Source organism: Epinephelus fuscoguttatus, linkage group LG16, assembly GCF_011397635.1.
Source record: "Epinephelus fuscoguttatus linkage group LG16, E.fuscoguttatus.final_Chr_v1".
Classification (NCBI taxonomy): Eukaryota; Metazoa; Chordata; class Actinopteri; order Perciformes; family Serranidae; genus Epinephelus; species Epinephelus fuscoguttatus.
The window spans coordinates 12,072,450-12,314,584 of NC_064767.1; the positions used below are offsets into that span (position 1 = coordinate 12,072,450).

At 41.1% G+C, this 242,135-nt stretch overlaps 3 protein-coding genes across 4 annotated transcripts; 1 reads left to right on the plus strand and 2 right to left on the minus strand.

Moving 5' to 3' along the window:
- Nucleotides 1-11,011: 11,011 nt before the first annotated feature.
- LOC125904062 (spectrin beta chain, non-erythrocytic 1) lies at nucleotides 11,012-177,898 on the minus strand. Of its 2 annotated transcripts, XM_049601303.1 has the most exons (44): nucleotides 177,763-177,898; nucleotides 121,928-122,251; nucleotides 79,382-79,533; nucleotides 68,300-68,473; nucleotides 63,844-63,935; nucleotides 63,420-63,500; nucleotides 61,338-61,453; nucleotides 61,133-61,245; nucleotides 60,859-61,046; nucleotides 57,879-57,996; nucleotides 57,515-57,673; nucleotides 56,710-56,805; nucleotides 56,371-56,577; nucleotides 55,464-55,617; nucleotides 55,198-55,349; nucleotides 54,890-55,108; nucleotides 54,528-54,608; nucleotides 53,931-54,137; nucleotides 53,554-53,765; nucleotides 49,633-49,770; nucleotides 49,099-49,219; nucleotides 47,089-47,304; nucleotides 46,517-46,936; nucleotides 45,075-45,277; nucleotides 44,494-44,584; nucleotides 44,223-44,369; nucleotides 43,407-43,670; nucleotides 39,675-39,899; nucleotides 38,126-38,215; nucleotides 37,761-38,039; nucleotides 35,562-35,692; nucleotides 35,065-35,269; nucleotides 34,304-34,678; nucleotides 33,555-33,641; nucleotides 27,907-28,064; nucleotides 26,815-26,953; nucleotides 26,260-26,344; nucleotides 25,974-26,170; nucleotides 25,120-25,220; nucleotides 24,576-24,630; nucleotides 16,243-16,445; nucleotides 15,831-16,004; nucleotides 15,133-15,175; nucleotides 11,012-13,142 (listed from the first exon to the last, which is right to left on the minus strand). In XM_049601303.1, the coding sequence occupies exons 2-44, from the start codon at nucleotides 122,076-122,078 to the stop codon at nucleotides 12,927-12,929; spliced, it is 7,035 nt and encodes a 2,344-aa protein (XP_049457260.1). In that variant the 5' UTR covers nucleotides 122,079-122,251; nucleotides 177,763-177,898; the 3' UTR covers nucleotides 11,012-12,926. The 2 variants fall into 2 exon arrangements, with proteins under 2 accessions (XP_049457260.1, XP_049457259.1); XM_049601302.1 differs by lacking the exons at nucleotides 121,928-122,251; nucleotides 177,763-177,898 and adding an exon at nucleotides 108,010-109,058.
- Nucleotides 177,899-189,552: 11,654 nt separating this feature from the next.
- Nucleotides 189,553-202,198, minus strand: LOC125904064 (acylphosphatase-2-like). The gene is made up of 4 exons (XM_049601306.1): nucleotides 202,034-202,198; nucleotides 201,715-201,731; nucleotides 199,150-199,259; nucleotides 189,553-190,069 (listed from the first exon to the last, which is right to left on the minus strand). The coding sequence occupies exons 1-4, from the start codon at nucleotides 202,089-202,091 to the stop codon at nucleotides 189,955-189,957; spliced, it is 300 nt and encodes a 99-aa protein (XP_049457263.1). The 5' UTR covers nucleotides 202,092-202,198; the 3' UTR covers nucleotides 189,553-189,954.
- Nucleotides 202,199-238,061: 35,863 nt separating this feature from the next.
- Nucleotides 238,062-240,202, plus strand: foxg1b (forkhead box G1b). Its single transcript, XM_049601304.1, has one exon. It carries the CDS (start codon nucleotides 238,569-238,571, stop codon nucleotides 239,817-239,819), a length of 1,251 nt encoding a protein of 416 aa, XP_049457261.1. The 5' UTR covers nucleotides 238,062-238,568; the 3' UTR covers nucleotides 239,820-240,202.
- Nucleotides 240,203-242,135: the final 1,933 nt, after the last annotated feature.

Sequence of the window (242,135 nt, forward strand, 5' to 3'; positions counted from 1 at the left end):
CCAATTCCTTAACTTTGAGTCTCAAGTGCTACGCATGTCATAATGTGATCCTTACCAAATTCAATGCCACCTTATGGGAGTAATCATTTATTTAATTTACCAAAAAAAAAAACAAAAAAAAAAAAAAACAGAAATGCAGTAGTAGCATTCCCTCTGAATATCAAAAAAGCCACCAATGAGCTGTAGGCACAGTAAATTCAGTCTGATAGGAATGACAGGAGATGTAATTCAGTTTAAAAGGTTTACTGAAAAGTTAAAATTACACTCCGTCACATGGCAGATGCAGCTCTCTGCTCAACTAAACTGCACGTGATGTAAATTACAAAATTAAAGGGAGTGTCATCATCAAAATTCAACAGCATGCATTTTAGTCATTTTACATTTTATACAATATCTAAGTTTTATACAATGTCTGGAAAGGAATTTTGCATGATATTCAAATTAACTTGTGTTATAGTCACACATTGTGGCTCTGACAAATGCTTTTGAAATTTGTATTAATTTGTTCAAAACAAGTATGTTAAAGCAAGTGCCACTGAATCTAATGAGAAAAAAAGTAGTACTGACATTGTACATTCATATAGCACAATTAACCAGCACCACAACAGAATGAATTTTTAGTGTTTCTATCCTGTCTTGGTGTATTTGACTTATCTAATAATGGACAAATGTCATAATTTCTGTTCCCAAATTGGCTTAGGGGAAGATATCAAGTATTTTCAAGTCAAAAGGCTCAAGACCAAGTGAAGTCACAAGTCATTGGTAGTAAAGTTGAGGTTGAGTTGCAAGTCTTTTTTGACTTTGATGTAGCCAGGAGACCAAGTCATTATTTTGCAAGTCAGAAGTAAGTCTCAAGTCCCTGCTCTCAAGTCCCAAGTCAAGAGAGGCAAGTCCCAAGTGCTGAACTTTGAGTTTCAAGTCCTAAACAAGTCATAATGTGCATTTCAACACATTCAATGTTAATATTAAGTTGAATATTAAATAAAAAGGAGTGCTTTTTAAAATTTGTATTTGCTTGTTGAAACAAGTTTGTCAATGAAGTATTTAGCTGTGAAGCTAACATTAGCTTAGCATTAGCTCAGTAACTGTGTTAATATTAGCTTCAGCTAAATGTTCTTTGTGTGAAATGTTGAGTGAAGTTGGAAGTTGTTGCATCTTTGTAATTTTCCACCTGCACATTGTGCATATTGCAATATGTGTTGTGTTGACCACAGCACAGTTTTTGTATGTGAACAAAAGTTTTTAAATAATCTTTTGGCTTTGGGGAAGGTTCAAAGTGTTTTCTCGTCCACAGTCTAACTTAAGTCACGAGTCATTGATGTTAAATTCCAAGTCAAGTTGCAAGTCTTTTTTTTTTATTACGTAAAGTCATCAAATTTGTGATTGAAGTCCAAGTCATGCGACTTGAGTCCACATATATACACAGACACACACAACAATTAATAAAATACCAAATTATAATGGCAGTATTTCTGTGATGCTCAGTTCTTCAATTTACTGAAGTTTTCAGGCAAAACATTCGATGGTTACAGCTTTGAACATGAGGATTTGCTGCTTTTAGCTTTTTTCCAATCTAGTTAATAAATAGGCCTATGTTTGGATTTTGGGTTGATGCTGGGCCGACATAATTAATCAATAATAGAAAAAAAATTGTTAGTTGCAGCTCTATCCAATGACAAAGGAACGGGGAAAGCAACACAGACAAATATCAAGTCATTCTTTAAAGTTAGCATCTAAAATAATACAACTATAAAGAAACCAGAATATTTTGTTTCACAGTCTCACAGGTGAGTGTTTGTTGTTGTTGCAGCTGAAGTGGTTCAGACTCAAACAGTCAAAAATAGATAAACAGAGAGGCGGTGCACGTCTGTCTGAGACATGCAAGAGAACTGACTTCTGTCTGAACTCGGAGCTCGAGGGGCGAAAAAACTCCCCTGCTGTGACGCTTTTTCATTTTCTGCTTCTTTATACTTTCAGCCCACAACACCTCTGAAATACATATTCAACTTTTTGCAGCTCTGCATTTGTTTAACAGCCTAAACTTCTTACATGATTTTAGTTTAATACATATTTGAGGCCCAAAGAGTTAAAACTGACAGTAAAAGCAAAGGTTAGAGGGATCAGTCCAGATTCCTGTATCAGAACTTAGTTTCTTCTTCTCTCCTCTTCCATTTATCATCTCACAACCCATCAGATCTATCTGGTGACCCATCGGAGGGGCCTGACTACAGAGGGATACTGAACAGGCTGACCAGGAACAGGTCCAGGGCCCAAAGTGTCAGGGCCCCTGGCTTTCACCTGCAAACTCTGACTCAAACTAACACACTGAACAGATAGAGGCTCAATATGGTCACAAAGAAATATAAAACGGCTACAAAGAGACACAAAAGGACTGAAAAGAGACTTAAAGCAACAACAAAGACTCAACATGACTACAAAACCTATGATGAGACATTAACCACACTGAGATGCAAAACAATACAGTCGATTTTAGCATTTTCACTTCTCACGATAAATCCACTGAAAGCTTGTCTATCCAAGTACCTGGGTGTATGGACAGATGACAAGCTTTCATTTAATGTACATGTTGCTGCTCTAGTCAGGAAGCTTCCAGTGAAGATTGTTTTTTATTTTAGTAATAAGCCTTGTTTTACTTTCAGTGCTAAAAATAAACTTGTGGAAGCTTCTTTTCTGTCTGTGATTGATTACAGTGACATACTGTATATACATGCAACCTCCTCCATTTTATGTAGCTTTGATTCGGTGTACCATGCATCTCTATGTTTTATTACAAATACAGTCACTTAATCATCACTGCATTCTTTATGATTTGGTGAGCTGGATGTCACTGACCACTCACAGACAACAGCACTGGTATATTTTCATTTATGAAGCAATATTGGACAAACATCATAGTTTCCAGCTATGCTCCTCCAGGTGGTCCCTTTTTAATGCACCCTGGGTTTTAACAGATCTGTGGAAAACTGCACTCGCCTATTCTGCACCTTGGACATGAAACAGTCTCCAAAAAAAAGAACACTTACACCCACTCATGAATTTAAGGGCATCATAAAGAAAGTGGTGACAGAGACATGTGCTTGTTTTTCTTGAGAGGCCACTATGTTTGAATAGTTGTTGTTTTATTGTAGATTTTGCATTATATGTTGTATTTGTTGCATTTTAATGTGTTCTGATTGGCTGCTACCTCGGCCAGCTCTCGCTTGTAAAAAAGATTTTCAATCTCAGTGGGACTTCCTGGTTAAATAAAGGTTAAATTGGTAAATAAAAGAGGCAAAACAACTGTAAAATCTGTATGTCTTGCTCCTACAGTGGGGCCTTACCATATGTAGCTGTACATAAAGTAGTTCAAACTCATTCCATTTTGAGTATCTACAACAGTGACATAGTGTTAATAATCAATGTAATAATAAAAGTACATTTGTTGACACTAATTATACTTAAATATACTTAGAAATGCAGGACTTTTACTTCAGTAAAGGTTTTGAGTGCTTCCTCCAGCACTGAGTGTGTGTTAGTTTCTCTACACTGAGAGTAGTTGAATTTGGGCTCATCATCATCCAGCCAACATTTGTATTTGGGGCCCTTGTGGGTAGTAAATGGGTCCAAAATGGGCATCTTGTCTGGCTAAACCCACCCATGTGGGCAAATGTCATGGGGCCAATATGGAGCCTGTGGACAGTCCCATATAGGGCCCATTTTTCAGCCCATTTACTACCCACAAGGGCTCCACATACAAATGTTGGCTGGGTAATATGACTTCAAAATGGTACAAGCCAGCTGTTAAATTCTGAGTTTTATTTTGAAGGTAAAATCACTTCACTTCCGGTCATATTGTGGCGATTTGTCACGCACTTGTCGCAGCTGAGAATCGGGAGGTAACCATGACGCACGGAGAGAAAACACCCCGGCTCCGCTGGAGAGGACGCACGGCCGCAAAGAACCATGGGAATCTGTGTTTTGTTCACCTCGTTCTTTGTCGTTCATGTGTTTGTATAAGGGAGGAAGTCAGAGAGGAGTAAAAAACTACAAATACCAGCAGCAGCAGCAGCAGCGGTGGAGGAGCTGTCCGCGGTGCTGAACGAGGAAACTGTAGGAGAGAAAGTTATAACTACAGTTAGGCCAATATTAAATATAGGCTATTAAACATCTCAATACAAGTACAGTCACTGTTATGTTAAAATACAAAAAGGAATATGGACGTACAACAATTAAAAATAAAATACAACAGCATGTGACAAAAGAATAAAAGGAGCGAAAACTGACTTATTTCAAGCAAACAAAACAATAAAAATCTATTTTTTTTAAATCAGTGGTATGAGGGAAAGATAAAAAAAAATGTAATTGCGAATTTAATAAAAATTAAAAAAATATATATATAATAATGATAGAATAAAAGTATTTAATAAAATAAAAAGGGAAACTTTATAAAATTTGTTTATTTTAAACACCAAAGTGTTAAGGATTATAGTTATTGTTGTCAGCTATCTGAGGGCCACAGACCCTCAAGAGCCCATAGTTACAACTATGAATATAACTGCAACTAAAAATAAGATCTAAAATATAGCTGCAAGCACGTTGTGTTGACATATGTGCATTATACTAATTTTAGTGTGTGTGATTTGCTGGACTCTGGTGGTGAGGACTGCAGATTGCAGCCAGCTGAAACCTCTCCTGGTTAGAATTCCTTCAGTGTTCATTGTTCAGGAGGTTTTTACCAGGAGCCGAATTAACCACAGAGGTCTCTTCCGCTCCAAAACAAACAGACCAGGTGATTTAAACAGGTAAAAACACAGCATAAAGCAGTTTCATGTTATAAATCAGTGTTTTTCTAATGCTGTTTGGCATGTTGCACAAGGCCCACTTGCCTAGCACTTGCTAATGTGAGCTCAACTTGATTAGGAGACTGAATTATCCTTGCAGGTCTCTTTGTCCCTTCCAAAGAAAACAGACTAGTGATTTAAACAGTTGAAAAACACCACATGAAGCCATTTTTTGTGAAACTAATGAGTGTTTTTCTGACGCTCTCATTACTGAGGGGGTCTCTGGCTAATGCAGGAATGCAAAAAATTCAAAAATGCAAAAATGTGACATTGCGAAAACGAATACAAACACGCAAATGTACAAAACCACAAATGTCCCGATCTAGAACCAGTGTTTGATTTTTCCATTCTTGGCTACTGTAGAAACATGGTGAATATATCCCCCTAAATTCTACACACTGGACCTTTAATGCACAAGAGTCACCATGTGTGAGAACATAGACATAGACAAAGACATCAGAAAGTGTTAAGACAGTCAGAGAGTTCAGGCAGAGAGGAGCTGATGATCACTGAAAACTCTCAAATCAATATTATTGTCTCTGACCTTATACTGCCAAAAATAAAAAACAAAACAAAAGAAGTAAAGTGTTTCTCCTGTGTAAGTCTGTGGGCTGAAGTGGAAACTGATCCCTGCAGAGGATCAGATGAGTTTCATTACCATGGAGCACCTGGGGACGAGTGCGTGGGCTGATTTGGAGTCGTTTGTTTTAATGTTTATCTCAGATGTAAAATGGGACCCAGCGGAGCTGTATAAACATGTATAAGACTCACAGAGTGGGAGGATTCATTAACAGCAACTCCTGAACAACGCAGCACCGTCAGCTCCCGACTGACTGCAAACACTGAACTTTATAAACTACTTGAGGGATACTGTGCTGTGCGGTGTTCCTGTTATTTTGTCAACTCCCTCTATCTAATTTAAAGTGTGCAGAATTTATGATTCATATATAAAATGAGTAAAGTGTCTGTCTCTGACATGATTATCAGCACTTATAAACTGAGTTTTAGTACAGTTCCCTGCATCACATGTCAGTTCAGTATGTATTGAAAACACAGTTCAGTATACAATACTTTACCACAGTGTACAGATAATTTGGAATCCCAGTGGCCAGAAGAAAACGTTGGCATTGTAGGTTTCAGCAGCTACAATATGTTACAATTTGCACGTCATTATGTAGCAGATACATTGAAACTTTATGTTTCAACAACACTGTGGTTAATGTGTGGTTAGCTTTATGCCCAAAAACCACTTAGTTATGGTTAGGAAAGGATCATTTTTTGGCTTAAAATACTTGTTTTTTGAGCACAATCCCTGCTGGAAAAGAAGCTGTGTCTCTGTAAAAAAGTATGTAAGTATGTACATATCTTTAATGTTTGTATGCTTTATATGTCTGTGTATGTGTGAACATGCATGTTTATATGTGTATATGCAGAGTATTTTTGTAATAGGAAATGCCCCTTTGTTTTAACATAATAATTTATTATTTAATTTAATTTAGTATATTTTTTTTAATTTTACTCTATATGATTTCATATCATTTAATTTTTTTCAATTTAATTTATTTTTATTTGTAACTATTATCATGATGGTTATTGTTATTATATTTTTGTATTATTATTTATTAATACTTTTTTTCTCTCTCTCTCCTTAAACTATTTACTTCTGCGTGTCCAGAGAGGGTGGGGGTGTGTGTGTGCTTGAATGTGAGTGTGTATATTTGTTGGAAAACGTATAAATTAACTTAAAAAAAAACAAAAAACTTTAGTGTCACTATCCCAGCAGGAAAAGCAGTGATGTCTTGGTCAGAACAACATTTAGAGCATAAAAGCATCTGGAAACAACAGCAATGACTCGCTTAAATAACTGGTTTTGTTGTTTGCTGGTCTCGAACAGTGGTCTGCAGCTTGGCAGATGTCTCGCCTAGGTGTCACACCATTCATCATCCCCCCACCTCCAGAAGACAAAGGTGAGCGTATATGATAAAGATGGAAATGCCTATAATCAAAACATTTAAATATGTACTTTTTGCAGGACGTATGTTAAAAATGTCATTACCTTTACAACAAAGAGCGCTGTCCTTTAATTCCTTATGTTTAACACTTTTGTAGTTTTACAAAAGGAGAGTTTTAAATGCAGAGTTTTACTTCAATAAATGATCAAAATACTGCAGCACTGTTCAGACTGTGTGTGTGATGTAATGCTGTGTTTGTTATTTGTTGTTTGTTAGTCCGACCTCTGCTCCCACAGGACTTCTCCCTGTCCTTGGCAACACACACACACACACACACACACACACACACACACACACACACACACACACACACACAAGTAGTCTACAGATGGAAACAGCTGCTGCAGCAAAACAGAGACAGGTCACACTGAGCTGTCACATAAATGTAGTACACACAGTCATATATATATACACGTATAAGGTATCATAAGTAAAGAACAGGTACGTGAGGGCAGGCTCCAGGTTTAGTGAGAACAGTAGCAGACCTGAACCAGACCGGCAGAGAGGTCTGGACGCTTCATAGCAGAGCAGCAGATCAGACTGTGATGCTGAGCAAAGGATACTTCTTCCACTGCAAGTCATCAAACTACTTCAGACGTGTTCTCTGCTCTTGTATTTGTTAAGAGCCAGCGGCAGTGTTTGAATGAGCTGAAAACAAGCGATTCATCTATGGATGACACCCTAATGAAGAGAATAATCTCAACAAGATGAGATATGAGCATCTCTAACAGTCTGTGGAGTCAAAATGTAACTTGATTTTCAAATCAAAGCCTGGAGTCAAATGTGTTGATGTAAAATGACACATCTCATCTCAGTTATGCTGGACAGGAACAGTGTGAGATGAGGGGCCTTAGACAAACAGGAAAATATCAGGGTTTGGATTAAATAGTAAAAAGATTTGTGCCAGTGAAAAACGTGAAGAATAAAGTGTGCTATATGGCTGACTTACTGAATATGAATGTGACAAAGTTTGACTTACATGCTTCTCTTTTAAGGTTTATGTGGATAAGAAATTATGCACTGCACCTATACGGTCTGTGATCTACTGGTCATGTTGTGCCACCTAGTGGCCAGAATACAAAAAGACACTGACCTGTACACAGTGCATTGATCACTGCTTTAAGGCTTCAGTTAAAGTTGTTTACACAAACAAAAAGGTTTGGAGGATGAGGAAGAGTTGTGCCACACAAGTCTCTGTGTGTAACTCGCAGGTCTTCAACAGGGGGCTCTCGATCCCCAGGGGGTCCTCAGAGTTACTGCAGGGGGCCACCAAATTTTCTGCATATTTGTTTTCTGATAATTTAGGTTTTCCCTTTTTTCCCATTCATATATGTCTGAAAATACACATTAACATAAATCTGACATATTAGCAAAGAAAAATCAGCCTTTTCATAAAAAGTATATAATTTACGGTGCAGAACATTAATGACAGGCTGTTACCCATAAATCCTTATGCCCTTATGAGCTAATGCTAATGCTAAATCACTGTGCGGCACTTATCTGTAGCATCAAGGTGAACTAGTTAGTTAGTGTGTATGTAATACTGAAATATATTAGCCAGTTAGCTGTATTATTAATGCAAGTGTACAAAGATTCTTATGAACCACAGTGGAACGATTTGTCACTTTTTGAGAGAGAGACTCTGACACATTGTCGGCTTCAAAAACCACCGGCGAAAGTGCAGAAGGTGAGGCTAAAGCAGCTGCTGATGGCTTACCAGTTATAGCCAAAAAAAACAAGAGGAGACCCGAAAATATTCAGAGAATTATCTGAAGTGCAGCTCAGTATTATACAATGTACGTTATGAGGGAGTTCCTGCTCCGTCCCTCTTTGAAACATGTTGAAGAGCTCTGGTGTGAATAATTGAAAATAACAGTCTGTACAGTGAGAGTTTAATTAAACACTCTGCATGGAGTTTGTAATCCTGACAAATCCCTGCTTTCCCTGCAGTGTAACACATGCACACGCACACGCACGCACACACACTCTCTCTCTTTGGGTTCATTGGTTTTAGTAAAACTTGGTTTGATGAGGTCTGAGGCTCTGTGACGTCCGCAGGGACCAAACAGAAATAAATCAGCAGACTGTCTGACGCTGATTGTCTCAGTTTGGATATCTGATGTCTGCATTGACACCAACATGAGGAGGATGGATTTTTGTGTGCTCCTTTTAACTCTGGGCGGACATGGACATAGAGACAGTGGCCCCTCCACAATGTGTTGGGTAGAAAATGGGTCCTTATGAGTGACTGGCACCTTGAAAATACGCCTGTGTTCAAAGAGCTCTTATTAAATTGAAAACACTGCCATGTCCTATATACTGTGTGCTCATGAAAAAGGCAAAACCATCTCCTTTGTGTTATTTTTTCTTTTTTGTAAAATAGTCAGTAGCACCTATAACAAAATCAAATGCTTGTCCTTAAACTATAACATTACAGTTGTTAAATTAAATGAGTATTTTTCTATTTTCTTTGGTATTTTTGTTAAGCCTCCTGAGACCTCAACTTCTGTTCTGTTTGGTATGCGTGTTTTAATTTCTCCTTGCTATTTGGAATCAGTGGGTCCCAAGAAGTATAAAAAACTAAATATCATCAATGATGATAAAGTCCCCATGTCCTCAAACAAGACGACAATTAAGTCCTAATGTCTTCTAATGTCTGATGCCAAGTTCTTCCTCATTAACAGTGTCTTAGTTTATAACTGTTGCTAAAATTGGTCAAACTACAAACATTATTAATCAGAAATAAATTAGTTTCAACCATTTAATCTGATCAGGTTTTGGACCTTGTTGACTTTTGTGTCAGGATCGGCTGCAGACTGACTTGGCAGAGATGGCTGCCATCTTGTTTTTACATGGATTAGTGTATTGTGCTCTTACTGCCACTAGATGGCACAAAAATGTCCACAAACGAGGACAACAGGTCTGAGTTATATAGAATGAAGTATAAGGTCAAGTAAACCCATAATGTGATGTCCTCATATGAGGACACAGGGTCTCAGGAGCATATAAAGATAGGCAGTAATGATTGCTGGGTAATATGTATGTTGATGTGATCCAATTTCATGTCTCTGATCATGTGACGTGTATGACAGCGAGCACTGGAGCCCATCATAAACAAAATATCAGAGAAATTTAAGCCCATAATGTATTAACGTGACACACAGGAGAAAACAAAGAGTTTGGTTCATTTTAAAAGCATTTTAATGGCTTTTTGCACATATGTAACAGAGATGGGGAGAAGTCTACGGGTGCAGATCCAACTAGCAGTGACCCCTGGTCCACATCACACTGACTACCTCACCTACAAACCCCCCGGCCCCGCCCGCCCCCAACCCGGCCCCGCCCGCCCTCATCGTGGCATTGTTGATTGTGCAATATGAAGAAATATCTCGTTACTATGATTACAGTGACAGAGGAATGCACACTATATTTATCAAATTGCCAGAGAATGTAGCAAAAAGAAAAGAGAAAAGAAACAGGAACCATTTCAGGACCAATCACAGAGTGAAGAGTTTGACAGTTACTTGAGGTGTTTTCACCACCCGACCAACCCCACCACCAGCTGTGGAAAAACAAACACACCCACCTTTTACGCTTTGGGGCTCATTCCTGCTGTTTTGCCTCCACTTTTCCTGTTTGTGTATGGAAGTTAATTAATGACAAAATTACAAATTCAAACTTCAGGTTTCAAGAGAAAAGTTTGGATTTGTGGTTCAGCTTGTAACTCACCTTCTGTGACAGCTGATTTTGCGAAATGTTTTTCTGCAGAATACGTCCACATCAGGCTGTCGTATAGTCATGAAATCCATTTTTTGAGTGCCCTAAATCCCCCCAAACCAGCTCACTTTTCATGTTTTGAAACTGCATTTACAGGGGTGCTATTGGGTCAAATGACAGTAAAGGGGTGTTCCAGAGTTTTGGCACACGAAGGTAAACAAACTACCAAAACTACAGCATGCTAATTTAAAGATAACATGCGACAGGAAGGCCGTTCACATCATGAGGTCTCAAAAACATTGCCCTTAGAAATGATCGTGCTAACAAATCTGTTTCTGCGTACTCAAATCTCAAGTTTCTCCTGCTCATTTTGTCATTAAATAACTTCCAGATGAAAGCAACCAATCAAGTAACTCAACAGATTTCACTGTAAGGATATAGGCAGCAAAAAAAATAATAATTAAAAAATGGAGTGCTGAAGCCAACAAGCAAGCGACCAGTATTCTGCAACATTACTCACTTCCAGTAAATGCTTTTTAGAAACCGACTTGTCCACTTAACAGCGATGCTTAAAGTAATTTTGTTTTAATAGTACATCTACGTCTCCATACTTGTCAGACTAAATAAACCTTAGACATAGCTTAACTGTGGAACAGAAAATACATACTGGAGGAAACAATAAAACATTTTCCAAATAACTAAGGGAAGAAATAAATGTGTCAAAAAAATGTCACCAGAGTAGAAAAGAAACCTTACGGGATGCTTTAAAGTTTGAGTTAACAAACATTCTTACTGGTCTTAGTTATTTATTCCCCTCCTTCATTCAGATTTGTTAAGTGTACATATCGTTAGGTATTTAGGTAAAGAAAGTTATACTCAAATGAAGCTTATTACGGTTGGTAGGTCTTATTATTATTAGTAGTAAATATAGGTGAAATTAAACACAGGTTTATTTTTTTAACAGTTTGTTATACACAAGTTATACATACAGTTCAAAGCACTGCAGGGTAACGCTCAAAATTACAGCCACTTTCTGCTTCTGTTCTCTCTGTGTGAAACTGCAGGAATTAGACAGCACCGAAACATAACAGAACATAATGATAATTAGCTTTTTGCGGGTTTATTGCACAAATTTAACCAGCAGAAAAGCAGAATTATTCAGTGCACAAATGCAGTTTAGTGTGCTCTAGTTATGGACTTTGAGTTGGATTTTTCTGCTCAAGATGTGTTTGAGTATTTCTATATTTATACCTTCACGCAGGTTTCGGCATTTCAGCTCAAACAAACATGTGAGAGGTGTAATTTCAGAGGTTTACCCCGCTGTGGTCTCAGTTTTCCCCACTACAGAGGGATACACGTCATCTTGCAAAGACAAGGCCTCGCAAAAACTGAGGATGGACCCTAACAGGAACTACCTACAACTTCCCAAAACAAAAAAAAATAAAAAAACAAAAGAAACTGAGACGACTTGGGAGCGTAAACACAACCCACAAAAGGCAGTAGTTGACGAAAAGCTGGGGTGATGAGAAAGCAGAGAAGAAGAAACAAAACAGTAGGAGATATAAAACAACTAATAGCACTAAGAATAATAAAGAGGGATATTCTGGGATGTCCTCTACATCGTGTTGTTGTTCAGCGGCAAACTGTGGATTTTATCTTTATGACAGCAGCTGCCTGAAGCGTTTGCAGACCCCCCTTTAAATTAGTTTTCCTTCAATTCGATCTTTTTTTTATTTATTGATTTTTTTATTCGTTTTTCCAGCTCCTTATCTTACAAAAACTGAACAGGTGATACAGGTGGTGTGTTGTAGCTGTACTGTAGCTCTGAGCCAGACCGGACGGTTGATAGGCACAGAGTGGAGAGTTTTGGCTCGGAGCTTGCATGCTGGAGTCACGCTTTGAGAGAGGAAGAGGAGGAAGAGGAAGAAAGAATACAAGGAAGAGAAAAAAAAAAGTGGCTGTTTGGGATTTTATTTGACGTCCCAGCTGTGTTAACTGCTGCGGAACGGTCCGGATCGTTCGATGAGTTACATAAAAACTGGTGATAAAGTATGTTTTTCATCCAGTTACATCATTATCATTTAATGTTATTACATTAACAGACATTAACAGTTTTAATCACATTTAAACCCATTCAGAAGTTAATTTAATCACATTTTGAGCAGTTATTCTATTAGTTTTAGTCATTACAGTATCAGTTGCTACGAGCTGACTCTAAATCGAAAATTCGGTCGATTGACACGGACATCTTCAACAAATATTTGACCAAAGATGGATCGATAATGAGGAGCGACCCCAAACAGCACCAGAGGGAAGAGGAGGAGGAGGAGGAAGAGGAGGAGGGAAGGAGGAGCGTCTATTTCTTCTTGCTAAACAGACTGAAGCGTTTCTCTTTGTCTTTCTCTCGTTTGCCCGGGCTGGATTCAGCAGCCGCCGCCGCCGTGGCAACAGAGGCCGGTAGCGTCTGAGCGCGTGCGGTTGGGGCGGGCGTGCTATGGCTGCTGGGCGTCACCTCCACCTTGTCGCCCGACACGGCGGCTGTGATGGCCGTGATCCACACGTTCATCTCTTCCTGCAGGATGAACAGGAAGACAGAGGGAGACAGAGGTTAACTTTGTTGACCCCTACAGAGAGACTAACAGATAATGTGTAGACTCACAAGTCAGTCTTTAGACACTTTGCTTAACTAAAGACTGATGACTTTCTCCCTGAGTTTGTGTTTAGATGGGCGGATACAATTTCAGAGTTTAAAAAAACTCCCTACGTTGCAGAACCAATAGTAAATCTGCAGGGCGGTCCTTTGGTGGCTCGCTGAACTCTTGTGCTTGTAAACATAGTCCCACTAGAAACACGTGTAGTGGTACAAAATGGCTCAGCCGCATTCGCAGAAAATGCCGTCAAAGTTAGTGGATGTTTGTCGCGTTTTCGGCTACGCATTCTCGCCAACTAAAAGAATCAAACATAATCTTTTACAAGGCCATGACTCATCCATCTGGCTGGACTATAGAGGGAATCGCCTTGTTGTTTACAAATACTTCCAGGTAGAAAACCAGCAGAGCTTTTAGATATATATATATTTTTCACATCACTGTGTCACCGTTTAGATTAATCCGATGTTTGTAAAGTCTACAAACACAATGATTGAACAAACATTACTATTTCTGTGTACACGTTTAGCTGGGCTAACCGTTAGCTGTTAGCCCTGTTAGTCGTTAGCGGTGTCTGTAATAGGTAATAACTCATTAAACAGTCCATGAAAAAAATATCTTTTCCACCGGATATCTTAGTTACAACATGATTGAGCTAGCAAACCAGTTTTGTGTTGCTATGTGTGGTATTTATTCAGTTTTGGGAAATCACAGCATCAGTGGCTAACAGCAGCAAAGCTAACATCAGGACGTCATCTGTTAAAAGCCTCCCGTTGTCGGATACGACATGAAACTACTCCAGTTAGCTCAATCATGTTGTAACTAAGACATCTGCTGGAGAAAATATTTTCTTCATGGATGAGCACACGTTTGATAAAACGGAGTTTAATCTCTCGGCATCCATTTTCAAGCTCTCTGTGTGTTTGTTTCCTTGCAGACGAGAAAAGGAGGAGCGCACATTTCCGAGAAGGCGTGTCCTTTACAAAAATGCAAGAGACGTTGCTTTGTTGACGGCTGTTTTTGCTGGTGTGTTAAACACACTTTAGAAAGGAGTGTCCCCAGACTATCAGAAGGCGGAGATCTCTGATTGTCTGGCGCCGAGACTAGTTAATGTGGACACATGCGACACTTTCTGTCCCCATAATTAGCATTTAAGAGCAAAATATAAACAATTATTAATGACAGAATGATTTACAAGTACACAGCGATGACAGCATTTTAAAGCATTTGTTAATATACAATATATGTCAACAACTATAACTCCAGTTCATCTTATTACAACTGTGTTTTTTACATTATCTGTTTATACAGCAGCTTCCATTTATACAGGAGGAGTTAAAACTATCAAGAAATACATTAATTATCACTTAAATATGTTTACTAGTATATTATAGTGTCTTATCAACTGTTTATTAAGTGTTTATATGCTGTTAATAAATGCTAACCAAGGGACAGAAAGCTAACTGTTGCTGGGATGTATAATATGTAAAATAAATACAAAAATAAACATAAATAAATTACTATTTAATTAAATACTTTTTATACTAAAAAGTAAAATTAAAATGAAACTGAAATATATAAAATAAAATAAATAATAAATAATTCTAAGACAACAAATGAACAAATAAAAATGTAAAATAATTAAATTATTTAAATAAAATTAAAATAAAGGAAGCAATAAAAACAAAAAGCGTCTTTTAGAAAAAAGGTTAAAAATTATAATAATACAAATAATATAGCAAATGACCAATGATAAAAACAAAAATGATAACAAATGACAAATAAAACAATATTATATGAGGACAGACACAGTGGAGGACTTGAATAATGGTTATCACTGTAATTATAAAATTAAAGGGATGCAGCAGTATCGAGAAAAAGATGGAGGTGAAAGGAGTTTTGTTTTTAACTTACGTCATCTTTGGCTTGGAAGAGATACTCATTCCCGTCAGTAATCCTGGGGAAGTTAGAGAATGCATTAAGTAACAGTTGAAACTCAACACTTCTGTATCTGTTTCAAATTAAAAGCCCCTTATAACTTTGGTTGAAAAAATCCCTTCATTTTCTAAATAGGCTTTTATTGTGAAACATTTGCAGGAACTTGTTGTGGACGATTCAGTGACTTGCATGTTTGCGTACGGTACTTCAAATGTAGCTCCTGCCATGTGCTGGCACTTTTTACATAAGTACAACAACATTTCAGCTGGCACATGAACAGACACAGTGACTAAAATAATGGTAACAGTAATAAAAATAGGACAAAAATAACCCCATGACATCACACACGTCATGAAAGATGACCTGGGAAAATTGGTCGTGGAACATTGTGTAGTCTGTCATGTCTGTCGGCCAAGTCACAGCACAATTTTATGACCCCACAATCACCTAATCTGACAGAGTGACTGTCGGAACAGACAAAAATGTTATGTAGTGTGAACCAGGCATAAGTCAGACTGAGTTTATAAATACCTGTGACGACTCTGAGAAGGAGTCAATTGATATCAACATTTGGTATTTGCTTAAGTCAAGATTTTTGTTAAATAAATAACTGTCTCGACAACTGGCTCGTTGTCATCATCATCATCATCATCATCATTTAGCGGGATTCTCACTTGAGCTTGAAGACATGTTTCTTCTTCTTGTAGTCCAGCGCCACCTCGCAGACAGCTTCCTTCAGGCTGACAGGAATCTCGCTGTGGTAGGGAATACCCTGACTGGCGCTCTTCTGATCTTTATAGAAACCCATCTCCTGCTGATTGATCACACAGTACACGTTGTGCCACGACCTGCAGAGACACACAGAGTCAGATCATTTATAAATATCTTCAAAGCTAATACCCAGCATTACTGCTCTCTGTCAATCACTTCTATGCTGTTAAGTCACTGTTATGTATCTAAAGCAAAGCGATTTAAAGCGCCTTTTGTTTTTTTCTTTCATGTATAAGATGAGATTATTATATAAAACCCAAACAGAGAGCATCATTTTGAAAGCTGCTTTTGGTGTCTCTTCCGAATGATTCCTACCTGCTTGAAGCCTTCTTGTTATGTCCCTCCCACTCATGTTTGCGATGCAGGAAGCCCTCCAGCTGGGACGTGGGAGCATCCTGCTGGGTCTTAGCCGGCAAGGTTGCCGCCTGGCTGGCCTTGCCCTTGCGTGACGCCCCTGGAGACCCTGCAGGGCTGGGCTCCGACACCCCGTTCACTACCTCTCCACCATCAACATTATCCTGGAAACAGAGGAGAGAAGAGAGTCACAGGAGGGCTGCAGATGGGTGGATGTTTCACACATGCACTCTTTTTAAATAAATCTTTCTCTCTCAGACACAGAAGCTGTGAATCAGAATTATCAGAGCTGCAGCATGCAGAGCGGAGCAGAATCACAGGCTGTGTATGCGCCTTACAATTCTCTAAATGAACAGATGTGGTGTGACATTTTTCTGCAACCTTTACCACTGATATGCTTTCATAATCACATTTCTCCTGAATCTACTCGAGCAGATCAAATTATTGCTCCAAAAATGTTTCAGAAGGCTTCAGACTGACATCATGTCATCACATCAAACAGCAATATATTCTAAATACCATTACTAACGACAGGTTTAGATATCTTTCATAACATATTGAATGCTCTTTGTTGAGGCCAAGAAGGATCATGTAAATGTAACTGACATTCTGTCTTCACCTGACATCACACTGTACGACAAACTTCTCCAAACCAGAAAAGAGGAAATGATGCAACAATGAAGCCAAGAAAAAACACTAACAGGCGAACAAATGACACCAAACCTATCTAAAGAATCTAAAACTGAACCAAACAAAAAACTGAAGGTGATCCAAAGTCACTACAAATCATAAGCAAGTTCCAAGTCTTGAATTTAAAGTCCCAAGTCAGTCAAGGAAACTGAACAGGTTTAACGACAGATTCGAGCCTTATTGGTGTCGCTGTGAGTTTGTTGGGGCCGTTTAATGGCTCAGTGTTGGATGTTAGCACTGCTATTGTGTTAGCTCGTGCTAATAGAGTGGATGTTGAACTGGCCGTTAACTGAGAGGGGAGCAGCTCCGCAGATGGCAGTAACAGAAAGTTTACTGATCCAGCAGGGCGTTGGGATGGTCCAGAGTCAGACCCCAGCAAAAAAAATATCGATTGCAGGTATCGTTTGACTGTAGACGTTTCGATACTACTTGGTACTGGGTTATTTCCAAAGGCCGAAGGTCCTGGCCCGGTTGTTTTGGTGCGCAATTGCTGCAATTGCTGTGTTCACACCTGCCCAAACGAACCACACTCAAGGAGCAAACAAATTTGAGTTCAATTGAACCAAACCAAACAGGGCAGGTGTGAGAGCACCCTTACATGATGCACCACTATCAGACATGGCTGATGTGTGCTGCCTGTTCCTCTCTTTAGGTTTAGGGATTCCAGTCTTTAAGGTAAAAGAGTTAACATGTACTCAAATTTTGAAACGTCAAAGTCAAGTTAAAGGTCTTGATGGATTTCCATAAGTCAGGCATAAAGTTACCAGATTTGTCTTTTCTCTGACTCTAGTCACAACCTCTAAAATATCTCTCTAAACCAATGCAACGCTCAACTAAACAACACTACAGATCTGTACATCAAGTCACTAACATCAGATCCTTAATAGCCTTTGTGATGCATCTTTAAGCATTTGTTTTTTAGCATTTCATTAATTGGGCTCAGCGCTGGATTCCAGTACTGATTAGAAAAAACATTTGCATTGTACATTAAGAGCACAGAGAGGTAACACGGTCTGATCATGCACTGATTACAGGTTTTAGGACATGCGTAACAAATCACAACACCACTCCAGAACACACAACATGGTGGACAGTGTGAAGACAGACAAGGAGAGGGAGAAGCTAGCAGATGGGAAACACACGAAAAAAATCTCAAACAATTATCCACAAAATTGCTTGGAACTCATTACTGGGCATCATTATTGGTGAGGGGAGAATGCAATTGGCCTAGTATCAAAACAGATTTTATTTTTTCCACACCACACCCACTCCAACCGGATGCTTATTACCCTGTTACTGAGCTCTTCAAGGGCTGGACCAATGGTGGACAGTCTTTTTGTGAACAGTTCAGAGGCTGGACCAATCCTGGGAGCTTTAACTGAAGGGCTGCAAGAGCAGGACCGATCCTGGGAGCTTTTGTTTAGAGCTTGGTGACAGCTACACCAAATCAGTGAGCATTTATTGGGAGCCTTAAAGACTCAACTGATCCCTAGAACATTTACTTTGGTTGGACGAAATCTAAGAACTTTTCCTGACAGCCAGTCAAAGGTTGGATCCATTCAGAGATTTTTTTTGGTGGCTTGTTGAAGGACCACTGAACCAAACCTGGCAACTCTAACTGAAAGACAGTCAACGTCTGCTTACATCTTTCAGCAAAAACTTAAGCTTATCAAGCATTTGTGACAGTCTTAAGACCAATTCTCTGAGAACTTTTATTGAAATACTGCAGAAGACTTTAGACCAATCCCAGTGGTTCTTTTATTTCTTCTGAAACTGGCTGTTTGGGTTTGAAACTTTGAACTGAGGTTATGTTTGAATGTTAACACTCATGTTTCTACTGGGGAAATACCAAATGTGTTTATCTTGAACAAATATTTGAATGTATGTGCTAGAACAGTGGATCCCAAATGGTGGATTATGGTCCAAAAGTGGGTCAGGGCCCATTCTGAATGGACCTCAAGTGACTCGAAAACGTGTCAAGTTTGCAAAAAACACACTTCTTTTTTGTAGTAGGTTAAATTTTCTGCTGTAGAGTGAGTGGTTAAAGACAGCTTCTTGACAGAGACAGCGAACTAGCTCGACGACATAGCCGAAAGCAAGTATGACGCTGAATGTATTAATCTGTGGGACCTTGAATTAATGATTAAGGAAAAATCTGGACCCGGTGGCTAGACCAGTTGGGAACCACTGTGGTAGAATAAAAACCATGTCAAGGAAAGTTGTATTTAACACCAACTTCTATTATTTTATGTACTGAACTATCAAATGTCAAAGTGAACCAAGTACTGCTATGCACATAACATTCTCACTATGTCATACAACCCTACTTTCATGATGGACCTCATAAGAAATTACCTTGGTTATTACTTCTGACTTTTGTGTTAGATTAGACGAGTAAAGCTGAGCAGATTCTGTGGGGACTTAGCCTGATCTTAGCTCTGATTTCGTCAACTCAACTAATTTCAGAATTGGGCTGAACTTCTGCAAGATCGATTGTGCAGTTTGAGGTTACGACTTGTGACGAACTGTTTCAACAATCAACAGCTCTAATTTGATTGGAATTTTATTTCGCTCACTGCAGTTTGTTGTGTTTTGTTCTATGGTATATTTTCCCACATAGCTGTTGTTAAAAGATTAATTATAAAGTGTGAGTACTAAATTTCTTTACAATAACAGCAACGATGTGTAGTTACCTTTCTATTCCAAAACTCAGTTGGTAACATAATGAAAATATCTTGTGAAGTGAGTTAGCCAGCAGCCGACTAACTATTACTTTTACTCCAAAAAGACATTGACTAGAAACGCAAGTTACTATAAGTCTATCCTATTGTTATTCAAACTTTCCTTTCATTTTATTGCTTTTGATCCATATCAATGAGAGCAGCACCCTATGCAAACCAAAATATATTTGTATTGAAGTAAAGCCCCAGGATGAAAATTGGTGAATAACATGAGATGAAGAAATACAACAGTGACATGACTAAAATGCTAATGATGGTGACAGCATGCAACCACAACAAAAAAACAAAAAACAAAAAACAAAACACAACGGTTTATGAAGAGAAGTCACAACTACACATGGATAACACATGGACAGACAAACCAGAATGGGGCTGAGTGCACTGATTGGTTCTGACAGGGTTTATTGGGGAATGTGTGTTAGTCAGGGAACCAGTGACGGAGCTGGATGGACATGCAACAGAAACCATGAGGAGAAATAAAGAAGTCATGACAGTAAACCATGAAAACAACTGATAATAATGGTGATACAAAACAGTGTTGGTTTGACAGAAGATCTTAACTGAGTCGATATATTGAGGAACATGGAGTAACACACACACACACACACACACACACACACACACACACACACACAGTGACTAAGTCTTTAGAAATAAATGGAAGATCAGTTTCACATGAAGCTGTAGAATGGTTTTGAAGATGGATTCATTCATATACAACCCGGTCTCACTCCGAAGTCGTCATAATCCGGCACTCGGGCAGTGACTTGTGGCGTCAGACACTGACAAAAAAAGCTGTCCTTTAACGTCGGTATGATACGTAACACCGACCTTCAGCCGGGAGAGCGGTGTTCGTGTCCCGTTAGATTATAAAGCCAAACCCTGTTCTTTTTTCCTAAACCTAACCCCATTTTTGTTGCCTAAACCCCAACACATGCATTAGTTGTTGGAGGAAAAAAAAACCCATCAATTTCCGACATACTGACATAGTGTGTTTATTTCGAAAGAGACTGTAGGTAAATGTAAAATTTCCGGTGAAAACGAAAGTGTATTTTGAAAGAAGACAATGAATTTAACAGGCTAAACTTGACACGGCGTCCCAGAATGTCAACAGCCAACGCACCCAGGGTACCTTGCAAGTCGTATCTGGACGTGGAAAGTTCATGACCAGAAGGTCGATATGTGAGGAGGTCAGAGTGAGAATGCGTTGTCATATATGCATGGTCAGTATGCATAAAGATTATGCGTAAGAACAGCATTGGCGTTAAACAAACAAACAAACAAACAAACAAACAAACAAAAAGGTAAATAAAATCAAAGGTACAAGTGTATGAGAGTAAGGCTACAGAGTTGGGAGTTGCGAAAGAAGAAAAATGTATGATGAGAATGGGGAAAATCTACAGCTCATTAATTTCTACTGTTAAATTACAGTTAGATTTATAATATTAGTTTTTCTCTGCTGAGTGGGCCTTAAAAATTGTGAATGCAACTATCTATTTTTTACTTTAAAAAAATAGATCTTAATAAATTAAGATTTATCATTATTTATGATTATCAATTTGCTATGGTACCTCTTGTGAATCTGAAATAAAGTTTGAAGATTGAAGATTACTATTCAGATGTGTCAACTGTCATAATAACTTTAAAAAAAAGAAGTTTAAACTGTTAACAATTTCTTCACAATTTCTTTTACAATTACCATGACATACTGTTGACCATGAGATGTGATTATCACATGCAGGGCTGATTAACATTAAGAAATGTGCTGTTAATGGAATGATACTTGACATTTAATGTATGTTGTAAAATGTGATGGAAGATGGTGATAAGACAAAATGCACTCTATGAGAAAAAAAACATATAAAGATGGTGAATTTGGGCTTTAGGATGTAGAAACACTTGGGTAGCTAGATAATTTTTTATAGCAGCTTTTAAAGTACGTTCAAGCAAATAGCTGTCTACACCACAAAATAAACATAACAATATTATTGATTTTCCTACGTTAATTAATTTATTATTACAGAGACGAATCTTGAAAGTTGACTCTTCACAAATCTGATTGATTATACTGAAAAATTCTCAGATTGTTGACGTAAAGTGTTAATGATCAAACTAACTTATAGCAGCTTAAAATCTTTTAAGACAAAAAGGTAAGACGTAATTTATCTGAATATATTTTGAGAATATTCTACAGTATTACAATGTTTTTGTTGATTTTTTACCACTGATAAATGCATGCTTTATATTCAGTGTATTATTTTATGTTCATCGCTGTATTTGTCACTACGCTGATGACACCATGATTTATATTTAGGAATAAATATCCCACAAATGCCCACAAAACTTTAACTGACCAACACATTCAGAAATCACTGTTTGAGGATTTAAAAGAGCTGTGTGTTTTGTTGGTAGAGTTCTCAAGTGTTCATATTCCAGATGGTGAGTTTATAAATGACGACGTAAAGAAGCAGAAGCATTAACAGTTGAGGGGAGATGACAACGGGAGTGTCGAGCTGAGAGAGACAGAAGGAAGAGGGGAGGAGGGGAAAGAATAATGAGGGAAGGGATGGATAGAAACACTGTGTGGATTGTTCTTATGTATGTATGTATGTGCATGCTTGGTGGTCCCATTCACAACTAATGCAGTCACACTCATGCCAAAGGGGATTCATACTTTTTTAAGCTAAATGTCTCAAAATACGAACATCTGAATGTTTTAATGAATAACATGACTTTGTCTTTACATCACTCATGTACTGCTACTTGGTTTGGTTTGGTGTAAAGAGTACAGAACACCATTTTGTAGCATGTTAAGTTCTTTCATTGAGCTAATTAAGTACCAAAAGGAATGTAAGGTATGTTTAAGAACATGAACAGGAACTTGATTTGTCAAATTAACAAACTGAAAGATGACACTACAGAGATGATAGGCATTATCTCCTTTAGCTACTTGTCTGAAGTTTTTTCTTCAGCTTGACGTGTTAAGCCCAGTTCAGACCAAAGATCCGCAATGAGACAAAACGTTGCAGAGAAAAGTTGCAGCGGTGTGAACTGGCTAGTCTGAGCTTGACTCAAGCCAGCAGATGGTGTCACCTGCAACTCAGCTGGTCAAATCGCTGGCGGCTGGTTTTAAAACATAAAGCTCGGCACCTGTTTCTACAGCCAGTCAGCTTGTAGTGGAGTCTACTGGTCAAGTCAGGTGGCAGGTGCTCCATCCCACCCGAGCCCTCTGTTTTCATCCTCCGGTGAGTTGCTGATTTCACTATCACTATCCTAATTCATATTATAAGAAGCTATAAATTATATCCAGCCACAAAATAAACCTGAAAAGCTGCAAATCAGTTGCATTGGTGTGAACCGGCACGTTTTTAGAACGTTGCAGAACGGCGCGTTGCAAGTAGTTGCCTGTTTTAACTTGCCTCATTGAGAATCTCTGGTCTGAACCGGGCTTCATGACGCGGAAACAGAATTAAATTGGAAAGGCCTGTGTATTCACCTGGATCGTCTTTTTCAGTGCTAACTTCTTATACGATATGTTCCAGACTGTATCAACCATTTTAACAGAATGTTGTAGCACCAAATCAAAACACAAATTGCTTTGCAACTTGGCAAATATAAAAGCAGCAGCTTGTGATCAAAGGGGATTTTGAACAAATGTCCTCCAATGAAAATACAGAATAAAACCATCTCTGTCACCACAGCTGAGTGTTGATAATGCTTTTAGAGTGTTTTATCTGCCACTAAATGTTGCTACAAAGACTCTGGCTGTATTGAACTGAATGGGAAAACTTCCAACTTCTTTACCAAAATACAGTTAAGAAACTTTTCTCCTGGAAAGTACGACTCAGTAGTTTATTTAACTTATCATCTATGTCCTGGTGGTGATTTTTAAAAATATTGTCCCATTAATGAGGTACTACGAGTTAACAAAGAAGGTCTTACTGCCTTCTCCACCCACTTCAGCTCCATTAATCTGGACTAAATTTAGGTGTTTCTTGCTCTAGTACAAAACGTCTCCAGACTCTAAACTCAAAACTTGTATCTGCAGAAAGCTTCAAGTCAAGTCATGATACAGACACTATGTAAATGTTTTTCTGTAGTTTGATTTCTTCTCTTACTTCTATGATGAATACTCTCACAGGGCCAGCAGGGATCATTATCTGCTTCTTTCTGTAAAACTCACTTACATAAAACACCTAAGTAGTACTGAAAAGGAGGATCCAGGTGGACATGGAGGCCTTTCAATGCAACCTGTGATTACATTAATAAATCTGTACAGCTAAAGGTGCAACACATTGTGTTTTAAGAATCAAACTGTCATGAAATTACTGATGGTGAGACTGATTGGTCCTCTCACACTAGTGGTACTGTTAGTGTTGGAATGTCTCCAAATCAAGAATACATTTTCCACCAGTCCCATTGCTTCCCATTGTTCCTCTTACTAAAGAGGTTATTAGATTTGAAGGCCTCTCAAAGATCAAGATCTCATTTCGTTAGAAGTAACTATACTATTATGTCAAAACAAAGATAAAATTACGCATGTGACAGATTTAAACTTAATACACTTATAAAATAAGAAATGGTTAATCAGTGAGGAGGAGAGGCAAACAATAAATGCTGAAGACAAGTGATAAATACAGGAATGTTAATGTGTGGATCCCAAAGTGTGTGAGGAGGAGGAGGGATACAACACATTTGGTTAGCAACAAAGTCTTAGGTATTTCTGTATGACGTCAATGTTAATGTTGTGCGCGTGTGTAGGTGTGGGTATGTGTGTGAGTGTGTGTGTCAGGGTGCGGCGGTGGTCCTGCGGCTCTGCAGGGTGCTGCTGTATTGCTGGTAGGCAGGAGAGCGGTAACTAACCCTGGGAGACTCCTGATCGGACGGCAGCCCGTTCTGAGACACCGGCTCACCCTCCCTGCAAACACACAAAGTACACAAAGAGTAAGACACACTCTGGATGGATTTCACACTTTTATAAAAAGCTGTAACTGACGACTGCTTTCATTTTTGACTGATCCATCGTTTGTTCTTCTGCCAAACGCTGACAACATGATTCTCCCACACCTGCAGCAAAATACAATGTAGTGCAAAATTTAGTGGACAGTTCAAGACCGTATCATCTGGCCTGAGAAGGTGATGAACTTTGCATGAACTTGGCATCCATTTCCTTTTTCTTTAGGGCGTGTTTTTGTTTTCACTTTCACCAAAATATTAAAAATCAGCAGAATGAAAGGTCTTCAAATATACAGAAACTTGCATCTGAGAGAAATGAAACTCCTGACACGCAGGCAAATTTTGTCTAAAAGAGACGCAGTAAATCACCTCATCACCTCTTTTTTTGGTTCAATTTCCCGGTAATATAAAACTGAGAAACAAAGTGTAGAGATCACACACAAGTTCTCACCTGTGCTGAGCTGCAGCATCACCGGGCTGAGCCTCAGTGGGCGGAGGTTGTCTCTTCTTCTCTTCTTCCTCTTGCAGTCTTCTCACTTCCAATAACTCCATCTGGAAACACAAACACAATGAGCCTCATGCAAAAACCCACTCGTGTGAACAGATTTGTTCAAAGCAGCATTCACCAACCTTTTTTTATTTTTTTTTTTTCTGAGGCACAAACCAAATTCAGGCACTGTCCAATTATTTTTCCTTAGTCTGGACAAATTTAGATCTTAAATGATACAAAAATTAATATTGCTATTTCCAGTTTTTATCATATCATGATATCAATCACAACTTTTTTGACTGTGTAACTTCATGTTCATCTTTAAACTCCAATGACATGTTATTGAAAACTATACTATTAATATTTTCTAATTGTTTCAGGTCCTCTAATAAGACAACTAACACTGCTGAACTTGAATTGTTTTTGGCTGCTGATGTCATTCAGCTGGACTTCAACATCTGTAGTGTGACATTATATTTTTCACTCTTTGGTATCACATTTATAAGTGGAACTTGTCCACAAACAGAACAGTATAGGCGGCCTTAACACCAAAAAATACCAGCGCTGAACGCCTCACATCAAAAAATACCCTATTATAACCCCTATTGTTTTCAATGTACATCCCCACTCCAGGGGCAAAGTTTATGCAGTGAATCTGACTTGAAACACTCACATGAGCAAACCTCATAGGGTAATGTCAGGGAGTTTTAATGTAAGAATAAGAAAATGCTCCAGCATGAGGCCCATTGTCAGTGTCTCTTTTTTTCTCTTTTTAAATCTATATCATGGCTCCTGAGTGTGCTCGTGTGTCTCACTGTGGTCAGCCTCTCCAGAGCGGCGAAGCGTTCCTCCCAGGTGGCGGCCGACTTCTCGAAGGCCTCATGGCGTTTGATGAGTTTCTCCACCTCATCCACGCTCTGGCCGATCTCCCTGCTGGACAGATATGGATCCTGACCCAGCAGCCACGCCTCGGCCACACCTGCGTCCCGGGAGAACTGGTGCACCTCCAGAACTGAAGACACAAAGTGCAGGTTAAACCAGATTCATTCAGCTAATCCAGCTCATTACTTTCAAACTGATGCCCTGACTAAATGACCTCACCCAGTCTCAGCCACTCCCATCTGTCCTCCCACTTGTCAATCATGTCTTTCCTCTTGTCCGTCAACTGTAACAACTTTTCTTTAATCTGAAGAGAGAAAACATTTAAGAGAAGATTTAAAGGTGAAAAAATTAGCAGATTTTAAATGTATTCATGAGCTCAGGAGACAGACAGACGTCCCAAAATCAATCTAAACCCTTTAATTTACATGGTAATTTTTAAAGGTGTTTTAAAAGAGCACAAAATTCAGCTGCTCTGGTTTGTGGTGATGAGATTTGTTCATGTTTAACTGAGGTTAAAGGTCCGAGGTTTGAATTCCACACCAGATACTGAAGGATATCAATCAACTGTCAAAAGCAACAAAACAGGAAGTGATGAAATGGATGGAAATCTACATCTAAAAAGAATTTCTGATGAAGACCGATGGGAAAATTAATCCAAATCAAATGCTACCAACTTCTGACCAAACGCAGCCAATTGATATTGAACATAAAGTGCAGCTTTGTTTAGCATGACAGACGTGGATTATAAATGTGTTTGAGTGTAGGCGTCTCCACCTCCTCTGAAGCGTAGTGCTTCCTGGCCAGCAGGGCTTTGCCCAGCTCGATGCAGGCTGTGAAGCTGTCGTTGCGGGCGTCGATCTCTGCCTTGATGCCCTGGTGGTTGTTCATCAGCAGCTCCACTGACGACACGTCCCTGAAAACCAGCAAGAAGACACACAAACAAACCACATCAACAATAAGAGGAAACCCTTCATCCTCAGCTTTTTTAACATGAAACACATAATTTCTAAACATGCTTCTGTTTACATAAACCTTGTTTTCAGACGAGGAGAGTTTCACATATGAAACAATAAAATGAATGCTAGAGGGTTTCGTCTGCAGCTTCTAATATGACAGCATCAATGTTAAAGTTTAGGTCATTTATTACTGTTGATAATTTAATTATTGTATGATGATATGACGCAGTCAGACAAGACAGCGGGGCTAAATAATCCTCCAAACCTGTTAAAAAATACACCAGATTATTGTAAAGTTGAAAAGAAAATCGTTCTGGATTTAGATCTGCATTGAAACACACAAAATAATAATCACCTTTTTTATTATCTGTTATATACAGTCTGTTGTTTGAGTGCAGCTCAGAGGCACAGACATCAGCTGGGCACTGAGGGAAGTTGCTAGTTTGCTTCAGCTGAAGTCTAATATGAGCGAAGGAAATCTGATCTAGTCTGATTAAAATGTCTTCAAAACTCTTCAGACAGAGTCAAAATGCCACCTAAGGTTTTTGAACACCAACATATCAAGGTGCAATAAGCATATTTTGACTGCGCTTTGTTTTTTTAATTTATTTTTCCAAATTACATAATCATATTCATGTAGGCTTTTGCTGTAGATGTGTTGGAGGGAAGTCTGTGACTCACATGGATCAACGTCAACAATAATTTCCATTAGAAATGAAGTGGGAGTGAAAAAGTGAAACACTGGAGATTAAAAGAGGAAAGTAAAGTGTGTGTGTGTGTGTGTGTGTGTGTGTGTGTGTGTGTGTGTGTGTGCATATCTGTGTGAGTGATCCGTTCTTCATGTAAGCAGCTTAACAACACATCAGAACACTAAACACCGACTCCTCAGAGATAAGTCACTTGTCCTTACCTGGGCTTCTCCTGAGCATCGATCAGACGGATGACGTCCTCCATCCAAAGCATCAGGTCGCGCACCATGCTGAAGAAGCGGAACTTGTCTCCGGTGTCGACGAGCTTCGCCCGGCGGCCCTCCGCCGCCTCCAGCAGGTTCTTCCAGGCCTCAAGGACCTGAAGGAGGGGGCGAGATGACAAACGGCAGAGTTCAGAACCAGAGAGACCAGAGGCTGGAGTCCTCTAACACGTGATCATTGTTTTAACCTGATGATAAAAGGATTTATTTTTATTGACTTAGTTGAATTTTTGATCTTTGGCCCATGGAGGGTCATCTGAGAGTTATGTGTTTCAGAGAAGAGGTTCACTCTAATCATCAGAGACTGCCTGAGGGGCAGTAATAACAAAATACTTCACGATGAATGGGTAATCATCATCTAAACTTTAAACAAATGGTTACTACTATAGATCTGGTGCAATCAGTCGCAGTTTGCACGAGTCCAGCCTCAGTCATGGAGCTTTTTTGGAGCATATCAGCCCGGGGAGATAAATAAATGGCATACAAGCAAATAAAAAGCAATGCATTTCTATGTGCAGATTGCAGAGGCAAAAGCACCCACCATGTCGGGGGAGAACGACATGACAACATATCTCTCCTTTCGTTATTTGATGTGTGAGGTCAATGAAGGTAATGTTGCACATCAGTGAGCAGGTGTACAGATAGATATTTTGTTTCATCCATTAACATTTTCTTATTACATCACGTTATAAATCGAAATCACTATATGGGATTAAAACTGCTGTGACAGAGGATTTTATCCTCATTGCTAACCCCCGCCTTCACGTTGTCAGTGGATTATGCTCACTTGTGTCTCCACCTGCTCACTCAGACCTCCAAAATCTGCCAGCACCACGTGAATTTAATTTATTACTGAGATTTAACAAGTCGCTAAAATGTTACAGTAACTGACAGGGTGTGACATGTTCCAGGATTATTTGCCTACAAATGAAATCCTATACACCCATCAGCCACTTAATTAGGTACACCTTACCAGTAATAGGTTGGACCTCCTTTTTCCTTCAACCATGCCATGTTCAAAGTCACTTAAATCACCTTGCTGCCCCAATCTGATGCTCGGTTTAAACTTCAGCAGGTTGTCTTGACCATGTCTACATTCCTAACTGCATTATGTTGCTGCCACATGATTGGCTGATCAGCTATTTACGTTATCAAGCAGTTGAACAGGTGTACCTAATAAAGTGGCTGGTGAGTGTGTGTCTCTTTTACCCAGTAAATGCCCTTTTAACAGATTTGGTGCTGCAGGACTTCAGTTCAGTGTGAGTCAGCTAATCAGACATCAAAGAGACTGTCTGCTTGATAAAACTAGCTAAATAAGCAACACTGGGTTCAGCGTCTTGGAGGGAATTGTACCACCAGTCCTACGAATAATGGCCGACCCCGCAGCTGAAGCAGCTTCTTGTCCAGTATGTGCAGATCCACTCAGTTATGTTCATGAACAGTGAGCTTAATACCCAGTATTCATATTAATCTGCACGCTAATGCTAGCATCTAGTAGCTAAATGAAGATGACGACCAGACAGTGGTGATTATTCACAGACACTATGGTTAGCCAGCTACAAGCTATTTTCTTACACTCAGTCAGATGGCTCAGTGATCAGTTCCCACTCAGGAACTAAAAGTTAACCATGTCTGACCAGTTCTTTTGACAACAAAGACAACAACAAATTCTCTCTTTGCAGCCACTATTGCTCCAATATGGCCGCCACAGGGTACAACATAAAGCTGAATCTCTCTAAAGAATCAACACTGGATGTGAATTATTGTTCAGCATTTAGAGTTTTAGGTAAAGTGCTGCGTATGACATCAGTTGTGGCCCTGTGAAATATTGTGAAGCAGCTAAAGCTAACTTCCAGCACTCAGCGCTGAAAGCCAACAAGATGTTTCAGCATCGTCATGCGACAGTGGCTTAATTCTTCATTACTTGTGATTTTTGTAATCTAATTAACACTGACACTATGTTTCTTTAAACTTTTAAATTATGTGCAAACATTTGCAGCTGAAACGCATCCTTAACCACAAGCCAGTGTCCAACTGTCGGTGAATTTCACCTGAATTTGTCTCCTTTCATTTCACAGATAAACAACAGTAAATTGTGAAGACAATAATGACTCCACAAAAATAGCATTTTAAGTCTTGTGTGTGATTTATCCTGGCTTCATATGAGCAGAGGAAATCTCCACTAATCGCTAGGCTAATTCATACAATGTAAAATGCCATAGGCTTGTGCTAACAACATTAGCATGTTGTATTTGTGGGGAAAACGTGTCCAGATAAAGACAAGTGTTTGTCTGTGAATGCTGCGAGTTATAGTGAAGCTGATGTGTGTACTTGTGTTCGAAATTGTTTCTATTAAGCCATGTTTAATGTGTGTTTAATGTGTGTTTCGAATCAACTAAACTTAACAGCACTTCACAAAAACCTCCACCGCCAACTAGTGTTTTGGAGGTGTAACTGCAGAGACACAGACACCACTGCACAAGTATAAATGTTCACAACAGTGTAGTCTCTACATAGAGCTGATGCAGAAGTATAATCCTGCTTCAGTCTGTCTTGTTTCAGCTGCAAATGTCTTCAGACTGAACGTCCACATTTATTTGCACATAAACCTCACCAGACTGTAAAACAGTAGATTAGCACAGAATCTTTTCACTTAACTCTCAGTAACATTTTCATCCACAGACCCATCTGACACTGAGACACTGTTAACATTGTTGATGGACACGTTGCTGCAGAGAACTGCAAGCGGTATTTTGCCAGCTGATAAGCGACTACAATTAAGCAAATGAGAACAAAAACATCTGATTGCACACCTGCGTGCAGCCATGGAATATCAGAAATGCATCTAGATTGATTTGAGAGAAGCTCGACACTAAAGGGCCCACATTTTTCAGGTTTAATTTTCACTGACTGACCAGACCCAAACCGTGTTTGCAAATGACCAGTAGCATTTGTTTATCCTCCTCAGAGGCCCAGGTGGGTGGAGTTTACTGTGTATTAGTAGCAATGCAGCAACAGGTAAGATGTGAATCAGAAAAAGTCTGAGTTTGTAGTTAGATTGTTTTGACTTCTGTGCAAAATTCCACCCACACAGCGCTCCAAGAGGACATAAAACAAACCCTACAAGTATTTGCAAATCACCAGGTCTGTGACTACGACTAGGCGAGAGCTAGACTGCATGAACAGCACTAAAATGTCTCTAAAATTAATCAACATTTTAGTGGAAGTATTAAAAGAAAGTCTAAAACTGCAGCCAAAATGAACACTGATGCAAAGCCAATGTTTTTGGTAAACGGAGTCTCACCTCTCCCTTTCTCTTCTGGGTGGACAGGGAGGATATGCAGGGAAATGGACATACAGGGAATGGTCAAAACACAACGCCATAAAAAACACTCAGTGCGTATCATTATCAACACTCTGTGTCCGTCAGTAGACAAGAAGCTTCGGCACGTCATGGTGGTACTGGAGTGAAGTTCCACTTTTTTAGATTTTAGGTTATTGTTCAGAAACATTTTCTAGAAAATGTTTGTCTGAGATGTTGACTTTATGATGAGTTTGCAGAATCAGGAAAAAACAGCTATTCTGTTATGCAAAACAGCATTTACTGAGATGGATGAAGACACTTGTAGAAGACATGGTCGTAAACAAATATGTATGGAATAAAAACAGGTGTTTGGTTTGGGAACATCAGAGTTCATCGAGTCAGGAACTGCTACAACTCAAAAGTCAAAAACAGGTTGAGCTTGCTGCCCCTTTTTATTGTTGCCAGGCAAGACCCCATCACCTCCTTGCCCTAACCTTCCCGTGTAATCAATCTAACCTTTATTGTTATTTTACTTTATTTTAGTTATTTCACAGGAATCAGTATGTAGTTCCTGACATGTTGAGGCAGAGGGTACCTGCTGTAGCTCTGGTTGAGTCTGAGAGGCTGTCAGTAAATAGTTTGTTGGGCACAGGGAAACAGAGATCTGTGTGGGTACATGAGACCCTAAAATAGAGGGTGGATCATGGGGAGTACCACCTGTTGGTCCAGGAGCTTCGCATCCATGATGACTGAACTTATATGCTTTCACGCCTGCTGTTGTCTATTGAAACTGTGCTAACTGCAGTTTGTAAAGTCATATAGCTCTGGGTATCCACCAACTGCTACCACCAGTTTTTTCCTCCATTGTCTACCAACTGTAAACTTGTTGTCATGACCACCACAGAAGGCCCACCTCTCATATCATCCGATTGGACAATGGGGAAAAAGCAGACATGATGTGGTGTGCTTTTCCGCTCTTAGTTGATGGGGTTTTTTTTTTCACTTGAGGAGTTCAGAGCACTCTGGCAAAAACGCAAAATGCGTAGCAATGCAACAAAAAGTGAGCAAAAAGCTTCATTCTCATTAAAAAAGATTTTTAAAAAAGCCGCCTCCAGCTGCTAAAATGCTTTCTGTGTGATCGAGGCCTTATACTACTGCGTAAGGGGAAGGGCTGTTTATTGGCAAGAATCTGGCAACACAATGCTAATCACATATTATTTGGGTAAACAATTTAAAAAAAATACAGAATTGGAATTAGTTAAAAATCAACACAGTGTTTTTATGAATCGATATCCTGATACTCTCGTGAATCGATATTGTCTTACACCCCTAGTTTAGGGGCTACACTAAAGCCTATAGTGGCTACTGGGTTGGCTCTGAGGGTGTTCACCTCCTCAAAAATGTAAGTACATGTCAGGCCCTCCAACAGCTTACAATATCAAAATAATGCAAATCCTTTCCAGTGCTGGAAAATGTGGTAAACGATGCTTAAACAAACACTTTAAAACACTGTCAGGAAAGGTCAAAGATAAAACATATTCAAACTGGCTCAACAGTTTTACAACCTTATTCTTCGCAATTTACTGAATATACTTTATTCTATTTAAACCTTGAAGATTCAGAGAGAAATCGCTTTTCAGCTGAACGGATCTATAAAAAAAACTGGGTTTCCTTCTGGGCATAAGTGAAGTTCATAGGAACACTACTGTTCCCTCTGTGTGAAGAACCATTAGCGAGAAAACTCTATCATGGTGTTTCCTGCATTTTGACCATGCCCTGTAAGGTTTTATTATGTGTTTATAATCTACAGCTTGTTGTATGATTATTATTAAAATCACTTTGGATGATTTGAAGAACAGCACGTCACGTTTTAGCATCTTTTGTCAACCTTGCACAAGCATATTAAATATCGTATCTAAGATTCTCCTCTCTGGGAAACAGACTCTAACTGACCACCTATAAATGATTTATTTTCCAAACAGCTCCTTTCCGGGGCGGAGGAACAGTGCAAAGTTAGTGCAGCAGCAGTGCAGCATGCATGAGGAACAGAGCCTTTTACAGTGACTTCATTCACATCAGTGCAATGTTCAGTTCACTTTCAGTTCAGTCACTGAAAGAAGGAGGTTTTCCACCATGTTCATGTGTAAGAAACAGACTGAAATATAGATAGTTTTTCCATCTCTGGTTCCTGCAGCAGGAATACTGAGACTCAGATTTATTTAGAGTTCAAAGTAAACTGAGCCAAGTCCTGATGTGCTTTCTGTTTCACTGCTTCCTAACTCACCTCTCCTTCTCGCTTCTGGATGTCGTCAGCTTTATCTCCAGCGTAAGCAGACTGCAGACGAACTGCGTCCTCCTGAAGCTGCCGCACCTGAAAACAAAAGAGAGGCTTGGATGAAAAGACTGAATCATGTGTTAGCTCCGATGTCACAAGCTGGAAAGCCCATGCTGAGAACGTCCCAAAAAGTGGGACTTTCAGGTCACGTTTTCACATCATCCTGCCTAAAACAATGTCACTTTTTTTATGTTGTGTTTTTACTGAGATTGTCCTAAACCAGGGGAAACACAAACCTCTTCTAGTGAGGTGCTGGCTCAAAAATATGTCTTTAATTGAGAGTTTTCTCCTGTGATGCTCTAGATCAGGGGTCAGCAAACTCAGGAACACATGCCACTGTTGGCATGTGGTAGCTTAACCAATCACATACTAGTAATAATGTGCAGGAGAGGTTTTTGGAGATGTAAAAGTACCCTCTCATGCACATGCCAAATTTTCATCTTTCGCAGCCATCGTTATCAGAGCCACATGCACTCCACTCCTCAAAGATCCACTCTGCTGCTGATTGGCTAGTACTAATCTTAAGTGCTATATCGTTTTGCCTCTCATACAAGAAGCTTCTTCAGTTCTGAACTGAACAGGGGCCACGAGGGCACTGAACTTCTGACCCAAAGTACACAGGAATACTTCACTTGTTACAGTGCAGCTTGCTTCCTTGTTTCAATCCTTGTATGAAAAGCTGGATGTGTTTCACGTACCTGTGTTCCCAGCGCCTGGATGTCGTGTTCAAAGGTGGTGTGCATCCTCTGCAGGGTCTCCACTGTGTTCTGGTCGCGGCCCAGCTCCTCCGGGAGCTTCTTGTGTTTGTCCAGGATGCGGTTGAGGATCTCCTTGGCGTCGTGGTAGAATTTGTGGAGTTCATAGGAGGCGGCGAGGATCTGCGTCCGGGTGTCGATGAGCTCCAGCAGGTCGGCCCAGGCCTCGTTCAGACCGTCCTTCCACTCTGCAATGGTGGCGGCGTCACTGTGGCCGGTGTTGATCAGCTCATCCGCCTGCCGGTTGACGGTGTCCACTCGCTCCTGGCCAATGTTCCCGGTGTCACGGGCGAATTCTCTGAAGCGCTCCTGCAGCATCTGAAGGACCAAAGTTAGGATTAAAACCAAAAAACAAACAACATTAGCTAGCTCAGTGGTGCTAGGTGAGCTAGCAGTAGATGCTCACTTCCTTTTGCACGGTGATACAGTTGGTGGGTGTAGTTCAGTAGAAAGAAAATACTTCCTACATGATGCTGCCAAAAACAAGGTCCGTGGATTATCTTGAGTAACCGGGTCATGATTTCTAGAATCTAAATGACAAATTTTAAATGATACTGACATACATTATGTAACTAAATGGAACATTTTACAGAGGAGAAAATAACTTGTCTCTACTCTCTGATAAACAAACTGTCCTAAAAACAACTTACAGTCTCCAGCACTGAGAGTTTTTGAGAATGTAATGAAACATGTGTTGTACTAACGGTGACGTGCTCGTAGTCCTGTCCCAGCTCGTGAGATCCGGCCACCACCTCCCTCTCTGCGATCCACTGCTCCAGGTCGTCCACCTCCCGGTTCAGCTGGAAGAGACGGAATCGCTCGTCCAGTTTCCCCCGACGCTCCTCTGACAAGTCCTTGAGCCCGGCGTACAGCTTGTCCACCTGAGACTGACGCATGCCGATACGCTCACTGCATGATGACGAGGAGGAGGAGAGAAAATTAGGATTCATTGTTTATTTCCATCTTTGTTCTCCCTCCTTGCAGTCTTCCTTTGTTCCTTCTTGTTTCCTTCCTTCCCTATCCACTCATACTTTGGTTTCCTTTCATTCATATACACCTCCTTCTCTTCACCCTTTCATTTCTTATCCCCTCACTTTAGCCTTATTTTCTTTACTTTGCTTCACTCCTCATTTCCCCCCTCTCTTCGTTACATGTAACCCTTGACCTCTGACCTGATATTCCCCCCGCCCTCCCTCCTCACCTGTCGGGGTGTTCGGCGGCCACCAGGCCCCGGCTGGTGCTGGAGAGCTGGTGGACGGTGTCGGCGTAATCCTCCACCGCCTGCTCCAGGATCTGGTGCTTCTTCAGCATGGCCACCGAACTCTGCTCGTCCTGAGAGACACACACAGAGTTTCTCTTGTTATTCTGTTGTCACGTTGAATTCAACAGAGGAAGAAAGAATCGCAGCAGAGAAAACACTGAGGAGGAAGGGAAGTGGAAAGAAAAATGAGAGCTGGAGAGAGTTAGAAAAATAAAAAGCAGAGATGGAGAAACAAGATAAGACGAAGAGAGAAATTTTTCAGTTAGGAGCTTCAGTGCTCGTACTAAAAAGAGTTAGTCTGGAGCCGTGAAACTCAACGACTAATTTACCAACTTAACCGATTAGTTCAAACCTCAGCAGAGAGCTGATTCCCAGACTGTCATTTGTTAAATACTACAATGAAAGGTTTGACCTTTAAAAACTGAAAGAGATAATCCCTACGGTACATGCATGTAACATCATGAATACAAAAACCTCTCAGATCAAATTCAATATGACTAAAACCATCACCTGTACTCAGAGTGAGAAGCTTTCCTGTCAGTTATCAATCAGAGTATTTCTTAGAAGCATACTGACCAGCACAAACAGCCTGACACCAACACCGACTGACCAAACTAATAGAAACCCACAAACTGAGGAACTGGCAGGTGGACTAAAACTAAAGCAGAGAAACAGGAAGTCCCTGAGCCCCAGAGCACAGAAACCATCCTGAATACAACACTGTGGCGTGTGTGATGAATAATACTTTTAATCTGTGAGACTCTGTTTGACCCGAAGCTCATCAGCTTTAATCAGCTAACGAGACTTCATTACGGTCCTGTGAGTGAGGCTGTGACATTCATTAACACTCATCTGATGAATGAGATGGAGAATCAACTTTTCTGTTCTCAGATCTTTGTCATTAGTGAGAAAAAAATAATAAGTTTGTCCTGAAGGTGGCGCTAAAGGAAAATTCACGTTATTACAGTAAATATAGAGGGTTTATCCTCTGTACAGTGGCTGTTTGAGGACATTTAAGACGAAAGACTGGCTAAGTCAGTTAACCGTACATAACAATTATTATCTTAAGCACATTAAATGTAAGAAGGAATGAAAAATATCATCTGGGATTTTAATAAATATGATGAAATGATGCAAAGTCAACACATCAACAGTTTATACATGTACAGCCGAATCAATTAGCGGGTTGACAGTAATGAACTGGCAACTATTTTGTTACTTGTTTAAGCTATTTTTCATGCAAGAACATTTTAGTTTCATTCAGCCACAGACTGTATATAAAGATGCACTACGCGCCTCCACTTCCTCCCACTGTACAAAAATGAAGCCAAAACATCCTGGATGTGGGCAGTAATGATCAGGAAGTGGAGCCACAGTATTGAGGTCCACCCGTACACCCACCAGACTCAATTGTGAGTACACCGATTGACACACACAGCTGTCAATCATGATGTGCATGTTCTACCAGTGTCAGTGTGGGTTTCCTCCAGGTACTCCAGCTTCCTCCCACAGTCCAAAGACATGCAGGTTAATTGGTGACTCTAAATTGTCCGTAGGTGTGAATGTGAGTGTGAATGGTTGTCTGTCTCTATGTGTCAGCCCTGTGATAGTCTGGTGATCTGTCCAGGGTGTGCCCTGCCTCTCACCCAATGTCAGCTGGGACCCCTATCAGGATGAAGGAGTGAATGAAAGTTAAGCTCATGTCCAATCTGCTAACATGGAGGGGGCGGGGGTTACGACCCATACTGCAGCCAGTGATCGAGATGTTTTGGCTTCACTTTGGGGAGCTGTCACGTCGTCCATCTTCTTACCGTCTATGGCTCCAGCTTCTCAAATGTGAAGATTTGCTGCTTTTTGCTTTTAATTATTTAAATTTATTTTTAATTATTTTGAGGATTTTCTGCAGTGAGTACTTTTACTTCTAAAACTTTCCTTAAATTAATTAATTAATTAATTAATTTTTTTTTTTAAACAATAGAGCTAAAGGCTAACTTCCTGGATAAGTGCCAACCAGATGTTACTGCACATGTGCAATCCCCCCATGTTTGACCCCATGTCTCAGCCTTCTCTTGAATAGCCTTGCCCCACTGCTGTTTCCTCTCCTCATGCTAACCCCTGACCCCCAACCCCTGCTCTCACCTTGGCCTTCTCCTCTGACATCATGTAGAGCTCCTGTTCGCTCATCCAGGCCTCAGCCTCTGCAGCGTCGAAGTAGTACTGCTGGGCCTTGTGGGCCTCGTTGAGGCGGGTGTGACGCTTCTCCGTCTCCTTCTTGATCTGATCCCATAGCGACTGGAGCTCGGCGAGGCGCTGGCGAATGAACTCGGCCGTCGGGCTGTCTTTCCTCAGGACGTGCTGGCTGCGTTCGAAGATGTCGTCGTAGCGCGGCTGGTGACCCTGGATCTCCTTCTGCAGGGTCTGTGAGGGTCAGAGGTCAAGATAATGGATTTAGATCATTTTCAGCAGTTAGTTACTTTCATATATCTGTAGAGGTGTGTGTGTACCTGGTTCTTCTTGATGAGCATCTGTACAGTCTGCAGGTTGTGTCCATGGTCGGTCGATGTGGCCAGAGGCATCCTCTCCTCAACCCACAGCTGAAGACACACACACACACACAGACACACACACATCATTATAATTTGTGGTGCAGTGCGGTTTTGATATGAACACTGTGACCCATTTTCCTAAATGCTGCTTCTAAAGAGAAGAACTTCGCTACCAACACTCCCATCATTACTACTGTTATTACTGCTATGGTTACTACTACCACCACCACCGCTGCTACTGCTGCTGCTGCTGATACAATCACCCTGACACCGTTTTTTTTTATCAGTGCTGCTTCTGATGAGAAAGAATTTCACATTATTGTTACTACTGCTCATTCTACTAATGCTATTAGCATTTCTATCTATCATAATATTGCTACTACAACTACGACAGCTCCAGTGAGTTGTAGCCTCACTACTGTTGCTAAAATTGACACAGAAACTAATGATGCAAACACTGCGCTAACAGGTGCAATTACTGTGAGTACTACTTTCACTGCTGACACCAGTACTGCTACAACTCCTGTTACTAGTTATACCACTGCTGACTACTAGGGCTGTCCCGAATGCTTTGAAGCTTTAAGCATGTATCATCACCATGGCAACTGATGTCCATATCAATATTTGAATGCTTTTGGGGTTTTTTTATACATATATATTTTAGTCCATATATTTTGCCATTTTACTTTAAAATGTTGCCTGTGACATCCCCAACAAAACACCGTCCACTTACCAAATTATCATCTAAAATGAGTAGAATGAATGAGTTTTTCAGCACTTTATACTAAATGCCACCTTCTCATGTGTCTAGTAAGCTTCCCAAGTTCATAAACTTCAAATGCTGTGGCCTTAATGCTTCACTGTACCTCAAATCAGATAAAACGGAATTACTCAAAGTCCGATTCATGTCCTCGTCTCTCGTTAGACTCTTCATTGAAATAACAGCAAAGGAAATAAATAATAACCACAAGTCTGAAGAAAGCATGACAGCCTGTGTTGAACCCCGGTGAAGCTTTGAATATTGCGAAGAGTTCTCACTGAAGCTTTGAAACCCCACAAATGCAACAGCCCAACTGACTACTATTAATATTGCTACTCATAGTACTACTGCTGCTACCTCTAATGCTGCTAACGATGGTGCTAATACTCCTGCTACTACTACTACTTCTGATCCTGTTAGTACTGCAAATGATGCTCCAACTTTTATTACTACTATAACAACTTCATTACTACTACTGCGATAAAAGTTGCAGCAGTTACTAATAATACTTTCACTGCTAATACCAGAGCTTATTCTACTACTACTACTACTTCTACTACAAAATATATCTACCTCCCCTATTAACACTTCTAAAATTAGTTTCCGTTTCCAGTCCCATTTCTGTGAAACATGCAGATGATCTACATTGACCTGTCCATCACCCAGCTCTGATCACACTGAGTTCAACAGTATAATACATTTACTTCCTGTACCGGCAGGGTTAAAGGTCAAAGACGCTCCACTTACGATCTCGTCCTCCACGTCCCTGTTGAACTGGTGGATCTCGCGGGAGGCCATGAGGTTTTCTCGTCTCTTCTTCAGTGGTGCCTGGAGGGCGTGGAACCTGTTCTCCACGCCGATCCTCTGGCCGTCCACCTCCTCCGAGCCTTTCCCCTCCTGACTGAGGGCCTGCGACTGGCTCTGCAGCTCCCCCACCTCCTTCTGACGCACCTCCACCTGGCTCTCCAGGATCTGCGGGAGAATGGGTCACAGGTCAGACAAGGAGAAGTCAAACAGATACTGATACATGTGAGGTAAAAACACACAGAAATTAAGTCTGAAAAAATGTTAAGAAGTGTAAATTAAATTGTGTAAGTTCATACAAAATACAAAAGAGTTTAAATCAAAAACAAAAATATTTAAAAACAATAATGCAAAATATCAGTGAACTACAATGTAAAATGGAATTTAAGACAAAGCCATTTTCACATCTTTTCTCAAAGTCCATTTACTAAGCTATTTCCAGAGCTCTCAACCACAGCTCATGGTCTTCCTCAGAAGCCAATATCTTGCAACTGAGCAAGATAAATCTGCTGGAGAATACCAAGTGATGCAGCCGAAAGCAAAAACAAAAAACTTTAAAATAAAAAAATAAAATACAATAAATAAAAAAAATAAATAAAATAAAATAAAATAAAGAAAAAAATAAATACCTCCAAAAACATTTTGGTGACAATTATTTTTAAGAAAAATTGCAATAGTAAAAAAAAAAAAAAAACCCCAACAACTGAAATCAATGAAAGCAAAAGTTAAATAAAATTAAAAATTAAATATACAAAATTAAAAAAAAATTAACTGTTACAGAAGAGTCAAACAAAAATAAATAAAATAATAGAAAGTAAAAAAAAAAATAGGAGAAAAACAGCTGTTACAAAGATTAAAGATGCTTCAGAGGCCTCATCTTCTCTTCTCTTCTTCTTGAGATCTGTGTTAGCCTCCCGGAAATACTTCACTGGTATCAAAACCAAAAAGCTCTAAAATCAAATCAAAGTGATGGTCATCTTTCAGCAGCCAGACGGTGTAATAACAGTCGGCTTCACGAGAGAGTAAAAACACAAAAAAAGGTGGAGTCTGGGTTCAAATGAGAGCAGAGAGGAAGACGAGGAGGAGGAGGAGGAGGAGAGGGATCTTTTCTCTCCTCGCTCTCACTGTACAACAGATCAAACACTCTGCTAATAATCTCCCTCTAACACATCACTACACACACACACACACACACACACACACACACACACAGACATTACAGCGCAGATCTAAAGAAAAGACGGCTGATAAGAGAATCGAAGCTGCTCTAATAGACTGAAAATACCAACGTCATCCTTCAGACGGCTTCACACTCTCTGTTACTGGTGGACACACACACAAAAACACACACACACACACACACACCGAGCATTTCTCAGACTGGGTGCAGGCTCGTAACACATCAAATGAAAGATTACGTAACTGCTGTGTGACTGGAGTGTGAGAGTGAGTGTGTGAGCACCAGTGGACGGATTATGTAAAGCGTGGTGAGAAAAGCGACTCTCCTTTCATGACTGGAAAAACGGAGAAATTACTGAAGAGGTTCCTTTCAGGAATTCAAGAGCTTGGATCACATTTCTCTGCATTGTGAAACTGTTTTGCAAAAATAGGTCAGACAGCAGCAACACATTCATATTCAATCAAACACTGTCCGTTACTATGATAAAAAAAAGTCTATTTAGAGTTACGTGTCTGGGTGGAATTAAATAATACCTCTGGGTCTTTGCTAATACCTCAGACGAGTTATGTGATTTCTGAGGATTGTTTGGGGCTTAAAGTGAAGGAGGAAGTGTGCAAAGGACAGTGGGCTTTATTCTAACTATAGCGAATGGTTTAAAGTGAATGGCACAAATGCATTTCGGGCATGTCTAACTCCACTTTGCTAGTTCAACGGTGCATTAGAGTGATATTAGATTATTAGAGTGATGCGCAAGGAGCACAGGAGTTTAATCAGTCTCTTTATTCATAGCAGGTGTGTTTTGGGTGTAACATGAATTCAACTAATCAGAGTGTCACATCCCATTCACTTTAAAAGCCAGGTGCACCTGCAGCTGGCACACTGCTATTTACATGAAGGATTCTGAAATTGGAGAATCGAGTGGTTTCCTGCTGAGAGTAACGCAGTAAGAGCAGTGACGTCACTGCAGCAAATACTATGCAACATTTATTTTTGTCAGTTGACAGAGGAAACAGAACTAAACTGTCAGCTTCTGAAACAGTCAATGAAGTTACGCTGCTCCTTGAGTGTAAATGTGCTCAGTGTCTCTCTTAACGGGAGTCGCAGAGCAGCTCCGCTCTGATCTCTGCTACGTTCACATTTTAGAGAATGGAATTAATATTTCCTCATTGATGATGCGTCATTTCACCCACCTGCAACCCATCCACGCATCTCTGTGTGTGTAACAAGCAGAGTGTACGCATGTGACCCTGCTGTAGGCGCGTCTCACTATATGAATAATGTGCCCTTTGAATAGCAGAAAAAAACTGCAGCGCTCTGACTCTAGATCAGATTTGTGTTGGTCAAAGTCACCCACTGCAACACGCGGCACGCCTGACCACACCTCGTTTTAAGACCTGTACGCCCATGAGCACACGGATGGGAGTAAGTACATTTGCTGTTTACAAAATGTGGCCTGGCTGTGAGAATGACAACTGCGTCGGTCTGAAAGTAGCAGTGACAGTTGCTCAGCTCTGTGGTTTTGTATTATGTTGTAGTATTTATAATTCATATCTTTATTTATCTAAAAAAAATTGGTAAGTACTTTGACACAGTGGTGCTTTCTGCTAAAGGCCAACATCAACATGTTAACACTAGGGATGCATGATATTGGATGTTTTGCCAATATCTCACATGCTGATATATAACAACTTATTTGGCCAATACCAGGTACCAATATCGATATATCCCCTTTTTTACAGACCTAATTTTAGTGATCATCAAGTCTCTTCTGTTGTGGAATTAACATCATATTATACATGCAAACTCTTATCATGACGGCCCACCAGCAGATGGAGACATGACATAAAATGCTTTTCAATGTATGTGATATTCATTCATTATGCAAAATGAGAAAAAGCATGTCAGCTAATTCTGATAGCTCATTTTAAAGCCGATACAGATGATGTACCGATATTATCGTGCATCCCTAGCTAACACGCTCACAAAGACGATGCTAACATGCTAATGTTTAGCAGGTATATTGTTGTTAACATCTAAAAGTTGGTGATAAAAAGAAAGCCAAAGCATTAGGTCTGCAGGTATTTGGTCTTAAACATTAAGAGATTTTTTTTACCTGCATTTTGAAAGTAAAAGAAGAACGACCAAAAACAGGAACTATAGACTTGAGAAAATCAGCTCGTGCCAACACTTTCACCGTCTCCTGTGTCTCATGTTTTTGACGCATATTTTAATGGTATAAAAAATGTTCGGTTCCTGTTTATCAGCTTCACTCTGAATCTTAGTGGAAGAGAAACTGCTGTCAAACTGAGACACGTTACAGGAAGTTTAAAGTTTGTTTCCAGGGACACATGAACACTTACAGTCAGTACAGTTAGTTATACTGACTAAATAGACAAAAATGGAGCACAAACATCCTCACTATTGCCCTCCTAATGTTGATAATTCCTGTTAAGTACCACAGAAGTTTAACACTCAGGCCAGTTCGACCTCCTCACCTGCTGTTTCTTGAGCAGGATGTTGACAGAGGTGAGATCTTTGCCATAGTCGTCGGACTGCAGCTGTCCGTCCAGGCTGGCTAGCCACTTGTCAAGGTCGGCGCAGCTCTGAGTGAACAGCTCCGCCTTATTGGCGTCAAACAGACACTTGGCTTTCGTCTGCGTGGTCGACTCGAGGTCCTCCCACATCGTCTTCAGAGACGCCAGCTTCTCTTTGACCATGGCCTCTGTCTCCGGCTTCTCAGCCATCAGCGCCTTCCCGTCCTGAAAGACAGAGTTGGTTTTTAATACTCAGCTCAATCTGCGCTTTTCTCAGATCAGGTTTGTTGATCACATGAACTTCTTCAACCTCAAAGACTGTTTGGCAGCTCCATCGTTACAGACTCATGCTGTGAGGTCGATCAAGCTTCGATCAAACACACTATACTTTATTTCAAATTCGAGTGAATCCCTGAAACTTTCAAAGATATCAAACACGACAAGTTGTATTGGAGAAAACTCTGTATTTAATCATGGATGAAGATTTTACTTTAGATATATTGGTGCAACCATAAACTCTGAGGCAGCTCGGGATGAGATTTTGGGGATTTATTGGCATTAAAGGACACTCCTGCAGACAGCTCTGTTGGGCTGCTTTTGTAGGAAGATCGTCACCTGTGTCACTTTGTAATTAACTTATTTAAAAGCAATAGCTCATGTCAGATGACATCTTTGATTTGTTACAGTGTAAACAGAACTCTGTCAAATCCTTAAAGTGACCCTGATCAATGTGCTGTGAAAAGGAATCTATCTTTTCCTCCTCTCCTGTCGTCCCACCTTGTCGATCTTATCCAGCCACTCCTTGTTGGACTGCAGCTCGGCCATGAAGGCCTGGTGTTTGAGCCACTTGCTGTGGAGGTTCCTGGCCTCGTCGTACGACATGTCCTGAGCCGTCAGCATCTTCTCGTTGATCCACAGAGACAGCTGAAGACACACAGACAGCAAATGACCTCAACTGAGAACAACAAACAGCTACACTTCCTGATTCGATGACTTTCCACTGAGTAACACCAGGCGCTCTGAGCTTATTTTAAGTATGTGTGTTCACCTCCTGGCAGTCCTGCAGGAACTTCTGCAGGTCTCTGTTGTCCTTCAGCCTCGTCAGCAGGTCGCTGGCAGCCGCTCGGTTTTTCTTATGTCTGTGGAACAAAAATCATTACATTTATGATATATGTAAGTCTTGTTTTTAACTGTCCCCACCCCTGTTTTTGTACTTGCAGAAATAATAAAAGATACTTCTAAGTCAGTGAGCAGCTGATCAGGGGCAGAGAAGTTAGGAGAAGGTAATTAATGAGGGACAAGAGGGTGTTTCTGACTTTGAATTCCAGGGACTCAACTGTAACAGTGTCAAACCAGGTTTTGTGGCCTTTAAAGCAGCTGGCACCTTATTTCATTCCAGTAAATGCCTACAACAAGCTATCAGAACACAAACTCACTTCTTAAATTGTTTAATTTGTCTGACAAGACGTCATAAAGCCCATAAAACCCAACACCTGCCATGTGAAACAAAGAAAATCGGGCAAATCTTTGAGGATTCTAGTGTTGAAAGACTTAATTATGATTTTAAATAAAATGGTCATTCACTGTTTTCTCACACATGAACTGACAAACTATCAGAATCTTGGTCACCTCTGATCGATGGAGTCCACCTTCTCCTGGATGCGCTCTGCGTTTATGTTGCCGTCGGTAACCAGGCGGCGTCCGGTGTCCACCACGCCGCTGATCTTCTCCTCGTTGGCGTCCATGGTGGTCATGAAGTCCTCCTGCTTCTTGATGGCAGCCTCGGCTCCCTCCAGAGTGGTGGGCATCTCGGTGTGAGCCAGGACGTACTCCTGACACACAGACAGACACAGAGGCGATGTTAATGTTTAGAGCTGATATTCAGCTGCTTTATGGCAGAGTAGATGGTCAGAGTGAAAATATCTGTACTAAATAAATCAATATTGAAACTTGGAGACTGAGAGAGAGCGAGAGGTAAAAATTAAATACATTTAGTGTAATTTGAGCGTATGTGTGCATTTAAATTGAGGTCCTTTATATTGTATATGTGTCCTGTTAATCACTAACAGACTCTTGTTTTTTATCTGATAATATGATATAAAAAATGCAGAAAATAATTAAACATGTTGCAGTAATGAAGGATTTCTACCACTTGGTGGCAGCCTCTGACCTTTTCATAGCAAAAAGACAGCTCCAGTCCGGGTGGATGAAAATATGAGAAGAAAACTACAGAAACTCATCTGAAAAATATCCACTGTGATGTCAAATATTGTGGGGGGGGTTCATTCTGACCAACAGTTCAAACCACGAAGACATTCAGTCAACAATTACGTAAGAAAGAAAAACAGGAAATCCTCTACAGTACATCAATTAATCAACTAATTGTTCCAGTTCTACTTCTATCCATTTTTTTTAGCTGCTTATCCTGTGCAGGGTCAGGTGGGGTCACAGTCTATCCCAGCATGCACTGGGTGAGAGCTGGTGAACACCCTGGACAGCCTGTCACATGAACAGTATGTGTGAGATCTGGTCGACCACACAATGCTGGGCTGGACGGACGCCCAGTCAGAGATTTATCTGCTCATCACAGTGTGTCTGTGTGTGTGTATGTGTGTGTGTGTGTGTGTCAGTATGACAATAAGAAGAAAGTTCACTTTGTGGTCAAAACACTTGAAATCCAAACTCACACTACAGTGAAATGTACTGCGCCTACAGCAGAGCACAGTCTGAGAGGAGGCAAGATATTTTAAAATCTCAGCAGCCAGTGTGTCAGTGACGTTTACATGCACATCCTTTTCATTAAAAAGAGTGTGGGATCACTGACAGTTTTTTAAGTCCATCCCGCCTCAGTGTGGAAGCTGCTGCTTGCCTCACTTCAGCTTGACAGGTTTCATCCCATTTTACCCAAACTGGGATTTTCTGGCTCTTGATAAGTGACAAATGTTACAGACAAAGCAGGAAACCAAACTGCAGGATTGTAAATGTGCTTTGGAAGAAAAACTCAAACACTACAGGCGTGTTTTTCACAGTATGGAGCTCAGAGCAAAGGTGTGATGACATCACAGGTTTACCTGGTTGTTGAGGAAGGCCTCGGCCTGCTTGGTGTCCCTGAGGAACAGCTGGTAAGCGTGGGACTGGGACAGCAGGTTCTGCCGGTTCTCCCACATCTTGTGCAGCTCGTTCCAGCCGGTGTCGAGCGCCTGCAGCCGCTGTCGTAGGAACATGTACTGCGCGTCCGTCTGACCCTGCGTCACCATCTCGCCCATGTCCCGCATCTTCTGGTAGTCCTCTTCGTAGTTGCGGATCTCGTTCTTGATGTTTTCGTGCTGGGCCAGCAGCTTCTCGGCCTCGGCCAGCGTGTTGGGCATGTCCTCGGAGGCAATGGCCGTCTGCGTCCGCGACAGCCACGACTGGAAGTCGTCCAGGTCGCGCAGGAACTGCTGCAGCTTGCTGGCCTCGCCCAGGGACTCCTCTCGGTTCTTCATGGTATCCTGGAAACAGACAACAGAGGGGTCACTGGCGATCGTAGGTGTTAAGACCTTGGTTAGAAGATTTTTCTTAATTTACTGTTGATGGTTTCAAACAGTTTTAAGGTCAGATATTAGGAGCTCCTGATCGTTTCATGTGACAGATATTCTCTTACCTTCATCTCGTCCCAGACAGTCGTAATCTCAGCCAGACGTCCCTTGATGGCCTCAGACTGGTCCGGGTGTTCAGTGGCCAAGCGCTCAGCCTCTTTCCCCAGGTCTCCCAACTTGTCTCCGATGGCGGCCAGGTCGCGCTCCATTCCTGTCAGCTTCCTCTGCAGAGCCATGACTCCGGCCAGGTCGTTCCCCAGCTCCTGGGTCGACTCGATCACCTGAAGGAGGACGAGTAGAAAGGGACGGGCGAGTTAGATGAGAGTTTGAAAAAGTCACAAGTCAAGAACCCTGCAGATGAGACATTCTTAGCCTTAAAAAATATACTCACAAAAGACCAAATAGTTAGTAATAAAGGAGTCCTATTATTATTATTTGTCTTACTACTGTTCAGAGGATTATAATGCTCTGTGTTAAGGAAGTATAGATCCTGTTTGTTTGTTTTTTTACCTGAATTCGGCTATATTTTGGAAACTTTTTTCCATTTCCATGTTCATCCGCTTATCTGGGGTCTGCCCCGGGGCCTCCTACCAGTGGGTCGTGCTCGCAACACCTCCAGCAGGAGGCGCCCAGAAGGCATCCTGATCAGATGCGCGAACCACCTCAACTGACCCCTTTTGACATGAAGGAGCAGCAGCTCTTCTCCAAGCAACCTCATTCTCTCGGTCGCTACAGAGAGCTCATGACCATAGGTGAGGTAGGCGGACCAGTAAATCAAAAGCTTCTCCCTCCAGTTCAGCTCTCTCTTGAACCATTTTGTAAACTGACTCCAATAATTGCCAAATTAGCTACCAGCAGCTCCTGTTTAAAGTGCACCCATGATGTACAGACAGCTAACACTGGGTTCATTTGTTGCGGAAGAAAACTTAAAAACATGATGATTCTCAGTCAAGTTCTCCAAATTCTAAACAGGTTTATGGACGTTTATTAGCCGTAGACATCAGACAATGATATCGTCTGGGAGTGTAGGTCACACTGAGTCTAAAAATATGTGGCTCCTGTCATGTGTGGTTAGATTTGACTGAGATATGACTTTAAGAAGGGGTACAATGACACAGTCTGTCACCGTCGGGCAAATTCACTGAGGGACTGTGCAGCTTTTGCTGCTAAACCTGCAAAAATAAGAGAAAAAGAAACTGTGTGACTCTCAAAGCTCCCACAAAGGGTGAAATGCACCCTAACTGCACTGCCAAGCAAACAGCATCTCGGTGCTCCTGTGGTATCGGCAGGAATTTAAATGAGCTAATATGCATACAATTGGGGGGAAATTGGCTCCTCTCTATGCAAATGAGCCACACTGCAAAAACAGTCCAATCCACAGAGATCAGTGCTAATAGCCACACGCAGCTACAGTGACATTATAAGTGCTGTCACAGAGTTGGGGCGCACTGACAGACTGGGATATTAAATCCTAAATATGTTTTCTCTCTGTCACGTTTAAAGTCCTTGCATGAAGTTGAGGGGAACGCTTCTGCACCTCGTCAGTCAGGACAGGAGCTGTTTTCTTTTTCTCTCTGTCGCCGTATTGCCTGCTGTGTTTTTGGCCCAAAGGCATTATTTATACTTTGCCACATGAATGATCACAATCAGGCACAAAAAGGGCAAACTGCACTCAGCTGCAACACTTAATGGCCGTGTTTGTGCTGTGATGTCATTGACCCAATACTGTTTGTGAATCGGACCTTGAAACAGGGCAGATAGTGGTAAGAATTCATGGTGCTATCAGCCAGCAGCAATCCATTCTCAGTCCCTGAGTGTTTTCAAGTACTGTTAGTACCGTATTGGCTCCATGAGCTGCATATCACGGCCACTGCTGCAGCTGCAATGGCTGACCGTGTTAGTGAGCAGTCAAATCAGTGACCAAACCACGCTGTAGTGAGAGCACCTGTCTCTTTTCTCTTTTTCCTCGTGCAGTGTCTTTGTCTCTGTGTCCCCACTTGAACTCAGTTTGAAAACCTCTGCTGCTGTGGTGGATTTCAAACTGTGGGAGCAGACTGTTGTTGTGCTGTTGGTACCTTGGTTTTCTCTTTGATCCAGGATTTGGTCTCGTTACACTCCAGGTGATAGTTCTGGACGCCGAGAGCCGAGCTCAGGCTGTCTTTCTTCTGGTCCACCAGGTCTCTGAACTGACTCCACCTGGACGGACGGACGGACGGACAGATAGAGACGCCATAAGTGTCAAACTCCATGGCTGTATCAAGACGATGGGTAAATTAAATAAACATTAAATAAATTGTCTAAATTATGTTAAATTATTCTTTAATACAGGGTATTTTTTAAATACATAAAGAATAAAAGTGGCAGCTAAAATAACAGGTCTAAAGGACAGAGGGATGTCGCATGCTGTAAAGCCACTGAGGCAAACTGTGATTTGTGATACTGGGCTTTATACATAAAAGTGAACTGAATTTATCTCTAGTTAAAGCGGCTGTTTGGTTTCCAGTTTAATTCCACTTTCTTTACCCGTACAATCTCAATGACTCTGTTACTGACCGAGTACATGAGCTGATAATCCCAGTTAAGGGCTGGTTTAGTCCCAGTTAGATTACCTGGTGTTGAGTTTGTCCTGCTGGGCTTTGATCTCCTTCTCGCTGGGATGTCCGCTGTGGATCAGTTGCCTGGCAACCTGGTTCACCACGGCAACCCGAGATGCCTGGTTGTTCATCTCTGGCTCCAAACTCTCAAACCTGCACAGACAGAATAATGAAGTTACACATCATGACGTCAACATTTAAATTCTGACTTTTTAATAGTCAATAAAGCGACAGGATCTGGCAGCAACACTTCTTTTAAAGACCTAAAGCCTGCGACAGTTTCCTTTACTCGATGTGCTGTTCATGTTGAGAAGAAATAAACTGTTTTTCTAAATATTTTTGGAGCATTTATGCCTTTTAATTACTACAGAAAGCATGAAGTCTATCCTCCTGAGACCACAGCTGTTGTTTGGTATACATTTTTAATTTCTGCTAAGGATTTGGGACTAGTAGATAACAATGTCTTAGCTTGTTACTGTTGCTAAAAATGGTTAAATCTGTGTCCAATATCAAACTACTGGTACTATAAATCATAAATAAGCAAGTTTCAACCATAAAATGAGATCAGGTTTTCTACCTTGTCCACTTTACTGTCCGGATCGGATGGAGATTGACTTGGCAGAGGTGGGTGCCATCTTTTTTTTTTTTTAAAAACATGAATTACTGCATTGTGATCTTACTACCACCAGACGGTGCATGAAAGTGTCCATGAACAAGGAAGATGGGTCTAAGTATAAGGTGCAGGAAACCCAACATGTGATGTACTCATAGGAGGACGCAGGGTCACAGGAGGATAGGGAAAGGAGCTGATGGGGATAACTGTTGTGCTCACACCAGAGATGCTGTAATTATTTACATGTTCAGCATCTTTAAGTCCTTAAAACACAGTAAAACTAACCTTTTATGTGTTTAAACACTTCGAATAAACAGGTTTCATGTTACTGTTCAGGGATCATTTAGTTTCAGATAAATATGAACTCCAGAGCCTGACAGATATTTGATATTTGAGGCTGATAACATTGTCTCATTTGATAATAAGTATTCAACATATATAATGTACATAACATAAATAATCTTTTGATAAAAGTTTTAAAATTAGATATGAGCATTTTATAGTATAAAGGTTAAGATGTTGGTGCTCTCTGGTTTCTAAATGACCTCGAACACATCTTTGATTTTTCTCTACTGATGTTTACTGTATCTACTGGCTGACATATTCATAATTTAGATACCTCAGGATTAAACTAGAATAATCTGCTAATAATTTCCTTAACGATGCAGCCGGTTGATGCTCGATAAATTCAACAGGTTTCATGACGCTATTAAGAGGGGAAAAAGTGTGAAAAGAGAAAAGTGTTCTCAGCTGGACGCTGCTGCTGCTGTTAAGTAACACACACACACACACACACACACACACACACACACACACACACACACACACACACACACACACACACACACACAGAGTAAACCAGTGTCTGGGAATGGATCCATGTGATGCTTTGTGGTCAAACAATATGGAGAGACAAGTGGCTGAAAACCAGAGTCAGAGGCTCCTGTGAATGAACCATGCAACCACAGTGCAGACTGCACACACACACACACACACACACACACACACACACACAGGCTCTTAAACAGTGTGGAACCTGCAGTCTGGTGTAAATAACAGTTTACTGCTCTGGTTCCCACAGTCCCACTGTGACTCTCTCACTCTGCTGCAACGTGCAAACAAACAACCGGCTCAAACCGACGAGACTCAAACTGGATTCTCATTAAACCCTGCTGGTTTCACACGTCACATTCTGATAACCATAAATCATTTAAATTACAGTGCTTATGATCATTTTCAAATTCAACCGTCAATGTTTAGATAATTTTGCTCCTCTTATGTTTGAAACTGTTTGATAGTTGAGTTCACTGAAACAAGCTGAGAAAATGAATTAATGCTTGAAAGATGTTCCCTACTCTGAGCTTTGGAGTTGTGAGAATTTGCTGCTTTTTTAGGTTTTGAGCTGTTGGCTGGAAAAAAACAGCAATTTTAGGGAAATTAAGGGAAACTGTGAGAACATTATTTTCCCAATCTGACATTTCATAGACAAAACATGCGTCACTAAAGAACGCTCAGTCATCTAAGATTTGGGAATCAATTAATGAACAGTATAATTTAACAAAGAAAACAACAGACTTTTCATTATTCTTTCTACAAACATGTTTTTGTTTGTTGTTTGATTTATGATTTTCTGATCGCATCATTTTTAATCCCATTTTGGATTTAATCTGTTTTGCCGTTTTTGATTTTCTTCTTTTCTTTGAATATTTTGTTCTTTTATAACAGAATCGAATCAAGTAAAACATGTTTAAATTCTCAAATGCTGGTGTTGCCATAAACGCATCACCAAAGGGACAATGGCCTCTTTTTCTAACGCATGTAACTTGACAGGATCAGCTGTTCACTGTAAATGATTTCCAGCAAGTCAACTTTTTCTTTAAGAAGAGATTAAGTCTTAAGAATATTTAAAGAGTGACTAAACACCAGAGGCCTGTACTGCGAAGCAGGATTTGAAGTTTCAGTACTGCGAAGCTGGTTCTCAGTTTACCGGGATAAATCAGTCAGACAGACCCCATCAGTCATTAACTAGGCTACTTTTCCACTTTTTACTTCAGTAGCAGAAACAGTCTGGTGTTATCATCTAACTAAATAGTGGAAAAAAAAAAAAGAAAAAAAAGACACCCAGGGTTAGTCAAGCCAGATAATGAAAAGATATCCTGGGTAAGCTTCGCAGTACAGGCCTCTGGTGAAAAAGCTGTGTTTTGCTGCCCTCCCTGGTTGTAAGATTTAAGCCTGTTTCAGCTCTAACAACACACAACAGTGATGTCATAGGGTCCTGGAGTCCACCTGTTTATCAAACCTCTGGGCATCAGCAAAAGTATTTGCAAAGGGTGTTAAGTTACTCTTAAGTGTGTATTTGCTTGATTGACAGTTGTCTCAGGCTACATCCACACCATTACCTTTTAGTTTTAAACCACCTTAATATTGCTATGTTTATGCCTATTGTCCACACTACCATTTTTTGGGAACCCCTAAAACGGAGAGACCTTTAAAAAACGCTGCTGTTCCCTTTCTAGTTTGGAAACTCTGGGGATGGGGTTTTAGTCTACATTAGAGACAATGGAGACTTTCAGAAACAACGGCGCAGACACCCATGTGATTGGGTCATATCAGTCACAGCTTGTCAAGTCAAAACATCATAGATAGGCCTACATAGTGTTTGTGATTTCAACCATTTTTGTGTGGGTAATGTTACTTCACTGTAATTGCCATGCCTTGCTCTGGTGATGGATAATGCTCCCTGGTACGTCTTAAATAAGTCGCCAAATTTGCTTTGTAATGGCTCCCAAACTGTTTTCCCCCGCCTTGATTGCCTTATACTCATTTGTAACTTTCAGAAACAGTTCCACATCGTCTTCGGTCCAAGCAAAGAAATTTCTGGTCTTAATTTTTGCCATCTTGGCAGTATTTTCTATAACTACGTAACAAATGGCAGAGTAGACAATCGGCTAGCTGTTTACACCAATACACGCATGTCCAGTGTGCATGAATGGTCATGTGCGTATGTGTTTTCAGGGCTTTCACTTGTGTGTATGGAGATCTTTTTGTTTTAAAGTGTTGTTTCAAAACAAAAACCTATCAGTGTGGATGTAGCCTAAGCCTACTACAGCTAGCCTTGATGGTTTCCAAGTGCTTGTCCACTCTGTCCAGCCTCAAAACGATGAATGAATGAATGTTTAAAATATGAATAAAGTATATTATTTTGTTGTTTTGTTACTGCCTATTTTTTTTAAAGTGATCCAAAAAGGCACCATGCAGTAAACCCAAACTCCAGGTTCACAAATGTTTCTGGACAGACACAAACTCCCTGGTGTGCTCCTCACCGGTGCTGGACGACCTCCAGGTCCTCCAGTTTCTCGGGGATCTCCATGCTGTTGAGCCACTGTTCCTTCTCATCGATCCAAAGCTCGCAAGCGCTGGCTTCACTTAGCATCTTGTAGAGAGCCAGAGCGTCCTGCAGCGCCTGCTTCCTGAGCCGCGTCAGCTCCACCACCTCCTTGTAACGCTCCTCGATGCCCGCCAGCCGGCTCTTAACCTGCAAACAAATGACCAACACCAGCCAAACGCCATTAGTGACTGCAGAGAAACTAAAACCAAACTAGAAACATACACTGAATATTTGACATGAAGCTCTTTTCTGCTCATATTTGAGCCTCTGCAGTGATCAGTGTTGTGTTTTCTGTGTCTGTAAAAGCTTCACCTCCTCAGAGTCAGCCTTCTCGGGCGGCAGCGTGCGAGACTGGTCGTGCAGAGCCTCGATGACGGGTCGGTAGCTGCCGATCTCCTCGGCCACGTCCTTGTGTTTCTTCACCAGAGCCTGCGTGGAGAACTCGTCGTGACCGACGTCCACACTGGAGACAATCCGCAGCACGTCCAGCATCCACGTGTCGATGTCGTCGGCATCGGCCTGATCAAAGAAAATGAAAAGTTTAATAAAATAAATGCACTATAACAATAAAAAACTCAGTGTTTTCAATTTCTTTTCCAGATGTCAGAGATTATCCTGCAGTCAGACATATGAGGTTCTTATCTGCTTTTGTTTTTTGTTGCCAGAGCCGAAAGTTGTTTTTTTGTTTCCTTGTCACAATGTTTTACTGCCATCTGATAAGATAGAACAATTCATCTTTTAGAAAAACAGCAGTAAATCTTGCTGTCTGTCTAACTGCTAGATAACATGGAAGAACTGACTCAGACAAGGTGGAAGACACTGAAACAGCAAATGAAAAGTGTTTGTTTGTGCTCAATTTCAAATCAATTTTCTACGAGAAACTACAACAATGAGAGTCAGTGTTGTCACCTGGAACTGGTGCTGGTTGCAGGCCTCCTGCAGACGAGCTTTACGGACGGCAGAGAGACGCTCCAGAGCCGCCCACTGCTCCTACAGAGAGAGGAGAGGAAGGAGGAAGGAGTTAGGAAAAGATGCCACTGTAACATTAGACTCTCTCTTACATAATATTACAAAGGTAAAAAAAAAAAGTAAAAAGGTGACTTAAGAGACACATTTCTTATGAGGTGATTAAAGGTCTTATTTTCGTAACAAACTAAAAATACTCCTAAAGACTCAAAAAAAAAAAACAACAAAAAAAAAACCATTTTAAGCCCCAAATGACATTCTGAGACTTTCGGAGTCTTCCTTGTAGAAGCTCGGCCGCAGCGTACCTGGATGTCCTGGATGCGTTCTTTAATCTTGTCGGCTCCAAAGTGGTTGTCGGCCACCAGCTCCTCGCCCTGTTTGATGGTCTGCTGCAGGTGGCCGGCTCTTCCGCTCATCTCGTCTTCGAAGGCTTTGTGCTGACTCAGCAGACGCAACGCTCCCGTCAGATCCTTGCCGTAATCCTCCGAGGACAGGATCTGCTCCTTCTCCCTGATCCAGCCCTCCTGCAGACCGCAGACACATTCAGGCCTCGGTTAAACTCCACAGAACACAACACATCGCTGCCTGGTAAACCATTAATTATGATATTAACCTCTTCTGCCATTTCCCAGAAGAACTTCCAGAGGCGGCGGGACTCCTCGAGGCGAGCTCGCCGCTCAGCCGCCAGCTGACTCAGCTCCTGGTAGCAGAAGTCCATGTGAGCGACCCGATCCCTGATGATCTGAGGATCACAGGGCTTATAACCTGAGGAGGAGGAGGAGGAGGAATTCTCACTGTTATGTTCATTAATTTCTGTCTGAACAAACAACTGAGAGCAAAATCCAAAATGTCTTCTATCCATCCGTCCATCTGTCTCACCCTCCATGTCATCAGCAAACTTCTGAGCGTTCCTGTTAACGTTTCGGACTCTGTCGGCTTGAATCGCGATGTCAGCCTCCACCAGAGCGTGTTTCTGCAGCAGGTCCTCCACACCCAGCAGGTGTTTCCCATAATCCTGAGAGAGCAGCAGCATCTGCAGGGACATAGAGAGGTCAGGGTCAAAGGTCAAATCATCCTCTGATCATGGAGACGTAGGATTTTTAAACCAACAAATTAGCATCCTAATAATTTTGAGGTGTCAGATTCTGTGTTGCATGTTACAGCTCACTGGGTCAGGTTTTCAGGAAACTCTGCAGCACTGCTTTACAGCACGACACAGATAGAGGGCGCTGTTTCCCAAAAAACAGTTAACATTTCAGTTTCTGGGATAACTAAGTCCATCCTTCATCAGCTCCCCCATGGATGTTCACCTACTAAATTCCTGTATTCTTTTTTCTTCGACAACAATGTGCCTCTATTTAATCTTGATCTGCCTCTGACTGTAAATCGTGGATGAATCAGATGTTGACTCACCCAAAAAACAACTTAAAACTTCAGAGAATCAAGGATAATTTTGTTAAATTAAAATTAAAAACAAACTTAATTCACCTCAACTGAACAACTAATTCTGTTTCAGAGAAAAAAATAAACATGTTAGTGTCGACCTCCAACAGTTCAGGGTTCAGGATGTGTCTGAAATGTCTTAATATTCAATCGTTTTTCAGTTTCAGTACCACAACTAACATCTGTCTTCGCTCTCTAACATGGTACAAAAAGTTTCAACCTCCATCTAACAAGACACCGAACTTTTTGTTCTTGTTTGGTTGTCTTAATTCTGACAACTTAACAAGAACTTTTCCTGAATAAAAATAAGGACATTCAGATTTAATCCCCTCGCCACACGTACCTTCATCTCGTCCATCCAGTCCATGATGTAGAGCATCTCCTGGAAGACTCTCTGCAGGCCCAGGTTCAGCTCCAGTCTCTGCCTGCGGGCCTTGAGCAGCTCCAGCAGGTACTCCCACAGCCGGATCACGTTGTCCTTCCTGGCCGTGATGCGTTTGATGTCATGGTAACTCTCCGCCTCCAGCTCCTTTGCCACGGAAACCACCGCCTGCACCAGTGAGATGAGAGGGGGAGGGATGAATGGACAGCGAAAAGACAGATCTGGCCTTGTTTTGGGTTCTTACGCTATAAAACATGTCAGAAATCAATGATAAAAAAAGATCCAGGTGATAAAACTGACCTGAACTCGCTCCTCGTACGCTGCGATGTCTGTTTCTATGGCTTCATGTTTCTTAGTCGCTGCTTCTACGGCCTGGAGGTCAAAACCAAAGTTATCCTGGAGGAGGAGAGAGGAAAGGAAACAAGGATGGCAGAGAGGACAGAGGACAAGGAGAACAGAGAACAGAGAAAATAAGGAGAGGAGAAAGAAAATAACACAAAAAGATGAGTGAGAAAGGAGACAAGGAAAGGAAACATTGAGCAGAGAGAAGCAGTGAGACAAGGAGAAGAAAGGAGATAAAAAAGGGCACAAGGAAAAGTAATAGGTAAGAAGACAATGGGAGGAAAAGCGATAAGAAGAGAAGGGAGGAAATGAGACAAGGAGAGGAAAGAGGAAAGGAAACAAGGAAAGGAAAGCAAACAAAGAGAGGAGATAGGAAATGAGACAAGGAGAGGAAAGGAAACAAGGAGAGGAGAAGAGAAAGGAGACAAGAAGAGGAGAGCGTAAGGAAGACAAGGAGAGGACAGAGGTCAGGAGTCAAGAAGAGGAGGGAGGAAATGAGACAAGGAGAGGAAAGAGGAAAGGAAACCAGGAGAGGAGAGGGGAAAGGAGACATGAAGAGGACACAGAATAAAAAGGAAGGACAGATATACATATGGACACATTAATATTCACACTATTACTTAAGACTTTTATGAATACATTAGAAATAATCTTGGTGAACAAGACTTCATAATCTGTGTGCATCATTTTTGTGCCTTTATGATATTATATGTTGGGATTATTTTGTAAAATACGTGAATATGGTGAAACCGCAGAGTGTTACCTGGGAGACCAGCCTCTGGTTCTCACTCAGCCACGTCTCCCTCATGGCGGCCTTGCGGTCGAAGCGTCGAGCCAGCTGCTCCAGCTTCTCCTGACGAATCAACTCCGTCCTCAGAGCCAGCTCCCGCTCGTGCTCCGCCTTCTCCAGACGCTCCCATGCCTAAAACAAACACCCCCACACATGACATATACCATACCAGCTACACAGAATCAAATCGCACCTGAATCCTCCATCAGGTGGCGAAATTGAAATGAAATACTGAAGCAAAGTCTCTGTGGTGAATTCAAAGCAAAGTTTTCTACAGCAGATCACAGACTCATTAGGACTAATTAGTCCGTGATGACATCACAGCAGGTGCAGTCACCTTGTTGATGTCGGAGATGAGTTTGCCCTCTCGGGGAGTGTAAACTTTCTGGTTGTTGGCTCTCATCTTACTCTGGATGGTGAACAGAAGAACCTCCAGGTTTCCTTTCTCTGTGAACCTGCAACACACAATTAGATCATTAACACATGCATAATATTCACTGTTATATTATCTCTGAGGCTGACAAAATAATACAAAGACTCTAATACAAAAACAACAGAAACCAAGGCCAAAACTAGAATTACCACCCCAGGCTGGTATGCCTCTGCGCATCAGTCATGTTTCTCTTACAGTTTACATCCACGTCTGAGAAAGCATGGATGCTTCACACCCATCGTCCACCCGACAGCACAGAAGATCTCTACAGTCAGCATGGTTTCAAGGTGGACAAGATTAGTGTCACCAATTCGGTATCTGACCAAATGTCTCCTCTTCTGTTCCTGAGATATGACGTTGAGTAATGGCCAGAAAAGTGTTTTATGCAGAACATTGTGATGTCACAGTGAAGTTGACCTTTTGGATAAAAAATGTCATCACTTTATTATTTTGTCCTTTTAGACATTTGTGTGAAGTTTTGTCATAACTAGCATACGAATTCTTGAGTTATGGCCAATAACATATCTTGACCTTTGACCACAGAAGTCTGATCAGTTTTTTCTTCAGTCCAAGTGGACATTTGTGTCAAATAAAAAAAAATCCCTTGAGGTGTTCTAAATTTATCATGTTCACGAGAATGAGACAGATGCAAGGTCACAGTAAGCTTGAACTCTGACCACCATCAGTTAATTGTTGAGTCCAAATGAACATTTGTGCCAAATTTGAAGAAACTCCCTCAAGGCATTCTTGAGATATTGCGATCACAAAAATGAGACAGACATGGTCAAAGTGACCTTGATCTTTGAGCACAAAATTCTGACCAGTTTATTCTTTAGTCCAAGTGAACATTTGTGCCAAATTCAAAGAAATTCCCTTGAGATGCTCTTGAGATATCACGGTCACGCAAATGACGCAGACAAGGCCAAAATAAACTCGACATTTGACCACCAAAAAATAATCAGTTCATTGTTGAGTCGAAGTGAACATCTGTGCCATATTTAAAGAAGTTCCCTTAAGGTGCTCTTAAGGTATTGTGTTCACAGGAAAAGGTCAGATGCAAGGTTACAGTGACCTTGACCTTTGATCACCAAAATCTAATCACTTCATCACAGAGTCCAAGTGAACGTTTGTGCCAAATTTCAAGAAATTCCCCTGAAGCGTTCTTGAGAATGAAACAGACAAAATCATATTGACCTTTGACCTTTGACCCCCCAAAACTAATTAGCTTGGCACTGAGTCCAAGTGGACATTTGTGCCAAATTTGAAGAAATCCCCTGAGGGTGTTTTTGAGATATTGTGTTCACGAGGATGGGAGGGAGGGACGGACAACCTGAAAACATATTGCCTCAGGCCACGACTATTTCAGGTGCGGAGGCATATAAAATGACCACAGAGAAAAATCAACACAAAACTCCACCAAATCATTTGAAGCTGCTCAAAGTTCATATTAACTTCAGAGCTGGCCTTCTGCTGTTGTAATACAAGTTATGTAATATAAGTTATATGTGTAAAGTGTTTTAGTGTTGTCTGCAGCTGTTGGTATGAAATCATTTCCCAATCAGATCTACATCATCTGCATTTGGGCTCAGATTCAAACTCAGCTGCTTTCTGTTTGTGTGGTCAGTGTGTGTGGGAGGAAACTGTGGTCTAACACAGAGAAGACTCCTGAGTGGTGACTAACAACTATCTGGTTTACAGTGGGAGGTGAAGGGAGAGAGGGAGGTGTGTGTTTTAAACTGTTTCTTTGCTTAGAGTTAGATATCACAAAAAGAGAGCTGGAGCAGGTGATGGGGAAAAAAGAGGAGGTAAAGACAAAGAGAATGTGGGAGAGTGAAAGTTTATCAGATTATCAGAGAGAGAGAGTGGGAGAGAGAAAAACAAAACACTGAGAAATACATAATAACAGAAAATGAGAGAGAAGAGAGGGAACGAAGTAAAGAGGGAGATGTATGTACCCAAACAAGATATATCCTGTTGATCAGTGGAGGTGTTGGTGGCTGTATTTGTGAACTTTGAACAGAGCCCTCTCTTATCGCATTCACCTGGGAGTTGTGTTTCCAGTCATGCCAAGTGTAACCTTTCCCATTGTTAGCTGTTTTTCTGTGACGGGAAAAGGTGCTACAGTGACCTGTGGCCAAGTTAGTTAATCTAGAGATTCTTTTTATCCCAGTTGAACAATGCATTGGTTAAAGCAGCTGTGCGGAACTTTTTACCATTTATAAAACTGTCCCTAGTTCATATCACAGGCTAAATGACATGTAGTAGGGAGTAGTCTCTTGTACAGTAGGTGGTGGTATGCACCTGGAAGTTGTTTGCGATCCGCCAATAAATTGAGAGAAAAAGAAGAGCTGTGTTTACAGAGAGTGTTCTTCGAGTAAGCGGTACACAACGGGCATTGCTGAACATGTAACAGTTTTTCCAGATGTACCTATAAGGACTTGGTTGTATTTTCGATGTCATGGCGGATAAAGAAGGAGCACCATCTAAAAGAAAAAGAACAGAAGAAGGCTAAACGGGACAGTGATAGAGCTCGAGCCCAAACGAGCGTAAACCTCTGTCGGGCATTCACCAAGTGGAGAGAGCTGAGAGATTTGAAAGGTTTTAAAACTGATCCTGAGTTGGCCCTTTTCCTAATCGACAGGTATGTAATTTTTGTTTTTATTTAGAGAACATACCACAACTTGTTAGACGTTGTTTCACTTCAATATATGACGACATGGAAGTTGACTGGATGTTGACTTCATCATATTCATAACACCTAAAATTATGTCCTTCTTTAGAGTTGAGATTTTAACTTCTGTTTAACACCAACATCTAAAATCAGCCAATAACACCACACACCATGGATAAGTTATCATATCGCGTGTCGACAGTGTTCACTGACTTTGGTGGTTTCTCCACAGTGCGGTAGGTGTTGAAGGCCTGCAGCTGCTGCTGGACTCCCACCAGAGAGTTGGCAAACTTCCTGTTGTTGAGGATGATGATGGTCTGTTCGATCCACTCCAGCAGGTCTGACGCCAGAGACTCGTATTTCTCAATCATCTTCTCCGTCTCGATGGCGTTGTCCAGGACCTTGAAGACACAGCAGAGGAGGAAACGTGTTAAAAGTATCAGCTGAGGTGAGAACATATCTGAGGCGTAGGGAGGCGAGTCGTCACCTTGCCGATTCTCTTCCCCTCCACCTTCAGCGCCTTCATCTTGGAGAAGTAGTGGTAGTAGGTGACTACGTAGGTGATGATGGACTTCTCATCAGGGTGGTCCACGCTGATGTCTGCACACAGAAAACAAAGATCAGATGACGATGCAGGTGTGTATGCAGGTGTGTTGTGTGTGTAGTGTGTGTGTGTGTGCATGCTCTCTTACCTTCGGGGTCCAGCAGCTTGGTGAGGCCCAGGTGTTGCTCAGCCAGGTTGAAGGCATTCTGCAGGTTGTAGTGAGCGTTTGATTTCTTCAGCTTATCAAAGTCAATCAGGTCCGGTCTGAAAAACAAAACAATTGATAAATAAAAACAGCAACTGAGAGAGGCTGAATTCAGGGCACAAATTCCCACAAAGAGGACGACTCTAAAATGTTTTTTTCTATTTGAATTTATTTGTATTTCTGTGACGTTTATGTTCTATCCTAAGGGTCTACATGGTGTTTTGCATTTTTCAACACTGCTGTGATTAAACTTCTGGTGAAAACTTTTATTATTTATTATTTGTTGGCCTAAAATTAGTCAAAATAAAATATGTTTAGTTTAAAAATACTGGAACTGGCTCACTAAACATTGACCACGTATAAGTTTCCCCCCACAAGCTGCTACAACCAATGAATTCACAAAGAGGACAGCTACTGTGTGGCTCATATTCCCCAGATGTGTTTAATTTGAATGAAGTAACTTTGGCGATCTGAGATTAAAATCCTTAAAAAAGAGGAGATGTCAATGACTAAGAAATATGGAACTAATATTCTTCATACTAATCTGCTGTGTTGAGCTTATTGAGTTGAATGTGCATAAAGAAGTGTTTTCAGTTTCAGTGTGGTTTGAGGGAACCAGTCTGCTGACTGGTCAGCTGAGGCTCTGCAGTCATTACTGAAAAGACTGCAGTGGTACAGCAGAACAAACAGTGAGCATGAGGAATGATGCGATGTTGGAGCTACTTGTGTTGGTGGATCATAAGGTGATGATGGGGAAGATTTCTCTTTAAAGATACTTTGTGTAGAATGTTTCACGTGATTATAGCAGCTTTCTGTGGCATCGTTTTTTGCTGGCGGGCAAAAAAAAGCAGAGAAACATCTGAGTATGCAGCTTTTATTACAGAAAGAAGTATTTCACTGCAGGAAACATGATCATTTCCTAGAATTAGGCTGTCTGTGCAGTAGGAAGATGCACATACTTTGGGTGTGGGTGCTAAATGACCAGAGAAAACAGAGGAAAGGGGCTGTGGCATTTGCTTTTGCTCAAGAAAACCTTCGTAACCAGATTGCACTGCGCCACACCAGACCAATAAACGCTCCTGCTGGTGGGTGATGTAACATTAACTCATCTGTTCTTGGCACTTGTTAGATGAAGGGAATTTTACCCCACTTCATTTACATGTACTACCCATGTTTGCATGATACAAAGTTGGTTGAAAATCGGTGAGGTATCCCTTCGACGTTTGACGTAATGTGACTTGTTCATCAGAAAACAATATGGCGGTCATCTGGTAACAAACTATCTCGTATATACAGTTAAACAGTAAACTAAAATTAGACAATTAGACAGAAACAGGCAGTGACACAATCTTGGTTAATATTTCAACCATTCAGGTGAATGCCAAATTCTGTTCACAAACTCTCATATTACAGCTAAACAGGGCACTAAAATAGGTTCCTGTAGGCATTTTTAGGTGAAAAATAGGCAATGCAGCCGTAGAATCTTGGTTTATATTTGATCAGCCTAGTCTGACAGTTTGATCTGAGTTTGAGAGAGAGATGGGCAGGCCTCTCTCTTGATCTGCTTCTATGTTTTTTTGTGTAAAATGCAGAAGCGCAACATGTAATTCAAACAACAGAGCCAGTAAGAGTCCACTGAATTACAGAGAGATCTAGGTACTGCTAAGATGGAGGGAAGTTAAACACAGTTCTTTTACACACACTACCCACACTATTCTGTTTCAAAGCTGGTTAAAATTCAGTAAAGTCTCCCTTTAAGTGCACGGTTACTTTTTAAAATCTTCTGCCTGTATGAGAACAATGAAATAAGAGTGCACTTTACCGACCAACTTCACTGGCTAAATATTAAAAGACGTTAGAAGTAACCTTCTGTTCCACATGAACGAAAAATAACTGATTGTTTTTCTGTAAAACGGTTCAATAGTGTAGAAGAGTAGCTGTAGTAGAAATAGTACTTGTCGTAGTAGCAGTCCCTGTGCGTTGGGATCAACGTGCTGTGTGATGAGTTACAGCCGGAGCTCCTACCTGTGTTTATGGATGAGAGCGTTGAAGGCCATCCCGTCTCTCCAGCTGGTGCTGAAGTTGTGGATGTTCACGTTGGGATATCTGGACAGGAAGAGGAAATCACAGCTCGTCAGATTCTTGTGTCGGACCAGCGCTACTGAAAACTGTATATTTAACGGTGCACCATTTGTCTTTTTCACACCACATCACAGTCAGTTAGTGATTTCAGTGTAACTAAACTAACGGGAGCATCACTGAGAGAACTGTCGGACTTTATCAGCCTCAACTCTGCAAACAGATCTAAAGATTCTGGTTAATGGTGAAAAGCTGACTGGGAAACAAAAATCACTTTCAGTTTGTCTAACCACTTCAGGGAGAGGTACGGGGGCAACAGGGCTGATGGGAAATGTAGTGTGAACTCTGGGGAAGCACTAATGACTCTCACCCTGCTGTCTTCATCTGACACCAGAGCAGCAGAGCATCTTTAGCTGACTTCTTCTCCTTGTTGTCCTCCGTCTCCACACTGATATCCTGGATCTAAGACACACACACACACACACACACACACACACACACACACACACACATACATAGACACACACAGAGTAAGATGCACATCTCTTCATTTGTATGTACGCAAACATTTAGTGTGGATTCTCTGCAGAGTTTTTATAAACGAGGCCCCAGGTCTCTCCAAGATTACCTGTTATCAATTTAGTTTAGATAAAAAAAAAAACATACTAAATCAAATCCCTCTCTTGACACATATCATAACACAACAATGCAGTTATAAAGAAGATAAGATAAGTTGTACAACAGCAGGGAAAGGAAAATAAACCTAAAGAAAGCTCGACTTAAATCAGTCATGAGTTTATTTTGCACTACACATTAAGTATTCATCATACACAACTCCCTGCTGTGGGTTCAGCTCTAGACATGAATTCTGAATGTTCAGTTTGTGTTTGATATTAAAGGGTTGATTTCAACACACTCCATGTGTAAAACATACCAAGAGCAACAGTGAGTACAGAAGTCATGGCATCCCTAAACAAATTAAACAAAATTTATTTCCCAAGTTGTTGCTTTTACCTATTTTTCAAAGAGTTTTGAACGCAGCATCGCATCGTTTAACACATATCAAAGTAAACGGAAACCAGCCTATGACTTAAAAAAAAGTCCACAACCAGACACGCAACATGATTTAACACATCACACACACGTTCCTGTTTTCAAACTCTTCCACTCATGCATGTGTAATCCATCCAAAGTGACGTCTGCCACTGACATGATGCGTTTCCCGCCTGCACAAATGTCATCACCGTCACTCTTATTCCTGACATCAACAAACACACACGTCTGCATATCCATACATACAACAACATTAATAATGCCATACCTAATTACTGAACTTCACCTAGTTCTTCCTACAACTCGAAAAGCAATTATTAGCTCTTACTGTCCCAAAATGCCCTCACTGTTTAGGATGTCCTCACTTTTTTAAGAAACCCAGACTTTTCAAAAATTGTTTTCTAAACATGTGCACACCTTCTAAAGATGTCCTTACTGTCCACAAATGTCCTTACTTTCTGAAACTGTCCATACTATATAAAAAATATCATCACTTTCTAAAGATGTCCTCGCTCTCTAAAAGTGCACACTTTCTAAAGATTTCCTATCTGTCCACTAATGTCCTTACTTTCTAAATTTGTCCATTCTATAAAAAATATCATCACTTTCTAAAGATGTCCTCACTCTCTAAACACGAGCACTTTCTAAAGATGTCCGTCCACAAATATCCTGACTTTCTAAAATTGTCCGTACTATTAAAAATGTCATTACTTTCTAAAGATGTCCTATTTGTCCACAAGTGTTCTTACTTTCTGAAATTGACCATACTATATAAAAAATAATGTCACTTTCTAAAGATGTCCTTACTGTCCACAATGTCCTTACTTTCTAAAATTGTCCATACTATATAAAAAATATCATCACTTTCTAAAGATGTCCTCACTCTCTAAAAGTGCACACTTTCTAAAGATGTCCTATCTGTCCACTAATGTCCTTACTTTCTAAATTTGTCCGTTCTATAAAAAATACAGTCACTTTCTAAAGGTGTCCTCACTCTCAACATGTATACACTTTTTAAAGATGTCCTTTCTATGCGCAAGTGTCTTTACTTTCTAAAATTGTCCATACTATTAAAATATCTCCACTTTCTAAAGATGTCCGTCCACAAATATCCTTTATAAAATTGTCCATACTATTAAACAATATCATCACTTTCTAAAGATGTCTTGGTGTCCTTACTTTCTGAAATTGACCATACTAGATAAAAAAATGTCAGTTTCTAAAGATGTCCTCACTTTACGAAAACATCTCACATATCCTCATTTTTAGAATGCCCTACTTCTTGAATAAAATATCTGCTTTCTCAAACTGTCGTCCCATGTTTTAAAATATCTGCACTTGCAAACATGCCCACACCTTCTTACACTGCCCTCACTGTCCAAACATGTCCACGCTTTCTAAAAACATCCTCACAGTGAGGAAATGTCCACATTTCCTGAAAAAAAAAAAGTCCACAATTTCCAAACTGCCTACACTACCTAAACTCTAATTGTCCTCTGAAAGATAGTACAAGAGTGCGCGCACACACACACACACACATGCACGCACACACAGTCAAACATCTCACCTTCATTGATTGACATCCATCAGTTTCAGTCTGACAGAAGCATGAGCCACATCTGAGCGACAAATCAGCAACATCAACACCACCAAAGCATATATGACACACATACGCACACACACACACACACACACACACACACACACACACACCCTGCTGTCAATCTGCACTCGGCTCCATTTCACCCACTGCAGGATTTAAAGCCACTAAAAGAGTTTTTTAATCCTCACGGCTTATAAAAGATAAATCCGTTTCACCCAACTGTTCACTGTCCCTGACGATGACATCATCACCCGAGTGACACGACAACCCCATCAACATACAGTAACATGACAAGCGTTCCTCTGAGTGTGAATTCAGCCATTTAATGGGGTTGTATTTATTGAGATCAATGAGTTCAAAGCAGATAACGACTCTCAGAGATGTGACGTAGTAAAAGAAGCAGTTTAACAGCCTTTTTCTCACTTAAAAAATGAATGAAAAATTCCTTAATAACAGTAAGATATGAGGCAATTTAATTGACAACTCTTCATCTTTCAGTTAATGATTAAAGATTCGGTGATGTCACAGTTTTAGGATTAGAAAGGATTTAATATTACACAGCAGTTATCTGCAGAAATAACGTGGGATGTTATCTTTTCATTAAAACATTTAATGATGATTCATTTTATGTTTCATGAATAACATCTTCACACAGTGCTGCCAGTTTGTGAAGTGCACTTGATTCAACTTAACATTAATTTTGGAAGCTTTAGTTTTGCTTCAACGGGCTGCCAAAAAACAACAAGCTGAAAAATAAAGCAGACACCCGACCTTTACAAGGTTGATTTATGGATTAAAGCTCAGTATATTACACTAGTTATATCTGTGATGCTTCTGTGCAAGCATCTCATTAACATAAGTCGGAGTATGAGGGCTGCACATGAGAGGCCTACTCTTCTGTTCTGACTATACTGTCATTTTCCCTATGTATTTTATCAAGTTTGGGATCCAAAATAGTAAAGCAACCCATTTTTTTTCAATCCAGTGGCCCAGATATGCCACACTGTCAGGAACTCAGCTGACCAGTCTGACATCATTTAACCTAACTGGTGATGCAATAAAAAGTAAAATGACCCAGATCCACTTATTTTAGGATTCAGAATAGTTGCTGCTGTCCAGGGTATTATAATCCAAATAACAGCCATAATGACAAGATCAGTCCCACAATTTGAGAATATGTAACAAAATCAGTTGAACTTATTTGGGGATGCAAAATAAAACAGTGGCTAATTAACTCTAAGCAAACAGAAGGGACACACAAAAAGCACAGCAATTATTCATCTATTTGTTACATTTATTAATTTGTTGACGATATTACCCCATTCCAGAAATGTAATGTGACTGGGATGCAAAATAGTAATAGCAACCAATCAACTGCCGGTGAAGGATAATGGCCATGGAGAGGCCCAAACATTAATAATGTACTCCTTAATGTAAAATGTTTGACTATGTATTTTGCTAATTTAGGGATACAAAATAGCACGATAACTCTTCAACTAAAATAGGAACATGGTGTCACTAAAGAGGCAACCCTTGATAAGGCTAATCATAGGATCAGCATAGATTCATTTAACTTTCTGACATGCAAAATCATGAATGGGAATAAAAGCCTCTGATGTGTGACATTTTTTATCCCATGTGAGCTTTATCAGTGTATTTGTTTCACTGTTTCAGGGGATGCAATGATATTACAGCTGCTGATTTACTATAAGCCAATCATGGCCTAAATAAAGGCCAGACATGAGCTGGCTGACTTCATTTTGGGATGCAAAATTGCAAGCTTTGTCAGTGTGTTTGCTGAACTGTTTTTAGGGATGCAATGATATCATAGCCACTGATTTACTATAAGCCAATCATGGACAAGATAAAGGCCAGATATGAGCAGACTAACTTTATTTTGGGATGCAAAATTGTGAGCTTTGTCAGTGTGTTTGTTTCACTGTTTATAGCAATGCAATGATATCATAGCCACTGATTTACTATAAGCCAATCGTGCCCTGGATAAAGGCCGGACATGAGCAGACTGACTTCACTTTGGGATGCAAAATTGCACAATGCACTATCATCTAAAAATGGAAGACCCACATCCCTGCTACACCCTGATTTCAGCTGATGTCACTGAGTAAGTTCACCTCATGTTGGGATGCAAACTTGCGCGGCTGCCTTTTACCTGGAAGCGGAGGATGATGGTCCAGATGAGCCCCAGAGTGAGGCGGTGGTTTCCGTCGACGATGTCGTGGGAGCCCATGTTCTCCAGGTGAACCCTCTGCTCCTTCAGGAACTGCAGAGCCTTGTCCACGTTCTCCAGACAGTGGATCCTCATCCGACCCTTGGTGGGTTTGGGCTGAAACAAAAACATATTTAATTTAATTTACAACCTTCGAAAAACCAGGAACCGTGAACTGCTTCCTGCTGCTGCCAAATGAAAATGAAGAAGAAGAAAACAGCTGCGGACACAGCTGACCGCCTTCAAAAACTGACGGCTTTTGTTTTGATTGTGCTTTTTATGATGATTGAGAACAATTTTTATTAAAAACAAATCATGATCTCAATACAAACATCCAAAGGCAGGAAAACTGCTGTTTATACTTAAAGCAATAAATAATTTCATAACCAACAGTTCACCGAAGATCTTTAGCTGCACAAGTAAGAACTGCCGCAGGATATCGAGGATGAGGGGGGAAATTACGTGATAATAGTGTGAGCTATGTGGTATTCAAGAAATGGAACGTGAATACCAGTTCCCATTTAAAGTAAATACTGAGCGGACTTAAGATTGTCAAGTTTATCATGAAATGACTCAACAAATCCTTGAAATATTTTGGTGTACAGTAAACTGGGAGACTGTTGCACTTTTGTATGTTTTCAATCAGTGGTTCCCAACTGGTGGGTCGTGGTCCAAAACTGGGTCGCGGGTCCATTTTGAATAGACCACAAGTGACTTGAAATGTGTCAAAAAAAAAAACAAAACCCACAACACTTCAAGCACAGAGCTTTTATTTTGAAGTGAAGACGGGGCCTCTTCAGTGACACCTGGGCACCAGCTAGCCTGTTCCAATGTGTGTTCACCGAATGCCGTCGAAGTCTTGCCTAGCTTCTGTAGGACCTGACTTGGAAGGACCCGCCCTACAAAGGAAGCATCCTTGACTTTGAGAAGCACTGAGAGAGAGCAAACTATCTTGACAGCATGGCCAAACACAAGTATGACACTGAGTATATTAAACTATGTGGACCTTGAACTGATGACGACAGAGAAATCTGGACCCCGTAAAGTCATACATGGGCTGGCACCCCACGATACTGCTGAACTTCTCTGCCCCTACTCCAGCTCCAGACCTCTTAGATCCTTTGAGCAATGTCTTTTAACTGTCCCACGATCAAGGCTGGTGGGTTAGGGAGATCGTGCCTTTGCCATAGCTGCTCCAAAACTTTGGAATAACCTTCCACTCTGAATCAAATCCTCCCCTCCACTGACACTTTTAAGACAAATCTCAAATCATACATGTTTTCACTGGCCTTTGGTTGCTTGTAGTGGTTTTAATATTTTAGTAATTTCATCATCTTTTCACGTTTGTAATCGTTCTCACTGGTGTTATTCTGTTTTATATTTGTGTACATTTTATATTGCTATATAATTGTGTCATTCTTTAAATTTGTGCAGCACTTTGGTCAGCTGTGTTTGTTTTAAAATGTGCTATATAAAAAAAACTTGATTTGATTTGATGTGACGTATCTGAAAATCAGATTATTCAACTTTTATGAAACAATATTCTTTATTTTTAGACAGTATTGCAGTATTGTTTGAAAATGTATACGCTGCCTTCTGGATTTGATTTATGCTGCACAGTCCACTGTATTCATGTAATTGTTCCCAAGCTTGAAGAATATTATTCCACACATCTGGCAAACCAAACCCGAGAAAAGCTGATGTGTCATTTCTTTTTCTTTCTTTTTTTTTTTTTAGATATTATCCTTTTCTTTACCAACTATAATCTCCACACCTTTAGAAAGCCCATCACTACAGTCAGACAAAACAACTTCACCTTCTCTCCTTCCCGTACAGCATGTGTTACAGTTATAAACAGGCCCTGTTTTATTTAGATTTTACAGTACGCAGTCACTGGCAGTGAGCTGTTTGACCTCTGTAATAAATGCATTAAAATAAAGGAGCCCTTGTTTTTAAATCTAAGAAATCAAACATGAGTTTACTGGTGTCTACAAACAAACACAGAGAGAAACATCTCTGTGATGCTACTGTGATAACAAACAGGAAGTGATGGCAAACAGGAAGTGCGGGCATCATCTGAGTGTCAGTGAGCTTTTCCAGCAGACTGAATGAGAGATGATGAATGAAGACGAGTCTGATGTTATTATTACTTCACTGGAGAGACTTCACACTGTGATGATAACCTGCCTTCCTGCAGAGCTTCAGTGTTGCGTCAGGCAGATGTCTGACAGCTCTGCAGTTACACAAACGACCAACCAGTAAACAACAACAGAAACTCAACTGAAGGTGAACGTGACAATAAAGCTAAAACCACTGAGAGAGAGCGAGGAGCAATAAGTAATAATACAAAACTATTATCAGCAAAATTTACTTGAATATGAGAAGAAGAAAATACTGTGACTGATAACGGTCATATATTTCATTATTAAATTGATTATTAGCAGCATGTTACTGTTGTAGCTTCTCAAGGTGGAGCTGGTTTGAACTTCACACAGTTAGCTAGTTTATTCCAGTGGTTCCCAACCTAGGGTGCGGGCCCCTCCAAAGGGTCACCAGATAAATCTGAGGGGTCGTCAGATGATTAATGTGAGAGAAAAGAGGAAAAATAAATACATGTTTGTACTTATTTTCCGGCATTTTTCTGTATTCTTAAGTAAAATTTTTGAAAATTTGACCTATTTCAGCTTTTAACAGTAATGAAAGCATTTAAGAAATTTTTTGTGGAAACTTAAAGATATCTGAAACCTGACAGGAAACTACAAGTAGATGTTGTTTATTTGTAAAGGGTTACAAGCCACAAACAAGGCAACGGTTTTAGGTAAATTACATTAAAACTGCAATTTACCAAACTACTAGCTACTTGTAATTAACAGTGGTTAGACTACATCTTAACTACATCACAGGGGATAATCAAAATCTGAGCAGAATCTCGTACACACCTTTTCCACCAAAATTAGCACTCACTAAAAATATTCTATAGACTCTTTTCCCATTGCCACTAGGTCAGCGCTGTGTGTGGCCTTTTTTTTTTTTTTTTTTTTTGGGTGTGTCACGTTCGACGTCACAGACGGGCCAAAAAACAGGTTACTAAACAGCAGAGAGGAGCATAGAGGCCAGTGAAGATGTTACGGTGGTTACTTCTTGTATACATCTTTAACTTATTCAGTCTTTTTCAAACTGCAAATAATTTGGATTGATGTTTGAGAGCTGTTTGGGTGGAGTTATACGGTGTTTTGTTGTGGCGCATCATTGCATCTCGCTGGTAAAGGAGCTAAGGTTTCCACATTCATCCAAGAGTTGAGTTCCCATCAATGCCGCTCAGAGCTGGAGCCGATAAAAACCCAGGTACTGCTCCTCTTATTGCTTGGCTTAAATGCCGTGTTCCATTGCTGTGTATGTGTTTTTCCAACCCTGTCTCCTATAAATTACATTTGTATGTTATCAAACTGTTTTCTAGTAATCGCTACCTGGACTGTGTTCAGAGACAAAGTTTCTTTCAGGTAATAAAACACTATGATCATATACTGCGCAGGCTTCACAAGGAGGGGGTTGGGGAGGATGGCGGGTGCACAAAGTGCAGGAGGTTGACACCAGAACTTTGGGTTTGCATCCAGGCTCCTGTTTTAGGTTTAGGCTACAAAACCATGTTGGTTAAGGTTAGGGAAAGACTGTGATTTCGGCTGAATGCTGTTATCAGCATTTCGTAACTTGTCGCACATTAATCAGCAACATTTCCCCCATTAGAAAACGTACTCACTCGGCATGAAGTTTCCCTCAGAACATATTTGCTGCTTCACATTAATTAAACTGTAATTTCTAGGAGACAGAGCTGGGTTTTCAAAGTTTCCCTGGAAACATCTCTACTGTTGTGTGATTGGGCGCTGCAGAGCTGCAATATCATGATTTTGATGATGATTTTGAGCTAATTTTAAGAAGTCCATCTGTTTTTGAACCATTCTCTTTATCATGTCTGTGTGATACATGGAGGATTAAAGCCACAGGATGTTCTGGAGGAGCGAAGCACTGGTGCAATTAACATGCACCTAATAACAATATAATACAAGTCCATCTGGTCAATATCTACGTTCAGCCTGTGCCAGAGTGAAGCTGTGACCAGCTGCGGAATATCAAACTAACTTCAGCCTCCTCTGCTTAGGAGTTTTACATCCTCAGCAGTTTGTTTAATAATGTATTCTGCGAGAACTTGAAGATTTCCTCAAAAACTGCTGCAAGAACTCTTTTTATTGAACTTATTAAATATCATAAACATGTTTTTTCTTCTTTAATTCATTCTATTTTCCATGACTTTGCATCGTGCTGATAATGTCTGGTTGAAAATGAGTCCTCTGGGTGACACTGACATGTTTAGGGTTGTTTAATCTGAAGGATCTCGAAATAAATAAAACAGAATACAGTAATAATAAATAACTGTAATAAAATAAATGTCCGAGCTGTCAGAGCAGAGCCTGTACATCCTGCAGCCCGTCCACACCACATGTCCTCTGTCCAACACTGACCGTTCAAACTACGAGCCGGACGGCGTCCAACAATAACACTGCTGTCTTTGCTTTTCCTCACACAGACACATAAACACCACCCAGCGAAGAAGTCACTCAGTGATTCAGGATCTGGACTCAGACCAGAGATATTTTGGACCGTTGTCTGCTGCAGTCACACATGCAACAAACCACACAGAGATTCAGAGATTCAGAGATCAGCACTTTGGTCCCTGAAAGCAAACAAAAATGGTTTTACCTCCATCCACAGTTTGGGGCTTTTAGCTGTTTTTAGACTGAACGACCATGCTGTGTCATGCTGCCTGTGGAGGTGCGGGGCTTCCTCTTTTTCTGCTCTGAGTGCTGCAGTGCTCAACTAAGACTTAAACCTTATGACTCTGCTTGATTTTTGCACAGTGAATTGAACCTAAATGTTGGTAATATTCTATATTTATATTCTATATTGTGTGTGTCTGTCAGAGCCTGATATGTCTTCCTCCTCCGTGCCACAGAGCTCCATTGTTGTCCAAAAACTATTAAAAACACATCAGTGAGCCACACTGTTGCACTGGCTGACATGTTCCTTCATCACCATGAAAACAAATATTATAGTTTATTTTGACTCAGTCCCACACACACCATCCTGCTGCCAAAAATACTCACTAGAGCACCGAATGTGGATTCATCCACTGCTGAAAATAGTCCCCAAATATGCACCATTTCCTTCTGATTGTTTAACAAAACTAAGTAAATTAACTTAAGAACAAATTTGAGGTACTTTATACCACTTTATTCTTCCACTCCGCTACAGTACAGAGGGAATATAGAACTTTTTACTGCAATACATTTATTTGATAGTCATATTAGTAGGTTTTTATCTTACAAATTAGGATTTTACACACAAAAGCCCCGTTTCTGCCAAGCAGTTCAGTTTGGTATGCTTTTTTTCCGTTTCCACTGTGAAAAGTTGTGGATGGTACCAATGGAACCGTTCTGCACCGTCCCCATGTTTGGTCCCCCCCCCGTTGAGGTACCTAGCACACAGATCTGGTACTAAAAGGTGGAGCTGTGAACACTGCAGTCTGATTGGTCAGTAGAGGACGGTCACTCTGCTCAGGGCTGAGTTGTGTCTGGTTTTGAGGCTCATGTAACCACTGTTCATACTGTGGAGAGTTTTATTAGTAAACTGTAACTATAAAATGAAAGGATGTTTGCTGCCTCTCACAGCAGCTGGAGTCTGAGAAAAAATAACTTAATTCACTGGGCCGACTGCCGGCAACTTTTAAGGTGGAACGTTAACTTGTAATGTTACTCAGTGCATGATGTGACATTGTGAATCCATCAACACACCTTAAATATTCCATATTACAACTTTGACCATTACTTTAGTTTTTATTGTCTCTCTTGGATGGCAGACACTTTAAGAAGTGAGTAGATCTTTAAGCATTAAAAACATATTAATTTAGACTGAATTATGTGAACTGCATATATTCTAATCCTCAGTGGAGGAAAAAAAAAGCATTGCGGAGCATCGTTTCTGTGGGCTACGGCAACACTAAACCCCTGAGCTCGCCTGAGCAGGACTAAATGCACAAACCCACCATTTTCAAATATCCCATGGAGAGAGACTCTCTCTGCAGCCTGTTTTATTTTGTTCTGAAAATGTCGGCATACAGCCTCGTTCTGTGGACGATAAACGAGGTGCAGACTGATAAAGGAGGAAATACAGTGATTGCTGGACAGAGCAGTGAGTGACAACAACCCCGCCCACATTTAAGAGTATGCTAGTGTCTAGGTACCATGTCTGACGGGTTACTTTTGGTTCAAAAGGTACCATATTGAAAGTGTTTGGTAGAAACTGGGCTAAAGCATCCACTGAGCTTTTAAATTATGTTGCACTGTTTAAGATTTAATTATCTAAATTAATAAAAAAGCACCTTAACTGACTACAACAGTAAAATCCGTATCCGTATAAATACTATGACAGTCCCAGGGGCATTATATCTGCATTTAGTACTTTTATTTTTAACACTTTAAGTACATTTTGTAACAATACTCAGATGCTTTTACCGAGTATTTTCAATGAACAACTTTTACTGGTAGTGGAGTATTTTTGCTGTGTGGTATTACTACTACTGACACTGACACTACAGTGCTCAGCTGCAGCTTAGTTGTGAGGTGTTTTTAAAGATTTACGCCTTCAATAGGAGCCAATGTCAGCAGTGACACATCCATGGCTTTGGTTTTTTTATGGGATATGTTTACAGTTGGAAAAATGAAGAATAACATCATTCTCTTTGTGTGCTGCGTTAGTCAGACATCTGCTAACCAGTGTTGAAGCCATTTCACCATGTTCCCACATCTTATGATTTAACCTTGTGAGAATGATGTCGTCATAAGCAACAGAAATGACAGACACACTATGAGAAGAACTCCCTGGAATGATCCTTTAAATCCTCTCTCGGCCTCTGCAGTGTGGAAACAGCCGCTCGCTCTCAGATTCTTCTGCTGCTCCTGGAGGCGTTTTGGCTCCATGAAAACCCTCAAAGTTACTCAATGACTCCTTTCACAACTCTAACACCCCCCACACTGTCTCCCACTGTTATTCCCCTACATCCATCCTGCTCACCACTTCACCATCACCCAGCTTCTCTGGTTTATGTTATATCAAAGTCCCCTTCTTTCCCTCTTTCTCCCTCCATGTCCACACATTATTCCTCCCTCTTTTGCTTTGCTCGTCGTCTTTCCACTTTTCACTTCCTCCTCCATGATAATGCCACAGATTGCTCTCTGCCCTCACAAAAAAACAACCAAAAAAACTACAGAATAATTTAAGTATAACATGAACGTAAAATAATCGGAAAAAAAGAGTTAATTCCAATTCCTGGCCGAGTGTTTAGCTGTGTTTTCCTTCTCTGTGTGTTTGACAGGTTGTGAAAAGGCCGGATGACAGTAGAGCTGAAGAGGCTCGAGACGCGGCCAAGAAGAAGAAGGAAAAAGAAATAGAAGACGACGAAGAAGAGGAGGGGAGTTTGGCTTGGAGCACTGAAGTCACAAGGCGGGGGGTGAAATTGGGACCATCTGAGCGGGTTTGTTCGTGTGTGACTGTGTGTGTGTGTGTTTCTGCAGAGTTCACGGAGTTAAATTTAAGACTATTTGAGACATGTTTAATACCACACAGAATACAGTTTTATGCGATCATGATCCTGAGTGGATGATGGAAAAGCAGCGGGGGGCAATATGACCTGAATTATTTATTATATCACATTTTTCAGTCCTTCCCTGCAGTACAGTATATAACAATGATTCCAAGTCATAAAATGAATCAGTCAACATGACCTAGAAGCAAAAAACTGACGCATCTAAAACTGTTATAAATTGTATATAGTAATCACCTTCCTAGGCTCTCTATATAGTAGGCTGCTGCCTAATAGTCAACACAACGTTAGTCGACCAGAAAGGTCATATGTTAGTTAGACTGGACCATGTGAGACTTTAATTTGAAAGGACAGACACAGGAAGTGTCCACACTCAGCAGTCAGACAGGAGTCAGGTTAATTTCCAGGGCTGGTACCTGCGGTTATTCCACAGGCTAGTTAATAACATGTCGGGCAGGAAATCCAAAGTGTGGGATCATTTTGAGAAGGTGAAGGACGAACCCAAGGTGATATGTAAACTCATCTTCATTGGTCGACTACAAACATGATGTATCATCTGAAACATGGAAGTAGCTACATGCCCATTAGCCCACAGCGTCATTAACAGGTGGCTCGCTCAGTGTGTGACGTGCACTTGGAGATAAAATATAGGCCTATATTAATGAAGGTTCATTAGTACGGTTTTGTATTTCTCTGTAATGTAGCACAGTGTTAACAATGTTACTGACACTATTCTTTCTCACACCTTCAACTCAAACCACCAAAATATATCATTTAATCATTAAATTAATATCGTAAACATGAGGGCAACTAGTCGACTAATGGCTCTAAATGAAGACTATTGGTCGACCAGGAAAATTCTTAGCTGGGGGCAGCCCTACTATAGAGTACCCAAAAAATACTTTAGATTTATGAACCCACGAATGGATACAAGACGCCTGGATAAGGCTGGAGAGGGATTTTCAGAAAGTTTCTCAGGAGTTTCATAACCTTTTTGAACGTCTTTCGTTTAGGCTCAATTGATGTATGCTTGCAACGATATGGTTTCATATTCCAGGCACTGCACTCTCCTTAACACCACTCAATAGACCCACTAAGCTTCCTGGGACCACAGCGAGCCAATGGTGATAACTATATTGTTTCTGGGGTGAACTATTCCTCCAGTTTTTGCCACAGTCTTCACTCACCCACCATGAGCTTCCTGGCTGCTGCTGCTGCTGCTAGCTAGTGACAGTGTTTGACTGAAAGTTGAGAGGTCTCTTGACATGCAGAAACATTTTATAACTCATGTTACAGCCTGCAGCAGCCAACAGACCAGATTTAAAGCTTTTAATACCTTCTGAAGGCTGGTTTTTTTTTTCTTCAGGAAACTAAATGCTTCAATGCTCTTTAACACTTTTCAACAGCTGCAGACGCCCTGGAAGAAGAACGGATAGAAACACAAAGCCCCGGCAAGTCCAACAGTAATGTATTCCCGTTGCCGTGGTTACAGGAGAATGGCAGTAACTGTATCTCGGCAGTCTCAAACAAACCCACAAACAGAGTGACGGGACTGTGAAGAAAACACACTTACAAACATTTTCTTTTTCTTATTCATGCATGAAATGAAACACTCTTTCCTTTCTGTGATCAAAACTTGTGTCCAATAACAGTAACAAATTTGCAGGATTATTAAATCCGAATCTACGAGCAGCTCAAACATAAAAGTATTGCTGGTCGAGGACAGACTGCTGTCGCTTTGGTTGATTACTTGAATATTTCCATTTTGGATGGTTGGTGGAAAAATGGGACCAAAAATAACAACGACAAACAGATGAGTGGAAGAATTAAGTCAACAGCTGAGAATCTGTTCCTGTTGCGTCTCAACTATCATGAGAGTCACAGCATCAGTCAGGTTTCAATTAAATATCTGATTTATCCAGTGATGTAAGCCTCCTCACAGGAGGTAAATATGAAGATTAATGGACATTTATTTAAGCTTACCTGTGAGCCATGAACTATATCATTACTTAGTTACAATGCATCACAAATAAACTGAGCAGTGTGTTATCATTAGCAAATACTGCAGTATCTATTCTCGTCTCTGCATTCATGAACTAAACCAAATGTTAAATGGTGTCAACCAAGGTGTTACAGAGCCCAGATCACACAAATAAACTGCTGCCAGTTTAACATCACACACTCAGTGAGTGACAGTGCGGTGACTCCCGGTTAATGATCGTCAGAGTCGTACATGTCACTGTTCAAACAAGCGGATAAGAAGAGTGGGAGAGTGGAGACACCCGACAGCTGTGTGTGTGAGAGGGATGGGCACTGCTGAGGAAATTAATAGTATAATGGAAAACAGAATGTTGCAGTTAAAGCCTTCAATAATGACGAATGTGATTCCTCTTAAGATTTATCTTATTAGTGTAATGAAGAAATTGTCTGCCTTTTCTGTCAGTTTTATTTTCCTCTCTTTTTGTCTTTTCTCTCTCTGAAATCAATTATGTAAAGTCATTTTTATAGACTGATTTACACTGAGAAGAATCTACATCTTAAAATGAGCTCATTCAGTGTGGTGTCTCCTTGTTTATTTCAGTCACATTATTTAATTTGCACATTATAAATTATATTAAAATGACAATTATTACAGAGCTCTTGAGAAGTTGGAACCAGTTGCACGTTAATTTCTGCACAAATTGACATTTTTTTCCTTCAGCATCAAACGCACATGGTTGAGATTAGGAAAAAAGAACAGGGTTTGGCTCAACAATCTTACAGGAAGTGAACACCAGCTTCCAGGGTGAAATTCAGTGGTTGCTGGACCCATCTAACACCCCTCCTGCCACTCTACTTGGATTACTGCCGCCTTAACTTTCATTGTTGTCCCGCTGCGTTTCCCCCTGACGTCACCGGACGCTGTCAAACAATAACAGAGAGTGGTCTCGTATCATGCCATCGTGAAAGGACGGCTCTTTTGTCAAAGGCACTGACCAAGCACCAGTTTTTGACAACTCTGGAGTGAGACTGGGTTGGTTTTTGTATCTTCAGGGCTCCAGGCTGCAACCATTTAGTTGCATTTTGTGACCATGGAGCACTACTGCCACTAGCAAATATTATTTATATATGAACCTGACAGCTGTTAGTTTGTTTTCTACTCACAGTAACTCATTCCTGATGATTCAAGATGCTGCTGCAACAGTTTAAGTCTCCGCTAACTTTAACATCTAGCTGTTGACCGGAAGCTTCTTGTAGTACTTTATTTAACATCATATATGTCGTGTATCAAGATTTGGCTTAAAAATACTGTAATATAATTTATAGGCCATATCGCCAAGCCCTTTGCTCTTCTTTTCAAAATAAAAGCCTCTGACAGTGATGCAACCCACCAGCTTCTCTCCTGACAGGACCTCCAGCAGTTTGATGAGCATGCGTCCGTCCCTCAGGTCCATGTAGAGGTCGGTGATCCGACAGGAAACTCTGGACAGGTGCGAGTTCACCCATTTGGTGAAGGTTTTCTTTTGCACTGCCTCACGCTCATCTGAAGGAGACACACAGACAGACAGAGATCAGTGGTCAGTGGAGGAGGAGTTAAGGCAAAATGCAGCAGGCTGGAGAACATTATGACAATGGAGGGAAACTCTCTCCAGGAGGAAATCAAAAAGCTCAGGAAAAAGCTGGTAAGTGGACGTTTTGTATTATTTTGTCAAACTCTTGTTTCTAACAGTTTCTGACAGTGCGGCAGGTTTGAGTCCTGCTGAGCGCTGCAGGTGTGTTTGGATGCGTACGTGTTTCCTCTGAGTGTGTGTGTGTGTGTGTGTGTGTGTGTGTGTGTGTGTGTGTGTGTGTGTGTTTCAGCATCCCATTGCGTCATTGTTCTTGGAAAGCCGGTCTGTGTGTGTGTGTGTGTGTGTGTGTGTGTGTGTGTGTGTTTGTATGGGAGAGGTTTCCTGTGTCTGAGAAAGCAGACTAAATCTAAATCACTGCTGTAAATATTCTCTCTCTCTCTCTCACACACACACACACACACACACACACACACACACGAAGTGCAGCCTGACAGCAAACACCTGCTGTCTGCAACACAACTTAGTTTGTGTCCCGCAGGCCTGATGGTTACTGTTACACTCACACACACACACACACACACACACACACAGTTGCAGAGACTCTGAGTATGTGTGTACAGTATATCAGAGTGTTTCCTCAGCTGAACTCTGGCTCAGTTGCCATGACAACCCCGTCGCAGGAGGAAGTTGCACAAGGAGGAGAGGGTGTGACCCCCCTCCACGCACACACACACACATACACACACACACTCACGCAGCTGCTAAGTTTTTACACTCCAGTGATTTCTGTCACTTTTTTGCAGAAACAGTTTAAAAACAAAAGTCGACAGCAGATTCAGTTTCTCCTCAGTGGACATTCAAAACGAGCAGCAGTGAAGACAGAGGCCAAAGGTCACAGCAGGCTGACGACACGAGCAGTGACACTTCCAACCTGTGTCAGCTTTCAGGATTTCAATTGTGTAAATGTAAGACTTGCTTCCCTGTCAGTGAAGGTCTGCTTCCTTACTTCAACTTTTCCTCAAATTTAAAATCTGCAGAACTCGTTGGGATGATTGCTATTTGAGTTAACAAGAGACGCTGCAGCTACAACAATATGAAATTGACACAGAAACTTTATTTAATGTGGATTACTCATGTAATCCTCCTGTTTTTCTGATGACAGAAAAGCAAAGTTTTAGCTCTTATCCAGCTGTTATTAAAACACACAAACACCTCCTGTATTTATTTTAACTGTCTTTGCTTACAGTCCCTTAATTTACATTCACATCATTTAGGATGGAAGGTAGCAGTGGGGAAAGATTTCTATGACTTGCTAACGTTTACATCATCAGACAGCTCGAGACAGCTGCAGAGCTGCTGCAGACTGTACTGGGTCAACAGAGCTAGAGTTAGGTACCATTCACATTTGAACTGATCCTGATTCCGGCACCTGGAATTCGGTACAGCTACCTTTTTTCTGTAATTTGCTTTTTCTGTGACAACAAAAATTTATTTTCTGAACAAGCTGCAGAGTCTACGTACACGAAGAAGCAAATAAGAAGAAGCTCCTCTGAGCTCTGTGGCCGGATCACTGGCTTTGAGAGGCTTCCACCACTTGTCTTGGAGTTGCTGGCTTCCAGATTTTGGGTGATTTGAGGCGCTTACTCCTCTTGTCTAAACCTGGCATTTTCACGCCAGATGTGCTCTCAGGTATCAACATTTGGCAACAATGTAATAAAACAGTAAATGGACTACATTTGTATGGCGCTTTTTAGAGATGTACCGATACCACTTTTTCTTCCCGATACCGATTCCAATTTCTGAACCTTAGCTATCTGCCGATACTGAATACCGATCCGATACCAGCGCGTAAAATAAAAGTGGATGGGATATGAACTGTTGCATGTCTCAACTCCTAAAACTCTATGTAAAATATTAAGAAATAAATATATAATAGTAGAATGAATGTCATAAAACTTTTTTTATTATTATTATTATCCAGTGTTGACACAGATCAAGACACAGGTTAAAGTGTAGCCACACAATTTGGTAAAAAAGACATTTTAAAGGCTACAGTAGAATGCTTCTTAAACTTCGCCCGGTTTCCATTTTGTTTGCCTGTAGCGTGCGTATGTGTAATGACGTGAGGCATTACGTGGTATCGGATTGGTCATAGGCTGTACTCTCCGATAGCCGATACCGCATTTTAGGCAGTATTGGAGGCATTGATGATACTGGTATCGGTACAACTCTCGCACTTTTCTACTCTTCTGACCACCCAAAGCGCTTTGACACTACGAGTCACATTCACCCAGTCACACACTGGTCACCGAGGCTACCATACAAGGTGCCACCCGCTACTCAGTAACCATTCACACGCTCTTACACACCAATGGAACAGGTATCGGGAGCAATTTGGGGTTCAGTGTCTTGCCCAAGGATACTTTGACATACGGACTGGAGGAGCCAGGACGACCCGCTCTACCTCCTGAACCACAGCCACCCAAGTCAATCTGTACTTAGTAATACTGATGTAATGTAGTCAGAGCCCTTAAAACTGTAGCACAGCACCTTATTTATTACATATAAGCTTAATAATTAACTCAGAGGATGAACTTAAGCTGAAACAAGGCATCCATTTTTGTTTGCTTTTCCTAGCAATGCTGTAATATTAAGGGCTAAGTCAGATATATCTGCGTTCTCAGAAGAATCACGGTTTGCCAATTGTATATACGACTCTCACAAGACATGAATTAGGGCTGCAACTAATGATTATTTTCATTGTTCATTAACTTGTTGATTATTTTCTGGATAAATTAACTAGTTGTTTGGTCGTAAAATGTTAGAAAATGGTGAGAAATGGTGAACCATGTTTCCTAAAGCCCATGATGACGTCGTCTAATATCTTGTTTTGTCCATAAACCAAAGATATTTCATTTACTGACACAGAGGAGTAAAGAAACCAGAAAAAAAAAATCACGTTTAAGAAGCCGGAATCTGAGAATTTCAAGCTAGCTGACAGCTAACTGATTCATTGTTGCAGCTCTAGCATGAATACAAACAAACAAACCAAACAAAAATTGGTAAATTGTGAAATGAACACACACGATGGACATTTTCTCAGCAACAGTCGGGTCAGAGTGCATGAACTCAGTGCAGAAAATGGGTCGTGAATAAACTCTGTTTGACCTGAGAGGAAACTGGACTGACTGACACACACTCACACACACTCTGACACACACAAACACACACAAGCGATATGAGCTCCTGACTGTTTTAAACATGCAAACAAACATTCTTACAAATCTATGACCTTCAGAGTGTGTGTTAGCTCAGAGCAGGACAATAGCTTCAGTGTTCGCTGGCATTCAGCAGCTTTATCACTCAGCACAAACACACTGTGGAGGATTTCTCATATCAGACTGGAGCGACTGGAAATATGTGGACAAGACGTCAACGTCTCGATCTGTTATTTTGTCCACAGAGAGAAGCAACATGCACACTAGTTAGAGCCAGATACACTGCACATGTTACAGTCTGCAGTCTGAAAACCTTGACTTTAAAAAGCTCACACACACATAAAACAAGACGATGACGAGCTAAAAATAATGTAGGTTCCATTTTCATTGAAGAGACGAGACATGACAAATATGTTAGTGGTGGACTATTGGACATTGAAAGCCGAAAATGGCGATGCCTTTAATTATCTTCAAATGGCGCATGAGCACTGGCAAACTCCAGTAAATAGTCTGCACCAGGATGTTTAGCTAGCCAGCAAAAGCACACACTCAAGTGTCAAACACTGCTGGAGAGATGGCAGTTTGTGTGTAGAAATTATTTGTAGTTGTAGAAAAATATTGTCTAAATGATTCAGTCGATTTTTCCACCACCTGAGTGAAGATTGATGCCTCATTTGAAAGGGGCGATTTTGCTGGTTAGTGCGGTGATGTTGCTACATAACCTACAGGGGTACAGGGGGTAAATATGTCATTTTAAATTAAATCTCAAAACAGAATACATCAAAATGTGTGTGTGTGTTATCTGTCCTGCAGAGCCGGCCTGAGAATCTGTATGTTGCGATTAGCGGTGTGTCTTATCTCCGTCTTCACGCTTCTTCCTGTATTTCTGAAAACGGGTGTGAGTCCACTTGTCCACTACACGCTATGTGGCCCCTGTGTGTGTGTGTGTGTGTGTGTGTGTGTGTGTGTGTGTGTGTGTGTGTTGGGGCTTCCCCTTCCTGTGCTGTAAAAGAAGCAGATGCTCGTCCCAGCAGGAAAATGTGTTTACACTCACATACAGACACACAAAGACTGCTTGACTACACCCATGAGTAGCGTCTATGTGTGTGTGTGCATGTGTGCGTGTGCGTGTGTGTGTGTGTGTGTGTGTGTGTGTGCGTGTGCTGGGACTGGACCATGAGTGTGTATGATATCACTTCTATCAAGATTCAAAAATGCTGCTCTGCCCAGTTCCCTCTTTTTCCAATCTTTCAACACGGTTTCATTTCTTTAAATACTCAAACATTTCTCATGTTTTTCATCAATATTGATGATGAGAAATACTGTGTTATTAATGGCCTCTGACCAGTTACACCAGAGCCACCCTCTTAGATTACACTGCTGTAACAGCCTCTATGCTTTATGCATCAGGTTGATCTCATCTGTGAAGTGAAAACATCACATTTTGACAACGTTAACAGAGAAAAACTTGCTCCAAGTTCAGTCATTAAAGGGAAACTTTGGTACCTTTTAACCTGGATCTTATTTTCCCAAGTTTTTGTGTCTAAGTTCAAACAATTTTGAATTTGGTCCAGCACTGAGAGAGAGAGAAAGAGAGAGAGAGGGCCGCAGCTACCAAACAGGCTGGATGTAATCCCTGCAGGCTGTTGTGAACCGTCAGTTTACATCAACTAAAGGTGCTTGTTTTGCCACTGATACGTGTCGGACAACATTATGAAAAAGGATCCTGACACAGAAATCAAACATTTTCTTTACCTTTTGCTGGTCTGTTTATTATTTAGAACAAATCTCGCTCAAGGAGAGGTCTTGTTCTGAAGTCTCATGGACTTTTCCACATTGTCAAAATCAGCTAAATCTTCAGCCATGACATTGAACATCTTTTAGGTAACACTAAGCTACACTTTGTGTACTCTAACACATCATACTCTTCCAGGCACTTCTCTCTACAACTCTCACTAACATTTCCACCGTTGTGTTTCCTGCTACAAGTCACCTCCCGTGAGATTTCAGAATGAGACTTCTCCTTGGGTGAGACTTGAAAAAGTAAGGAAAAAATTGTTTATTTTCTCTGTAGGAGTATTTCCTCATGTTGTCAGACACTAATAAAAACATTCTGAGTGCCAAAAATAAGAACTTCAGTGGATGTAAAATGACTGATTACACTGCAGCCTGTTTCGCTGCTGTGGCTGCAGTGCTCTCTCTCAATACAGGACCAATTTCAAAAACTGCTCCCCACATTCGTCATGTAGACACAAAAACACAGGGGAACAGTTTCCAGGTTTTAAAAATACCAACATTTTCCTTTAAATCTTAATATTCTGTGGAGCACCGCTCCTGATTGGCTGCTGACAGCGCTGTCAGCCGACATGGCAAAACAAGAAGTGGTGGCACTGTCTAGTTTGGAGTAGTTAGAGCAGTAAACAGTGGTAGTTAAAGTAATTTTCAGACATGACTCAGAATATTTAAGGTTACAGATTGACATGTTGTTATCCTGCACTGCTCTGTGTACAGTGATTAAAATTGTCCTTAAAAATTACATTTGACTGAATATTTGGATTGTTTTCTGACAATATAAATGCAAAGTAGGCTCCAGGTCTTATCAGTGTCTGGAGACAGTGATAATATTTATCATTATTTTCAGCCTTTATAATAACAGACTGAATCATTACTTGGTATTTTAATAGGAATGCACTGATTGTGAATGTTTAAAATAACAATTTGGCTAGCTGATATTTTTTTTTCTTGGTGTTTCATTTGTTTTTATAAAAAATAACTGAACTGTTTTAAAGTAATTACGCCTTTTATTATGTTGCAATCATGTGAATTCACAAAACCTTTAAGTACTGTACAACCTTTCTTACATTAAAAAAACATTTAAAAAAGCTGCTTCAAAAGCTCTTTTACTGTAAATAACATTCCATAATTCCCTCCCTAATATCTATTTTATATAGCTGTGAAATCAACAACAAATTTCTCCTTCAAACAGCTGGATTTCTCAGCCAAACCTACATTTTACAGGATTACATTTGAACGCATCATGAGAATGTCATCATTTACTTTTGTCCAATCATCATTTTTACTGAAGAGAGCTTGAACGCACCATAATGTAAAACTCAATGCAACCTCTATGAACTGTGAGCTGCAGCCACCAGCTGCTAACAGCTAACAGCTGATGTTAACTAGCTCCTCTAGGGTTATAACGGTATGAGATTTTCAAGGTGCAATAACCGTCTCAGAAAATATCGCAGTTTCACGGTATTACAGAATTATTATTATTATTATTATTATTACAGGTCAAAGTGAGCCTTAAAGGAATGAAAACAGAGGATTATTTTGGTTTGAACAAACTTTACTAACTATAATTTAAACTTGAAACTATATTTTAAATGAAAGTTTGTCTAAAAAGTTAAAATAAAGTTGAGACTGACCACTGCAGCCCTACTTGAAACCATTTTTTAAAGGAAGTCTTTGTAAAAAAGTCTCCCTAAAATAAAGGTGTAATTATCTATCCAGTTGCATTTTTCAATGTCGCAGATAAGCAAATGCACACGGTATGATAAGCGTCAATTTTAGTATCACAGTATACCTTCAAACCAGTATACTGCTGCACCCCTACAACATGGAACATGATGTAGCATTATCAGGAAACAATACTGTGCATGTCCTGACGCATCAATAATGAGTTTATGTGTCTTTTTGTCCTGACGGAGAAAATCTCTGTCACAAGCACCTTTTCTTTTGTCCCCAGGGCGACTGGACGCCGTTAGTCTCGAGTCCTGCTTCTTAGCCTGCGCAAAACTGATGTGACACAACAGGAAACCATCAGCCACTGCCACTGGTCAATGTCATCTTATGTGCTGACGGGCCGATGGCAGTCAACGAGGTGAATATCAGTTGATACCGATGTGCAGCAGATAAATCAGTGCATCTCTACAGATTAACCACTGATGACAATGTTTCAGCTGCAGCTTGAGTTCACTCCAGGTGAGTGTTTGCATTGAGCTAATGAAGAGGTTTGACCTGCAAATGTTAAGCTACACACACACACACACACACACACACACACACACATTTGCACACGCACACAGCTAAGCAGAACTCAATGTCAATGGCTCCAATTACCTTCTCTGGCTCTACGGATACTGCTGAACACAGCAGTGTGTGTGTGTGTGTGTGTGTGTGTTTCATTAGAGAGAGAAGAGACAGTGATGTATTGATTGGGTGTCTCTCTGTGGGTCAATAGCACGCACACACACACACACACACACACACACACACACACACACACACAAAAGAGACACACGTAATTACAGTGGAGAATGATCTTAACCTGAGCCCGAGGAAACACGCGCGCGCGCACACACACACACACACACACACACACACACACACACACACACACACACACACAGGCCAGACAGGGTGTGGCCTTGTTTGTCTCCATTGGGACAAAACCCCCCAAATGAAATCAGTGTCTCCGCCCACTTTAAATGAGCCACGCGCACACACACACACACACACACACACACACACACACACACACACACACACACACACACACACAGTCACAGGAATGTGCAGGCTGAACATCATGTGAGGTGCATCATTCCTCGTATCACTGTGTGAATGCATCACTCTCATACATCACACACAGAGAACAATTGTTAATGCATCATGGGAAGTCAAGGTTGTGATATGACAAGAATTCATAACAGAGTTGAGAGAATGTTACACACACAGACACACACAGACACACACACACACACTCTTTTGTCCATGTCACTACACACACACACACACACCCACACACACACACACACACACAGACAAACACACACTGGTCAGACCAGTGAGGTTTCTGAGGACAGATAAGAACATTTCAGCTTGTTACTGCCCGCAGCAGATAAACATTATTTTAATTTGGACCATTTTAACTCACAAAAAAATAAAAATCCCCTAAAAATGAAAAAATAATCCACATCTTTCCAGAGCTTTAAAGAGGAAAAAGAAGACAAACAGAGAAAAGGACAGGACAGGACAGGACAGGACAGGACAGGACAGGACAGGACAGGAAAGGAAAGGACAGGACAGGACAGGACAGGACAGGACAGGACAGGACAGGAGAGGACAGGACAGGAGAGGACAGGAAAGGACAGGAGAGGAGAGGAGAGAAGAGGAGAGGACAGGACAGGACAGGACAGGAAAGACAGCCAGATAATGAAATGAAATGGAAAAGCAGAGGAGAAAAGGAAAAAATAGGAAGAGTGGAAGTTAGATAACTAGAAAAGAAAGAAAGGAAAGTTAAGGAAACCAAAGAAAGGAAAGGACAAGGTAGGAAAGGAACAAAGGACAGGAAATAGAAAGCAACAAGAGAGGAAAGTGAGGCGTGGAAAAGTAGGAAGAATGGCAGAAAATGAAGCACAAGAAGGAAGTGAGAACACGCTCCAGCTGTAACTAAGTTTTTCTGTCACTCCAGACGATGAAGGAAACGAGGGAACATCTTTCAAAGGCTGAAGCGTCACTTCAACTGTTTTCAACCTAGCAACAGAAAAATTAACATTTCCGCCCTGAGCTGAGCCTTCAGGCTGCGCTTCCCCCCAACTGTGTCTAAACCAAACCAGCTCCACCAATCAGCCCCTTTCATGTATGGATTAGGTTAAGGTCAGGGTCAGAGGTCGTTACTGGGGTTACAGCCTGACCATCAAACAAACAGGAGGCGGGACTTCTGCCTGACAGGTACAACTCAGGGCAGAAAAAACCTTCTGAGGAGCAGCACACTGAAAATGGCATATTATATCAAACAAACACACACACACACACACACACACACAGTACTCCACAGCTGTGCTCCCCTGGGTGATGACTGAACACACACACACACACAGTTCAGACAGTGTGTATTAATATGATTTAGTTCAGGAACAAATCTTTGATTTGTTATTATCCAGAGGAGGTGACACCTACACATCCATTCTGTACGTGTGTGTGTGTGTGTGTGTGTGTGTGTGTGTGTGTGTGTGTGTGTGTGTGTGTGTGAGTGTGTGTGTGTGTTGGTGGGGGATTTTGAGGGAAATGTCTGAACAGTTAGTTATGCTTTCACTGCTTCCTCCCTCATCCAAAAATGACTAATACTGGTTTTGAGTAGGTGTTACATGCACAGGCAAGCAAACACACACACGCGCACACACACACACAGCAGAGGAGGAGAAGGAAAGAAAGAAAGACTAAAAGGAGGACAATGTGGACGAGGTGGGCGACAGGCTGGTTGTCATATAAAAGCAGTTAAGTATTTTGGTAGGAGTGATAAATATACAGGTGATGGACATATCTAATATTTAATTTACAGTTTACAGGTACTTTCTTAATTACATATTTGTAGAAACGTAGTCGCTACGTTTCTCTTAGTTTCTATCTGGTGACAAAACACTACATTTATGTACAGCATAGGAAGGAGGTGGTCGGGGCAGCTGGCAGGCGTACAAAGTGTAGGGCCTTGTCACCTGAGGTCTCAGTTATAAAATAGTGTGTAGGATCAATACTGTAAATGTATGTACGGACAAAAGCCAAAAATGGCACGCCCCAAAAAATATTCAACAATTTCTAGAATCAGGCTTCCACCTCATCATCTGTATCACCAATTTCCTGTCTCCAAAATGGTTGTAAGCATAAAAAATTCCCTCAAGGTGTTCTTGAGATACTGCGTTCAGAATGCGACGGACAAGATCACAGTGAACTTAACATTTGACCACCAAAATATAATCAGTTCATCCCTGACTCAAAGTGGATGTTTGTGCCAAATGTGAAGAAATTCCCCTAAGGTCTTTTTGAGATATTGCTTTAAGAATGCGATGGATGAGATCACAGTAACCTTGACCTTTGACCACCAAAATCTTATCAGTTCATCCCTGATTCAAAGTGGATGTTTGTGCTAAAATTGAGGAAATTCCCTCAAGGTGTTCTTGAGATAACACATTCACAAGAATTGGACAAACAACCCGAAGACATAATGTCTCCGGCAACGGATATTGCTAAGGTGGTGGTATAAAAACAATGTTGATTTTGGCGGAAAGCAACTGAAGTATGTCGTCACTAAACATTTTTCTGAAATCGTTCAGCCAAATTGTTGGCAACATTAAATTAGCAACATTTATATTCAGAAATATATAATTCAATTTGCATTACATTTCCCTCAAAATGTTTTTGCTGTTTCAAGTTAGTTGTAGATAAACTTAATTTCTAGTAGACGGGGCTGCTGACAAACAGGAGTGTAAGAACGAGAGAGGAAGAGGAGGCAGAGGAGGAGGAGGAAGAGGACAGCCAAGACTATAGACTTTGTGTGTCTGTGTGTGTTAGACAGGCCGAATATATCAAACATCTGTTTCCACTAACAGACAGAGAGGGTCACACACACACCACAGACATGGGAGACTGAACAGAGCCCCATGTGTGTGTATGTGTGTGTTTCCAAATCCAACCCAGTTCTGGGCCATTCACGGTGGATCGCATGACATTAGCCAAACACACACACACACACACGATCATATAACTTATCAAAATACACACTTCCAGTTTTGCAATTCCAGGATTCCAGCATTCCTGATCTCCCACAAGAGGAGCAGGGAGGCCGCCTAATATTACCCTCACTCAGTGTGTGTGTGTGTGTGTGTATGTATGTGCACATGACTTCATATCAGTCTAATGCTGCAGCAAGTCTTCACTGTCAACTCAACAATTAATCCTCATTAGATGGAAGTCCCTCCCTCTGTTATACAATGGATCAGTGAGGTCATGATGATGTGTCTTCACTGTAAAACCAAATGAGATTCACTGCAGAGGTTTATTATGCAGGATTCATCACCAGATTCACTCTCGTTCACTGTTTCGCCTGGCTCCATTTGCATTTCTCCTCCGGGCTGTGTCTCTTAGATACCTGCGGCTAATGGTGTGGCACCTTTTCACTATCTTTTCATAAAGCCCCCAATCTCACCTGAGCGCAGTGGGGGTACACAGCCATAAATGTCCCGAACACAGAAAATAAGGAAACAGAGGAAGAGGGCTGAGTCTCTGCAGGAAAATACACTGCTACACACTGAGAATGGGTTGTCAGTGATGACTGAGAGGTATTTCTTCTGTATAAGTCTATACACTGAGGTTTTTCCTCATGAACTCTTTAAATACATCACTTAAAAATCATTAAATGATGTAGGGCCACTCGGTTACCATCACTAAGGGACACTTAGACAACCTGTCATCTTCATCATCTTCGTCGGGTGACAAACATTACTGGAGACTCATCTCACCCTGGTCACCACCTTTTCAACCTGCTGCCCTCTTGAAGGCTAATAATCTCTAAAATCCTGGACTTCCAGATTCCTGAAAAGCTTCTCCCAATATATAACCACGCTTTAAGATATATGCAATAACATCTAAGGATATATCCAGCATGTGGTAAATGGACTGTACTTGTATAACGCCTTTCTGGTCTTCTGACCACTCAAAGCGCTTTTGACACTTGGCCGAGGCTACCATACATGGTGTCACCTGCTACTCAGTAACCATTCACACACTCTCACACACAGATGGAGCAGCCACTGGGAGCAATTTGGGGTTCAATACGACCCGCTCACCCTCTGAGCCACAGCCATGCCCCATATGTCCACTACATATCCTGAATATGTGCGATATTTAATGACTATGTGCAATAACGATAGTTTTTATTCTTATTCATTGTCGTTCTAATTATGTATGAAGTCTTTAATGGGTCTGCTTGTCTGCGGAGTTTCTGTATGTACCACTGGAGGAACCTAATGTCATTGTACAGCTGTGCGATGACAATAAAGGCAATGAAATTGAAATTGAAAATCTCTCCTCTCCGGCATTTTGATTGCTAAAGTCATTCATAACATTTTTTATTTTAAGTGGTAATACCTTGTATAATTGTTTTATATTATATTGTTTAATTTGATATCGAACTGTATCTATTTTTGCCCGTAGTACTGAGTCAATTAATGCATTAATCTTTACATATTTGCGATATAAATAGTTGTCTTCCTCCGTTATCAAAATATCTGAATGGACTTTGTTACTCTGAACATCACAAATCTGCAGTCGACTAACTGTATTGTATTTTTTGCCCTTCTCTTCTCTACTGTTACTAATTTTTTGTTTAATTAGGGAGAAATTAAATATTGAAATAGAGTGGCGTTAATAATAATTACGCCTTATCAAGAAAAAAGTTTAATTAATTTCTTGGTGCTGCCTCTGAAATGTTGAAAGTTGCTGATTTTCTGTTTTGTATTTAATTAATTCAGTATTTTCAGATTTTGGACTGTTGGACTGAAACAAACATTTTAAGACTATTTTCTGATATTTCACAGACTAAATATTTAGTGGATGAATCAGAAAATAGTGAACAGATTAATGAAACATTGTTAGTTGCAGCATTATGTTCAATACTTGTGATGGGTGAGGGGATATGTAGAGTCTGTGTCCATACTGAGTCTGATCTAATATTTAGTTTAGTTATATTTGTTCATTTCTCCTCACAGCACATTCAGGCTGAGGTACATTAAATCTGTAACTGAATTTAAATATGTTTCACTCGAGAAAAGTTCTGCTTTAAAATATAAAACCTGCCTCACAGTTTCCTTTGATGGTTTCTGAAATAGAATAACAGTGTCTAATCCTGTTTGGTGTAATATCTGTGGAGAGGGGTGTCAGTGAGGCAGAAAGCTTCAGAGAGGATTTAAACATCCACTTCCAGCACCAACAAAACACTTTGAGCCGACAACAGAACCTGACCTGCACAAGCATGTGTACAAAGATGCTAAATGAGCGTGAATGTCCTTATGAGCAGGTCAGGAATAAAGTTAATCCAGTGACAGCATGTTCCTCAACAGACAGCAGGAGACTGGCAGATCCTTTCAACCAATCATCACAGGGTACAGCCGGAGACTCGGCCAATCACAGTGACCTCGGTTATTGTGTGAAATATGAGAGCAGAGTCCAAATGAATGGATGTGAATGACACACACACACACACACACACACATTCACACACACAGTGCTGCAGTGTATTCCCATTGGAGGAGAAAGTGAGCCAAAATTGGGAACAGAGGCCTATTGAGAGCTGCTCAACACACTGACTGACTGACTGACTGATTATCAGACTGTTAAACTGACTGAAGCCATATGTCTGTTGACTCAGAGCCATTTCCAGCCTCAACTGTTTCAGAGTTTATTTGGGTAGAGTCCAAGTCAAGTCTCGAGTCTTTAAACAAGTTAATTGCTCTAATTGTGTAATAGTAATAGTGTGCGATAGTGTTTCAGGTCTCAGAAGCATCAGAGAGCTCCTTGTTTCTTTGCTGCTCAAAGACTGATCAATAGCTTAACTTGCAGTTTTTATTTGCGTAACAGTAACTCATGATGAACCCAAGACAAGAGAAACATGTAGTTTCTGCCCTTAGTCATCTAAGAACTTAGAGGCTGTTTATTGGGCTGCCCCTTAAAAGTCGGAGAGTGGAATTGTCAGTCAGAGACCCCTCAGTCGACTGTGACTCCTTCAAGTTGAGCAGTCGCCTTTTTGTTTATGCTACTCAGTGTGCTTTGCAGTGTACTTCTGGGAACATTTTGGCCCCTAGATTTTGATGCAAAGTGAGTGCTCTTGACTTTCACGCTACTCTTTGCAACATTGGAAATCAGCACTAGCCATCTACTGGTAAAATATGTAAGTGGCTGCTAGATCAGCTTCATTCAGCAGCCAAAACAACAACGGTACCCTACTGAGTGGCTAGTAGATTTTGGAATCCACCAGCCTCAGTTGCTGAAAGACAAAAAAGTTACCTTCTAACCCCGACTCTTTGGTACAGACAGCTGCAGATGTGATGCAGCAGCAAAGAGGAACAGAAACTTTCTGAGATGACATTATTTTCTCTTTTCTGCACAGATACAAAGTACGACACAATATCTGGTTTTTGTTTGATATTTCGTGCTGGCAAAATATGCTGTTGAACATTCACAATACCTTGAGTCCTGCTGTTGAATCGTTGAATATTCGTATTAAACGGCCAAACATGAATCAACTGACATAATTCTCAGTCAGATACAGCCCTATAGTTTACACCTGATATTACATAATCATACATTATGGTGATGTGAACACATGTGGACAGCCGAGACACATCACAGTTCACACTTGTGTCTCTCATGTGTACAGCTGTAGGTATCACTGTCAGCAGAATTCAACATGTCTCCTTCCAAAGGGCAAAACAGTGGACAACCATACAACAACTCATACAGCTTGTTGTAAAATGGGCAAGTGACCAAAACAACCACTACATCCTGCACTGATGACACAGTGAGACTCATTAGCATTTAGATATGTAGTCAAAGGTGTCCCAGACCACCCTGGCAAGTGGTTTAAGTGGTCAGATCACCATGTGTCTTGGTGGTCGTTTACACGTGGTCGTATTTAGCGCTGTCCATTTGTGATCACGTCCCCCTAGATGCATAAACAGGCTCTTATTTCACCTTCAACTTATCTTGAGTTAATGTCACTGAGCAGAACATGTCACTTGTTGTTGTTGTTTTGTATCATGTTAAACTTAAATATTTTGTCCAGTTGTGCTGACGTTGTTTTATGTTGTTGAGCACCACCATCTGAAAACAAGATGCTGTGTCTCAAGAACTTTTTCCTGATTAAAGATTTCCCAATATGTTTGGTGAGGATGTGACTCAGAATGCAGCTGCATCAATTGGTAACCATTCAAACTATGCTTTGGATTTTGGATTGTGAAAATTAAGAGTTAAATTCAGGCTTATCTTGATCCAAAGTCCTTTGTGGAAGTTGGATTGACCCAACACATCAGTCCAAGTCCATCAAACTCTATTTTTTCCCCTTTTCGCCCATGTTTTTTTATATTTTGGCAGATAGTCTCCATTAAAGATATGCTGAATCAGGTTCTAGCAGCTCTAGTTTGCAGTGTACCTTTGAATATTCAGACAGCTATCACTGGAATACTTTGATACTGAAGAAAACTTAAAAATATGATGATTCTCAGGCAAGTTCTGCACCTTTTTTTGCTTTTTCCAAAACCGATTTATGGGTATTTATTCACAATGAACATCAGAGAAAATGATATTTTTGAAAAGGGTGAGTCATACTGAATCTAAAAATATATGTATCATCTCTGTGTGTTCATTATCTCTGAATTAGAGTCCTCCTTCCTATAATGTTAAATAAACTGAACCAAATTTAATCAAGACTCCCATTGAAAGACTTCAGATCAGGATAAACCGGCTCCAAAGTCCTCTATCTGGAGTTTCTCTGACCTATCATGGCAGCTCATTTGGTTAGACTGTTGCAGTTTGTGGTCTCGCACATGCACATAAACAACGCCACCTCACTGAATGCTACAGTATGTGTTTGTCCTTGAGGAAAAGATACACAAAAGCTGCCTCGCTCAACAAGCAGTTACATTCACACTTTACAAAGTAATGCATCCTTGAAGGAAACACAGCCAAGCCCATTTCACATATTCATTCCTGCTGCAGGTCCTTACAAAACAAGACAAGAGATAAGATCACTTTCTCTGACACGAACACACACACTTTCTTAACCTATCACACAACTGTCACACCTGCTCAGGCAAAACCCTCTGGATGGTTTTGTCATATTCAAATCAGCTATTTGTGATTTATGAGTTCAAAATACAAAAACACTTGATTCAAGAGTTCTGGGAAGTTTGACTTCATTTCGTGGCCCCGCTGCTCCCTTCACACTGACAGCTGCATAAAGACTCCATGCCTTCCTCCTTCCTCTTTCTCTCCCGTCATGCTGGGTTTTTTTCTAAACTCATCGACACACAAACAAACAGGCTTTTCAGCATCACTGTCAGAGCTGCCTCACAAAGCTCTCCACTGTCACAGCCACCAGGAAACAAAATGGTGTCCATATAAATCAACTTTTCTTCATTACAGTCGCCATGCTAACTTCACCACAGTCACTGGTGGATGACTGGAATTCCTCGTCGCTGAGGAAAGACACTCTCTGTGGGGGTGTGTGTGTGTATGTCACTGTGATGCTAATGAAACGGCGTCAGAGTGCCACAGACATTCATCATTATCTAATAACTTTCCTCCAGTATTTTACCAGCTGACACAAACTGAAACAGCTAAATCCTGAGTATGGTGTCAGCATCTGTCTATCTCAGGACTGCATGTTTAAAGATCCAGTGTGTAGGACTTAGGGGGATATATTGGCAGAAACGGAATATAAATTATAAAGTATGTTTTCTTTAGTGTTTATTTACCTGAAAATAAGAATCGTTGTATTTTCTTTACCATAGATTGAGTCAGCTATATCTACACAGGCAGCAGGTCCTCATTTATGGAGATCGCCATGTTGCACTGCCATGTTTCTACAGTAGCCCACAACAGACAAACCAAATACCGTATTAGATTTCGCTTTGATTCGTGTTTCTGCACAATGGCCATCACAGTTAGAAGCCCACCTGTAGTCGGAATAGTCGGAAAAACACTGACTTGTAACATGAAACTGCTTAATTCAGTGTTTTTACTGGTTTAAATTGCAGGGTTTGTTTGTTTTGGAGAAGAAAATACCTCAGCGGATAATTTGGATCCTGGTGAAAACTTCCTCAACGTCTGGTTCTTAAGTTATCAGACAGAAAAAAAAGGTGAGCACACATTGGGCAAGCCGTGGGCGTGCCTCCCGTCTGTGACATGGCAAACAGCATTCGAGAAACAATCATTTGTAACATGAAACACCTTCATTTTGTGTTTTACCAGTTTCAATCATTTATTAATTCATTTATTTTCTGTAACCACTTATTCTTTTAGGGGTTATGGGGGGGCCTATCCTAGCTGACACTGGGCGAGAGGCGAGGTACACCCTGGACACGTCACCAGACTACTGCAGGGGTTAATCACCTGTGGGGTCTCATTTATAAAACTAAATACTAAAAATATATGTACACACAAAAGTTTTCTTTTGTTTTTTTCTGGTGTGTCACATTCGACATTGCAGACAGGCCAGAAAATGAGACCAGTATAATATAATGTTACAATGGTTACTTCTTTTTTTATATCTCTTACTTATTCAGTCTCTCTTTCTGAAACTCAGTGCCGACTAAATTTGGATTCATGTTCGAACACTGCTTGAGCAGAGATGGATGGTGTTTTGTGGCTCCTCTCTGCATTGTGCCGGCGAATGGGCTAAAATTAGCGAGTCCAAACGGGTGTATTTTCATCACTGCCGATCGAAGCTGATCAGAACTGGAATCCATAAATAACTGACTACTGCAGAGTCATTTCACCCTGGAGTGAATACTGACTGTAACCATTGCCATTACATACAAAAAACAGATGTTTGCAGGGTTTTTTTTAACAGTGTGAAAAGAGCGGAATAGATAACTAATTAAATTAAGTTGCAGGGACTTAAGGAAAAGCTGTACCCCAACTCAGTGAATTTTGGTCTGAATCATGTGGCTTCATGGTGGTTTGAACATAACCAGAGAGAAAGTGATTAAAGACGTCTCCATTTTAGTTATTTAGTGGTTTGAGTCAACTTCTCCTTTTTTAAAAATAACTCTGTTGTTCATCATGTGCAGCTGATAATCTGAACACACACACACACACACACACTCAACTTGTTTTTAGTTTATATTTAGATTTCTTACCTTATGATGTTTTACCCTCTGTGGGCTCAGATAAGCCCCGCCCCCCTCTCCCCGCTGTTGTGAGCATGCTCAGTCGAGCGTTTCAATCAAAGAGCCCTTTCATGCTACAGATCTACGGGTGTAACTAGACAACGCGATAACACACACACACACACATGCACACAGAGTGGTTTCCCTGTTCTTCCTCAGACTGTCACACACACACTCTGAAAACACGGCTCCTTCCTCACACACTTACTCATGTCACCTTCAACAATAACACTATTCTTCGTCCCTCTCTGTCTCTGTAACTGATACTCCTCGCTCCAGCTCAGGTGAAGGTTTCTGGATTGTTTCTATGTTGTCAACTATTTTTTTAGGATTTTTTCTTAACGTAAATCCAAGAATGTCGCCAGAAACACGAGACAATATCAGACATGTTGGACTCATGTTTCTTTTCACATGCTGGAATAATAAACAAGCATAATATAACTTGAACATCACAGGTCTGATTTCTTTCTAAGGCTTTTTTATAATCTTGTTTCTTTTAGTTCAGTCTTTACAGAAACAGCGGACGGGCAGACTTTTCTTATCTGCATTTTAGCTGCATTACCATCGGCATTTTATTAATTTATTATTTTTGGGATGGACATCACAAGTTCCAAGTCTGCTAATTGATTTTTATACCAGACAGATATGAAGAGAAACCAATGGCTGCCTGGAGCAAGAGGAGAAATGCCTGCATTTGAATTAAGTCCATGCTATGTGTGCATGATTCATAAATAAGATGATAAAAACACAGGAAATTACATTCCTGAAATGAGATATTGACATTGAATTAAGATGCTAAGTTGTGTCTAATACATTTTTAATGGGTTAAGGGATGGACGAGGTCTATGTTTATGTTTGTTATTCAATTCAAAATACTTTACTCGTCCCTTAAGGGATAATTTGAGGCAAGTGAGTTTGCAAACACATGCATAATTAATTTACACAGATACAAAACTAAATCTAAAAATACAGATGTTGGAACGTTGGAAAGAGTTGTAGGATAAATGGCAGCAGCCAGCCCTGTTCAACAATATCCAACAGCACAAAGGCACATCACGTTAACAAATACACAATGTAATGTTGTATCCATGTCTATAACGTGTGTGCTGCTTGTATTGTATTTTATGAATAATATCTATTAAAGTCATTCATAGAAACTGGCATGGTACTGTAAGCTCTTATTATATTTTAAAACGCAGAACTGACATGCTCTTTTTTTTATCATTTATATGATGAGTGCATCATCAGCTGCCCAGTTGAGAGTCACAAGCCCTTTTTACACCTTCTGTTCAAGACAGGAATATCACACCAAATTTCCGCCTTGCAGTTCAATATAAAAGGTAACCTTGCAGAATGGGAAGACAGAGTTTTCTCCCCTCAGAGCCTAGAACAGATGAAGTATCAGCGCTGCATCAATGTCTGTAAAAATCGGACAGCCAGGGATCGTGGGCCGTTTTGATGACCTGTTACGTGTGCGACCCACTGCCAAAGATTTAAAAAGTAGCTTGTAGCAGTTAGCGGCTAGCTCAAAGAACAGCAGCAGCCAAAAATGTTCACAGATTGGGAAAAAACAATGACGTCTGGAAGCTTCTTTACCTCCGAGAAGAGTACAAGATCAGCCCTCACGTAACATGGGAGGTAAATGGCTGTTATTGCCATGTTAATGTATTTTTTATTGTTTATAAAGCGCTGCTGAAACGTATATAGTATGTCACACTAAAGGGCGACATTGATGTGGTACACGTTACGTCCATCGTGCCTCTTTTGATTCAGCAATGCCAGCATGCACACATGGAGGTGACATTATGGCATTGTTGTTTGGTTCTGTGTTAAAATGAATTGGTGGCATAAAGATGGGATGTCGTAGCAGCCTGAGCTCTGTGTGAAAAGGGCGTCCAGTTTTTGCCCTTATTCCGAAAAAGACAATATTCCTACGAAGCCGTTTACATGGCTAATAAAAATAAATATTCCACTAATGTTTCTGTTTACATGCAGCCGTGCATACTCTGATTAATGTGCTTTAACGTGTCATTTATCACGTCAAAATGTGGAAGAGTAAAGCAGCAAATGCTGGGATTTTTCAAAGTTTATGAGGGTGGGGGACTTTTCCGACTATGCAAACTCAGCCTCTCTTTTTATTCCTTCAAGCACCTTCTTGAAAAGGTTGGTGTTGTGATACTTGCCTGTATCCAAAACCTATTAATATCCAAATCTTTCGTAATGTTTCTTCTTCTGGCCAGAAATGTGGGCTTTTCTTTAGGGCATCCATCTCTACCACAGCCTTGCAAACTGCTGGCTAGTTGGTTTGTGTACAACGTATCCATGACAACAGACAGAGATGACCATAAACAGGCAGGTGGCTGTGTGTCGCAAACTGCGGTTAAACCTAAACTGCGATGCATATTCTGAATCCTTGTATACATGCCCAAATAATGCTCCTAAAACCTGGCATATCCCACATCTCTATCATCTATCAGTAAAAAGGCCTGATTCAGAATATCTAAACAGAATATGCTGATCACATGACCCATATCAAATTCAGAAAATTGTCATAATCAGAGTAATAGTGGAGTAGTGGTGTGCATTTGGACGCAGTGAGTGATAATGGAAGATGAGGAGGAGGGAAGTGTTTCTCAGCCCGCCTTTGTGAGACTTTTATCACGATGAGACGGCTGAAGCTTCCTTTTAATTTCACTAAGAGGACGGAGGTCGGGAGGGAAGGAGGGAGAGGGGGATGATCGGGGCAATGACAGACGCTCTGCAGAAGCTCATGAAACATTGATGAGGTGGAGGAGGATAAGAAAGAGGAGAAGCGGAGGGAGGACGAAGGAGTGGATGAACACCTTTTGGAGAAGGAGACAAAAGAACGAGGGATGACGATGTGGTTTGGGATTTTTTGCCTGCCAGACCATTTCAGACAAACCCCTCCCCTCTGTTAATCCTCACCCCCTCCCCAAACACACTCACAGACACAGACACACACACACACACACACTGAGCTCAGGGGGCTCCCAAACCACAGAGATGTCCGCTGATTGGCTGGCTCAGGAGCACACAGGAAAGAGGGGGATGATGGGAGCAGAGAGGGATGATGTTATTGTTTTGGAAGCATGGCTGCATGCTAGCAGTGTGTGTATGTGTGTGTATGTGCGTGTGTCCATGTGACGTGATCTCACAGGAAAGCTGGTGTGTTTTAGCCGTCAGTCATTTCATTATGTTTCAGTATTTCACAGCCTTTTCTGTCACAACCCATAACAAAACCAAAGATTAGCCCCACCCACTCCACATTTCAAAACAAAGGATCAGAGGCTGCTGTTGATGGACAGGAAATAAACTGAGTCATTCATGTTTGTTTACATCAGGGGAGTAAATGCAAACAGATATTTTTAGATAGAAACAAATAGCTGCTTATTCATCTATAATTCAAACCCTTCAATTAAATATGTGAATGTCTTTAATGCATGTCATTAAAATACCGATGCTGCAAGATTTAAGTATACATCCATCGATCCATGTGTCTCTCCATCTAGATATCTATCATCTATCAACTATTCATCCATCTATTTACTTTATCAATTCATCTATCGATCCATCCATATATCTATCCATCTGTACATCTTTTATCCAAGTGTGATGTATCTATTTATCTGTCTATCTACCTATACATCCCTCTAGCTCTTGTGTCTATGGTCCATCCATCTTTCTAACCATCTTCCATCAATCTATCATTCATCCTTTGTCAGCCCATTGATCCAAATATCAATTGATCTGTCCATGTGTCCATCCAGCCTGTTCTCACTCTAACTTGCAAATGTTGCTGCTTTGTCAGTGATCTTGGCGCCAAAGACTGACACACAGAAGCACCTTTCGCAGTCGTATTATACACACCAACCACCTCAGTTTGAGAGGCAGCGGGCAACAACCATTATCATCAAATACCACTGCTTTGTCAGTGGACTTTGGCGTCAGACACGGGTGCACAGAGGCACCCCTTGCAACAGTATGATATGCACTGATTGGTGGTAGTTTGTAAAAAGTCTGTATAGGGTGGGTGGGAGGGTAAGTGGATGGGTCAATCAAACTCTGGACTTTCACCCAGGAGCCCGCTGCATCGGTCCCGTGTGATTTTAACTCTTTGAACCTGGAGCGACATCACTTTTCTTCATGCTGCTTTCAGAAGCCTTTCACAAGTATTTAAAACTTTGAACCCTCTCTGAGCAAACTGATAGGATTTCTTTCAAAAACATGGGGAAAAAGGCAATGAGCAACTTGGTCAGAAAAGTCCTGCAAACTGCAAAACAAATAATAGATTTAAAAAATTATATTAAAAGAAAAAACTCAGTAAAAAGGAATAAAAGCTAAGGAAAACTATATTCATAATAATAACTATTACTATTACATTTTAAAATGTAAAAGAATTATTTGAATTTTTAAGCACTCCTTCCAGGTCATTTCCTTGGTTGTATGTTTTTAACTTTCTTTATTTTATTTATTTATTTTTTTTTAACTTTTTGTTATTACTTCTTTTCTTGTTTTTAATTTTCTCTTTTTACTAATTTCTTGCTAAATTTCTGGGTCATTTCTTCTTGCGTTCCTTATTGCCATCTTCTCATGTTTTTAAAAGAAATCAAGACAATTTGCTCAGGTTTCAAAAAGGTTAAACCAAACGGTGGTATTTTTTTTTTTTTTTGTTAACCTAACCCTGAAGAAATGGAAACGGTTTTACCTATGTTCATTTTATAAAAAAATATTTTATGCATGTAATGAGCATAAACTGAACATTTCCAATGAGAACGAAAGTGTAATTTGAAAAGACACAATGCATGTAGCAAGCGTAAATTGACAAGCCATCCGTGAACGTCCAAAACTGATGCAGGAGGGTACCTAGTGCATCATGTTTTGATGTGTATGTCCACTGAAGAAGCGGCAGTATTTGAGGGGTTGGGGCAGGAACATGTTGGTCCATCCATCCCTCCCCTCTTTCTAATCAATCCATTCAGGCATCCACCAATCAGCTGATCTATCAATCCATGCATCCTTGTGTCTACCTGAAAATCTTTCTATGGATCAACTGATCAATAATTTCTGGTAAATTTAGTCCAGACTAACAGATTTCTTACTCTAAGTTACCAGCATACGAGTAAAGAAAACACTCCATCGCTGTTCTCCTGAGTAATTAACCCCGACATCAGTCAGCATCTAACAGACTCTGTGTAAAAATCTCCCATGAGTGATTTCAGAAGGCAATTTGATGACTTGCTTTCCTCTATAATTGCTTGATTTCTAACAGGGGACGATCACTCAATACTAATGAGAAGGAGGCGCTGCTCCTCAGCTCCCCTCCGTCTCCTCCCTCTCACATCTGGAGCCCTCTGCAGTGCAATAATCACCCAGTGCTCCCATATTCATCACCCCGCTGGGAACTGAACCAGCGTCCTCTTAGGATGTGAGGCGCTGCTCCGAACCACCTGAGCCACACATGAGACGACACATGAATTTATATCCTGTCAACGCGTTGCAACTGCCCTCATAAAACCAACTCCCAGACCTATTTATCTGTCTGAAGGTGATCTAATCTGAGAAGTTAAAGAGTTTCAAGGGACCGTTTCGTAAGAGCCAGTGAAGGTTTGTTGAAGAACATCTTTACTGTCTCCGAGTCCTGATGGTAGCTTGACGAAACCTTTGTGGACGCTTCAGGCAACAAATCTTAGAACGACTTGCACAGAAGCACAAAAAAGCTGACCTGTGACACACTGTAAACAAACCTGCTCCTCCAAAGCTGTCATGTTTGTCAGCTGACACAAGTTTTAACACAGTATTTCTTAAAACAATATCACAACTGAGGCTGAAGAGGCCCCTCAGATAAGACTTCTGATAAGTTCATGAAAGGGAAACACTATAGCAGCCATCTATAGCACTAATATGATGAACCCTGACCACAGTAACTAGAAGTTTTGAGTCAGTTAAAGATGTTTGACACTCATCTACGAAGCTTTATCACATCAACAAGCCTCTGAATAGTTCTTCTTATTATTTATCCTTTATTTAACCAGAAAGGTCCCATTGACATACAATATCTCTTCCGCTGGGGAGTCTTGGTCTAGATGGGCAGCAAAATTTAAAGTTTCAAATCAAGAATAAAGGTGGACAAATAAGGTCACAAAAAACATCAAAACACACCGATACAAAACATCTAGGAATCAGGAGCTAAAAATAATTATGCAAATAATGGTACCATCAGAGAAATGTCACTGTTCAGGAAAAAATGATTTCAAAAGACTTTTAAACGTATAAAGAGAGGGTACAGTTTCCAAGTTCAGTATGCCTTGCATCTAATTTCAAGCTTATGATGCATGAAAGGAAAGGGCAGATAGTCAAGTCCAGATAATCTCTCATAAACTTTGTCTAAAATCCAATAAACACTGGACACAGACAGATATACCCTAAAAGTAGAAGTCCATCCAGACTCCTAGGTATTAGCTGTTTTGCGCAGTGGTGTAGTGCGCCTTGATTGACTGGCGGTTTTGCTGGTTCACTTACGTTAGCCTCAGGGCATGTAGTATTCACAAAATATTTCACCTTCAACTTGCAAAGCTGGTTACTAGATTAATGAATCCACAATGCACCTAAACACTGACTTCATTGAAGACGAACTCTAGGTAACTCCAGTGTATGTGCAATGTGCACTGTCCAGGTGCCGCACTGAGCTTTATCAAAGACCTTCAAGAATCAATTTTTGAAATCTGTGAATCGAATTCCGAGTCAAAAAGCATTGCCTTTCTCACAAATATTAGTGTTTGGAGTAAACTGGGCATATAGATTGAGTTTATTATGCATGTTTTGCCACTTTTGTCAATTTGTCTGTCGATTTTTGGATGCTTTTCTTCCAGTGCTCTACATTATAGCTGTGTTTGCGTGTATAAGATGAGGAAGTATGCACATTTAAATAAAAGTTCCAGAGCAAACAGTCGACTCTGTCTTACGTTTGGTGCAAAGTCCAGTGGATGTTGATCTTAGAAAGAAATGCTAAGCACTTGTGTAAACTAGTGTGTATTAATTTAATCTCAAAACAAGCCAGCAGCAACAGAGAGAAGTATCTGATCCATCAGCTGCATTGCCTTTCTCATGTGAGTTTATTTTTACTCCCAGTTCCTATCAAAAGTTTGTATTTTTGTCCACTACAAAGAACAACAGCTGTCGGACAGTTTGGATTCATATTGGTTTTCAGTAGGGACATGTTTCCACAGAAGACAAAAGTGGCAAAACATGCATAATAAACTCAATCTATATGCCCAGTTTACTCCAAACACTAATATTTGTGGCTAAATCACTGCTTCTATTTAAAGATTGACAAAACATCAACAGTTTACTGGGCAAGTTCTGACCTGAATCTTCATTAAGCTATATTTTGGCATATTCAAGAAAAAATGCAATTTGAAATATACTAGGTTTATCAATGGCTGGAAGTACATTACAGCAAAGACAAGGGAACTCTAAGGCCGTCTTCCTTCCCTTCTGAAGTCTGTCTGTTTACAACTGCAGAACAATTAAACCAACCCACATCTCAGCACTAAAACTTTATGATTCTTGAAAGATAAGAGAGATAATCCACCCTTCTCTAAACAACGCACACACTCAAAGTCAAAACGTCTTTGATAAAAACTTTGATGACACCATGCAAGACTTTTTTTTTTTTAATCCTCTGACAATGTCTGGGAAGGAACTTTTCAACTGAAGGACCTTGAGGTGCAACTTGGCTTTCACTGGATCATAAAAAGATAAGGTCAATATATGAACCTGAAAAAGGCAGTAACACAGTGTATCACGTATCAGAACACCAGAGGTCTTCACAATCAGAAACATTTTCAGGGAATACTCGCTTCGGCTCATCTTCTCTTTTCAAAACCAAACACCATCTCAGAGCCTCATTGTGTTTCCTGAATCCAACAGCTCTGAGCTAACAGCGCCACACACCACCTGCAGCGACCACCTCCCCCTGGCCTCCAGCCAGTGAGCTACTTTTTGATACAAGGGAACAGCACTGAAGTATTCTGGGCATCAGCACATTGATGAGGCTGCAATCGGTAAACCGGCTCCATTAGCCTTCAGCTAAATTCAGCCTGCTGATAATTTTACACTCAAGTGTTTCTCCGCAGTATTAAAACCTTTTATTGATGAAGAACATCCATTGGTGAGCTTTTGATAGCGTCCTCTTTAATGTGAAGCGTAAAACAGCTCAATCTGAAAGTTATTGGCCAAAACAGATGAGCTAGGACGATGTCTGTCTGTGAGTATTACTTATAAACTCCAATCATCATCTCTAATTACAAGAATTTAAAATGTTTTCTCAACGATGTGTTTCCTAACAATGTGACACAGATTGAAAGTGATACAAAACATGAAACAGTCATAACTCCTTTGACACATCCTCTGTTGATACTGTAAGTACTACAGTATGTGTTTGTACTTGTTGGTCATGAGTTGCAAAGCTAGAAATCATTTGAACTTAACTTGAGTTCAAGTTTAAGAAAGAGAAACAACTTTTTGGACAAAGAAGAAGGAAAAGAAATAAACTCCGACATATTCAAAGTCTGAAACTGTCGACTTTTGGATGCTTTTCTTCCAGTGCTCTACATTATAGCTGTGTTTGCGTGTATAAGATGAGGAAGTCTCTAAAACGTTGGTCCTACATCGCACAGTGAGAAAGGTTCAAGGGTGGCCGTTGTCATGGTCTTGAAATCGAAGACATTGTACATCGTAGCATGTGATTCAGTAGGCGCTGTCATCGTACAGTCTGCATACATCAAACCTGATGTCGTACCCAAGTTTATTAGATCCATGTCGCTCAGTGTGGCTGCACTAAACTTATACGGTTGCTGAAATCGGTAGGAGGCCGAATTAAACAGATCGTGAGGACGCCTGGGACAAAGTTTTGATTTCGAGATTTTGTTGGTTGTTGTGTAATCAGAGTGTGGAGTGTGGAGACAAAACCAAGTCCAGCTGCGTTCGATTCAATTGCCTTGAGATAGTGTGGAGACATTCTTGACAGAGTTGCAGCATTTCTTTGAGACTAATGGTCAGATTGTTTTGATGAATGCAGTCACACAAATGGATCTGGTGCCTGTCAAAGAGCAAAGTGAATCATTGTCTAGAAATGAATAACCCACTCCCTGTTAATAAAATATGAAAAATGACTAACTACTTGGACATCTCTCAGCCAACACCCTGTTGACTGATTGTGCGAGTAATTGACTAAGAAGAGGACGCACTGAAGGCGAAGGATCGCTGGTCATATCACAACTATCTGAAAGAATCTGGGCGTGAGAGCTGACTGAGAAACATTCACGTCATCTTTCGACAGCTCCCTGCTGCTCAGCGAGGCGCTGAATACCCAGCAGCCCTGGTGCAGCTGATCAGCTTTATCAGTGTATGAATGAAAGGCAGGGTGGGGCTCTGATACAGTGAGAGTTTACTGAGATAAAGTAAGAACTGCTGATTCATGAACACACACTGTTGCACTGCAGTGATTTACTGTTGATAAACCTGTGACCATCGCATTCCTGCTTTTGCATTAAAAGAAACTGAACTTAAAAAAGATAAAGTTATGTGGCGTAGAAAGTTCACGAGATTTAAGTAGAGTTTTGTGTCTTTCTGAATTTATAACATTATATTCAATTTTGTTGCATTGATATCAATGCAGCATAATATCACGATATTTTGTGTGGCAATATTTTATCGATACAGTGACGAAGTATCAATTTCATTTATTGAATAAATTATGAATATTCCAAATACAAATTAAACTTTTGGTAGCCTACAAGAATAATAAAATCAATTGCTTTTTCAGTCCACTAGATACTTGTTACTGCAATATAAAGGATTGAAATAAGATAAACAGACTTTAAAACTTTATCTTATTAGATACAAACAGATGTAGATAAAGTTTGTCCTTATTTTTCAGTTGGAAAAAGGTAATAAATCACAATATGTCATCACAATACATTTAAGATCGCGATAATATTGTATCGTATCGTGACAATATCGTGTTGAGGCCCTCTTGTGATTCCCACCCCTACTGTCTACTGGCTCAAGAGGAGATCAAATCTAAGTGTTTCAGACTTTTTTGTGTTCTGTATAAAGCTGCTCTCCTGCTGCTGTTTGTCTGCAACTTTTATATTTGTCATTAAGTTACTTTCTCTGCTGATTTTCTCTAGAAATCTATTTGCACCTTTTGAGTTCCAGGGTTGTGCAACAGTTTAAAAAGCTGCTGTTGCTCTCATCTGGCTCGTTAACTCTGAACTCCCTGAAGATATTTCTGAGAATTCAAGCTCTTTCCACTGTTTCTCCCCTTTGCAATCACTTTGTCTGGATTAGACGAGCAAATAAATGCTTCCAAGTGTAAGACGAGTTGCAACACAACTTAACAAAACCACCTGGAGTTCTTTCTTCACGTGTTCCTCTATGGGACATTTTCACAGACTTCAGAGGTGAGCTCTCTTCTTACCTTGAAGTTGTTTAAACCTCCCTTCCAGCTGGTTGTAGTTGAATGCAGCCTGGCCTGAGAATCCGGGGCCAGGGCTGGGCCCCCTGATGGGGCTGAGGCTGGGGCTCGTACCCCGGCCAGGGCTTGTGGGGTGAGATGGGCCAGGGCCACCCGACGATGGGGACAGAGGGCCAGCATAGTCCAAAGTCGGGGACAGATGGCCAGGGGAGAGAGGGCCGGGGAGACCGCTGGTGGCGCTCTGAAGCTCCATGATGAAACTCCAGAGAGGACGGTGAAATATTTAGATGAGACAAGTCCACAGAGACATCGAGGAGAGACTCAGCGGAGAAATTACAGGAGTTTCCAGTTGATTCAGATTGTCTTCAAGTGAAGAACCCAGAGTTTGAGCTTCTGTGCAACAGTGTGCAGCTCGAGTTTCAACAGGATGAACGTCCCTGCAGCAGTGTAAAGCTTGAGTTGAGTTTCCAACAGTTTTCAAGAGATTAAATCAAGTTTCCAGATGAAAAAATGAGCTCTCAAGTCAACAAAGTCATCAGAAATGACTTACACCTGAGTTTGAAATGCACCACAGCTTCTGATACTGTAGAGAAATAATCCCACATTCAGCTGTAATCTCAACAGAGAGAGGAAGACTCACGATTCTTCTCTTCCTGAACACTTCCAAGACAGCAGACAGGGCGATGGAGGACAAGAGACACAGGAGATGAACTGCACAGTCCCTCTATCTCTCTCTCAGTGTTTCACCAGCGTGGAATCAGAAATCGCTGGCTCAGCAGACGCACCGTGTTGGCGACGGCGGTGGCAGCATCATGCTTCTGTTTTCTCTCCATCCATCCATCTGTCAGTGCCTTCTGATATCACACCTTCCCTTCATTCAGGAATCCACCCATCCTCCGCCTGAGGAACCAGCACAATGAAGAGGAGAAGGAGGAGGAGGAACAGAGAGCACTGCAGTGAGAGGAAGTGGAGTGAGAAGAGATGGAGGGAGGTGGAGAATGAAAGCGTGGGTTTGTCCTCCTGTGTGCAGCAGCAGCAGCAGCAGCAGCAGCGGTGGCAGCGGCGGCTCTCAGACACTGAAAACACCTTTCAGACAGAGGGAGAGTCGAGGGGGGAGGGCCCGCCAGCAGGGGCAGCTACTCCTCCCAGTGACCAATCACAGCCCTGTCTCTTAATGGTGATGTCATTGACTCTTTAGCATAAGGGGCGGAGTGGGAGGAGGGTTGAGGAAGAAAAGCAAACAGAAGGAGAGAGAGCCGAAGTGATTCTGTTCATACTGAGGATTAAATTAGAATATTATTCCTATTTAAAGGTGTTTACAAAAGATTTATATCAGGTAAAGATTAAACCTGCAGAAGGTGAAGAGAGCCACACAACATATTTTGAAGATTGAAGATAAAAAAAATACAGATATGTACAGACGAGAGCACGTGTGCAGGGTTCTCATTCAATTTAATTAATTTAAAAATAATTAACGGGTAATGATGCTATTTAATTTGTTTTCTTTTATACTTTTTCCGTCATTTTACACAAGAAAATCGAGCCTGAAATGCCTGATTTCATAGCAGCTTTTCTAAGCGATTGCGATGCATGTTTTTAAGGCTTTTTTTTTTGGCAAGGAAATTGTGGGATCAAGTGAAAATTGCAAAAACATTTCTCATTTCGGCAGCTTATTATTATGAGCATTCAGTATTTCCCACAGAATTAGGATCTATTTGTGATGGTAGGGGTTGAATAGATACAGCACTGAAGGACCATCTCCGTGCGCCGCTCTCTCTGTCCGGATAGCACGAGATAACACAGCAGCAGCAGCAGCAGCAGCAGCAGCTAACATCAAGCACCAAGCCGTTACACAGTCCCAACAATCTCACACCGACACCAAAACGGCTCGACTCTGTCGTCACTGACAGACGATCAGATTCATTTCTTAATTATCAAAAATCTAATCAACACTGTACTGCTCTGTCATGAGTGTTCACTGCTCCAGTTAAGTGTTTGCAGCAGTACTGCAGTCACAGTTACATTAGTAGACTAGTAACAGGCGTGTGTCTGACATATGTGCCAGGCACAGAGCTCACACTCCTGCAGCAGTAGTCTCATGATAAACAGAGAGAGAGAGAGAAATAGAGGTGCTGACTGGATCAATACATTGCACGCAGCTCTACAATGAAATGAAGTTTTATCTTTTTTAAATAGTCAAATTTGTGGTGAAGTTGCAGTGATTGGACAAAATTGCAAGGTTGCGCAGAATTTTTGAGGATTGGCTGAATTTCCCTTAATTGCACCAATCACACAGTCCTGACGGGGGGCTGTCCTTTCAGGTTTGAAAGTCTCTAAAATCTGAATTTTCATCTTTCTAACAGCCAGAAAATGGCTACAAAACTCCAAAACCTGAGTGAAATTAACAACTCATAATGTCTTTATGTGCTTAGTTACAGCCAAATATAAAGGATCTATATGATGAGCATCAAGTTAGTAAACTGGCGACGGTATAGTTCAGATTTTTATTTATACATATTGTACACAAACCTATGTGCATAAACCTGTTTTAACATGGGGACATTTTATTTTACTGCACTTAAAGACTGTTTGCATGTTGTTTGAATAATTCTATAATGTGACTGAGATGTTGCTGCAGGCTCTGCTGTGAGTGAAGCCAGTGTGCTGACGTTATCTACAGTTGCTGTTTTATTGAACAAATATGAATAACCTGCACACAAGGAGAAGACATCACATGAAAATACTGATTCTGCTTTCTCTAATTCATCCTGACACTGTGGTGATACTGCTTCTTCAAGGCAATAAAGTTAATAGATCCAACTGTGTGTGCAGAGAGGACAAGTCGTACCAAGAACAGGAAACAGGGTGGAGTGTGTGCGCGGGCTCATCGCTCACACACAGACGTCCAAACATCCTGAGAATATCTGAGCTCTAATATTAGAGCCTGTTATGGAGATGTTCTTCCTGTCTGAGCCCTGCCGACACTTCCTGTTTGATCCCACTGTCCATCAACAACACACTCACACACACACACATATACACACAAGACATGACCACCCACAAACCTGCAGCTTCGCAGGAACCTGCAGGAAAACACTTCAGGTTTGGGATGAAGGTGGAGACGCAGGAAAAATCAGGGTAGTAAAGAGAAACCTGAGTGGAGGAGAATCAGCTTCACTTCCTGTATAAGTGACCGACACACATGCGATAGCAAGGAGGGGAAAGTTCAGAGGTCACGACGACACAGAGACAATACGTGGAACAAATATTCATGTGATCCTGAAATAACTGCAGATGACGGAAAACACGTGTTCGAGAAATGAGGAAGAGATTTGATGATTCATAATCGTCTTGAGCCAAAGACCAAGAGTCATGGAACTGAAACTTTCAGTCAAATAATCTTTTAAAAGCATGAAAATGAACTCCAACTCCACATTCACAAACATCACAAGCAGGTGGTGATGGTGAGGAGGTCAAAGGTCAAAGGAGTATGTAGAAGCATTTTTTTCTTCTTCACATCTTCCATCCAAGTTTTGAGATAAAACGCTGAGGTTTTCCTTCACTGAATTAAAGTCACCGACCTTCACTTTCTGAATCGCAAACATGACATCTGACCTTCTGATTAAAAAGGGTGCCAACTCCACCCAAAGTCTGTTTCACTTTACTCACAAACTAGAGCTCTGAAGTCAATTATTCACAGATAAAGTGAGAGCAAAGGTCATATAGACAACCAGGAGAAACACCGAACATCTGAGGCCGACTTCCTCTGATTCTTTCCTGATGTGACTCCAGTTTTTAAGACTTGATTTGAGGCAGTTTTAAAGCTGCGTATAAAACCTGAACACTCTCATGGCACTGAAAGAAAAACACATGGTATCTGTGATCGAAATTCTAAAATCAATGTCCACTTACTAGGTTTTTACAGGGTTTTAAAACAAATCCCTTGGTCTTCTTCAGCAAATAGACGTTGCTCAGGTGTCATCAACTGTAAGCACATAACTGCGGTCATGTTCTATGGTCTTTGACACCAGGCATCCCTGATACCTGATTGAGCTGTGTTTGCTAAAGAAGGCCATGAAATACGACTGAAAGTTACTAAAAAAAGCTAGTAAGTGAACCTTGACTTTAAAATATCTTATCACAAACAAAATGAGTATTTCAGTTAAACATTTGAGGCTGTTTCTAAATGATATTCTACACCCCCAAATTAAGAAACACTTTCAATTAACACATTTATATACAATATTCGTGTAATGTGGCACATTCATATCAAGGTATATAAAGGTATTCTCCTACGTTTTTGTGTCTTGGTGAGTTGTGGGAATCAACATATTTTAAAACTGGTCCAGTTTTGAGGGAGACGGCTGCAGACAGCAGCGGTGAAACAGGCTGCAATGTAACAACTCGGGGCATGTAACATCAATTCACGTCGACTAAAAGTGTTTGTTTTTGCCACTGACAGGCTCAGACTGTTCTTCTACTTTTATTATTGTTAAAAACAAATCATTCAAAGTCGACAGAAACAAAATAACAACAACAGAAACCATCTTGGTTTATCTTTCCACTGTTTCAACAATCACCAGCTCAATAAACCTTCAATTAATCCAGTTAGATGTGAGAATATGCTGACTCTATACACACTTAAATGGAGTATGGTGACTTTGGCAATGACAACTTTGGAGCTATTTCCCACAGTTATTTATTAGTGGCGGCCCGCCACAGTTAAAAGATCTGCCACCACAAACAGATTTGCTATTTTTGGAGCTGGACCTTTCATCAAGGGGGCCAAATGGGAATATATATAAACTGCGGTTATTTCTAGCACCACACTGTCAGAGCACACTCAGTCCAGAGACGGAGCAGCAGAACGTCAGGCGCATTTAAAGGGAAACTTCACTCTTCATTCTGCTGGGTCTAAAAGTTTGCATTTACTTCTGTCACCCATCGATCTGATCAACTGTGAACGACTTGACACATCAATTATCCAACCCGCAAGTCACAAACTGCTGAGGAAAAAAGAACTCAAGGGGAGCTCCGCCTGCGCTGCATTCATGGACCCACAGAAACCTCAAACTTCGAGATCGGACACACTGTTGGAAACAGTGTTTTGTTTTTTTTTAAAAAAAGATCTTTACCAAAATGGTCTATCTCTGTAGGGATCCATTCCATAGTGTTGTCAGAAATTTATAACAATAATCTGAGCCTGTCAATGGCAAAAGAAAGCATTTTTGTGGACGTAGATTAACGATCCACATATGCCCCGCGTGTTAATATTGCATCCCGTTTTGCCACTGCTGGCTGCGGTGCTCTTGATACTGGAACGGTTTAAAAAAAAATGTTATATGCCTTAATCATTTAGACACAAAAACATGGGAAAATGGTTAAAAAAATACCAAAGTTACCCTTTAATATTTTCTTAAAAACCTTCAATCTGGTTCGGATGGTTCATGCACGTTAAGATTGCATCATTCTGTCTTTCAGATTACAGACTATACTTTTGTTTTTTGTTGGCATTATCTGAAAATAAAAGAACTAAATATAAACTAAATATACTAATGTAAATCAGACATATAAATAAAATATCTTAAGATTAAATGTCGTATCAACAGCAGCACATTAAGAAACCTAAAGTTAGGGGTCACTGGAGTCAGACTGCAGTTGCTGCCCAAAATTTAAAAGGCATCTTGATTTGTTAAAAATGAAAAGCAGAACTGGCTTTGGCTCCCAAATCAGGCAGCCATCAGTCCAGAGGTCAAAGGTCAGAGGTCACAGCAAACATACAACAGATGGACCAACTATTTCTGCAGCTCTTTATGTTCTGTTGATAATCTGTACATAACAACACATTCTGTCCTTCTTCTGCATGAGTGTCACGCCGTGTCTCCTCCCGTCATCTGGCTTCCTCGTGGCTCGGGCCCTCAGGACGGCCCCCGCCAACGAACCAAACGCACCATTCATTCAGCCGGAGCAGAGTCAGACTGCCAACACAGCTCACAGTGGACGCCTCGGGGACCGAACGCTTCCTGACACACTGCCAGTTCACTTTTTTTTTTTACTGGGTGGCAAGCTGCAGCTGAGACATGTTCCTTCTATTTTTTAAATTTCATTATCTGCAGTCATTCAGTGACAAGACGTCACGACAAACTGAAGTCCAGAGCTGCTGCTGCTGCTGGTGGCGTGTTCAGGGTTCATACTTGTGTCGCTACAGTGGTGAATTTCACACCGACACGCCGCCTCACTCTCCTGACCACACAAAGACATTCCTGTGAGGTCAGAGCGCCAGAAAACAACAACAGGACCAGCGGCAGCCATGTTTCCTGCCCACTGTAAGAAATGACAAGCTGGGATTTTACTTGTTTAAATATATGTATCTGAACTGACTACACTCCCTCAAAAGCATTTTCCTTTTTTCATGGTTCATTCGGTGTTAAACAGTAGGTCATTTTGTAAACAAAATTTACTTGTCTGTACTTGTGCTGCTGTGACACTTGAACGTCCTGCATGGGATCGATAAAGCTCATTTAATCATATTTTTTGGAGGAAGAAAGGAAGGAATTAAGGACAAAAAGACAGAACAAATGAAAGAAAATGGATCTAAAATGATGACAAATAAGCAAGAAAACGAGATGAGTTAGATTAAAAAAAGAAAAATGATAAGAGCAGAAGAGATAAAAGGAGAAACTGAGAAGACGCTCAGAAAAGAGAGAGCAGTTTACAGAGGAGAGGAGGAGGTGGGAGAGAAGGAATAAGAAGGAAAGATTCGACCGTCTTTACTTTCACTTTCTCTGATGTTTTTAAAACCACAACACATTAAAAAAACAGACACACCAACATTCCCAGCATTCCACCATCTGGTCCTCTGAACAGGAAGTGAGACACATACACTCCAGTGTGTGTGTGTGTGTGTGTTGCTCTCTGTGGGGAACCTGGACTGTTCCTGGTTCTAATTATTGAGCGGCTGAGTGAGCCGTCGCCACTTTAAAGCTTCAGTCCAGATTTTTCACAAAGTCCTCGGCTTTAACAGATCAATACGCTCCATTTAAAAACACTTACCAGTACTTATTAAATATTTATCAACATCCAATTTACTTCCTTTTAATTACAAATCAAAAGTGACTTTTAAAAACACTGTCTTTGACTTCTTGGTTCAGATCAGAGTTCAGATTTATTAGCGTTCATCCAGGCAGCTTTCAGTTTATTTAATTGAAAATTAACTGCAAGTCGTAACTGTTGTTATTCAATATTGATTAATCTATTATTTATGCGTTTAATCCACTGATTCATTTAGTCCATAGAATGTCCATTTCAAGTTCCCACAGTGCCGGATGACATCTTAAATGCATGATTTTGTCCACACAGTAAAATGTAAAGTGATGTAAATGTATCCTTGTTTAAAAGAGTATAAACAGAAATGTAAACATGAATGTATGTTTGTGGTTTTAATTAACATCCTTTGATAAAACTATTTCTGAACATGAGCGTGATTTGATCTCAGAACGAAAGAAAATAAATTCCAAATCACTGAAGTATTTCTTCAACAGCCGAGTCTCTAATCTCTGCATATCAACTTCCAGAAAATTCTTAATTACACAAGTACACACAGTCTGTAACCTGCCAAAACATTCATACAAACCACAAATACTGAGAGCTCAGGGACTGAACACTCTGACACTTTCAACACCTCACTACTCAAGCTGCAGCAATTCATCAGTCCTCATGAAATTAATCTGCAGCTATTTTGATAATCAATTAATCGTTTGTCATTTATAAGGCAAAAACAGCTTATCTTAAGGCCCAGAAACACCAAACCTACACTGAAGGACTATTGGTGACTAAGGCTGACTGTTGCACAGCATTACATCACCTGTGTCTCAGCCAAAAAGTTGCACTTGAACACACCGCAAGGACTACAGCCAATGGCCAACTACCAAGTATGTACTGCAACCGTGTTAAAGGAAATAACTTGTCATATCAGCAGGCAGCTGTAGCTTCTATTCATCATTCAAAAAGGGAAAGATCAACAGGATGGATTCAAGATGCTAGTTAGCCAGTTAGCACATTAGCAACACAAACTGATGTTGAAAGAATAAAGCATGTTTACCGTGCACTGGTGAACAATACAGCAAACAATTATAAACAATTTCTGCCAAAAAATATAACAAGTTTGTTTCAAAATCACGCTTGACTTTAATCATTTGTTTACTTTCCTCACTTCAGTTTTCCTTCTTGTGCACTGAGCTCAACTGCCAATCAGAGTGATTTCTCTCACTGACGGGCCCCACCGGCTCCAATGTCAATTAAAAAAAGACAAGGGGCCGACAAAGGCCGACAAAGGCCGACTAGTGCTAATGGTGCAGGACAAACTGCAAAAACTAGCATGACAGATGCTCACCAGCGACCTACCACTAACAGATGGCTGATTGTCAGCTTGGTGTATTAGGGTCCTTACATCAAGATAAATAAGATTTCTTTAAGTTCTAGTCTTTGGATCAAACATAACCCAACAGGAAATCGTGATCACTGTTTTTCTGATGTTTTACTCGCTAAACAGCTAATTTAATTGAGAAATTAAATTGAAAATAATCTGCTACAAAAACTTTTTACATTTAACACAACACTTCTCAAAAGTTAAACGTTTTACAGTTTTAACTTTCATTTAAATCAGGAACTGTTGAATCAAAAAAGAGTACGAATCTGTTCAGACATTCAAAGTCACATTTCAGCCAGTGCCGAACTTGTATAGAGGTTTGACGGCCTGTCCTCTTGCGTAGTTAGACTTTAAAACCTCCTCCTCCTCCTCCTCCTCCTCCTCTCAGGTTATTCTGAGCCACTCTGAAGGCAGAGAATTTACCAGAAACACCTCAGGGTCACAGCCAAGGTCCTGACAGATCGATAGACATCGGCAGGTCAGACACTGTCAAGAGTCAGGACTGATCAGTCTTCATGTCAGTGTTTGCTGTGCTTATTAAATGTCAAAGTGTTTGAATCTGAACACGTCTAACCTAATTCGAAAAGAACACACAGGAGAACATGAATATGCAGATACTATGTTGAGTCTATCTGTGAGAGCTACTGCAGTTTTATTTGTCATAAAGTCAACGTCACACACACACACACGCTGACCAAGAAACCCACCCACACTGAACAAACACACACACTCCTTCTGTCTCTGCCTTCACTGTAAGTAGATCTGCCTGCGTTTCCATGGTGACCGGCGGTTTTGTGTTTCCCAGGATATCATATGGAGGCGTTGCACACTTGGCTTCAACAACACACACACACACACACACACACACACACACACACACACATTTGCACATACAGGCTGAGAGGTCTCAGCATCAGTTTTCAGACATTGCTGATGAAGGTTTGAATGACACACACACACACACACACACACACAAGCTGATCGCTCCGTCATGTTCCTGAGGCTGTTCGGTATCAGAGCTGCAGAGATGCTCTGTTGGCAGCGACAGAAAAGCAGCTAATCCTGTCGTGTGGAGGAGCTGGAGTTACATCATGTTCGTCATTTCATCACTAATTAAACCATCAATGGGCTGTTAAACTTCCTTCCATCTGAATCACCTCTGCAGCAGTCAGTGTTTCTACATTTGATTATTTTCTTTGCAAAAGACACTAAAGGGTTATGACAAATAATATCACTACTACTACTTTTTACAATGGATTTCCTCTAATTAAACATGCCACAGTTTGGCTAAAAGTGAGTTTGAGCTTTTAGGGAGGAGGGAAAGCACACTGCTGTAAAGGAAAGAGGTGTTCGTGGATTTGTAACACAGGACAAAAAAGAGCATCACTGCAAAACAGAATCCAGCACAATAATCGGTTTATCTCGATGATCTTGTAATCGTAATTGTTCGTCCATCCATCTATTTTCATCTGCTTATCCCTGCTTAACCAGGGCCGGGTCATGAGGGCAGCAGGCCAAGCAAAGCACCCCAGACGTCCTTCTCTCCAGCAACACTTTCCAGCTCTTCCTGGGGGACCCCAAGGTGTTCCCAGGCCAGATGAGATATGTAATCCCTCCAGTGTGTTCTGGGTCTGCCCCGGGGCCTCCTACCGGTGGACCATGCCCAGAGCACCTCTAACAGGAGGTGCTCAGGAGGATCCTGATCAGATGCCCGAACCACCTCAACTCACCCCTTTTGACGTGAAGAGGCAACGGCTCTACACTGAGCTCCCTCCAGATGTCAGAGCTCCTCACCCTATCTCTAAAGCTGAGCCCAGCCACCCTTATTTTGGCTGCTCGTATCTATGACTTCATTCTTTTGGTCACTACCCAGAGCTCATGACCATAGATGAGGATTCCTTCCCGCTTAGCATAATTGTTGGAAGCCAAAATCTGATTACCTGTCCAACCATATCTACTAATACTACTGCAACCACGACTACAAGGACTCCTGCTACCACTTCAACTACTGCGAATAAAACTTCTCCAACTGTTAAAACGTCAAGTGTTTATCTACCAGCTGCTGTTGCTACTACAACTCATGCAAGTACTTGAACTACTGCTAGTTAGTACTTTAATCTGAAACAAAGAATGTACTTGTAATCAGGATGACAAGGACACACACACACACACACACACACACACACACACTCGTCCTGTATCAAATACAGTGCTAATTCAATGTCACCACCCCACACATCCTCCGGCCTGCTGAGCTCAGCACGAACAGGAAGAGGCTGCAAAGAGGAGGAGGAGGAGAAGAAAGGAACAAGCCGGACATTCAGACCACATCCATCCTATAGAAAACACGTCCACTTCCCTCCCAGCAGACGGACTGTGGATGTACTGGGCGTGTGAACCAGTAAAGAGGGAGCTCGGCTGTCAGTGAAACTTCACTCATTCAAGGTTACGACAGAGAGAATATAAACCTCTGTGACACACACTGTCGTACGTTATATATTCCTGTTAGAACGTACAGTATAGCTATAATATTTAGTATCTTTGGTTTGTTTGTCAGTCTTTAGTAGTTGCCACGAACATAAATATATTTGTGCAATGACAAAGAAAACTTAACAAGGACTTCCATACTTTTATTTTCCCTTAAGACATTTAGTATAAGTAATGTGCTGGACGTGATCTCTGAAAGAAGAATTTATAGTAAGTATTTTTAACCTGACTGACTGTTTCTCTCAGCGGCCATCACGAAACACAAGCTCCGCCCCCATACCTTTATACACACACACACACACACACACACACACACACACACACACACACACACACACACACACCGTCAGCACTCTCCTGCATATTTAACACTGGTGTGAATTATTTAGTGAAGTGGGACACTACTGGAGCAGTCAGCCATCAGGGTAAAAACAGCAGGCGGAGAGAGAGATAGAGTTACTGTAACACACACACACACACAGACACACACTTCACTAAGGCATTACGGCACTAATTGGCACTAACTCATCATGTTTTATAAAATTCTTCTTTCTTAAAGTGACAGTATCGGTATGGTTAACGATAACGTTGGGCGATTTTGACCAAATAGCTCGATATCTACAATGTGACAATGTGGTAGGGCTGACAATTGGTGCTTTCACAAAATATTTACACAGTGAGATTTTAGAAAAATAATCTTCAGTAAAGTGTATTTAATCACTGAGTGGGTAAGGGCCAGTGTTGGGGGGCTAACACGTTACTGCAGTAACATATTACCTTTTAACAGATTTGATTTTACCTCTGAAATATTCAGTCACTGGGAGGTTTAACAGTCAAGACCGATCTTTTAAAATATATTTTCCCAGCCTCACTGAAGAGTAAAAATCAAACATCCAAAAAAAAAAAGGTTTTGTCCCAGTGTCTGAATAATGTATTTGAGTAAAAGCTGTGGAGAGGGCAAAACTTTTGTTTCACTAGTAGTTCATGTATTCTTTTGTTTGTGTTAAGTTATGGACAGTTGTTAGCTTAACTCTTATTGTTGCTACAGTTTTTGTCAAACAGCTTCAGGTACATCAGCGCCTCCCTCTGGACTGGACTGTGATTTACATGTGGCTCAGAAAACAGACATTCTGATAAACAGATACACAGATAAAGCATCCTAAATCTCTTCTGGATTTTACCCGGATTTGAAACAGTTGCATTGGCACAAGTAAAAGGGCTCAGATGTGTCCAACTCCTCCAGCTTGCAGCTCGTTAATGAGCCTCGTTACCACTCGTTAACTCCAGATTACTAACAGGTGTGACAGTGGAGGGCTCCTGCAGAGTGATGAAGCTGAGAGCCAGCAGCCTGAACTCACTGAGTCATAAACGGTTCAACACCAGACTGCGTGGGCCCAGAGACAGGAGTTCACCATCACAAACAGAAGCAACATCGAAGGCAAAGTTTCCAGTTTCATTCTCCATCATACTGTTTAATTTTCATGGTTTAACTTGTGTTCTGAGACGCTTCATTGTTCTCTGTGTTGACACAACGTCTGCAAACCCACAGTTAGTGAAACAATTTTGACTCCCACTGAGTAAACACAAAAACACACACAGGATGTAGCAAGAGCAAACAATACAAGTTCTCAATCAACAACAACAGCGACATCACAGATCTGATGTACCTCTGATTCAACTAATCCATGCTTACATGCTGTTAGCCAGATAAAATGATCCTGTAAACCCTCATCCAGCTAGTTTGGTTCTTAAAACTCAAACTTAAGGACACATGAGCACAGCTGCTGCTTACAGCCGAGGATAAAATAAAACCAGACAAAATCTCTCACAAAGCAGATCAAAATACACAGATTAAATGGTTTGACACATTTCCAACAAAATAGTAAGTCAATTGTAGACAGTGTACCCAGTATTAGTTAAACTGGCTCAAAGTTAACCAACACTGAGTGATTATTTCTAAGGCTGCCCCACGACTAAGAATTTTCCTAGTCAACCAACAGTCATCGTTTAGGGCCATTAGTCGACTAGTCGCCCTCATGTTTACGATATTAATGTAATGACTGAACGATATATTTTGGTGGTTTGAGTTGAAGGTGTGAGAAAGAATAGTATCAGTCACATTGTTAACACTGTGCTACATTACAGAGAAATACAAAACCGTACTAATGAACCTTCATTAATATAGGCCTATATTTTATCTACAAGTGCACGTCACACACTGAGCGAGCCGCCTGTTAATGACGCTGTGGGCTAATGGGCATGTAGCTACTTCCATGTTTCAGATGATACGTCATGTTTGTAGTCGACCAATGAAGATGAGTTTACATATCACCTTGGGTTCGTCCTTCACCTTCTCAAAATGATCCCACACTTTGGATTTCCTGCCTGACATGTTATTAACTAGCCTGTGGAATAACCGCAGGTACCAGCCCTGGAAATTAACCCGACTCCTGTCTGACTGCTAAGCGTGGAAACTTCCTGTGTCTGTCCTTTCAAATTAAATTCCCACATGATCCAGTCATATAGGGGTTTTTTTTCGACAGGGTGCAGTTCCTGATAGAGTTTCACGTTTTTTGGTTTGTTTGTCTTTGTTTTTTGCGACTAAGCAACCAATGAAATCTTGTCGACCAATAAGCTTTCTGGTCAACTATCGTTTAGTCAACTATTCAAGGGCAGCCCTAATAATTTCAATACAACGTGTTTAAATGACTCAACAACAGATATAAAGAGAGGAGTCGTCTACAAACAAATTTATGTTTGGGGTTCATCACTGAAAGTCTTGATCCTGATGCAGCTGCTCAGCTACAGATACATAACCACCAGCTTTGAAGAACTTTAAAATTCAGGCTTGTGTCAAGTCATCGATAATCAAATCACGTTAACTTGGCCAGGACAACAAACAGAACCAGTCTGACCTTCCAAAGCTCAAAACCAACATCAGCAAGCTCTGAAGTTAAAGCTAAAACTCCATCACACGTTCATTCATTCATTCGTCCGTCCTCCTACCTGCGAGGGCTTTGATTCTTGAGCGCTCAAACAGGCGAGCTGAGCTGTTCTCGTTGTCCCAGTCGTCGGCGTCCCAGCGGTTGTTGACGCCATCGCTGCTGTACTGCTGCTGGATCTCCATGTGGTCGAATTCCGCCGCTACCGACGTCATCTTGACCTCGCCGCGACTCCGCCCCCGCCGCCGCCGATGCCACTGCCTTCGTGTCCTTCCACCTGGCGCCTGCTGCCGTTAGCGACGGGACCCTCAAACACACACACCCTCACACACTCGCGCACACACTCTCAGTCCGGCTCTGACTGGCAGGCCGAGAAGTTGTCAAAAACCTGCAGAGATTAAAACAGAGACAGAGAGGCGGAGTCAGTGTCGGTTCAACATAATACATCTTACATTTTATATAAACACAGCAAATAGTTTGGACAGAGAACCCACACGCAGCAGCCGACAGATATCATCAAATGACAGACGTACAGAACACAGAATGACTTCAGCTTCACAATTTCCACACACAACTTGACACCATCTCTACCACAGTGTGTGTACATGGTGGAAAAATAGATTTATACTTTGCTATAATACACTACATTTGTCTTTCCTACACATCAAGGAGAGACCTACTGGCTATGAATGACGACAGTGATGTTAGTTATTGTATTCCGTCACAAATAACGGCAGCAATCGAATTCAAATGCCTGAGACACATTTGAAATCAGGTAAATCATCACACTAAAATACATTTTCTATTAACAACTCTGGTTATCATACTCCCTCCATCTTGTGATGTTTCAGAAAGAGACTTGTGCTTAACGAGGGAATAACAAGCAGACCGGATTAAGTGAAAGGTAAAGACACACTTCAGACACTTATAAAAACAATCTGAGCCGCTCTGTGTCAGAATAACCACTTTCAATTGACATACAGTGTCGATATTCAGTTGCCCCGTGTGCTTCTATTGCAGCTGGTTCTGTGGCTGCCAGCCACTACCAGCTCTCTCAATACTGGACCAATTTCAAGATTTCACATCAGTCTCTTTGATCAACTTACAAAGGGAAATAGGGTCCAGACTGACAAATGTCAAAGTTTTCCTTTAAATACAGTCTAACTACAGCTGTATGAATTCTGCATGGCGTCTATAATACCAGGAAGAACTAAACAGAACACTGAACAATGCTGACGGTGGATTTCTGTCTTTATATGTCTTAATAATTGGGATCAGAGAGAACCTGGCGTTGCCTTGAGCTTCCAGGACGAAACATCATAACAGGTTTTTGAAGGATTTTGGTCTTCAGGATTTTCTCTGGAAAAAGACAACTGCTGGTGGAAACACAACTGACCGGGACCAGAATCAAGAAAGTAAGTGACTGTATAGAAAAAATAATAGTCTGAAAGTCACTGCTCTACACAGAGAGTCAAATAGCTCGTCAAAGTGTAAAAAGTGAAACGTGTTTTAGGGCTTTTTTTAGTAGCTGTTCAAATTTATAAGAGGTTAATTGGGATTCCATGAATAATAAACACATATTCCATATATTTAATGGAAAAACTATTGACTTCGATTGAAAATCTCTGCAGGTGAACTATCTTTAACTCTTATTTTTGTTTATACATTGTCACTGAGTCCTTTCATGTGTCTGCTTACATTATTTTAATATTATTCTTTTAGACTGTTCTGGTTATTACACCGTTTTCAATGTGAAGCATCTAAACTGATTCAGAAGCAGTACATTTAACTCTGTTAAAACGTAAAACTGAAGAGAAATGACTAAAACTATGAAAACACGAGGTGTATCAGAGAGCAGCAGCAGCCTGCCCTGCACTGTTGTGTCATGTGACCATGTGACTCTGCTCTGTGATTGGCTGCAGGTTGTTGCAGCCTTTTCCTCATCTGCTGAGTTTAATTGTAAACTGAGAGAATGGTGCCTCTGTCTGGCCACAACATGTTACTGCAAGATCTGAGAAACACACACACACACACACACACACACACACACACACACACACCTCAGAGCTGTGAGGCATTTAGGAACCATTTAAGTCTTTCTTAAGACCTCTGTTAGAAAGGTTATCAAATATTATAATAAGCAGTAAACAGCTGAGCAGTAAAGGTATCAGATGTTGCATGATGGAAACAAATCATCAGATCTCTTCATCATCACTGTAGTTATCAATTAATTAATATTCTACACTCATATGTGGAACCTGATGCATAATTACACACACACACCACATTAATGATACAGGCACAGTGAGAGGTGACAGCAGGTGAAGCAGAAACTGAAAACAGCAGAGTTAAAAGGCTTTTCTGATACACTGGTTTCTGCTGCTTCATCCGCACGCAGCGACTCTGGAAGTGCTGCAGGGAGAGAGAAAGACTGATGAGACGGACTCATTAAAGTCTGGACACTCAGCTTTTTGTCTTGTTTAACCCTTTCTAACATCTTCATTACATCTACTATCCACTAAGCATTATGTACGAAATGGCCACTAAAAAGAACCTTAATTCTTAAATTTTCTGAAGACTATTGTGCTATAAAGCTCTTTCAAAATGATAGTTGAAACAATTATTAATATAAATTAATGAAATTATAATCATTTGAAACCTGAGAGCAAATTGGCTTGATTTCTTTAAAAACACGTGAAGGCAATGAACAACGAAAGAAGACATGACCCAAACAATTATCAAGAAATTGGTAAAAAGAAAAAATTGAAAGCAAAAAAAATTAGTTAAAAAAAAATAAAGTTAAAATCAAACAAACAAGAAAATGACCTGGAAAGAGAGCTTATAAATTATAATAATTTAAGAATCTGTAAATTAATGTCCACTCTAAATTTTCCTTCAAGCCTTTGCACACCTTTGTACAAAAAATGTTGCACTTTTAAATAATTCTGTTGCTCAGCAAATTGTAATAAATCTATATTCATTCAATTTATTCTAAATTATAGGTTAATTCGATTCTTGATCAGTTTCATCATTAAATCAGTGTTTTTTTATTCTGCAGCAGTTGATGGGCTGATCTCAGTGAAAAGTGTGACGCACTTCTTGTCGACTGCTTTTTAAACTGCAGTCTGCGTGTTTGCTGTCGCTGAAGGAGTCGGAACAAACAGAGCAGGTAAACAAGAGAGTCAGCAGCACGACTCAGCACCAGGAGTCTGTTTGGATCCTGCAGTCAGCAAATGGCACCATGACTCGGCACAAAGACACCACAGCAGCAGCTCAGAGACACTTCACATCAGACAGACAGACAAACAGTCACAGCTCAGCCTCAAGATGTTTCCGTCTGTCGTTAACATGTCATGGTCAGCTGAAAGAACTCTGAATCTCATCAGCAGTCTTTAAAAGCTGATGTCAATCTGAAATCAAGATTCACCACCATGTTTTCCACCACAAACACTTCAAGAAGTTACACTTATCCCTGAAACATAATAAATTAAATCAGTGGCATAAGGTAGTTACAATGGGCCCCAGTGTTGCTATTATGTCGGGCCCTACCTCTTGAAGCTCATGGAGAGAATGCCAAGAGTGTAATCAGTAATCAGAGCAAAGGGTGGCTATTTTGAAGAAACTAGAATATAAAACATGTTTTCAGTTATTTCACCTTTTTTTGTTAAGTACATAACTCCACATGTGTTCATTCATAGTTTTGATGCCTTCAGTGAGAATCTACAATGTAAATAGTCATGAAAATAAAGAAAACGCATTGAATGAGAAAGTGTGTCCAAACTTTTGGCCTGTACTGTGTATATATATATATATATATATATATATATATATATATATAAAATGGCACCATTCTTGGTTGAATGCGAGTTTTTTGAACATGGGTGTATTTCCAGGTGGCCCCAGCACAACCACACTGCCTGCACTGTCTGTATTTACACGCCTGAATTAAATGTTCCAAGTAATTTAGTGGTATGGACATAAAGGCAGCATACTGCCTCGTGTTTGTATGCCTCTGCAAACCAGTCAAATTAGAGTTTACATCCATGTCTGCCCACACTCATATGAAGTCATGACAGATGCAAATGCTTCAAACATGAATGTTGCTGTAAAGAAGCTCCAAATTCTAGAACATGGATGCTTCACACACATCTTCAACCCAGCAGCACAGATCTATACAATAAGCACAGTTTCAGTTAAGTAATGACAAGAGAAGTGTTATTGCAGAACATTATGGTGTGACAGTGAATCTGACCTTTGACCTTTTGGATATAAAATGGCATCAGTTTATCCTTTTGTGTGAAATATTTATTCGAAATGTTGTAATAATAAGTCCATGACTTCAAATTTGTTTTTTTGAGGACACAGTAACCTTTGACCATCAAAATCTAATCAGTTCATCCTTGAGTCTGAGTGAATGTTTGTGCCAAATTTGAAGAAATTCCCTCAACATATTGCTGAGATATCACTTTCACCAAAACAAGATGGATGTAAGCTCACAATGACCTTGACCTTTGACTGACAAAATCTAATTGGTTCATATTTGAGTCCCAGTGGATGTTTGTGCCAAATTTGAACAGAATTCCCTCGAGGTGTTCTTGAGATATCACGTTTACAAAAATGAAAGGGATGAAAGGTCATAATGACCTTGACCTTTGACTGACCAAATATAATCAGATCATAGTTAACGCCTAGTGGATGTTTGTGCCATATTTGAAGAAATTCTGTCAAAGCCTTGAGATGTTGCGTCAACCATACCTGAACAACTCACATCACACAGTGGGTTTGATTTAGAATCTGTTTCTTTGCTTTTACTTAGATTTAGGTTTATTTAGTTTTGCTTTGTGTTTAGTTGTGGTTGCCGTTCATTTTGGTTCCCCTTGTGTATTATTTGGTTTGGCCAAGCCACTATATATGCTCCCTCACCTGTCATTTTGACAAGTCAACACCTTGTTCAGTTAGAATATTGAGCATAATTATGTTATGTTGACCTCTTTTATAGGCCTAGTTATTCATTTCTTGGTTTGTAAATTTTCATGCATTTTTCTAGTAAATAAAAACCCACGCTTTTTTTTGTCAACAACTCCTGCATCATTGTTGCCTCACTGCTTGGTCCCTAACGGGGACAGGCAACATGAAAACATGATGCCTCCTGCCAGGAAGCAAAAAAACAACTGCAAGTTGTCCCCGAGAACTTGTGACGAGGATCTGTTCTTATCGTGTACTTACTCAAACTGTAACAATGATTCAATCAACAGAAAACCTTTTGGCAAATCAACTTTTTTTTCATACAAATATTCTTAATATCTGACAGATCCAGCTTCTCAAATGTGAAGATCTGATGCTATTGTTGGTCTTCACATGAAAGAAAAATGAACATATGAGTGTTCTGAACTGTTGGTCAGATAAAAACAAGACATGTAAGTATGATGGACATTTTCTGTTTTCTGTTTTGAAGACAATAATCAGTAGACCAATCAACTACAGAAAATTATAGTTGCAGAATTGTAGTTGTGACAGATCTGTTTACTGACTGCCTGCTGCTGCTGCTGCCAGCCACGAATTCAAACTCTGTGTATCGGCACTAGTCTGCATCACGTCACAGTGTGTTCTCTGGCCCCGCCCACTGATGTTTCACTCAACCAATGAGATTGGTTTTGCATCAGAGGAGAGTCTGCAGAGCCAAACTCTGTTTCTCAGAACAGACGCAGAGATACGCACTGATATCCTCTGTGTGTGTGTGTGTGTGTGTGTGTGTGTGTGTGTGTGTGTGTGTGTGTGTGTGTGTGTGCTGCCTGCCACCCACTTGCAGCTCAACAACCAGTGAGGCTGGAGCTGCTTGTGTTGCTACGCTAAAAATACGCCGCCACTGGGACCCTGACAGTGTGTGTGTGTGCATGTGTGTGTGTTGCCAGAGTGAAGCTAACACAATGTGCACTCATTCAGAAGCGATAAAGCACACAGACACATAGACACACACACCAGCCATGGAGTCATGACAACACACGCAGAGACAAAGAGAGACAGAGTTTTTAGAAAGTGTGTCACGTCAGGACAGCGAGACGAGCGATTCTTTCTGCGTTCTATCACGGCTGAAACCAACACACTGACTGATCAATTATTTTTATTGCTACTTAATCTGTCCCTGATTTTTACTATGAATAGATTCATTGTTTGGTCAATAAAATGTCAGTAAATGCTGAAAAACATCCATCACAGTTCCCCAAAGCTAAATATTGCATCTTCAGGTACACTTTTTTCTCTGGCCAACAGTCCAACACACACAGATATTAACTTAACAAAGACATAAAACAGAGAAAAACTGCAAATCATCACACTGCTGAAGCTGGAACCAGAAAACGTTTGCTTCATAAATATCTTAAAGCTGCAGAAGAAAAAAACATCTGATAGTGTTTTAGTTGATATTTACCAATCCAGCAATCTGGGGTGGTGTTTTTTGTCCAACTGATGACTGTATGTCCAATATTCACTCACTTATAGCTCTGTTTTTGGTCACCACCAACTCGAAACACATGACATGGTGCACAATTTTTAGATTCAGTGTAACTTATACTGCCTAAGAACATCATTATCTCCGATGTTTGAGGCTAGGGGTGGCTAATATATTGAATATAGTCAATGTGTCGTGGCTTGTTCCATGTGGGATGTATAAAATCACTATCGCAAACATCAAGTATAAATTGTCATGCCATTTTTTAACCCACTGGCATGAGACTTGCTTTGGTTCTCTCCCTCTCACAGACACACCTAACGAAAGCCTCACAAACATGATACGTCACACACACTCACCCGTGGATCCAGATCAGTCTCTCTAGCAATAGTGTGTGAGAATGCGAACTGCAGGGATCCAGACTAGTACAATTTAGTCACATTTTGCAACCATGGAGCACCACTGTGACTTGCAAATACTATCAATATATGAACTGAAGAGCTGTAAGTTTGTTTCCAGCTTACAGTGAATGAATCATCACATTTAATAGTACTGCAGTGACAGTTCAACTTAATGAGATTAACGATAGCATGAGCAAAGGAAGCATGTGTTTTGTGTCTGCAAGGCTCCAGGCCACTACTATTTAGTCGCATTTTATTACCATGGAGCACCAGTGCAACTTGCAAATACTATCAATATATGAACTAGACCACTGTTAGTAAGTAAATCCTCATGTTTAAAGGCACCGCAGCAACAGTTTAACTTTGTGCTAACTGCTAAGATCCAACTGTCGTCCAGAAGCTTCAAGTTAACAGTTAAAGCAATAACACTTCCGGCGTGAGACGAGCCAGGTGCTTCAAAATCAAAGCACCAGTGGTTCTACTTTAATTTATTTAATTTTAACAATATTTTATTTAACTTTATTATGACAGTATTTACTCTATTTAACTTTATCTATCTATTCATATACGCCCTGTGTTTAAAACCTGTAGACATACAGACAAAATTTCCGTTGACCGACTGCTTTCTGCAGCACAGTTAAAGTCCGCAGTCGCCACACATACAGATGCAGGACTGCAGAAGTTTGAGGCGACGCTCGACCTGAAAGCATGATGTCATCATGCACAGACAAGACGAAGGGCACGAGAGTGTGGAGATAAATGGGACAGGAGGGGAGAGAGGAGCAAATGACCTGTTACTGCGTCTGCCTGTGTGGTAAAACCAGAAGAAGTGCGACTCCTCAGGAGGGATATTTATAGAAAAAAGAAAGAGAAAGAGATGGAGAGAATGGAGAGATAACGGAGGAGACAGTAATGGTGCTGGGTGAAAACAGGGAGGACGGAAATAGAGAGAGACAGAGACGACAGGATGATAGATGGAGGTATAAAAGAAGAGAAACTGAGAGGAGAGAAAGCGTCACTCAGAAGTGTTTAACAGTCTCCCAGTGACATTTAAAACATAATACTTTAAAGCTGAAATGATTAGTCACTAATTCATCTGGCGAACGTTAATATCTGCAACAGTTTTGATTTATGATGAATTGTTTTAATTTGAGAGGATTTGCTGCATGCCTTTGTCATGATGGTAAACTGAATCATTTAGTTTTGGACTGTGATAAAAAAAAATACATTTGAAAAAGTCACTTAAAATTTAAACAAACATTTTTTAAAAAACATTTTATGGATAAAGCAACTAACTGACAAGTAATCTGGATATCACATGAGAATGAAACTGTCAGTTTCAGCCTGTTTTTTCCGTTCACCATCACATGGATCTTTTCTCTCCTCTCCATCTCTCGCCCACGTCTTCCTCCCACCTCTCTCACCTCCCAGCATCCTTCACTACAATCAGCTCTTATTAAAGCTCTCGCTCTCTGATGAAAGCTGTCAACTGCCACGTCTCTTTATTTCCCTGCTTCTCTCATTCTGTCAGCACATAAAACACATATGTTACAGGGCCACAGCTGACCCTCCCGACCCCCTTAGTTACTGTTGCTATGCATGTCAAGCCTCTACATATACCTATGCAGTTTATGATAATAACAGTGTCAGAGTCAGCATCATAAACCACAGCAGTTTTTGAAACAAGTTTTTGCTTTCACACTAAAGTATTAATAGACGATGACCATGGATTTTGCCGGCTCCCCGTCACCACCGAGTCTTTACAGATCCATCAACCTCATCCGCCTCATCAGCCTCAGAGTCATCAGCCACCACCACCAGTATCTGGACTCCATGGGGGGATTCATCTTGCTGCCAATCAGATGTTCCTTGATCATAAAGTATCTCTCTCTGGTGTCCAAGCACCAAAGCACTTCTGTTAAATCTTAATCAGCACAAATCATCTGTTAATCTGTACACTCATATTAAATATTATCTTTACTTCATTCGTCTGTCTCTCCTGATTGAACTGCAATCATTCCGCTGTTCTCTGCTACTAACCAGGAAAAGAAAACTTGTTGTTGTCATGTTATAGCCCTGTAATATATTTATCTTTGAATTAAAAAAAAATACATTTTATGCTTTCAATGTTAATTTTCCACATGGTATGAAAATGGTATCAAATATTAATAATTTCCAAGGTACTGTAACAGAGTTAAAAATTCTAGTATCTCCAAAACCGCTTTAGAATAAACTAATGTTTAAAGTCTGAGGTGGTTGAATTTTTAATGTTTCCAGCTGATTCGTTTAATGCCCTTAATCCTCCGTAACCTGAGCAAATTGGACTTCTTCCTTTCAAGAACAAGGCAATGAGCAACTTTACAAAAAACATGACCCGAAAATTTGCAAGAAATTGGTGAACGTTACCAGAAAAATTTCGGAAAACAGCAAAAAAGAAAAGTAAAAAACAATAAACAAACAGAGAAAAAACAGTGCTAAATATGTACAGTACATATGGAGAGAAAAAGATTGATTTTTTCTGTCACATAATTTTTTAAAAATATAATTATAAATACATTTTTGAGGGATTTTTTTTTTTATAATTTTCTAAAGAAAGAAAGAAAGAAACATCAATGTCTGTGTATTACAGAGCGAGTTGGTCCTAATGTTATAGTACAGTATTATTTATAGAAAGATAATTGAAATTCATGTTTAATGTGTAAAAACAAACAGCAGCACAGTGTTTAAGTTTGGTAAATGTAACACTGTCCTACTTAAGTTTTGCTGAAGTAGCTGCAGCCTAAACGTCCCATAACCTTCTCTCACAAATATTCAGTTATTATCAGCAGTGAATTATGTTGCATCTTTTCTCCTTCTCTCCCTTTGAGTCGACAATGAAAGACGGACATTATCGAGTCAAAACCACACATCTCCATGGTTACCGCTGTCCCAGCTTGCATTGTGTCGGAGCCCACTCGTCAAGCTGCCGACAGAGGCACAAAGCCTCTCGGCTGGAGCTTCAGGAGGAAAGAAAAACTTAACTGACACCGAAGCCACGTTAAAGAGACAGTTTGCACTTAAGAGACGCTGCAGCAGCAACAGTGAGATATGAACACTGAACATCTGGAGGAGAGAAGAATTTTTCTCTGCTAAATAAATTGTGTTCAGTGAAGATAAATCACCTGTTTCTGGTGTTAAAAACAGAGACGACACTGTCCTGCTGTTCCTACTTGTGCTACTTAAAAAAAAGTTTTGTTTTTTGTGAATTTAATCATGAAACTTAAACTAAAAAAGGAAAAAACAACAACTTTCTGGTACTCAAACAAAATGTCTGAGATAATAGCAGAAACAAAGTGTGTATCGAAGTGATTCTTACTTTATGAAATGTTTGCAGAAATGGATTTGAAGCACCTGGATCATCAAACAGTGAGTAAACCTAAACCAAAGACAGTGAGGTCATCATATCTCTATTATGGCGTCGGTGGGTGGCTATTTATTGAACTTATTTGGAAGCTGCAATAGTGCTTACTGGCTAACTGGCATCTTGAATCGTCCAATCGGTCTTCTGGTTTCCCATTTTTAAATGATAAACACAGATTACAGACGTCTGCTGCCATGGAGAGCTATTGACTCTCTCACAGGTGCAGAACGTACATGCTAGTTGGCCGTTAGCTGTCGTCTTTGTTTGGTTACTTTTTGGCCGAGGAACAGGGAGCATGAGGTGAGGCAACAGTCGGCCTTTGACATCGCTTCGGTGTTTCTGGGCCTTTAAAAAACACTGTTCATTTTCATAATCAGTTACTCACATCAGTTTCAGTAACGTGCATCATGACCTGCTGTCAATCACTGGATTTTGAGCATCCTGGTGATTTTTTGGGTCCATGTAAAGCTGATGATGCAGGCTGAAAGGATCACTGAGTTAGCTGCCAGGCTGTGTGACCTCATGCCAACAGCTCTTCTTTGAAACAAGTCAATGTGAACATGAAACGGACCAGAAATTAAAGGCAATGATGGACTGAATAAACCAAACTATAGCTGTGAAGGAGAAAAGTAAAAGACTTCCATCTGAAATGAAGAGGAGGAAACAGAGTCTCTCCACAACGACATGTAAATGCTGTATGAAATAAAGAGCTGAGTGACGCTGCAGCAGAGATGTTATGTCACATGTACAGATGGAAAAACATACATCTGTCAGCGTGTGTGCATCTTCAATCCTCTGTACTTTTACTGTTCTTGACATTATTACAATTCAAGTATCAATTGTGCACCATGGCAACAGAAACCCTGCAGAGTCCTGAGCAGCGTTCAAACTCCCACGCAGGACGAGCCGCCTGCACACTGCTGCTGCTACTGCCACTGCTCTGCAGCGACAGATCTCACCCTGACCTCTCCATTAACTGCACAACAGCACACAGACACACCTACACAGTCCGATTCACAGAAGTAACCTTGCAGTACTTTGTAAGGAAAAAAAAAAATCAGCGTGGTTCTGAAGTGTCACATTTTCAGGTGTAACAAAAGCAGACACAGGAGTGCTCATGTGGATTTAAAAAAAAAAAGGTTTTATACACATAAAGCCTTTCAGACGTTTTCAAAAAAATGAAGGCAGCTGTGACTGCGTTCACCCTGTGCTACAGACTCAGCTCAAAGCAGTGATCCATCATGTTTTCTGAGCACCACTTTAGTAAAATTACAGCCGTCAAATGAACAAAGTCTCTGATTTATACACGCTATTGTCTTCACATAGAAACTGTTTGCCAGAAAAGTTTCATGTACTAACATTCTTACTTTATCAGTATCAGTCTGTACAGGTGGGAAAACACTAGATATCAGCTCACACATATTCCAAATACCTCTATTTCCAGACCTTTTTTTTTTTTCTCGGTTGTGTGGTCTTGGCTTTGTTTCCATCTTTGTGGCCTGGTGGTCTAAGATATATTAGTACAGAAAGGTGTCCATCTATGGTAGCCCTGTCCCCTCTGCCGCCTGAGATTTCAGGATGTTTTGGTCCTTGTTTTAGCTGCAGAGTGAGCACTCCTCGCTTTCCAGCTGCTCTCCAGTAAAGGCAGCTGCAGACCCAGAGCCAAGGTGAGTCTGAGTGAGACAGAGGCAGCTGCCCAGAGGAAGAGAGGCTTTGCCCAGTCAGGCCCCGAGATAACGTCATCTTCTGCCTTCTGCTTGGAAGTGGTGAATTTACAGCTCATAGAAACTTAAGATACAATCTCTGGCTTTTGTTTGATACAAGAAGCTCAGCCTATGTTCAACCAGGAAGACTTTCACAATTCTCTCTCTCTCTCTCTCTCTATCCCACTCCCGCCACTTCCTCCAAACAATTGACCATAGGTGTTCCCTCTCTTGGTTAGCCAATTAAACTTTGCTACAATCTCCTTCAGCCAAACTTTAAATCTGTTCTCCTCTCTGCTCCTATCAGCTGTCATTTTAGGCTAAATCGTCGCACCCTCCTTCACCCCATTCACCTCCAGTCACCTTATCCAAAGCCCAAGATGAGCTCATCAAAAGTCCACTCCTCTTCACATCCAAACCTTCCATCCAAATAAATATTCTTTTCTCTCACAACGAGTCTCTTCTAACCGAACGAGCGTTGGCAAAAAAAATGTTTTTGCACATTTCTGATCTGTCGTAAGCACACTTAGCCTGCATTAGCTTTGACGGTTGACTTGGATTGTTTACTGTTATACGTGAACGTCCTGCCAAACCTAGTTCAAAGACTCAAACTCTATGTGGAAAAAAAACTAAGAGAGATACAGAGAGCTACATTTCCTGCATATACAGTTTGAACTTAAGCATCTTGGCTCAAGGACACACGTGGACCTGAGGAGCTGGAGATCGACCATCAGGCCAACAAATCGATGACCAGTCGACCACTTGAGTCTCCCATTTCAGGGTCTCCAACAGATGCATCAGATTTCAACCTTCTGTATAACATACAGTTCTGTCCAAGGTCGCTTCAACCTTCACTGGAGTGCATCTTAAAGAAAACACACACACACACACACACACACACACACACACACACACACACACAGGTGTCCATGTATATTCAGGCCATGTGAGTGTGTATTGGATGAGAAAGTCATCCATCACACCCTCCTTTCTGCAGTGTTATGTAGGCCACTCAGAGCCATGTAGGGCAGCAGCAGTTATCTGACCCGACACCATCAAACTCCAACAGCATCAAACACAGCGGCTCAACGTCGGCGGGCTGGAGCTCAAATCGCTGCTGTCCACAGCCGGCGGCAGAGTCTCAGCACAGGAGAGGAACAGGAAGGAACTGAACAGATGCTGGATCTGTCCCTACCGTCCTGTCGCAGTGCAGATGTCAGCTATCAATTCACGCTCACATTTTTATCATAAAAACACTTCTCCTGCAAATTAATTTGCAGCGATGCATTCATCTTCAGCATGTTCTGATTTATTCATCTCTTCTCAGCAGAGGCTCCTGCTCTAGTCTGACTCATGAAGAATAAAGGCATTCATCAGAAACACCACGAAAAACAGGAATCTTCATGTAACAGTCAAAAAGCAACACCAGGTATCCTGTGTTCCTTCAGAGGGTTGGTTGTGTGCGTCATTAAAATGTAACACGACGCGTCCATTATATGCCAACAATCCAATGAGCAGTGGGGGCGGTATATCAGTGACAAACAACAAACAGCCACAGCAACAGAAAAACCTTGGAAAAGAAAATAATCCCTGATTGTGCTGCGACCGTTTGTGCTACCAGAGTAGGGATGGGCGATGTCCACTGAATGTGAATTTGTGAATCCTAGGATAGCAAAGGAATTACCCGCTTACTCTGTCTCTCATAAGGAGAGTAAGGTGGGTGACTCCTTCACTATCCTATGATTCGCAAATTTGCCTCCTGACTTGGCATACGAAAATGTCCACGTAAGCCCCTTTTACACTGCCTGATTTTCCACGAATGTTGGGCCATTTTACTGACAAGCTGCGAGCGTTTAGACACACAGAGCCGGATTGGCGAGTTGATCCAAGGTGCCCAATTTCCCACCTCGTAGGGTAGTCATATTGGCGGAACCTTTTCAGTTTAAACAGACTGAGGCACGCCTCCGCAACAGGAGGAGCTGTTGATGACGCCGCTCATGCAACCCACTGGCAGTGGATAAAGAGGAAACAGCTGATAGCAGGAATTAGCGAGCAGCTAGTAGCAAGAGGGAAACGCAAACCTGACAGACACTGTAAAGATGAGCAACTGGGGAGACAAAGAATTGCGCAGCTTCCTTGTCCTCGCAAACGAAGAGACCATTAACTGGCAGATGACGGGGTCGGTGAAGAACGGGCCGACTTACGAGAGAATCGCCGAAGGACTGACCAGCCGCGGCTTCCCTCCCACGCCACTGTTTACGTCACATGCTGAGCTACACGTTTTGTTACTTGCTCACGCCCCCCATTGCCCCGAAAAAGGCACATTCTGTATAAACAAAAGTAGGTAGGCGGCATTTTGCCACACTCCCCGGTTTTGTTTTTATACTGCCAATGCTGAAAAAAGACTGATTGGGCTTCCCTGCAAATTTGCACAACTCCTATCTAAAAGGGGCTAGTGAAACATCACAATGGACGATGAGATCAGCTACCTGAACTAGGGATGCAAATGATCAGTCAGCTAGCTGATTAAACGTTACCACCCTTGCTAGTCCACACCAGAAACACTGGTCAGTTAAACTTTTTATTAAAATTATTGTCACTTTATGCAACTGCGTTCACCCAATAAAAATACAGCTGCAATAATCAGGCATGTTTCCTTAAGATTTGTATTTCCAAAGAATACTGCTTTTTAATCAATATTTATTTGATAACTTTTATTTCCTGAGTTGCCATCATGTTTTGTAGAATAATGTGCAGTGTTTATAATGCACGGTGCAAAGTGTGACCTATTCAGGTGCATTTAAAGCACGATTTGGTTACTGAAAAATGTGATAAAATACTTCAAATGGCTCTTTTCGCTTAACCTTGTAGATTAAGTTGTTCTCAATTTTGACTGTTTTCTGAGTGTTTTCTTACTTTCAGACTTGTCCCAAACTCTAAGTTTAACATCTGTTTAAACATAAGGACAATTAATCGTCTGGAACATCCTTAATCCAACCCGATCCGAGCCGTGAACCAGCAACTTTATGCAAGACAGTAGCACAGTTGTCAGGATTAAGGACTGAGACAAGGACAGAGCTCTTTGTCATTTTAACCTGCCTGTAGGAACCAGTGATATTTATATACCAGTGAATTTTAAAAAAAAAAAGACAAAACATCAGTCCGCCCAGTGGCTGTGAGTAGATATCTGTCAGTGATGACTGTAAATCTTCATGATGGCGGTGACAAACTTGGTCGGTAAAAGAGGTACCACATTACACATCTGGCAGCCTGCAGTTCATCTAGTAGATAAATCAGAACTGTTTCTTTTTAAGCAGGCCATGAATGCCAATAGTGCCACCGCAAACCCACACCCCAGGTTTGTTGTGGAGGAGCTTTTAAATCACGATGTTGAGCTCAGTGGTTGAAGCCCAGAACACAAATAACTACAGAGACAGACAGTCCGTTATACTGAGATAACACTGTAGTGTCCAAACAATGCACTGTACAACTGTTAATCACAAAGTCTAGTTGGCTCTGCCCACATCTGAGCAGATCAGATCGGCCCATTGTTGTCAACAAACAGCAGTGATGTCATGTTAGCCATGGTAGCCACAGTGAGGCAGGTTAACAACATGTTAGCACACATGATAGCAAGGTGACTTCAACCACTAACTACCACGAACTGTCACTTTTTTTTAATTTGTCATCGAGTTTTCAAACCGCAGCGAGCTCAAACACTCAGAGGCACATCAGCAGAACCTTTAGTATCAGTTCACAAGTGAAGAATCGACGACCTTTTCAGCTGGAGAGGCGGGTTACCGAGTTTTTTTTTCTTCCTGTCGAATCCTCTGACAGCGATTGTTAAAATGACAGAGTACAAACAGACGTGTTATTGTCTTCCTGTGTCAGCTTTGTCATGAGGAAGACAAACTGACACATGAACAGCATCTGTGAGCCAATCACAAAGGCACAAAAGAGTCGGCTGAGTCGGCGCTCTTCCCGTGTAATTATGGCAGATTTAGATTTTTACACACTTCAGCTGACGACGCTTTGCTTCCTGTTCCAACCTCCGCTATTCATATTCAAAACCTTTACTGTAGTAAAAGCATTAATCCAAGGATCCAAGGTTATGGTTTATTTTATCAATGATTTTGGTCGGCCGATTCTCTCTTGATGCAAATATTAAAAAGAGCAAACTATAAATATAAAACATCCCCCCAGGCAGATCGTCTCTGACAGCGTTATAAGGTCTGCAGGACAGTCGGCAGTCCGGCTCCCTTTAATTAGGTTATCTGAGAAGGTTAACTGCTAATGCATTTAGTGGTTGCCATGGTTACACTGATAAATCAATGGGCCAATGGACCAAAGACACAAATGCACACACACAAGCACCCACAGCCCTGCTTGTCTCATTTTACAGCATCTGTTTGCTCATCAACACCAGGAAACAAACAAAACACGTCCCTCTGTGACCTTGTGATGTTTCCACTTAGTTCAGTGCTGTTAATTGTTTAAAATGTCACAAGTAAAGCGCAGATTTAATTGTTTTGAGGGTGCATGAAGTACACAAGCTTCCTGGATGTCTACTTAAAATAGTTTAAATCAACAGCCGAGATTTATAATAATATTTTTTTATCCAATTTTTGCACCAGATCTTTTTATTCAGACCGTTTTAAACGACAGCAGAAGTTCTAAATCAGGATAATCTTCACATTTTTGAGTTTCAGTTCCTCTCTCTGTATGTGACAACGTGCTGGGAGCCAGCGTGCAGCTTCAGCAGACTCTCTGAGCGGTGGTGACTAAGCTCTGGCAGTCTGCTCTGTCCTTCCATCAGAGGACAAACACTGATGCAGAGCCTGGAAACAGGACCCACAGCTGCCTCATCAGAACGAACACAATGCAACCAAGGACCGCACCGCACACGCCCCGAGCACAAATCAATCACGGGGGAGTCAATAGTGACACTGAAAATAAAAGTCTGTTCCACAATCTGATCTCTTAAGCTACAAAATAAAAGCTTCTATTACAGAGAGATGAAGAAGTTTCAGAGGATGGGATCTAGTTTTTCTAGATTCACTGCTGTTGTTGGTTAAACAGCTTCATCGCAAATTAAAGTCACCGCCATTAAATATATTTTCTTTGGGGTACATATGCATGTGCACTGATTTAAAGCTGAAACAGCTGAAATTCTTAAAGCTAAAGTTATTGTTGCTTTAATTTGAGGACAAATCAAAGTCTTTTTCTATCTTTTTTATCTGTTTTCCTTGGTTGGTAAAAGTTAATTAAAAAGTGCTTACTTGTCTACACTTAAGGGGAAACTTTGGTATTTTTTATCCTGGACCATATTTTCCGACGTTTTTCCATACAAGTGACTAATGGAGATGAGAGTTTTTGAAACTGGTCCAGTATTAAGAGGGAGCTCTGCAGCCGCAGCTGCGAAACAGGCTGCAAAGTAATTCCCTACGGCCAGTTGTGCACCGTCACCGTCTGTTTGTCATTGTGACCAAGTCTAACTCGAGAAGTCTATTTCTGAAATCTCGACAGGTGACTTGTGGCAGGAAAAACAACAGTGGAAACATTAGTGAGAGTTGGAGAGAGGAGTGCCAGGCAGAGTTTGATGTGTTGGAGTACAGAAAGTGTACCTTAGTGTTATCTCAATGATTTTCAATGTCATGGCAAAAGACTTAGCTGATTTCAACAACGTGGGAAAAGTCCACAAGATTTCAAAATGAGACTCGAGTGAGACTTGGTCACAGTAACAACCAGATCAGCTACAGGTGAGGAAAAACATTTCATAGCTGTACTCTGTAGCAGTGGTTCCCAACTGGTCCAGCCATGGGGTCCAAACTTCTCCTTAGTCATTAGTTCAAGGTCTACGCCGATTAATACATTCAGCGTCACACTTGCATTTGACCATGTCATCAAGCTAGTTTATTAGTCTACAGCAGGAAACTGCACTTCAAAATAAAAGCTCTGTGCCAAAAATTTGCTGTACTTCAAAATAAAGTGTGTTTTTTACAAACTTGATGTGTTTGCGAGTCACTTGCCGTCCATTCAGAATGGACCCCCGACCAACTTTTGGACCCTGTCCCACCAGTTGGGAACCACTGGTCTGTAGAGTTCTTTCAGTAATGATGTCAGACACTTCTAATAACAATCTGAGCCTGTCAGTGGCAAAAATGAGCACTTCAAGTGACCGTAAATTGACGATACACACTTGCCCGTAGGTATTTACACAGCAGTCTGTTTCGTCTCATTTAATGCCGGACCAATGTAAAAATGGTTCTTTCCATTAGTCACTATAGAGTCACAATAGAGTTGTGTGTGTTTTGTATGTGGCAGAAAAGTTACAGTAGAGTCTGGAGAGGTGTTATGCTGACATTGCTTTATAACGATGATAGATTTTCATGCTAATATAGTAAGTATCTGTTCCTTGTAGTAAACAGTTATCATCCAAAGTAGTAAAGATTAAATGTTGATTTCTAATGAATGGACAGCACTGATACTCCAGAGCTGCAACACAGCAGGGCATCAATGAGGAAACCAACTTGTGCAGCAGCACATGAATGCATCACTGACTTTAAACCACATTTCCACACAGATTACTGACAGGAAGAAACAGCTTATTAAAATCTTACTTTGATATAATGATTCGTCATCTTTAGTTGCAGTAATTTTAGTTTTCATACTTGCAAATGTTAAAGGTAAACCTAATACGATTCAATACGTAATTTGATAGGATTTAGATTCAATGAGTGACTCAATAATGGATTTGAATTTGATGAAACACTGTCTAACCTCGTCACTTAGCTCCAAAATGTGTGGTTGAGGAGACACCAAGGGCTTCCTCGAAAATTGATCACTGCTGTTTGATCAGTACTGCACATTTCATCCCTTGGAGAAGGAGGTGCTCTCAAAGAAAAGGGTCAGCACATAGGAAGACAAAGGTTTATAAAATGTTTGCTTGACTCCTGTCCACCCTTTGCACCTTGATGAAGACCTTAGGGTTGAAACAGTCGGTGTATGTGAGCAGCCATGTTTTTTGAATAAAGGCTTTTTAACTTAATTCAAGTGCATTTGTTCCTGCTCCAAGCATGAATGCCAGGAGTTTATTTTCTCTAACTCCTTTGAAAGTCTAACTTTCTCTGGACTGGTGAAACAGAGACATTGTGAAAATATTGTATATTAGAAATTAAAAATCAGAATCAAAAGCTGAATACCAAGCATGTGGAAAACTGGAATCCCTCAGATTCCCCAGATTATAGACTGAATTGGGATGAAGGCCTTTGCAGGTTACTCTCTACCACACCCACACACCCACACACACACACACATCTGAGTCTATCCAGGTCTTGAAGCTGGATGAGCTAAAACCATTCAGTCAGTTTCCGGGGCCTCTCTGCTCCGTCATGTGAGAGAAAATCCAACATACACACACACGCACGCACAGATGACAAAAGAGTGAGGGAATAGAAGGCTGAAAGCAGAGGAATGTGTCAGCAGTCCGAGGGGATGAGATCACACTTCCAGAGCTGGCTGAGAGAAACAGAGAGGGTGAGGGAGCACATATGTGAATGGGACAGATAGAGAGAGAAAAGGACAAAGACAAAAAAAAAAAAAAAAAACACAGAGGAAAAACTGAGACATAGACTCTGTTTCCATCTGGTTATAACATCTGATCGGTAACTGGATATCTGCTGTGGAGCAGGAAAAACTCATCTGTGCAGGTTGGACACTTTGTAAGAAAAACTATTGGTAATTTGCCTCCTGAGGCCAAATCACAACGTCGACAGAGTTTAAGTCCTAAGAATCAATATCAGTGTGAATGCAGAGGACAGTGATCCAGGGACATTATCCACGTGATATATCCAGATTAAAATCACACAGTCACATTACTTATATCATCATTGTGTTTCCCCTAAGACTCATATAGCAGAGGTGGGATAAAGTTATTGTTTTCCAAGTCACAAGTAAGCCTCGAGTCTTTGCTTTCGGGTCCAAATTCAAGTCCTAAGTCAAGACAAGCAACTCCCAAGTTCTGAGTTTCGAGTCCTAAACAAGTCATAATGAGCTCTGCACCTAATGCAAAGCCATTTAACAACAGAGTAAATATTAAATTCATTGAAAAAATTCAAGGCTGAAAAATGAAGCAAATATGGATGTGCCAAAAACTGCAGTTCATCTAAAGGCCACTGGAGGGTCGCTCCAAGTGTGAGTCAATCACAATAGACCCCAGTGTTAAAATGCCCAACTTTACATCATAAATAAAAATGTTTACAGTCTGGTCCAAAAGACGGTTTTGGTCTCTGAAGCTAATTTCAACATTCATGAAAACTATACAACTGTACGGGGGTGAATCTTTATATAACTCACCTGTTTACATTTCATTAAGGGTTGTAGTTGTACATAATCAAGGGCGAGGACGCTTTAAGTGACCGGCTGTCTGTCAATAGTGTCCTTAGCTTCACCGCTATGGTTCATTCTGGCTTAAAAAACCAAAATGGCGACGGCCAGTATGCCAAACAAAAGTTGTTGCGTCTTCATCTATAATTTTCAAACTGCACATTTTACATACTGCAGTTCATTTTTTGTTGACCACTGTATAGTTTACATTTGTGAACGAATCTTTGGTGTAATTTTTCCAACTGGCACTCAGTAATACAATCTTCATGGGCAGCTTGATTGGATGCTGTTGGATTGGTTCTTAAAAAATTGACCTGTGGAGTTAAATGTTGAATTGCTGGGAATAAACAGTGTTAACATTAGTTAATTCAGATATGAAGGGAAATTAATTCATTTAACAACGTACTTTTTAATCGTTGGGCTTGGGGCAAACGTATCAAGTATTTTTAAGTCAAAGTGAAGTCCCGAGTCATTGCTGTGAAAGTCCAAGTCGAGTTGCAAGTCTTTTTTGATTTTGTCAAGTCTAAAGTCATCCAATTTGTGACTCAAGTCTACAACTCGGTTATGTCGTAATTAAACTCTCACATGAACATTTTGTGGTTAACAGCTGTCATGTCCACATGAAAATTAGGTCAAAATTCAGAATGTGACACAGCACAAGATCTAAAAAACAAGTAATGTTTTACAAGTACTTCTGTAGTATTGTCGAAATAAAAACGCAAAAAACAAGTTCATGTTTGCAGGTAATTTAAAATAACTAAGTACACATTGTAACCCATCGACCCTGCCTCCTTCTGCTGCTGCTCTCAATCCATTTCTTCGAACTCAGTATCCAATCAGCTCCACCCACACCAGAGGACCTCCAACATGGCTGCTGGAGGAGGAAAGTAATCATCCAAATACTGTTTTATAACTGTAATCAGTCCAGCAGCTGTAACACACACACACACACACACACACACACACACACACACACACACACACTGTATGTGATTAATTACTATTGTGTAATGTGTTTTGTGTTTTGCGTGTGTGCGCTGACAGAATTATCCGCCCATCAGCAGCTCGTTGACCTCTGACCCCGTGTCCCTCTCACAGGAAGTCTGAAAGTAATGAGGCATTCTGGGACTTGCTGGTTTACTCTTGAACCTCTTGTGGGGACAGGAGCAGTGCCCAGTTTGGTGTGTACCTTTTGTAACAGTAACTCATGTTTAAAATTAACTGTTATATGTGCTGTTGATGTTTTTATATCTAAAGGATCCTGATCAAAATTGTTCAAACTCTTAAATATTAAAATTGTCCACAAAGACCACAATCAGCTGGGCTTTAATACACACAAACACACACATCCTTTCTGAGGTGTCTAATGCAGACTCTTTGTATAATGCTGCCGCTCTTTTGTGTTCCTCTCTCTTTGATTTTCTCTGGAGGGTTTTCAGACACCGCTGCCTGCTTCTCCTTCTTCGTTTGTTTTCTTCTCGCAGCTCCAAACTGACCTGAGCTGAACCGAGCCAACATAAACCAAACCGAGTCAAACCTGATCAGCAGAACCAAACTGAAGCTGCTGAATCCAGCTCGGCTCCTCACAGCAGCCAGTCAGATGAGAGCGGCTGCTCGCCATCAATAAGTCATGTGGTCACATTTGCTCACTCAGGCGAGTTGTTTTCGTCAGATTCAACTGAGACAAAGAAACCAGAGAGAAGCCGACAGAGAGGAGAACAAAATGCAAACTAATCCTGAGAAGACTGTGCCGAATCACACCGACAAACTCGTTTATATACTTTAAAATGTAATATTACAGTGTAAAATTACCTATTTCTGCTAGTAATAAAAGACAAACATTGAGGGTGAACAGAGGTAAGAAAAACTGTAACTTCGAGCAAACAGAATGTATTCAGAGAAACTGGGTTGATTGGAGAGATGTAGGTATTTACAACTCATAAAAACACTTTGCAATGATCACATTTTAACACATAATTCTGTCCTTGAGAAAATAATTTGACCTTCAACTGATTTGGCTGGTAGAAAATATTGAAATCATAGAAGAAAATCACCGAAATCACACTGACTGGTGCTTTAAACACTCTACTTTTGCTGTCTTTAGTGGGTCTTATTAAGGAAAAAAAGCTAATAATTCTTTGCTTGCAGCTTCAGTGTGAGGATTTGCAGCTTCTCTCTGTTTTATATGGTTGTAAACTGAATATTTTTGGCTTTTGGACTGCTGCTCTGACAAAACAAGACATTTAAAGACATCACATTTGGCTCAGTGAAGGACAATTTTCCCTATTTTATAGACTAAATGGCAAACCCTTTTAAACGTGAGTACATTGGCTTTATATGTTTTTTAAAACATGGGAAGAAGGCAATGAGAAACTTCAGGAATTACCTGAAAAATAGCAAGATGTTAAAGTTATGAGAAGTAACTGGTAATTAAGAAATTATCCAAAAATAAGCCATAACAGAAAAGTTAACAAACAAAACAAACAAGGAAATTACCTGAAAAAAAGCAAAAATAAGTTTTTAAAAACAAACAAGAAAATTTTCTAAAAATAAATAAATAAATAAATAAAAATAGAAAATTACTAAAAATCAAAATAATATGTATATTTATTTTCTACCACTTAATTTAAAAAAATAAATAAATAACAACTGATTATTTTCTAAAAACAGTTTACTAATAATGCTAATTGCCTATTTCCTGTGTAGAAATCAAGCTAATTTCTTCAGGCTTGGATGTTTTAAGTGCATGTGAAAGGCATTTGAATGCAGCACATGAAAATGGATGTTGACCCAGGTTTAAAAGGCTTAATGAAGAAAGTTAATTCTCTAAATATTCAATCATAAATTTATTTTTATTTTTTTTTTTGCTGCTTTACCCATTTATATTTCATAGTTTATTAAAGAGGAGACGTATTTTTTTCCACGTTTGGTTTTATATGCAACAGTTTAAATTAAATCTGCATTAAATTTGAATACTTTATTGACACAGTGCAGGCTGCAGCAGCACAGAGTGGTGTTGCATCCAGTGGCGTTCAGTGTGCGGAGTAGTTTTGTGGATCTATATTTGATAAGTTCACCATGAATTAACCATCTGTTCGTGTTAGTGTGTTCATGCGTGTGTGCAGACAGGCGTGTGATGCATGTTCAAACACACACACGCATAGACACACACATTCCCTGCACCTTTTATTTAAGTCTACAGTACCTTTTGAGGCCTTAACTGTTACACACACACACACACACACACACACACACACACACACACTATATACATCAATATACATGCCATCATGTATTTACAGCTCTGGAGGCACTTAGTTCTTATGAACACACAGACCATGTACTGTTGCTGCCATGCCATCAATTATCAATGAGGGTACTGAGTGCTCTGTGTGTGTGTGTGTGTGTGTGTGTGTGTGTGTGTGTGTGTGTGTGTGTGTGTGTGTGTGTGTGTGTGTGTGTGTGCCCTCCATCAGTAACAGTCGAGGACACTCGCCATCCTTTGTTCGACCAGGAAATGGAGATGTCACAGTGTTACATCAGCTTATGGCTGCCCATAAAATCCAGTGATGACTTCCACTTCGGTCTCATCACACTGCAGTGTTTGATGTGGCAACCTCACACACACACACACACACACACACACACACACACACACACACACACACACACACACACACACACACACACTGAGGTGGTGAGGCAGAACAGGGCCATGTCTCACACTGACAGAAGGGTCTGTAGTAACACTACAGAGACAGAGGAGGGACTGAGGATAGCGATAAATGAGGAAGAAGAGGATAAGAGGACGACAGAAAGCGGTAAGTGTTGCGTAACAGTTTCAGTGTTTAACCAGCAGCTTTCATCCGACAGCTCTCTTTCTCTCCGCTTGATATCTGCTGCACTAGATTTACTTTCCACACTTTCCCCCGAGTGTTTAAATCCTAAGTGTTCAATTTATGCACTCGACAGTGTCCTTAAAGATTCCCATCATGAAACTAACAAAACAGTTATCGCCTCACAGCTGTATGCCTCCACCAAACTGTTAAGCTGCAGTTTAATTCCATGACTGTCCAGAGTCTAACGTAGCCATGACAACTGACAAAGCTTCCAACATGGATGCTTCATCTTCAACCTGACAGCACCGAGGATCTATACAATCAGCACTGCTTCAAGGTGGACACTCAAGATAAGAGTCATCGCTTCAATATCTGTCCATATGTCTCCCCATCTGCTCCTGAGATATGGTGTTGAATAACAGACCGAGACAGAGTTTCTGCAGAACATTATGATGTCACAGTGAGGCTGACCTTTGACCTATTAGATCCAAAATGTCATCACCTCATCATTTTACCCTGTTAGACATTTGTGTGAAATTATGTCATCACTAGTGTAGGAATTCTGGAGTTATGGTCAAAAATGCGTTTTGTGAGGTCACAGTGACCTTCACCTTTGACCACCAGATTCCAATCAGTTCATCATAAAGTTCAAGGGAATGTTCGAGCCAAATTCCTTCAAGGCTTTCCTGAGATATCGTATTCATGACAATGGGGTGGAGGAATGTGCAGAAGGACAACCCAAAAACAAAATCCCTCTGCCTGTCTATCGCAGGGTTAACGCAGAGTCACCAGTTAACCTAACCTGCATGTCTTTGGAATGTGGGAGGAAGCCGGAGTACTCGCAGAAAACCCATGCTGACATGGGGAGAACATGCAAGCTCCGCACAAAGGGGCTCCCCCACCCCGGGTTCGAACCCTCCTGCTGTGAGGCAACAACACTAACCACTGCACCACCGTGCAATAAACAGTGTGGCAAAATCAGTGTTGTGCACATTCATTTCGTAAGAGCTCCAAGTTCAGCTCATACAGATTATAATTAACTAGTTAAGGTTCATGGTTCACAATTTGAATTCTGACTATGCTCACAGTCCCAAAACATGAACAAGTTTGCATTGATGTCTTCCTTTTTTTTTTAAATAAAATAAAATCTTGTGATCATCGTTAACTCACAGATATCTCCAAAGACTGGTCAGATGCTTCAACTCAATGTGTCGTTTCAAATAGGTTGCTGGTGTGACTGACATTCTGACTTGTTTTTCAGACCCTGTGGCCTCAAATCGCACATAAACATGGGATTTTATGGTATCTATTTTGAAAATCTGTACTGATTTGTTCATTAAAGTCTATCAAATAACCAGATGAACTGATTTTAGTAGTACTGGTAGCTGTGTTGCGCCATTAGCAGCAGTCATGCCAGTGTTGTGTCTGCATGCCAGCTGACGTGAATCCTCGAGCCCCATGAAATCAGCGTCGATAACTGTCATAAACGTTAACGTCACTCACATTCAAGTTCAAACGTTGCAAACTGATGTGTTCAGTTGACCGTTCACCAAAAATATGAGCACGTTCAATGAACAGTGTTCTTTCAGCACAGTTATGCACAACACTGGGTAACAAATCTTCTCAAGGTGATTATTGTCTTATTCCTAACTCTATTTAATATATGCAGCAAACACTCTTAAAATACGACATGTATGTTCAGAGCAAACAAATAAATATTCAAACATAAAGATGAAACCACAGTGTTACAGACTTCATGTCGTTTAGTGAACATAATGTACACTGATTTTTCTGTTGCATTGTGGGAACATTTGAGTCCACTATGTAGGTCATTATGGTTCTCACTACAACATTTAAACAGCGTTACGTAACAGTGAACACACTGTATAGTCGACTGTTAAGTGAAAAAAAGAGTGAGTGAGTGTTTCCAGCTGACGGCTGAAGTGCTTAAAGGTTTGTGTATATACTACTACTAGTAATGAGACTTCTACCTGTTTATACAGAGTGAGAGGGCGGACATTAGGGCTGTGTGTGTGTGTGTGTGTGTGTGTGTGGTAAGTACTCCAGTCGATGGATGGTATGATGAGGTGATGGAGTGGGAGGATGTAGGCGGGATGGAGAGAGTGTGGTCAGAGCTGCAGGTCGTATAGTGTATCTGAAATAGGAAGTCACATGCATGATGTGTTTGGCAACTCTGTGAGAACACTGTTGCTAGGCAACTGACAACAACAAAAAAAAAGGATGTAACTTTGCTCCCTCTGCAGACAGGGAGAATAATTAATCTGTGTTTAACATTTTAATATCGTCATAATTGGTAGTCAAAACATCTAACCTCCTGGGGTGCACACATGCGTGCATTACGACTTGAAGACGAAGTCCTGAATAAAACATTTGTTGAAAACATGGGCTCTTCTCACGACTCTACCTGTAGGCATAAAGTGGACTCAACCCATCTTCTAAATTGTGTTCAATTTTGTTTTTGGGCATACAAGCCACAGCTATTAATGTTAGCACGACTTTGCTGTTGCATGCAATGTTAGCATTTGAGTCGAGGCCTGAGCCCCAGAGGGGTAAACCCTTTTCATTTATTAAACAACATGACCTTTCCTTCAGCACTTTGCTCGGGCGAAACTTTTAGATCATCTGCCCTACCGCTGGTAAGCATCCAAGAGTAGCCAAGTTTTGTATCATTGTTAATTCGTCTAAACCTTTCAAAACAACAGGTCAGATTTCTGGGGAGTAAAATTCATTTGTCGTCAATTTATCTTTTTTTTTTTTCCTAGTGTTGGCACTCCTCTGATAACGGTTGCAGCTACTGTTTATCTTCGCTGACAAGTTGTTTGGTCCGTAACATCTCAGACCAATCAACTGGAGTTGATTGGAGAGATGTAGGCATTTATATCCCATTAAAAAAAAAAACAACTTTGTGATGCTTTAGACATTCTACTTATGCTATCTTCAGTAGAGCTTATTAAGAAAAAAGAGCAAGTCATTCTCTGCTTGCAGCTTCAGTTTGATGTTTTTCTTTGTTTTATATGACTGTAAACTGAATATTTTTGGCTTTTGGACTGTTAGACATTTACAGACATCACATTTGGCTCTGTGAAGGACAATGTTCACTATTTTATAGACTGCTGCTTGAAAATGGTGAAAAATGTCAGTGTTTCCTAAAGTTTGAGATGACGTCCTCAAATTTCGTGGTTTATCCACTATCAAAATACATTCAGTTTACTGTCATAATGGAGAAAAGAAACCAGAAATTGTTCACTTGCAAGAAGCTGGAATCAGATTTTTTTTTTTTTTTTTTTTACTTTATTTCCTTAAAAATTACTTAAACTATTCAATTAGCAAATTAGTTGGAGATTAATTTATTGGTTGGCAACTAATCGATTAATTGTTGCAGCTCTACTACTAATGCACCACCAAGTTATTTATTTCCAGAGTGATATGTTTCCACCAAGCAGCAACTTCTGGGGCTGTAAAATGAAGCAGACACGGAAGTGCCAAAAACTGTAGTTCCTCTAATGGCCACTTGAGGCTGGCTCCAAGACAGGTCAATCAGAGCCCCATATTAAAATGTCCAACTTGACAACAGAAATACACACGTTTACAGCAGGGTTGAGCCGAATACTCGCATGAGACGAGTATCTGGTACAGATAATGTACTTTTTTACAAGTATGAGTATTATTGGTGACTGTCTTGTGATCAAACACAATCTGGAGCCTAATTTTAAGTTTGTTCTGTACACAGTTTTCTAATAAATAATAAACAAGCAACTTCTGATTAACCCATATGAACTTAAGGTTTAAAATGACAACTTCCGGTTAGGACATATCCTCTTTCGTCTTAAACCCTGCCCATTCCAAGTACAGACACAGATAATTTAGATGGTTGAATAGATACAAATACAGCTACAGATAACAGTGTACTTGCTCAACTCTAGTTTACAGCCTGGCACAAAACACAATTTTGGTCTCTATAGCTAATTTATATATAACTCACCTGTTTTAATCTTATTAAGGCTTAAAGTTATGCATCATTAAGGGTGTGGCCACTTGAGTGACAGGCTATCTGCAAGGCATTATCTCCGTCTCTTAGTCTGATCACCTGTGCTTGTCCACCCTCTCATCCAAATATGGCCACTTCTGGCCCCAAACAACCAAGATAGCAACAGCCAAAATGCCAAACTCAAGGCTTCAAAATGGGTCCTCAAACCACTGGGTGACGTCATGGTGGCTTTGTCCATTATTTTTATACAGTCTATGGTTTCCACTCTTTGTTTTTCTTTTTGCAGTCTCCGTAGTCTGTTGAACTTTTTATTTTAAAGGATATTTTCAAACCGTTGAACCTTACTCAACCTCATGTCACACCAGCGGGTCGCTTTTGAATATGTGTAGCTTGTTTTCCCGTCATGTCTCTAATGATGAAGTCTGGGCGTGCAAAAATAAAATCTGAATATTTGCTGTCCTGACAAAAGTTGACCGACAATGACTAACTAGTATTCAACATCTACACTTGCCATGAACCTGTGCTGTCGACACTCCCATTGTTTTCCCAGTTGTAGATGTGTAAAGGTCAGAGCCCATCAGAACATTTTAAATCTGTGTGTTACTGAGAATCTGTGGAATCCTTAAACATTTACTTTTATATATGCAATCCTGTCATTTCACTTAATTACTGCACACTGCAGGAATGTGAGAAGGAATCCAAAATATTATGTTTCCATTCAAATACACTGATAACAAGATCACAGGCTGATTACTGACAGCCACATTAAAACAGTGAATCCAGTCTGACGCTCCGTGAGGGAAACATGATCAGTGTTAGTCTGCGACTGTCATCCATCCAGGATTCATTGTCCCAAATCCTGGATCATTCATAGAAGTGATGAGAGACAGAAAATCACAGGTTCCACTGCAGAGTTTAAACTTAAAACTGACCGCCGCCTCTTCCTCACGGTCTCCCCCCTTCCTCCCCTCGTTCCCAGTCCAAACTCTCCCACTGCTTTCCTGCCATTATGCAACTGAAGCCTGCAGCCAAAAACAGCCTCCCTGCCTGGCTGCTCTCCTCCTGTTCAAACAAACAGCCTCTCCACCCTCTGCACCGACAGACGGGTGGAGGACACAGATGAATGAGGCAGAGACCCCGTCACTGTCAGCAGCCCCGCTGGGTTTTATCTTGCAGAACACGCAGATGAACAAACTTTGAAGGTTTTAAGTGGAAATCCCAGAGATCTTTATTTAGAAGAGTTTATGTACTTTGACAAAGTCTCAGTTTGCACCGGATTTCTAGGAAGATTTCTTTAGCTTTACATAAAAGTTCCACGTCACATGGTAGGACGGTGTATCTGAGGTTATCTGTGGCTGCGGCAAAAAAACAATAATTGACAGTCATTACCATCAGTGAATGGATTTATCCTTTTGATATTGCCTTTACCCTGGTCCAACACCTCTGTGCAACAGGTGTTTACTGACACATCTCAGAAAACATCGGCCTCTCAGGGCCTTTGATAAACAGCCAATTTGTAGAGGAAATATCAGAAACGCCTCTCAGTATAAAAGCAATGGAAGCGAGCTTTGTAGAGCAGAGAGTCAAACCCTCAACACATATTGTAAAGGGCGACACACGAGCCCAACGCAGCAGCCAAATGGCTCCAGGATAAATGTGATATTCTCTGATAAACAGCACAATTATTCCCTCATATCCATTTCTGAATGGCCACTGTGTCTGTGCGAGCAGACAGATGGGCTGATTGTCGGTCCAGACGCCTGGGAACGTTCGACACTGACAACAACACATTGAGGGAGCGAGGGCCGGGAAACGGAGCTCCACTCTCATGCAATCAGACTGAGTCATTTTAATGAAGTTAAGCTTTAATTTGGCCGGCAGAGAGATAGATGGAGGAGGAGGAAAGACAGAAGCCTTTTCTCTCCTCTCATTACGGTCGGTTTTCCAGTGTGGATCTGTGACCTTCAGACAGAAAGGGACACATTAATGGGAAAACCTGAACTTTCCATGAACTAGACAGATTGGGAAAATCCAGGTTAAAGTTCGCAGGTCTGGGGTTCTGTCTGTTTAACCCATTGCAGTCATGATGGAGAAGAACCTTCAAGAACATTTGATCTGAGACACTTGGGGCGTGTAGATTAATAATGTTACGTAATTTAGGTAATAATAACAAACTACAATAGATTTTAAAAATAATAATAATAATTTCCGAAAAACTACTGTTCTGAGACTAAAACTATCAGGCTGGATCATTTACCAAGTTTTGACAGAATCATAGTGATCATATAATTTGATCCTTTGCCAAGAAATCATTAACTTCCTTTGCTAAATCAACAAAATTAGTTGCTAACGTTTTACTCACATTCAAACTTTTGATACATAAAAGTGGATACTTTTTAATATTTTTGAGCATCATTCATTCTTTTTTTTCTTATGTAACTGCTTATCTCTTTATCTAACCTTATCTGCATCACCGTTGTATATTAAAGATATGATTTTGGGATGGGGGAACGAGAGTCTAACCTTTAGGCCGGTAGTGGAGGTACGAACAGCACTGAATCGGTGTCTGTACAAAAGACAGAACAGCTGACAGAACAGGACAGTTGTGACAACGTGTTATTTGTGCCACCCACTGTGGTAAATTTAAAAAGCAGTTAATAGCAGTTAGCAGCTACCTCAGAGAAGAACAGCTGCCGAAAATGTTCACAAATGGGGAGACAATGAGGTCTGGGAGCTCCTTACCCTCCGAGCAGAGGACAACATCAGCGGACACATTACAGGGACCGTAAATGATTGTTATTGCCATGTTAACACCACTGTTATTGTTTAGGAAGTGCTGCCCAACACTAGTATGTCCTATGTCACACTAGAGGTCAACACTGTTGTGTTACACATCACACCCATCACACCACATTTGCTTCCAAGATGACTGCATGTTGTCTAAAATCACAGACAAGGCTGCGTGATGATGTTGTTTGGTGTTGTGTAAAAATGCAAGGGCAGTGTAAAAGAAGGAACGTCGTAGCACGCCTATAGTGCAACCTCTGTGTAAAAAGGGCTGAAGAGACAGACGACCCTTCATGCTCACATTCACACCTACAGGCAATTCTAAGTCACCAGTTCTAATCTGCATGTCTTTGGACTGTCAGAGGAAGCCGAAAACCCCCCAAAAACTTGGGATAGACCGATATGGATTTTTTAGGGCCGATGCCGATACCGATTTTTTTCCATCACCCTTAGCCGATGACCGATTATGGACTGCCGATTTTGTTGAGCCGATATTTGGGGCCGATACTGCTTTTGCTCCCTCAATTTACATCAAAAAAATGACACAATGATAACAAATATTACAGGTCTCAAGTTTAAAATAAGAAACATTTATTGAACAGTAAAAAATACTAAAACAAGATGGAAAGTTGAGGTAGAACAGGTAGAATATTATTATTATTATTATTATTATTATTATTATTATTATACATTCAAATAAAAAAAAAAGAGTTCAGTGCTCTTAAATCTTCCAGTAATGTCTATAAAATAAACAAATATTTAAGCTGAAGCATAAATAAAACAACAACTACTGTACACAGTAGGATTCGCTGCATGTGCGCTGCAGGGTCTTCCGGCAACACAGAGCTGCCCGTGGATGCCTGTCTGTAAATTATGCCAGGGAAAAATAAATCGGCGAACCCACATGCGTATCGGCCAATGCCGATACAAGTAAAAAACTAAAATATCGGCCCGATATATCGGCCCGGCCGATGTATCGGTCTATCCTTACCAAAAACCCATGCTTACACTGAGAGATCAAGCAAACCCCAGCTGACTCGGCTGACCAGCAGGTTGAACCCCGAACCCTCTTGCTGTGGGATGACTGCAACACCCCAACCCTACTGGCAGAGATTCAGATACTTAAAAGATTCAGCACAAAAATCCAAATTACATTCACTCACATCGTTTCGTTAAGTCTAACTTTAAGTCAAATCTGTACACATCAACTGCAATTCAATTAGGGTTAGGAAAAGGCGGCAGTTATAAAAACACATACAAGTCAAACTTGCCACACCCTTACATCCTCTCTCTACATAAAGGACACACTACTTCCTGTACTGGCAATTAGCGATGGCACTGAAAACAAATTGAGAGATGCACAACTGTCTAAAATGGATGCAGCTCCTAGAGATAGTGGACTGAAGCTTCCTGTGCACACTGGTATCAGGAGACACTCAGAGTTTCGTTATCAGAATCTCTATTAAGAGAGAAAAACTCTGTGCATCCAAAATATACATCATGAGACACTTTTACCCACACACACACCAGAAGATGACAGACACCCTCATAGTAACAGACGAAGAGGGAGAAATTCACAGCTTTCCTGTTCACTGGAAACGAGTGTAATGCAGATCACTGAGTGGGCGTCTGTGGGCGGCAGCTCTGAACACACACACACAGACACACACACGGAGGAGACGGACATTTTGTAGCCGGTAAATGGAAGAGGAGGAGCAGTGATGAAGGAGGAGGAGTGGGTTTAATGGTGCCTCCACTGGGAGCAGATAACCTCCTTTTTAACTCTGCTTATCAGGAAGTGAGCACCATATCTGTATCACACACACACACACACACACACACACACAGAGGACACTGAGCAGAGCAAAATCAGATCGAGAGCCAACAATGACCAGACCCAGTTTTATCAACACAAACCAGAACACATCAGTACGTGAGTAGAGACCAGTTTTACTGCAGCAGGACCAGTACAAACCATAATACTTCATGATTTGTCACAGTATGTCCCTCTAGTGTTTAAATCAAACACAATTAGGACTGCTTTACCCAGAATACATCTCTTCACAAGCACTACAAGTGTTTAAGGAGTACAAATATAGAAAATGAGAAAGGGATGAGACCAGAGAAGACGAAGAAGAGATTAAAGTTCATATGAAAGGGCCTTAAGAAGGAGAGGAAGAAGGGAGATGAAACATATTAGCGGGGGAATGCATGAGGAAAGATGGAGCGAAAGAATGTGAAGAGAAAGGAAAGAAAGGAGGGATCAGACAGCAGGAGGAGGAACGAAGCACTCGAGATAAACAGTGAAGGTCAAGAGGACTCTTCAGAATTCTTCTGACCCGTCCGTCTCTCTGAGGAGGAGGAGTGTTTACTCCAAAGCTCCAATCTGATTTGACTAAACAGCAGATATGACGGGACAGCTACAAGAGCTGATAATGAAGTCACAAGTCAATGGTGTTTAAAGTACAAGTGAAGTAGCAAGTCTTGTTTCTCTTTCCAAGTCAAGCCTCAAGTCTGACCTTTTCTATTGGATTAAAAAAAAAACAGTAACAACTATCACGGTTCTTTGTAGTATCAGGAAAATGAGGCAGATGTGCCTTTTGTCATTTATAAAAAGATAAATCACTTTTCTATAATACATCAATGATATTTCAATGGAATTACTTATTGACTTATTCATACTTCAAAAACAGCATCAATAAGTGATTAACATAGGGGGGATCAACATAAAATAAATAAATAAAATAAAAATCAACCAGCCCCCCTCCTCCCCTGACAGTCCCTTCATAAATAAAGAACAGTCCCTAAAGTTTCTCCTCTGATACGCCACATACTGTGTGCCGCCACGGCTCAGCTGTTTAGGTACTTTTGGGCAGTCATGACAACAAGTTATTCACCTGGAGCCGGACTTCTTCGCCGGTAAGCTGTTATAATGCGCCGCCGTATTTGACAGGAATACGTATTCCTGTTTCGTTATCAAAACACGCCGCTATTATTCGGCCTTGCGTTTCACTTATTCCACCGAATACCGAATGTGGTTTTTTTTGCAATATTTGGCCGAATATATTCGGTGCATCCCTTAAGGAGTCTTCCCCCACTCCCCTCACTATACTGGCTGCTGCGCTGTGCAAGTGCACAGATGTCTCATCTGACATCTGACTTTTGTCTTTAGTGGCAAAGGTTACAATAACTTGACTCTTTGCCATCTCAGCCACAGATTCTGTCCATCTCTGTCCAAGCAACGCTCAAACATCATTACAAAGTTAGTCAACACTTAATCTGAAAGAGAGACTGACTTAGTAACAGATGAAAAACAGAAGTAACCACTGTGACATTCTCACTGGCCTCCATGCTGCTTTCTACAGTTTACCATAATGTTTTATGGCATGTTCAGAGTTGCAGTGTTCGGCCTATATCTTTTTCAAGGTATACCATGATACACAAGTTAACAGCTACTTTTGGTGTTTGTGTTTTTGTGGTGATCAAGCCGGCTGAAGGGGATTGGATTTCCGTTTTCCGTCCTGGCCAATCAATGAGCCGGGTTTTCTTCTTCCTCATGCTTTTTTTCTTCCTGGTCAGTGGTTGTTTCGGGCAATACCGCCCCCAAACGTCCCCCGGGCTATCCTGGTGTGAAAGAGGCACCAATAAACCTGAATGTCTTTGGATCCAGGGAGGAAGCCAGAGTACCCAGAGAAGAGCCACGCTGGCACAGAAGGGCTCCCTCACCCCAGGGTTCAAACCAAGAACCCTCTTGCTGTAAAGCAACAATGCTCACCACTGCACCACCGTGTCGCTAATAACAGGATAAATAATAAGATAAGTTCTTTAATACCGCAATCTTTTTCTGAGATGGTTATCGTAATGTGAAAACCTCACACTGCTGCAACCCTCGGCACATTTGTGACATAGAACATGACATACCAGAAAAAAAATCTTGTGGTGAAGCTTTATTTCCTAGGAGTGAATTAATGTTTATGACGTTAGAGGAGGTGGTGTTTGTTTCACATCAGGTGGTCCTCCTTCATAACTATAATAAAACCCCTATTTAGTTTCAGATCAGATTAGATTCTTTTATAATTTGAACTTAATGCTGTGTTGAATGCTTTGAACAGGGGTACCACCTTAAAAAGACAAGCTGTGTTACTGTGTCACTACGGTTGTCAAGCAACAGTATTTGGACAAAATACTCACGCTAAACAACACAGATCCAAATGACTTGGCAGCTGAAAGGTGGATGACAGACCCTGACGCAATGCCTCCACTCACATACCCGGACATTGTAAACTTTGGTAATAGAGATAATATGCCTCAAAGATGGCGCCCCGTCCTACAGAGTGTGACGTATCTTCACATTCTCTATACAACTCACGCCCAAATCAGAGTCATAATTTTCAACAGACGGAACATGTGTCCCCGCCTTAATTTGTCTGTGGTGAGGAAGAATGAAGATGACTTTCACTGCAAGAACCCTGAACGCCCCAAAACAAATTACAACTGTAATCTGATGATAAATAAAGCTAGTATTTCTACAGAGTGAAGCGTCTGATGTGGTCAGTGGAGTTTAGTTAACATGCAGCCGAGAAAGGCAGCGAGAGAGTAGACAGAGGCCACCGCTGCTTTACAGAGCAGTAAAAGCAAAAGCGTGTGTGTGTGTGTGTGTGTGTGTGTGTGTGTGTGTGTGTGTGTGTGTTGGGTGGGGGTTCAGTCTCTGGAGACTGCATCTGCAGAGAACTGGTTGTTCCCAAACTCTGATAGAAGCAGGACGGATCACAGAGGAGGAGGGTGGAGCGGTTGGGTCAGCGCCAAAAGGAGTGGGGGAGGAAGAAAAGAGGGGGGGAGTGAAATGGAGGGAGGCATGGAGGAGGAGGGAGAGTAGAAAATATTAGAAAAGAGAAACAAAAATGAAGACTTCTTCCCTTTATCCTCCCTCATCTCCCTTTTGTCCTTTAATTATCCGCTCTTTGCTCCACCCTTATTTCTCTCCTCCACCCTCTCCGCTCTTCTCCACCCGCCCTCCTCCATCTTTATCAACACATCATCCTCTTCCTCTCCACTCCTTTTCCCTTCGGCTCATTCTGTGCTTTCTTGTCCTTTCATTTCCTTTCTTCCTCCTCCTCCTTTTCTTCAGTCATATTTTTCAATGACGGCCAGAGCTAATCTGACACACGCACACACACACCCTGCAAAACCACATGACCCACAGGACCAGATGTGTTTTGCACACCACACCCACCCTTCAGATGACCGTCTGAACATCCCTGCAGATGTTAACTCTCTGTTACAAACTTTTCCGCCTCGTCTCATCTCTCTTATCTGCCCTATCTGTCATCTAACCTTCGCCCCTCCTTTGTTTTTGCTTGCTTGTATGACTGGTGATCTGCACTAATGGATGTTCTACAGTTTCAACCTTGGACTGTCCTCACAACAATATCTCACAAAATGTTTCCCTTTTGGACTTAAGAGTCAAACATTTCTGTCATTTTTGTCTTCAAAAACTCCCACAAAAGGAACAAAAAATATCACAATTCAATGCCTCACCTTCAATCCTGAGCCGACCAGCCTGTAAGTTACAGTTACATGACATTAAACCTGTTTTTGGCAACACAAATTAATTCATCAGCTGTCTCAATCTTAAGTCACTCTTCAGAGAAACAGACTGATAAAGAGTGAAGACATTTCCGTGCTAAAGGAAATGGTTTTGATATACATGCTCTCCCAACACTGGCATGAAGTGGTATCACTCACAGTCGACCAGCTGTGGGGATGGTTTGTTCCATACAGGCCTGTCACGGTAAGTACATCATTGACTTATCATGCAATATGTGGACATGACCCTTATCATTATGCTGCGAAAATACAACAAGCCAAAAAGCCCATCATTTGCGGTTTTACCCTTAAACAAGTTCATCCTCCCCTCCATTCCATCCACCAGCAAACTGCCCGGTTCCCAGGAGCACACCAGCTGGATCATGGAGTTAACCGTGGTGCTCCTGAAGCCTCGCTAAGCTTGTCTGGAGACGTATCTCTTGGTTTTGTATTCTGTTGGCCAAATTTTGTATTAAGTCTCAAACTAAGAAAGTTTGGGCAACTCCCAGGGTTTCCCACATGTTCATTTATTTGTGGCACATCACCACAACATCAGCATCTGCCACTACATTTAGATTTTCTAGATCTGGAGCTGTGTCTCTTACTCTCACTCTCACGGCAGAGCGTACTCTCGTCGGCACAGACGGTGCAGCAGAGCGCCAAGTGCAGTGAAAGTGAAAAGTTGGTTAATTCATATAGTTTTAGTGTTGTCTATCATTTTTCCAAAATACTTCAGACGAAACCGGCTGCGTTCCTGTGCGTTCCCAGCACTGGGTCTCACAAATATAACAAGACAGTTTGCTTTCACTCACATCCACTGTCACTGCAGATGTAATCCATCGATCTCATCTGACCAGCCCTCATCAAGGAAGTCCTAAATGTGTTAATCAAACATCCTTAGTGCTGTATTGTAGGCAACTGGACTTGCTTGAGTTTCTTGAGCATATTTCCCTCTCATCCAAGAGCCTTGTTCAGTTCACCTCTCATCCTCTGTCACTATTTTTTGGCATTTCGTAGACAAAATGATTCACAGAGAAAATGTTCGGCAGATTCGTCGCTAATTAAAATAATAGCTTGTTGTAGCCCTAGCCAAAGTAACACACTAGCTTCAAGACGTATTTTCCTACAGATTTTGTTTTCATCATTATCGTTTAATAAATTACATAAAATTTTCTCACTGAATCATTTGGTTCTTTTCTGTTTCATGCTCATTTGCCTAAATTAAGTACCATAGCTAGCATCATGTTCAGATTTAAATCACGCAAAGTCACGCACTTTACTTTGTTTCATTTTCACTCACATGAAGGATCCAGCACCGAGTCTTCAAGGTTTAATTGTGAGTCGAGCACGCTGCGTCTTATTTTTACAAATTTAAATCCGGAAGTTATTTGCAGATATCTGAGTCACTCGATGCCATGCTTTGATACTCGCACAGCGTTTTTGAAATTCAAGTTACATTTCAGTCAAAAACTATTAATGTTCAATACTATACAAACAGTACTGAACTATAACAATGATTTCCTTGTGCAATCTAAGAAAACGTTCTCACAAAGCTTTACTGTCTCTTAGTTCTCCTCACAGATAATCCTAAAATCAATACTTAACTGCCTATTTATTATTTATAACTCATTCTTTCTACTGCTCACATCCACTTCTGTTTGACATGAGAGGCATGATGTGTATTGATTAATTGTGGCAACTTATTTATCGTAGTACAACTAATACCAGCATTACATGCAGTAACAGTAACAGCAGTAGATCTAGTAGTGAGGTATCAGCAGCGTTAATAAAATAAATTAAGACACAGCAGTAGAAACTGTTAAATTCTGTTTGGCAGTAACTTCAGTTCACCGTTCACACCGACAAAGCTTTTCTGATTTGAACTAAACAGAAACTGAATTTCAGCTCGAAACAGATCAAAAATATCCAGAAAAATATCTGTTCAACACTTCATCTGCCGGCAGCTTGAGTCCCAAAATAACACTGACACAACACACACACACAGAAACACACACACACACACAGAAACACACACAGCACGCTAACACTCTGCTCCTCGCAGTCCAGATTGGAGGGTCGGCTGTGTCGTCATGGCGATCCATCCCATCATCTCGCCCTGGCCAGCTGCCAGCTGACACTTTCTCTCTCCCTCTCGCTACAGCCCACAATCCTGCCCGGCTCATGTTGCAGTGCATTGTGGGATGTCAGATCTAATCTATTTCACAGGACGTGTGTGTGTGTGTGTGTGTGTGTGTGTGTGTGTGTGTGTGTGTTCACAGTAACTGTAGTTCTTTGTTCCAGTGTCTGTATCCTGCTGATCCGAGTGTTAAAGTGGGATCAAACACATTCCTCAACAGAGCAGGTTCAAGACCCACCACCCACCTGTTGCACCGACTCGTCTGTCTGTCTGTCTGTCTGTCTGTCACACACTGCTGTACCCCTGGATATGCTCTAATTCCTAACATACCAAGGAACCAAACAGGAAGAGGAACCAACGAGGTTCATGGGAAATGTAGTATCTATTTGGAGAAATACAACAGCTTAAATGCAACAACTTTTGCATGATGGCATGTCGATGACGTGTCATGTCACATTTTGCATGTTAGCATACCAACACTTACTTAGTATGTCATATTTATCACGTTGTTAGCATGTGCTAGGCTAATGCTGACAGGAATTCAAAGGTATCCTGTCATAACCTCATTTGTTTCTTTACCTTAAACCTCGCAGCTGCCATTTTGTGCTGGACGTACTCAATAAAACGTGCACTTACTCAAGTATTAATCTTATATTTCAGTAAAAGGAGTTAAGTGAATTGTTGTTGAATTTTTCTGAGAATTTCGATGGGTTGGATTGGATAGACAACCAAAAACCTTAAAGCAACGTTTGACACTTTTAAATTACTGTTATTTGGTGAGATACATTAAATATCGCCTGAAAATGATCAAAGCTAGACAACATGGAGGGCATCAACTGTGACAGTGATCTGAGCCGTGAGATATCAGCGTGTGTGTGTGTGTGTGTGTGTGTGTGTGTGTGTGTGCGCGTACAGATCTTCATAAATGTGCACTCAGTCAAGGACATGTGACCCCTCCCCCTCCCTGTCCAATGTCATCAAACTCATTTCCCATGATGCCAAGTGTGTCAGTGGGTATTTGTGGGTAAGAAATACTCTGGTGTAAATCTCCTTAACATCCCTCTGCGCGCGCACACACACACACACAGTGTGTCTGCAGTTGTGTAGAGTTCTGCTTTGTGCTCAGTTCAGATTTGTTTTCTTGATGCACCGACAGACCTCGATCTATTGACAGATATCATGTCTTAGTATCAGCAATCTGGGGTCAAACTTGAAAGACTACATTCTCTCAATTGAAAACATTTTACAGTTGCAGAGAAAGTTTTGGGGAAAATGTTTTAAGAAATGACGGATCTGATACAAACACGATCAATATTAATCACAACTCTCAGGCTGTACCGAACACTGATGACGTGGACAATCAAATTCTAAAAAAACACTTGAATGTTGCCAAGTGCTGCACAGCTTTTTTTTTTTTTTAAAAAAAACATATATTTTTTCTGTTCAAACGCCATTTCTGCCAAGTTGCAGAGAGGCCAACAATTACCTGCACTACAAAACTCTTATTTTATTTTGGTTTCTCTTCTCACTGCAGGCAAAACACATTTTTTAAGTAAAAGCTAAAAAAGTACCACCCAAAAGTTAACATGGTGATTAATGTCTGGTTTTGGTTTCATATGGTGATTAATGATCACTTTTGCTTTCAATTATTTATCTGTGTTAAATGTTTTGACTGTTGTAATCAGCATCTACACTTTCAATCATACCTTATCAAAATAAAAGCTCATTTGACGGTTTGAAATCCGCAACGAGAAACACAAGAAAATGTTTTTGCAGCGTAGTCTAATTTATCCTAATTATCAACATTGATATGTAAGAAAATATAATTATTTCATCTTAAGAAACATGTAGACTGAACTGAAATAAAAATATCCCGTGCCAGCAGCCTCAGCTTAACGCACACACACACACACACACACACACACACACTGACAAATATAATGTGGTATATGATGTCACCAGGGGTCGTGTTACACCTCTGCCCCAGAGACGGGAGGGGTGGAGGTCAGTGATGTAATCCTCTCTATCGTCATAGTAACAGTGCAAAAGAGCAGCAGAAGTCAAACCCTGCTGAAAATTTGATCTGAATTTCCAGGAAACCTTCTCTGTGATGAAAAAAAAAAACTTTCAGGGCTGAGTAATGCACAGAAATGCTTATAAGAGAATCTGATTTCATGCAGCGTGAGTGAACCAATCACAGAGAAGTGAGCGTGGCATTAAACACAACGGTGCTGGCCTCTAGTTTGACATGTAACATGGGCTCCAGCAGCGCTTTCTTAACAATAACAACATGGCAAAAACAATCATTTACCGTCCCTGTTATATGGCGGCTGCTCTGGTCCTCTGCTCAGAGGGTAAGGAGCTCTTCGACCTCATTCAATACAATTACATGACATTAGAGGAAATCGATTTATTGTTTGAGTCTGACAAAAACCAGACTTTTAAAATACATATTAACATGTTAGTCCAACTGAAAATCAAATTTCTCAAAGTTGGATTAACACACCCAAATAATGCCATCAAAAGTTGGATTACTCCTGCATGTATACAGTCAGTTGGACCCAAACTGGCCGAGGCGATGTGACTGATTATCAAAAGCAGCTCTAACATCAGCTACTAAATGGAACTTTTGGTGAGACTGTTTCATCAACTACTGTTTCCAAGTTTAAGAATGAATGTCCAATCTTCATTAACAATGAAGTACACCTGTTTTAGTGTCACCATGTGCAGTTTTGTTTAAGTTGAAACCTGTTGGACCTCCACAAACACGCACAAAGTAGGCAAAAAAGAACGTGAACAACGATGTTGGATTTGCAGCTACTCGTATCCTCCAACATGCTGTTGCAATCAAACACAGAGGTGACAGTCACAACAGAAAGGGAAGGCTGATACACCGGGTCTCTGTCAGATTCAGATCACATGCAGGAGATAACTTGAAGTCATGTTGTACAATGTGAACACAGCCTCAGATCACGAGAGAACACAGTCTGCAGGTCCACAGGCAGCGGCCCAGTTTCAGCTAAGCACTCATTTCCTCTCAGTCTCTGCATGTCGACCCCACCCTCGCTTTAACAGCAACGCCTCAGGGTGTGTACGATATATATATTTATACAAACACACACACATGCAGCTAAAACAAAACCTGAAAGTCACAACTTTACCCCTGATTCACTTTAAACTGGATCTATTTTGTGTCTGCTCTCATCAAACTCCATTTTCACTCATTTCCCATAATGCCAAGCAGGTTTGGAGGGAGTTTGCTGACCCTCCCCCCTTCCCTGTACATCCTGGGATTTGAACCAGCAACCTCAACATGACTCTGCTTCTGCTGTTTCAGGATACCAAACCACACACACACACACACACACACACACACACACGCAGACAAGTACACACTACAGATGGTGGTGTGTCGTCTGACCACATCTGGGAGCCTCAAACATTTCATTTATCAGGAATGTGAGCGTAGTGTGTGTGTGTGTGTGTGTGTGTGTGTGTGTGTGTCACTGAGAAACGCCTTTGGCTACATGGAAATCAAATTAAATGGAGTTCTGCTGAAGGTCAACGCGGAGAGCATCACTCTGTGAGTGTGTGTGTGTGTGTGTGTGTGTGTGTGTGTGTGTGTGTGTGTTTGAGAGAGTGTTTCCCAACTAACAATTTAAAGTCAACACATGTGGACAATACGTCACATTACTATCACCATCCAAAACACACACATGTCTCAGTGTGTTAAGTGAATGGACGTGACTGTTAATAACAGCACTGACTGTGTGTATTTAGAAGACACAGTACACTGAGAGTAGTTTGATTACAGCCAAAATAATAAGTTGATTAATCAATTGGACGATCAACTAAAAAATACTTTTTTGGTAACTGATCATCGGAGTTGATTATTATGACAACATGTCAGCCATTCTCCACTGTGAGGATCTGCCATTTGTCTCTTTCAAATGAAGGTGCAACTCATTACTATTTTTATCATTAATTAATCTGACAATTAAAAAAATTCCTTTTTGTCTACTCAACAATCCAAAATTCCAAAACCAAACCTTTGTGTTTTATAGACCAAACAATTAATTAAGAACTATTCTGTAAAGGACACAATGATGACAGTAATCATTAGTGGCAGCCCTCGTTTTGATGAAGCAGTTATTCTGCAGCAATTAGTAATTAATTTTCAACCACAAGAGCTTTTTTCAGAAACTCTGCTTGCATCTTGTCTCTGCACATGGAGTCAAGGACACACCAAACATACATCAAATAACTGGTGACAAAGGCCGACTATTGGATTACCTAGCAGCCGAAAACTTGCACCTGAACATACGGCAAAGTCTACAGCCAAAGGCCAACTAGCGCTCACGTTCTGCATCTGCATGAGAGGAAATAACTCTCCATAACAGCAGACAGCCGTAGTCTGTATTTGTCACCCAAAAAGGGAAACCAGAAGACCAACAGGATGGATTCAAGACACTAGTTGTTATAAGTTGTTTTCGGTTTCATACTCTCTTGACTTAAGCCATTTGTTTGCTTTCCTCACTTCCCTTTCTCTTCTCATTTACTAAGCTGAATTGCCAATCAGAGGGATTCCATCACCAACAGGCTCTGACGCCGACTCAACATCCTCAAAAAGCCAGAAAGGGCCGATAGTGCAAGACACACCGCAAAAACTACAGACAGCGACAGATGCTCACCAATGGGCCATCACTGGCTCGGTGTGAGCTCCAGACATTCACAGGATTTGCTGCTTATCTCTGTTTCATAGCAAAGTAATAATGAATATCTATCACTGTTTGGACAAAACAAGACACCAAGACTTCACTGTGGACCTGTGGTAAACCATGACAGACATGTTTCACTAGTGTACTGTACTGTACTGTAATCCACAAATTAAACTCACAGGTTTCCCCTCAGTAATAACTACAATCAATTCTCTAACCTGATGGTTTCAGTCCTCTGTGCCTTCCTCTCCACCTCTTTCTGGGAGGTTTTGCTGTCTCATCTAACGTCTGTAAAACTAATTAGGCAACAGCTCCGACTGCAGAGTGTTCAGATCAGACTGAACTGATCATTAGGAGAGTGTTAGAAGCCAAAGAGGAATTAGAGAAAGTCAAACAAGATCTTCTCTAAAGTCATATTTTCTGGCCTGATAGAAACACCCTGATTTTTCCATCTGCTTGGCCTCAGCAGCCGCCTGCATCTATCGGGAAATAAACCGACAAATCTGAAATCTGAGCTGGACGCCTTTTTGGAAACATGCAGATGGAAAATACTTCCTGCTGCAAATTAGTGCCGAGTCTTTATAAACACTCTGTTCACATATCTTATTCATGAGATATCACGGGTGTGTAACTGCAGCTTATGTGGTCTTTTTTCTTACTTGGGTGGAAATTTACATGAACATTTATAAGCTAAGTAGCTTTCATGATCAGTTTGGCTTTCTGAAACCTTATAAAAGAAACTGCATCTATGATGTCATGACGCGTACAGAGAGAGAGCGAAGCCGCTCTTGTTGATTCCTCAACATCTGACATCTCAGAGTCTTGATGTGAGCTTCAGTGGAAGCACCGGAGCAGCTTTCAACACTGCAGGGATGATTGATGAAGCTCGATGTAGGGTGAAAAGACACAGTGTGTGTGTGTGTGTGTTTGACCCCTGCTGAGGGTAAACCTGTTCACCCCGACGTAACCCAGCTATGTAAACACACACATGCAAGAATGACAAGAAGCAGAATCACAAATAGACAGTTCAAACATGCCATGCTTCACTGATATCTAAGTGTGTGTGTGTGTACTCTGAATTTCTCTAGTTCATTCTGCAGTTCATGCTTCATGTAATAAAGAGTAAGCGATTAAAAGGGATTCTTGCTGTGAGTTGACTTTTCACACTTGAGAAACTATTAATAGATGAACAGATAAAATGCCCAAATGGGAGCGTCTGTTTCTGGCTAATCCACTTACTTTAATACAGGTTAGGATACTTCATCACACTGATGTTAAGATTCTCAGAGGGCCCTTTCACACCTTTTTCATTTGTTCCTGACTTTCAGACATCTCACTTTGACCCAAACCAAAATTTTAGAGTGAAACTTCCCTGACCCACGGTGCAGACCAAACAGCCCAACCTCAGGAGCAGGTTTCAGTCAAGATCAAAGTGAACCTGGCTCAGTTCGTTTCTAGTGTGAAACCATTTCTTTGGATGGTTAAGACTTACAAATTACAGGAAGTTCTGGCAGGCTGTCGTCAGAACCGAAAAGGGGAAAACAACGCAACATAATGAAACATGGTAGCCCTTCCCGTTAATTCAAAAGCCAGATGTTTGTGGGTTTTTGGTGCAGGGGGAACGGGGCTCTATATTTGGTCCAACAATTTTATAAATTGTCAGCTGGAGAAAACTGAAATTAATTTGCAAGAGGATGTGAGTGAAGATATAAGAGGACAGGAGAAGCGTCTAACCAATCAACGTCAGGTACCGGCAGCTGCAGCTCACACAGACAAAGACAACAGAATGTAGGTACATCATCGAGTTTAGTGCGTTCACATCATTGCGGCGTGAAACTAAAACTAACCAGCTCAAAAACAAGAATCGTAGTTGAGACCTTCAGGTGTAAAAAGGCTCTGAATCTTCCCTCCACGTTGATATTAAAGCTTTGTATAAATGCTAATACTTTACTGTGAAAGCTTTGAAGATTGCTTTGCACAAAAGCTTCAAAGTAACAGCTTTGCTTTTAAGCAACCATGGACAACAAGTCCTAAACACCAGGGGTCTCATTTATAAAACACTGCGTCGGATCCATACTAAAAATGTAAGTACAGACAAAAGCCAAAAAGGTCATGCGCCAAAAAGTATACGAAAATTTCTACAACCAGGCTTCCACCTCACCATCTGCGTCACCAATGTCCCGTTAACATAATGTTCATAAGCATGGGTCAAAGTTTCTCCCATCAAGTCTGTTTTTATAGATCACAACTTTTGCGTAGGAAGTGGCGTACGCCTCGTTCAGACCTCATTATGTCAATACACAGTCTTTATAAAGACGATACGATATTTGCTGATATAACAAAATCTGCCACAATACGATTTTAATTTGATTCTGGGGTCTGCCATCGATATAAGACAATATCACTCAGTATCCTCTCTGTCCTCAGCTAGCACTGATTGTTTAGGAAGGAGGTGTGCTTGGACGGAAATGGTGACACAGACTTCCTATGAGAATTTCACAATAAAGGTGTATCTTAAAGATGATGATATGCATCAGTGTTTTCACTTTGCGTGGTTGATATTGGACCGCTGATCATTTAATCCATATATCAGATTAATGTATCATTACACCCCCAACTGAACACATTTAGAATAAAGAAAGGTTTGATCACCTAAAACAACGGAGAAACTTGGTCTGCTGATGAGGACTTAATGATGCGGTCAAAAGCTGCAGAACAATCCAGTTTTTCCACCAAATAAGCTCTGGTTCTTTAAATGGTTGCGTTCAGGGTTCTTGGAAACTTGTTGCTACAGATACTTGTCTTTACCCGAACAACCTGCATGGACCAGCTACTAATGAGACCACTGCACGCTATTTTCTAATGATTTTACTTGACTTCTCATTTTCCTCTTTCCAACCTGAAGAATATGACACGCTCATTGATGTCGCCACAGTTCGCAGCTCAGGTCATGGAACGTTTGCGATGCTTTGGTTCCAGCTGGGAACCAACTTAATGGGTTCTGAACCAATTTATTTTTGGTTAAAATGCTCCGAACCTTTCAAAAGCAGGTGTGGGAACAGTTCTATGTTGGTGGAAAGGGAGTATGATGAATGGACCTGCATTTGTATAGTGCCTTTCTAGTCATTTAGTGACCACTCAAAGCACTTTTTACACTACGAGTCACATCCATCCATTCACACACACATTCATACACTGGTGGCAGAGGCTACCATACAAGGTGCCACCTACTACTCAGTTTTAACACTCACACACGGATGGAACAGCCATCGGGAGCAATTTGGGGTTCAGTATCTTGCTCAAGGATACTTCGACATGTAGCCTGGAGGAGCCGGGGATCGAACCGCTGATCTTTCGATAGGTGGACAACCCGCTCTACCTCGGTATACCTGTATGAGCCGTCAATCTGGACTCTGATTGATTGCAGTTAATAAAATCTGCAGTGTTTTGCTGAAGGTGGTCGTTTCCATCAGACGTCTCTATATTTGGCTGAAGCTCTGCCACTGGGAAAAAATCTCCTCCTCCTCCTCCTCCTCCTCTTCTCTCGCTCCTTCGTACCCTCCTCTCTGTCGCACTGTTCCACTTCCTATCTGTTGGACACTTTCCAGAACATTCCTCCCTCTCTCTCCTCTTACCTCCTTCCTGGGAATATTTCTCAGCTGGTATGTTAACTCATGTCCTCATTTTTCTCTTCACCTTCATCTCCTGGACCTCCTCTACCACCCCTTCTCTCATCCTTCATCCCTTTATCACAACTACATGATCGCACCTCCTCCGATACAAACCTCCCATCATCCTCTTTTCTCCCCTTCTTCAGCGATGCTAATTTTGGCACCTGGTTTTGTTTCAGCTCTCCTCGTATCCCTCCTCCCACCTCCTTCTGTTTTCTCTCTTTCAGCTCCCACACTTCCACTACCCCCTCCTTTCCCTTCTCCTCCTCCCGCTGGACCAGCTCCCGCCTGGCTTTCCTCTCCTCTCCCACACACGTCCCCCTCCCTCCTTCCTCCCCTCCCTTCATCCATCACTCCCTCCCTCACCTCCCTCCTCATCCTCGGGGCCTCAAGATGAAGTTTTCTCCTCCTCCTTTCATCCGAACTCTTTCAGCTTAAAGTTTAAGCTTCAAATCCACGAAGGAGGGATGCAGATGATGCTCTCTGCTTTTTAAGTAAAATCCCTGAAACATTTTCAGCAACATTATTTTAGTTTCTCATTTTATTTATTCAATTTTCAAACAACGCTTTGATTGACTGCAGTGGGAAATATACGTTTAAAAGCTGCTTCATGATGTGAGTTAAGGAAATGTAAGTACAGAATATGAGAGGAAGGAGGGATGAAAGGACATGAGGAGGAGAAACAGCTGAAAGAAGAGATTAGTTTGAGGCAGTTTAAGAGACAAGCAAAGGAGAGCAGGGGGATAAAAAAATATGAAATAATATCAGAGTAAAAGGAGGACAGGGGTGTAAGGTGAGGAAAGGAAGAGACAGTAGAAGTGACTAGGGAAAGAAGGAAGGAGGGATGAAGGTAAGGAGAAATACAGGTGTGAGAGGGAAGAAGGGAGGGACTGCAGGACAAGAAAAAGGACAGAAACACAGTCGACTGGCCTCGTTTCTGAAAATACAACTCGCCGCACAGCTCTGTGTCTTAAAGGGACAAAACACCACATCTTCAGTTTGTGAATTCAGTCTTCATCATTAACCCCTCATTATCAAATCACCTGTCAATCAAACCATGTGGGTGGGACTGTGACGCCTACTTTCTTTGGATTCTGCCTGAAACTTTTCATTTTACTCTGAACACACCAGAAACCTCCAAGCCTGAATAAAACATAATAATCAATAAGGAAAGATTAATCTTTCACCTGAATCTCAAGAATTTTATCGACTGCTGCAGCATCCTCATTGTGCCAAACTTATCTCAGTTTATTTCTTTTGCAGGTTTTCTTCAACCACACACCAGTCAAGGGGTCTTAAGATGAATCTGAGGGGTCACATGATGATTTAAGAAATAAAAGAAAAGAAAAGAAAAGAAGAAAATACAGAAAAGCCGAGACACTTTGCTTGGCTCATGTCTCAAAAGTCCTTCAAATAAAAACAATCTGCAAAGAATAGAAGGAAATTTTATTATCTGCTCTCACTGAGACCATAAACTGAGATGAGGGATCACAACAAAAGGACATGACTTCATTTTAAGAGGTCACAAGCCAAACAGGAGCTGGTGATTTAAGGGACCAGCGTGATTTAGGGGGGTATATCGGCAGAAATGGAATATAACATAATAAGTACGTTTTCTTTCGAGTATAAACACCTGGAAATAAAAATTGTCGTGTTTTCTTAACCTGAGAATGAGCTGTTTATATCTATATAGGGAGCAGGTCCTCTTCCACAGAAATCGCCATGTTTCACTGCCATGTTTCTACAGTAGCCCAGAATGGTCAAACCAAACACTGGCTCTAGAAAGGGCCGTTCACATTTTTGGGTCCACCACTGTAGTTCGCAGCCTCTCCACGACAAGCAATGTCGAAAAAGCACTGACTTTTTTTTCTGTGACATTTTATCCAGTGATTAACAGTTTTTATCACCTGGGGTCTCATTTATAAACACTGCGTACGCACAAAACAAGGGCTGAAAGTGGGATGTATAAAAATGAACTTGATGGGAGAAACTTTGACCCATGCTTACGAACATTTTGGAAATAGGAAATTGGAGACACAGATGGTGAGGTGGAAGCCTGATTGTAGAAATTTGTCAAGTATTTTTTGACACACGCCATTTTTGGCTTTTGTTCCTAAGTTCAAACCTCCTGAACATCTGGATCTTAAGCTATCAGAGAAAACAGGTGAGCACCCATTCAGTTGCTGGGGTAGCGGCATGTTTCCAATGCGCCGAACATCGTCGGAGAAACACTGATTTGAAAAATGAAACTGCTTTTTCAGTGTTTTTACCGTTTTAAATCACCTGGTCCGTTTGTTTTGAAGAGGAAGAGACCTCTGATAATTTGGCTCCTGGTAAAAACCTCATGAACCACGAACACTTCGGGAATTCTAACCCTGAGAAGTGTCAGCTGGTTGCAATCTGCAGTCCTCACCACTAGATGCCACTAAATCCCCCTAAATGTTACACAGTAAACCTTTAAGAGAAACTTAGGTGAAAGACGTAAAAGCTGAAACAACACTAGGAGTTAGATATTTAGATTTTCTTTTTAAACACAAAACAATCACATTGCAATATGTGAAAACCTAAAACGTCACCATTCACAACATCTGCTTTAAGTTTTTTTCTCTAAGCTCTGTGATTATTTTTGAAAACTTTTCATTTTAAAGAAGAATATCTAAATACAGAATGCAACAAACAGACAAATCGAATTCAGGATTGAGAGTGACTGGACTCTGACAGTGCATAAAATATCAGCAATTATTTTATCAATCAATCAATCAATCATCAGAAAAATTACCAACGACAAATTTGCTAATGGGTTAATGATTTAAGTCAGATTTAGCTTCTCTGCACTGTGAGGATGTGCTGCTTTCTTTTGTGTTATATGATTGTAAACGCAATAGTTCTGGTTTTCGGACTGTTGGTCGGACAAAACAAAAGATCAGAACTCAAAAACATTTCCAAAATCCTCCTCCTCTCTTTCCCCGTGGACTCAAAGTCAACAAATAGCTGGTGCACCACTTAAAACATCCCTCTGATCGCCCTCTGTCACACCATGACTGGACAAAATGTGCTCTGGCTCGGTGGTTCTCTTCAATCTGTTACAAAGACACTGACTCCGTCTGCACACAGAGGTGGATCAAAGACATGTTTCAAAGGTTCCTGTTCTTTATGGTGTTTCTGTTCACATGACTGCAGCCGCTCCTCCTCCCTGTCCCCACAATCAAGCCGGACCACCGTCCTCGTCCTCGTTCAGCAAACAGCCAGACTGAGACACACACTCTGTCAACAGTGTTCTGCACTAATTAATACAGCCACACACTCACAGACGTGTTTACAAGAGAAGTCGAACAAGCTCCAAAGAGAAAGGAAAACTAAGTGCGACACAGAAACTGACACAGAGAGGATGAAAGAGAATCAGGAAAACAAACTGTGATAAACTGCTGCACTGAATCCACTTTTTGGGGTGTTTGATGTGATTTGTAACAGTGGTGATACAGTTTTGGTCGTTTGGTTGAATGTTGGTTTTGTATTCATGTGAAAAAGTCACCGTCACTGGACACAAGACAAATTTCAGAATTTCTTTCTGATTATAAAGTAAAATCTTAATCTTAAACTTACATGAGGAAGAAGAGAAAGACTTTAAATGCATGAGCTGGCTACTGTTAAGTCAGATTCAACAACAATTTGAGACAATCAGGGCCGAGTCCAGCTGTGACGCAATTGCTGGAGTTCTAGGGAAACTTTCAGGGGTACGTTCAATCTCAAATCAGTTTCCGGGTTGAACGAGTTGTGTCTTTAAAATGGTGTGTAACATTGTGCAGCAGGCATTGAAGTAGGGGTGGGAACCACCAGATGCTCCATGATATGATTTTATTACAATACTTATGTCACAATACAATATTATCGTGAACATGTTGTGATAAAATATATTGCTAAAATATATATACTAAAGTTTAATCTATATTTATATAATTAAAAAGTCAATACTTGGCACTGTGTGATGATACAATATTGCCACATAAAAATAACGTTTGTTCATGGACCTTCCATGTCCACATACAAAGGTACAAAGGTACCCTGGGTGTGTTGGTTGTTGAAGTCAAGTTCTGCCTGTTACATGCATTGTCTTCTTTCAAAATACACTTCTGTTTTCACAGGAAATCTATTGTTTACATACAGTCTCTTCCAAAATAAACGCACTACGTCGGTACAACACTGCAAATTGACAACAAAAACACGTAGTTGGATTTAGGAAAAAAGAACAGGGTTTGGCTTTAGAATCTTACAGGAAGCAAACACTGCTCTCCTGGGTGAAAGTCGGTGTTTGTTGTTCCACCACAAACCACCACACCTCCCACTTGCCCCACTCTGACTTTTGCTGCCTTTTGTGGTTGTCCTGCCGCGTTTCTCCCGACGCCGCCGGGCACCAATAAACTGTAACGGCAACTGGCCGCGCATCATGCCGACATTAAAGGACGCCTTTTATTGTTGATTTCTGACTCTGCTAGTCACTGCCCAAGCACCAGATTTTGACGACTTTGGAGTGAGACCAGGCTCATGTAGACGTGTGTTTGCCATGCCAATAACACCCCTTTGTGTTGATTTAAATTGAACCCCCACTGCATTGAAAGGCAGTGCACCTGCATAACAAAACAAGGTGTTCAATTTACTACCATTTTCATTTAAATAAACATTCTGCTTCATTTTGTCAGAGCTGAACACAGCCCTGATCATCCAATTCATTTACAGATATTTTGAGATCAATGTTGTGGTACAAAACTGTTTTTTTTTTAACTAAAGAAGCCAAAATTCTCAAATGTGAAACATTTTCCAAACTAAAGCAACTGTACAAGAACCTCATCCCAATAGAATACAGCCTAAAACTGGTGAAATTATGACTTCAATTAGGAACTGATCAAAGAATAAAAGGCAAGATTACCAATCTGACCAGACAGTTTCTACCAGCTTACAGCTATTGACTACAGACACAGTTGAGGCTCAATACTCAGGTAAATCAAAATGTTACAGAGCAGGTTTCTAGCTTTTAGAAACATAAACTTAGTCTTAAAGTGCATGTCCAGGTTTCAGACAGCATCTTCCAGTGTCTCTGTAAGAGTTTGGTTATGTAATCAGCCAGTATTCATCTGAAGTCCTCCGTGTATTCCTTCACAGCCTCCTCTTGTTCAGAGCGCTGATGAAATGCGACATGAGCAGTTCAGTTTAATATTAGCCTGGTATTAAAATGATATAGCTGAGAGCTCAGGACTCTGCCGCCTGCTATTTGAGACGCTGCAGCACAGCAGATGATTTACAGCTCAAATCTCCCTCTGCATCACGCCACCCGAGCCGAGCCGAGACAAACCTGCATCATCATCATCACCACCGCTGAGGTCTTAGTGAAAGGGAAAGACAAAAAAAAAAGTCTGACTTTGAGCCAAAGTGCACCCGGCAGCATGTTTCCTGCAGGAGAGTCAATTCATTTAAAACGTCCCTGCAGATCATTTGTGAGCAAAACATCTTCATCAACATCAAACCTGCAGAGTGAACCTGACACGGCGACGGATATGATCGGATGCATAAACCTAATTATTAGCTCCCAGCTTCAGATGAAGCCACACCTAAAATCAGAGGAAACAGGTCCAGAAAATGTTTTTTAAAGATGCTGCGTACCACATTCTATGTTCCTTTAAATCAAAACCACATTTCCCATAAACCCTGCTGCACCCTGTTCTATTTTCCATCTAATTCTGGCTTTGCTCCATTTTATTTAAAGAGCCTATAAACACAAGCAGCAGGTCTGCGTTCTGACGACGTCAGCGAACGTCACATGGAAACTAGACTGTTTTTAGAAAAGTACAGTGCTAGTCTGGATATAAAGATGCTTCCTGTGTAGCTCGCCGCTCACCACTGCTGCAGGCGAGAGGCTCCAGGCTACATTAGCTGCTACTAGCATAACACACCCCAATCTCAGGCTGAACTGTAGGCAGTCAAGTTGCATTATGGACAGGGTAGGTGCCAGGTTTTTACTAGAGAAGAGGATGTGTTGGATTAAAAAAAAGGATGATATCTGTGGTTCTGCTGTGTCCATCAGGAGTCTGACAACGTTACAGAAGTGCAACATTAAATCGTCAACTACGATTTTTGTCTTAATTAATAGGACAACTAAGATAGACAGGAAAGGCAGGAGAAAGAGGGGGGATGACACACAGCAAAGGACCACAGGTCAGAATCAAACCCAGGCCGCTGCAGCCTGTATGTGGCGCCCACTGTATCAGGTGAGCTAGAGGTTGCCCCAGACTACTTTTTTAAAGTTAAGTGTCAAAAAGTTTTGGCATTTCCACAAAAGCTCAGGTATCCCTCAGCAGTATAAGCAGACTTAAGGTGACATACCCCATGTTAACTTTTAAAGCCCTGACACACCAAGCTGATGATCGGCCGTCAGTAAGCATCGCCCTATTTAGTGCAGTGCGTCCTGTCACGTCAGACTCTATCGTTTTTTTAAAGCCATTTGAGCATGAAATGGCGTCAGCAGTGGTGGAGCCCATCGGTGAATGAAATCACTCTGATTGGCAGTTCAGTTCAGCACACATAAACAGAAACTGAATTGAGGAAAGTAAACAAAGAGCTAAAGTGAAGAGGGAGTGAGCCCAATCCAAACTTGTTACATAAGCTAAGATTATATTTCTTTAGCCGTTGAGTTCTTTAGCAGATACGCTTCTTGATGGTTTGTGTTCTTGTTCACTGGCATGCAGTAAATATGCTCTGTTCTTTCAACACTGGATTGTGTTGTTAATGTGCTAACGGGCTAACTAGCATCAAGATGGTCTTCCAGTTTCCCTTTTTGACTGATGATTACAGACTACCACCGTCTGCTGATGTGGGGAGGTATTTCCTCTCACACAGGCACAGAACCTACATGTTGGTTGGCCGTCAGCTCTAGTCTTTGCAGTGGGTTCATGACACGGCGACGTCCGGTGACACAGCAAGGTTGTTTTGGTGCGTCTGGGCCTTTTACAGTAGATGACAATCTCATTAACTAATTAGGTGAAAATTGGGATTCACATTGGTGCAGAATTGTGCAGCTTTACTTTGACAACTTGTTTAAACCTGCAGGAGAAACTTAAAGCTACGATTTCCAAGTAGCTTTTTGAGATTAGGAGAAGAAGGATATTGCAAAGAGCAGATCTTACAGTGCAAAGAGATGATCTTACAGATAAAACAAAGACTGGGACTTTCACCTCCTCCACCACAGTGTCCTTGAGCTCTGAATCCTGACCTCTGACCTCCCTGTGGGGGCAGGGCATGAAATCCAACACTGATATGATGGTTTCATGGAGTTCAACTTCTTAACAATCCAAATGATTTCTTTCTAAAAACTGATTTACACCCAAAAGGATTAAACTTCATTGTATGTTGTGAAAGCAGGAGGAGCCGTGGAACATGAGAACAACCTGACACCTTCCTGTGCCATCTTAAAGGCTTCAGTCAACAAGTTGCCAAATGCTCCCCAGTTGCTGCATCAAAGAAATAAGGAGGACGGGTGGGGGAGGAAGGAAACGATGATGAGGGAAAATCTGGAGGTGAGAAAGAAGATACGGGGAGGAGAAAGAAGGGAGAAGTCAGAGGGTGATAGGAGGCAACATTATGAGGAAAGAATAAGGAGAAGGGTAGAAAATCAGGGTGGAACGACAACAGGAGGTGACAGAAAGAAAGGAGGAGAGGGGAAAGAAATGGAGAAGGGGAGGGAGGAGGAGAGAAAGCAGCAGTCCAGCCTGTATCTGATTACATAATTGCTCTACAGGATTTGAAACAGGGTCTGCGCAAAAAAAAAAAAGAAACGCCTCAAAGCAGCAGCGTTTCTGCTGTCACAGAACAACTACAGTGTCCTGAAAACAGTTTGAAAATCTGCAAAATCACTGCGGGGATATTATTAACAACTCCGTGTGTGAGTTAAAAATATAAAACTACCAAAAACTGCACAAAAATTACAATAATCTCTGTATTTACAACTACAGGAAGAGTCCAGAATCATCCTGGGATCATTTAAGACTGCAAAAATATAACTATATTCCACAAAATGTGAATAAATGTACAATTATTCAGCACAAATACAGTTTGAGGTCATCACAGGAGTGATACAGTGACAGCAGGAGAGAGCAAATACACCATAAAGTACAGAGAAGGTCACTGCAGAGACTGAGAGTCCCTGTAGGAATATCAGAGGAGCATTATGGGAATATTCTAGTGTTTTTGGCTCTGGGGGTGAGGTCAGCAGAGGCGACCACGCCTGCACCACCATCCCAAACACCATCACCTCCATCTCCATCAGGGAGATTACAAAAAAAGACCTCCATCAGTTGTGAAACACAGAGAGCTGCAGGATACAGAGACCTGCAGAGTTCAACAAAACAACAACAACAACCAGCAGCAGCTCTGGCGCACTAAAGCCAAAGCACACACACACAAACACACACCAACACAAGTTCAACAACACGATGGAGAAGCAGGGGGAAAGCAGAGACACACAGCCGGGAGAAGAGAGTCGCTGCTCGGCGTGCGTTTGCGCCACAACCCGCTGCTGCGCCACGGGGGTGGTTCTGCAGGTTTAATTGAAGGTTTAAACAATTAACCCGAGACAAGCTGCCTCTATCCCGCGATAAGGGACGCTCATCCCCGCCACACACACACATGCACACACAGCCGTCGTGGATATGGATGCTTCTCCGGCGACAATGAAACAAATCCGTGCAGAGGCTGGTGGGAAATGAAACAGGCAGCAGGAACCAGCACGGAGCGGACCGGCTCCGGGTCGGACCGGGCTCACACTCACCTGTAGGCCGGGAGAAGCGCAGAGGAGTCCCGCTCGGAGTGAAGGACGGACGGACGGACTGCTGAGTGCTCGGAGCAAAAACAACGCAGGAGCACAGAGTCCTGAAATCCACCAATCCTCCTCCTCCTCTTCCTCCCCCCGCCCCCCAGCTCCGCTCTGCTCTGCCTCACCACGGCCCGGACTGCAGCGCCTGGTGCGCTCGGTTCAGGCACCCTGCAGCACCGGCGGGGCGGCGCCTCACCACCTAACAGAGAATGAGCGCCATCTTTGAGGCACTGTTAATTCACTCAGCCCAAAAACTAGATACTTGATGCAGAAAAGATAAAGCAAAAAAGAGCTTGATATCTGTGGTATGACATCATTGCATCGTCCACATCATGGTCCCACAGGAAGAGCCCACCGGAGACTTACACCAGCCCAACTGTTAACTTGTGGTTTAGCCCCCTGAACATTTGAATAGGAACAAAAATGATGTACTCATGCAGCTCCTCTAGACTTTAGAAATGTTATCAGACTGAATGGATTAAATCCAGATATGAGTGAATTTGGGGTTGTAGTGGGGCGAAATTGGGCCCTCCAAAAGCCTGGAATGAAACGTTTAGTTTGGTTCGCTTTTTTTTTTTTTTAAAGTAATTAGTGACATAGCTAAATTAAAAGTGGCTGAATAATCAGTTTATAGACCAAACTTACAAAAAAAAAAATAATGGGAGCTGTCTGAGGCCCCTTTCGCCCCCAAAAGGTGCAAAATAGTTTAGTCCGCCCCTGCCACTAGGATTCCTCTTAAAAGGCAACTAGAGCCAAATGAGTGACTGTTGGAGCACCAGCGCACACTGTCATGTCTTTCCCCAAGAACAGGAAATTGGGTCCCAAATAAAGAAAAGAAAGAAGGTAAGAAACGGAGAAGAAAGCAAACTGACTTTGTAAGTCTTATCAGAATCAGAGATACTTTATTGATCCCCGCAGGAAAACTGTGATCTGTTACAGTAAAGAACAGAGAATTATCATAAGTAAGAATAAGAGTATGAAATAGAAGTATGTAAATATAAAGCAATAAAATAAGATAAAACAGAAATGAAAATGTACATTAAAATAAAAAATTGAAAATAAAATTAAAAACACTGTACTTAAGATATGAAAATATCAAAAATAGAATATATATTGTCACTGTGCTGAGGCTGCAAGTGTGAAAATTTAACTACTATATATATATATATATATATATATATATATATATCCATCAATAGAATGAACATAAATAGAATAAAGTAAACATATGTACTACAAATACTTACTCATGATGTGCATGATTAAGTTGTACACTGAAAAATATTGCAGCAGTTGAATAATCGCACCCAGGGGATACTTATTAATTATTAATTCAGAGGGTGAATAAAGTCCAGATGCCAGTCTATTGACTCAGAGCGGCTGACACTCTGACGGAGAAGTTGTACAGGTTTATGGCCACTGGGCCCAGAATCTGGTGCTACACCTCTGATTGTGATGCTCAGACGTCTCTTTCATAATGTCTAGTCTAGTCTAGTAAAGTCTATGAGAAAAAGATGCAGGCAATACAGATATGTGTAATTAATAATTCATTTCATAATTACTGTTTGTTTGTTTTAAAACAACCAAAGTAAACAAAATATACAAAAAAACTTCATTCATTTAAAACGTTTTTATTTTTTTGATCCTATTTCATGATATATAGTTTTTTAAACTGATTTTAAGCATCACTTCAAAGCAAATATCTGTTTATTTTTTCTCATTCTTTTCTCATTTGTAAAAGCCATTTGAGATCAAAATAAAAAAAATGTCTTCATGACACTGTAACAGGGAATAATAAACTGTGTTGTTGTGTTTCTATTGGTTCATCAGCATAATTCAAAATATATCTTTGCTGGAAATAAATAAATAGTTGAAGTCAGACTGTGTGGTACATACGGGAGCCTGCAGGGTCAGAAAGATGGTAAATGGTTTATTTTCGCAATGGAGAACTTGATATTTTCTTCCCTGCTGTGACACTGAGTAAATCAAAGTAAAAGTGACAATGCATTTTTAGGATCCACCTGTACTGTGAGACTGTCTCCACCCTCACGGCTGCACTGGGAAATATATGAAGCGCTCCCTGCTCCTCGAGTCTGAGTGAGAGGCGGAGATTCAAGCAGCAGAGAGCAGCAGGAGGAGGAGGAGGAGGAGGAAGAGTCTGCAGAGAGTGAATGATGCCAAACACTGAAAAGTTGGGGATGAGTGTGATCAAACAGAATGAGTGTATGAAGACAGATCATTTATTGTTGGAAAAATCATAACAGACTTAAAACTTATGTTAATTTATCAGTGATGCTTTAACACCTGAAAACACTCCTCTGTTCTCACCTCACAGCTGCCCGCTGAGAAATGTTTGCGTTTCCCCACACAGTTCCCATCAGGCCTCTGTGTGTGAGGGGGAATGTAATGCTGACCCTGCTCTTATCTCCACATTTTAACCACCACATCCTCCCTGCTTCCAGCAGACAAACCCTGCAGCTCTCTGTCCAGGCACTCATCTTTATAATCCTCCTACACTGATGAATCATCGGCTCCATTTCACCATCACACTTTCACATTGTTTTACTCACTATACATTTTGTATAGAGGGGAAAAAGGATTGTTTTTGCAGGGATATCCAGGACCTTATAAAACACAGACTGGGCAGGTTGTTTGAGTTTTGAGACGTGTGTATTGTCCTACTTGAGATGGTCATCGTGTCATATCAGGCTACCATAGAGCCTTAAAGGTCCCATATTTCTCAAACATTTTCACATTCATTCTTGTATTTTGGGTGTCGACTAGAACATGTTCAAAGGCTTTAATCTTAAAATAAACACTTAATGTCCTCGTACTGTCTGCCTGAATATATGTGGTCACCCTCTGTCTGAAAAGCTTCGTTTTAGCGCCTGTCTCTTTAAGAGCTCCCCCAAAAAACCCCAGTCTGCTCTGATTGGTCGGTGTCTCCGGGTCTTCCATATCTGCACTTTCTCTGTCTCTGCACTGTCATTGCTGCTGAGAGAATGACTGTGACGGCACTGTAGCAGCACTTTCTATCTTTATATATTGTTTGCCTGGAACTGCATCACTAGGCAACAGCTTGAGTCCATTTCTACTTCCTGTCAGCTGATGTCATTCACGTACACTAAAGCTATAAAACAAGGAAGGGTCATTTGTCAAACACATCACAATATGGGACCAAACAGAGTTATCCAGAATACTGGTTCCCAACTGTTGGGTTGCGGGTCCGTTCTGAATGGGCTGCAAGTGACTCCCAATGTGTCGAGTTTGTAAAAAACACACTTTATTTTTGAAGTACAGTGAATTTCTGGTACAAGCTTTTATTTTGAAGTGTCGTTTCCTGAGTGACTAACAGACAGCTACTTGACAAAGACAGCAAACTAACTCAACAACATGGCCAAATTTGGTGGACCTTGAACTGGTGACTAAGGAGAAATCTTGACCTTATGGCTGGACCAGTTGGGAACTCTTCCATTTTGTTAAGATGACACACGGGCTGGCTGTCAGTCTGTAATCATGTTGTCATGTCATAATAATGATGACTTTACACACACACACACACACACACACACACACACACACACACACTGAGGACAATGCATTCTGGGTCTGAAGGACATCCAGCGGTGCTGATATGCAATGCAGCAGTGTGTGTGTGTGTGTGTGTGTGTGTGCATTAACACTGTGTGTGTTTGCAGAATGTGATCTGCCCTTGAAGGTCTTTCTGGGCTCTCAACGATACACACACACACACACACACACAGACAAAGACGCACAGTTTGGTCAGTGTGTGTGTGTGTGTGTGTGTGTGTGTGTGTCAGGGATTATCACTCAGATACCAGACACCATGTAGAAATGTCCAGCAGACCGCAGCCATATTTGTTTTGCAGCAGAGGATGGTGAGGAGAAGGTCAAAGGTCATGGAGGTAATTCCCATCATGCAGCAGCTGTGTGAGAGCTGGGCTGTGTCTGAAATCACTCACTGCACTTTATTTAACATCAGCTTTCTTATTATCTGTGTAAATTTATGACTTTATGACTCACAAAATTTTGTTGTGAGTTGTACGGCCTGAAGACAACATTTACAGAGGATATTAAACCCAAAAAAATGTTGGCAGTGTACATTTCTGCAAACCACAGATACATTACATTTTCATCTTATTATGTAGCAAACATATATAAACTTAATGTTTCAACAACACTGTGGTTAACGGGTTTAGCCACGCTTGCTTAGGGTTAGAAACAGATCGTTATATTATATACTTTGGCTTAAAATATCTGATTTGGAGGAACAATCCCAGCCGGAAAAGCAGCAATGTCTCAGTAAAAACAGCTGCTTTTTGTGCCATTATCCCACCAAGGTAATGTAGCAATGTCTCGGTAAAACACAGTCACTTTTCACTGTGCTATACCTGTTAAAAAATAGTGCCGGGTTGCTAAAAAAACACCCATGTTTGGATACTAAAAAGGTGCAGAAAAAACAGTGACAGGTCCTGAAAATACATCTATGTTTGGAGGCTGAAAAAACATCCACTGTTTGCTGAAAGACACCCACTTTTAGTGCCTTAAAAGCTGTAGGACACACAGCAAGGGGTCCCTAAACACCCTCCACATTTGGGGGTTGAAAAGCCACTAGGAAAACAACCACAGTTTGCATAAAAAACTGTTTGGTGCTGTAAAAGCTGCAGGAAACACAGCAATGACTCAGTAAAAACAACTGGTTTTGCTGTTGGTTGATCTCAAACTGTATGCAGCTTGGCAGGCGTCTTGCCTAGGTGACACGCCATCCACCATCCCCTCCACCCGACGATGACAACGTCAGCTCATATATCACTATTGAAATGTTATTATGATATGTAAGAAAAATACAAATTTTACATCAGTGACCCCCTCTGATCTTTTCTGTAGCGCCACCATGAGGCCAATGTTTGTGTGTAACACTAAATTGAGCTAAATCATCAGGTGCCATTCAGACTTTTAAACACTTACTATCATCACATCATGTCTGTTGTGCAAGCTTTCACTAATTTACAGTCGGCCTTTGATGTTGTTCAGGCCCGTCTGCAAAGGTTGAAGCTGGTTTTGAACACCGAGAAGACGAAGGTTATGCTGTTTTCCAGGGCTACTGTGCAGTCCAAAAATCTCCCCGTCTTAACCTGTCAAGGTACAGCCATTGAGCTGGTCTCGTCCTATAAGTACCTGGGTTTCCATGTTGATGAACGTCTAACTTTTAAGTACCATATTTCAAGCTTAGTTTCTAAACTTAATGTAAAATTGGGCTTTTACTTTAGGAATAGATCTTGCTTCTCTTTTGGAGCCAGTAAACGACTTATGTCAGCAACCTTTCTTCCACTGTTTGACTATGGTACTGTATATGCATGCTCCAGTCACATGTCTACGTTCTCTGGACATTGTCTATCATTGTGTTCTGAGGTTTGTCACTGGATGCAAAAATTCAACTCATCATTGCACTTTGTATAAAAAAGCTGAATGGTCATCCCTGTCTGACAGGAGATCCACTCATTGGCTGACTTTTATTTACAAAGCTCTACTTGGGATGGTCCCATCCTATCTCAGAATTCACCTTGTTAGGAATCATGGACATTACAGGCTACGATCCACTGGCTTTTTTACTCTGACTGTCCCTCGTGTTTTCACAGAACTGAGGAAAAAGGCATTTCGTTTTGCTGCTCCCTTTGCATGGACTCTCTGCAAGATGGATTAAAATTGTCGGACCTGATCCCCCTTGATAACTTTGTTCAAATTCTTAAAACTAAGGAACTCGAAAGCACTGGGCTCTGTCGCTGTTTTTAAATCAGATGTTACACTTCTTTCAACTTATCCCTGATAATTTTACTTTTGTTTATTGAACTATTGTTATTTATTTGTATTACTGCTTGTACTTGTAATTATACTGCCTCTTGGCCAGGTCGCTTTTGAAAAAGAGATTCTATATCTCAATAAGCTGCACCTGGTTAAATAAAGGTTTAATAATAATAAAAAAAAAAATCTTACTCATTACACAGCTCATGTATTGATGATATTTCTTTCTTTTTTTTTAAATGACAAACTACATGAACACACAGTGATACATCAAAATAGAAACAATCAATATATGCATATCAATAAATAAAGACAGACAATGACAGTAGTTACAGTACAGGTTTAAATTTTTAAAGTAACATACTTTTGAAGTTGTAAAACAATAACTTTGATCCCATTTCATATTTAAAATCAAGCCTGCTATATTTTGGAGTTCCATAATTTTTCTTCCAACAGAATTTCAACCTCTCTCTAAAGCAACAGAGGGCTGAAAGAAAAATGAATAAATAAAAATTTCAAAATACAATAAAGAGAGTAACATACACAAATACATAAATATACATATGAGTGTGTGCATATGCATCCAAAACTTAGGCACTTGCACACACACAAAAAAATTCTGACTTTTGACATTAGATTTCATACTAAAAAAATTAATTAATTGAGACATGAGATACATGTTTTCATAGTCACTGTCATCTTTTTCCAAAAAGTAACGTGTGCAACATGAGGCAGCGTTATAGCTGAAACCTCAGAAATATGGTGTCTCTATATTTGTCCATATTCATCACAATAATCTAAACAATGTTTAAATTTAGGCACAGTAGCTCTAACTGAGGGTGGGTGGTATCTTTTTGTCACCAAGCGTTCCCCAACAATGACTGTGACATAAAATCTGCCAACTCTGAACAGAACCGAACAAAAGATATCACTTTTGTTAAATGTCAGCGTTTCTTTCACAGTAGAGTTGGACTCAACTTCAACATGTTGCCTGGCAACAGCTGGCTGTTAGCACCCACTCAGGTGTGTGTGTGTGTGTGTGTGTGTGTGTGTGTAACATGATGAATAAGACTAACTGTGTGGGCAGTTTAAGTGCTGGGCAGATATTCAGAGAGAAAATACATGGAGAGAAGAGAGAAAGAGAAGAGCGAAGGAGAGTTTAGAGAGGAGGGGAGAAGGAAAGAAGGAGGAGAGGACACAGGAGAGGAAATGAGAGGGTGAGGAGAGAGAAAGACTGAAGAAACGAGAAGGCATCAACTTTTCTTTTCTTTCTGTATCTCTCACAAACACTTCCAGACAGAGTGGTGTTTCCATGGTGACCACTATGGGATGCCAAACTGGTTGCTTAGAGAGGAAGAGGCGGAGGAAGAGGAGGAGGAAGAAGAGGTCGAGACCGGTGGATTTTTTCCAGCTTTTCCACAGTGACTGAAGTGTGTGGGTGGGCTCTTTCTCTTTCTGCGTCTCTCATGGCACCAGTGTGAGAGTGGGGGTGGAGGTATTATCACTATTTGCTGTATTATTTGCACCAGGTTTTGGCTGGATGAGGGGTGAAGGCGGCAGTCGCGCACCCGTGGAGCTGCCGATGAACAGGGTGGAGGTGTTTGGATCCACAGAGGAGGGGAGGGAGGCATGAGGTCAGACAGCCTGGGCTGGGAGGAGATAGGAAAAAGGGGGTAGGCCGGGGTCTGGAGGGTCCAGGCTGCCTGGGAGCAGGGGGGGGGGGGCGGGGATAAGAGCTGGGTGAGACGAGGGGGAGAGAAAGGAGTGGTGCTGGGTTGGGAAGCGTGGGACGCACAGCACCAGTCCTCAACTGGGGCCAGTGCTTCTAACCCTTTCAACTGCTGGAGGAAGTGATGGTGTGGGGAAGGCTGTCCTTGTGACCTTCTTCCCAAGTGCCGTACACTCTTCCATATGATGTGGGGGAGTGGTGGTGATGGCAGGGCGTCCTGGAGAGCTGCGTGTATGGTGGTAATGGCAGACAGACTGTCTCTGTGATTTGTAAGAAAAGTTAACAGGGGAAATATCAGATCATGAAAAGAAAAACTTTGCCACTAAATGAAGAAAGTTGTTTGGGGTCCTTTTTGTTGCTCAGATTTTGAACTAGATGTTGAATCATAAATATAGACTGTGAAAATATTGGATGTAGCTACCGTGACGTCACCCATAGACTCCCATATTCGGCATATCAGCCATTGCCATCTTGGTATTTAGAAGTGATGATATTTGGGCAAGAGGTTGGCATTATGAAGGAGTGAGGGGTGGATCTGACTGAGAAGCTGAGGTCCACCCTCAATAATGCAGAACTTAAAGCCTTTGTAAAATGTAAATGGGTGAGTTATATAAAAATTCACCCCCATACCAGCTGTAATGAATGAATATTCACTATAGAGACCAAACCATTTCCTGAACCAGGCTGTAAAAATGTTTATTTCCGCTGGAAAGTTAGGCATTTTAACATGGGGGTCTATGGGAATTGACTGGGTTCTGGAGCCAGCCTCAAGTGCCAAAGAACTGCAGTTTTTGGCACTGGAATCAAATAGCATTAAATGTGTAACAGAAGAAGGAGCCAGAAACAACATGGCAAAATCTGCATCCAGAGCTGTGACGTTTTGGATGTACGAAATGTACAGAGCTGTAAAGTTGTACACCATGGTACCAGTTTGCTGCTAGCTGACTGTAGCTAACTTGATTGGTCTGTGATGTAATAGGTAGACCGGAAAAAGGTCCAATACTAACATGCTGAAAGGGGGCATATCGCCACCTATTGTAGTGGAGTCAGACCTACTTTGGTCAATAAATTGATGACCCTCTCGTGCTTGTATACTGGGACAAGGACAGGAGTCCAATTAAACAGCCTAGTCGAGCTGTAACCTTAGCTCGACTCAGCTGTGCATATAAACGTACTGATTGATATCCAATGAAGGCGTATATTGGTCGGTACAATACTTCGGTTAAGGCTGCTCTCATGTATTCTCGCTCTTGGTTCTTCAGAGATCCGATCTTGATCCTCAATCTTCACTCACCGCGCATTTGAGGAATCGAGATGCTCTTCAAGATGACGGGTCTCGATTGATTTCAGGATCAAGTGATTGAACATAGAGGATTTGGGGAGGGACATTGGGATGAACCCATGGGGTTTGTTTTTGGGAGCATTTATGGACAAAAAGCAGGCTGGGAGACGAAAGAACTGTCTCACATGTCAGGCCTCTGATGATCTCTGGCACAGCAGCATGTGGTCTTAGCTTTGGAGGGGAATTTAAAGGTCCAGTGTGCAGGATTAAGGGTCATCTACTGGCAAAAATGATGTTTAATATTCAAAACTATGTTTTCATTAGTTTATAATCACCTGAAAATAAGAATCTTGTTTTCGTCACCTTAGAATGAGCCATTTACATCTTGACTGGGAGTGGGTTTCTACACTAACCCAGAACGGACAAATCAAACACTGACACTAGAAAGGGCCATTTGTGTTTTCGCATCAGCCACCATGGTTCTGCTACACGCTTGGCTCTTGTGGGAGCCCTTCTGTGCGGAGTTTGCATGTTCTCCCTGTGTCAGTGTGGGTTTTCTCTGGGTACTCCAGCTGTCCAGCTTGTCCGTAGGTGTGAATGTGAGTGTGAATGGCTGTCTGTCTCTATGTGTCAGCCCTGTGATAGTCTGGTGACCTGTCCAGGGTGTACCCTGCCTCTCACCCAATGTCAGCTGAGACAGGCTCCAGCCCCCCCGCGACCCTCAGGAGGATAAGCGGTTAGAAAATGGATGGATGGTCTAGACCTTCAAATGCACTGACAGAAGAAGTATTTAAGAAAAGTACTAATACCACTCCTTGAAAATACTCCACTACAAGTAAAACTCCTCCATTCAAAACTTTATTTAAGTGAAAGTATTTAAGTACTATAAGCAAAATGTACTGAAATATTTAAAATAAAAGTATTAGTGCAGTAAAATATTCCCTGTCAGTGTTCCTATTAAATCAAGTCAACTTTATATGCGTCAGACAAAAAGAAACTGGTTGCTGGTTCTTCGTCCTGTCTTAAGAGACACCGGCTGCTGCTATTAATACATTCCAGCCCACACACACACACAGACACACACACACACACACACACACACACACACACACACAGAGCTCTGTCATGGCGTCCTCATGATAGTAGATGGCGGGTCCAACAGTCTGTCCGTCCTGTGCTCCAACACGTTATGTAAGTATGTCATTACATTAAGATCCTCACACCTCTGCTCTCGTCCTGATTGTGTGTGTGTGAGTCATGTCTCGGGATGGGTTGGCATGACGACAGAAGGTCCACTAACAGTGTATCCAGGGAGAGTTGGTCTCCAAGCTTGAGCACACGCACGCACACACACACACACACACACACACACACACACACACACACACACACACACACACACACACCGGGTCACTGCAGTGAACAGGAGCTCTGTCTCTGCTGTGTCAGGGGTTTTTGTTGTCGTTGCCGTGGCAGCCGATCAGGGATTCTCTGGCTGTGATTTAATTGGATCAGATGACAGGTAATCGGGTCACGTGACTTACTGTTATGTAATGACAACATGGCTGGGGCGTGTTTGTTTACATCATACAGTGACATATAGACTCAGCGGCGAGTCCAGGGATTAAAACCGGCGACCTGCTGCTCACAGCCCTGCTGAAGAACCACTGACTGATCTGCCAGAGATGAAACATTATAACCATAATGATTTCATTTTTCTCATGCTGACATGGTCCTAAAATTCAAAGAGTTTCAAGGAAGTTCGTGGGAGAAAATTATTATTCTTACTCCAAAAGAGTTGCAGTATGTTTTTACTTTTTTCTCATTTGTGCCATGCACCAAACATCAAGGCGCATTCCCTGTGTATGAATACCTACTTGACAATAAACACAATTCTGATTAACCATTTAGGTACGTTTTTTTTTTCCCAATGTAACTTTACTAAATTTAACTTATGTGCAGTGTTTCACATTATATTGTAACTTAAAGGAGCAGTGTGTAGGGTTTAGTGCCATCTAGTGGTGAGCATTGCAGATTACTGCCAGCTGAAACTTCTCCCATGTGCCAAACACAAAATGCTGGTTAGGTTTCCTCCAACCTCATCACATATTGACGTTTGATCATCGACTTTCCACATATAGATACAACATGCAAGGTACCCTGGGTGTGTTGAGTGCTGACGTAGCGGTAGAGTGTCCACCCTGAGACTGGGAGGTTGTGGGTTCGATCCCCGGCCGGGTCATACCAAAGACTATAAAAAATGGGACCCAATGCCTCCCTGCTTGGCACTCAGCATCAGGTGACAATCAGTGGGACTTTAACTTTTGTTCTTGTCCCTGACGCAGCTGGCCACCATTAAACTATAATAGCAACCAGCTGCGCGTCACACTAGCGTTTAAGGATGGCTTTTTTCGGTGATTTCGCCAGAAGTCACCGACCAAGAGCCAGTTTTTGACAACTTCGGAGAGAGACCAGACTGTCAGGGTTTATTGAGATTATTTACCTTGAGCTGAATTATCCAGAGGTCTCCGCCTCTCCACAACAAATGAATCCGCTGATAAATCAAACAAAGCAATTTCAAATTAAAAATCAGTGTACACTGCTCATTTGGCAGCAAACTATGGTGGCAAATGCAAAAACGCAAATGGCCCTAGAGCCACTGTTTGGTTTGTCTGTTCTGGGCTACTGTAGAAACATGGCGGTGCAACATGGCAGACTCCATACACGAGGACCCGCTCCCTATGAAGATGTAAACAGCTCAATCAAAGGTAACAAAAACACAGTGAATCTTACTTGCGGATGAATATACACTATAGTATATTTTGTTTCTGCCAATATATTCCCCTAAATATATATCCCCCTACACACCTGACCTTCATGTTTGTCTGCAAATAAAAGTGGATGCCATCAGAACAGTGGTAAAATGACTTTAATCACACCTAATTTACAAACATAGTAGCTGCAGCTGCTTCCGTAGAAACTTTCCTCAAAGCAGTGGGTGTTTTTAAAGTGCTGGATACATTACATCAACATTTTCTTTTTATTATAATTAAAATATTTCAATAAAGTTATTAATATGACAGAACACTTTCAGCCCATACGTTTCCATCTCGTCTGGATTCAATCTGAGGCCTTCTACAGACAGTCTCCAGCTCCAGTGTGTCATTCAGGAGTCGTCCTTCACAGACTCCACAGGAGCATGGATATAACATCTACACTCAGATCTCTACAGCTCTGAACACTAGAAGCAGCTCTCAGTGTTTCTGCTCTGAGCAGGGAAGCGAAGCCCTTCAGGGTACGTTTGATTCGCTGTTCAGAAGCGCGTCTTGAAGCCGGAGATCTCCAGCTTGTCGATGCTTCTCTGGTTGGTGAAGGAGGCTCTGGTGATCCGACTGCCTGGACTTCCTTCTTTACTCAGCCACACCTTCCTGTGGACGACACAGAGAGAAAGAGGAGAGAGAAATTATTATGCTCACATCTGTTCACCACAATCAATACTGTGATTACAAACTTGTAAACAGCATCTTTTATCAAAACATTTCAGGGATATTTCTACATCCTCCTGACGCCCAGCAATTCATATTTATCGATGGGGCACTAGGGGTGGGAGATACAGCCCTAAAATAATATCACAATATTTCAAAATCCTAAATGATTGAGTTGTTTTTTTCCACCTGGACCTTTATGTTCTGCCATTTCTCCTCTAATCATCACGCTGTAACCTGTGACAGGCTGTTATGATACCACAACTATCACACATTCACATATATGGAGTTTTATATATGTAGTTTTTTTTTACATATGTAGTGACACCTCGAGCGTCACGCAGGTTTACATTACCAAAGGTTTATGACAAAATCACTTAATGAAACCGACTCCCGTGTGCGCACGGTTAGAGAGGAGAGAGAGAGACGCTGTGCTGCTGCCAGAAGAGCCGCTGAATGAGTTCCCTCTGAGCGGTAAGTCACTACAAGAGTCTGAGAAGTCCGGGGTTGTTCATACAACACTCAGGACGCCACAGTTTGTTCCACACTACTGAAGCTGCTCCTCTTTCTGGAACCACCACAGAGTCGGTAATAATTTCGCTTTGAGCCATGCTTGTTGTTGCCATGGGTAACAGTGTGACGTCAAAATGTCAACAAGTCGAAATATCACGAGTACCGTGATATGAATTTTTCATATGATATTAAAAATTATACTGGTATTGTCGTGAACAGGATGATATGGCACACCCCTAAGTGGGACCAGTTAAAAGCATGCACAGTACCTTCAGTATTACACTTCTTAGACTTGAATTTCATCGTGTAATGTAAATGTACTGTACTGTGGTACTTTTGTGGAAAAGACTGACCTGATGTCCACAACAAGGGACATGTTACAAAACATAATTACAGTTCTAAGAGGAAAAAAGCGTTGTGATATGTTTCTTACATCCCAATAACTTTAATTATGTAATAATTTACACTAATAAACTGTCCTATGGATTAAAGGCAAGAAGCCATAAAAATATCTTTGAAAATATATATATTTTAAAACCTTTTCTTTTGGGTCTCAGGAGGGTATCGGTCACCATACAGTGTTCACATTATTCTGTAACATATGGAAACTCCAGCTGAGCGAGCAGATCTTGTACTGTTGCCATTTTGGGACATTTCCTACACAACTTGACGACGTCCTTTGGGACACACAGCGGACCAAAGTGTTGGACAGACAGACTGACGCCATCATCATGTGCCTCGCTGCTCGTGGGACAAAAATGTCGACAATAAATAAATAATTAAACAAACTCCACCACCAGCCACTCAGAGGTCAGGCCAGTATTTGGAGAACCAGGGGCATGATGGGAAAATGCAAACATTCCTGCAGCTATATTTAACCCTGAGAATCAGAGTGTATTCTGCAGCAGAACGACTCTGTTTCACCAGCGGCTGACTGATGATTGTGATGCTTCTGATGGTGTGCGTGTAGATTAGAGGAGATTTGAGGGGATCAGGGTCACGTCCGTGTAGCCGCTGCCGCGCTGACTGAAGCTCAGCCAGGGAGAGACAGAGCGCGAGAGAGGAAGAGGGGGAGGTGGAGACAGAGAGAGAGTTTGTGACGGAGAGACGAGCTGTCCTACTTTTTCTATTTTGGCAAAAAAACTTCTCCCCATCTACAGTCGACTGATCTGCTCAGTGACCCACTACTCTACTGTATACACACACACACACACGCAGTGCAGAGCTTAGTATTAAGTCTCCAGCAGCTGGATGTTTGTCGGTTTGTAATCTGCTGCCATTTTACTCCACAACAACACACTGATCCCTCGCTGACAATACACTCCCAATTCCCCAAACATCCTAAAATGGTAATTTTCAGCATATTACAACTTGGGTGTTTTTTGTTTTTAGCTGTGGCCACCATTTTTATTAATAATTACAGCATTTTACTCACCAAGTTACCACGGTAACGTTCACTCTAATGTAATTTTCATGGACAAAAACAAGACCCAAATAGAAATAAACTGAAATTCCTTTTTATTCAATTCAATAGAACTTTATTTATCCTGAAGGAAATTCTCGTGCCAGAGAAATGCTTCAAATTACAGTCACACTAAGTACAGTACCAAAATTCAACGTTCACAGCCCGTAACAACCACAAGAACCCGTGGGGTCCACGGGTCAGGGTCACTCACTGGGCTCAGTTTTAGAAACAACAGATTATTAAATATCTTACAAAGTATACAACCATCACAGCCTGATGTTAAGAAATAACACTGCATCTTCATCCCAACAGGTCAAACACTGCCACTTTGTCAGTGGACATACACGTCAAAATATGACACGCTAGGTACCCTCTTGTGTTGGTTTTGGACATTAAGGGACAGCATGTCGATCTATGCTTCTTGTGTCACTTTAAAAATACACTTTTATTTTCACAGGAAATGTACTGTTGCTGCTCGTTACATGCATGCAGTGCAGGTTAAACACATTTTGATTTCTGTAGAAGAAGCCCACTCCTCTTCACATCCAGATCCTTAGCACCCGCTTCATCTCATCTCATCACCACTAAAACCACCACCAGCGTCTAGACTCCACGGGGGGGTTCCCTAATCTACTGCGTCTTTATCACCCTCCTGAAATATATGACATCATGATGGGGTCTAATCGCCAAGGACTTTTCACATTTCTCATACTTATGTGCACATGTAAATACATTTTTTCCCCCCAGCATAAGTATCTCCTGATTGAGATAAAAGTTTCCAGCTGTAGCTTTCAGGATAGAAAAAGCTGCTGGTCATGATGGTCAAAGTCAAACACTGTTGTACACCAAACTAGTCTATGGATTATCATCAAAGAGTTGTGTTAGCTTGTTAATGTATACTTTTATATTTAGTTTTCTGCCTGCAACCATTTCAGGCTTCCAAACTTACTCTCACAGATAAAAACCTGAATCTACAAACTCACAAAAAAGAATTTGAAGATACAAATGCTGTTACCAGGTGCACCTTTTTGAATAACATGAATATTCCACACGAGTCAGCCCGTCCTCCTCCCTAAAGCTGAGCAGTTGGATGGACCTGGGGCTGCACTACTAACTGAATATTAATCTTGATCACTGTAATACAGACGTTTGAAATGCACGCTTCGCTCATAGAAAACTGCAGCAAATCAAACAAGTGCTTCCTAATTTGACAGAATGTCACACACACACACACACACATACACACACAGTTCTACCATGTTCCCAGATTAATGTAATCCAGCTCATGTGAGTGTCAGACACCTGTTACATCTGTTTTTCCTCTTTCTTCATTCCTCCTTTCTTTCTTTCCCCCTCCCTCTAATTTTTCTCCTCCATCCTCACATGTTGTTTTTTATTCCTCAACTTGGCTTCACTCCTGCAAATTCCAAAACAGGCAGACTTGTTAGTTTCCAATCTTGCTTTCTTTTAATAATCTCTCAGCTTCAGTTTTTTATTAAAGCTGTCGACTCTCTGGGAGTTTTTTCTCAGAGGAGAAAGCGGAAACCACCCACTCGTCCACCTCCCACCACCAGCTCTTAATCTTTTTCTCTCGATCCTTTCTTACATGTTCTCACTTTCATCACTCTGCTTGCTTATCTCTTTCCTTCCTTTCTCTCCTCCACCCTCTCTTTTTCTCTCCCCCTTGTCTCTCCCACATTTCTCTCCCTGTGGTTTAGCACATGTTGAATGGCCATTTACCCATCATTTGGATGTTTCTAGATGCAAATTTACTCTGAAAAACAGCTTGTAGAGGAAGATTGGCAACGAGGAGTGAGTGATTTACAAGCTAAAGGCGACCACAAGCTGGCCACAAGTTGAACCAGTCAGTTGCATTATCCACTGCACCACGAGCCCTACTATACATGCAAAGCACAGACTGTTCCAGAAACCAAAACCAAAACTCAAGATTTATCAGGCAGAGGTACAGAGGCATCAGACAAAGGTTCAAACCAAGCAAGCAGGCACAGGTCAAAATCTTAAGAAGGCAATACAAACAACAGGCGGGACACTAAGTAGGCAGAAGCACAAACTACGATCTGGTAACAACAAAGGCAAACTGACTGGTATATGAACTGAAAGGTAAACAAGCAGACGAGCAACAGGTGTGTGGCAGACTTGGCAGGCAGTTCACTGATAGGCTGAGAGTCAATAAAGGGGGAGTGCCAATGAGTGTGGAGAGAGAGGAGAGGCTGTTTACACGTACACGGTGATTTTGATAAACGGAGACATCTTCCTTCGTTTGTGCCCTTCGTTTACACGCAAATGGAGATTTCTCCTCTGAAAACGAGTCTTTCTAAAAACTCTGGCCAGAGTGGAGATTTTGGACAACTCCAGTTGCGCGTTTGCATGTAAACTGAGATAAACGGAGATAAACAGAGTTATAGGCAGCCGACGTCACAGTATGCGCCAGAACTTGCGCCTGTGTCAAAAGTGCGACCTATGTTGCTATGGTGACAATGGATACATGGAAGGCTTGAGCTTCTCGTTACACTGCCACCTACAGGTTTGGCATGTTCTTGTGTATATATACACGGGTAAGTGTAAACAAAGATCTTTTTGAAAACGGAGACGGTGAAACGTCCGTTTATGAAAATAGCCGGCAACGTATAAACGGCCTCCAAGCCCTCACGGACTTCAGCTGTATGTAGTGTGATGTATTTACTGTCATCACGTAAAGTCTGCGAGGGCAGTAATAGCAAGCGGCTGATAGACAGCCCTCAAGACGTTTTTAATCAGTGGTTATTAAATCAGTGAAGTCTGCTGAAGTCTGACTGCACCCCAAACAGACTCTCTGGAGGTCTGCAGGAAGTCCGCTTGAGGTCCCTTGGGGGCTTGCTGAATCGTGGATTTGGACAGCCCTCAGCTGTCCTGGACTTCCCAGGAACGCACCTGCAAATTCTGCGAGTCTGCAAGTACAGTGAAATGGGGACATTTGGATTCAGCCTAAGAGAATCAGGAAGCTCCAGCAGAGTCCATGACAGAGGAGTTCTGAATATCTCCCTAACACTATCTCATCTGTATGGGTTTCCTAAATGAATTACTGAATTCTTCAAAACAGAATTACAACTATTTTGGCAGATTTCATCATGAACATGCAGTGCAAGTTTTCAGAGAAGCTGCCTTAAATCAGGCATTTACTCCTGCAACGATTCCAAAAAAGAGCCTGTGTATTCCTGGAGGGACGGCCTATCTCCTCCTTACCTCGATCCATTAGTATTACCCCCTGCCTCTCTAACTTCCCCCCCTTTTCTCTGCCCAAAGGAACAGCTGCTTCCTGTTTCCCAGGCCCTGCAGGAAGTGAGGTCGTGGTGAAAGTGGAGTCGACAGGAAGGACGTGAGAGTGAGCGTGTTAACACGGAAAAGATCTCTGATAGAATAGAAGGAAATAGTAGAGTGTGTGTGTTAGTGTGTGTTTAATCTCTTCAATGAAAGCGAGTGTTAATGAGTCTGTTTATAAACGTCACACTGAGGTTAAGGGTGATTGATTAGCAGAGCTCCAATCAGCTTTAATTTCCTCCTATTATTTAATCAAACTCTCATTTCTGGTCCTGGATTCTGATCCAAATGTTTTCAATAGTGACAGAACACAGTTTAACCCTGAAAACTTCGGGGGGTGCTTGTGAATCTTGAGAAAGAAATTGACTTTTAAAACTTCAACAGTTTGTGTTCTCAGTTTCCAAACACTTTCTCAGTGTTGTTAAAAGAAAAGGTGATGTAACACAGCAGTAAACATGCTCCTGTCCTGACTTTTTTGGAACGTGCTGCAGCATCAAATTCAGAGTGAGTGTATATTTACAAAAAACAATAAAGTTTATCAGTTTGAACATCAAATATCTTGTCTTTGGACTGTATTTATTTGAATATGAGTCAAAAGGGATTTGCAAATTACTGCATACTGCTTTTATGTACAGTTTACACAGCGTCTCTTTTTGGAATCAGGGTTCTAGATTTTATGTTATTCTGCCTTCAACAAAATAAACACTGTCCAAAATATGCCAAGCATGAGAACAAAGAGAACAAAAGCAAGAACACACATTCAATCCAGTATGGAACGCAGATATATGAGGGCAGAAACAACAAATACAGTGCAACAAATTATAAAAACCATGTAGCCCTTAGGTACACTGGTATATGTGCTATGGTCATGCCCTAAAATGAATCAAGACTGGATGAAGATTCACTGCTGCATTGCCATTGTCATAAAAGGCAATGTGTGCTCTGAGACTGCAGAATGTTGTTTGCTTTTCCCCAACCACTGAAATATTGGACGCAGAGTGGTGTCATCATGATTGGACCACAGACAATCCTCAGGAACTGGAGGAAACCTGGAGAACTTGCTTTTCGGGAATGGGGGACTGAATTAGGCACGGAAGCTGCATATGTGAGGATATCGTACAGGATGCAGGACAGAACAGAGAAATACCTCCTAAAGTGGGGCATGTATGCTGACACTATATATTCACTGATCAGCCAAAACATTAAAACCACTGGTGGGTGAAGTGAATAACATTGATCGTCTTGTTACAGTGCATTGTTCTGCTGGGAGACCTTGGGTCCTGGCATTCATGTGGAGGCTACTTGATGTGCTCCACTCACCTGAACACTGCTGCAGACCAAGTACCCCCCCTCATGGCAACGGCACTTATGGATGGCAGTGCCCCCAGCAAGACACTCCACTAACTCTTGTTAAACAGACATAAGAGCCTAAATTTAGCACAAATTTAGTGGCGCTGACAGAGAGCCAACTGGAAGCATCAGCATCGTCACTGAGGGTTAATAACAGTGCTGAATGCACTTCCTTCCTAATGAAATGTTTGCAAGGCTGATATTACATACGACTTAAGATCGGCATTGTTTTTCCATCCATGTTCACCAGCCAGCAGTCTGTGTTGTAATGTATGTAATCGTTAAATCCCCACCTTCCTTAAGAGACATAAATCCAGTCCCAAAGGGGCCTTTGATGCAATTTAGGGGTCCTGCCCCTCCCCTCAACACTGTGATAACAACAACGAGCACTGTGCGTCTACAATAAAGACCAAGATTAAAGCTGTAACACACACAATGACATTTCAGGTATGACTCATTTATCCTGTAAGTATAAGTACATTAACTGAATATGTTAAATACGTCCACACGTGTCTCCTTTTTCAATTTGTTTTGTAATATAAATGTTTCACACGTGTTTCAAAACATGTTTAGCTATTTTCTGAGTCCAGCAGCTGAAATAAGCAGCTCTGCTTCAGTAAGCTCCACCCATCTGCTGCAGCAAGGACATGAAACAAACACCAAGAATTATATCATTTTGTGTGTGTGTGTGTGTGTGTGTGTGTGTGTGTGTGTGTGTGAGAGACAGCAGATCCCAGGAGGCACTGATGTCGTCTAAAAGAGACGTCCACACCCTGGTGACATCACTCCCACCAGACAGAGAGGATGTCAAAACACTCTGAGCTCCAGCTTCAGCTTCATCACTGATTATTACTCATTACCACTCATTCAGTGTGGGGAGAGACGGACAGACAGACAGAGGAGGGGAAATATGTGTGTGTGTAACTATCACAGTGTGCAGTGATGTGTTCAGGAACTGGTTCCTGATCAGGTTATTCTCATTTCTTCTTAAGATATTAAGACTGACCAGAGAAAAGGTGATGAATCACTTATTAGGAGGGACACCTGCACAGACTGCAGCTCTCCATGTGAGGTGAACTGAAGTGCAGCCTGGACTGTTCTGTTGTGAAGGTAAAGAGCGCCATCTAGTGGTGATGAAAGTGAACGTAACCTCAGACCTCACTTAAGTTGACATCCTAAGTGAAAACATTTTTTTCATGCACTGGTCAATTTTGAGATTTTTGTCTTTCTGCTTCTTTTTTTCTTTTTAAACTTGTGGAAAGAAAATGTCAAAAATACACATGTGGATGTTTATTTTAGTTCAGATTTCTGTTTTGGAAATATACACAATAAGCACATATTTAATTAGATAATGCCTCATTTGCATATTTAAATTAGAATTTTAGAAAACTTGTTATACAAAAAATAATTGTCTTGATGTAAGTAATCCACTAGGGAAATTTCACGGTGACATTTATTAATTAAAATCTTTGTACCCTAGTGTCTTTTTAAAAGAATAGTTATTATTATTATTATTTTAAAAAATTTTTTTTCATATTTTTTCATAAATTTTTTTTTTTTATATTTTTAAAAAATATATTTTTATATTTTTTATATCTTTTTTTTTTCATATTTTTAAAGGCCGTTTTCCCAAAATGAGTTTTTTTTTGTGTTTTTCCCCTCAAACTCTGAGCTTAACATCTCCTCATCAGTAGCAATTACATACACTAACCTTTTCATTTTTATTTATATCTACATTCTGGAGATTTTCACACAGGGGTTTGTTCATATATCACTCATAGTCTGATTTATAGAACATTTTATTCCTAAAAGCATGGCAAAAATGGTTTCTTTATGGCTGTCAGCAGTATCATCTGAATTATGGAGTGATAAAAGGAGATAAAAAATCCTTCTATAAAAACCTTCGACTCTAATATGACAACAAAGGCATTCAGCCATGTTCATACTTTTGTTCTGGAGATATATGCAAATCTGTGCACATTTAATTATATAATACCTTGTTTGCATGTCTAAACATAACATTTCAGAAACCTTAAACATTTTTTACCCTATTCACCTGAGTAGTCTCCCCTTAACTGAGGGAATTTACTCCTAAAGCGAATGCTGACAGAGTTTCAGATACCAAATGATGAATATTCAGTGTCTCAGCTATCTATTTTAATTTATGATACATGTAACTGATGTATCATCTCTTTCCCCAGGGGATCCTCTAGCACAAAAACATGGAAGTTAACAAACACTTTAAATTAATAAATAGAAATGATGTTTTATTCAGGTTGTTCGTCCATCTGAATGAGAACTCTAAACAGAAAGAACAAACATGCTGCTACTGTAATACAGTCTATGATTTGGTGTTGCAGTATCACTGTGTACTCACATCTCCTCCACCATGTCAGCAGGACCCTGGACCTGTCCCACCACCGTCCCACCCCAGGTGTTCTTCACCCAGCCGACCAGGCCGAGCTGCAGACCCTGCTTCTCTGTGTACTGCGGGGAGGGAGGGAGAGAGGAAGGGGTTAATGTTGTGTATACTTGTATGATAAAGTTGTTTCAACAGAACAAGACCAAATAATATCAGAAAAAGTTGATGAATTTGCACCACATGTTCAGCCATCTAACAAGAAGCAGCACTGATCTATGGGGACTCCAGTCTGAGTAATCACATTACTTTTTATTGTTGTTTTCTGTTCTGAGCTCCACCTTTACCAACTGCAACATTAATGCAACAGATATGCAGACATAAGAGCAAGACACACAGGCTTCGAGCTGGTTTTGAATCTCTTTGTTGTCATTTTGTGTCTTCTTGTTGTTGTTTTGTGTCTCTTTGTGGGTTTTTTTTGTCTTTTGTGGATGTTTTGCGTCTCTTTATAGTCCTTTGGGTATCTTTGAGGTCATTTTGTTTCTGTTTGACAAAATCTGTCTCTGTTTTGGTCATATTTTGTTTCTTTGTAGTCATTTTACACCTCTGTGGTTGAGTCTCTTCCTGGTCAGTAAGTGTTAATTTGCGTGACATTTTACAGGTGAAGGCCAGGGGGAGCCCTAACACTTTGGGCCTGTTCAGTAATCATACTAGTCATACTTCACTGGCCTACCAAACAGATCACAAAGATGACGTATAGTTTTTTATTGAAACCATTTGTGCTAAATTCTTGACAATAATAAACAAGAAGGCGCATCTTCAATTTTGACACTACCTCCCAGAGATGACATAAAATAAAAGAGAGAGAAAAAAGAAAGAGACTGAAAAAAGAAAAGTGGGGATATACCCATCAGACCACTCATCAATCCACTCGCCCAGCACTCCCTGTAAATTTTAATATGATGCTCAATTTGTGTTGTTCAAGAAAATAACTAAATGGTGGCCTTATGTCGTTAATTTCAGGGTGCTGAAAAAGAGGCTCCAACTGTTAAACCTTGTATTCAGGAGGAGCATTCAGATTCTGTCCTGGCAGTGAAACAGTGGACCAGCTCTTCACCCTTGCAGGGCTGCATCTGAAATCTCATGACTGGGTCCCCCGGGGAGTCCTGCAGGGGGCACTGCAGGAATACAGGGTACCGAAGTTATTGCTATGAGCTTGGTAACCCTGTATAACCAAAGTAAGAGCTGTGTCCACTTACTCTGCACAAAGTCACACACGTTTTCAGTGGGTATTGACCTCCACCTGGGCTGTCCCTTGGCACTGATTCTGTTTGCGATATTCATGGACAGAATCAAAAAGTGCAGCCATGAGGAGGAAGGGGTTCAATTTGAGGACCTGAGAATTGCATCTTTGCAGATGATGTGGTTCTGTTGGCTTCATCACACCATGGCGTCCAGCATGCAATGGGGTGGTTTGCAGCTGAGTGTGAAGCGACAGCATGAAAGTCAGCACCTCCAAGTCTGAGGCCATGATCTCTGCCAGAAAATGGCGGATTGCTCCCTCTGGGTGGGGAGAGAGTTACGGCCCCATGCCAAGGAGCTGAAGTGGTCTTGCTCAGAAGTGAGGATAGAATGAAGCGTGAGATGGATCGGCGGCTAGGAGGCCATGGATCGGCTGCCATCAGCAGTGATGCAGGTGCTGCACAGGGCCATTGTGGCGAAGAAGGAGCTGAGCCAGACAGCAAAGCTTTCGATTACCCGTCCATCTTTATTCCAACCCTCACCTATAGTCATGAGCTTGGGGTAGAGACGGAGAGAACGAGATCACGGATACAAGTGGCTGAAATGAGTTTCCTCCATAAGGTGGCTGGACTCAGCCTTAGAGATAGGGTGAGGGGCTCGGACATCTGGAGGGGGCTCAGACTAGAGCCACTGCTTCTTCGCAAAGGGCCCATTGAAGTGGGGACCTCCAGTTATGAGGTTTTTCGGGCACGTCCAACTGGTAGGAGGCCCTTGGGCAGACCCAGAATATGCTGGAGGGATTATAAATCTCATATGGCCTGGGAATGCCTGGGGATCCTCCAGGAGGAGCTGGAGAGCATTGCTGGGGAGAAGGATGTCTAGCCTACTTTACTCAACCAGCTGGCCCCATGACCCCGCCAAGGAAGAACAGATGAAAATGGACAGATTGTGATCATATCTTTAAAAACTGCTTAGTTCATCACTCAAGGTAAACCTAATTCTTTCTTGGAGTAATGTGTGTGTTTGTTCTGTGATCCATAGCGTCACTGGAAAGACTTTGTCGCTTTTCCAGAATTAAAGTATGCTTTTATTTTCTTTTTCTGTGATTAGGAGTCAGTGTAAACATTTTAATGACATATCTAAATATATCCTGGTTTGTAAAACACTTGAAACAAAAGGAAGAGCCTCGTATCAAAGCAACAAAAGCGTATTTAAAGTTCAGGGTACTGGAAGTCACAGGTTACTGGCTGTTAAGTGTGAAAAAGGTGTTAGTGAGCTACAATATAGCTTTGGTGGCACAGGAAACAGCAGGTTGTGATGGGAGCAAAAAGAGAAACTCACCATTCTGAAACAAACTCCTGTCGAAATTTAAGAGGGAAAGAGAAGGAGAAAAGGAAGATGACTTGTTGTTTTTTATAATAAATGGCTGTATTTTCACTGACTAAAACAAACAGCTCCTGAGATGTTCTGGTAAATTCTTAATAATCATATTAATTCTGAGGCAGCAGGAAGTCAAAGTGCAGTGAGATCCTGTCTTGCCTGCAGCAGCAGAGCTGTGCCTGTTCCTAAATTAAGCAGCAGCAGATCAGTTTACAGCTGCAGCTCACAGAGCACAGCAGAAAAGAGAGGAAGAGGAGGGAGGAGAGTTAAACATACAGACCCTGAACATGACCGAAGATCTCAAAGTCCACCGACACCAATTTGGTTCCTGTTGACATCCTGAGAGAGAAACAAAAACTGCCCCTTTAACAGAAGAGGAGGGTGACGACCGGGTGAATACTCCCTGTGCTCTGTCTGTCTCTCTTCACCACTCTGCACCAACATGGTCATGTCTTCCTCCAGATTTTTTAAAGGAAAATCTCACCATAGAGGACGCTTGCGCTGATGGGATCTGTAGTCCATTAAAACTACAACTACAAACAGTGTGCTGCTGTTTATGTTGACTGACATGGGGGTTCTCGTTCTTACTGAACCTACACGTACCACGTTGCATGTAAATTGCTCGACAACATGCTGAGAGACAGGACACACTTGTTAACTGGGAGCCATGTTGTTTATTGTATATCACAGGTACAGACTAAGGGTGCTGCATAAGGACAACTGACTGCAGCAACAAAAAGCAAAGTACTATGTGAACTAGGGATAAGACACAATTTGAGCCAGTTCTGACCCAGATGTGGCTGACAGATTCGGCTCAGATCAGTTCCAGTTAGACCAAGTTGAGCCAACTTTGGGTCAAAGGTCACAAACAGCCTTCAACTCTGGTAATAACTTCACCTTAAAAGGTCCAGTGTGTAGGATTCAGGGACATATATCAGCAGACCTGGTTTATAGTATTCATAACTACATTTTCACAAGTTTATAATCAACTAAAAATAAGATTGCTGTGTTTCTGTTACCTTAGATTCAGCCCTTTATATCTGCATACACAGCAGGTCCACTTCCACAAAGTCCGCCATTTCTACAGTAGACCAGAACGGACAAATCAAACACTGGCTCTAGATATAGCCATTTGCATTTTGCATCAACTACTGCAGTTCTCCTACACACTTGTCTCGTGGGAGAAGTTTCAGTTCTGCAACCTCGCTGCGAGATGCCACTAAATTCTTCACACTGTACCTTTAATGTTTTGTGTTTGGTTCTGGAGACTCTGGCTCTTCTTTAAACCTACAATAGCAGATTTTTTTGGCCCCTTTTTCCAGGAGAACAAGTTGTGAACAAAATATTTGTCACTTTTTAAGTTGATTGTTAAAGTTGTTAGCACACAGTTGTTTGTTTCCACATCCAGCAGTTTGAAGGTCAAAGTCGAGGTCCAATTTATTTATTTAGCACATTTAAAAACAACCAGAGTTAACCAAAGTGCTTCACCAGCATACAAGGAACTAACAAAATACAGAAACACAGGGCAAACAAACAGAAACAATATGTGGAGTCAGGATGTCAAAGATCAGCTTACATTAAAAGCCAAAGTAAAAAGGTATGTCTTCAGTAAAAGCTTGAAAGATTCAGCGGTCTGAGCAGTTCTTATCTGCATGGGTAAACTATTGCAAAGGTTAGAAGCAGCCACAGAAAAAGCTCGGTCACCTCTAGTTTCAGAGCAACATGATGATTCGAAGGTCAAGGTAAACTTTTTTATCCCAGAGGGGCGATTTGTTGCTGCTGATGCTCATCAGGTAGTGTCCAGCTGTGTCTGTCTGCTGCTGAGCAGGTAATGTACAGCGGCTTTTTACAGCCTTTCTCTAAAGACAATGCTAGGAGAGCAATGAGAGTGAACCAGAACAGTAAAGTTGTGGGTTAAATGACAAACAATGAGCTAGAACTCACTATAATGCTCTGCAAAGCCGTGGGGAGCTGCAGAATCAGCTGCTCGTTCTCTGGAGGTTCGTCACTACCAGAGACACCTCTCACATAATCTATGATAAAAATAATTGTTAATTACAGACCTGACAAAAAAGCTCTGCGTTTTTGATAGGGGTTTCAGAGAAGGTATAAATATGAGGTATGTGTTTAGTTTCACTGTGCCAGATTTAGGCTGCTGTAAGATAAAACGGTCAAATGATAAAGATGTCCTGTGGTAATGAATGAACGGAAATAGGAAGCATTTAAAAGTCAGACATGTGGTCAATACTTAAATTGTCCACTAGATGTCAGTCAGACCTCACTGAATCCAGCAGTGGCGCTCTCTCTCTTTCTCTCTCTCTCTCACACACACACACACACACACACACACACACACACACATTGGAATATTAGAACTTTGAGGACATTTATCAAAACAGTACAGTTTTTTATCAATTACATTTCTGAAATTTGGGGATTATAGAATGTATATTAAGATGGACAATGTCTCTCCACTTCCTTCCATTGTATGAAAAATGAAGTCACAATACCCTGATATGGTTGCTCTTGCACTGGTTAAGCAATTTGGAGCTGGAGTCTGCACAGCAGTGATCCCCACAGTATGGATTTCCCACTCACATCCGACCAATCCCAAGCAGTGCTGTGATTGCGAGCACACTGATTGGCACACGCAGCTGTCAGTCATGAAACCACATCACTTCCTATAGCATCAAACAATTAGTTAAAACCAAACTAATCAGGGAAACGAGCACTTGAACATAGAGCAGGGTGATATGAACTACCTAAAATGACAGAAACCATCTTTGTAAAAATTGTATTGAAAGGGGGCGGGGTTTATTATCTGTACTGCAGCCAGCCACCAGGGGGCGATCAAAACATTTTGGCCTCACTTTTAAGGGAGCTGTCATGTCGTCCATCGTCATTAAACAGTCTATGGTTGGTAAATGTTTTAGAAAATGATGACTTTTTTTTTAAAGTGAGGACATTTGTAAAAGTGAATACCTTTTTTACAAATTAAATATTTGGGAAGTGGGGATATTAGGTGCATTACTCACTTCTTCAAATAGTTGTTTGAGGGTGGAAATGTTGTTTGAGGGTTAAGACTTGGTTCACTTCTTCTACTTTTCCACCAAAAATAGTGCTTGTATGCCGTTTTATTAAACACAGGAAAACCAACCATCACCAGTAGACCAGGCACTTTTCTCTCTCACACGACGTGCAGCCTAAGTTTGGAACAATGTTTGATTGCTGCTTGGACTGAGATGGGCCATATTTTGTGGCTGTCACTGCATCTAAAATTTGGGGCTAAAATTAGTGCGTCCACCCAGTTGTCAAATTTCATCCACAACCAATCAAAGCTTATTAGAGCTGGAGCCAAAACATACTTGTAACTACCAAGTGAATGCAGATTGTCTTTCCTATTAAGTAAAAAAGCTAGATGTTAGTGGTTGTTAGTGGGGTTTTTTTGCAGTGGGAAAAGGGCTTTCCAGTCAGGGACGTTTGCTGCAACTCATCCCACCTCTCTCTCTCTCATGGTTCGAATAGGGAATGCATTTTGTCAGTGAGGATCCTCGCAAGAATGTATGTGCACTGTTAATGTGTCAGTGTGTGTCTTCTGAGAAGAAGCTGTGAAGTTGAACATATGTCTGTATGTTCTTTATACTGTATGTATGTATGTGTGTATGTACTATGTATGTGTGTGTCTGTGTGTACACCATCGAGGAAAACACTCAGCGATCAGACCACCACGTCCCGCTTTAAGCCCTTTAATACCATAGAACACACTGTAATCTCCAACACACACAAACACACACGCACTGAGAACATTCAACAATTAGGGCAAACACACTCAGTCTCTAACACCCCCCTACACACACACACACACACACACACACACAGTAATGTAACAGTGGTCTAATCTGTTAGAGTGTCAAAACAAACACCAGGAGCTAAAGAGGCTGCAAATCCAACACACTGCTCACATTTCTGCTTCAACACTGCGTCCATCTGCACCGACAGAGAACATCTTAACTTACAACTGAACACTGTACGACCTGATGCATGCTTTTTGCACCAGGCTCTGCAAACATGCACAACACCTGCTTACCTCTGCAAATATGTTACTGGGGAGGCCGACATCTGTTTCTTGTAAACACCCTGTGTCTACAATTCAGTAAATATCTGATCAGTTTTATGATCTAACCAAGCAGCAACCTCAGAGGTTGAAAAATGAAGCCAACACAGAAGTGCCAAAAACTGCAGTTCTTTGAACAGCCATCTGAGGCTGGCTCCAGAAGACAGTCAATCCCCATAGAGTGCCATGTTAAAATGCCCAACTATACAGCAGAAATAAACATGTTCACAGCCTGGTACAAAAGTGGTTCTGGTCTCTATACCTAATTTCAACATTCACAATAATTGCACTGGTGGTGATTTTTTTTTTAAACTCACCTATTTACATTTTATTACAGCTTAAAGTTACGTATAATTAGAGGTGGGATGCTTTGAGTGACAGGCTGTCTGTGGAAAGCGTCCTCAACTTCTCAGTCTGATCCAACCCTCAATTTTTCACAGCTCCATCCTCTCGCCCAACTACGGTCAATTCTAGCTCCAAAAAACAAAAATGGCAACAGCCGAAATACTGAATTTGAGGTTTCCAAACAGGAGTCCACAAACCATTGGGTGATGTCATGGTACCTAAATCCATTATTTTTTACAGTGTATGAATCTAACGCACAGCGTGTAGGATTGACAGAGTGAGAAGAAAATGAGACTTTCTTCTTCTTCTGACAAACATCAGTAGATGAAGTATTTTTTTGCACCAAACCAGAGTTTGTGATGGTTGGAATAGTGGACTTAATATCTATAGATGACTAACCTGAATTAAACTGAAGTGAAATCATGCCATGGCAAATATCGGCAAACATTGTATTCTTGTCCAAAAATTTATATAGATATCATATGATGATGAAACTAGTGATTTACACCCCTAAAAATTAAATTATTCAGAGATGCAATAATAGTGCGCTCTGAACAGATACAAAAAACATGGTCAGTATCATCTCTCTCAAATCTAAACACACAGCCATCATAAATTCACTCTTTATAATGATGTCAAGATATTAGAGGTCCATCACAGATAGACATTCATAAGTCTGTGTAGAAATCATTTTAAAAAGGTGCTCCTTGTCTCATAATAATCAGATTCAGATTCTCTTCACTGTCAGAGTAATCCAGGTGATTGTTGTCTGTACAGTGTGAAGACAAGGAGCTCTTGATGACATTTCTAAGAGCTGATACAAGACCTAAAACATGATTCACACAATTGGCTACAAATTCATGGTTTTGGGTTTCTGTATCTTAAACCGACTCTGAAACTCTGACATATAGAGCTTTAATTTAATTTTAAAAAGAGACTGGGCTCTTTTGAAGAGTTTTACAGGATAAGTTTGATATCTTGCATTCTTGACGAGAGTTAGACGAGAAAATCGACACCACTCTCGTGTCTCTACTGCAGATATGAAGCTGACCAGTGCTGAGTTCAGCACATAACCCCTTATAAAATGGTGCTTTGACCTTTTTTTTACACTTGCCAAAACAAACACTGAATACAGCTTTAATAAAACAGAGCCTGAGATAATCTGACGTAAATGTTTATGTTCCAAATGTACAGACGAAACAAAGACGTGCAGACCTCAGTCAGACTAACAGCAGCTGAAATGTTGATGATGCGACGAAGCTGAGTCATGATTTGTTCCTGCTCCGTTCTGACGGCTTTAACCTTGACTTCTGCATAACCTGTATGCACGCACACACACACACACACACACACACACACACACTCAGAAACACTTCTGTAACTCATCTTCAGCCGAAAGCCAAAGAGTTCTAGTTTAGCACAGACAGCCTGAGGTGTGTGTTTGTGTGTGGGTGTGTGTGCGGGTGTGTGTTGCCAGCTGAATCAGCTCCAGAAGTTAAACTGTCCAGTCTGACTGGTCGTCCCCCTGAGCGTCAACAGTCAGGGACCCAAAAATGTAGCATAAACATACACACAACAATTTTCCACTCACCTCCCACCGCACAGATTTCACTAATTAACCCTTTACAAACGGACATCCTGTGGACGGCCGTGGGAGATCATTGTTTGCATGCATGGGCCGTGCAAATGTGGAATTTTACGGTAATTACGCTGATATTTCCTTGTAATGGCTGTGGGAAATCATTGTTTGCATAATCCTGTATATATATATATATATCAATCTAAAATATAAACCATAACAGCTAGAATATTCATTCTTTTTGCAGCAGAAAGCTAAAGTGGAATTTATACTTCTGCATCAAATCGACACCATACCTTTGGCATAGGCTCTGCATCAACATAAAGCCTACACCGCACCCTTCTCCAGTGCACCTCCCCAGAAATGTAACTACACATCTCAGCAACACAGACCTCCTGTCCTTTTTTGTAAGCTGAAACCATTTCCAATTTATCTTGGCTTCACATGAGCAGAGGAAATCTCCACTGGTCGCTAGGCTAATTTATACAATGTAAAATACCATAGGCTTGAGCTAAGGACGTTAGCATGTTGTATGTGTTTGGAAAATGTGTTTAGAATGACAGTTGTTTTGTCAGTGAACCTTGTGAGTTGTAATGGAGCCAAACTGTGTACCGTTGCCTTTGTTAAATGTTGTTGTTGTCCCTGGCTTCATATGAGTAGAGGAAAAGTCTGCTAGCTGCTAGGCTAATCTATACAATGTAAAATGCCATAGGCTTGTGCTAATAAAGTTAGCATGTTGTATTTGTGGTGAAAATGTGTTCAGAAAAAGACAGTTGTTCTGTCTGTGAATCTTAAGAGTTATAAAGAAGCCAATTTGTGTATTTGTGTTTGAATTTCCCTGTAATGGCAGCAGGAAATCGTTGTTTGCATAATCCTGTATAAATCAATCTAACGTAGAAAATCATAATAGCTAGAGCACTCAATCTTTCTGCAGCAGAAAGCTAAGGCTATTGTCTTCTGTGTCATCATGTTGTACACTGCTGTACGCTAATGACATCATTAGGCTATGTATGTGTGGTGCGAAACCACATGATAATGCATGCTGGCACCAGAGAAATGAATGATGAATCTATCACAGCACCTTTAGACTCTGCTCAAACAAATGAGCCATTTTAAAAAACTAAACAATGCACATAGTTCAAATAATGTGTGTATAAATCTTTTGTTCATGTTTCTACATTTAAGAATCTTTTGAATCAGTATATTTTGTGCTTTTATTTTGTAAAACCTTATGACAAAACATGTCCAATTTTTCTAGTTTTTAAATGACACAATTTCAATACATTTATCAATTATCATGGTTTACTGACTCACATAAATTAGTTTTGGTTGTGCAGATTTTAGTGATATGAAGCATTTGAAAGTACTCCAAAAAAGAGCAAAAAATACCAATGTAGACACTGGAAGACCACTTATATTGCAGAGTTAAACTAAAAGAATTGATTGTCAATCATATCTGATGTTTTTGGATTCATATTAATGCTGCATTAATGTGTATGTTACACTTTACTGCTGTAGATGTTTAAGGTTGTGCTCATTTTAACCCTTTATAGACTGTTGGGTAGTTTAATCTACATAAACGCATCATACTCTATAAGATTATCATATGATTGCAGCATGGCTGTCCTGTGAGAACCATGTATCCCTAAAAAGTCAGAAAAACAGCCTGTTTTCAGCTGTGTGACGACGCATTCTCCAGCTGATCCAAGAGGGTTTATTTAGCTTCAAAAGTAGGAGAATTTTCTTAATGCATATGGGAACACTTCATACTTCAATTCATCACAAACATTCAACAGCAACACATCTGGAGATACATGGTTTTCACTGGACAGGAAGAGGATGTGTGATGGCAACATATTTTTTTTTACTATAAAACAAATCTATAATTATATTTTGGTTTGATTTGAAAGTCAGATTGTATGTAGTGCCACCAAGAACCTGCACTCTATGTATATTTACACTGTCTAGTATATTACACAGTTAATGTGGAGTGTACACAACAGTTAAGACAGAGACTCGGAGATTCGTAGAAAATAACAGACAGACTTCAGTTAACGGCTCATCAGTCTGAATCCTGAAGGACGCCGATCCCCAACAGGAGCCAGGAGGTCAGAACGTACGGGAACATCAAGTACATACAGCATGCCTCAACACACACACACACACACACACACACACACACACACACACACACAGAGCCAACCTGCACCCCAGCATGCATCCATGTGCATCATCAGCAGGGATGAAATCAAAGGAACAGATAAAACATGGAAAATACAGAGAGACAGGATGTAATGTTACACAAATAGATAGATGTGCACACAGACACACACACACACACACAGACATACGTGCTGTACATGTATGTTCTCTCTCTTCCTATGTCGTTCTTCCAGCAAGTAATTGCTCCCAGCCAAAAAACAGTCCGGCATAAAACCATCATAAAAGAACTTCTTGTTTATATATTTGCTTTTTCAAGCATTAACCAAACAAGATATGATGTGGTATCAATGAGCTTTAGGGCTGCTGGCTTTGTTTGAGGATAACCTCTCTTTTTCAACCTGGACCCTATTTTCCCATGTATCTGTGTCAACATGCAGACTGTTGTCATGCACTGTTTCTATGTTTTCCTATGAAAAATAATGCACCAAAATTCATACATACATATTCCATGTAATCATGAGCCAGTAGTCCGTGCATAACCCACGTGTTAAGAGGGAAGCAGATGCCTAGTTAGGAAGCACGGTGGGGCGATAGATGGGTCACAAAACACAGGACTTTCACCAGGAGACGGTTGTCAAAACTGTGTCAACTTTGAATGAACTTTTAGTCACTTTAAAGTTAATTCACCATGTTTCTTTACCTAAACCTAACCTATGTAACTTTACTTGCCTACACCTATCCTATGTAACTTTACATTAAGTACGTAAAGCCATTCGTGGGGCATTAATTTGTAGGATGTCATATCCTCCAGAGACCCTATGTCCTCTTATGTCACATTTTGGGTTTACTGAACCTTATACTTAATTCTACTTAGAACTGTTGTCCTTGTTAATGGACACTTTCTGTGCCACCCAGTGGTATTAAGAGCACAATACACTCATCCATGTCAAAACAAAATGGCATCCAATCTCTGCCAAGTCAGTCTGCAGCCGATCCTGAAACAAAGTGGAAAAGGTCCAAAACCTGATCACATTTTATGGTTGAAACTTGTTTATTTATTATTGATAATGTTTGCAGTTTGATATGGCAACAAATTTTAGTAACATTAACAAGCTAAGATGCTGTTAATTAGGAAGTACTCATTGAGGACATTAGGACCTTATTATTGCCTCATCTGAGGACATTGGGACTTAATTATTGTTGACAATGTTTGGGTTTTGGATATGTTGCACAGTGTATCAACAGAAGTGTTAGGATCCATCTCTAGCACAACTAGCCACAACTTAACTGTGTCCATATCCAACAAATGTAGTCTCTGAAAGCTGGGCAAAGTGTGTCTCGTCCTTTTGTTGGCACAACTCTAACACTAAACTATGCTTTCTGTCCGCCAGCACAACAAACTGTTCCTGCTACTTGTCTCTCCAGCTCTCACTCACGTTTTCATGGTTGTCGTCTGTAACAAGTCACATCTGGTGAGATTTCAGAACAAGATTTCCACTTGATGAGATAGTAACAAGGTACAGAGACACTTCAGCCAGTTATAGTAACAATCTGAGCTGCTCTGTGGCAAAAATAAACTCTTTTAATTGACATAAAGTGAGGGTGTTCAGTTGCCCCATACAGTATGCTTACATTGCAGCCACTGCACGGCTGCTGCTGTCTCACTCAGTACTGGACCAATTTCAAGAAGTATTGGACAGAGATGTCCAATACTTCTTGAAGACACACACAGTTAAGCTAAGCAATCTCTGTGGAGGATAAGCCAGAATTCTGTGCAACTATTCAACTGTGCAATATTTACATGTAATTGACATAAGTTAACAAATAAGTATTACAATATGAGCATACCTCATTGTTTTTTTAATTTTTCTCACATCCTTTTGCATTTACTCTTTTCCATTTTAACAGTTGAAGTTGTATGTTAATGAGGAAGCGTGGCCTGAAGAGTGGAGGGTGTGACTGGAGGGAACTGGAGCAGAGAAATCTTATGCACAACTGGGGACTCTGATCCTGCTGCTGCTCGTAAAAATTGAGTGTGATACACACAGAAATGGAGTTGGTTAAAATAATACACTTATTAATTTGAAAGTGAAGGAAACAGTTAAGGCTGATTAATAAGCGAACTGATAACTGTGATGAGTATCTGAGATGACCGGTGCAGACACAACCCACACAGCTCAACATGTTTACTCAGCCTCACCTTTACAATCTAATTATTGGCAGCATACAGTACAAACACTGGTTGTCACGGCGACACAGGCTGCCTCACCACCCCAACGTGACACCAGAGGCTGAGGTTTGTCTTGCTGTGTCTGTCCCTCTCTCTGCCAGGGGCCGGTGCTGTGGCGACAGCTGGGGACTCTGACATGAAGCCAAGATGATTGCTCCTGTAAAAATATTTACTATACACAACCACAACACACACACGACCACCTCCCCCACACACTCAAATACACTGAGCATATGTATTCCAAACATACACACATACCGCGTATGTTAGAGCAGCGTCTGTGTCACGTTTCTCTTCATTGTCAGAACAAACTGAAACAAAGATGATGATCACAAAGAGCTGGAGAGGTAGACGCAGTGGTGAAGGAAGTATTACTGAAGAAAAAGCACAAATACTATGCTGTAAAAAATGCTCCAAATAAAAGTCCTGCACTGAAAATGCTACTGATGCTAAAAGGGACTGGTGCCGGGAGGTTCAACTGTTATGTAACTGGGTCTTGACCTTTACTTACATATATCGGATTTTCGAGTTTTTTAGTAGAAGTAACAACAAGCAACAACCATTGACTTTCACCTGGGAGGCCAGTGTCTGCTTCCCTGAAGACTGTAAAGCAAAATCTTGTTAGTCAAACAACGCACCCAGGGTACCTTGCACGTTACATGTCGTTGTGGAAGGTCCATGACCAAATGTCGGTATGTGACAGGGTCGGAGTGATAATGAGTTGCTTTCAACTAACTCCAATGAAAGCCCATCCGCAGCAATTTGCTGAGGGGAACTGATGTAGTATAAAGAGTCAGGAAGTCTGCACAGGGCGAGAGGGAGGGGAGATGGACGGGTCAATCAAAACTGGACTTTCACCCAGGAGGCTGCAGTTTGTGTCCCATGTGAAACCAAAAGTCACTGTTGTTTTACATAAAGTTACGTAATTTACTCTGCACACTGACGTTACTCCAAACACAAATGGGTTTACACTGGAGTAAGGTGACGTTACATAGCAAACTTACTGAATTTGACCCAAAACATGGTCTTTTTTCTAAAGCTAATTGAGTGGTTTTGTTGCCTACACCTATCTGCGACTGTTTGACGTTAACCACATGCTACTATATGTTCTAGCTGTGTGTCACATTAAGACGCTAAAGGGTGCCATGTGTGCTGCTATGAGACGCCAAGGGGCGTAACACAGTGTCAATATTTGACAGTCGGGGAATGAGAATGGGTTGATACAGACTAAGAAAAAATGTTTAATTCACTGTGCTGCTCAAAGGTCACAGGCAGCTATCGGCAACTTTTTTTTGTGTGGGCTTTTGCCTTTAATGGATAGGACAGTGTGTGAAATGGGGAGACAGAGAGAGAGAGAGAGTGGGGACTGACACGCAGCAAAGGGTCGCAGGCCGGACCCGAAGCCGTGACCGCTGCAGCGAGGCACTGCCTCTGTACATGGAGGCACTATCCACTACGCTGCCGACGCCCCAGCTATTGGCAACTTTTAAGGTGGTATGTTTTCTTGTATGTTACCCAATGCACGAGTTGATGTTGTGAAGCAAAGAAAACACCGTAAATGTCAATATGACATTGTTTTTATTGGCTCTCTTGTACGACATATGCTTTAGAGATGTTTGGATCTTCAAGCACTTAAAATATTTATATGGATTTTAACCGCATTATGTGAACTACATTTATTCAGTTTTCTGAGTTAAAAAAAAGTGGCGCAGTATAAGTCCAGCACTACCTACCTATGGGTGACATATTAAAGCTGATTGGGCAGGAGAAGGTGAGACTTTTTGTCAATGTATAATGCACGGCTGTGGCTACTTCCTGGAGGCAGTACGAAAAGTACAAACCCAGTAGCCTGCATACATATTTGAACATATTCCTTCTCCAGCACTACATATGATGTTTCAGCTGTGTTTTCAGTAGCTCATCCACGTGACAGAACAAATATGTCTCATATCGTATCGTGCCATAAACTTGTGACTGTGGATTTTTCCCACAATCCAATACATTAACAGCGCATTAGGAGGGGATTTCTTCATGGAAAGTATGAACTAGAGGAGTGATTACACAGCACAATACATTTGTGTAATGTTCATATGAGCACAAACTTTAAAACCTTGTGAACTTATCCTGTAAGTGTCTGTCACCATATTGAATTTTAATATACATGTATTCAATAGGCTTTTAAAACAGTCGCAACGCAAAGCACAAGAAGTCTAAACGATTTGACTCACTTACTGGACCAGCCTCTTTTCTTTAACTGCATCTCACTGCCTTCCTCAGTGGATGCAGAGTTTGCTCAGTTGCCATGGAGACGGCTCAGTTGTCATCACATGATCTGAATTTTCTCAATGAGAAAATAAGTTGACAAAGAAACTTTGTTGATTGATATTTATAGTGATCTGACACTTTAGACTCCTCACCTCGGATATAGGTTGATGTAAAAGTGGAAGAGCACTTTGTCTGCGCACGCACGCACACACACACACACACACTGGGTGAGAAGCGCGTGTACATCTCTATTTTTCGACTCTAATGTGTCAATTTGTGTGTTTATATGTATGAGTCTGTGTGTGAGTGAATGTCTGACTTAGTGCATGTATCCACGTATCTTGTGTGTGTGTGAGTGTGTGTGTGTGTTCACACTCGTCCCTACAGTATGTGCTTCCCTGTGTGTGTGTGTGTGTGTGTGTGTGTTTACACTTGGATGAGCCTTCTGTTCGGCGTGCAGTCGCTCTCAGTGAGCTGGGTTTTTAGGTCGCAGTGTTCTTTCTGCTGCAGCCGTGCGCACACACACACACACACACACACACACACACACACACACACACACACACACACACACACGCCCACACGTACACACAGCTACAGCTACGTCAGGGGAAGATGTTGGGCGCTATTAGGCGCCGGGCTGCTGAGTTTGGGTGGGTGGTTGTTGGGGGAGGGGGTGCTGGGGGGGTGTATGTATGTGTGTGTTTAGGGGGTCCCAGAGGTCTTGTCATGCATACGGGCACAGAGCCAAGCTGAGAGGCTGTGTCTGTGTGTGTGTGTGTGTGTGTGTGTGTGTGTACGTGTGAGTGTGTGTGTGTGATGCTGGAGGGTTTAAAGCCGCCACTGCTGTGTAACATGTCGACTCTTTTTAGTAATGTCATCCAAAACACACACACACACACACACACACACACACACATAACAGCATGGTGTACTCATAACGTTAGCATGACCCTTACACAAATATGTGCATGCACTCACACACAAACACACACACACAGTAAGTGAAACAATAAGCGGTGAAGATTCTCTGATTGGATGTGACTTGACAGCAGCAGCGTACATTCTCAGATGCATTAAGACTACAGGACGTATATTAGATACATTACGGTCATCGGGTACATATTCATCACTGTCATATACTTTACCCTATATCACATTTTCTCTAGCCACAAGGGTCTACATCACAAATGTTTCACATTTAGTGATGTAACTGGCTCTGTGGCAGCCATGTTGGAGACCTAAGTGTGTTTCATCTCCACAGAATGAAACACATGATGATCTAACTGACTAGAAACCGACAGTTTTACGTCTGATCCATCTGACTGGCTGGCTGCTAGTTTTACCTGTGCTGCTAGTTTTACCTGTGCTATCTGTGTTACCTAGAGAGGAAACACAACAGCACAGTCCCTAAAATATTATAGTATACGTATACTGTGGCTGATGCAGGAGAGCACTATCACTAAGTCTCACTCTTTCTCATCCATGTATATATCCACACACATCCACTACATTAGCATTTACACATACATCATGACATGATTAAGACCCAAACATAATATTTTTTCTTAAAATCACATTAACCACAGATGATATTGGAAAGACCTAAGGAATCCTTTGGAACCAACCATGTTGTGCTCATTTCTCAGGAAGAGGGCTAAATAATGCTCCAAATTAAAGCTAAATTTTGGCGAGGGAAATACAGTATGGAAATGGATTCTGTGGGTCTCCATGAGTTTCCCCTTTACATACATGTCCACTTTATGTCAGTCACATACAGTTTTGGGCACAAACTATGAATTCTTTGGCATGGAGTGTTTATTACAGATTTATGACTAAAAAAACTTGACAGTGCTGAGCTGCATCTCAAATTGATCTTCAGGTTTACAGCTTTCAGGTGATACATACCACTTCTGTGTGGCATATAGGCTACCACTGACCTGCCATTTTCCCCAGAAGCCCACTCTGGTAAGAATTGCTTCACCTTGTTAATAAGGACATCAAAACTATTTTGAAATGCAAAATTTAACCTGCAATTCAGAAGTGTGATTAAGTACTGAAATCCAACAATATATATATTTTAAAAATTCAATTTTTTCCCCGGTAGTTGCGTCAAGAGTTAAAGACAGGATAAATACCAATCTCATGTCTGTACAGTAAATATGAAGCTCCAACCAGCACTGCAGCCAGTTAGCTCACTAATTAACAAATTATAATCTTGCTAGTTTAATCTCTAAAAAACTGAAGCGGAAAAAACACGATTTGTAGTTTAACAGACAAAAAAGTCTCTGGTGATAATTAAGACATGGGTCTAACGCCTGATTTATATTTGGGCGCTCAGCACTTTGGATAAGTGTTGCTCTAAAATATGACAAATTTTTGACAAAAAGAAGTGTCACGTATCTGGAGAATTTTATAATGTCACCAACAACATCAAATATTATGCAGTGTGATTGGTACTGTAACTAACCTCGCCATGGAGACAGTTTTCAATCCACACTGACTCCAACCTGTACTCAGTGTCTCTGTCCACAGACGCAGCAGTCTGTCAGCAGCAGCTCTGTCAGTGAATGCTCACATTTTACCAGCCACTCAGTAGATTACTATTGTTTCTTGGTTGGAAAGTGAGCACATCTACCAGCCACTTAAATATTTTGCAAGTATTTGGCTAGTGGATGGTGCTAATTTTGTACACTGTGTGGCAAACTGTTAAAAAAACAAAATGTTGGACAGAGCCAGCTGTTCCTATCAATTTCCAATCTCAATGCTAAGATAAGTTAGCCTACTACTGGCTGCAGCTTCACATTTAACTTTCAAACATGAGACTGGTATTGATGTTGAAGCGTATTCCCCAAAAAAATCAAACTATTCCTTTAACGATGTGCTACTGTGGCCCCTGTGTTAATGTGAAGGTGTTCACTTTTGACAGTATTAGAGCCATGCAGTCAAATTGTCATTGTGTCTTCTACCCTCGCTTGACGAGGTGCACGTCATAACAAGCCTTGCTTAGGAGGTAAAACTGAAAGTAATGTGCCTGAAATGTCGCCTCTACATTGTGAGCACAATTGTGATTAACTGCATGGTGCAGGTCTAAGTCGCATTTTATTTTTTATTTTTTTCATTAACAAATTTGAAGCCAGGACATGGTTTTATTTTTTTTTTTTACAAACATGGTAAACAATGTATGTATTTTGCATTTTAAGCCTCCCTATTATTCCTTTTGTCAAAAGTGAATTTGTGACACACTGATAACAGTAAAACAGTACGATCTATTCACACTCAGTATATACACAAATTAATTTAGGACAGATGAATGAGGCAGCATACAAAGGTTGATTGTCACAGTAGATTTGCACGTGTGTAAGTAAGCGTGTGTACGTGTGCGTGAATATGTGCATGTGCGCGTCTGTGTGTGTGTGTGTGTGGATGTGTTGCCAACCCTAGTTACCAAATTGACCTTAATCAAAGGACACAGGAGCAGTGGGCCGCTATAATACACACAAACCTGCAGGGTGGGCAAGAACCAACACACACAGTCAAAACACACACACACACAAAGCTGAGTGTTAGCCAGCGGCTGTGTTTGAGAGAAAAAGCAAAAGAACATTTGTCCGGTCAGTTGGTGTCTGACTCCTCAGAGTCCAAACAGGACGCAGGATGCCTGTGTGTGTGTGCGTGCATGTGTGTAATAGAGTGGGATGAAGGATGCTTATTATAAACAAATATTTAGCCCAGTCAAAGCCAGTTTGTTTGTGTAGCTCAGTTACATACTGTATACAGTATGTGCAGGTCAGCAGAAACCAAATAAAGAAGACAATTAAAACCTCCTCAATAAATGACAATGTTGTTCAGTCATACCTCTTCCCTTCAAAATAAAAACGTTCCAAAAATGATTCAGATGTTTTCTGATCTACTACGGAGATGCTGAAGGGTTTTGTTTGGTGTCAATTCAGGGAGAAATTGTGATTCATGATTAAAAGAAACAAATGTAAAATACAGGATGCAAATTGCTGGCTCTCATATCAAAGTTACACGCTTGATGATGTGATCCCGTTTCGAAAGTTTAAATGGCCGTTATCAGATGTCACTGGGAGCATAGATTTGAGGTAGCATGACCTTGCTGTATCTCTATGTATGTTTATTGTTAGGCAGCGATCTCTAGTGGCAGTTGTAATGACGGGAAGAAAGGAGGAAGTCAGGTGATGTAGTATAAAGAGCAGCATTGGGATGTGGTCAGGCTGGATGGATGGGTCAAACAAACAAAGGACTTTTAACCAGTAACTTAAGTCACGTAACAAATGTGCTTATTTTGAACCAAACCAGGATCTTTTACGAAACCTAACCAAGTAGTTTTGGTGCTAGTTTTTTCCTAGCACATTTGGTTCGGGATTCACGTGACGTCACATGAATTTGTTGAATGTGAGTGCATCTCTGGGAATCTTTTGTCAGTGGTGTCAAATCTAAAGAGCTTCCACGTGTTACTTGTCCAATGATTTTATGTTATGATTATGTGTTTATCACAGCTTGCTACTTTCCTTCATATTGTCAATAAAGACGACAACACCTTGTCTAGTTTACTTTCCAATTATTTTGCATCTCCTCTGATGCAGTACGTCTTCTGACTCTCAGAAGCCTGAAGCAGTACATGGGCACCGAGGCCCTGTCTACACATATGCAGATATTTCTGTGAACTGATAATTTCCTTGACGTTTTGGCCTCTCGTCCTAATGCAAACAGAACTTTACGTCACCAGAACAGAGATTTTTTAAAACAACTTTTAAAATTAAAGCTGCCAAGCAGCGTTGGGAGGGACCTCAGCCCCCCCCCCCCCCGCTGTCGTCCCTCAGCTCAAGTTGCAGACGTAAGCCATGTGACATAATGAAACTTTGACATGTGCGATGATCAAACAACACACACACACAAACACACACAGGCCAGTGTCTGTCAGAGTGAAGCCATTGTTATGCTAATTAATGGCCACGTACTTAGGTGACAGCACAAACACCTTTTAAAATAAAGATTTATCAAAACTCCATTTACTGTTTATCTGTGTGGATGTGTAAAATGGAGCATGTCCATTTTTAATTTGTGTAATGAGCATGCGCCAGAAACAACAACAACAATGGGGGGCAACTGGTCTGCCAACGTTTTGTTAGCACTGCTTGGTCTAATTACTACTTCACACTTAAACTTAGTATTGCTACACCACTTCATGAACGAATGGAGCCGTCTGCTGCACCCAGTGTTGTTTGCTCCGCTTTCGTGTCAGCGGTTTAAAGTTGGCCAGAAACAACAGTTTTGGATCAGACCTGGTTGAACCAGCAGATGATGGGACATTTTCCGACATTTTGTTGCCGATGAGGAGTGGAAGGAAAAGTTGTGCATGTCCAGAGCATCACTCTCTTTGAGTGAGCTTCTTTGTCCTTACATCGAACAGAAATCAACAGTGATGAGATCTGAGGTTGGTGGGGGTTTTTTTGTTTTGTTTTTTTTTAAAAAAGTTAACAGCCTTTACAATTTATTACCTTTGTTTTGAGGGAAGACTGCTGAAGACAGTGACAGTGCTGGTCACCAGTGAGCGTTTGTCATCGTTGTTCTAGTATGGACGGAGACACATTGTAAAATAAAGGTCGTGTGGACAGTTATTTTTTAAAGCAAAGGGGAAAGATGCTCATTTTCAATAATATCTGTATGAGTTCTTGCTTTTTCTGTTTTCATATTAGTTCATTTATAACATTACTTTTTTTAAGTCAAGAGTAAGGATTTCATCACTCCACTGGCATTCGTTTAAACAGACAAGGTGTCAGTGTTTCTGAATGACAGGTGTCTCACTTGGAACAAATCCTCTCTCCTTCACATAGAGACCTTTGTCATCTACCTACAAACCCATTAACTGAGGTATACGTCACCACCCCTCTCCCTGACCTCACCGTCACCTGGACCTCGCGCCCTCAGTAAATTCCTGCAGCTAAATCCCGAGCTCGCCGGTCAAGGAGCTAAAGCAGCGCTGAGCTGCAGCGTCTCAGGAGCTCAAACGTTTGTCCCTCAGCTCCAGCTCATGAATAAGTCAGATGCTGTACCCGCCTCACACCGATCGCAGGTCCCGGCAGTGGCGGTACAAACGATCACACTGTGTTGCATAATTTACCGCGTCCATAATCTATATTTCAGAGGAGGTTTGGGTGTTTCATACAACCACTTAGCTGGAGTTTGAAGCGACCGTTACTTTCTGTTCAGTTTGTTTGTACATGGAGAATTTCACACAGACAAACAGCAGAATGTTCAGTTTGGGTGCGTCAATGAAAAGTGGTGACTAAGAGCTTCAGAGCTGATCAGACTCTGAGAGATTAAATTAACACTGAGGTGAAAACGTAGAAATAGGTTGAGGAAGGAATGCAGGAATTTGGGCAGACTGCCAGTACATGACTCGTTACAACAAGCCTGGCAGGTGTGTGTTGGTACAAAAGTTTCTTCCCTTCAGTTCAATTACAGAGTGCTGAGCTGCTGCGTGTACATGCACCACCATCTTGAAAAGGACCCACTGTTCAAACCCACAGAACTTTACCCTTGGTTCTTATAGAGATTCCTAAATTTGGTGATCTGAACATCACCCCACATATCTTAATCCTGGACTACACTGCAGGATTTACGTTTTTCTGTTCAATTGTGGTGCCTCACTGAGGCCTCAGAGTTAGCCTCAGATAAGCGGATAAAAATGGATGGATTGTAAACAAAAAAAAAGACGAAAACCCACGTGGTGACTCTCTTTCTTTTAAGTGGTCCTAAAGTCAGAATATGTGTCCTCGATTATTTATATGATTTAAGTCCATAAGGGTCAACCAATTTTTTTTTAATTAATCCAAGTTGTTAATATTATTGTGTGAAGTCAATTGCTAATTTTATTCTAACCTCTGTTGTACCAACATGTGTCGCGCCCTCTTTCTTCTGCACTGTCTGTTGACAGTTTGAAAAAACCCCAACATGTTTCTGCCCTGCTGACGAGACGGAAAATATTGATGTCTGTTGCTCTCAACATTTTTATTGATCTGTGTTTCTATCTTTATTCTGTATTTATGATTCTCTGTTTTTTTGTTTCCATGGTTTTGTGGTTCTGTATTTCTACCTCTGTTCTGTCTCCATGTTTTCATGGTTTTGCATGTCTCTTTTCTGTTTTAATGGTTCTGTGTTTCTGTCCTTGTTCTTTTTTATGGTTCTGCATTTCTATTCCTATTCTGTTTTTATCATCCTGCATTTCTATTTCTCTTTTGTCTATATGTTTTTATGGCTCTGCATGTCTACCTCTGTTCTGTTTTTATCGTACTGTGTTTCTATCTCTGTTCTGTATTTTCCAGCAGAGCGGCTCCGGCTCTCCCTCCTCCCCTCCGTCTCAGCTCTGCTGAACTCTATCTGAACTTGAACCCTGGATGAACTTCGCTAAACTGACCCATTAATCTACTTTGGGTGTAAAGAGGGCTGTACGGTGGCTCATGAGGGACACCTCGAGCTGGTTCAGAGTCAGCAGCAGCAGAAACACCTGCTAATCACCGAACACGTGCACGTCAGGCAACCGCACACCAAAGGAGAGCTGATTGCATAAGAAGAAGAGGAAGGGAGGAGAGAGCCGGAGAATAACAGTGGATTGACTCTGTGAGGATGAATGAACGACTGCTACATATAAAAGCTCTCGTTTAAAATCTGACAAACTGTTTTTGATGGAAACCAGTGAGGCAAAATGTGAAAATAAAACTCACAATAATCAGCAATTTAAATTAATCTCTACCAATTTCCCATGCAAAATAATATCCGAGTATTTAATTTGTTTTTAAATATTAGTCAGTGAATATGAGGGGTGGTTTCAGCAAACCACCTTGTATTAATAATCAGTGCAGTCCAATTAAAGATGACCTTGCAGGGAGAAACACTTACTAGAAAATTTGAAATTCAAATTATCACTTTATATATAATTCATATGTATACAGTTCTATCTTAATATTTATTGATTGAGGCAGGGACTGTAGATATCATTTTTCTTTTCTCTAAACTTGATCATTTATGCTTTTTGCAAAATTGAATGAGCAGCCAGTAGGGCAAAAGAGGATAAACAGTGTGTGTGTGTGTGTGTGTGTGTGTGTGTGTGTGTGCTCAAACTTTCCGCCTCGTTAACCGGATGATGTGGTATGAAATATGTGTCATGACATTGTGGTAGGTAACAAAACACAAGATGATGTTTTTGGTAAACATGTGCAGCTGGACAGTGAATCCCAGAGTAACGGTCACTCTGTACGGATTAAACAAACAAGATGCATCACTGCTAGATGCTTTTTTAACCCTATGGGCCCTAGGCGTTTTTTGGGTATTTTTACTGCCTTTACTTTTAAGCTCATATCACAGTCATTATAAAGGCTACATACACATGCTATATCTTGTTTTTTTCAGCACAATGTGGGCTTTCCAGATTTGCCATCATTCCATGTCCTTCTATGTGCCTGTATTTTATATTAATTTTTATATCAATGAAAAAATCTGTGCTACTAAATTCTTACATTTTTACATGTATCTCACCATAGCAAGTTGTAAAATGACATATTGTGCCATATATGAAGAGGGGAGACTCTCTGGAATCTGGCAATATAAGAAGCATGATGGTGGGACATTCTGTCACTTCACAGCTGTCCAAAACATGTGGTTTGTGCCAGGCGGACATGATTGCCAGTATTTTTTCATTATTGCAAGAAATTCCATTGACTCATTCACAAGTCAGAAATGTGTTTTATCTGAAAGAAACATGCAACATTTACATCTAAGATCATAGAAAAATAGTCAACCAAGTGCAATGATGTCCTCCAAGATAATATTTGCCACTTTGTTTGCAGTAAACAAAGTTTGTTGCTGTTTTTCAGTTTCAGTTATATATTAGGGGGACACGTGTCCCCCTCAATGTATATGGTGACTACGGCCCTGTCATGCATGCATAATTAGGCTACAGTTGTCTGGGTGTGCAAAGGTGAAATGGCTGGTCTTGTCATACAGTTTTGATGAAGTTTGATGGAGTGTCAACTGGACAATATGGAGATGTTTGCATCTTGAAAGCCGGACTACAAATGTGGATAGACAGGGAGAAACACACGCAGCCTGAGACGTGGTAAGATACGATATTCCTCACTATATGAAGTGACTGATAACAAGATCTGTATAATGGATTGTAAAGAAATTCGTCAGGTTTTTATTTTGTAGACAATTAATCTGGATTTATAGCATGATGGGATGACAGCACAGTGATGTGTGTGGTATCACTGGAAAGCTCTGCTCCTGCACTTTCATGTGATATGCGTGGCATTTCTGTGCGAGCCTGCATTCGCAAGTAATCCATCCAAGAGTAATGTGTGTGCAAAGCTGTATGAAAGCTCTGTTATACATAATTTTAGTGTAACTTTATCATTGTTTTTTGCTGTGAAAACATTGGACTACTGACAAGTGCTTGGCCTTGTCGGAAAGCTACAATTCCACTGTTTCACGTGATATATTCTCACTATGAGGCATGGTCACAGAGAAAATTAATTAAGAAGAACAGGTGTGAATTTGGATGCACTATGCATCATTTGGGCCCATAGGATTAAACTTTAGACAGCGCCAGGCTAGCTGTTTCCCCTTGTTTCCAGTCTTTATGCTAAGCTAGGCTAATCATGTCCTGACTTTCACTGCATATATGTCTCCAAAAATGTGTAAATATTCCTTTAATGCACTACAAACAGTTAGCCCATGTTTACACAGCAGTGATTGTGACCCTGGTGAGATTAACACTGCAGCCAGTTTCCTTTAAACGTGCAGCAGCATCCACATGCTGCCACATGCTTCATGTTGCAATCATACAACACACAGTCTTTAAATACTCCTACATGCATGGACACACATGTGCAAACATTAAATGCATGTATGCACAAACAAACAAGCCCTCACACACACTCCCAAACTGGCACCGCCAACCACACAAACAAACTCACAAGCCCAGATTTCATCACTGTTTTGCCAATGTAGGTCAGTGTGTGAGCATCCCAAACACAGCAGAGAGTCAGAGAGGGGAGAGGAGGGAGGAGGAGGAAGAGGAGGAGGGAGGGAGGGAGGGGGAGGAAAGAAAAACATCCCAGAATGAATCAACCAAATGTTTTGATTTGTAACGGACGCTTCGTTGTCTCTGTGCCTCGTGGCTACATGGGTGCTCTGTCGCTGTGCCAACCAGGCCTGCCTGCCTGCCTTCCTCCTCCTTCTCCTCCTCCTCCTCCTCTCTGCCCTAATCTCCTCCTCCTCATTCCCTCAATGACGAGTGTGTACATGTTTTTTTGCACTGTAGTGTGTGTGTATGTATATGTGGGAAAAGCCTTGCGGGGGTTGCATGTATGAATGCACTTGTTCATATATTCTATGTGTGTCATGATTTGGGAGGAGCAAAGTGTATGTGTGTGTGTGTGTGTGTGTGTGTGTGTGTGTGTGCGCAGTGGGTGTTTTGACTCCCAACGCCCAGTGCTATTAATAGCTGTAAACTTCGGATGACCCCGAAGCTGCCGGCGAGTCAGCCTGATTTAGTTTGGCGTCTCTCGGTGTAACGGCTCAGGCTGTAATAATATCGCCAACATGCAGAACCAGGACCCATCTCGTCCCTGCACTGTACTCTCCAGAGGGAGTAACCGCAGTACAGTACCGCCACCTTGCTCTTAACATGCTTTGACAGGAAGTAAGTCCCTGTCCACTGTCCTCATTTCTCCACTCAGACTCCCTCCTCCTCCTCCCCCCCCCTCCTCCTCAAACAGTTTGGTTTAAACTTGAAACCATTTTGAGCTGGACCACGTCAGGCCCAATAAGCAAATATGATACCGTTCGCTGATGATGCTGTCATATCTGTCACAGTCTGTTTGAAATTGGGCGGATGACGGACCAGCGAAGGTACCTGAAAAGGAAAAAACAAATAGGTTGAGAGGTCTTTGTCAAACATTCAGCGAGAGCGTCTGCATTCCTCGAAGTCCAGTTGGTGACAACAGCCGCGACCGTGCAACCTTTGAAACTGCGATGACAGAGGTCAATCAAAGACCCGCCACAGAGGTCAAAGTTATGGCTGTCGAGATGGAGCGGCATCTCATGCTTGAAAAACAACGTTGGTGATCCTTCATACTGACTGACAGACTGTCAGATCCCATCATAGTTCTGCACAAACTATTGATGAATTATGTGACATAGTTTTCCTACTTCACGAAACAGCGAACAGGCCTCAGAGTCTGTAGAACAATACCTCAGAGGTCTGACGGTATTCAGGTTTCTATGATTTTATGATCACACACCAGACTTAGGATCTAAATAAAGCTCTTTTTGATGTTTCCAGATAACTGTTTATGTAAAAGCTGAACTGATCCTTCAGAAAACTGACTGTAGCAGATACATTAAAGTGATACTCAACCCAAAATTAAGTATCAACACTCAACTCCTGTGGACTGTAAAAAGATCAGTTTGTAGTTTCATCTTTGACTAAGAACTACAATGATTAGGGGGTGGAAAAATGTAAGGTTTCAAGAATAAAGTCCTAAAGTTTTATAAAAAAAAAAACAAAAAAAACAACCTTTAAGATACAAGGGCAGTACAGGGTAGTAAAATACAGAATGGTCCACTTCTCCATTGTAATTATTCCAAGCAGTTTCTCTTTAAGTGTCTGAACTGCAAGGACGAAGAACTGTATTCAGCATATTTTGGTGGAGCATACTGATCATGTGAACCTTTCTATCGTAAAGTTCCTTTAATGCTGGGTTCACACTGCACGACATTTTTGTTTGTTCCGACAGTCACTATGCCAGATTAGGTGATTGTGGGGTCATAAAATCGTAATGTGACTTGGCCGACAGACATGACCGACTACACGTTGGTCCAACAAAAGTGAACAGAAAACAGCTTGAGATGTGGAGCCAGAAGGTCGTCTATAAAAACACTGGGTTAATAAAAGACAACACTGCTTGTGGAGTATCTCTGTGGTTTGAAGTGATCAAAAATAAGAAAATCAAATTCATCAAAGAATATTTTGCTTGAAGCCCAATACATCAACAGTCCTCAATCTCTGCATACGTCCTCCTGAACATGATGCTCATGCAGTTTGTTGGACAATTTTATACAAGTCACCAAAACATATCCAGGCTGCAAACAGTTAAAGAAGCAGCTGGTCTCAGTGGGAACTGAATCTGTAATCCTACCAGTGTTAATGCCTCTCTTTTCCCATTTAGCTCCTCTTACATGTGTCACCCTCAATGTTCATGTGTGCGTTGGTAGTTGTGACATCATTATTTCATACTGCAATATCATTATTTTATATGGAGATTAATGATTTACCGGCATTACAATGCACACCCACACAAGAAGATGTTTCCTACCAGTTTCCATCACCCGTGTCAAAAACTGAAATCTTTATCTCGTACGGGCTTTACTACATTACAGTGCAGTTTACCAGCAGGTATTAGAGGAGCACAATCACTTGCAGATCTGCTTTCTGAACCCAGTTTGTACTTTGTATTGAAATATGATCTGTGTGTGGATATCTAATCTGGATAAGGAACTATTTATGTTAATGTAGGTGTAGATACACGCAGAATACACTGAGATTAGAATGCAATTAGATGGACCAGAAATTGTGATCAACAGGCTTAAATGACATCAGTAGAGTCTGAAGCAGTGTTGCCAGATTGGACTATCAAAAAGCAGTGCAGTCAGAGCCTAAAACCACCCCAATCACTGTGAAATTGCACAATTTTAAAGATGACTTTGGAAAGGGATTTATACAACAGAGCTCAGTGCTTTGTCAAACTCAATCATTCTCAGACGGGGGGCAGATTTATTAGAATACAGCCAAACTTTTGTCTGTGCAGGAAACAGGCCCAAATGATACAGAAACCAGCCCGAGTAATTACAACCTGCCCAAATAAATAAAAAGTAGCTGCCCAATCTGGCAACACTGGCTTGGTTACTTTCATAAGAAAAAAAAAACCTGACTCAAAAGTTGAAAGGTTACTTCAGTCCACCTATTCCTGCTATCTGAAGCAATCATGTGACCGACAGAGGTAGCAGAACTAACACTGGAGCTGGCAAGCTTCTCCACTGATTATCTTCTGACAGCAAAGATAACCTGACCTGACCTTTACCTTAAACATCATAGAAAGAGTGCACATATATTTTTCTTGTTGCCGACAAATCCCATGACAAAGCCAAAACCAACAGTGACTACAAACAGATATTGCGTGTGTATCAAAGCCCGATGTCTGTAGGCTACAGCACAACAAATAACAATAAACACGATAAAAGCTGGCCAAAAATACATAGCCTGTATAGCCTACTTACTTACTTCTGAAAAGCACAGATCAAGGAAAAATGACCAAATCAACAAAATCCTGCAGACAAAATGCTCCGCTGCTAAAATGCTCAGTGTTGTGGTATGACTCTGAGCGACAGACGGAACAAAATGTAGTCAAAGTCATGGCAGCCAGAATATGGCACAGCTGCCGCCTGTAAAATTGTCTCTCCCAGTTCCCTTACAATCAAGATGGCAGCAAAGATAACAAAAACTGAGACTATTTCATCTCATACTGGGTTTAATTTTAATAGATCATAACATATCTAGTACTGAATTAATCTGCAGATGTCCCGATTCAAAATGGGACCAAATGTTTCTTTGGATGTCCATTTTTTAAGCATGATGAAGGCCAAAATGTGGTCTCAAAAAAGCTAAAGTTTTTAGCAGTGTCGCTGAAATGTTATTGTGATAATTTGGTAAAACAAAATGACAAATAAATGCAACATTTGCCTTTGCTGAAGTAAGGTATTGGATGCATTCTTATCCTGTGGCTGCAGTTTTAGACACAAGTAAGAAGAACGAGAGAAAGCAGAGACACAGAGTAAAAAAAACAACAGCTGGTAGTTTGGTGTCTGGAACTGTAAATCTCTTTCCTGCGGTGTCTCCTTTCCTTGATGACTAAATTGGATTTAACAGGTGATATCGATAAGAGATCAGACCTTCAATGTGATTCAGCTCTTCTACGTAAACAGCAGATGGTCCTGAAGCCTGGAGTTATAGGCTACATGAGAAGGAGATGCACTGTGAAAACTGTCAGATGAAAGCTGGGAGGTTACATCAGGTTTCTGCCCCCCTTCCTCAATGAAGAGCTCATGATAGCAGGCGAGTGATCGAGGAGTCAGCCAAGTTCATGTTTTGTGAGACCAGACTCATGATAATCTAACTCTTAAAAGCTGCTCATAAATACTTTTGCTGTTTTGGCAACAGTTCTGAAATCTGTGCAGCTGGTGGCGAGCTCAGTGAGCGGAAAAACTGACACCACAGGCCGACGCTGAAACTGGAACAGCAGAGTCTGCACACAGAGGAGGAGGAGAAGAGTCCTGCAAGGTTCTTCTGTCACAGTGGGGCTAAAGAAACTAAAGGAATCATTTGATTTGGTAACTACCAGGAGGTCCATTACAGGTGCATGTTGTAGTTCAAAGCTGCAGCTCTCACACCTGATCTAAAGATATTCAGGTGACGAACATGTTTGACAAAGAAAAGTACATTTTGAAGGCTAAAACAAGTAAACATTTGACAACTACCTGCAGGACTAATGACATTCCAACACATTCTCACTCCGACCTCGTCACATATCAGCGTTTGGTCATGGACTTTCCACATCGACATATGACGAGCAACGTACCCGGGGTACATTGGTTTCTGACATTTTGGGACGTTCTGGGACACTGTGTCAACTGCAGCCATGACATGTACTGTCGTTAAAGTATAACAGCGACCTGTCGCTTACCATGCTGACATGAAAGGACTGCTTTTCTCGTTGCTGTCTGAAGCTAGAAGTCACTGACCAAGCACCAGATTTTGAAGACTTCAGAGTAAGACCAGCCTGGACATTCCCATCAGCCTCAGCCTCTTCTTTGAGTGTTTGGTGTCAGTTAAAAATGCTAGCATGCTAAGCTAGGGTTGTGAACATAGTAAACATTATATCTGCTAAACATTAGCATATTAGCATCGTCATTGGTAGCACGTACCCTGAAGTACCACTGTGCCTAAGTACAGCCTCACGGCACACTTGATTTGCCTGGGTCTAGACCTTGGAATCCGCCCACATCCTTGGGTAAACTTGTTCATCTGGCATTGTGACACGAAACATCAGTATTTGGGTTGAAATAAAAAACAGCCCGAGTGCCATGGAGGGACTACAATAAGCCAATCAGCACCATGGGTGGAACCAACACCTTTGTTAGGCTGTTGTCAAGCAGTGCGCCGGAACCAGTGAGGAGTAATAACAACAATGACAACACTACAGATGAGGTGGACACTGCTATTGCGGCTGTCTTAGGTCTTTCCAATGCTGCCCAGCTTTGTAGTTTGTGTTACTTTGCTCTGCTCCACTCTTAAAACCTCAGGAAAACAGGTATGTTGGGATGGCTATGCATCGGTATGGACTTAAGATGACGTTAGATTCAGGCAGATATGTTGGTCTCTAGTGATTGGTTATTGAAAATCGAATCCCCATCCCCTACAAAAATCTGTGCGAGTGAACACAATGTCAGACTGAAGATAGAAACAGAATCTAATGAGTTGACCGATTTGATCTGATATCAGCCAATGTTAGCATGGCTGTAGGCTAGAATGTGCTTTTGATAGAAATGTGTTCTTCTATAACTAAATCTACTTTCATCAATGACAATGCATTCTAGGGAAACGATGATGTATTACCTCAGAGTAATCATTTAAAAATGATGAGAAAATTCTTCCAGAACGACTCTAGCTCTGCATTAAAATACGGAGCCTCCTTCTGCCAATGCACATGGCTCTGGCAAAACAATGTAGATTTGCCCAGAAGAAAAGTTGAACCTGGCTAAACTTTTGTTACAGTGCAACATTATTAGGCAAGTTGCAGTGTTGTCCAATTTACACCTATCATTAAAATGTGCTTTGGGTGGTCGGATAGGGCTTGGGCACATAAAAGTACAGGTGTAAAAGCACCCAAAATGCACTGAAGATGAATCTGATCGGCCAAACAACCTCCAGAAGGAGGTCGGAGTTGCACTGTGACCACACTGATCACAAGTGTAAATGAAAATGCATTTTCAATCCACATACGACAACCATGTGGGCATGAAAATGTAATCGTGTGTGACTGTTCCAAACCAGCAAGGTAGCAGACATTAGCCTGTTGCCGAGCTAAGCTACCAGCAGGAAAACAGCAAAAAGTTACGGACATTCAAGACGCTTGTGAACGGAATCAAGATAAGAGGAAGCGTCTGCCTTAATTTGGTCAAAAGAAAGAAGCAGAACTTGGAAGTTCATATCTCAATCGAGCCATTCATGAGGCAACATCTAAACCAATAGGAAAGAACAGCTACAACCGGTCCTGGCTGCACTGTCAAAGTCAAACACATGAAAGTGACATACGGAAAAGCCAAGGACAACAACAAGAAAAGTGCCAGGGTCAGGGTACCTTCTCAGTTTTTTAATTAACTGGATGATCATTCGCATTTGGCCCTGGTGAAGGGGATGTCAGAAGACTCTGAAGATGCTAACGTTAACATGGACTCCACCTACAGTGCCAGTTGTGACGAGGACAACAGGAGTGGTAGTGATAAAGATACCGTGTTGTGTTCGGATCTCAATATGGACATCTGGATATGAGACACATTTCAATACATGGTGTAAAGGGAGTCATGTGTGTCAGGTGGAGATTTCTGGTGGATTACTTCTGTAACATGTATGACATATTTCTACTTATGATCACCAGAGTTAAATCCTTCCTATGAATCTCATAAATCTGGACTTCCTGGAATATATCTAAAGCAACACGCCTCCAACTCCTGTTGTTACTTTAACACACCTGTTTTCGGTCTGAATGCTGTCTCACGCCATGTGAACGTGTTAGTCTGCATGTGCGTCAGTGCTGTGATGGACTGGCAACATGTACCTGGTGAACCCTCCAAACCACTGCGACCCTGCACAGGATTAGCAGGATATGAAGATGGATAGATGGATAGAATTACCCCTTACGTTGCAAGCTTACAGTACAGCCTGCTGACCTTAATATAAGTGGTTAAGCCCCTGATCATTAATGCAAGCGCACATTGAGTAGTTTAAGCAAGGATGTCTTTAAAGTAACTTATTCCTGTGCTGTTCTTCTTAAAGAATAACTCCATTTTATAGACTTATTTTGTCTCAAGTTTTGTAGTTTTGTCTTTGAGTTTCTTTCTTTGAGTACTGATAAAATTGTATTCACCTAATCAGACAGTCTGACAAATTGAAAACCAACAGTTTATCCAGATATTTAGTCCCTGACTGTCTCTCTGTGATACTGGTCTGCTCTGATTACTCTTTGATTCTTCCCCCTGCATTACAGCAAGCTCTTATGTTCGGTATAGTCAAAGCAAAAAGGGTTATTTTCTGAGAATGTAAATCCGCTTCCCCTCCTTGCTTTACAAAATTGCTGAATGATATGGTGTCTTGTCTACATCTTGAAGAAATCTGCTACACTCTGTCTAACTCCCTCGTCAAGTTTTCTAAAATCTGGGGACCCTTTATTGAACATATTAAAAGGATAAGGACTCAAGCTGACTAATCCACATTGGACTGCTTCTTCGTATTGGACTGTACACTGTGCTTCAAGCTGCCAGGACACTATGTCTCCTTTGGAATTTCCCTGCCCACCCATGGTCTTTACGCCATAGATGCTATCGTTCAGCCTCAACCGTCCTGTGGACAGCCTTCCCATAGTACGAACTAGCCTAGAATTGTACTCTTTCCTTTAGCTGGCAGTGTGTTGTCCTTTTTCTTATAATTTCTTATCATTATTATTATTACTACTATTATTATTTTTATTTCTTTATTTTTCATTGTCGTTTTTTGTGTGTGTCCTGTATTTCTTACGTCCATGTTTGCATATTGTTAAAATATCTATTAAAAAAAATAAATAATTTTTGCAAGTTGGATTTGATGACCGAGAGTTACAGTAACGTTACCTTACTTTAGTTTTTCACCCTGAATACAACAAAGTAAATGGGTGCTTTTAATCATGCTAACTTATGCTACCATGACCCAGAAATTATTCTCACTCTGACATCATGGAGGATCTTTCAATCCCTCAAATGCACCTCAAGGAGCGAGGACAGAGGAGGCTTCTGTGGGAGCTCAGAGTGAGGAAACACAGGTGTATCCTTGGTGGACGTCTTTCTTCAAGCAGCATGATGTGCAAATGCCGCACCTCCACATGTGGCTCAATAACTTAGGTCGTTTCAGACTGACGCAATGGAACCAAGGAGTTCTTCGGCTCCTCAGTCATTACACCTCTTTTATTCGTGTCCTCACTGGGAGGAGCTAAGGTGCGAGGAAGAGACACAAGTGAGTGAAGCGAAGAGACACATTAGCCTAATGAAAAGCACCCCGTGTGTCAGAGGAATTGTACGTGTGCTTGTGAACGCAGCCAAAACAGAGCCTTTGTTGGAGGTTCAGATCCAGTTAAACAGAAACACCATCTGGCACAAAAACACAGCAGAGATTTAATACGGCAGATTGGAGGAGGAAGACCTGTGTGTGTGTGTGTGTGTGTGTGTGTGTGTGTGTGTGTGTGTGTGTAATCTGGATTTTAGCTCTGTTGTCATACAAAATCTGCAGTGAGTGTAAACAAACAGCGATCACAGAGCTCAGAGTGTGTCACTGAACGCAGCCTATAAAATCTGTTCACTCAGAAATCCTTAATTAATATTTTAATGTACATTTAATGTGTTTATGTTAAAGGGATTTAAACTGCTGATGTATTAACCAGTGACAGGAAACAGAAAAAAGCAGCAAATTGTAACTAGAAAATCTGTGAGTGATTAACTGATATTTAGAATAATAATAACTGACTTTTTTTGTTGATCAAATCATGAATTTATTGACTGAACACTTACTCCTTTAATATTTGACAGGATGAACTGTAATTAAAGACACAATTCAGTTTTACTGAAGGATAAAGACACTCATCAGCTGGTTTCTTGTTTGTGTTGTAACATTAAAATCATATCATTATAGTCACAATTAAAATATATGTGGAGGAATCAGGCTACCATTTATAAACTGGCTCTGTAAACTGTGTTTAACAGCTCCCCAGACAGAAGCAGAACCAGGGCTGGATTAACAACCGGGCAAAACTCCAGGAGCCCAGAGAGCTCCAGGCTTACTGAGTCAACTGGTTTGAGTTGGTTTATAAAGTACGAGACCCAGTATCAAATGACTTAATGACCTTCAGATAGGTGCAGCTTTATAACCTGGTCATTAGGACGCGTCCTGAGGAGTTTAAAGACCTTAATTCTTGACAGTAATTACAAAATATATATATTAAAAATTTGCTTGAAGTGTCTCCCCTGACAGAGTGGTGCAGGAATGAGTTCTAAAACCCAGAACTGAGTTAGCATTTTAGCACTTCCCAGTTCCCTCATCTTGAAGTCAGTGTTTTTTGTTTTGTTTTGTTTTGTTTTTTTATGGTTTTTTTGGTGCAATGTCTGAAATAAAATCTGTGGTTAACAAAAACTTAAGAAACTTTCATGTTTGTTACACAACATAAAACACATCAGTAAATACTCAGCTCTATGTGTGTTAACCCTCTGGACGCCACGGACGCGCCGGTGCGTCCAAATCACATGACCAATTTAAGATGACGTAGCAGCAAGACGCAGCCTCGCTGAGTCTCCATTTCAGCTTGTGTCGGAAGTGCGAAATTAAATTGTGTTGATAGGCCCAGTAAAACCAGACTGATGATCAATAATTTACGCCATGCTTTTTCCTGAATGCTGTCGTCACATTTTGTGAGCGTAATGGTAAAAATGGGCTACTCTAACAAAAGTGCTGGCAAGCAAACACCCCTTCCTACTGGTGGTGTTTTTTTATGTGATTTTAGGTCCAATGTGTTAATACAGTATGTCAAAATGAAAAAATAACCCCAAAGTCACACAGGTGAGATTGTGCTGAAAAAATAAGACACCAAACAAGGCAAGGTAAACAGTTTTCAAGCTGAAATTTAAAGGCACAATCAAAAGTAGTCAAAAACGGTTGATTGTACCCTTGACCACAAAGGGTTAAAAATGGTAGTTGCTAACAAGAGGCTAAATGAGACTACAGAACACTGTTCTGCTGTGGTGGTGACACTGAAGTCATGTGACTTTGGTGGTTTGTTTGTAGCCTAACATTCGCTTTTTACTTCTGGCGATTCAAAACAAAGGAATACTTCGCACATCTATTTCCAAACAGGTGCGTAGAAGAGGGATGAGAAGAATAAAACTTGTAGAAAAGACTCCTGCACACTGTCTAACTTGCAACATTTTGTTTGCCTGATGAAGGTCTAGTCACTGAAACGTTGCAGCATTAAAGTCATTATTTTCGCAAGCTAGAAAGCTGAGGGAGTCGTTTTTTTTTTGTTTTTTTTTTACTTCTGGTGATTGCATTTATGCCTCAAAGGTCATTAAAGTGGTGCTCATCTGGGAAGTGTATTTTGCTGATCAAAACGTGTAAGTATCAGGAACTTTTGTTTGGCAAAAAATCCAAAAGGAAAGGAAAGGAACCAGGGAGATGTTAACTTCCACTTCAGCCTACAAAAAAAAAAGTCATCCCTGCAGCACTTTATATGTTGATGACAAATTCAAAGACAACAAAATTACAATACCACGACAGGAAACCATGCACCACCTTTCTAAAATAATCCTTACAAACGTAATCATAAATTAATTTAAACTACCATTATTACTGCTGCTTCTAATATGACACTGTACTGCAGCTCTATGTGTGGTTTGTATAAGTGGTGCTGTCGGTACAATCAGTGTCAAAGGCTGCACTGTCTCTACTGCATACCTTTAATATGTATTAAAAAATGAAAAACTAGAACGTAATATGAGTTTGACGTGGGCTGTATCACTGTCAGCTGTTATACTGGTGTTTTTGTCAAGTGTTTGTCATAAAAGGTCATAAAAATTCACAGTGAATGTTAATAAAAAGCCAAAACAGTTCAAAGTAATTTAAAAAAGGCATGTTGTTTTTGCTTCACAATGTTGTGAAATGGTCTGTTCAGCTTTGAAGTTTCTAAAAATATCTCCTGGGCAGATTTACCTTCAAAACCCCTGCTGAAGGGCTTGGTCACATAAAGTGTTATTTCAGTTTTTAATTCAGTCTCATTTCAGTTTTGTGCTTTTATGTTGCATATTCCTACATCTATCTTCAACTGCAAGACACACACCAAACCTGGAGCCACAACAGTGCACAGTGCAAAGTGTGAGGAAAGAGGCCCAGCAGATCGTTTTCATTCACATGTTGATAAATGGACCCTTGTTTGTTAGCAGCCTATAAAATAACATATCACTGTATGGCAACAAGCGCCATCAACACGTGAAATTACGCACGCCGCAAATAAGGCCTCACAACACCACGTGCAGCCGTCACACACACACAGTGCGCGCTGAAAATGATGTCACGACACAGGCAGTTTGTTGCTCCTCTTCCTCTCTCTGAAACACAAACCCAGACTTTTACTCCACCGTCAGGCTCCCTCCTCTCCAAACACCTGCGCTCACCTGCTGCACCCGCGCGCTCCACTGTGGTCACTGGGCGGTGCCGAGGTGAAACAGCCTATAATAATGAATATAATGTGTATTGTGACAGGGAAAAAAATGAGAAAAAACGCGCGTGCGGCTGATGAGGCCCCGTGGCCTCTGTGCTTCCTGCTGACAGCACTCCGAGCCTGATCTGGTTTTTTATATGTCAAAATAAAATTACAGAAAGTTGCTAAATCCTGTTTTGAAAAGTCAGCAGGTCTACAGACTGATTTAAAATATGAAATCTCTGTTTAATGAAACTGAAGCAAGCCTGTGAACACTGATTGTGCAGGCTACAATCTTTGATCACACGCATAAACGCATGCACACGCATGTGCCTTAAGCACAATGCATGGACTTACAATTGTGGACGTGCACATACACACAAACACACACAGACCTCATACTTAAATAACATAGTCATTGTTAAATGTTTTTTATTGTGGTCTTCTCTTTGACTCAGCCTTTGCCTGTATTTTCCTGTACATGTTGTGTTGTATTATTGTATTGAATTATTCCACACTCAGTGATCTTACACTTACTGTTTTAATCCTAAAAGCCTAACCAGAGATAGATTTAGTTGCAAATTAGCCATGGTTAGAAACCTGTATGCATCTACTTTGTATTTTACATATGAAGCAATGTCTGATGCATTTGTCTTTGTCAAATAAACAAGTAAATAAATAAATAATTTCTCTTCAATCCTCCATCTCTTCTGTGCGATTCTTGCAGTATACTCACTGACACTAACAGATTAATACACACACACACACACACACACACACACACACACACACACACACACTGTATATTAAAAAAAACACACACAGTATATTTAAAAAAAAACAAGCAACATAAAATGAGAGAAAAATGTTTATGTTGGAAATAACACAAAAGTCAAGTTCAGTTCTGCAGTGTCACAGTTTTCCACAGAGGAAGATTTCTGGGAGATGTGTCTGAAATTATGCACAAGACACATTACAAATATCTGGTCATATATAGGGATATTTGGGGGTTTTCAAAATGCTGAAGTGTCCAGATTCCTCCATCCTCACCTGCCTACAAAATGTTGGAGCAGACTAAAATAAGACTCTTTTTTTCACATTCTCTTCATTTAAATGTTTAGTTACACTCTGTGTTAATTACATTTCCCTACATGACGACCTGAAATCTGTTTCAGTGACTTCCCCACACAGCCAGGAAAATACTTATGGCACACTATTAGTGCTTCCCTTCATTTTATTTTCGTTTAACTTATTGTGTTGCATAAAAACAGAAACTCACTGGTGTGATGTGTGTGACTGTTAACATAAACTCTGACAGAGGTCATTACAATAACAAAATCCCCAGAAACAATATCAGGGACATGTCTTTGGATATCCTCAGTGACAGCTAAAAATTACCATGGAGACTTTTGGGGTTTGACTCAGGGTAAACATCATTTAGCTTCAACGAAGAGCTGGAACAATATGATACATGATGATAATTCATGCACTTAAAAGCTTTTAAAATCTGCATTTATGGAACATTTAGAAGACTTATCTATTATTATCAGCAGAACTTAGACCAGTAAGAAAATAAACAGGATGATGTGTGCTGCAGTATTGACTACCACCGACAGGAGGCACTCTGGTTACAGCGTCAGATCTGCCGCCTCTAGGCTGTGTGTGTGTGTGTGTGTTTCCACAATGATTTTTATTAGTAGACAATAGCGGCGCGCTCAGTGCTTCACCCCGCCTCCTCCTCCTGCTCCTCCTCTCCCCCCCAAAAAAACACACACATGAACGCACACCGACCGTGCACACGCTGTGTTTGCCGACATGAATTCAAACTATTACTGTCGTTGAGAAAACAAAGCCGAGGAGGCTGACTGCCCTCACTGCCTGTGCGCTTTTACGCACACGCACAGGCGCGCACACACCCAGACAGACGTGCGCTTTTACGCACAGGCTCAGAATGGGATTTTACGCACACATGCACCGAGAGGAGGGTGCATGACGCACGGCGCAATTACATGAACGAATTTTGGGGGAGAGGTGCACGCGCGTAAATACCGAAAGAGGGAGATTAAAGAGAGCAGATAAAAATGACAGGTTTGTGTTGTTGGAGACATTAAAGGTCGTCAGAGTCGCGCCTTGGAGACGGACGGACGGAGAGGAAAAAGCAGAAAAGAGGATTTGTTGACAAAATCACCAAGTTGGAGAAGCTCCTCCTCTCCGTGATGTAGCCGCGAGTCGGAACCTCCTTAATTACTAATTTCTCTACATCCAAGCCACGCTCTCTCTCTCTCCTCCCTCCCTCTCTCGGTCTGTTTCTATTCTCTCTCTCCACTCCTCCATCCATGCATCTCTCATCCTGACCCTCCTTTCTCTCTCCTCTCTGTCTCTCTTTCGTTTCCAGCCCGGATAACGGAGGTGGACGAGCTTGGAGTTGTTGTTATTTTTTTTCTTATTATTTATTCCTCGTTTTTGGGAGACCCGCCACCGGGCATGGAGGATGTAAAAGACCCGCCGACCGTCCACCGGTCCTCCTCCTTCAGTATCAAGAGCCTCCTGCTGCCCTCCAAGTGCGACAGACCAGACTCCGGTGCGGCTGCTGCTACCGCCGCCGCAGTCGTCGGCATCCCCGGGACCTTCTCTCCTTCCCCGGGCTCCGACTCTGAGAAGTCGCTGGACCCACCGGAGGTTGACTCCACGGCTGCGGCTTTGGACCCGGAGAAGCCGGGCAAGGAGGAGCAGGGGGAAGAGGAGGAGGAGGGCGGAGGGGGAGGCGGAGGAGGGGACGGCGCCAAGGCCACGCCGGAGCAGAATACTAACGGTAATAACAGCGGGAAAAACGGGAAATATGACAAGCCTCCGTTCAGCTACAACGCCCTGATCATGATGGCCATCCGGCAGAGCCCCGAGAAGCGGCTCACGCTGAACGGCATCTATGAGTTCATCATGAAAAACTTCCCGTATTACCGGGAGCACAAGCAGGGCTGGCAGAACTCTATCCGGCACAACCTGAGCCTCAATAAGTGCTTCGTTAAGGTGCCCAGGCACTACGACGACCCGGGGAAGGGGAACTACTGGATGTTGGACCCGAGCAGCGATGATGTTTTCATCGGAGGGACTACCGGGAAGCTCCGCAGGCGCTCCGCCACCTCCCGGGGCAAGCTGGCGATGAAGCGCGGGCTGCGCTTCGCTCCTCTCGGCTTGGGGATTAACGAGCGGGCGAACAACCCGCTCTACTGGCAGATTTCTCCGTTTCTCTCCCTGCACCATCACCACCACCATCACCCGCACTACAACGGATCCTCACCCGGGTTTTTGAACCAGGCAGCCGGCTACGGGTCGCTGCTGCCCGCAGTGGAGCAGCTGAGCAACGGGGACCTGGGGCGCTCCATCCTTGGAGGGTCGGCCGCCGGGGCGCTGGGTTTGACGAACAGTTACGGGATGAGCACGTCGCCAGTCGGGCTGCTCTCCGGACAGACTGCCGGGTATTTTGTCTCAGGGACCCAACACGCAGCGGCACCGGGGCCGCCGGGAGGAGGACCGCCTCCTCCGCCGCCGCCGCCGCATCTCCAGCAGAGCGCACAGGGGTTCGGCGGCCTGGCGACCAGCAGCTCCCCGCAGTCCCTGCTGTCGGACTCCCTCAGAAACAGCTCCCTACCAGCCTTCTCCCCGAGCGTGTCCGCGGGGTTCCCCGGGGTGCTGTCCCATCAAAAGAGGGTGACCCCAAACGCCTTCCTAAACTGAACTCCCCCCTTACCCTCACCCTTCTCCCCCATCAACTCTCCATGGATGGCACCGGGACGAGGACGCACAAAAGACGTCATGTTAAGGGCAAATAATAAGTGGTAAATATCAAACATTGATCGCAAAAAATATATATGAAGTGACACTTTTTGGCCATATTCTGCCCCGAAGAGCAACGGGTTTATTTTGGTGATTTTTTTTGTCGCATTTGATTGAAAAAGGGACAAACTTTTGTTACCCGCGGGTTGTACAACTGTAAACTAGACTTGCCAAAGGTAACGCTTTAAGTATATTTCAAGCTATTTATATCTTGTACAAAGATTTTCAGTACTTTCTTTGAGTCTTTTATTTATGTTTTGTATTTATTGTACAATGTATTTAAATTCTATTTGTCAGTGTATACTTATCAGTATTGAGGAAAAGGGGGAGGGGGGGGGTGAAATAAGACATACAGGGTTAATAATTATTTATGAATTTTGAGACAATCACGGAGAAAATGAGACAATCAAAACTTTTTCTTTTCTCTTTTACTGGGAGGAAAAACTTTTGAATAATAATGAATATAACGCCTTAAAGTCAGCAGAAACAATCAGGGGTTTTGAGAGGAAAAATAAGCCTACAAATCATATCTCTACTCAGGTGTGACCCCGGACAGGCCTAACAATAATAATAATAATAATAATAATAATAATAATATGAATAATAATAAAACTGCTCTCCTGTGAAGAGTTTCCTTCCAAAATAATGATATCCAGGAATAAAGCAAACTTTCTCCCAACATGGCAGACCTGTAGTGAAGCTAAAAATATCCTGACTGCTGCCTTTGAGTGACATAAATGTAGTTTTGGACTTGCCCCTTTAAATAAATAAACAAATAAACAAACACATAAATGGATATAAATGTTTTTGGAATAGAACTCTTCATGTGTAAAATTATGCAAAGCAACGCAGCTGTAACACGAGATTTTGTATGTTTTCTGTTCTTCATCATCAGAGCCCAGATTGTCCACTTCACTTCAGTTGTGTGTGTGTGTGTGTGTGTGTGTGTGTGTGTGTGTGTCTGTGAGTGTATGCATGCCTATGAGCGTAAAACCTCCTGCGCATGTGTGCTGAAGGCCACCGTACAAACAACAAACTTCCAAATTCATAAGAAAAAAATAAAACACCACTCTCTCCGCCTCCACCCGGTTCTTAAAGACCCGCTGACCTGCTCTAATTTCCGGGTACAAGTTTAAAAGTGACCGGCGGAGGATGGACGGAGGCCTCTGCATGCTGGAGGTGTTTCTGCAGTGTTTTTTGGGAGGAAGTGAACAAACCGAGCGGCTCCAAACGCGCATCAGGCCTCTGCATCACACATACATATAAGGCTGGTGTCAGGTGGAAAACTTGTATCTCCAGATTACCAACTTTTGGGATTGGAAACTAATTTTAAAAAATTACAGAGCATGGTGATTCATTTATAACTCTGGAAACAGTTTGACAAATAAAATCTTAATTCCACTTTACCGGAGCTTTCAACCACATCTCATGGCCTTCCTCCACAGATGGGTCATGCAGCCAAGTGTAGCTACATTTCATTTTAGCCGGATGAAGTTTTTTTAAAAATTCTCTTGAGGGGTTTTATTCAAAACGAGTCCGTCACTTGCACAAAAATCCCCACAATTGGAGATACAAGGTTTCCAGCCAACTGCAATGATATATATGCAACTTACTTTGTATTTTTGGGGAGTAAAAGCTGCACAGCGAGCTTCAATGGCATCTTGAAAAGGTGCATCAGCTGGCCTCAGCAGGGAAGGAAGGCCCGCCATTTAAAATCTGACACCGATATCAGTGTTTCATGTGACGATATTACCTATACCGAGGTTTTAGTGCAAAGACATCGAGGTGTTTTCTTGTATTTTTGCTTTTTATTGACACATTAAAATTTAAATTATGTAGATTTATTTTAAACTGTTGCAGGTTTCACAAAGACCCCGCTTTTGTTTTTTGTAGCCCCCTAAAAATTCATTTTATTATTATTTAAATTTTATTTAGCCGACATTTAATTTACAAAAAAGCACAAAGATGTCTTTTCACTGCAGCCATGTTTATTTGGAAGTACTGGTGGTATGAATGATTTAGATAAAAAAAAATATATTTTATTCCTCAATAAATAATTTCTTTGGAACTATTCGGTTGCAGCTAGTCAGTATTAAACTACATAACTGACGACACAAACGAGCCTCTGTACTTTAAAATCAGCAAAATAATAACAAAAATAATACAAACTCTCACAATTAGATGAAGTTTTCTTCATGAGTATAATACATTTAAAAA

Bases quoted from the DNA above. Each gene is read 5' to 3' on its own strand.
- foxg1b (XM_049601304.1), top strand. From the start codon at position 238,569: ATGGAGGATGTAAAAGACCCGCCGACCGTCCACCGGTCCTCCTCCTTC.
- LOC125904062 (XM_049601302.1), bottom strand. From the start codon at position 108,259: ATGGAGCTTCAGAGCGCCACCAGCGGTCTCCCCGGCCCTCTCTCCCCT. The intron at 55,350-55,463 runs GTGAGACAGATG...CCTCCTCCTCAG, and splicing joins GTTTGCTGATGACATGGAGG to GTTATAAGCCCTGTGATCCT. The intron at 26,954-27,906 runs GTAAGGACAAGT...GCTGGTTTTCAG, and splicing joins GATGCTCAGGAGAAGCCCAG to GGACGTGTCGTCAGTGGAGC.
- LOC125904064 (XM_049601306.1), bottom strand. From the start codon at position 202,091: ATGTCAACAGGAACCAAATTGGTGTCGGTGGACTTTGAGATCTTCGGT. The intron at 190,070-199,149 runs GTGAGTACACAG...TGTCGTCCACAG, and splicing joins GCTGACATGGTGGAGGAGAT to GAAGGTGTGGCTGAGTAAAG.